This window comes from Ochotona princeps, chromosome 2 (genome assembly GCF_030435755.1).
Source record: "Ochotona princeps isolate mOchPri1 chromosome 2, mOchPri1.hap1, whole genome shotgun sequence".
Classification (NCBI taxonomy): Eukaryota; Metazoa; Chordata; class Mammalia; order Lagomorpha; family Ochotonidae; genus Ochotona; species Ochotona princeps.
In genome coordinates, this window is record NC_080833.1 from 97,268,589 (window position 1) to 97,526,320 (window position 257,732).

The 257,732-nt window shown below is 43.7% G+C and overlaps 1 protein-coding gene and 1 pseudogene across 2 annotated transcripts; one reads left to right on the forward strand and one right to left on the reverse strand.

Annotated features, from left to right (window-relative positions):
* Positions 1 to 51,275: 51,275 nt before the first annotated feature.
* Positions 51,276 to 169,642, reverse strand: TRIM33 (tripartite motif containing 33). Of its 2 annotated transcripts, XM_004581897.4 has the most exons (20): positions 169,030 to 169,642; positions 116,596 to 116,714; positions 116,051 to 116,195; positions 115,285 to 115,417; positions 99,733 to 99,849; positions 97,185 to 97,299; positions 95,115 to 95,261; positions 93,811 to 93,928; positions 91,833 to 92,107; positions 91,021 to 91,185; positions 82,598 to 82,798; positions 69,927 to 70,059; positions 68,328 to 68,391; positions 67,648 to 67,807; positions 65,962 to 66,311; positions 63,458 to 63,581; positions 61,411 to 61,485; positions 55,655 to 55,807; positions 54,190 to 54,240; positions 51,276 to 54,110 (listed from the first exon to the last, which is right to left on the reverse strand). In XM_004581897.4, the coding sequence occupies exons 1-20, from the start codon at positions 169,559 to 169,561 to the stop codon at positions 53,898 to 53,900; spliced, it is 3,390 nt and encodes a 1,129-aa protein (XP_004581954.1). In that variant the 5' UTR covers positions 169,562 to 169,642; the 3' UTR covers positions 51,276 to 53,897. The 2 variants fall into 2 exon arrangements, with proteins under 2 accessions (XP_004581954.1, XP_004581955.1); XM_004581898.4 differs by lacking the exon at positions 54,190 to 54,240.
* Positions 60,670 to 60,835, forward strand: LOC118758606 (U2 spliceosomal RNA; annotated as a pseudogene).
* Positions 169,643 to 257,732: the final 88,090 nt, after the last annotated feature.

The following is a 257,732-nucleotide window of genomic DNA, read 5'->3' on the forward strand; positions in this document are numbered from 1 at the left end:
GGCTTTCCTAGGCCATAGGCAAGGAGCTGTATCAGAGGTGAAGCAGCCAAGACTCAAACCAGCATCCATATGGGATTCTGGCACCCCAGGATGAGAATAAAAAACCACCAGCTTCCTGCTGGTGTGTCTGGAAAAGCAATAGAAGACAGCTCACGTGCTTGGGTAACTGCTTCTCATGTGGGAGGCCCAGAAGAAGCTCCCGGCTTCTGGCTTCAGATGGGCCCAGCTCTGGCTGTTGTGGCCACTTGGAGAGTGAGCCAGCAGATGAAAGGTTTTTTTCTGTGTCTCTCCCTGTGCAACTCTGCTCTTCAAATACAAAAATAGATGATTTTTTTAAAAGAAAAGAATTCATATGGAAAAGCAATGAAGTAGAACAGAAAACAAGAAAATTAAAGATTAGTTAATTCATCTATTGAAAGAGACTGATTTCTTCTGAAAGGAAGTTGAGAGCTCAGAAGATGAGCTGGGTTGATTTATATAGAGGATGATGGAAAATGAGAAGATGCTTTGCCTGTTACTAAATCAGAAAGAGTGGAACTCAGTGAAATGCAACAAAAAAACACAGGGCAAGATTGGGGAAAGAAGGCTAGAAGGACTTTCCCAGAAGTAGCTGTGACCCAGGAAACCCCCAAAACATGTCCTCCTTTAGCCCACAGATGAAAAGTAAGAACTGGGGGACCACCCTCACAGACTAGGACTGCTGCAGCAAGGAGCTAAGAAATCCAGAATAGCATGAAGGTGGAAGGCCATGAACTAGGGATAGAACTGAGTCACCAGATGACCTGGTTGTTATTGAGAGATGCTGTGGGGCTTGTGTCCTGACAGAGTGCATAGGGCACAGACAGCTCCAGTGGCAGGTGTAGCAAGCACAAAACCAACTACAGGTGAGTGGACAGGTCAGTAGGAGACCAAGATCTGCACTGGGTGCTGCTCTCATGGGGGGGGGGGGCGTTTCTCCTGGCCCAGAAAACTGGGGCACATTCAGATCTTGTTGATCGCCTGCCCTTCTCTCTGGAAGACCTCTAAACAAAGCCAGGTGGAATAAATATCCCTGTGATAGAAAGCAAATGAAAAGAATAAAAACACAAGCGTGAAGACTGGTGCAGCTGCTAAGGAAGTCAGTACGGAGAGAGCTCAGACAACTGAAAATCGGTCTACCATGTGACCCAGCTATTCCACTCCTGAGAATATACCCAAATAAAGCAAAATCGAGATATGAGAAAGCAGCCTTTCAACACAATCCACCATAGCAAACACATGGTATAACAACACAATCCACCATATGTATAACAACACAATCCACCATAGCAAAGACATGGAAACAGCCCAGACATCCATCAAAATGGGATAGATTAGGAAACTGTGGCATATCTACTCCATAGAATACTTTACAGTCATAAAAAAAATAAATCCTACCATTTGCATCAAAATGATCCCATCTGGTGACCAGTATGTTCAGTATGTAAAATAAGCCAATCCAAAAAGCACAATTATCACATGTTGTTTCTGATATAAGATAACCTCCATGCAAAATACAAATTAAATATATAGGTAAGCATGTATATACATATATTCTCATAGATGAACTGTATAATGCAACCTAGCATACTGGGAAGTGGAGGACTCCCAGTAAAACCATTAAATATACCTTGTCGTTCTAGGGTCCCCAATGTGGAGCATGTTCCAAGGGGACTGCTTAAGTGGTTTCGATAGTTCGGAGATGCTATTGATTTCATTGCTCCAATGTCCTTTCCAAGGTCCATTGGCTGATACGGTCCACCTTAGATTCTCCATTTGTCCAGATACTTGCTGTCAAAGCTTGACCAGGAGAGTTGTCCAATTTGTCAGCATAATACTAGATTTTCTACCTTTTTCTATACCCACAATGCCTTGATGCACTTACATAGCAGAATGCTAAACGTGTAACTGTTACTAAAGGACTATACATACGACTGTAATAATAAAGGGGAAAATGGGGAAGGAAGATGGAGAGAGGGAGATATATGCCAATTCCTGCAAAAGTGCATCATGGAAAAGAGTAACAACACAGCAGCAGGTGGCACCTCTGAATGCATGTGGCAGGAAGCCGTGCTGGGCTGCCTCAGTGCTTTCAAAGGCCAGACCCCAACAGGAGAGGGCTCCTGCACCTGTCCCATTGGATCCAAGGGAGGGAAGTACTTCTCAGCACTCCTCATCATCATTTCTGGGACATTGTCCCTTCTATCCCCCAAAGAACTGCAGCTCCCTGTATCTCATTTCCCAGTGAACCATCCAGTGGCTCCTCCCATACACAGCATCAGGTCTCCTTGGGTTCATTCTGAGCTTACATTCTTCTTCTCCCTGCCAGGCCTTCCCCCTACCCCTGCCCTGTGTGCTTTTCCCTGCCACTTCCTGTCTTATCACATTACTCGCTCCAGTCACCTGGTGAAAGGCAGAGAATTGCCCATATGGCAGTGAAAGACGTTGATATCACCATAGGTTGCAGTAGATCCAGCATCCTGGGAGGCAGCAGACAATGGCTTAAGTGCTTCTGTCCCTGCTACTCCTGTATCTAGGGAGTGAATGAGAAAATAAAATCTCTCTCTCTGTCGGTTTGTCTCTCTCTCTCACACACACACAGACACACACACACACCCTCAGTCTCTCCATACCTTCAAAATAAGGTGCAGATAAGTAACTGAATGTTTCTAATGCGGAAGGGGCCAACGTTGTGTTGCAGAGGGTTAAAAAAACCATCTGTGATGCTGGTATCCCATATGACTCCCAGCTTCAGTCCAGCCCAACTGCTCCACTTTCAGTCCAGCTCCCTGTTAATGTGTCTGGAAAAGCAGCAGAAAATGGCCTGTGTATTTGGACCTCTGTCACCCATGTGGGTGACCAAGAAGGAATTCTAGGCTCCTGGCTTCAGCCTGGTTAATTGTGACCCTGGCTATTGTGACCATTTGGGGAATGAGCCAGCTGTGTGTGTGTGTGTGTGTGTGTGTGTGTGTATTCCTACCCCCACCCATAACACTGATCTTCAAATAAATAAATCTCTTTTAAAAATGCTTAACAGAAAAAAGGAAAAGTTAGACACTAAAAGAACAGATAGTCTGAAGAGAAGTTGATTGACTAAGGCCCAAATACAACACTTGTTGGTCTGGCCATTTCTTGGTTCATTTTTCCCTCACTTTAGCCAGCTTGGATTTTACTGTAGAGTTGTTACTCTCTCGCTACAAATCCATAGTGGCATTCAGCAGCAGAAGCCTGATTCTTGTCTACTTCCCACAGCGGTTTTGACACAGCTGGAAGATGAGGCCGAAGGAGATGAGCTGGTTCTGCTAGTCCTGGAGACCAGGGAGACAGAGCTCTGTGTGCCTGCGGTGTGAGCCTGTCCTGCATAAAAGCACCATATGTTCATTCGTTAATAATCAGAAAATACAGACTAACAGCCCAGAGTTTAGAGGCTGCAAAGAACAAAACACAGATCGTGTAGCTTGATTGAAGGTAACTCCAGAACAGCCCATTCCAGAGCCTGGCATCCTCAGCAACAGCTGGTCCCAAGGACCAAGGGACAAGTCCAAGTTCTATCTCTCTCAGTGCCCCTCCCTTCATGTTGTGAGCAGCCATAACTTGACTTCCGAGCCCTTGCTCTCCCCAGGCAACCAGAAGGACACATCCTTCCATTTAACAACACAACTGTGTAAAAGCAAGTGCTGCTCCCATAGAGTGCTCATAAGGCCAAGGAAAGAGAAAGCCATGCTGGGTCCTACTGAGTCATGTGCCTTGGGCCAACCCTGCTCTGCTGCCAGGGGTGTAAAGAAAAGCCAGTGGCCAAGGGAATCGTCCATGTCTTACCGCGGGCCCGTTGTCCTCCCTTCTGAGAGTGCTGCCTTGTAGCACCTGTGTCTGAATTAGTCTTATTCCAATCAGTTGTTCTTCCAGCCATTGACTCATTCAACATGCAGCCTGCATTTTACACTAGGTGCTTCAGATGGTAAGATTACATGTGTCTCTTACCATCACACCGGAGACCTTCCATACATGCTGTGGCTGACACCTGAGGGGCCCTGCCAGACGGCCCAGGAATAGAACCACCAGAGCACCACTGTGGAGGTGAGTCCTGCAGGAGAATATGCACTTGCTGTAGGCGTGCCCCCCTTCGATTTCCTGGACCCCAAACTAACTGATTGCTCTCTGAACCTCACACAGGGGTGTAAACTTTAACACTTAAAATTTTGTATGAGAAGATATTATGTATTATTCTGGCTACCAAATATCAACATCATCTGGAAAACCAATTCCTATAAAAGCTGCTTATTCTGCTTTTCAAATTAGCCTGGCTTTTACTTTTTTTTAAGAATTTATTGTATTTTTTAGTAGAAAGTCAGATATGCAAAGAGAAAGATACAGAGCAAAAGATCATCTATCCACTGGTTCACTCCCCAAGTGGATGCAACAGTCAGAATTAAGCCAATCTGAAGCCAGCAGCCAGGGGCTTCTTCTGAGTCTCCCACATAGCTGCAGAGTCCCAAGGCTTTGGGCCATCTTCTACTGCTTTCCCAGGCCATAAGCAGGGAGCTGGAAGAGAAGTGGAGCAGCTGGGTTATAAAATGGTGCCCATATGGGATCCCAGCAGAGGCATGGCGAGGATTTAGCCACTATACTGTCATGCCAGGCCCGGTGCTAATTCTAATATGACTGTGAGGAGAGGAATGACCATTCCAGCCTAATAGAGCAGGAACTGGGGACAGTGCAGTCATCCCAGATTGTCTCTGTTACATATTTATTAACTTGTCATTTCAGATTATATTTTGTCCAGGAATAGCAACTAAGACCCCCCATCCCCAGCTCTTCAGTTACTAAGTGCTTGTAACCTCCATGAGGATTAAGATATCAAATGGCTGTATTTGAAGTGCAGCTCCAAGCTGTGATGTATTCATCCCAGGGTACTGTGCAATTTTGCATTCACACCTTGTGTGGATGATGCTGTATGGCTAATAGTGCAGGAACTCTCGGTGCTAACTACTCTGTGTGTATAACCCAGTCCTTCTCTCTCTCCTTTACATGATGCATGGAAGGGCTGCAGCTTGTAGGGAGCCAGCCTTTTCTGCAGGTGCCCAGAGAGACTGGTGACCCTCAACACAGGGACACAGAAGAGTCCACATTTACATACAGTGTCTGCAAGAGACAAATCGAGAGGTGAGCATTTGGCTGGGCTGTTAAACTGCAGCTTGGGACTTCGGCATTCTATATCTGAGTGCCAGGGCTGGAGGCCCAGCTCTGATTCGTTTCAGTTTCCTCCTGATGAGAATCCTGGGAGGAGAAGGGGAGGCAGCAGATGATGTCGCCACTGGTTGGGTTCCTGCCGCCCAGATGGGAGACCCAGATGGAGCTGCTGGCCGTTGCTGGAAATTAGGGAGGGAGTCGGTGGATGAGAGTCCCCTCTCTCCCTCTCCTGCTCCCAAAAATAAAAATAATTTAAATGACTATTTTTTTAACTGGATAAATTGACATCATCTTTCATACTTAAACAAAAAATAAAAAGATTGCTTACTGGAGTATTCTTCAAAATTGCATTAGAGATTTTTTTAAATCAAAGCATTACACTGTGCCCTATGCATATATACAATTATTGTGAGTGAATCAAGCCAAAAATGAAAACTGGTTTAAAACATCAAAAAAATGCATTAATTTTGTATCAAAGTAACAGATTCAATTTACATGTAATATCTTAAGGCTACATCCCAAATGATACCCTTGTAGAATCTGACACCTATGCACAGCAGCTAAGCTTTCACCTTCACAGCAGTGAGGAGTCCACTCAGAGGACCACCTGCGCCCCCAGCTCCTTCCCAGGACCAGGATGAGTCTGCACGTTGGCTGATTCGCTTGCAGGCCTCGGATCCAGTTTCACATGTGGTTGGTGGCAGTTATCGGAGAAAATGTGGTGCAGCAGATTGGGAATTTGCAAACCTCCTGGAAGAGCTATTTGCTAAGTTTGTGGTGAAGGACCACAGAGGCTGCAGCAGGTGCACGATGGAGGCCCCCTGGGTGCAGATGGTGCGGCCAGCACTTGGCTGCCTCCCGCAGATCACAGAGCCCGCCAGCCAACAGGCACCTGCACCCCCCCCCAGAGGCACTGCCTCAGCCACCCTCGGCTGCCGTGCCAGCACAGGCATGATAGCAGGGAAAGGGTGCAGGGTTAGTGCTTGCTCTGTCTCTCCATTTACTGTGACACTGGCAGGGGCTTGATGGAACACATTGTCCCCAGCATAAACACATCCCTCCAGCAATGCCAATGCCTCCCCGTAAAAGTGCACTAACCATCTCTTCTGGCACCTCTGGTCCCTGCCAAACTGGGTCTGTCTGCTGTGCAGTAGGCTCTTCTCCACCTCCATGCTGATCAAATGATTCCCCTGTTGCATGGTTTGCCAGTACTACAGGCTTGTAGTGGAGTCAATAAGTCATTGATTCACACATTTACTTCATACAGACGTATTGACCATCTGCGACATGTTGGGTGCTGGGATGCAATCAGGGGGAAAGCCAGATTCTGAGAAATGAAACAAACAAGCCCATGCACGTGAGGCTCCATCTAGTCAGGACAATCACTAAATAGGTACAAAAGGGCGGAGAGAGGTCAGGCTGGGACAGGGCACTCAGGAGGGTTTGTTTTTTGGTGTATTTTTTTTAAAGATGTATTTATCTTTATTGGAAAGACAGACTTACGAAGAGAAAGAGAGAAAGGTCCTCGATCCACTAGTTCACTTCCCAAATGGCTGTGATGGCCAAAGCTGAGCTGAGTCAACCCCAAGCCAGGAGCCAGAAGCCTCTCCTGGACCTCCCACGCAGGTGCAGGGTCCCAAGGCTTTGAGCCGTCCTCTGATGCTTTCCTTAGCCACAGCAGGAGGCGGTATAAAGAAATACTATAATTATTTGATCCTCTCTTGCTTCTGTTTTGTGTCTTTTTAAATTTATGTCAGTATTCTATCTCCTTTATTACCGTAACCCTCATGCAAAACCCAGATTCTGTTTTAAAAAGATTTATTTTATCTTTACTTGAAAGGCAGATTTACAGACAGAAGGAGAGACAGAGAGAGAGAGAAAGGTCTTCATCGCTTGGTTCGCTCCACAAATGGCTGCAGTGGCCGGAGCTGTGCCAATCCAAAGCTGGGAACCAGAAGCTTCTTTCAGGTCTCTCATCTGGGTACAGGGGCCCAAGCGCTTGGGTCATCCTCTGATGTCCCAGGCACACTAGCAGGGAGCTGGATTGAAAGTGGAGCAGCCGAGATTCAATTTAATGCCCAAATAGAATGCCGGCATATCAAACAGCAGCCTAAGCTACTGTACCTCCACGCTGGCCTCATGTGACTTTTTTTTAAATTCCTTTATCTTCTCTATTTGCAAATCTATCAAGGCAAAGAAATCTTTCTGTAACTTCCCATGTGCTGTCTGTCAGGGTACTTAGCATCAAGGACTCAGCCTGGGCACCCATCTGGGGAAGGGACTGTTAAGAGCTCAGAGGGCAAGGTTCAGAGGGCTCCCCATCCTCTCCGGAAGGAGTCTCATAAATTCATTCCTCTTCCGGTGCCATAGGGAGAGGGAGCAAAGGAACAGATTTAGGGACATTGGGTAACTCATTGGTGGACATTAGCTCCCAGCTTGGTGGGCCTCGGTGGGAGGCAGTGGTACAACAGCTATGTCCATTCCCAAAGCATGCTGTCCTCCTGGCTCCCAAACACTGCCCTCCACACCGCACTCCTCTGCCAGCCTTTGTGCGGTTCCACCTGCTTCCAATCAGCTCCAAATGCTGGCTGGTGTCAAGCTTCTTCCTGTCCCCATCTCATCCCACTCCACGCTCTCTTCCTTGGAAAATGTCCCTCACTCCATCTCTGACCCAAGCCTGCTTAATTGCCACCAAACACACTGCTTCGGCAGCTGTCATAGTTTGGCTGCTTAGCATCTACTTTCTTTCATCAGATTCAGAATCCGCTGGTCGGAATCTTGGCAGGAAGCAGAGCTGCGTTTCCTGATACAAGTTGGAGATGTCAGAGTCCTGGCTGCACTCGTTCACCGAGCAGCCAGGAGGTAGGCTAACGACGCATGCGCAGACAAGAGCAGGTGCATTCCATCTGAATGTTTCCAAAAGACCAAGGTGAGGAGAGGCAAGGCCATAGCCTCTGGAGACCAGGACTGGGGTACAGGCGCTGTAGGATACCATTGCTTTCTCTGTGTGGCGCTGGCCCAGCTTCTAGAGATATAAACCATTTCTAATTTCTTATGCCCCCTTTACAAGTCTGGCAGTACGGGCTCCTTTGTGCCTCTGTGAGCCGGGCCCAATGCGCAGCAAATCCCTGCACTGTTGAAACACCCCAGAATCAGCTTCAATTTTGCTGATGGTGATCCTATTGAGACAGAACTCTCCAAGGCAGAACTTTCCACTCTTCTGGTCAGGGTCTGGTTAGGGTCCCAGACTCTCCCTTCACTCCCAGGTTATCCTAAATCAGCAGTTCTCACACTGTGGTCCCTGGGTCAACAAGGAGTAACGGCGGTTTTCTCAGCAGGCACCATGATCTGCAAAAATGACCAGGATATTGTCTGTCTTTTTCACAGTGTTGACATTTTCACGGAGGACACACAGGTGAGCAAACAGCTCACTGAGAATGCAAACAGTGGCATGCGGGGGTTGGTGCCCATACAGCAAAGCAAGCAGAGGCATGGAGCCCCCACTCGGGGGTGGCGGCTGTGGCACCACTGTGATCTGGAACGGGAAAAACACAGCCAGATGCATCTAAGAACATTCTCTTTGAAACCATAAGAGTGTTAGTTTTGTGACATCTTGACCCTTAAATACACTTTGTGTTTTAAAGTCCTATGTATTGAAATGAGAACGAGGCAAAAGTTAGCTGTGCTGTGTGCTAAAGTCAAGCCACTTCCAGGTCAGGTCTGTGTGTTTGCTGGGCCTGAAGGAGCCACTTCTTTCATGAGTAGCATTTTCCCTGGTAAGAAGGATTGATGAACAGGTCACAGTTCCTCCCACACGGCCATTTGAAAGATGAATTTTTTTAACCTAAGCAGATGAACCTGTCATCTCAATGAAAACAACTTTTGTAATCTTTCACCATATTTGAGCTTTCAAGTGAAAACTTCAGTGTTGGAAAGCTTGTATCTTCCACCCGTAGTTGACAGCTGACAGTTAAGACTTTCTGGATGAGATGTGTGATCATAATAGCAAGGTTTTTTTCAGTGCTATGAAGTGACAATGAGCAACAGAAAATCAAAACCATTCAGTGAATCTGTTTTCCAAATGGTCGATGCATGGTGTCAGAAATTGTGCATGAACAGCAAATTCATTCAAAATATGGGACATATCAGCATATTTCAACATAATGGAACTCAAAAAGTTCATCGGTATGACTTGAGATTTCACCTTCCAGTTAGTCTTTAGCAAACTTGCAGTTGGCCAATTCTGATATTGCATCAAATACCCCCAAATATGTCCTCCTTTTCGCTCTGCCAAGGTAGTTTCTTCACATACTTCGACCAAAGCAGTACCCACAACAGACTGAATGCTGCCATCCAACAGTCTTCTACCAAGCAGGACACAAAGGAGATTTACAAAAAGTTCAAATAATGATGCCTTTCTCAATAACTTTTGTTGAAGACATATGAGTTTTTAAGTGAAAATGTCATTTATTTACCAGGTAATGCTATTGAGACATTGTCACTTTTTAAATGAATGCATAGTGTTAAAAAAATTTCTGTTTCAGCATCTGTCAGCATGTATGTGTGCCAGGTCTGGGGGCAAGCTGAGTTGGGTTGCAGCACCCATTGGCATATATAGGATCTGGGGCCAGGGACAGGCCTGATGGGGCCCCTTGGAAACTCCTCTGCTAGGCTGCAGTGCCCACTGGTGCATGTGAGAGCTGGGATAGGGAGCAGGCTGCTGCCAGGCTAGGCCATGGCACCTGCTGGCATACTTAATAGCAGGTCTGGGGGCAGGCCTGGTGGAGTATTTGGGTCTCGACTAGATCACCGCACCCACTGGTGTGCACAAGAGCCAGGTCTGCGGGTGGGCTGGGCAAAGCTAGGCAACAATACCCACTAGTTTGCATGAGAGTCTGAGAGCTGAGAGGCGAAACTGGCCAGTCAGCTGCACACACTAATAACAGCATCGGCTAGTGCATGGACAGGTTGAGCCTGATTCTACACCAGCTAATTCACATGAGAGCCAGCTCTGAGGACCTACCAAGTGAGATTTTTCTTAGGGGGCTCCCCACCTGAACTGCTGTGCTCAATCCCTGATCTCAGGGAAATCACAGACATGTGGTCCAACCCTGGAGCACATGTTGCAGGACTAAGCTTACTCAGTTGCTAATTTCAGTGCAATAGAGAACAAACCCAGAGGCACATGAAAAGCAAGACAACCAGCTTACCTAAGCCAACAGAGGACCTTGAACACCTCTTCAAAGGATGCAAAGAAGGACAGGTTGAACAACACACCAGGCCAAGTTTTATGGGATGCACCTCGGTCTGTGGGCAAACTAATGTAGACATGGACAGCTAAGGGGCCTTAGAAAGAACTTTTCACCTCTGGTGCAAGGTAGCTGACAACTTCTCAGAATAATCAGGATTACTCAACTAATACCCTTGGAACATTCTTCCCCTAACTGGAGTTTCCAACACAACATCAAATGACCATCTCCATCCCTGTGAGCTGATATAGACTGACAGCAAGGAGTGGTAGATCATCCGTTCCTCCCCCCATGGACACAGGAGGGAAAACTGAAACATTCATCTCATCCACCTTCCCCCACAACCCCTACCCTCTCCGTTGTAGTTGGAGTCTCGTGTGGGTCTATGGTCCCTCCCCTATGTAGTAAAAAATTTTTTAAAATTTATTTTTATTGCAAAATCAGATATACAGAGAGGAGGAGAGACAGAGAGGAGGATCTTCCATCCAATGATTCATTCCTCAAGTGGCTGCAATGGCTAGAGCTGAGCAGATCCGAAGCCAGGAGCCAGGAACCTCCTCCAGGTCTCCCATGCAGGTGTAGGGTTCCAAGGCTTTGGGCCGTCCTCGACCACTTTGCCAAGCTACAAACAGGGAGTTGGATGGGAAGTGGGACCACCAGGATTGGAACCAGTTCTCATATGGGATCCCAGTGCATGTAAGGTGAGGAATTTAGCCGCTAGGCCACCTTGCCAGGCTCCAATTTTTTTTTTTAATTTCTGTTTTAGGGACTGGCAAGGTGATACATCAGGCTGAGCCTCCAGCTGCAGTGTCAGCATCACATACAGGCACTGGTTCAAGTCCTGGCTGCTCTCCTTCTGATCCAGCTCCCTGCTGATGCACCTGGGAAAGCAGTAGAAGACGGTCCACGTCCTTGTGCCCTACACCCACATGCGACATCTGGCAGAAGCTTCTAACATCACACTAGTCCAGCTCCAGCCATTGTGGCCATCGAGATAGTGAACCAGAAAATGGAGGATCTCTGTTTCTCCATTCTTCTCTGTAACTTTAGCTTTCAAATAAAAGTAAATAACTAAGAATTCAGTTATAGTAGTGGGGGCTCTATCTAGCAATTTAGATACTAGTTAAGATTCTCGGGCCCGGCACGGTGGCCTAGCGGCTAAAGTCCTCACCTTGAGCGCCCCGGGATCCCATATGGGCGCCAGTTCTAATCCCGGCAGCTCCACTTCCCATCCAGCTCCCTGCTTGTGGCCTGGGAAAGCAGTCGAGGACGGCCCAATGCTTTGGGACCCTGCACCCGCGTGGGAGACCTGGAAGAGGTTCCTGGTCCCCGGCTTCGGATCAGCTCAGCACCGGCCGTTGTGGTCACTTGGGGAGTGAATCATCGGATGGAAGATCTTCCTCTCTGTCTCTCCTCCTCCCTGTATATCTGACTTTGTAATAAATTAAATAAATCTTTAAAAAAAAAAAAAAGATTCTCACAGTCCCGACCGAAGGGCCTATTGCAAATCCCAGCTCTATTCCCAAATACAACTTCCTGTTAAGGTGGGCCCTGAAAGGCAGCATTGATGGCTCAAGTACCTGGGCTCCTGCTCCCCGTGTGGGAGATCTGGACTGAGTTCCTAGCTCCTAGCTCTGGCCTGTTCCAGCCCTGGCCTGGGCAGTGATCCAGCAGACTGTGTGTGTGTGCATATGTGTAGGGGGGGACCTGCCTCACAAGTAGTTTACACTAAAAAATTTTTGTCCTGGGCCCGGCGGCGTAGCCTAGCGGCTAAAGTCCTCGCCTTGAGCACCTCGGGATCCCATATGGACGCCGGTTCTAGTCCCGGCAGCTCCACTTCCCATCCAGCTCCCTGCTTGTGGCCTGGGAAAGCAGTCAAGGACGGCCCAATGCCTTGGGACCCTGCACCCGTGTGGGAGACCTGGAAGAGGTTCCAGGTTCCTGGCTTTGGATCGGCGCGCACCCGGCCTTTGCGGCTCACTTGGGGAGTGAATCATTGGACGGAAGATCTTCCTCTCTGTCTCTCCCCCTCTGTATATCTGACTTTGTAATAAACTGAATAAATGTTTAAAAAAATTTTTTGTCCTGCTTATCTGAAATCCAAATTAAATTAGGCATCCCCTATTTTTGCTACTTTAGACGAGATCCGAAGCCAAAGCTCTTTGGGATTCTCCCTGCTTTTTACGAATGTAAATTGAGCCCAGAGAGCAGACGTGTCAGGACTGCCACCTCCTGTCCTGCTTCCATCCCCCAGTGCCTGTGCACAGAGTTCAGCGGCCTGGGAACTGCAGGATTTACCCAGGATGGGTGAGCACAGCGTTCCCAATGCCTGGTCCTTGCAAGGCCAGTTACGCCTTCTCCCCCCACTAGAGGTCCCTGTTCTCTGCACTCCTCACACTGCCATTCAAGCTGCCTTCCCTGTTCACCGCTAAGCAGAAAACCCCGCCCGCTATGCCAGCATCCTTCAGACACGCGTGGCTGACTCTGAGGCTGGGCTGGAGGAAGAGAAGTCACTCCTGGGGAGCCCAGAAGCAAAGGGATGAGAACATGCACAGAAAGTTCAGACTGATGCTTCACAAATACAGGACTATCGTCACAGGCCAGAGCCCACGCCGTTCAGTCAGCCTCTGGGATTCCTTTGCAGCGGGCGATTTCCGTGTGCTGTGCCGGCTTTGAAGGTACTCCTGCCTGGAACCTTCCCCCATCAGGGCTTGGCTGTCTGCTGGCATCAACTCCAGTCCCCTGAGTTGACAGGGTTAACCATCACTAAGTTAACCAACACTGAATCCCACTGAGTTAGCCCTCACTTTCTCAAAGACACTTTCTTCTGTGTTTTTCACTGAATGCTGTTCTTTCCCTCCCTAACATTTATCATAATTTAACTGGCTATTTACCTGGATTTTCTTATTTATCACTTCGCTCTTAGTAGACCATGGCCACCAGGACAACAGAAGCTATGTCTGTTTTGCTCAGTCCTGTGTGCCCAAAACTGAAGCACTCAGTATTCACTCATTAGATGAATTAAGGAAGCTGGGACTACAATGGTTTCTCATTTTAGACCTTTTTCCCCCCTTATGTAACTGTTTAAAGTCATAAAGCTCACTCTATGCCTGTTTCAGGCACATCCCACGAATTTTTGGTGATTGTATTCTCACTATCATTATTTAAAACATATGTGGGGATATGGGGAGCCCTGTGTTCCGTCATGCGCTGTCACACGGCAGAAGGTTGCAAACACCAGGCTGGGACATGTCACCCCAGCTCCCAGGCACAAGCACTCCGCAGACCCATGTGGGCTGGGTCTGGGGGTGGAACAGAATGAACTAAGTAGCAGCACTCATAGATGTGAACAAGATGGCATGTGGGCTGGGCCACAGTACGTGCCAACACGTGCAAAAACCAGGGCTGAGGGCAAGCCCAGTAGGGAGTTATTGGGGGTCACCCTGACTAGGCTGCGACACTCACTTGTGTGTGTGAGGACTGGGTCTGTGGTGGGCCGGGCTGGACTAGGCTGCAGCACCTATCAGTTCATGTGGGAGCTGATGGGGGCATCATGGCGCTGGGGGCAGAACCAATCAGGCAGATGCATCCGTTAGTATATGTATTGGCTGGTGCAGGATCCTGACCTGGCAGACGCAGGCAAGAGTCAAGTTTGAACTCAATCCAAGTTCTAGTTGGGAGCTCCCCAACTAGAACACTGGACTCAAACCCTGACCACAGGGAAAATCACAGGATATGTGGTCCAACCTTGGACTGCATGTATTGTGACTGGGCCTCCTCAGTTGTTGATGACTGTGTGATAGGCAGTATGCCCAGGTGTGCATGTGGGATATGGCAGATGGCTCATCTAAGCTACAGAGGACATCGAGTGCCCCATCAGAGCATGGAAAGCTGAACAGGTTGAACAACTTCCTGGCCAAGCTCTGCAGCAAATGTCTGGATCTATGGATGCACTAAGGTGGACTTTGTCAAATAAACCTTGGAAAGATGTTCTGAATCCTGGTGCAATGAATCTGACATCTCTGAATTATGAAAAACCCTCAAACAACACTTTTGAAACATTCTTCCCCACACTGGGGTCTCCGAGGCGTGATGAGGTGACTGCCCCCATTCCAAGATGCTAATAGAGCTTGACACAGCAGCTATACAGCAGACACAGCAGACGCAGAAGAATTACAAAAAAAAAAGAAAGAAAGAAACAAAGAAAGAAAGACAAAAAGAAAAGAAAAAAAGGAACTGAAACATTTCTCCCACCCGCTGTCTCCACACCCTAAGCACCCCCTCTCTAACAGAAGCCCCTCCATGGGTGTACACCGCTGTCTACTATGCAAACAACATTTTAAAAAATTAAAAATTTTAGGTTCGTGTGGAAGACAGGTCTGGGAAAAGAACTGACCCAGCCTTTGCAACCACCAGCATGTGCATAAGCTGACTGGGGCAACAGACTGTGCCGGACCCTGTACTGGCAAGTACACACAAGAATCAGGTCTGGGATCACCTCCGACGAAGTTTCTTTGGGGATCCCTCCAACTGAACTGCTGATCTCAAAACCCCAACCATGAAGAGAATTGCAGGTTCTGTGGTCTGACTATGGAGTGCATGTGTCAAAGCTGAGCCTCCTCAGAGTCTCAGATGGAACAGTGAACAAAAAATAAATAACTCCTAACTTCACTCTCGATTTCTTTAATGATGCGTAGGTTATATAGACTTACATGGTTTAATTCCGATATCTTGAGTTTTCCTAGATTTTTATTATTATTGATTTCTAACTCTTGTGTGATTCATGGTATTCAGAGAACCTACCATCTGATTTCAGTCCCTTAACATTTAATGAGATTCATTTTATGGTCCATGAAATAGTGTGAATTCTGTAGTTTTAACACATAGTGTTTCCGGAATAATATTAATCAGGTGATGTCTGTCGATTCTACTATCCAGATCAGTTTGGCTTTTTTGTCCAAGTTTCCTTCCGGCTGATGAGAGGGTGGTTTATGTGTCACCTGTTTGAGGCCCTGTTCTTGGGTACATACGTGCTTACATTCATTCTGTCCTCCTGGTTACTTATCTTGTCATTGTGAAAAGTCTCTGCTTTACCTCTGGAGATACTTTTGTCTTAAAATCTGTATATATAATATAATATATATATTATATAAAATAATATATAATATATATACATATATATATAATTCTTTCTTTATACTGAGATAAATCAGAGTCATTTAAACTCCAATTCTGCCACATTTTTTCTTCACATTTTTTAATCTGTTTTTCACCAGTGTCAGTGGTCAGGTGAAGCAAATCAGAAAAGTTGTGTTAAGCACAGAAACACTTCCTCCAGGGTGCTCAAGAGAGGCGTGGCCGTGAGGCTGGCGCAGGCCCCTGTTCATCTCTGACACAGCACTCTCCCGCCAAACAGATGAGCTTCAGTCTCCCAGTTCCCCAGGCTTGGCTCCAGAAGGTTCTTCCCCAGCTTACAAAAAAGCAGCAATACCCATTTCTAACATTTTTATGTCCTTGACTTTATTAAACTTGGGACCTTCAATAATGCATGAAAAGAAAATCACTCCATGGCTAATAAAGCAGGATTGGAAGACAAACTTTTGACCAGAGATCTAACTGGGAACACAATCGATGCAAGTTTAACAAGCATTGCAATCTAGTGCTGAGCCAGCGGAGAATTTCAGGACGCTCTGAGGAAATCAGGTGCGAGGTTAACCGCGATTTTTCTTCTGTTTGAACTTTGCAGAACATCTTCAGTTCTTGTAATGAAAAACAGCTGGCAATATAGATCTTGGAGTCTCACAGAAATTCACGAGGGTTCCCAGAGTGCTCATGCTAATAAAAAGTTGGTGGGGGGGTCTTATGATCATTTTCCACTAAAATGCTGTAGTTTGATTGCAAGAAGAACCTATTGCTAGTCTTGGGTTATTTTCGGGCTTCTTGGAGATCACCAGTGTCCAAGATTATGAATAATAAATCAGAACCAGTTTCCATGTAGCATGGGTTTTCATCATCACACACTACTATGGTAGTGCATTCCGGGGGTATTTACGGTGACAACTGTGTGATGGGATTTCAGGGGGCCAAAGAGGCCCTAATATAGCAGCAAATTGCCCCCAGTGGTTACTCCCTCAAATGAGACATTTCATTTAGCAAGTTCGTGTCACAGCTCACCGGCCACATCTACACAATATCATGAAAATTCACTTCCACATGGGAATACATTGGTTTACCTCGTCAATGAATGATTCATTAGAGCTGTTCTCTCTTTCTAGGTAGCTCCAACGTCTTCCACTGTCACCTCAGTACAGATGGTTTCAAATATATAGCTCTGGTCAGCTCTGTGTCTTAACAGCACACTCCCATCCCTTCCTCCTGATGGTTGTAAAACCCAACTGTGGTGGCTAATTTTGTATGTCAATTGGACAGTCTTAAGAGCTTCCCAGACTTTTCCTAAAACACTAATGTCCTGGTGTGTCTGTGAGGCTGTTTCCGGAAGATGCAGGCATTTGAATCAATTAGCTAAGTAAAGATGTTTGCTCCCACCAATAAGGGCAGTCATCATTCAACCCATTGAGGGCTAGAGTAGAACAGCAGGAGAAATAAATCCTTTGGTTAAGTTGAAATCATTGGTTAAGTCTCTCTAGAAAATCCCAACAACTTTCTGAGTCAAAATTCATTAATCCGCCTCCAACCAGGTAGCCCTAATTTTATTCGGTGACTTATTATTCTTTGGTCGCCCTGAGAAAAAGAATAAAATGCTGTCACTGAAAAATTCACAAAACTCTTCTATCATTGAACAAGTCACAAACCCAGGTCAGCACTGTAGTGTTGTAGATAAGGCTGCTGCCCTAGATGCCAGCACCCCACAGTCCTGGCAGCTCCACTAGCTGATCCGGACCCTGGCTAAGGAGTCTGGAATGCAGCAGAAGCTAGCCTACACAGCCCCTGCGCTCACATGGGAGACCCAGATCCCGGCTCCTGCCCCTTGGCTTCGGATCAGTCCAGTTCTAGCCATTGTGACTGTTAAAGGACTGAACCAGCAGACGGGAGAGCTCTCTTGCTCTCTTTTTCCAACTTTTCCTTTCAAATAAATAAAGAAACCTTCAAACAAAACATGGAAACCTCCACTCCTTTTTGCCCAGGTCTGCTCAGGTACAGGGAAGAAGAGAAAGAACACATGAGTTCTGGGGAGAGGCTATAAGTACATAGGAAGTCAGGGTGTGAGAGAGCTTAGCTCGGATCAGCATTTACTAATCTAGTTCTGTGAGCCTGACACCACCCCAGTGCAAAAACCCAAAAGGCTCATAGCACTAAGAAAGAGGATTGTCAGCAAGCAACCCACACACCCAGGTGGTCACTGTGGGGCCCAACCACTGGGGTGCAATGAAAGCTTCCTAAGAAGGGATACTTCCACTACAGCTTGCAGGCAGAGCAGGAATTAGCAGGTGAGTTGAGGCGGAGAGGCATTCCCAGCAAAAGGAGCACCTTCCAAAAAGGCATAAGTGAAACAATGGAGGCTTGGTGTTTGTGGATCCGAAGTTCAAGTTGTGGAGTGGAGAGTAATGTGGAGGTGGCAAGAGATGAACCTGACAACGCACCCAGGGATCAAATGACCTACTCCTTGTACAACTCAGAGACTTTGGGTGCTTTTTTTTCTAAGATTTATTTATTTCAAAGTCAGAATTACTGAGAGGGAGAGACAGAGGCAAAGTCATCCATTGGTTCACTCCCCCAGTGCCACAATAGCCAAGACTGTGCCAGGTCAAAGCAAGGAGCCGGGAGCTTCACCACTGTCTCCCACATGCATACAGATGCCCATGCACTTGGGCCATCCTCCACTACTTTCCTAGGAGCCTTAACAGGAAGCTGGGTTAAAAGTGAAGCATGGGCCTGGTGTGGTAGCCTAGTAGCTAAAGTCCTCGCCTTGCATCCACCAGGATCCCATATGGGCACCGGTTCTAATCCCAGCTGTTCCATTTCCCATCCAGCTCTCTGCTTGTGGCCTGGGAAAGCAGTCGAGGACAGCCCAAAGCCTTGGAACCCTGCACCTGTGTAGAAGACCCGGAAGAGGCTCCTGGCTTCGGATTGGCTCAGCTACAACTGTTGTGGTCACTTGGGGAGTGAATCATCGGATGGAAGATCTTGCTCTCTGTCTCTCCTCCTCTCTGTATATCTGCCTTCCCAATAAAAATAAGTAAATAAATAAATAAAAATTACTTCTTCCGTAGCTGATATGTATACCAGTTAAGGAAGTCCCAAAGTGACAAGAACAAGATTTCAAAATAAGGTAGTGCCAATAAAGATAAGGCCGCATGACCCAAGGGCAGCCCGTCAACTAATACTGTACAGTACATTGTTTCATTAGGAAAATGAAAGGGAAAATCAGGAGAGAGTTGGGATTTTCTGCAGGTGGCTCCAGGGGTACCGTCCGGTGTCCTGTGCAGGGGGTGTGGCCATGGTAAGAGTCAGCCATCGCTCCGTCTCCTGCTCCCTTCTCACTTCCTAAGCCTGCGTGGCCTGCATCCTTTCAGACTCTATGAGCAAACTATTGGCCTCCCTTAATCGACTCCTCTTCTTACTAAGTCAACCAAAGCTAGTTTCTATTATTCTCACTCAAGAATTGCGGATGATGAGGAAATCAGTAACAACACAAAGGCGCCAGGAAACTGGCAGGTGGACAAGGGTGTTGCTGTCTGACAGATACCAGGGCAGTAAGCCCTGCTGACGCGTGGGCACCTGGTCCCCTCCCGCACCGCCCCCCCCGCAATGAAACAACCTCTTAGAGTCTCCCGGAATGAAGAGGTCCTTAACGCACAACACCGGGCACCGTATCGCGCTTGCCGAAGACAGATGAAGAGCATGAATCACAAGTACTCTTACAAACGTGCCTTCTCCTGAGAGGACTGGGCAGGTTTTTGATAAAGAAATGACAAGCTTAAATCTACATTTCTAATGCCAAAGACTTTCTAATACTGTGCTGGAACACCTTCTTCTTGTGTAGTTCTTCAAAGGCTAATGCAGCTAAAAATCAAGCATGAAGTGACACTGCCAAACCTGAACTGACAAATTCCCCTGTTGTATTATAGGATGCGAAGTGCATTGTTCAGGAAAAATTATGCATGATCCCTAAAACTGTTATAAGAATTTGGGGGCCCCAGAGCGATAGCGTGGCAGCTGAAGTCCTCACCTTGAACATACCAGGATCCCATATGGACACCGGTTCTAATCCCGGCAGCTCCACTTCCCATCCAGCTCCCTGCTTGTGGCCTGGGAAAGCAGTCGAGGATGGCCCAAAGCCTTGGGACCCTGCACCCACATGGGAGACCTAGAGGAAGTTCCTGGTTCCTGGTTTCAGATTGACTCAACTCCAGCCGTTGCGGTCACCTGGGGAGGAAATCATTGGAAATCATTGGACGAAAGTTCTTCCTCTCTGTCTCTCCCCTTCTCTGCATATGTCTTTCAAATACATAAATAAATCTTAAAAAAAAAAAAAAAGAATGTTGAGGGGCCGGAGATCTAGAGAACTCAAGAACTTTGAGTACTGATCCCCCTCTGACTCTCCCTTGCCAGGGAATGCACAGCCCCTCCCTGGGGAGGTTGCATCGGCCTGGCCTGAACAGGCTGTAACTCCCTGCAGGTGTTTGCTTGCAGGAGGAAGTCAGTTAATCTTTTGTCTTTTGTCTTTTGTCTACTCCATCACTCAGTGTCTAGTGCATGTTTCAACACAGTCAGACCCCGGCATGACCTGGAAGTAGGGAATAGAGGTTGTGATTGCTAGGTCAGCTGTTGCTCTGAAATGTGGGCTCAACAGTGGCCCCCACGGAATAACAATCTGAAATACTAAAGGAAGGAATCCAAAAGCACAGGGAACGACGCTGCGTCGGATTGATCACGTGCGGCCCACGCGTCTCCTAACTCTGTCCACGAGCCGTGCAGGTGGGTTACAAGAGCACCACCACCTGGGATTTCTACAAATATGCTGCAACCAGAAGTTATGGGAATGGTACCCCTGGCTTTAATGGACACAGACGTCAGGCTAAGAAGACAACTTAGAGCACTTCACTGCCAAAGACAAACAAACCATGGTCGTTCTGCTAGACAGGAGGGCTGGAGTGATGGCCAAGATGGCAGGTAGTGACTTGACTTTGCAGGAGGTGGCTGCCAATGAAAGCTGGAGTAGAGACTGTCATGTGCAACCTCTGGTCCTCGCTGATGAAGCTGGCCTCCCAGCCACCTGCGCTGTGTGCCCCACTTCCCGGACACCAAGTCACAGGGCACGCTGAGTCCAGCTGTGCTGCTCAAACAGGTCCCCTGTGGATGCGCAAGTTATGAAAAACAGAGGCTTCCTTCTCCCAGCGCTGGAGGCTGTCCTGTCCACCACCACACCAGGGGCAGGTATGGTGCCACAAGACGGCACCTGCCTCTGCATCTTCCCAAAGCAACAGACATGTCCTCACAGAGCAAGGCGGACAGGAGTGCAAACAGGGCTAAATTCCATGCAGTGGAGTCCATAATTTTGCACCTGCTGCTTCATTTTAATCATATTTGAAAGAGAGTTATATAAAATATGCATATATAGGCCTGGTGCTATAGCTCAACTGGCTAATCATTTTCTTTTAAGCACCAGGATCCCATGTGTATGCTGGTTCATGTCCCAGCTGCTCCACTTCCCACCCAGCTCCCTGCTTGTGGCCTGAGAAAGCAGTCGATGACGGGCTAAAGTCTTGGGACCCAGCACCTATATGGGAGACACAGAGGAAGCTCCTGGCTCCTGTCATCAGATCAGGAATGAATCAACAAATGGAAAATCTCTTCCTTTCTGTCTCTTTTTCTCTCTCTAATAAAAATTCAAATAAAATTTTTGGATAAAAGAATCCCATTTTCAATAGCTATCAGAAAGGAAATAAATAAAATACCTAGAGCAAAATTTAACCAAAGAAGTGAAAGAGCTCTATAATGAAAAACATATGACCCGGCACAGTGGCCTAGCAGCTGAAGTCCTCGCCTTGAATACACTGGGATCCCATTTGGCCACCGGTTCTAATCCCGGCAGCTCCACTTCCCATCCAGCTTCCTGCTTGTGGCCTGGGAAAGCAGTCGAGGATGGCCCAGGGCCTTGGGACCCTGCACCCGCGTGGGAGACCTGGAAGAGGTTCCTGGTTCCCCGCTTTGGATCGGCGTGCACTGGCCCGTTGCGGCTCACTTGGGGAGTGAATCATCAGACAGAAGGTCTTCCTCTCTGTCTCTCCTCCTCTCTGTATATCTGCATTCCCAATAAAAATAAGTAAATAAATCTTTTAAAAAATAAATAAACGTTAAGAACCAGAATCCCTTTAAAAAAAAAAAAAGTAAAGAAAGAAAGAAAGAAATAGGGCTGTGGCCCTAATTCTCTCTAGGACATCTCCAAGATCTCCCCGGTAACAGCTGAGCCACCCCACCAGCCCAGGGTTGACCCAGGGTGCTGGCTTCCCCTACCAGTCTTCTGTCTCGGGTGACCTCAACGTAACTACCATTTGGTTGAGTTGGATGAGGAATGGATTGAGCACAAAGGTTAGGGGCAAATGGTTAAGAGCTTTGGGGCTTAAAATCTCTGTTTAGGGGCCCCGGGCAGCGGCCTAGCAGCTAAAGCCCTCACCTTGAACACACCGGTATCCCATGTAGGCACTGATTCTAGTCTCGGCAGCCACTTCCCATCCAGCTCCCTGCTTGTGGCCTGGGAAGGCAGGCGAGGATGGCCCAAAGCCTTGGGACCCTGCACCCACATGGGAGGCCTAGAAGAGGCTCCGGGCTCCTGGCTTCAGATTGGCGCAGTTCCAGCCATTGTGATCACTTGGGGAGTGAATCATCAGATGGAAGCTCTTCCCTTCTCTCTCTCCTCTCTCTATATCTCTGACTTTCCAATAAAAATAAATAAATCTTTCAAAAATTTTTCTGTTTAGGAAAGAAAGTAGGCCAAACTGGTTTTTGGACTTCAAATCAACCAGAAGCCAAGGAACAGCAGGCAAAGTAACACGAGAGTACCCTTCAAGTCTGCAGCCATTCAAGCTTACGTCCAAGAGGACAAGCGCGGCTTTCACATAAAGGACCAGCTGGCTATTACTCCAGGCTTTGCAAGTTCCCTGCCTCTGATGTTACTTCTTAAAACTGCAGGCTCTGCCACTGTGTCATGCCAAGAACCAAGCCCAGACATGTCTCCCCACTTCTCCGTGGCAGCCAGAGAATGAGCAAAGGGCCTAGGAGTGACCCAACTTGGGGTAAGGGACACAGAGCAGTTAGAACTTCCTCAGGCAATGGTAGCCAGGCCCAGACCCAGGACAGAGCCTGCCCAGACGGCCCTGACGGTCCTCGCGGAGAGTCTCCCCCACAGCCTGGTCTTTTTAACTCTTTCCATGGCCTCGCAGAGCGACCCTTTGGGCAAGGCTGAGGTGTTGCGATTTGGAGAGCCTCCCCTGCAATGGACACTGACAGGCCAGGGAGCCCTTCTTTGATAACCTTCTGGCGTTAGGTAGTTGGCTTTTTTGTTGTGGTTGACACGGACAACTACACTTTGAGTCTGAAAGTTTTCATGTTCCTTTCACAGGTTTCACAGCTTTGTATGTTTTTCCATTTCTACTGAAAGTTGAAATTATTTTCATTGGTCATGATTCTTTTCCATTTAGATTCTATTTTGGCTCATCTGCTTTGTCAATGATACCATCTATCATTAGACATTTTAAAAATCTCATATTCATTTTTTTAAAGGTGGGGGTGTGGGGTGGGGAGAGATCTTGTCCATATGCGGATTCACCCCCTCAAATACCCGCAACAGCCAGGGCTGGGCCGGACTCAAGCTGAGCCCTCCCACCTGAGCCTCCCTCTGGGTGGCAGGAACCCAAGTCGTCGGGCCATCATCTTCCGTACAGTCTCAGGTAGCTGGAAGCTGAGACAGTGTTCACCCAGGCAGCATGATACGGGGTGTGAATGTCCCAGGCCCCACCATGCCTACTCCAGAAACTTTGCTATTTAGAAGGCAGAGTGATTAAGTAAGGAGAGATAGATGAAGAGAAAGACAGGGTTTTCTTTCTTCTAGCTTACTCCCCAAATGGCCACGACAGCCAGGACTAGGGCAGGTCAAAGCCAGCACCCCCCCCACACACACACACACACACTCCGTCCTGTTCTCCCGCATGGGTGGCAGGGACCCAAGCACCTGAACGACCACCCACTGCCTGCCAGGGCACACCTTAGCGAAAGACCAGAGTGCAGAGTGGAGCCGGGACTCCAGGCCAGATCTTTCGGGATAGGTCTCTTTCAAACAAAATGAGCAAATAATTATTCAGCTTAGTATCAGTTCCAACCTGTTTGAACTTGGCAGTCGGGCCACCCCAGCCTCAGGACTCAGCCACTGTGAGCAGGAAGGCACTCGCCCCCCCTCACCTCTGGGTCACTGGAAGCCTCCTCTCTCCACCCACCCCCCGCCTCCAAATAAAAGGGAACAGACTCTGGGAGGCCATAGAGTTTTTGTTTGTTTTTATTGGAAAGGCAGATTTACGGAGAAAAGGAGAGAGTGTGCCTTTTCTTGCCCCCTTCTCCAGGCCTGTGATGGAAGAAGTGGGAGATGTGAGCTCTCAATGGTGGAAGGTTCTAGAAAAAGGACAAGCTAGGGTGCTGAGGAATGGCAGGAGGCCTTCATGCAGGTTCAGCCTCCCGAATCCTCAACGGTGTCCCAGAAGGACGCTTCCTCCCGGGCAAGGACCCCGCGGCACCCCAGGAGTCCCCACCGCCTGGCTCCTGGGCACGCTGGCTGCCCAGGCCTGTCTGCCCGTTCCCCTCGGAGCTCCCCGGAGGCCGCTGACCCTCGGAGGGCCATGAGCCGGGATGGGGACGCCCTGGTCAGTCCTTCCTGCCCTCCCCACCGCCTCCTCCACACCTCCCAGGCCCTGGCGGACTGTCAAGCCCAGCGACCGTTTTCTCCTACACACTTGGGGAACAAAGAGAGACGAGTCCCTTCGTCACGAGCCCCAAGAAGACCATCCCGATGGTGAAAGCTCGGGGGTCCGCAGCCTCAACACCGAGCGGGCAGGAGCGGCTCCCTCAGCGCCCGCCCCAGGCTGGGGGCCCGCTGGCCCTCTCTGCAGTGTCCACCAGAGGGCGCCCGCTGGCCCTCTCGGCAGTGTCCACCAGAGGGCGCCCGCGCTCCTCCGTGCGCCTCCATCCGACCTCGCCGCCGGCCGTGGCCTGCAGGTGAGGGCGGGCGGGGATTTATGTGTGTGCCACGGGGATGTTCTGCCCGCGCAGGAGCTGACCCTGCTGCCAGCCCCGGCTGGAAGCTGCCGGATGCCAAGTGGCTGCCCACGGCCTCCATTCTCAGCCTCTGTCTTCCAGCTGCCATGCAGGCCGCTCAGCTGTCAGGCCTGTCCCCCATCCTCCAGGATATGAGCAGAGCATGACCAAGGCCCTTGTGGCCCTCAGCACTGGATGGCTGGGGGCTCCTGCAGCCTGGAGCACCAAGTCCCCCACCCCAGCAGGACTCACAGCCCCAGTACCGCTTCCTGACCCCTGCAGGCCATCCCTGCAGCCTGGGAAGCCATCAGGAAGGGCAGAGCATCAGCATGAAGGTCACAGCTGCTTCTTTTTATAAGATTTATTTGTCTGAAAGGTGGAATTACAGAGAGATCTTCCATCCACTGACTCCCTTCCCAAATGTCCGCAACACCAGGACAGGCTTCATGATAGTTAGACCAGGCTAAAGCCAGGAGCCAGGAGCTTCTTCCAGCTCTCCTATGCAGGTGGCAGGGGCCCAAGCACTCAGGCCACTATCTTCTGCTTTTCCAGTTGCATTAGCAGGGAGCTGGATGGAAAGTGGAGCTGCCAGGGCTGGAACTGGCATCCATATAGGATGTAGATACCGCACCCAGCTGCTGCTATCCTACAATGCCGAACCCGCAGCTGCTTTTAAAATCTGGTATCCCTACGAACTTCCACACGGTTTATTCCTTTCTTTCCTCGGGACCTTCTTAGGAAATAGGTGAGACCCTGCAGGAATCCAGGATTACTAGCCAGGAGCCTTCAGACCTTGTTACGTGCCTGCCTCCCGGGTGGGAGTTACCAATTTCAGGAAGGGAAAAACTGCCCAGGGAAGACGCCCAGCTCCACCCCACAGCCCCAAGACCTGCCCCTGGCCACTGGGATGCTGAGCAGGTCAGACTGGTCCAGCTGGCTTCCTGACAGGCCGTGGGGGGAGGCAGGTACAGCCTCCAGGGAGAAGGGAGAGGCCACAGCAGCACAGGTGTGTCCAGACACGAAACCAGCCATGCATCTGCTGTGACAGGTGCTTTATCTGGAAAGAAGGTGTGCTGAGCAGCAGGCCCCTGACGTGTGGCCTATCTAACCAGGGGCGGAGCATGGTGTCAAGGCATCCCCAGATGCTGCCCCTGCTTTGACTGTATGAATCACACACCAGGATCCTGGGAGCAGGTCCCTTTCTGCTGATGAGCAGACTGAGACAGAGACCGGGAGAGGGACCCAGCTCCTCCCTACACGATGACACTGTTGAAGATGTAGTTCCTGAAAGGAAGGCATCTGAGACTTGGCTCGGGGCCTCCCTGGCACGCAGAGATGCTCTGTGCTTTAAATAACCCCCTGTATGGGGAGGAGAGGGACTTGGAAGGGCTGCATAATGGGGAGCCCGGAGGGGGGTGAGGGCGCTGATCACAGAAGCCCTGGTATCCCACATGATGCAGCCCACCACCCCAAATTCTGCAATGGGTCTCCATGCCCCATGTTGTAAACATAAAAAGTTCTGATGGTTGCATTTGGGCCAAACAAACTTTGTGAGCTCCACAGACACCCTCCCCATCTGATAGGCTGTGGGCAGTCGGCCCCACAGAGACCTGGGTCTTGACCTTCAGAAAAACATCTCTGCTGGGAAAGTTAGGGACCCACTGCTGACTGGTCACCTCCTTGCCGGGAGGGGGGGTCGCTGGCTTATAATGATCTTCCCCCAGCACCAAGTTAAATTCATTCCAACACGTGTGTCTTCCAGGGCCTAGCAAGAATCATCCGGAGCAAATGATTTGCCCCATCCCATGGTCCCCTTTGTTCCCTTTCAAAACCTGGTCCTCTCGTGCCTGCCGGTGCACTGGCTTGCTGGGCTTCTGCCTTGGTTGACTGCACCTGCAAACCTGTTTTCTGTTCTAGCTCAAAGCCAGCTGGCTGGGCCGGCTGTGTGGGAGGAGCAGCCCGCCCCTGCCCAGAGCCCGAGCAGGTGTCTCAGGGCGGTCCCTCTTCTGTCTCCCCGACTGCCTCACCTCCTTCCTCTCATCCCTCCCTTTCCCCTGCGAATCTGAACATCTGGACCTACGCACAACAGGGACTGATAGAGAAAGTTGGCTGCTCGTGTAGTTATTTCTCCAGTGCCATGAGGACTTTAAAGTGTTATAAGAAAGTTTGTGGAGCCCATACCCTATTGCAGAATGCCAGTATCCCGTATCTGTGCAAGTGCAGGCCTAGGAGCCAGGACCCAACTCTGGGTGGGCCAACCTCTTCTACCCACAGGTGAACGTGGCCTTTCCCTCCGTGCCCCTAAAGCAGGAGTGGGAGCTCTTTTTTCTGCCTGTGGTCATGGGGGTAGTAAGGACAGCAATTCTGTTTTATGCAAAATGGTCAACTTCAAATTAGCCTGCTGTAGATTGAATTTGGAGTCCCACCTGTGGTTGCTTTAGCAGGGCCAGGGCCGCCCCTGCCTAAGGGAACTGGAGATTTCAATATCAGAACCCAAACAAGCAGGAAGGGGCTGTAGACCCTATCGCTGCGCTTGGCCAGGAAGGACTGTCCACTTGATTTGGCCTCAACAGAGCATACCCCTCCCCTCCAATGGCCCCCTTCTACCCCTCCCACGTGTCATTTGGCACCCGATGTCAGACACCTGTTCATGCCCTAGGGCATTGGTAGAGCAGACACTGTCCCAGCAGCCCTAGCTATGCTAAGACCAGTCGGTGCCTCTGGGATTTGTTCCAGCTGCTTGTCTACCGCCCCTCGCCCAGGGCCAGGTGGGGCCCGGGCACTGAGCCACTGAGCCTATGCTGCCCTTTGTGCCTAGCTCCGCCCCTGTCTGCCATCTGTGCTGCACTCCTGGCTCAGGGTCTGGCCAGCGGGGAGGGGGTGTGTTTTAGGATCCAGAGCAAAGCAACAGAAGACTGATTCAGGATGCCAAGTGCAGGCCTACGCAGCCAGTCAGCCAGCCACGGGACCTGGCCCAGTACACACCTGCCCTGAGGCTGTGCACACACCACCTCTAGGCCCTGCACTACCCGTTCTACAGGCACCAGTCCCAGGCCAAGGCAGCTGCAATAGACATTGTCTCGACTCATGTCAAACCCAGAGGAAGGGACACTAATGGCCAAGGCAAACACATACACACACAGATAGTACCGACACCGATACTGTTGCTGAACAACACCCCAAACTGGTCGGAAGCTTTGTTACAGAACCCCCAGACTGACTCTGCTCGCCTGCTGGCAGAAGGTTAATCGCTGATGTCAGAGTGGTGGAAGAAAGTAGGTCTTCACTGCAATACATAGAGTGAGGAACCAGATAGATATTGCTTAATTCCTGGGTCCCCAGTAGTCAGGGATGAAGATCAACTTCCGCATTTGGATAACAGAACTTTCCTAGGTGCCTTAGACCTCTAGTGTCCATGTGTGTAAGACCACAGAAACAATTTTTGCTAGGCACTACAGCCTTGACGCCACTGTCAACTGGAGCCCTGGCTTTCCATGGCCTTTGCTTTGCCTCTGCTCAGCTCAGAAGGGCCAGAACAATCACCCAGCAGGTGGAGTCGCTAACCAAAGCAGAGAGCCAGGACCAGCACCCTCTCCCCAAGCACTAGCTCAGGACATCTTTCCCCCGGCTAGTTGTTGATATCTGGCTGGTTGTCGGCCTTAGAATAAAGTAACTTTTTTTCAGAGGCAAAGGGAAATCATACAGGATCCCTGACTAGTACGTTCTCAGGAACGAAACCAGCTGTGCTCTCCAGGCCATAGTGCCAGATTTAGCATGTTGTGGTTAATGGGCATTATTCACTCCCGGCACAGGCTGATCTAAACAGTATATCATATCTCCAGAGGAGGACCAGAATGCACATCACCAGGCCATAGTCCCAAAACTAGCATGTCACAAGCAAGGGGAATTGACTACTTATGGCACATGCTATTTCTAACTTGTATGTTCTCAGACACTCAAGCCATCTTGCTGGGGTCTGTGTGATGGTTGTGGAAGACAGGAAGGTGTGAGGAGTATTGTTCCATTGCAGGCAGGGCCGCAAGGAATTTCCTGCTGTATGGCAGGGCCCGGCCGATGTCTCTACGACCACCTGAATGCAGCTCCACCTCCCTCTTCATGGACACCGGACAACCCTGCTGAGATTTCTATAATTTATTCAGGCATTGTCTGCTTCTGTGGAGTTAATGTTTAATATCAAATATGAGCTTGGAAGTTGATGTTGCTGATACCGTTTTGGCCTTAGCAAAAGGCTTTTCATTATTGCTGTCTCGGAGGCCCCCATTGACCATATGCTGATCAAGGGTGTCTGTCCCCAGGTGTAGTGGGAATCTATTCTTTCCCTCTTTCCTTGATCTTTAGGTCCTTTATTCTGTGATGCATTTCCTCCCATAACTGATTCAAGATTTTTTTTTTTTAAAGATTTATTTTATTTTCATTACAAAGTCAGATATACTGAGAGGAGGAGAGACAGAGAGGAAGTGGAGCTGCCGGGATTAGAACCAGCAGCCACATGGGATCAAGGCGAGGGCCTTAGCCACTAGGCCACACTGCCAAGCCCTGATTCAAGATTAAGTTGTAGAATGAGGATTGTAGTAGGAATGTGTTACTGATTGATATGCACCGTCTATTGAGAACTTCCTGACCACAGGGTCAGGATGGATAATATGCTGCTTTAAGGTGAAACAAATGGCAGAATTATCCTTAGAAACCCCCACTTCACCATGACGTAAAAAGCCTGAGCCAGGGTTTGACTGCTTCTGTATAAATAAGGCGGACAGCTTTCGTGCATTGTCCACGGTGATCATGGAATTGTAGCGGTCCGTCTCTCTGCACCTCATCCACGCACCCTTCTCAAGTTCCGAACGCAGCTGGTGCTGGACTCCGGCACCATCTTTTCAAAAGGACTTTTGATAACTAACTCCTCCCTCCATTCCTGTGTCATCCACAATTTTATGTAAAAATTTTTCTCTAACAAAATTATTAACCAGGTTGTTTTTTAGGATTTATATATTTTTATTGCAAAATCAGATATATAGAGAGGAGGAGGGCCTGGCAAGGCGCTCCAGTGGCTAGAGTCCTCATCTTGAATGCGCCAGGATCCCATATTGGCACTGGTTCTGATCCCAGCAGTCCAGCTTCCCATCCAGCTCCCTGCTTGTGGCCTGGGAAAGCAGGAGAGGACGGCCCAAAGTCTTGGGACCCTGCACCTGTGTGGGAGACCTGGAGGAAGTTCCTGGCTCCTGGCTTCAGATTGTCACAGCACCGGCCATTGCACTCACTTGGGGAGTGAGTCATCAGAGGGAAGATCTCCTTTCTCTCTCTCCTCCTATCTGTATATCTGCCTTTCCAATAAAAATAAATAAATAAAATCTTTAAAAATAGAGAGGAGAGACAGAGAGGAAGATCTTCCATCCATTGATTCACTCCCCAAGTGACCGCAATGGCTGGCACTGCAACAATCCGATGTCAGGAGCCAGGAAACTCCTCCAGGTCTCCCATGTGGTTGCAGGGTCCCAAGGCTTTGGGCCATCCTCTCCTGATTTCCTAGGCCACAAGCAGGGAGCTGGATGGAAAGCAGGACTGCCTGGATTAGAGCCAACACTCATATGGGATCCCTGCGCATTCAAGGTGAGAACTTTAACCATTAGGCCACCATGCCACACCCCATTAACCAGTTTTTTTTTTTTTTTTTCTGCAGGAGAATCAAGATGGTGGGACAGAGTAAGGACACATTTAAACAGACTAATAAAAATATTAGCCAGTGTCAAACAGCAAGGGCACATTCCTGAAAACAGGAGAGGACAGAACAACAGCAAAGGGGTACCTGGAGACTGACAGACACAGGAAAGCAGCAGAACAATGGTGTGGTGTTGCAGTGATATATACCCCAGCAGCATTCAGCTAATGGTGATCTGAACACCACCAGCAGCCAAAACTCCACCAACAAGGTGGAAAAGGACCCAGGAGTTCCAGAGGTGAACCCCGACAAAGAACTATTCATCTTGCTGGTCTGTTTCATTTGATCAGGAGCAGAGACAGAGCAGCAGGTCCCAGACAGGCAGTGCAGGAATAGGGTGGATTTCACAGCCCAGTCTGTCTGCTAGAGCCTAATTAGGTGCCATTTTGTTTAAGGAGGCAAGGGCTTGGGGCAGTACTGCGCCTGCACAGAGCTGGGAATGAACACATTTCTACCTGAGTGAACTGCAACAATGTGGCATCCTACAGGTTCCATCCAAGACAGGTCCGGGTAGCCCCCAGACCCGATGGCCAGCAGATCAAAAACTCTAGTAGTGGCACATCAAGCACCATTTCTTACAGTGCGGCAAAGAATTTAACACTGCAGGGGACAACAGTGAGCTGTACATGTGCTGAGCTCGGCAAGAACTCACAGAGCTCATTGTATTGCACTGGTCCCACAGGAAAAAAATACCGACTACTGCATCGTATGGGTCAAAAAGGCCGTGTGGTCCCCAGAACTAACGGCAAACAGGTCCAGCAAGATCAGCATCACCAACAACCTAGCTATATAGGACAGCTGGTGTCTCCCTAATACCGGGGCCTGCTCCATCCGCAAGTGGAAGAAAAGTTGACAGACAATGGTGCAGCTTCAGCATGGTATCACAGGAGCTGCAGACATGTGAGCCAGCAGCTGGGGCAATGGAGACCATGGTGGAAATCCAACATAGCAACCCAGACCTGGAACTTGCTGGAGGGAGTGGCACAAGTGAGAGCAAACAAAGAGGCATGTACCAGCTGCAATAAGTAAAATTGAACTGTAGACCTGTAGTTGACAGAACTTATAAACCTGCCCCAAGAGCCCGGCGCAATAGCACAGCAGTTAAAGTCCTCACCTTGAATGTGCAGGGATCCCACATGGGCACTGGTTCTAATCCCGGCAGCCGTTCTTCCCATCCAGCTCCCTGTCTGTGGCCTGGGAAAGCAGGAGAGGACAGCTCAAAGCCTTGGGACCCTGCACAAGCGTGGGAAACTGGGAAGAAGCTCCTGGCTCTGGATTGGCTCACCTCCAGCCATTGCAGTCACTTGGGGAGTGAACCATTGGACGGAAGATCTTCCTCTCTGTCTCTCCTCCTCTCTGTATATCTGACTTTCCAATAAACATAAAATAAAAAATTTTTTAAAGATTTATTTGAAGGGAAGAGGGAAAGTGGCCCCTGCCCTAGCGACAGGAAGGGGCTCCAAGGGAGGAAAGACCCAAGGAAACGGTGTCTTTTAAACCCAGTCTCATATGAATTTCTCCAAGAACAAAGAATTTGTTCTCAATAGGACCTGGCTGTGAAGCAAAGAGCCTCAGAAGGTGGGATGGGTAAACTTTCTCATTCCCTTCTATTGATAAGTTGGTCATTCAGGCACTATCTCCTTGACAGTGACCCAGAGATGACTTCTAGACCTGGCAGATCAGGCTAAGCTTCCTGCGATGGCTTGCATCCCACAGCAGACTGTCCCCTCCAGTCCCAGCTGCTCCAGTTCCAATCCAGCTCCCTGCTAATGCAAGAAGGTCTTGGCTCCCGGCTTTGGCCTGGTCCAGCCCTGGTCACTGCAGACATTTGGGGGAGTAAACCAGCAGATGGAAGAGCTCTCTCGTCTTGATCGTTCCCTCTCTCTGTCACTAATTTAAATAAAATATACCTTTAAAAAAATGTTTTAGGGGCACAAGGAGGGGTCAAGAAATGCTTAAAATCCCAGGACCCTTCCTCACGCCTTTGGTGTCTCTCCCTCCTCGTTCGAGAGGCCCCCACCTCCTGGCTTTCTCTCAGGAGGCACTCCCTTCCCTTCTCCCTGCTCACCTGGTCCCTTAGAAAATAGACGTTTCTGTCTGCAACAGATTTCTGGCTTTTTATTTCTATACTACACTGAGCAATGAACCCACCGGGCTTGTCTGATAACAGTGTCCACATCTCACATCACAGTGCCAGGTGTGGGTCCTGTTCCAGCGTGTGGGACCCCTGCCATCCACAAGAGAGGCTTAAGAATAAAGTTACAGCTTTGGCTTGGGCCTCTACTGGCTTTTGTGTGCACTTGGGACACGGGCCAATGAATAAAAGATGTCTCTTCCTAATTCTGCCTTTCAAATAAATGCATATTTTTAAAACTTAAACACTGGCTACCACTATGCTTTTAGAGGTTTATATATTTTAATAAAGGACCATGAGAAATTGTGTAAAGACAAGTACTGGGCCCCACACTGAGCCACGGGAAGTCTGGAACCCTGAGATAAGCCAGGCAAGGTCCTCAGGAAACTCCCATGCAGAAGGGCCCCCTGGGAGGGAAGAGGCAGAAACACCAGGTCAGCATCAGTCTCCCCCGCTTGCTCTGTGTGTTCCTGGACAGGCAGGCGACAGAGGTCTGGGCACTGGGCCTGCTGCTGTCCACTGCGTGCAACCCAGACTACCTCACCAGCACTCCCTAAGCAACAGAGAGGTTGTGTGTCTAACTGTTGTATATCTGCAGGTGCGAAGAATGTGGCTGATGCGTTGGATTTAAAGGCGTGAGAACATTCAAGCCTCTGCGACTGGCCGTCAGGAAAAGCGGTCCCATTTCTGTGTATAATAACGACCCTAAGTCAATCCCAGGCTGGCAGCAGCAACTGGCTAGGGGCCTGGTGGGCTTGGAGGGAGGCGTCGTGCTGCGGGACCACCTGGCACCACACGGGCGGGGCTGGGTAAGCGGGTAGGGGATGCAGTCAGTCCCTGCTCTGTAGGTCACGCAGCTCAGCTCACTTCTCCCCCAGGGCTCTGAGCTTGCTGACTCCCCGAGGTGCAGTTCAGCAAGAAGATTCCGTCCTTCCCAACCCAAGAGCCTGGTTGGAGGAGAAATCCTCGGGCCTGGCCCTCCAGTCTGCGCCTCCCGAAGATTGTTTCCCGAATTGGGGAGTGGGGCATGCATGATGGAAAGGCCTGGTCCCCACTAAAGAGTTCTTTCCTTTTGACTGCTTCACAGTGGGAGGATGGGGAGGGCGTCTGACTGAGGCGGGAGACTGCAGGGGGAAGGAAGGCAGCCAGAACTGGCAGTGCAGGGAGGGAGGGGAGACGCAAAGGCGGTCGGGGTCGCCAGCTCCCCGGGGAGGGGATGGGCCAGAGACGGCGGGAGCGACAGCAGCCAGGAGCGGCGAGGCCGGGCCAGAGCAGATGGGCCGGCAGATGGGAGGCGCAGGGCTGGCAGGCAGCTCCGTGCGCTCCGGAGGCAGCTCTGCTGAGCAGCCCAGGGGAGAGGGGGAGGTGAGTCCCTAACCGCCTGCTCTCCTCTCCACCCCTCACCCCTCTGGCCCCTTTCTGGGAGACTCAGAGGGGAGGGCCTCGGTGATCACGTCTCCATCAGAAAGCAGTCACTTAACTGAAAGACCATTGGGATATATTCGCCAACACCTGCTGAGCTGGGTGTGGGAGGGGCACCCCACTTCCTGCCCTAAGGGAAGGCTCAGGCCAGAGGGAACAGTCTCCTACCCTGTAAAGGCAGGGTGGAGGGAGAGATACACCCCAAATGGAAGGCGAAGGAGGACAGGTGCTGGCATAACAATGGGGGCAGCATTCCAACTGAGCTTCATCCAGTCTTCTAGAGGTGGGTTAGTTTTCCGGCGACACAAAAGCCAGTTTGAATTTGAGACTGACATCGGAGGTATTAGGAAGGGGTAGGCATTTGGCGCAGCACTTAACCCGCCAATTGTGAAACCCATAGCCCTTTTAAAGAACCTAGTTCGAGTCCCAGAGCCTGATCCAGCTCCCTGCTGGGAGGCAGCAGGTGGTGACCCAAGTACTTGGGCCTCTGCCACCCACGTGGGACAGCCAGATGGGCTCCTGGCTCCTGCCTTCAGCCTGGCTCAGCCCCAGCTGTTGCTGGCTTTTGGGGAGGGATCCAGCAGATGGGAGGTGTCTCTGCCTCTTTGCCCTTCAAAGAAATTCAAGTAAAAAAAAAAAAAAAAAAGAAAAAAGAAAAAGAAATATTGAGAGGCAGAGGGTGGTCCTAGTTTTCCTTTAATCCAGTTTGCTTAAGGGAAGATTGCGTCCAAAATAGGAACTGGAAGGAGATCCCATACCCAAGGACCCCAGCCGGCCTAGTACAGGACAGAGGCAGCTTTGGTAAATTCATCACGCCCCAAGAGTCCAGGATCCTCTTCACTGGCACTAGGAGCTTAACTCAGCTCCTGCGGGAGCCGGGGTGGGGGGGGGGATCTCACAGAGTTCCACAGCCTGGGGACCTCTCCTGTGCCACTCCCACCAGAGATCTGGCTGTTCCTGCCGCCCCAGCAGCAAGTCACCCTCTCATTTACCCTGCCCTTCACCGCCAAGGACTACCCCCCACCTCCAATTCACCTGAAACAAGGCTGTAGAGAGGAAATGTGTTCTTGGGCCTTCATGAAAGTCTCCCAGGGAGATGGTGTGCAGACCGATTGAGTACACAGGTTACTGAGACTCGGGGGAGCCAAAGTGACAAAGCCCTGGTGCCCAGGAGAATGGGAGATGCCAAGGGGGAGAAATTCATCTCCAAGTGGCATGCCTGCTGTCTTTGTGAAATGTAGACAGCCATGTAGTGGATATATGTATACACACACACACGTCATATATATATATATGTATATATATATATATATATACACACACATATATAAATGTCTTTTTTAAGACTTATTTTTATTTGAAAGGCAGATTCACAGAAAGAAACAAAGACACACAAAAACAGAGAGAAAGATCTTCCATCTACTGGTTCACTGGTTCACTCCCCAGTGGACTTTGAGGTGGAGCTGAGCTTACCCAAAACCAGAAGCCAGGAGTTTTTTCCAGGTTTCCCACACAGGTGCAGGGTCCCAAGGCTTTGTGCCATTCTCCAATGCTTTCCCAGGCCACAAGCAGAGAGCTGGATGGGAAGTGGAGCAGCTAGGACACAAATAAAGCACCTGACAGATACAAGGCAAGGATCTAGCCACTAGGCTATCGCACTGGGCCTTGTGAGTGAAGAAAAAAAATTTTTATTGCAAAGTCAGATATACAGAGAAGAGGAGAGACACAAAGGAAGATCTTCCATCCGATGATTCACTCCCCAAGTGGCCACAATGACCAGTGCTGCGCCGATCCAAAGTCAGGAGCCAGGAACTTAATCCAGGTCTCCCATGCGTGTGCAGGGTCCCAAGGCTTTGGGCCATCTTCAACTGCTTTCCCAGGCCACAAGCAGGGAGCTGGATGGGAAGCGGAGCCACCGGGATTAGAACAGGCAGTCATATGGGATCCCGGCTCATGCAAAGTGAGGACTTTAGCCACTAGGCTACTGTGAAGGATCCTATTGTTTTTTTTTTTTAAGATATATGGGGGTGGCATTGCCCAATGGTGTACATGAGAGCTGAATGTGTGGTAGACAGGGTTGGGCCGGGCCACAACATCTATTGGTTTACATAAGAGATGGGACTGGAGACAGATTTGACCTAGCAATTACAACTATCATTGTGTATATAGGCTAATGTGGATGACAGAATGAGCCAGATCCCATGTAAGGGGACACACACGAGTCAGGTCTGAGATCAACTCAGATGTTTTTTCATTGAGTGTCTCCCCCAAGTAAATGGCTGGACTCAGAATTCCACCAAGAGTAGCAGGACCTATGGTCTGACAGTGGAGTGCATATGTCAGAACTGGGCCTCCTCGGGGGCTTAGATGGTGCAGTGGACGGCATACCCAGATGCAAACGCAGGATACAGCAGTCCATTGGAGCCTGCAGAGGACATCTGGTACCATAGCAGAGGAAGGAGGGCAGAACAAATTGGTCAATTACCCCAGTGAAACATGGCAGCAAATTCCTGGGCAAATGGAGATTTTGAGGTGGACTGTGTCAGACAACGGACCTTGAAAGGATTTCCTTATCTTTAGATCTGTGAGATCAAACTTCAGAACCATCAAAACCACTTGAGCAGAACCTCAGAACATGCTTCACATCAGGGACCTTGGGATGACATTGGGTGACCATTCTCCATCCCTGGTATGAAGGCGGTTGGGAGGCTGTGTGTGGCTTCTTCCCTTATCTCCCCCTTTCCTCCAGATACAGGAAGGAAAAGAATGTGGAAACAATGGTCCCATCTACTTTCTCCTGACCCTCAACTCATCCCACCCTAATCAACTATGTAAATATCATGAAGAAGAAGGAGGAGGAGAAGGAGAAGATGATATGTGGGGAGCAGAAGCTGGCATGCCAGCAGCCAGGGTCTGGGGATCCACATGCAAATGTGTGTGAGCTCAGGGTAAGCAGCCAGGGCCCCAGGCTGGCACGACACACCTCTGAGGACCGGACTTGGGGATTTGCACATTTGTAGGCATGGTGGGCTGTGGGTTGCTCAGGGAAGTAGGTCTGGAGATGTTTGGGAGAGAGGACTGCTGAGGGAGAACGTGACAGGTAAGAAGTGACTTCTCAGGCTTGGCACGATAGCATAGTGGCTAAAGTCCTCGCCTTGAATGCCCTGGGATCCCATATGGGCACCAGTTTTATTCCCGGCAGCCCTGCTTCCCACCCAGCTCCCTGCTTGTGGCCTGGGAAAGCAGTCGAGGATGGTCCAAATCTTTGGGACCCTGCACCCATGTGGGAGACTTGGAAGAAGCTCCTGGCTTCATATCAGCTCAACTCTGGCTGTTGCGGCCGCTTGGGGAGTGAATCGTCAGACGAAAGAGCTTCCTCTCTGTCTCTCCTTGTCTCTGTACAACTGCCTTTCCAATAAAAATAAATACATCTTAAAAAAAGAAATGACTTCTCAGCGACTTCCACCAACCAGGCTACTGCACTTGGGGCAGTATCAGATGGTACTACGAGGGGGCTAAGAACAGATGGTTTAGAGGAGAGAAACTGAAGGGCCTTTTGAGACCAAACTAATGCACCTGCCCATGTGGGAGACCTGAGTTGGGCTTGTTGATATCAATCACCACATACCGAAATACACAAAAGCCATGGCTGGGGGGCCTTCCTGGCAGGGCTCGATCAAGTACTTGTCAGTGAGGGTTGGAGCAGGGGTGGCGTTGACCACATGAGGAGGGACCATGACATTAACCAGCTCATGAGATAACTGGATCTGAGAACAGATTCTGTGGGAGATTCTGTGGGCTCACTCTTGTGGGACTGCCACACCAACTTGTTTGCTTGAAACCTGGGGGTGGTGAATAGCTGATTTAGGCATGACCATGGAACTCACCAACACTCATCGGTACTGGGGTTGGGAACAGACCAGGCTGATTCAGGCTATAGCACCCACAATCGCACCCAAGAATCAGGTTGTGGGGTTGGCTCGGCCACAACATCCACTATCACACACAAAGGCTGACCCTAACCCTAACCCTAACTCAGGTGCAGACTATACTGGGTAAGAGCCTACCATCCGTTGGCACACATGACATCTGGGTCTGGGAATGGGGCCTGGTGGGGGAACTTGGGGAACTACCCTGTTGGGCTATACCTCCCACTGGTGAGCACATGAGTCACGGCTGGGTGTTGGTCAGGACAGGCAGGGTTGTTTTACTTGTCAGCAGGTGTGTGGATTGGCTCTGGTGGGGTAGACCAGGAAGGGTTAGGCCAAACCATAACACACTGGCATATGTGGGAGCCAGGATGGGGTGCAGGCCATGCTGGGCTAGGCTAGGCTATCACACCTACCGGTTTACATGAAAGGCAGGGAGAGGGGCAGGCTGGGAATTGCTAGGCTGCAGCAAGAGTAGGGACTGGGGGTGGGCCAGCCCATGCCAGGCCAGGCTGCAGCATCTGATGGGCAAAGGCCAAGTGGTTGATGGGTAATGCTAGACTGGGTCAAAGCAGCCACTGACATCAATAAGATGTGTCCTAGAGTGAGCCTGGTCAGGGAGCTAAGGAGACATGACTGCAGTATACTTCGACATGGGTAGGTACTGGATCTGGGGTGTGTGCCAGACTGGGCTAGTCTCCAGCACCCACTGGTGCTCACAAGAGTCATTGTGGGATAGGACAAGTTGGGTTATGTCTCTGTACCTGCTGAACCAAGTGAGAACTGGGTCTGGGGGTGTACCAGGCAGGGCTGTAGCACCCAATGATGAGAGCTAGAATGGGTATCGTCTGGTTGGGCAAGGCTGCTGTACCTGCCAGGACAGGAGATGGACCAAGTTAGACTGGGCCAAGAACTTACCAGTGTGTATATGATCTGCATTGGGAAGTGACCTGATAGAGGAGCTTGGAGAACCCTTCTACTAGGATATAGTCACTGCAGGTAGGCACAAGGAAGCAGCCCAGACCAAGCCAGGTTGTAGTACCACCAGCATACATGTGGGTTAGGTCTGGGGGTGGGTCTGGCTCAGCCAGTTCATAACATCCACTGGCAGATGTGAGAACCAGGATTAGGTGCAGGACAGGCCAAGATGGGCCACAATACTAGCCAATTTTACATTAGAGGCAGGATTGGGAGCTAGCTGGGCTGGGTTAGGTTTTAGCACCTGCCAGTGAATACCAAAGTAAGGCAAGCCATACCACTCTGGGCCACAGCTCCCACCAGCACATGTAAGAGCTGACCAGAATTGGGGATGGGGGCTAGCCCAGTAGGGGAGCAGCAGGGGTTCCCCTGCGGGGCCACTGCTCTTGCTGGTGAGCATTAGAACTTGGATCAAGGGCAGACCAGGCTAGGCACAGGTACAAAGTCTATTGACCTGCTTGTGAGCTGGGTAGGGCAACAGGTAGGCTGGGCTATGCAACCGTATCTACTCATGCATGCATAAGCCAGAGTAAGTACAGGTTGGATGGACTTTACTGCAGCCTCAGCCAGCAGGCACTGGGACTGAAGGCAAGTCCTGTCAGGCCAGACTGCAGAACCACTTGGAAAGTGTAAGATCTGGGGCTGGGAGTGGGCCTATTAGGGAAAATGTGGGCACTTCTCTAATGGGCTGCAGCTCCCACTGGTGAGCATGAGAAACAGGGCTGGGGGCAGGCCTGGCTGGACAGGCAGTGGCACCCGCCAGCATGAATATGAGTTGGATAGTGGGGTGGTTTGGGTTGAACTAGGCTGCAGCACCCATTGATATGTAGGTGAGCGGATGGGATGTGGCACGGACTGGATCTGTTGCACAAATGGCATGCACAGGAACCAGGGCTGGAGGCATACCAGTTATTGAGGGTTGTTATTGAGGGTTGTTATTGAGGGGTTATTGAGGGTTGTTCTGACTAGGCTGCAGTTCCTGCTGGTGTTCATGAGGGCTGAGTGTTGTGGGTAGGGTTAAGCTGGGCCCCAGCATCCATTGGTTTGCATATGAGATGAGGCTATGGACAGAGCTGCAACCACTAGTGTGTGTAGGCTGATGTGGGTGATGGACTGAGCCAGATCCTGCACTGGCTGGCACACACAGGAGTCAAGCAGGGGTTACTTGGGGAACCCCCACCTGGATCACTGGACTCAGAACTCCAACCACAGTGAAAATCACAGGATTGTGGAGTTCCTGTGTCAGAACTGGGTCTCCATGGTTGCTGAGGCCTGTGTGGTGGACAGCACGCCCCAGATGCTCATGGGGGACATGACAGGTCATTGAGTCCTGTAGAAGGTATCTAATACTGTGGGGGGCAGAACAAATTGGACAATTCTCCAAGCCAAGCTTTGACAGTGAGTATCCGGGCAAATCAAGACTCCAGGGTGGACTGTCAGCAAATGGACCCTGAAAGGATTTCCTCAACCTTGGACCAACTAAATCAACAGCCTCTCAGAACTATCGAACCCACTCAAGTAGTATCCTTGGAACATGCTCTACATTGAGCACTCCGGGATGACACTGGGTGGCCATCCCCCATTCCCTGCTACTGATGCGGTTGGGAGTGGCCCTCTCGCCCTCTCTCCCCACTTCTCCTAGATACAGGAAGGAAACAGGAGATTGGAGGCAGTTGTCCCATCCATTTCCCCCGTTCCTCAACCCTCGCCACCCAAATTGGTGGTGCACATGGGCATGCACTCCTCTCAACTATGTAAACATCATCAAAAATAAAATTAATTTATTACTTAAGAAATAATACAAAAAGAACCACAAAAGCCAATGATGCTAACTGCCAAGGAACTTCTATTTCACCGGAACAGATACACACAGACTGCTAGAGCTCTGTTATAGAAAGCAACCATTAGATCTTAAGGAAGAGAAAGATTCTAATATAATAATAGTTGAGGAATTCAATGGATGGATAACCCAAATAAAAAAAAATTAACAAAGAATTGTCAGAGTTAAACTACATTATAGACCAAATGGATCTAACAGACATTTACAGAATATTTCTTCCAATGGCTGCAGAATACTCTTTATCAGCTCATGGAACATTATCCAAGATAGACCATATGGCAAGCTGTAGATTTAAAACTCTTGAAATGGGGGCAGACAAGCTGGCACTGCAGGTTATATCGCTGAGGGAATAACCACATTAGTTCTCCAAGTGGCAGTTCCAGTCCTGTGCACCTGCAGAGGAGTGGATGATGGCTCAAGTACTCCAGCTCCTGCTTCCCACTTGGGAAACCTCATCCTGGTGGAATGGGTACTTGGAAGACAAACTAGTACAAGGAAACTCTCTCTCCCTCCTTCCCTCTTCCCCCCATCACCCTGCCTTTCAAACAAATAAGTAATCATATATTTTTAAAAACTTTGAATCCATACCACGTATCTTCTTTGCCAACGATATAAAGCTATAATAAGCCCAAGAAGAATTTTCCAAATTATACAAATCCTTATACACTGAAAATATTCCCTTATTTTCATTTTTTAAATTTTAGTCAGAAAGATGTGCAGAGACAGGCAGACAAAGATCTTCCATCTGCAGGTTTACTTTCCAAACACCCACAACAGCCAGGGCCAGGCCAAAGCCAGCAGCCTGGAACTCAGTTCAAATCTGCCACAGGAGTGGAAGGAAGCCAAGTTCTTGAAGCAGGATGGGCTCCCTCCCAGGATGTGATCTGTGGAAGCTGATTAGAAATGCAATAGTGGGCCGGGCACGATGGCCTATCCACTAACGTTCTTGCCTTGAATGCGCCAGGATCCCATATGGACACCGGTTCTAATCCCGGCAGCTCCACTTCCCATCCAGCTCCCTGCTTCTGCCATGGAAAAGCAATCAAGGACGGCCCAAAGCCTCGGGACCCAGCACCCATGCGGGAGACCTGGAAGAAGCTCCTGGCTCCTGGCTTCGGATAGGCCGTTGCGGTCACTTGGAGAGTAAATCATCAGACAGAAGATCTTCTCTGTATCTCCTCCTCTCTGTATATCTGACTTTGCAATAAAAATAAATAAATCTTAAAAAAGAAAAACACAATAGCGAGGACTTGAACTGGCTACAGGTACTCTAAAAGAGGATGCAGCTTCCGGCCTCCCTTCCCCACCTCCCTTCCCCTTCACCCTGTTCCTTCCCCGCTGGAATAAACCTCCTAAAATAAAAAACAAAACAAAAAAAAAAAAAAAAAAAAAAAGAGGATGCAGACATTGCAAGTGGTAATTTAACCATGGTACAAAAAGCTGACTCCAAAGGTGTTCTCTTGAACAATGACTGGGTCAGTCAGGAATGAAAAGAGAACTTTGAAAGTTTCTGGAGAAAATGCAAATGAATCACAACATACCAAACCCTATGGGACACAGCAAAAGCAATACTCAAAAGGGAGTTTATATCAAGAGAGTTAACAGCAATAAATGCCTACAGAATATAACAGAAAGACTTCAAGTAAACAGCTCAAGAATGCAACTCAAGGAATTACAAAAGCAATTCAAACTCAAAACTGTAAACAGAAATAATAGTTGTCATGATAAAAATAAACTAAACGAAATCTAAAATAAAAAAACCACAAAAGACCTGTGAAAAAAGTGCTGATTTTTGGAAAAATAAATAAAAATCAAGCTATATTTACAAAGGAAAACAAGAAGAGCCAAAATCAAATCAGATTAGATCAAATCAAATCAAATCAAATCAAATCAAATCAAATCAAATCAGACATTACAACCAATACTTACAAAAATAAGAGGGGCCATCAGAAACTACGATAAATTAACCACAAACTGGAAAACCTAAAAAATGGGTAAGTTTCTAGATGCATGTCACCTGGCAAAACTGAACTAACAGGAAAGAGAAAACAGAGCCCAGTTATAGGTAACAAGGGTGAATCAATAATAAAGTGTCCAAACCCCAAAACCCCAGGGCAAAATGGTTTCACTGCTGAAATTTGCCAAGTTTCTAAAGAAGTAACACCAATTTTTAATGCAAGTATTAAAAAAAGAAACTATTTTAATTTTACTCTTTTTTAAAATATTTTTTATTGGAAACTCAGATATACAGACAGGAGGAGAGACAGAGAGGAAGCTCTTCCGTCTGATGATTCACTCCCCAAGTGGCCACCACGGCAAGAGCTGAGCTGATCCAAAGCCAGGAGCCAGGAGCCTCCTTTGGGTTGCCATGCGGGTGCAGGGTCCCAAGGCTTTGGGCCATCCTCGATTGCTTTTCCAGGGCAGAAGCAGGCAGCTGGATGGGAAGTGCAGCTGCTGGGATTAGAACCTGAGGCGATATAGGATCCTGGCATGTGCAAGGCAAGAACCTTAGCCTCTAGGCTACCGTGCCAGGCGCAAATTTACTCTTTTTTAAACAAATTTTTTTTATCCTTCAAGCAATGGAGTTCTGGCTCACATACTGAGCATCTGAGATGTCCCCAGTCCTGGGAGCAACACTGTGAAATGGCTTGGTCCATTTTCTAGACAGGGATCCCCAAGTTGGAGAGAACTAATGACTTGCCCAGAGTCTAAAGACCTAAGGTCCTCTCCTCTAAACACCTAGGAGGCATTTAGTTAAAAAAATACCTACTGCCTCAGGCCAGAGAGAAATGTTCAACCTTCCTTGAATTTCTGAACAGAAGACATAGCTTGTGTTGCTTGTGGGCAGTGGCTTTTGGGGGCTGGCAAAGGCAAGGGCACAATGAAAGTGTACACTCTGACTCCAGTGAGGAGACCCCAACAGTTTGCTGAATCTAAGAGCAGCGGCACAATGTGTTAAGCTGCTGCCAGTGATGCCAGCACCTCCTATTAGTGGCTACTGTTTCTGACAGGGTTATTGTCATATTTAACAATATGATTTACCCAGAGTGTAACATGTAATGATATTTTTAGCATATTCACAAATACATGCAATCATCTCCACTAGTTTTAGAGCATTTTCGTCACGTCCCCGTATGTTTTAGCTCTCCACCAATCAGCCCCAATCACTACTCCACTGCTTTTCTCTAGGATTTCCCTTTTTTCTGGACATGTCAGGTGGATTCAATCATATTGTACCTGTTCTGGACCTTGTGGGTAGTTTCTTTCACTCAGAACAATGTTTTCAAGGTTCATCTACAATGTAGTATGCATCTGTGGCACATTGCTTTTTGTGTCTAAGTATCACTCCATTGTAAGGAAATACTACATTTTGTTTTACAGTAGTTATAGATGGAGACTTATTTCCACATTTGGTCTATTACAAGTGATACTATAAGGGGAATGCTTATACTGGCCATTGCTGGGATATTTGCTTTCATTTCTCTTGGATATATACTAGGAGTAGGCAGTTGTTGGATCACATGTTAGTTCAACATTTCACAGCTTGGGCAACTGCCAGTCTGTTTCTTTCAAAGTAGCAGCAACATTTTACATTCCCACCAGCAATGCTTACACTGACAATACTTTCTTTTCAAGCCATTCTCAAGGATGTGAAGTGGATCTCTCTGTGATTTTGGTTTGTACTTCCCAAATAACTGATGATGTGAAGCATCTTTTGTGTGCTTGTTGGTCATTTGGATACCTTCCTTGGATTAAAGTAGATTACGATTCTGTGATTATTATTAATGGGATTTTTTGCTTTTAATCACTGGGTAATAAGAGTTATTTATACATTCGGTATACATTTTATTATCAAATATATGATTTGTCAACATTTTCTCAGCTTTAGCAGCTAGTTGTTAAGTAGGTACTTATCAAATCTATTTAACTGATCATTTTGTTTTTTGCCAATACTATGTTATCTTTTAAAAAAATATTTACTTTTATTTGAAAGGCAGATTTACAGAGGAGAGGCAGGGAGAGATCTTTCATTCACTGGTTCACTTCCCAGATGGAATATTGAAGCAGTAAGAACAGAAATTGTTCTTTTTCCTGATACCTAATCAAAAGCATTCAGTCAGAGTATGATGTTAGCTACATGTTATTCCTTAGTTGCCCTTTTATGTGTTATTGTTTGTTTGCTGAATGTTTCCATCATGAAAGGGTGTTCAATTGTTTCATATCCCTTTCCTGCATTTGTTGTAGTATAATGTGATTATTTTTCCATTAATCTGATGTGTTACATTGAATCTCAGATCCTGAACCAACCTTGCATCTTGCTCAATCATGAGGTACAGTTCTTAGATTGGTAGATTACACTTCTATTTCACAAGGCCCTGCTCATTCACATTTATGAGAGCTTGGCGTGTGGCCATTTCCATTTCTTATGATGTGTTTGTGCTGTTTTGATATCAGGCCTCATATTTACCCCTATTTTTAAAGTTTGTGAAATATGCTATTCTTCGTGTTTGGAACAATTCACCAAGAGTTAAGTGGGCCTCAACTATTGTTGGCAAATTTTTCCTCTTTTAATTATTTATTTTCTATGTATTTTAATTGTATTTGAAAGAGATATATATGTATGTACAGATAGTGGATGATGGTGAGAGCTGCTATGTGGATGGTAGGCAGGTAGGGACAGGATAAAGGTTTTCCATCTGCTGTCTTACTGTAATCGTATTTGAAAGGCAGAGGTACGTAAGATTATATATGTAGATAGTTGACAAATGGATACAGAAAGATGATAGTTGATAGACAGTGAATAGATAGAGGTACAGACTTCCCATGTGCTGGTTCACTCCCCAAATGCCCACAGCAGCTGGCTGGGGTTGGTCCAGGTCTCCCATGGGCAGCAGAGACTGAAATCCTGCTTCCAAGGACGCAACGTAGCAGGAAGCTAGAACTGGCAAGTCAGGATTTACACCCAGGCACTCTGATAAGAGATACAGATATCTCAACTGGCATCTGAATTACTGTGATAGATGCCCATCCTTTTTTAAAAAAATCACTTCATCTTCCCTTGTCGTAAGTCTATTTGTAATGTTTCTAGTTAATACAGTCCATTAGAAGTACTGAATTCTCCAATTGTTGTTTTCAATTTTCTATTTCTCCATTTTTTCCATTTTTTTCTTCAAGTATTTTAGAGCTCTTTTATCAAGTGAGTATGTGTTTCACCGCTCTACCTCCCCATGGACTGACTTTTATCTTGAAAAAGTCCCCATCTGTTTTCTCAGGTCTGATGCAGTAGTTCAGTGGCTAAATTCCTTGCCTCACATGTGCCGGGATCCCATATGAGCACAGGTTCTAATCCCGGCAGCTGCACTTCCCATCCAGCTCCCTGCTTGTGGCCATCCTCAACTGCCCAAAGCCTTGGGACCCTGAACCTGCGTGGGAGACCCAGAAGTTCCTGGCTCCTGGCTTCAGATCTTCGCAACTCCTGCTGTTGTGGTCACTTGGGGAGTGAACCATTGGACGGAATAACTTCCTGTCTCTCCTCCAGGGTGAAGTTAGAGCCTTCAGCTCAATGGGGCTCTCCCAGTGGGTGGCAAACATCCAAGTTCTTGAGCCATCATCACCACTGTCTCCTGAGTGTGTATCAGTAGGAAGCTGGGCTTGAATGTAGTAACCCAATCCAAGCACCCCAATTTGGATTGTAGGTTGCAGGCGACCCAAGAAATGTCACCCATAGCAGCAAATATCTATCCCAAGTTTTTTTTTTCCTTTTTTTTTTTAAAGTGGTTGTGTTTGTGTTTTCCATAATGTGCCTGGTTTTCAGATCTTTTTGCGATAATCCTACTTAGGGTTCATATAAATTTTTGTACTATAATTTTGCAACAAATTTGAGGAACTTCAGCCATCACTTCTTCGAATACATTTTCATCTCCTTTCTCTCTCCTGTTTTTTGGATATTCCCATTAGGGGTATGCTGGAACACTTAAAGATGTCATACATTTCTCTAAGACTATGTTCATTTTCCATTTTCATTTCTTTCTAATCTTTATCAACCTAATGTGATTTTCCCTGACAGCTCATTTACCCATGAGCCTCTAATTTCTATTGTACTTTGCAACACTGGCATTTCAATTTAGTTCTTGGGCATTCTGATATGACATTATCAAAACTCCTGAGTCTTGGTTTTCTTTGGTTCTGACTTTTATTATCTATAATCATCTTTTTGAAAGAACAGGTATTTCCCATCTGCTGGTTCACCATCCCAAATGTTCACAATAGGCTGAACAAAGTCAGGTCAAGGCCGACAACTCCATCAGGGTCTCCCACATGGGTGGCGAGGGCCTAATGACTTGAGCTGCGCTCACTGACACCTCCCAGGGTGCACATTGGCAGAAGGCTAGAATCAGCACATCTGGGACTTAAACTCAGACATTCAGAGATGCAAGTGTCCCAAGCTGTGTCTTCACCCTTAAACCCAATGCTTGTCCACAACTGTTTCTAATGGTAACTCTGAAATCTTTTTTCTTGTAGCTCAGTGTCTTCATTCTTAATTTCTGTTGCCTGCTTTACTTCCACTTTATGGGTTGCACTTTTTTGTTTGCATGCCGTAATATTTTAGGGACTGGCTATTTTAGACAGTGTATTATAGCAACTCTTGGCACTGCTCCTTTCCTCACTGCACACATGGAGTTTGTTAGTAAGTAGCTAGTTTATTTCGGCCAACTTGTTTCTTTCCCTCTTGATGGATCTTCTGTTGCTCCTCAGACAACAGATGCCCACAGTCTCCTTGGAGTGACAGTGGCTTACCGAAAGGCTGACTCATGGTGGCCTACTGGCTAAATATAATAAAAATATTTTATTCCAATAAAAAATGTACATTGTTCCTTTTTTCATAGCAACGGAAGGGAGAAAACTTTTGAAAGTGGAAACTACATGGACCTGGTGTGATAGCCTGGTGGCTAAACGCTCACCTTCCATCTGCCAGAATCCCATATGGGTACCAGTTCATATCTAGGCTGCTCCACTTCCCATCCAGCTCCCTGCTTGTGGCCTGGGAAAGCAGTCGGGACAGCCCAAAACCTTGGGACCCTGCACCTACGTGGGAGAACCGGAAGAAGGAAGAAGGAAGGCTCCAGTCTTGCAGCCACTTGTGGGGTGAGTCAGCGGATGGAACATCTTTCTTTTTGTCTCTCCTCCTCTGTCTGATTTTCCAATATAAATACATAAATCTTAAAAAAAAAAAATAGAAACCACAGGTTGGTTAGGACTATCCTCATTTCACACGTGAAACAGAGTTTACACTGAGGTCAGCTGCTAAAACTAGGCTTCAAGTCAAAGTCTACCCTGCTTGCCACAAAACCAAAAGCATCTTTAAGGCCAATGATCAGAAATTTTCATTCTGATATTTTCCTTGGTTACTCAGAGCCTTAAGTTTTTTATAACCTATTGAAAAAGCAAAGTCAAACTACTTGAAAAAAATCATAGCCTATGTTTCAGTTGCTATTTCAATGCCTCATTCATCTCGCCCATGGTACTCTTTGGGCTCTCAATCTAGAACTGGCACTTGTTAAGTTAGTACTTCAATGTGAGATGTTTTATTAAATGTCAAGTGGTAGGCATATTCAGTGATGAGTAAAACAGACTGGATTCCTGATGGATCTTACTATCTCCTCCTCTGTGACCCAAGATATCGTGTGAGCCCCAGAACCAGATATCTGTACTTAATTTTCCGAAGTTCCTCAAACTCAGCAAGACCCAAACCGAACTCTCTTCTCTCTACATATAATTACAGCTTATTTATTTATATTCTTTCTTAAAAAGTACTAGCAATCTCATGGATTCAATTATTTGATCTGTTATAATTTCCAAATTGCTCTAAAAATGGACTATGATCCATGGTCAGACAACTAGTTTAGGGCTCATTTGGATTACTTATAGCCTATAATTTTATCTCCACCTCCAACGTCCTCCATACCCCACTTTTCAAGGGCAAAATAACCTTTCAAAAAGGTCTATATGATCATATCACCCCATCCATCTCCTGACACTGATGAAAATTAAAAGGTTTTGTCTTGGCTTCTGTGTAAGTTTCAAACCTTTTTATATAGACATACCAAAATTCTCTGCTTGTTGAGGACACCGAACAGATTCAGCTGGGTATTTTACCACTCCAATTTACTTAACACTGCTAGAGCCAAACACAAGTTTTCACTTTCTGGAACATACTGATATTCTCTTCTATGTTTGGGATCCTAGTTTTTTTCTCTTCTCTCTTTACATTCTGCCTGGTTCACTGCCTTATCTTTTAGGAGTTAAAGAGATCGCTTCTCTGGCAATGAAGTTTCCTTACTACGTATTTTAACTGTAACTCTGCATTAATTCCTATCATAGCATGCTTTATTCTAACATAGAATCCCAGCAACATAAAGGTACTATGTATTTCAACTGTAATTCTGCATTAATCCCTATCATAGCATTCTTTATTCTAACACAGAATCCCAGCATAGTAAAGGCAAGAACTACATTGGATCTTGTTCAAGACTGGTTTTTTGGTACCTGACAGGTAGCATCAGGTTTTAATGAATTAAGATTATTAAGTATCAATTCACAGAAGAGGGAGGGGAAAAAAAAGAAATTCATTTGTAAACTTTTCCAATTGTCTAATTTAATAGAAATAACCAAAACAATGTGGTTTTCAAACAAGGCTTTAAACTAATCTAATACAACTTCTACAACACATTCCAGAGCATTATAACAAGAATTATTTACAGGCAGCTAATGTATTAAATAACCAGAAAAGAAAAAACTTGCTTTCATTACACACCAGCAAAAAACACAGGAACAGAACAATTAGAAACTGCAACCTTGCTTAAAAAATTAAATATGATTATTTAGAGAATACAATACCACAGAAACAGCACTTTTTCTTTAAGAATCATGTTGAAGGGTACTTAACTATGTGCAAAAGTAATAGTAGTGGTAGTAATAATGAGGGGAGAGGAAACCAGTTGAAATACTGGAAGCAAGGAATTAGTAAGGCTGTGAATTTAACCCTTTCTTGTGTAGATACCTCTACATAAAAAAATCAACAAGCTCTCAAATTTCACAATCTTTTTTATAGGCTAATATACATGTTTCACTGTTTCAAAACATAGTAAAAGCCCACATTTTTCAGACCAGGAGCAGACATGCAATTCATTCGTAAGATTTAAATTTAGGCCACACTCAAAAGAGAATATTGCAGTGGCACTTACAAAATCATTTTGGTGCCTTCCCACATATAAATTTGGTCATTTTAAAAGAAGAGCATTTCCAATTTTAAATATCACCTGCTAGAAAAGGGCTAAACTTAATTTTTACATTCTGTATTTGACATGGCAAAAAATATTTAAATTAACTTATTTTTGAAGATAATTTCGTTCTGCAGATACCATAAAAATATATATATATATAAAGGACCACATAGGCAAACATAAGAAACTAAGATGGAAGAAATGCATTTTGACCACGACACACATTTTGACAATAGAAGAAATCATTATATCCAAGTGTACATGTTGAAATCTGAAATGTTTACATAAACTGTGGCATATAAATTTTTTTTGTTAAAAAAGTACCTTCAATTTTTTTTTACTCAAACACCTACTTTTAAAAAAATATTCAACTTTCCCCAATTTTTAAAATAAAATGCCACATATATTGTCATTACCTCAGCATACATTTAAATTTCTTAATTTTTAAAAGAGACTAGGTGATATGCATACAAACTTTCCTATAAAATCACCATCCAGGAGAGGATTATGACATGCTATTAGGCAACAGACTTAAAGCAGTGTTATTGCTTTATCAAGGAGGAGATAACCATGAGAAAAAAAATTAAAGGAAACATCCAGTCTGGTATAAGATCAAACTTTAATATGCCTTTAAAAGTTATGAATCATCTTCAGCAGATAATGTAGTATATACACTTAAAATTCATGGGATGAATTAAGAACCTGATTGTTGTAATTAAGAGAGTGAGGTGGGCAGATTTTTATAAAACTACTCACAGATCCAGTGCAGAGTATGCAAATAAATAGTGCTCATAAGAAATTAAGATTTTTACACCTCATGTTCTGTATGTAATAGGGATGGGTACAGGATGTAAAGGCCACTGGAGAGGGGACTACAAACTTCTCCCTTTCAGAAAGAGGCCCCTTAACAACATATGATAGGGCCACAATCCAAGGGCAGAGCTGCAAGTCCTCAATCTTTTCATTAACATTGATCACTAATAATTACATGATAGAATGCCTGCTGAGGTTATTGATACATCTGTAATTTGCACACTTTGCATTATCTCTTTGGATTAACAAAAAAGGGGGGGGGGTGCAACAAGATCAATAAACAACTGACTTAAAATTATCTAAGCTTCCCTTTTGTGAGAAGTCTTAAGTACCATCTTGATTATAAAAAGAATGAATGTCCACACTGGATTCCACACCTTCTCATTTCTGCAATAAAGGTGTGGTGTCTCCATATCTAGCATGAACTTTTACTCTGCAAAGCAGTTCCTTCACCTAGTGAACAACAACACATTCAAGAAAATGAGAGAATTTTAAAACAAACTGCCTTCAGAGATTGACAGACATTCAACATTTGTTTTCTTAAAACATCAATTAATAGGAAAACACATATTTAAGTATCAATTTAATTTTTATAGTTGTAATCAGTTATGTTACAGCCAAATAAATAGCTTAAAAAACACAATGATCAGTGTGCAAGAAAAAAAAATCTTTAACAAAAATAAACCCCTTCACTTAAAATTCCTCAGCAGTGTAAAATACCTTGTTTCAGAAATGGAGCCAAGTAAATGCTGACAATAAAATAATTTTTAAATTAATTTAACCAGCATAACTTAAAAGAAACAAAACCCAAGAACTCCACCTAACAAAGTTGTTAAGGGAACACATTATCTGGTAAGGCCTCAAATATTTATTTACTTGACTGTGTTTCTCCTCCAAGTTGGAAGAATCTACTTATGACTTATAAAGAGTTTTTAAAAAGGATTCATTTGCAGAGTAACACAATACTAGAGCTCAAAGCCATGACAGAAAGTACTCCATGCTTTAAAAAATGTGGCCTTACATATGTGTCTACTTACAAATTAAAATTTTAGACACTGTGGAAAGTAGGTATCAATAAAATAATCTTTAAGTGATGCCTTCCTCTTATAAAAAACTCTTCTTGAAGATTTAATATTTGAGTAAAGTAATAAAAACAGTTTGGTATATTGATTTTAGGTTTAACTTATAAAATAAACAGAAGCTAAGGTAGTAGATATAGAGTAAGTGGAGAGCAGTAACAAAATTGATGCTGTTTAAATACACCATTAGAAGGCCTAGAGTCATATTCCTGCTTACTCACACCATTTACTAACAAAAGAAAAACTATCCAAAGAATCTGTGTAATAATTCTTTAGAGTACTTTATTTGATCCAATATGCACTAAAAATATTTACCTTTTAGACAATTAGGTCACATAATTTTCTGAGTAGTCTACTGTCTGAATTGCCCAAGCTGACTTTTTTTAAAAAGGCAAATTAATTTGCCACAAATCTGCTGACATCTGAAAAATAATGGCAAATTCTATTTTGGTCACTTTATATTCTAATGTGTCCATACAAAAGTAGGACTAACATTTTGTTTTTTTCCAGCAACAACAAAAATGCCTGTACACAGTCTAGAGCACACATTTTGAATTTGAACATATAAACGAAGAGAAGAAAATGAACCAGAGCCAAGTTGGTTTATCTGCCTCAGGTGCTGTAGCCAGGGTAGTAAAGGTGGGTTTACTCCAGTAACCATTCAAGTGGGGATTGGCTCATTTTCAGAATTCACTTGCAGGCCTCTTCTAAGTCCTTTAAGCCCCAGTCCATGCAAATGTCCCACTTGGTGGACAGATGAGTAATCTAACCCCACCGGGTTTATCTTAATATTTTGATATTTCAATAATAAGCTGCTTCTGAAGATTTTTTGAGAAGTCTGTTCTCTATTAAAATAAGATAGAACCTCAAAATATGAATGTGAACATTAGAAATAGACAGCATATATTACAAATCCATTCTTGATAGGAACATTAGTAAGAATACACATTAGCTTAAAAAACAGGCTCAGCAAATGTTGCTGATCTGCCAGAAGTTTTAGTTCCCTATTTACAAATAAGACAAAGTGAGATACAGAAAATTTTACACATTTGGTAGTTGACAGATTACTGTTTGCCAATAGTGGTCTATCAGAAAACTGATATGAAGGAAGACAAGACAACTGGGTAAGAGCCAGCTGTCACCTTCTCAATCAAATTTAAATGTACAGAAAACCAGATTATTTTTGAAACAAACATTCTGCCTTTTCATGGGAATAACTGTATGATCAGATGACCTGATTGGGAAGTGCAATTTTGTGAAAGCGTTGTCTGAAAACTATTATAATTCTATATGAACCACTACAAAAAATTATCATTTTAATTTTACTAGACCATTGAATTTGATTAAACGATGCTCAATGGTCATGTTTCTTATACACAAGGTACTGTTGAGTTTTTAAAGTCAATTAAAAAAACTAAGGCCAAACAGTATCAAAGTGAGGAAAAAAAATATAACGGTATGATTTAGTGCACATCTGCACTGAGATTAAGGTGGGATCTGAACTACTTATGACTTTTACTTAGAAAACAACCCAGTATTCATGTGTGTAAAGGGCAGGGGCAGGGCATAAAAGCTGTTTTAGTTAAGTGTGCACTCTAGTCCCAAGACACAATTTATCAAACAACAGAAGTCTCAAGTACTTACTTGTACATCCAGTATCCTGCACCAATCAATATCACATAATTAACATCTGTCATTTCTCACACCAGAGAATTATCTTTATTAGTAACAGAAATCCTCGTATCGTTTCAGTTTTGCTTTTATTTTAAAGTTGCAAATAAAGTTCTCTCCCCCTTTCTTGACAAGAAATGTTTTCTGTCCATCATTTCAATCTAATACTGTGTGAAAGCTATCAGCTTCTTCAAGGTGGGGCCCACTACAGGCAGGATATTCCAGCAACATGTAAAGTTTTCTGGTTTCTTTCTTTTTTTTAAGCAATTGATTCAAGTCCACGTCATTTTACTTTATGTGTACTGGCCTTTCATCTGACTTTAGGCGTTTTCTGCGGGGCTGTATAAAGTCTTCATCAGAGTCCTCAGTTACCTCACCATCATCCTCTTCCTGCTCAAACTCTGGCAAAGGTGCGAAGGTCCTGTCTGAGTAGATCTCTGTCAGTTTATCTTCAAAGTACAATGCAACTGCTTTACCTGCCTGAGCTACTTCTGAATCAGCCTGCAAGCAAAACACAGGAATATTCACCTATTGGTAATGCATATTCCTTCACCAAGTTTGCATGGTCTGAAAAGCTTACCTTCAAATTAATCTCTTGTGTGTCTGCATAAACTTGAACAACTTTCATCATCTAAAAAGGATACCAGAGTCAAAAACAAAAAAGGGAAATTATAATCCTTTCTAAAGTTATGAGACTGCATAGGATTGGTGACGAAAGTCAGCCATACTAGGGAAAACAAATTGCTATAACCAGATTAAGTGATTTTAAAGTTCTTCTGTAGAACATGGAAGCACTCTCTTTACAAAACTGCTATTAAAGATACTGTGAAACCTGAGTAACTCTCATTGCAAACAGGTAAGACCAACCTGAACAGGAACTGCTCTGAAAACTCAATCTATCCAAGAGAAAAGTATCTGTGAAACCAACAATAGAAAGAAATGTGGCTTTACAAAGCTGTTAAACTTTCAGTAAGCAACTTAATCCGAATTTAATCTTTATTGTAATATGTTAATCATAAATTATTGGACCATTACTAAAACAGGTAGAGTGGATTCTTTCGTCAATTTACTAAAGCATACTTATTTGAAAACATCTAACTGCATTAAAAAAAAACAAGGGAAAACTGGAAATCGTATTTTATAATTTAACATCAAATTAGCAAAATTTTACTAATTTACAATATAGTATATTATATTACTGCTGTATAGGTGATCAGAATTTTCACGTTACAAAGATTACTTTGCTTTTAACTTTTAAAAGCCATCTAATGCTTCCAGAATCACTATCGGTAAACACGAGAGGATTCAAAGCAATTTATTTTGGCAAGAGACATAAAGCATCTAAATTTCATCAGCTAAAAAGAGTTTGTACGTAATCACTCAAAAATCTTTATGGATTCTCACACTCAACTCCATTCCCTTCTATAATGCATGCTTCCATAATAACAAAGACTTAACTTTATCCACAATAAAGCACAAAGTAATCTCCTTGAAAGAAGTGTATATCATGTTTCTTTTCAAGGTGTGGACAGCTCATCAATTACTCTCAAAAAATTATATGATCAAAGTAAATGAAAGCCACATTGCTGCAAACTGAAAACTCAGCATTATATATTCTGGGCTCTATCCTAATGAGCAACCTGAGATTAGTTTGTGATTTTAAGGTTCTACATTTATGGAGTCAATAATAAAATCCAGACATTGGTACAGATATCTTTCCTAAATGCATTCAAAATGTGGGTTCTTGATAATCACAGCTTACAAAATATCCTTAGCTATTGATTATTTTCCATACTTAACCCAACTCTCAAATTACTAAGAAGGGATATTCAATAATATTCTTAATTTATAATACTTTAAAGTATATATTACAATTACACATAATAAATTTTCTTTTCTGGAGCTGTGAATACAAACAAATCCCATTTTTAATAGAACTAAAGCAGGAACATTTTTTTAAAACCAATTAGAAAACTTTTAGCAGGAAGATCAAAATCAAACAAAAATTAGTAAAGCAAGACTCTATAGGTTGGAAGTTAACATACTTCATTAAACCTTTCACAGTTCTTGAAGATCAATCGGACATCAGCCACAAAGTCATCTGGGATTTGGTAGTGTTGGGAATGTTTTTTCTGAAGCTTCTTTTTCACTGTGGATAAGTCCATTGGTTTCTTTATAATTTTATAGTAATTGGGTATCTAAAATAAACAAACAAAAAGAATTAGGAATTATCCTTAAAATGCTGAGTTATTTAGTTTGAAAATGCACAGCATACTAAAAGAAGCACTGATTACTGAGTCAGTTATTTGCAAATCCAAGGTATATTGTGTGTATTATCTTCTGCCTCAATCATAAACTGATAACCAAATCTCACATGGAATAAATGCTAGTCTCCATGATTGATGCAAGTTCCCCAAAATCCTATCTATAATAATATTTGTAAATAAAGTAATCACCAAGCATAACTAATCAGTAGTTAATTTCTCTCAGATATAATGGAACACAGAAAAGTTATTTAAATAGTTGTCATAGAGAGAGCAGCTGAAAGTCATTTCTATGGTGAAATCTGTGATCCTGGGGATAAAGGGACCAGAACTGTGGCGCAGTGAGTTAAGACTTGGCCTGCAGCACTAGCATCTACCCCATATGGGCGCTGCTTCAAGTCCTGCAAAGTGCCTGGGAAAGCATCCAACAATGGTCGAGGTACCTGAACCCCTGAATCAACATGGGAGACCTGCCTGGCTTCAGCCTGGCCAGGTCCAGCCTAGTCATTTGGGAAGTGATGGAAGATTCATTTTTTTCTCCCTCTCTCTCATTATGCCTTTCAATTAATACAGAAAAGAATCTTTATAGAATACCATGAGTACTACTTGTATATCTTACATAATGACTCAAAGCTAGCAAATAAAACACGAGTATCATACTGGTAACTCAACTTTTAGACACTATGATCTCTACCTTTTTTTTTTTTTTTAAGATTTATTCATTTTATTACAGCCAGATATACAGAGAGGAGAGACAGAAAGGAAGATCTTCCATCCGATGATTCACTCCCCAAGTGAGCCGCAACGGGCCGATGCGCGCCAATCCGATGCCGGGAACCTGGAACCTCTTCCGGATCTCCCACGCGGGTGCAGGGTCCCAAGGCATTGGGCTGTCCTCGACTGCTTTCCCAGGCCACAAGCAGGGAGCTGGATGGGAAGTGGAGCTGCCGGGATTAGAACCGGCGCCCATATGGGATCCCGGGGCGCTCAAGGCGAGGACTTTAGCCGCTAGGCCATGCCGCCGGGCCCGATCTCTACTTTAAAAAAATTAATTTGTGATACAGTTCCATAGGCTCTGATTTCCCCTCCCACTTCTCAAAATTGCTCCCCGCCACCAATTTACCCTATATTATTAAAACAGTATAGTTTCTTTTCATATTACAATATTTTAGAGTCTTTATCTGCAAATGTCCTAACTGCCTGCTCTCAATATTGATTTTTTGTTACAGCATTATGATGACAGATCCAACAAGAAAGATTCAATTGTATGTTTTGATCCAAATTGATACTTACAAAGAAATTCTTTTTCTCCAATATACAGGTCCTGGAGGCACACACTACAATGTTAGAGATAACCTAATCGAATATTCTTATTGTGTAGATAAACAGTAAAGGCAAAAAAGTATATGATATCCCCAGTTGTACGTTGATTAATGGCAGAATTTCTGACTTCGGTTTCCATTACTAACTACTTTCTCTAACAGTAAATTAGGTCAGAGAAACTAAATTGTGTTCTTATCAGAACAAAATCACTTAAAACAGGTGATAATTTTATAAATGGATAATTAAAAAGTGCCTAGTATGTTATCAAGTACTATATTATGTGTAACAAAACTAGGATCTTAGGGAGTTTAAGAGCTTACACAAAGTCCAGCTGTAGGCAATGGCCTAGGTTGCACTGGACCTAGGCAAGTGTCACACTGCCGGGAGAAAAGCAACTAATGGCTGGCGGTCATCCTGGGCCTGGTTAATGTCAAATCTGTGTTAATCATACTAGTGTACCAACATAGTTGCCTATTCTACTTTTTGTTTTTCAAAGGCATGTGGGGGGCAAACCCCGGCACTCTGGCAAATGGGGTATGGGGACCCACATGTAAGTATGCGTGGGCTCCAGGCAAGGTCCTAGGCTGAATGTCATATTGCCGGAAGACCAGGTTTGGGCACCGGCACACTCGCAGGCGTGAGGGACTGTGGACTGCTCAGGAAAGTGGGTCTGGAGATGTGTGGGAGAGAGAACTGCTGAGGAAGAATGTTACAAGAGAGAAATGACTTCTGGGGGACTATCACCAACGAGACTACTACACTTGCAGGTAAATGAGGGAGCTGAGACTGGGTGGTTTGGAGGGGAGAGTGCACAACACTTCTGGGTCAGACCAATGCACCCGTCCATATGGGAGACCTGAGCTGGGCTAATTAGCATTGAACACTGCCTGTAGTGTACAGGAAAGCTAGGGCTGGGGAGTATGCCTAGCAGGGCTTAACCACAGTAACCCCCAGTGAGTGTTAGGGTTCAGGGTGGATCACTCTAGGTGAGGCCATGACACCAGCTCACAAGAGAACCGGGTCTGGGAGCAGATTCTGTGGGGATTTGTGGGCTTCCCTCTGTGGGACTGTCATACCAGCTGGTTTGCTCACGGTTGGGGGAGGGGATGAGCTGAGCTAGGCATGACCACAGAACTTATCAACACTTATGGGAACTGGTGTTGGGACCTGGCTGGGCTGGTCCACGCTGCAGCACACACGGGTGCACCCAAGAATTGGGCGTGGAGCAGACCAGACCATGACATCCACTAGCATATACATATACACTGAGACTAGAGGGTGGACTATGCCAGGTATGGGCATTGCACCCGCTGGCACTCATTAGACCCTGGTCTGGGATGGGTCTGGTGGGGGAACTTGAGGAACTCCCCTACTGGGCTGTCATTTCCACTGGTAAGCACAAGAGTCAGGGCTAGGTGTAGGCCAGACCAGGTAATGTTTCTCCAAATGTTAGCAGATGTGGGGGCTAGCTTGGGGGGTTCACTGGGCAAGGCTGGGCCAATCTGTAGTGCACTGGCATGCACATGAACCAGGATGGGATTTAGGCTCATATCAGACTAGGCTATCACATTCACCAGCTTATGTGAAAGCCAGGGATGGGAGCAGGCTAGGCAGGGCTAGGCTGTAGTACCCACCAGTTAGAGTTGAGACTGGGGACGAGCTGGGCTGGGCTGGGCCAGACCCAACTGCAGCACCCAATGACAAGGGCTAAGATGGGGGTAGGCCATGCCAGGCTGGGTTGGAGCAACTACTGGCATATGTAGTTTCTGTGGCTGGGAGTGGGCCTGGCAGGGCAGCTAAGAGGACACTTCTACTGGACTGCAGTTCCCACTGGTGAGCATAAGAGCTGTGAGCGGGGGGCTGACTGGGCTGAACATGGCTGCAATATCCCTCAGCATGTTTGTGGGCTGAGTCAGGGATGTGTTAGATGGGGCTAGGCTTCAGCAACTGCAGGCACTTATAATAGCCAGAGTGGGTATTGGGTAAGCTAGCTGTTCTGCATAGTTCACAGCACGTGATGATCCACATAAGCCAGATCTGGGCAGGGACCAGGCGGGGCTGGGCTGTAGCACCCACCAGTGAGAATCAGAACAGATGTAGGCTGGTCTGGCAAGGCCATAGTAATCATGCTGGTAAAGTTGGGACTGGAGGTGGGCCAAGTCAGGTTGAGCCTACATCCACCAGTGTATGTGAGATCTGTGACTGTGAGTTAGTCTGATAGGGGAGGTTGAGGAACTCCTGTTAAGATGCAGCCCCAGCTGGTAAGCTCCTGTTAAAATGCAGTCTCAACCAAGGCTGGGGGTAGTCCAGGCCAGGCCAGGCCAGGTCAGGCTACAATATCTGTGCATACATATGGGTCAGGTGTGGGCAGTCTGGGTTAGGCCAGTCTGCAACACCCACTGGCAGGTGCTAGAGTCAGGAAGGGGTGCAGGCCAGGCTGGGTTGGGACGGAACATGGGTCAGTTCACATCAGTGCTGGGAATGGGGGATGGCTGGGAGGGACCAGGCTGCTATACTGCTGGTGAATTCCAAGGCAAGTCAGGGCATGCCAGACTGGGTCACAGCACCCACTAAGACATGCAAGATCCCAATCTGGGATTGAGCCTGGGGGAGGGGCTGCAGGTACTCCCTTGCTGGACCACTGCTCCCACTGGTGAGCGTGAGAGTTGGGATTGGGGACAGAACAGGATAGGCAGGGTTGAAATAACTGACATCCTACATGTGAGCTGGGTTTGGGAGAAGACCGGGCTAGGCCAGACCACAGCATCCATTAGTACATACAAAGGTCAGGATAAGTGTCAACTGGCTGGGCTTTGCTGCAGCATGTGCCAGCAAAGAATGGTGCAGGGTACAAGTCATGTCAGACTGGATCACAGTACTCCCCGGAAAGGGCAAGACCCAGGACAGGGACTGGACCTAGGAGGGTTAGGGTGACTGTGGGTACTCTTCTGCTGTGTTGTAACTCCCACTGGTGAGCATGAAAGAAAGGGCTGGAAACGGGCCAAGATGGACAAGGCAGCAGCACCCACCGGCATTCGTGTGGGCTGGGAGCTAAGCTGCAACACCATAGGTGTATATAAGAGTCTGACTTGGGATGCGGCACTGATCAGACTAGTCTGCTGCACATACTGGAATGCGCAGGAACCAGGCTTGGGAGTTGGCCTGGTGGGTCCCTATTATGCTGCAGTTCCTGCAAGTGTGTGCAAACACCAGGTTGATGGAACACTGGGCTGGGGCACATTTTGATTTGCATATGATGTGGGGCCGGGGATGGATCTCTTAGGCAACACAATCACCAACGTGTATGTAGGCTAATACGGGTGATGAATTGAACCAGACCCTGTACCTGCAATGGTGCCACATGCAAAAGTCAAGTCTGGGATCACCATAGGTGAAGTTTTCCTAGGGGACTCCTGAACTGGAACATTGGACTCAAACTCCAGCCACAAGGAGGATCATTAAATTTGTGGTCCATTGCTTTTCAGCCTTTTGGCTAAGATCAAGTGTAGTATCTGTTCTTATCAGTTTAATAAAATTGTGGTCCAGTCTTGGCATGTATGTCTTGTGATTGTGCCATCTTAACTGCTAATGGTCATGCAGCGAACAAGATGCATAAAGGGTACATGATGGCCAGCTCATTTGAGCATGTAGAGGACATCAACTGCCATGCCAGAAGATGGAGCTCAGAATGGGTTGGATAACCCTCCTGCATGAGATTTGGCAGCAAGTGTCTTGAAGCATGGATGTGGGGTGGACTCTGTCAACCAACAGACCTTGAAAAGATTTTCTCAACCCTGGAGCAGCAAAACCAACCTCATCTCGGCATTATCAAACCATTCAACTCATGGAACATTCTTCTCCACATTAGGGCTTCTAGGATATCAAGAGGACATTCCCTTCCCTGGGTACTGATGTAGTTTGTCAGCTGGGAGTGGGTCCCTCCTCTGCTTTAGTCCCCTCCCCCTTACGGGAGAAAAGGGAAGAAAAGGCAAAGTGGAAGCATTTGTCCTACTAAGCCTCCCCCATACCTTGACCCTCCCAACTACATTCAGTGGTCCTCCTGGGTATGCATCCTTGTCAACTATGTAAACAACATCAAATATTAAGGGGAAAAAAAGGGGTTTACACAAATACTCTTAAGGCTAGAGCCCACACTCTTAAGTATCATAGGAGACTGGTTCATCAGTGAGGGAGTATGAACATAGACAACTCACCGAAACAGGAACAGGCTCCTGAAACTCAATACTTAATTCATGGCAGTAGAGGTAAAGCAGAAGACGTTCACATTTCTGGCCCCAAATAAAACAGAAAAGAAAAACATGAAATATCTTCTCCCCAATAAGATATTATTGAGAATGAGGACCTTAGTACTTACTATAGGATATTAAAACTAATTGGACATAAGCCTCCTACTTCTTAGCTATCCAAATTAACACATACAGAAAAATCACCTTCTTTCCCATTTAGTTTCACACTATCTTATTTCTATTTTAAACAAGCATGAAAACCTTTATTTTAAAATGATGGCCAAGGTAATTTATCTATTATTATGTCTTGGTTACAAAAACAGAAGAAAGTTCGCAAAGCAGTATACAGTGCTTTGTGAAAAAATAGATTCCCTGGCAATAAATAATCATTGGGGGCAGGTGTGGTTCATCAGGTTAAGCTGCTGCATATGCGGCCAGCATCTCATAGCTGAGCACTCATCAGATGACAAGTCCCCGGGCCCCAGTCACCCCTGTGGAAGACTAAGATGGAGCCCAGGCTCCTGGCTTCAACCTGGCCCACCCCTTGCCACTGCACCTATTTGGTGAGTGAACCAGAGAATGGAAGATTTCTCTCTCAACTTTTTCCCCTTCTCCATCACTCTTTCAAATGAAAGCATCTTCAAGAATTAAAACACTGTAATTCTCCCAAAAAAACAAGACAAACGTTATTAATCTTTTCTTCAAATGACTACACTCAAGTTCAAAAACATTAAAAACTATCTTCTGAATCCAATTCCAGATTTTTAACGTTACAGTTTTCTATTTATTAGAGTTTCTTCCAGTTTAAGTTTACATAACCTAAATACACATTCTCACTTCACAGATACTGGAAGACTCCTTTAAACACATATATCAGATTTGAGCTAAATCTAAGTAATGATCACAAAACTATGTGGAAGAAAATTTTGCCTTTGAAAACCAGACTAAGGATCAGATTAGCAGAAATCTAAGTAAAATGAGGAGAGGATTTTAGACTTCAGTCTAAAAAAGGCTTTATGTATTATTTATTTAAAAAGTACAAGGGAGGAGGAGAGATCAATTAGTTTTTCATTTCCCAATTTATTCCCCAGTTGGGAATTAGTCAGAAGCTCAGAACACCATGCGGCAGCGAGGGGCACGACCAGTGAGCCACATTCCACTGCTTTTCCAGGTGATTAGCTCTCAGCAGGGAAGTAGACTGGAGGCAGAGCAGCTGGCACTTCAGTGGCACTCCAGTATGGAATGTCAGAGTGGTGGCTTAACCCCTTGCACCTCAATGCTGGGCTCAGATTTCATTATAAATTGTGATGGGAAGCTATTTGAAGAAGTTAAGCAAGTAAGTGACAGATTACTAAAAAAAAAAAACAAAAACAAGGAAATGAAGGAAGAGATTATAATAATCCAGTTCAGAAATTATGATGGCAATCTAGGGCAGCTATGAGAGGGGGGAAGTAAGACAGTAGTACTATAGCCATACTTGATTTTATTTTTTTAAATGTTCCAGTAAGGTAGCTGAAGCAGTAAAAAGAAATGGTGGTGTTTCTAAAGCAATAATACACTTCCACCCCGAATCCAACAAACTGTGTCCAATTAGTGTCTAGCTTCAGGCTGCAACTTCCTACTAATGCAGACCGTGGGGGACAGCAGTAATGGCTCCAGCTATCCAGTTTCTGTTACTTAGATGGGAGATCCTAAACCAGCTTCCTGGGTTCTGGCTTTGGACGGCCAGCCCCAGCAGTTGTGGTTATCTGCGTGAATCAGCAGATGGAAGCTATCTCTCTCTGCTTCTCAAACATTTTGTTAGATCGTTCTGTCTCTCCTCTCAGTAGATCTGACTTTGCAATAAAAAAAAAAAAAAACCCTCTCCCACTCTCCAAAACAAACAAACAAACAAACAAAAAACACCACTGAATAATGAATAATCAGATTAAAATACATTTTATCACATATATGCTACACAGTGGATGGGGAGGAAACAACTACAGAACTAATTAACCAACCATCTGATACTTACCCTTTGGTCCACAGGGCTTAAACCCTGGGCAGTTTTCCCCTTCTTACTATGCTGCAAATTATCACAATCATACTCGACTTCTGGCTTCCCAATATCTCTGCAAAATGTACATATCCAGTCCCCACTAAACAGGGAGATAAATATGCAATTAGTTCACATAATTAAAACAAAGCCTGCTTTAGAGAAGCTAGTTCATTATATGAAAGTCTCTAGTTTGTTTTCTTTAGTTTCTATTTTCTTTTTTTGGGGGGTGGGGGAAGGAAGACTTAAACATTTGTTTAATATTCACAAGGTGAATTTGTGTGATAAAATTTTCTATATTTTTTCTCAGCCATCTATGAACAAATTATTTTCTATAGCACAACATAAAAATTGTACCTTCACATTAAAAAGGCATCTTACTATAGGACAAAGTTGATGATCAGTACTTGTACCATGGGTTTGAGGTCAGTTCTCTGAGACCCTGGTAATACTACCTCATGGACAATATTAATAATAATAGAAACAGTATAGGCTACAGAGTTCTCCAGTGTTTTATACTTTCTTCAGGTATGTGTTAAATATTCCAGAAATGAATGAATCATTTTTTCATGGCCAGTCATAAACTAGAACATACAAAACCACAGCTGTACACATGGGCATATGCATACTCTTACCTTTTAAATTTGTTTACACTATTCTTATCAAACTTTAATACTAAAATGATTTTTCTACTTATTCTATATATACTAATTAGATACATTCATAAGCATACAGAAATAACATCTAGGGTTGTATTCACTAATCCATAACAGTTAACAATTTCTTCCAAAGAATCTGCCTTTGAAAGAAAGCACTCAGTGGCATAATCCTGACATTAAAAAAAAAAAGTCTTAATTTTAAGAGCAAAGTGTTGATTCTGCAATAGGAAAGAAAAAGACCGTTGATTACAACTGTGGAAAATAACTACTTCCTAAGATTTAGGTAACAGTCATGCTTCTTATCTGCAATTGTTGATCTTCCTAATCCAAGAGGCCGAATCTTTCAAAATGGGCAGCGTCAGTGAAAATCACTGCTTCTCAGGAACGACAGGAAACGGGCAGAGTTTCACTCACTAGTAACAAACGAAGAAGCTTCCGTCCATGTAAGAATACTGGTTAAAAAAGAATAGCGGCTGAAGTCCTCGCCTTGAGCGCCACGGGATCCCATATGAGCGCCACGGGATCCCATATGAGCGCCACGGGATCCCATATGAGCGCCGGTTCTAATCCCGGCAGCTCCACTTCCCATCCAGCTCCCTGCTTGTGGCCTGGGAAAGCAGTCGAGGATGGCCCAATGCATTGGGACCTGCACCCGCGTGGGAGACCTGGAGGAAGTTCCTGGCTCCTGGCTCTGGATCAACGCAGCACTGGCTGTTGCGGTCACTTGGGGAGTGAAACATCGGACGGAGGATCTTCCTCTCTGTCTCTCCTCCTCTCTGTATATCTGACTTTGTAATAAAGTAAATAAATCTTTAAAAAAAAAAAAGAATACCAGTTTATTTTTACTAAAAAAATTGTGGATTGAAGTAGAAAAGGGGAGAAACAAGTATGTCTCTATTATGTCATGGTCTTGGTCTTCTCTGAAACCAATCAGCCAAGAAAGTGTGTGAACATGAACATGAAATGAGGGGAAGGGAGAATGGGAAATCTGATTAACAGATACTAAGTAAGTAGTAAGCTGTGGGGTTCTATTACACTGTAGGGTGACTACAATCTTAAATATACAGTATTTACTCTATTTCAAGAACTTCTTACAAATTTATACTTGTTAACTGGAAGAACTAGAACTCTTTACGCAAGTCCTTATTTACATTACGAATTCAGCAACTGTTTGAAGTTATGACTGAAAGACACTCCTACTAGCTGATCCAAGAAAAAGCCTGAGCAATTTGAGAGTGCTTCAGGCAGGTGTTCTCAATGCTTCCTGTGGCCTCGGGGATTCCCACCCACCTCCCCCTATCCAGAAACACATCGAAGGTGCTGTTACAAAGGACTTTTTTTTTTCTTTAGGATGTCTTCTATAAGTTTTCAAAATGTTAAAAAAAAACAGTTTTGGATATTACTCCATACAGCTGCCTCAAACTGAATGGAATCACAATTAAAAGATATAAAGATGGTTGATAACAAATGAAAAATTCATCTTGATTTGGAAATTAACTTTTTCTATACTCTGATCTCCTTGCCCCCCTCTTAAAATGTTATCTAATTTGCTTACACTTAATGTAAACTAAAAGCCAGATGAGGATGTCTAACTTTATCACTAATGTTACATTCACATTCAGACACTTTATTGTTCTGTTCATAGTTTATAATACCACAGAATTCAGTGGTTCTTTGTTTTAGAGAGATACACATTTATTAAGGACATGTGCCTGGAACAACAATTTTCTGTTGTTTCTAGTTAGACAACAACAACAAAGTTTGATGCATAAATACAGAAAATGTGATATAAAAATGAATAAAAATCAGTTATTATCCTGGTACCTTGGGAAGCTCAGAAGTGTTGGAACATGACAAGTCAGATGAAAGACCTTTGGACATTTTTCACAGCATAAAAGATCCCCTCCATTTTGGCAGACAGCACACCAATCTTCATTTGGGTCATCGTCTTTGCTATTGCCATCTCCTCCAATCCTTGCTGACCTATGGATAAGGCTTCTGACAGGGGACTTCCCATTAACAAGGCTGCTGAGCCCTGACTGTTTGCAGCTTTCATTCATATCTGTAGGTTCAGTTTTCACATGATTTTCCAGGCTTGTTAATGCATCCAACTCACTCTCTAGATGCAGGTTGGTTGAAAGAGGTGGTGTCAAACTACTCTCAGGGCTGCTCAGCTGAAACAAAATATGTACAAATTCTTGAAGAATTTTGTTTATTTGAAATTTCTGTCAATATGCACATAGATACCCTGACAGTTATTCTGTCAGTGACATGAATGACATGAAGTAACAAAAACTAATCATAACATTATTTTAAATATGTTCATTTATGATTTTAAGGGATTGTCCTTTTATACTGGTTCACTTAGGCACAAGAAAATTAAATTGTTAAGCACACTGATTAAGAAATAGGTTCAGTTTATACTTGTTCTACAGAGGGCTCATTAAAGGATACCATTTGTCACAGAATTTTCTCATGGCATTTGAACAACATTCTATAATAATCTTTTGCCTTCCTTTCATTCTATTGATGTAGGAAAATTGTGACAATGTAATAAGAATCTCCCATAACACTATGCACACACTTTTAAGGCAATGGTTTCCAAATCAGTTCTACATCAAGAGTGACAGGTTCAAATACAAGGATCATTCTGGTGCATGCAATCTTGTTCTTAGCTATATAGCTTCCAATCCAGCTCCCTGCTCATGTGCTTGGGAAGACAGCAGAGGACTGTTCAAGTGCTTGGGCCCAAAATTCATGTGGGAGGCCAGGAGCAAGTTCCAGGCTTCTGCTGTTGGACTGAGCCCAGACTGCCAGACATTTGCAGAGTAAACCAACAGATGGGAGATCCCCCCTTCTCTTTAACTGTGCATCTCAAATGAATAATAAAACCTGTTAAAAACAAGACCCATAAAAATATATAATACACAAACACATTGTATTGAATTTGCTAATATACTGAGATGAAATTCTCATATGCAGACAGAGCCTCAGGAATAAAACACACAAATCTAAATTGCTTAAACAAGAAAGACAAAGACCTTCCTTCATTATGTAGTATGAATTTTATAAAATCTTCCATCTAAAGAACTCTAGAATGGTTAATAATCTATAAGCAAAAACATAGTCTTCATCACAGTAAACTGACTGATAAACTTATGTCAGCAACCTTAACAGCCAAAAATGCTCTGTGGCCTGAGATTCAATGAGAATGCTGAGAATGATTAATAAATTAAGAACAAGATAAATTATTATCATCAAGACAAAAACAAACAAAGCCTTCACAGAAACCTGAAATTCCAATACAATTCCAAATGAGCATATAATATTATTAAGCCTTTTCTGATTACAGCTGCCTCTTAGAAAAAGCTGAGATGGCTGCTGCCACGGGGCACCAAACTTGAAAGACAGATAGATGGCCCTAGGACCACTATTCAGTCTGACATATTCAGAGGTGGAGTAGCCCGTGAAGTGACTTGTAAATCCTTTTGAGACTACAATGGTGCTCACCATGCAGGCACTCCTCCTGCCATCCTCTGTCTTCTCTTGTTTTACAGTTCCCGAAAAGCTACATATTTCATCTTCAGTCCCAGGTTCTTGCTTGACCTTAACTTGATCAGATTTGAAACTAAGACTTGTCTTCTCAGCAGTTCTTCCTGATGAACCACAGCTAAAACAACACAATAGAGGCCACGAGTGTTTGACTGTACAGAAACTATGTAAAATAACTATATTAAAGTGAAGAAAATACATAAACTTTAAAAAACAAGAACAGAGCTTCACTTTCCATCAGCCTCTCAGATCATATCATCTGGAGCTTCTCCTTTTCTTACTTAAATAAAACTTCGCTTCTACTCTCTCAAAAAGGAACCTCATAATGTAGCCAAGAGATATGTGGTGTTAAGAACACATTTTAAAACTGTCCAAAGACAAGATCAAACTTTTAAAAGACTAAAAATACATTTTATGATCTGAGACTCTTAAGTTAACCACTGTAGGAAGCCACTAGTGCTGGATTAAAATGTCTGGCATGAGACGTTTTCAAGACTTATTGAATTTCTGAGTTTTTAGCATACACATACTAAAATACCTTAGGGGTAGGTGATAAGTATGTGGGCACTCATTTATTAGATATATTTGAGGTTTATCTCAACAAAAAGAGAAACATAAGCATTAATAACAATACTTACCTGCCTCTACTGCCAGTACTAGAGGTACTAGGAGGTCTCACAGGTGTGTGAGAATTGGATAAACCTAAAAAATTATGAATCAAAATGAAAATCAAGCCATGTAGGACTGTTCATAATTCTACTTAGTACAGGTTATAACTCAACTTACAAATTCTTGGAAATCAAAGATAGCTACAGAGCTACAGATGGCATGTATAACCATTAACTAGTTTTCTCTCTCAGCTGAGCCCATACTCATCCTTCAAGACCTATCAGCTAAAAGGCCCACAGACAACATCAGAGTATCTGGGTTAAATATTTGGCTCCAGGTCCTCCAGCCAGCTTCCTGCTAATGGGGATCCTGGGAGGCATCAGTAATGGGTCAAGTACCTGGGTTCCTGACATACAGGTGAGAGAGCTGGATTAAGTTCCTAACTTCCAGCTGCAGCCCTGACTCAGCAGCCTGAGTGAGGTGGAAATCAGCAAATGGGAGTGATCTCTTGCCATCTCTCAAATTAATTTATTACTTAAAAAAGAATCCCCCACAGGGGCTGGCATGGTTTCGAATGGGCTAATCCTCTGTGGCCTCCACAATGACACCATTTTGTGTCCAGGCTGCTCCACCTCTGATCCAGCTCCCTACTTATGGCCAGCGAAAGCAGTGTAGGATGACCAAAGTCCTTTGCCCCCTGTACCCATGGGGGAGACCTAGAAGAATCTCCTGTCTCTCATCTTTGGACCAACCCAGTTCTAGCCATGGCAGCCACTTGGAAGGTGAACCGATGGATGGAAGATCTCTCTTTCCCCTTTTCTCTGACTTTCAAGTAAAATCTTAAACAAACAACAACAACAAAAATAACCTCTACATCTTCTACAATGCAATACTTTTCAATCAACCCAAATCAAGTGAAAGCTATCTGTCACCATTCCCCATGTAGTTCACTCTCCAAGTGGTCGCAATGTTTGGAGTTGCTTTAATCATACATTCATTAGAAGTCTCAAGTCAATCACATAGCAGAGTCAATAAAACAAATGGGATTTTTGGTGACCTCATGCAAATTTTGGTAGTAAAATTTTCATTTTAAAATTACAATTTGAAAAATTCCTCATCATTATTCAAATTTTAGGAATGTGCTAATTTTCATTATTTTACAAAATGTTATAATTGGGTTAAAACCAAAGAATTCTACAATTGACTACCTGCATTGTAAAATATAAAATAAGGAAAATGCATCTAAAAACACAGAAAAAAAGTGAATACAACAGGAGATAGGTACTTGAGAGTTCTGAACAGTATAGAGAATATACGTATTTTACATGTGTATGTATATATGTAAGTTAGCATCAGACTAACAGTGCTTGAACAAAAATAATGAAAACAATCAGGAAAAACATGTTATTGTGATGGTTAATTTTAACATGATTTCTTGGCTAGCATATGGTATTCCACTGTTCAGCTAAAGTATCAGTCTAGATGTTGAGATGAAATATTTTTTAGGTATTATTAACGTCAAAATCAGTAAACTTTGTTTTTTTTGAAGAACTCCAATTAATACAGATATTGAGAAACACTTTTTTCATAGGGCATTAAAGAAATGAGGCAATATTCCTCTGCTTTACCTGATGATCCTGGAGATAGAGCAGAGGGTCCTGGGGAAGGATTCATGGTGCTTGTAGGCTGTGGGGGTAGATGGCTGCCTGAGATGTATCTACTTAGTAGATTATCTAAACTACTTGAGCCAGCATCTTCCAACTGGAGAAAAAGATAAATTTATTTTTATTAAAGCAGTTAATCTCATTAGTGTCACCACTCAGAATTTACCAATAAGCCAGCAAATCACTTAAACTCAGTTTATCTGTTGCTTCTTTAGGCTTTCTGAAGCCAACATGATATAAAATTTATGAGAGTTAAACCATACCAATTGGTCAAGGCAATTTCTTATAAACCACTAAATCTTGTTGAATTCTACTACGAAAATAGCTTTAACATACTATGACACTTATGCCTTTTCTCAACTCTGCTACCACACCCTATTTTCAGTAGTACTGTCTTTTAACCCCCTCCTTATATTTTAACACCCACAGTTCTGCCAGAATTGCTAGACAGAATTGTAGACAGAAATGGTATCATGCCAAACCCAACTTTAAAGCGCTAAGAACAAGAAGTTATTTTTAAATATTTGTTGATTACTAATTTTCATCTACCTAAAGTAGAGAGAGAAGGGAAAGATCCACTGAATCATTCCCCAAATGTCCCAGCAGTCAGTACTGGCCAGGCAAAAGCCAGGAGCCAGGAACTCCACCTAGGTCTCTCAGATGGGTGGCAAGTGGCCCTACGCTCAGGAGGTATTAGCAGGAAGCTGGGCCAGAAGCAAAGTTACGAACTAGAACCACCACTCTGATACGGGATAGAGGCATCTCCAGCAGTGGCTTAACTCACAGTGCCACAACATTTGTTCCTCCAGGAAGTCCTTAAAGCCCAAAGAAAGTTCTTAACCTGACATGTAACCCCCTTATTATATATTAAAAAGGGTGGGGATGGAATTTGAAACGTTCTCAATCTTGGAGACAGCAGAATAAAGTTAGAGAATCTGGCACTGCAATTTTGTACAGATTATAAAATTAAGTATCAGTCTATATGTAACATCCCACCTGTACATTAGAACTGTGATGAATAGCAAAATATTTAATATACATATATATACTATTTAAATATGAAAAATACCTCAAATTTTACATAATTCTATTTGCAAGGCATAGAGAAAGAGGTTCCTTTCAAATGACTGCAATAGACAGGGCTGGGCCAGGCCTCAGCCAGGAGCATGGAAGTCCAACTGTCTCTCATGTGGGTGATAGGGGCCAAGCACTTGGGGTGATCTGCTGCTGCTTTCCCAGATAACTTAGCAGGGAGCTGGTAAACTGGAGCAGCCAGGACTCTAAACAAAACCCACATGGGGGCTTGGCAGCATGGCCTAGTGGCTAAGGTCCTTGCCTTGATCCCATATGGCCGCTGGTTCTAATCCCGGCAGCTCCACTTCTTCTCTATCTCTCCTCCTCTCAGTATATCTGACTTTGTAATAAAAATAATAAAATAAATCTTAAAAAAAAAAAAAAAACCCACATGGGATGCCAGTGTTGCAGGTGGCAGCTTAACTCTCAGTGATGCCCCTAATCCTTCTTACTTATTGGTCTACTTGTACCCATATTTGCCTCATTTCAATCCTCTCCCCAGAATACTTTTTTTGCAAACCTACTTCTGGATCAAGACAGAAAACTGAACAAAGGCATTTATTACATCATCCATTTTCCTAAGATTTTCACAGCTATAAAACAAAAGGATGCTCTGTCTCTCCATCATTCTTACCTTGCAAATACATAAAATCATCAATAAAATAAAAACAGGGGTTAGCGATGTGGTATAGCACATTAAACCGCTGCCTGTGACAACAGCATCCCATATCAGTGCTTCAGTTCTAAGTCCTGTACCTGTTACTCTTCTTGATCCAGTACCTGTTAATACACCTGGAAAGCAACACTACATGGCCCAAGTAGGTGGGCCCTTGCCACCTATGTGAGGGACTCAGTTCCAGGCTCCTAGCTTCAGCCTAACATAGCCCTAACCACTATAGTTATCTGGGGAATAAACCTGCAATGGATGATATTCTCATTCTCATTCTCTCTCCTGACACTCTTTCAAATAAATTAAGTCTTAAAACTAGCCAAGGGTTCACTTTTAGGAGCACTCCTCATTGCCAATGTAGGGAGTGAAAATGGAGACTCCTAAGGAGCCCATAGGTAGAAGTGGGATTGCATTTCACCTAAACAAACATACTGGAGTGGGAAATGACTCAAGACAGACACAAAATAACACCCACAGTTTTGGGCCAGCACAACAACTCAACCGACTAATCCATCACATGCAGACTTGGGACCCCGCATCCATGTGGCAGACTTAAAGGAGGCTCTTGGTTCCTGGCTTCAAACTGGCTCAGCTCTGACCACTGTGGCCACTTGGGGAATGAACCAGCAGATGGAAGAACTTTCTCTGTCTATCTTCCTCTGTGTAAATTTGCCTTTTCAATCAAAATAGATAAATCTTAAAAAAAAAAATCTACTGATAAATTCATTAAGTAAGAAGTTTTTGAGTAACCCCCCAAAAACTAGATTAAGCCCTACTTAAACAATTTCCATGACATAAAAGGAAATAATCTCATAGAAAAATCAGCAAAGTTGGGGAGAACATCTGGCCCAACAGTTAAGATCTGGACGGAGATGCCTCCAGCCGCTATAAAAAGTTCTGGCTCTGCTTCCATTCCGGCTTACTGCTAGTGCGTACCCAGAAAAGCAGCATGTTATTGTTCAAGAACCTGAATTACTGTCTTCCATGGGGAAGGCTAAGTTCTGGGCTCTCAACTTTGGCCTTGCCCAGCCCTTCTGTTGTGAAATTTTGGGAAGTGAACCAAAGATGGAAAATTTCTGAGTATGTCAATGACTTATGGATGTAAGAAACAACCATTTAAAACATCAAAATGAAATCAGCAATAATGTCACTTTTACCTATCATATTGGAAAAAGGAGGAAGAAAGTGACTAATTTAACTAGTTAGTGCAGAAATGGGCACCTTCAAATACAAAAGCTGCTACATAATTTTTACACCAATTCTATAACCATCTAAAATATAAAAGTGTGATCACTTATGAACCAGTAATCATACATCGACCAAGTTAAGAAATATGAGGACACTTCAAAATCTCCACAAAAAATGTGCATTTGGGTGCCATCACAGTGGCACACTGGATTAAGCCACCACCATATGGGTGCTGGTTTGAGACCCAGCTGCTCCATTTCCTATCTGGCTTTCTGCTAATGTACCTGGGAAGGCAGCGGAGGATAATCCAAGTGTCTGGGTCCCTGTCACCCACAGGAGACCTGGGAGGGCTTCTGAGTTCTTGATGTTGGACATTTGGGAAGTGCACTGGTAGATGGAAGGTATCTCCCTCTGTTTTCTCCTTCTCTAACTCTGCTTTCCAAATGAATGAATGAATGAGTCAATTGATGAAATGATCAACCTATCTTAGACAATTGGCATAATCATTAATCCCACTTTCCTATGAACTTTCTAAAGTATTCCTGTATTTTGAAAAATATTTAGAATTTTATGCTGTCTCAATGTAGCTTTTAAAATAAGGTGTGATGGGTGGGCTCCAGGATGGGGCATTCTACTCGGATCCTGACTCCAGCCACCATGTGCACGAGGTGAGCTGTCCCTGGGCCTGCCTGGGTTCGGGGGCTGCTTCCTTTGGGGTAAGTACACCGAGGCGGGAAGTCTCCGTGACTGGGTAGGTCTGGGGCCCAACCACCACCCTCACTGGGTGGAGAATGGGATTGGGGAGGGGTGTGACCTTGGGCCTGGGGATTTAAACTTCCAGCAGCTGGGAGGCCGCTGGTGGGCTCCAGGATGGAGCGTCCTGCTCGGATCCCGACTCCAGCCACCATGTACACGTGGTGAGCTGTTCCTGGGCCTGCCTGGGTTCCATTTGGCACCAGGCTCTGCCTGCTGGTCGCCCGGCTGGGGAGCTCTGGGGTATTGGTTGTCTGAATCGCTGCTTTGGTAGCTCCAGGCTGATCCCACTGTGCTTCTGGGATCTGAGTCAATCCTAAAGATTCCCAATGCCAGTAACTCTTCCTTTGAAAAACTTGTAATCACTTAACAATGCTGAGCGGTGAACACCAGTTCATGCAAAAGCTAAGGCTTGGGGCTTGTCCAGCAGGATATCCTTTTACTGACATGATGATGGATCAGCAGACTGGGCACATTAGGCAGGGCCATAACATTAATTAGCACTCGAGAACCATATCTGGGGGTAGATTCTGTGTGGGATGTGGGCCACACCCTGTGGAAAGTCTAGCCCCACTGGTAAGTCCAAGAGTTTTTGTGGTTTTGGATTAAGCTAGGTGTGACCAAGGACCCTGCCATCAATCACAGGTAAAGGAACCCACAACAGTCTGGACTGGTCAAGGCAGCAGCACCCAAATGTGCATCCTGAATAGGGTGTGGGGTGGGCTGGGCTGCAACATTCACCAGCTCATATACGGCCAAATGGAGGGCCAGACTGCGCCAGGCACTGGCCTAAAACTCATTGGCATGTATGAGAACTGGGTCTGGGAGTGGATCAAGCGGAAGAACTTGGGAAACTCTCCTGGCGAGTCACAGCTCCCGCTGGTGAACATGTGGTCCAGATCTGGGGGTCAGACAAGCTGGGCAAAGTAGCTCCAACAGTTGGCTAATATGTAAATTGGTAATGGAACAGGATGTACTGGGCAGGACTGAGCAAACCCTAGCCTACAAGCGAAACTAGAAACCAGGAAGGAGCACAGGTCATGCTGAGCTAGGCTCTTGCACCTACTGGTCTAGGTGAGTCAAGGACGCTAAGCCACAGTGTCTAAGGCAGAGGCCAGGACAAGTGAGGGACTGAGCCAGAGCAACCACTGGCAGGCACGTGATCTACGGCCGGGAACAGGCCCAGTTGGGGAGGTAAAGGGACACCCTAACTGGGTTGAAGTTCCCACCAAGGGGTGCGTGTGCTGGAATGAGGGCTGCGTTCTAACTAGGAAACAGTTGTAGTCTCCCGGGGCACTAGAGTGGACTGGGATTGGATGCACCAGGCCAGTTCAGACCCCAACACCGTCTGGTGTCATGGAGAACCAGGGTAGATGTGGGACTGACTAGGCTGGGTCTCAACCCCTACTGAGCCATGTGTGAGCTGTATGTGGGTATGGACGAGCCATGGCTGGGCTGAAACATCCAACAACAAGAACCAGAATGGGGTGAAAGCCAGCCAAGAAAAGCCACTGTTCCTGCTAGGACAGGAGGTGAACTGAGCAGGGCTGGCTCATGGACCCCCTGGTATGCGCAAAATCTGGCATTGGGAGGGGTTCTGATGGAGGAGCCTGGGCAACTCCTCTGGCAGGACACAATCCCTGCAGGTAAGCGCAAGAAGCATGATAGGAAACAGCCCAGAATAGGCCATGGAAAGTTTCCCACTGGCATACATTCAGCATGGGTCAGGGGCAGACCAGGCTGAATCAGTTCATGTCATCCACTGGCAAATCCGAACACCAGAAAAGAGTGTGGGTTGAGCCAGGTTTGGTCACGACAAAAACCAGTGTACAATATGGAATGCCAGGGTGAGGTTGCCTGTACTGGATGTGACTGCAGCACCCAACCAGCACACATGAGAACCAGGAAGGGAGGGGGCAGAACCGGCAGGGGGATTAAGGGGCTGGTCCCCTCGCCGGACAGCTACTCCCACTGGAGAGTGTTGGCTGGGATGGGGACAGACCAGACTAAGCAGGGCTACAACACCTGTGCGCCGCATGTGGACTAGATCAGGGAAAAGCCAGGTTGGGCTGATTATTCCTACTACTGCAAACAAAATTAGAGTGGGTGAGGGTTGTTTGGGCTTAGCCACAGCATCAGATGGCAGAAGCTGGCACTGGGGTCTAATTCTGTCAAGTCAAACCACAGAACCACCCAAAGAGTGCATTAACCGGGAATGAGAGAGACCCGGGAGGGAAACAGTGAGTTCCTCCCTCTTGGGTTATTACTCCCACGGGAGGGCATGAAAACTAGGACGGGGGCTGGGGTGGCTAGACAGAGAGCCACTCAACAACATCCATGAGGGCTGGATAGTTGAGTTGGTTAGATGGAACTAAGCTTCAATACCCATTGACAAGTACAAGAGCTGAATGGGATGTGGGACAGACTGGACTAGTCTGCTATACATACTGGCAAACCAGGGTAGGGGGTGGGCCTGGTGGGAGTTATTGTGGGTTGCTCCAACTAGGCTGCAGCTCCCACTGGTTGATGTGAGGGTCGAGTATGTGCTGGGCAGAACCAGGCTGGACTGCAACACCCAATGGCTCCAGTGGAAGTTGGGACTGAAAACAGAACCAACCCAGCAATTGCAACCACCAGCTGATCATGGAGATGGATTGTGCCGGGCCCTGTGCTTGCTAGAACATACAAGAATCTGGTCTGGGAATACCTCAAAGTTTCTTTGGGGATGTCCCCAATCAAACTGCTGGACTCAGAACCCTAGCCAAGAAAAGACAGAAGAATGAACAAGTCAATCAACCACCTCGGCTATATGTTGGCAGCGAAATACTGGGCAAATGAAGACCCTATGATGGACTATGTCAATCAGTGGATTCTTCAACGACCTCACCGAGCTGGGAGTGGCGAAAATGGCAGCGATTCATAACTGGTGAACTATTAAAACCATTTGAGCAAGGATCTCAGAGCATGCTCCACATTCGGGACTTGGGGTAGGTGGGAAACTGGATGGGGCTTCTCCCTCAATATCCCCCTTTACCTCAGATACAAGAAGGAAACAATATGGACATAATAGTCTTATCCACTTCCCTATAGCCCTTGAACCTTTTTTACCATAATTAACTACGTAAAGATTGTCAATAATATAATTAAAATAAAATAAGGTGTGATATATAATAAACTACACATACCCAAAACAAATACACCATCCTGTACGTTTTTAGACAGCAAAGAACTCAGAAGCCAAAACCGAAAAAAGTAAACAGGTGCTAGTCTGGCAAAGTAGTTAAGAAGTCACTTAGAATATCCATATCCCATATCAAAGTACCTGGGAGTTTCCACTTAGCTCTCAATTCCAGCATCCTGCTAACAGGCACCCTGTGAGGCAGCAAGTGATGGCTCTTAAGCAAGAGCCCTTCACCCACACTGGGAGATTTTGATCTGAATTTTAGGTTTCTGGTTTCTGCTTATTGCAGCCCTGGCTATCAAAGGCATGTTAACCAGCAGATAGAAGATAATCATTCTCTCTGCCTTTCAACTTAGTAAGTTACATGTAATCCATTAAAAAAATGCGAACAGATCACATCTACCATCCTCAGGGTTACTTATGAACCCTCCTACAACTTGTCCGAAAATAACAGTTACCTGCTTTCCATCATTTTAGCTTTTCTCTTGAGTTTTACATAAATGGGATTATACACTGTATACTTTTTTCATCCACTTTTTATCTTCATTTTATTTTTATGGGAATGTCAGACATATATAGAGGAGGAGAGACAAACAAGAAGATCTTCTGTCTGCTGATTCAAGCTCCCCAAGTGACTGCAACAGATGGAGCTGAGCCAATCCAAAGCCAGGAGCCCGGAGCTTCTTCCAGGCCCCCACACAGGTGTAGGTTCCCAAGGCTTTGGTCTGTCCTTGACTGCTTTCCCAGGCCACAAGCAGGGAGCTGGATGGGAAGTGAGGCAGCCAGGATTAGAACCAGTGCCCATGTGGGATCCTGGTGTGTGCAGGGAGAGAACTTCAGCCGCTACATTATCGTACTGGGACCCAACCATTTTCTTTAAGTTGACATAATTATTTGGAGGTTTATGCTGGCTATTGAATCAGGTTCATTCTTATTGATTTAATTACTGTACACTGGATACACAAAAAAGTTCAAAATGCTCATGGAAAAACAGAATTAAAGAGTATGGCTTACTTATTGTCAACTTTATGAATATCCCTTGAATGACCTGTCCTTTTACCCATAGGTGGACATCTGAGTTGATTTCCAGTTTTTAACTTATTACAAATAAAGGTGCTATGAACATTCATGTCTAAAGATGTATTTCCTGTTATATTTGGAAAATAGAGAAATAGAATGGCTAACTCATTAAGACAGACACATGGCTTTTTTTTTTTTTTTTTTTTTTTCACATTTTTTTATTTATTTTATTTCAAAGTCAGATGTACTGAGAGGAGGAGAGATAGAGAGGAAGTGGAGCTGCCTGGATTAGAACCAGCGGCCATATGGGATCAAGGCGAGGACCTTAGCCACCAGGCCACGCCGCCAAGCCCAGACACATGGCTTTTTAAAAAACATATTTATTTATTTTTATTGGAAAGGTGGATCAGATAAACAGAGAAGAGGCACAGAGAACGATCTTCCACCCGTTGGGTCACTCCTCATGTGGTTGCACTGTCTGGAGCTGAGCCAAACTGAAGCCAGGAGCTTCCTCCGGGTTTCCCAAGTGGAGGCAGGGACCCAAGACTTCGGATCATCCTTTACAGCTTTCCCAGGCCACCAGCAGGGAGCTGGATGGGAAGCGGAGCAACTGAGACAAGAACAGGTGCCCATATGGGATCCCAGCGCTTGTGAGGGAGGATTTAGCCACTGAGTCATCGCGCTGGGTCCCAGCTAAATGTTTAATGTTTTACTATTTCATTCCCATCAACAGTGGTAGGGTTCTAGTTTTTTTTTCACTTTCTCGCCAATTCTTGCTATAGTTATACATTCCATCTTTAAGCATACCACTGACATAAAAAGTATTAAACTTATAAAATAGCATGTATAATACTAAGTGTGCATGTATAACAATCTCAATTTCTTAAAAGTTAAAACAAAATGAATATGTATGTGTAATTCTATTTATCTTTGTAAATTCCTGGAGAAATATTTGAAAGGATTTATAGCAGTTGGTAATAAGGTTGTATTTAGTTGGTTGAAAAAAGGGTGGGTTACACAGATACTTAAAAAAATTTTTTTTAAGCCTGTAATGTGCTACATATAAGGTTCATAATGTTTTCTAAAAGCAGAAAACTCTGGGACAGGCACTGCGGTGCAGTTTACATAACCATTTGAAATGCCCCTAACCTATACGGGAGCCCAGGTTCGAGCTTGGCTATTCTACCTCAAAACTCATTTTCTATCCATGCATCTTGGGAGGCAACAGATGACAGCTATAGTGCTTGGGCCCCTGCCACCATGTGGAAGACCCAGATGATGTTCTGGGCTTCTGGTTTCTGCTTGGCCCAGCTGTGGATGCTGTAGGCATTCTGGGAGCAAACCAGTACACAGATATCTTTTCTCCTTTTCTCTTCTCTTTCAAGTAACTGAGAATGTCAGTCAACATTTACAAAACTAGGCACATCAACTAGGTCCCACACTAAAGATCCAATCTCACTGTACCTCACAAAACCCTTCAAAACTGGTTACTGCTGAGCTTAAGATATCACCTAAAATCCTTTTTGCAATGTAAAGAGGTCCTATGTGATCTGGTTTCCATTTTTCTTTAAAGACTGATTTCATGCCCCACTTCCTCTTTCTCTTTTCTTCTTTCCTAACTGGCCCTTTGATGTTCTTCAAAAGTGCTTAGGTCCTTTAGACCTCAAGGACTTTGAAATTCTGTTTTGTTAACCTAATAAAATTTACTGCAGATACCTCCCTATTTGCTAACTACAACTCAACTTTCAGGTTCCAGGGCAGTTGTAACAACCCAGTAGATTTGTCTTTTACTTTCCTCTCTTAATAGAGCAACACATTTTATTTTGAGTACACTTTGGTACAAAACTTATGACTATCTCAAATGATCCTGATAGTGAACGCTGTGATACCAGGTCCTGATGTTTCTTAAGATATGAAGTCAAAGTGCTCAACACATTTGTTTTAGAAATGGCCCTAATATTCTCATTCAGCTTAATTTCTTGGTTTTCCCTCCAGAAATTCACTTCATAATAATGAGTTAGTGTCAAAAGGTGGAAGAAAATAAACAAAAACTAACATTTAATCTTACCAGCAAGTTCATGAGAGAAAAGCTACCATTTAACAGCTTAAAATGAAAGAATGGCAAATGTAAGAATCACAAAATCTGCACTTCCTGTGAATGGTGTATGAAAATGCTTTTCTATGTATCTGATCCAGAAAAATCCCACAGAATCTTACACATCAAAAAGTTCAAATCTGGGTCCTGCACAATAGCCTAGCACCTACTATCCTCACCTTGAATGTACCAGGATCCCATATGGGTGCCGGTTTTGATCCTAGCATTCCCGCTTCCCATCCAGCTCCCTGCTTGTGGCCTGGGAAAGCAGTCGAGGACGGCCTAAGGCCTTTGGACCCTGCATTCACGTGAGAGAAGCTCCTGGCTTCTGGCTTTGGACTGGCTCAGCTCCAGCCACTGCAGTCACCTGGGGAGTGACTCATCGGACGGAAGATCTTCCTCTCTGTCTCTTCTCCTCTCTGTATATCTGACTTTCCAACAAAAACAAATAAATAAATAAATAAATAAAGTCAGCAGGTTTGAAAATGCAGAGGAAATCCCTGCACTGCATAAAAAAGTCTTTAAAAAGCCACCACATATCAGAAAGATGTTACATTAAAAAGCAGTATGTGCCATTCTGTCTACCACTGTAGAGTTGCTAGGTATGTACAAGCAGTAGGGCTGGTCATAGTAGGGTAAGCAGTTCCCAAAAGTGCTCAATTTCTATTGCACATGTCAAGAAATGCAGGGTGATGCTGAACTTAAGGGTCTGGATACACAGTCTCTGGTCATGTGTAGATGAACAAAGAACCTAAGATGCTCTGCCATTACTATGAAGCTCAAAGTCTGATGAACCCACAGTGAGATGATCACCACTGAAAAGAAATTATTCCTAAACCAGAAAAGGAGGTGGCACAAAGAAAAATAAACTTCAGAAAAAACTGAGCAAAAACATGTAACTTGAGGATAAATTCAGCCTAATAAATGCAAATTATAAAAAAGAAGAATCACAAAATCTGACATCAAATATTATCTCCTGCAGTATACCCAATAGGTTGGGATTTTACACTACTTCTCATGTCTTGATACTTTATAAATAAGACTCCTTTTACCTAGAGTATCTGTCTTCACTAACCCTCACTGCCTAACATTCTTTCACTTATCCTTTTAACATCCAAGTTTAGGAACAGGTCTGATGCCTGTTTGGGATATCCACATCTTTTACCACAGTCCTAACATTGAATCTCTCTTTGCTTCTAATCCAGTTTCTGGCTAATACACCTGGGAGGCAACCCATAGTAGCTCAAGTATTCACATGGGAGACTTAGGTGAAATTACTAGTTCCTAGTTTTCCCCTGGTTGGGTATTAGCTATTGTGAGCATCTGGGTAATGAATCAGCAGATAGAAGTTTACTCCTCCTCTGTGTCACTCTGCTTTCCTGTGCCAGTGGCATAATCTATATGGGTGTTGGGTCAGATCTAGATGATCTACTTCTGATCCAACTTCTTGTTAATGGCCAGGGAAACACTGTAGAAGATGTGCCAAGTGTTTGAGTCCTGTCACTCATATGGGAGACCTGGAAGCTTTGTCCAGTGGCCACTGCAGCCAACTGAGAGTGGATGAAGATCTTTCTGTCTCTCCTTCTAATTTTTTTTCTTTTAAAGTAAAAAGAGGGGGGAGTTAAGGAGAGAATTCACAATGAAAAGTAATTTTCTTTGTGTGTGTATGTTTTATTTGTTTTATTATTCCATGATACAGTTCCATAAGCTCTGGAATTTCCCTCCCCTCCCAAATCCCCTAAAAAGTAATTTTCAAAAACCTTTTCAGTTACAGAACAACCTTTAAGACTATTAAATATTAAGTAAATGAACATAATGAATTGCAGCCACAGAAAGAGTCAAGAGTCCTACTGTCTCAGCAGTTTCATTGCTCTTTGTTCCCATGGCAACCTCTAACTCCCAGGTAACTCATACAATAAGTAAGTTGATTTAGTAAAGCCCTCCCAGGCTTTATTCACATTTAAAAACAAAATGTTTTTATTCAAATGAATCTGCAAGACTTCAGAAGTCACCCAAGACATATTTCTTCAAGAAAATGTCTCAATGAGAAAAAGCCAGATGCCTCAGGCCCCTCATGTTCCATCTACTCTCCTTATCACTATCCCTCCATCCATTACATCTCTCCATAGGAGCTGATAACTATCTAGACAGCTCAACCCCACCCTTGTTCAGTCCATCTGTTTGCATGAAAGGTTGATTACTCATTTTGGACCTAACAGAACAATTATCTGACCATACTTTGGTCCTGGATCTCCTCCAGCTGCAAATTCATTCCAGCAGTAGACCCTCTCATACCCTGTCAGGTGGCAGGGAGTATGGGGTACAGAGGGAAGAACTACTCTATCAGGAAGGCTGACATTAACTCATTATCAGACTTTAAGTCTTAGAATTTGTTTTACATAAAACATGTACTATTCATATTTGCTATAAATATACAACAAATAAATTTGTTATAAATTTCCTATAATTCAAAAATATTAAAGAATGCTACTTTTAGCGTAGCAACTCAAATATCTGTACTTTATTCTTCAGAAATTTCAAAGAAATGCTTGTCCTAGATAAAATAAAAAACAAAACAAAAAGCCCCTGAAAAATATAATAAATTTCCTGATTAACATGAGGCTTTAAGTGCCTCATATAATATAAACACAAACCTGTATGGGTGGAATATCTGGCAGCGATGGAAGGTTTTCTGGATTAGTAACTGAGGGGATTAACTCTATTGCTGTAACAGATGGACTGGTAGGACCTCGGTTTGCATTGGCCATAGTTGCTGTAGTAGGGCTTGTAGGGTTGATTGTGGTGTTGTGTACCGATACGACAGGAAAGGGTCCAGCATGTCCTGGGTTTGAATGCTGTTAAAAGAAAAGGTAAACATCATTTGTTTTATTGGACAGGATACCTAAATATGAACAATACCTTTACAAAAGGTTTTTAGAATACTTACGGGGTTTTGATACCTGTGGCTGAAGAACAAAGAAATGATCCCTCCCATAAGCATGCAGAAGAGTACATCAAACTTGGCTACTTCATCTTTTTAGTCAATAGTAGCTATGGAAAATCAGACTTGCAAATCAGCCTGATGATACACTATTTCATAACAAGGAGATTTAGAAGCCTCCAAGATTTTAAAGAGGAAGCCAAGAAATCACTGTTACGTGTATATTCTTCCTGCAGGGGGTTTTTCCTAACAAAAATAACTGTATCACGTGCTTGACATAGTTTTAAAAAATTACAATTTAGAGAAAGGAAATATACCAGTTCCCAACTCTAAAACATATATGCTTAACTCAGTAATTCAGAAATTGAGATAATTATAATTCATTTCAGCTTCATTGTGAGGGTTGTTAGGAGGATCATTTAAGGTAACACAGGTAAAAATTCATGAAAAATAAATCATACAAATATAATCAGTTGAAATACTCAAAAACTAGAAGCACTAACATTCAACAGCAACTAACATTTAGCAGCACTAACATTTAGCAGCAATCCTAAAGTCTAAGAGAAATGCTCTGAGATTGTCTGATTCTGTAGCTCTGACATACTTCGAAGTGGTGTACCTGGTCGTCATAATATCTGAACAAAGGTATGTGTGAGTATGTAAACTATTTAATGAAATTAATACATAAATACATAACATGAGTGAGAAAACAAAGAGGCTCCATCAGTTAAAAAATGTATAACTAAAAATAACTTTGCTTTCTAACACTCATTATTTTTAAAGCATTGATAAATCTTATCATTGTTGCAAATTTAACAAATTTTTAATTAAAATATATTTTTCACCATAAAATTACAACAGGCTGATGTATACCAATATAACTCTACAGAGGAAGTAGGAATAAAACCCTGGCTAAAGGAGAAAAAATTGCAAAATATCATATTTTAAAAGAGCTTACAATGATATTTGAGATTCTAGATTACAGAGGTGAGCAATCTTTTCTCTGCCAAGGATCATTTGGATCTTTATAACATCGTTCATAGATCACACAAAATAATTTCCTTAAAATTTAGCTGCCACAAACTGAAGGAATTTCAAGCTCTGCCCGTCATGGTTGCCCTGGCAGGGCCAGACCAGATTATTTTATTGACTTAATACAACCCATGGACCTGTGGTTCCCATTCCTGGTAAAAGTATGATGTAAAAGTTTCTTCTTCATAATGCAAATATTTACAATATGCTTTTTAAGGTACGACATTGTGGGCCCGGCATAGTAGACTAGCGTGGCAGCTAAAGTCCTCGCCTTGAACGTGCTGGGATTGCATATGGGCACCGGTGTTAATCCTGGCAACCCCACTTCTCACCCAGCTTTCTGCTTGTGGTCTGGGAAAGCAATCGAGGAGATGGTCCAAAGCCTTGAGACTCTACACCTGCATGGGAGACCTGGAAGAGGTTCCTGGCTACTGACAGGCTTAGCTCCAGCCATTGCGGCTGCTTGGGGAGTGAATCAACAGATGGAAGATCTTTATCCTTGTCTCTCCTCCTCTTTGTATATCTGACTTTCCAATAAAAACCTTATTAAAAAGAATTATTACTGGAATTTTCCAGTTAATATTTTCAGATTGTGGTTGAGTACAGGCAATTAAAACTATGGCAAGTGGAGATACGCATTTTGTGACTATTTCCACTAATAATAGAAATTTTAAATGGAAATCTTCAAATATGGAGAAGTCCATATGTTTCAGATTTCTAGAAGTACTTGGGTCAAATACTGAAAGACAAGTAGTCTAAGACAGTGTTTGTCCAGCTGCAAGGATACAGGCTAACTTCAGAAATGCAGTAAAAACCAATGTGTTGGATTCCAACATGGCTGAATTGAGAAAATATATGCAAATTTTGATCGGCGAGAGAAAACAGAAAAAAGCAGAGGAAGTGGAGACCCAGAAGAGAGTCACAGAGAAGTTTGCAAATGGCAAGAGGAGAGAAGCCTTGGAGCAGCATGAAGAGCACAAAGTTGCAATGGCGAGCAGGGAAACACTAGTGACACCCAAGCTGAGGGCTGGAGGAGATGCCAACTGCTAAGAGCAAGGTGAGAGCCAATCGCAGCAGCCTATGCTGCTGCTGACAGGGCCTGAAGACAGAGTTGGGCCTGGAGCCCTAATGGGAGACAGAGTACCAATGAAAGAAAAACATTTTCTTTCCTCCCATTGCCTACAATGGCACTGGGATATCAGCAGTGAGATAGTACTATTTTAATGTCAATAGAGACTGTGGAGGCTCTCACATAAGTGAATAAGGGAATTGAATTAGCAGGATAGATCCATGGTTCCCACTAACTTTGAGTCTAGCCTGGAGGGCTGGCAAAAGGCTGGGAACCCATTTAGGATTGTGAGACGCTCCAATTTCCAACCCCACCCCAGGTTTCAGGGCTCAAAATCCCAAGGTGCAGGAGGCAGAAGCCAGGCTAGGCTGTGGCCCCCACCAGCATGAGTTGGAAGTGGGGGTGCGCCGGGCCCAGCCAGGCTACAGCACCTACTGGCAAATGCCAAGGTGAGGCAGGCCATGCAAGACTGGGCTGCAGCATCAAACCAGCACATGTGAGGCTGGGGGGGGTGGGGTGGGAAGGAGACCGATAGGGGGAATGTGGAGGGCTCCCCTGTTGGACCATCACTCCCACTAGAGAGCATGAGTTGGGATGGGGGCAGACCAGGCTGGGTGGGGTTTCAATACTTGTTGGCCTCATGTGGGTTGGATCAGGGGAAAGCCAGGCTGGACTGACTGCTCCTACTGATCCATGCATAAGTCAGAGTGGGTGTGGGTTGGTTGGGCTTTGCCGCAGCACCAGCTGGCAGATGCTGGCACTGTCAAGTTAAACTACAGAACCACCTGGAGAATGCAAGGTCCAGGAGAAGGAGTGGGTCCGGTAGAAAAACAGTGGGTACCTTCCCCCTGGGTTGCTAATCTGATTGGTGAGCATGAGAACCAGGACTGTGGCAGGCATGATTAGACAGAGGGTGGCACCTGCTGGCAGGTGTGTGGGCTGGAATAGTGGGGCTGGTCGGGTTAAACTAGGCTTCAATGCCCACTGACATATATGAGAGCTTAATGGGATGTGGAACAGACTGGACCAGCCTGCTGTATATACTGGCAAGCATGGGAACCAGGGAGGGGATGGCCCTGATGGGGGTTAGTGTGGGCCGCTCTGACTAGGCTGTAGCTCCCACTGGTGTATGTGAAGGCTGAGTGGACAGGATTGGGCTGGGCTGTTACACCCATTGGTTTGTGTAAAAGACAGGGTCAGAGACAGAGCTGACCCAAAATTGCAACCACCAGCATGTGCATAAGCTTTGGGATGACAGACTGTGCCGGACCCTTTATTGGCAAGCACACACAAAAATCAGGTCTGGGATCACCTCAGATGAAGTTTCTATGGGAATCCCCCAAACTGAATCACTGGACTCAGACACCCAAACCATGGAGGAAATTGCAGGTTTCACGGTCTGACTGTGGAATGCATGTGTCAGAGCTGGGCCTCCTCAGTGGCTTAGACAGATCAGTGGACAGCATATCCAAGTGCACGTGGAAGATATGGCAGTACATTGGAGTCAGTAGAGGACACCTGGCACCATAATAGAGAACGCAGGATAGAACATATCGGTCAACTCTCCGGGCCAAGTGTTGGCAGTGAGTAACTGGGCAAACAGAGGCTCTCAGGTAGACTATGTTAACCAGTGAATTCTGGAGAGATTTCATCATGCTTGGAATGGCAGTAATTCAGAACTGTTGAATTATTGAAACCTCATGAACAGTGTCCTTGGAGCATGCCCCACATCAGGGACCCTGGAGTAGTATCGAGTGGCTGTCTTCCATCCCAGAGTGTAGAGGTGTTTGGAAGGCTGGGTGTGGCATTGCTCTTTGTCTCCCCCACCACCAGATATAGGAAAGAAAAAAAGAGAATGTGGAAATGGTGATCTCACCCACCTTCCTGTAGCCCTTGATTCTAATCATCCTATTCAACTACGTAAAAACTATCAAAAATAAAAATAATCAATAATTAATCATGCTCTCATGCTTATGGAAAGGAAAAATGAGCAGATGTTGCCATCCTGTATCAGACAAAATAGATGTTAACACACACACACAAACTGTTAGACAAGAAATAAGGGTATTATATTATGATTAAGAGAACAATTAAAAACGTGACTACAGCAAATGTGTATGATCTGATGCCAGGGAACTTGGCTATTTATAACACATGTTAAAGGATCTAAAAATAGACACAGACTTCAGTACAATAAAATTGGACACTTTAACACCTCCCTTTATCCAATACACAGAACAACCAGACAGAAAATTAAAAAAGCAGCAAGGGAACTGAACTATTCTATAGACCAAATTGCTATCTACATAACATTTCATCCCACAGCTAGCTACAGAATGAACAAGTCTTTTCATTACAGCACATAAAAAACCCTTAAGCCTGGGCTGGTGTTGTGGGACAGAACGTTATGTCTCTGCCTGCAATGCCAGCATCCAATATGCATACCAGTTTAAGTCCCAGTTGCTCCACTTCTCATTGAGCTCCCTGGTAATTACCTGGGAAAAGCATCAGCAAATGGTCTAAGTGTTTGGGTCCTGCATCCACGTGGAAGACCCAAAAGAAGCTCTTGGTCATTGCTTCAGCCTGGCCCAGACTCAGCTGTTTTGCCCATTAGCAGAGTGAACCAGTGGATGGAGGATTCTCTCTGTCTCTCCTACTAACTTCATGTTTCAACAACAACAACAATTATTATTATTATTATTATTAATGGACAGTGGACTGTGCTTGCTGATTCTATACCTTAGGAGATATATAATGGAAGTGTAGTGGAGACTGATATGTTCAGATATCAAGACAAAGTGCTGCATCTCTATGCATACAGACCAGAGATGGACTCCCAGTGAAAGAACTGAAACTATCCTAACTGTAAAATGATGGACTCCCTTCTACATTGCTGGGAAACACTTCAACAACAATACGATGGACTTGTGACTGTTCATGAAGGACATCCATTATAAAACTAGAGGGGAAATCAATGTGGAGGATGGGGACCTTGGAGAAGGGTATGGGCAACCCCACAGCCTATGGGACTATATCATAAAACAAAATTGTTTAAAAAATTATAGTAATAGTAATAATAAAAACCTTAAGCAAATTGGGTACAGAAGGAACAACTCAATACAATCAGGGCAACATGTGACACCACAGCTAGTATCATAATAAATGGGGAAAAGTTGGGAGCATTTTTACTAAGAGCTATAACCAGACAAAGATGCCTACTTTCACCAGTGCTATTCAATATAGTTCAGGAAGTTTAAACCAGAGCCATTAGATACGAGAAATAAATTAAAGGGATACAAATTTGGAGAGGAAGGAAATCAAATTATCCCTGTGTGCAGATGACACTTATATTGCGGAACCAAAAGACTCTACTAAAGAGGTTACTGGAATTTATAACAGTCTGGTAAAGTTGCAGAATACAGATTCAATACACAAAAATCAATACCTTTTGTATACACAGATAATTCCATGACTGAGAAAGAACTCATCAGATCATCCCAGTTTCTACCCAAAAAGCTAAATACCTTGGAATAAATTTATTAAAGGTGAAAGATCTCTAGTGAGAATTACAAACCATAAAAGAAACACATACAAGAAGACATTAAAAAAAAGAAGAAATTTTCCACGTTTGAGGATTAGAAGAATTCATATCATCAAAGTGTCCATACTACTAGGCCTCAGATCTAGAGAAAGAAAAAAAAATCCTAAAATTTATACAGAACTAAGAGACCATAAATAGCTAAAGCAATCTTAAACAACAAAAACAAAGCTGGAGGCATCATAGTACCAGACTTTAAAATATTGTACAGGGCAGCTGTAATTAAAATAACTTTGTACTGGCACAAAAATATACATTTTAACAAATGGAACTGACCAAAACCAAAGAAATTAATCCAGGCATCTACAACTAAGTAGTCTTTGCCAAAGAAGCTGACATCAATCCCTGGTAAGAAGGGCAGTCTCTTCAGTAAATGCCAATGATAAAATTGGATATGTATTTGCAGGAGTATGAAACAAAATCCTTAGCTTATCAGCTTATACAAAAATCAGTTCAAAATGGATCAAGGATCTAAACCTACAACCTAATGCTATCAAATTAGTAGAGGAAAACATTAAGGAACTTCTGTAAGACATTGTTGTTCAGAACCCAGATGCACAGGCAATCAAAGCAAACATAGATAAATGGTATTACAGCAAGCTTAGCAAGTTCTATTCTGCAAAGGAAGCAGTCAACAAAGTGAAGAAGTAACAGAGTTAGAGAAAATACATATAAACTATGCCAACTAATAAAAGATTAATATCCAGGATCTATAAAGAATTTAAAAGGCTCAACAACAACAAAACAATCTGGTTAAGAAAGAACATGAACAGGCTATTTTTTTAAAGAAATATAAACAGTCAACAGATACATGAAAAAATGCTCAGGACCATTAGCCATCAGGGAAATGCAAGTAGAAACCACAATCAGGTTTTACCTCACCCATACAGAAAAAGGTACCCTAAAACAACTGCTGGTGGAAAAGTAAACTAGTTTAACCAATATGGAAGAAAGCATGGAGATTCCTCAGAAATCTTAAAATAGATTTACCATGTGATCTAGCCATACCACTCCTGGAAACTTACCTAGACAAAATAAAATCAGCATATGAGAGTTATTTGTAGCCCCACGTTTATTGCAGCTCAATTCACAATAGCTAAAACGTGGAATCAATTCAGAAGTCAGTTAACTGATCACTGGATAAAGAAAATGTATGGAGTACTACTTGGCCATAAAAAGAATGAAATTCTTTCACAACAAAGTGGATGTAACTAGAAAGCATTATGCTCAGTGAAATATGTCATTTTCAAAGTCAGACTTTCAAAGTCAGAGAACATGCTTCCCCCCCATAGGTAGCAGCTAATGCACAATATAATAACTTTTACAGGAATGAAATGATCTCCTTGGGAGATGACTTTTAGCTTTTAGCCCTTTGACTAATAACGACTATTGCTTTTAGCCCTTGCTTATGCTCCAGTAGAAATGTGGTCTTCCTAATTTATACTTGTTGAATGTTTACGACTGGCTGTAAATTGAACCTGTGAATATAGGGTGAATTAAAACTATGTCTTTGCCAAAACTGATATAAAGAGGGAGTTTTGGGGATAAGTTGGGGAGGGTAGAAATATTCTTGGTACTGTTATCTATGAAACATATAAATCTATTCACTTTATGTTAATAAAAATAAGTTTTAAAACAAAGGAAAAACTTATATATTACTTAGCATTTCCCTACTTGGAATTGTGGTTCAGTCATTATGGCTTGGATTCCTGATGACAAAGTTCGCCATTCCACCCAAACAGACTAGGAATTCAAATTGTTTTTAAAGCCTATTTTCAGAAACACCACTGTAAAAGCCAAAAAATGAACTCCCTTATTTTATAACCAGAAAAGCTATGTTAAAATTGCCTCATTATATAATCACATCTCCCTTACAAATATAAACTACTATTCAGGCAAAGACTATCAAACATGTCTACAAAAGTGCTTATTTTTCAAGATTAAGTCTATCTACATCCTAAAAAAAGAAAAGCCCAATATACTTGAACAGAGAAAAAGCAAAAAAAAAATTAATAATAATAATTACATTACCCAGCTCCACTACCTGCAACTTTTTGTCCATTAATTAGGATCAAGAGCCCATATTAAAAGAAAAGAATTTCGAGGAACCAATAGTCAGATCCCTGAGTTTTATCATTATCTCTTGTGACTGCAGATAAATCACAAGCACTTTAAATTATTCACTTCAACAAACTGAACAGTTTGAACTGCATCAGGGATTTTTAATACATAAACATGAGCAGTTTAAAGAGATCAAAGAAGCTCTTAAAACTGAATACAAAACTTCACCTGTATTATTTTTCTTCAATAAAAGGATATAGGGCATTAATCAAATTCTCAAACATATCAAAGACTAACCTCCACTAACCGATTTTTTAAAATGATGTCTTTTAGTTTTAAAATTGTGCGATTCTTACAAATGTAACTCTAGGCATACTTGTCTTTGGAGGTGTGGTTGCATCATGGAATACTGAGGGCCGCTGTGCCTGGGGATTCCTGGAATTCTGGCAGCATTCTGAGCCAGTCTCATTTGATGGGCCTGAAAAGCTCCACAGTTCATGTTGCTTCTTTGCATTGTTTGCACACTGATCAGTCTTGGAGGCTATAAGGAACAGAAATGGCAATTCACGTAATAATTTTCCAAATAAAGCTATTACAAAATATTATGGTAAAATTTTAAGTTAGTCAAGACAGAAGGGTATAAAATGCATGAAGTAGCAAGATAAGTCATTCTTCTCATCTCTAGTCTCAAGTCAAGACTGGCAATTTAACTAGTGTTTGTGTATCATTTCCAAATTTTCCTATTATCTTCTCTCAAGAATATTTATGGATATAGGTTTATATTTAAAGCATTATCATCATATCCCATCTTCAGCAATGTATGTCATTGTGATGGAGCAAGATAGCCAAGGGAATAGGAATGATTTGAATAAATGCATGAAGAACCAGTTCAGTTCAGGACAAAAACAATGTGGGGTTCTTTGACCACAGCATACATGAAACAAAAAGAATGTGGTGTTGAGGGATAAGAACTTCTAGAGTACTTAGTGAATTAATTTTCAGTTATATGCTTATAAATCAGTTATATACTTATTAGCTTTATTCAAATCTCCTTCATACCACAGCAGAGCAAATATTTAAACTCTGACCTTTAAATCCTGTTCTGAAAGGTATAATACATCTGTCTAGGATAAAGTGTGGTCCTGAGATCACCTTAACTTGCCAGTGATATAGCACCATTATACTGACCTGCTGTTGTAACATCTGAGGGGCTGCTTGTCGAGGATGCTGTTGTGTTGTTGTTGTTGTAGTAGGTACAGGTGCTGGTGGTTGCTGCATCCTCATTTGTTGCAATTGCTGATGTTTCTGTGCATATACTTGTTGTTGCATGTGCTGGAGTCGAAGCTGTGCTAAGTTAATCTGTCCAGGGGTTTTACTAATGTGGTTCGTCCCTGGAGGTACTTGCCCAACTACAACATTAGGAGTATAACCAGGAGCTGGCTTACTTTCTATTACAAGATTACCTGAAGGATTTTAAAAAGAAAATTTGCACATTACCAACTGAATCAATTACTTTGCAGAGTGATCAGACCACCAGCTTTTTGCTTCCTTTGACAACTATCAGCATCTCAAAGATTCCAGAGGCACAACATGGCTGGGAATTATGCTTAAAGATGGTGTCATCAGAAATCTAACATAGTCAAAAGCCAAAAAATGACTTCATTATCTAGAATAATATTTTCTCGTGTTTGTGTTCAACTAACTAATTTGTTTGAAAGGTAGAGATATAGACAGAGAACTTTCATCAAATGATTCACTTCCCAAATGGCCCTACCAGTAAAGGTTGGGCCAGGTAGTAGCCAGGAATCTGGAAGTCCATCTGTGTCTCCCATGTAACTGGCAGGAGCAGAAATACTTGGGCCATTTTCTGCTGCTTTCCCAGACACACTAGCCTAATTGGAAGTGAAGCAGTTGGGAACTGAACCAATATTCATTCAGGATGATGGTGTCAAGGCAACAGCTCAACTTGCTATACCACAAGCCCAGACCCTGCTCTTATTCTATATGTACACAAATGTATAGAAAATTAAGAACTCAAAGAAATAGTAGAGGCTACTCATCTACTTGGTCTTGCATTCCCCAAGAAGAGTTTAAGATACTAATACTAGTCTCCCAATACTGTCTTCAACTGCCTTTGAATCATCAAAATGTATAGGGCAGAGTAATATATTACTACAAAACTGGCTTCTATAGAAATACTGTATATCTTTAAGAACTATTTATGTTCTTAAAAGCAACAGTTTTTCTTGCTTTTCACAGAGCCATACCTTTCTAAGGAGAGCATAAATTTCAAATAAACAGATTTAAAATTTGGCAAATATTTCCTATAATGGGCCAGACAGTTAACTATGTTATTCTTGGTAGGCCATGTGAAATCTGTCAAACAGCCTTGCTTTGGTTTTTGCATTAATTGGTACAATCCTTTGAAAATGTAAAAGTCATTCTCAACTGCAAAACCACAGAAAAACAATTTGATATTGGACTTGACTATAGCAAAATCTGAGTGTTAACTCCTATTTTCAGCAAAGATTATTTTTTTTCTTTAAACAAAGGACATCTAGTTCAGTTTTTGCAGTTCTCACTGTTTAGAATTTAACATATTGCAAAAGTGACTATATCCAGACAATTCTTGCAGGGAGGTTTTTGTTTATTTGTTTGTTTTTGTTTTTTGGTTATTGTTATTTTACCTTAAATTGAGTTCTCTGTATCTTTTACCAATGGCTTTTGGGTCTAGATCTTGGGGTGACAAAAGCACAGCCCCTCTCTTTCATGTGAAAACTACATTCATTCTAACATCCCTGGAGACGTGACTATCACACATGCCAACTTTCTGAAGATCTTCTTTCTGTGTACAATTGGTATAAACTAAGAACCTCTTCAAAGAATTAACAAATAGTTGTTTTTATGTAAGAAATAGTACATAAAAATGGTACTTAAAAGACAAGAGTTACAAATGATACATATTAAAAAACACCAAATAAATACACGATGATACAGTAACAAAAGCAAGTCACAGCTAAAGTGAGATTCCCATTATTAGCACAATTTTCTAAGTAGTTTACATTTTAGAGTTACATTTAAATTTTTTTAATCTAAATTTTATCTTAAATATTTTCTCCCAATTCAGTGTTTCAAGTTACACTCATTAAGACTTATTACTTCTCACCTAAATTAACTACATTCTTTGCCCAGAAGGTAGGATCACAATGGAAACGTATCGCTCCATTAGCAGCAGGGACAGGATCACATCGCGCTTTCAAAATATGACGCAACTGGAAAGTAATCTTAAAGGAAAAAAGTCACATTAGTTTTACAAATTAAATCCCAAAAATGCAGACATTCAAAAAGGCTTATACAAATAATCTTGAAAAAATTCCTGGTAAGTGTGTACTTTAAAAGAACAACATTTTTTCTCAACAAAATAAACTCATACTAACTAGTTACAACATGTTAGACTCCATCTTGAGGCACAAAAAGAACCAAGACATTAGCCTGAAAGTAGCCACTATTTGAGCAATTTGAAATCTGCTAAAATGGAACCAAGAAAAAGCATCAAATGTATATTTAAGTATTTGTTAAAGAATGGCAAAATCACTGATGCACCCTAAAAGTTGATGGTGACCATGTTTCAAAAGTTGGCAGTACAGAATGGTAACTTCTTATAAGCACAGGCAAGACAATTAACCACAGAAAGAACAGCCAACACCACAGACATTTCCATTAGTTCAGCTTTCAAAACTGACTGAAAATTAAACCAAACTTTCTATTTCATGGGTACCAGAACTATTAACCCCTGATCAGCTACTCACAAAGGCAGGGCTTTCAAATTTTTAAGTAAGGGGGATCAAGATCCTAATGCATTTCTTTTAAGATTTTTAGCAAAATCTGAAACAAGGTTTTAAGGGTATTCACTCTTCTTCAGTTAATAACATTGAAAAAAGACTGTACTAACAGGAATAAATTCCCAGCAGCTCAGATCTTCAGGGAATGCCTGGTGTCATCATTTATAAAAATGTGCCTTGAACTTGATGGAGCTTATGCTGAAAAAGTTTGTATTCTATCATTTAATTCCACAAAGTTTATGATGTACTATTGTACACAGGGTCAATCTCAGATGGAATATTTTTGTCAATATTTAAATTAGGAATTAAATCCATGAAATTTATGTTTATTTCTGCCATTTCTGGTAATAAGTTGCTTTAAAAACCAGGTATCTTCAAAACAGTATGTACTATACGATTCCACTTATATGGAATTCTAGAAAATGAAAGAAAACAGCTCAATGTTAGTGTGAGGCCAAGGTAAAGGACACCAAACATATTTTTGGAAGTGATGAAAAATATTCTATAACTTGATATGGTGGTGATAAAATCTGTCAAAATTCAAATTTATACCTTAAACAGAAGTACACTGAATGTAAACATTTCAATAAAGCCAATCAAGAAAAAGTAAAGATACTAAATGTCTTACCAGTCTCTTGCTGTATAGTAGTGCTGTGCTGCTGCCACTAGCAATTGCCCAATTTGTAAAGTTCATAACATGCTTCACCTGCCGGGATAAGCCTGTGATGTCATTCTGCTGCTGTAATAACTTCATCTGTCTTTCTTTTGTAACATTCTGAAACAGAAAAAGAGCTTCACTGAAGGATTCTGTATGAATAAAAAATCCAAATTTCTATTGAAAATTGACACAATACTTATGTTTCCTTTAAAAATGGAGAAAGTGGACAAGTTATAGCTATTTAATGAGCCTGTGATTGATCAGATTCACTGATCACAATGGGTCTAAAACTTTCTACTTTACATTAAAAGGACAGTCCACTTACAGAAACTAATGTTGACTAATGTGCCTTTTCTTTTAGCACCTAATATGTTTATGAGCTTCTAGAAATAATTTCAGGCATAATGACTTTTTAGAAATAATTTTATATAATGTAAGATGACTACACATTTCAGGCCAACGAAAAATGTCATGCTACTAGTGCCACCTACTGATGAAGCAAGAGGCTGAAGCTAAAATCTCTTCCCTTACTAACTGAAAAAGATAAAATTCCAAAAATGTAAGAGGAAGAATTAAAAAATGTTTTGGTATGAGCAAAGTTCATAAAGAACAAAGCGGAAGGGAGGACTGATCAGGCTTAAAAAATCAATTACAGGAAAATGCAGCAAAGGAAAAATAAACTGCTTTATAAGAACTTTCATAAGGAATTGGTATTTTCCATGCACTTTGATAGCATGCCAAATTATCTACTGCTTTCTCAACTAAGTTGTCCCCAAAATGATACAATATGTTTTACTGCACAATGTTGTTCCTCAAGAAACAAGCTGTTCACTTACAAAGTGACAAATGTATTCTAATGAGAAGTTTGCGTTGCAACTTCACTAGAAATCCAGTTGTATAAAACTTTGGAAAACCTCTCTTTAACAAAGTTGTTAACATCCATTTTTCAAATGACCATCATGTAAGTAGATTCATATATTTCATACATGAGAATCAAAAACGTTTTGATTCAAAAGCTCTTAGAACATTTTACAAATATTTTTAGATTTACAGCTAAAATATATTTACAATAAATTAAAATGTATCAAAAAAGTTACTGCTAAGTGCTCTCCATTCACATGAGGGAAAAAAATCTGTCAGGGCTAAATGCAATTGACTAGTGATACAGCAAGAAAGAGATCCCCAACTTCAAAGAAACAGGGAGGGTACTTTTCATTTTACAACTATGTTTCAATGGAGAAGGAATATTTAAAAGAAATTCAAAGAAAACATTCCATTCACATAAAATCTGCTGACAAGCTGAGGTTAATAGAAGTCAAACAGTCAAATACATAGCTTATATTTTTATATTTAGGGATGCAGATAGCATAATCCTATACCATTTGAGCCTAGTTATTAGGAACATGAAATTTTCAAACAAAAAGAAACAAATGTTTAAAAAATTCAACAGCTTAGAAGATTTATTCTTGAAAGGTGCTGAGAACAAATCAAGTGAGGGCCAGCGAGACAAATCTGATTAGAAACTAATTTGTATTTCACAAACTAACTAGATTCTCATCTAGAAATGGATATCTATAATATTAACCTCAAAACAGACAAAACAAAGAACACTAACAAATTATAGGCTAAGTTTAAAGGGCTATACAATTCAAAATAAGTACCATTTCTGGCAAAAGTATTTACAAGACTCAAGCAGATGTTCAACATGCATTTTTTATATGGAGGTGCCATGTGGGGCAGGGGTAAGAAATGTGGGCTTGCTTTGTCTTCATTTTACATCACATTTCTTTATTTCATTTCTCAGAGGATCTACTATCTCCTGATGCATATCGTTAAAATCAGTGTCATTAATGGGCTCCAAAGTAACTTTAAAAAGAAAAAAAGGATCTCTTTCCCTGTAGCAAATGAAAAAAAACCTTCATTTTATATTTTACTTTACTTCCATACCCCCAACCCATCTAAAAGAGCTTTCCATAAACATTAAAAACAGCTGAAGAGCAAGAGAAGCAGTTTTTGTTTTATTTTGGCTTTGAACCATACCTCTAGCTGCTGTAAGAGAGATTTTCCTTTCTTATTAATTTCATTGATAAGGGTGAAAATGGCCACTTTAATTTCCTGTTCTACTCGTTTGTTAGTCTCATTTACTTCTTTTATCCTGAATAAGAGAAATGCATCATTAGGTTATCAACTTATCCTATGTCTCTGAGGCATCAACTGTTACAGAAATTCATCCAACTGGGCACTTTACCGAGTAACTAAAATTAAAACTTTGTCAAAATGTAAAACCTATGTTTCAGCAAACCTGACCACTCAATTTGGTCCAAACAAGCTATGTATACAGACAAAGAATGAATTCAGTATTTAGTAATTTTAAATAGAGCACATAAAGGCAAGTTTATTAAGCTGGATGGTAATTTCCTTAGTCATTTATGACACTGATGTAATATAAAGATCTGATACCAAGGATGGCTTATTAATGTCAAACTGGCACACTGATTCTATTTAATCACAATGCTTTAAACGAACAATGTGCAAAGCAATGATATCACAACTGATATTATCTTTCTGAAACGGTAGGAGTTGAACTCAGGAGAATTTGTTTTAATCTATAACTTAACCACTTCACATGTATTCAGATATATCCTTTAATTTGTTCTCAAAATGGATGTCTACTGCATAAAGCAAAATGCATAAAACATTTTCAATTCACTCAAAAGAATAAATGTTAAGATAATTTTAGAAACAGCTGCAAACACTGACAGTGTTCATTAAAGTTGGATTGCAAACATGAAGTGGCTAATACGTTAATACTTATAAAACAGAAGGTGAGGAATTCCACCAATATAAATACAGTAAGACATCAACAACAATCATAAAAGGCAGCCTTCGATGGTCACACATTTTACTTCTGTACAAACTATAATCCACACTTTCAGCCCTTAAACTACCTTTATTTGCCAAATTCAAATAACTGAAAAACACTCCAAGCAACAGCAATATTATTTATCTTTGTCTGTATAGCAATACTTATTTGGATACTTATTTGAAAATTTAACTGAATTGTGTCCTTGTCTTATTAGACTGAATGGAAGACAATGAAAAAAAAAAGGGCACTAGTTACTAACAATATGAAAAGTCTCAAAGATAAAATGATTAAGCCAAAGGTTAAAATCAGTAAGCATGCTAAATGCAGAAAATTCTTAGCCGTAGCTATTTTTACTAAGCCTAAACAGGTCGACCAAGTGTTCAACTACTAAGAAAAAACTGTGTACTACAAAAAATAATGGAGACATCAATGAATAATATATCTACAAGGGAAATTTTCACAAGAGATTTTAATACTTCTTTTTAAGCTCTTTGGAGATGAAGTCACTAATTCCTCCAACACTTTGCAATTTATTAACAGGTAAATGATTTGTTATACTTCTATATATAGGTTCAGAAACATCTACAAAGATTTTTACATTTCAAAAATTTACATATAAAAATATGGGACCACTATATGAAATCAACTAACTTCCTCTGAAAGGGGACATTGTTCTATAAATTGTGAGAAGGTAAAGTTATCTTCTCCAACACAACCGTAACATATTAGTAATTTAACCTAAAACATTCTGATGGAGAAAACCATCAAATAACAATGTCTGTATAATTACTGTATTTACTAGAAGCCCTGGAAGAGACTTTTCTTTCCTTTTTGTATTACTTAAGATGAAAATTTCTGCCATGTGTTAAAGTATTATTTCATGGATGCATTCAACTACTTAGTATTTTTGGCATAAGAGGATACTTCAAATGGCTTATGAAAAACATAAAGTATAAAGGTTTTGATGAACAAAAGTTTGAAATTTATGCAAACTTCATAACACACATTGTCCCTGAATTTGAGTCTATTTTTTGTGTCTATAAAATATGGTTTTGAATTAAACACATACCTATTCATACCTCTAGGAATTGACAAGTTTTAATTATCTCAGCTCCAAGTGCTTATCTTTACAGTGCAAAAGTTCTAACTTCGTTAATCTGCTCTCTCATGTAACTTACTCTCATTTTTACTATAAATTATTTATTCACAAATATATCAAAATGAATAACTTTTAAATAATGGTAAATATAAAAATAACAGAAGCTAAAATCTGACAATTTACTATGTGCTCATAATTTTACTCTATATTCATCTTATATGCACCTATTAAGAGAAGTTCTATTTTTAATGCCTACTTCACAGATGGGAATATTTGTTCATTAATTTTGATATTCTCTCCTGAACATTTTATATTCACACACAGTCTCTAATTTCTGTACTTCAATGGTCTTAATATTAATTTGTTTTCCTGTGTTAAAGGCTAATGGAGTAGGGTCTTGCTTATTATAAAATAAAGATGTATTTTAAAAGAGTATAACTGTTTTGGCTGGTTGAAATTTGCTTATCCAACAAAAATAATACCAAATTCAAACTATACCGTTTCCCTCCAAAAAGAAAGCTTTTTATCTATGCTTAAAATATTAAAGTAGAAAAACAAATTTAAAGTGGACCCACTTTAACAATCTTTATAGAAAAATTACGAATTTAAGGCAACACATTTACCTATTCTGCACTTGAGTAGCTGCAAAATTAACATAATTCTTCTTCTCAAGAAGCTTAGCCAGCAGATTCTCAATTGCGCCTTTCTGATTTTGAAAAGCTTCTTCCAAAAACTGATACCTTCAAACAAAACAAAATTACATCTGAAGCAGAAAATCTATTATTAAGATCTTGGGACAGGCATATGTACTGATCTTGAAATCTCAACATAAATTATCAATTCCATATACTAACCACTCCTGCACACATCAATAACAATTTTCTATAAATTTATGTAAAAAAATAGATTTCATGTATTTCATATAGACAATTTTAAACTCATAATTACACTTTTCCTCCTTTCCTCTCTCCCTCCATCAGCAGCTTCTAACTGGCAATTCCTTCCCTTAAGACCCAGGGAAACTATAATAAAAAGAAAAATTCACTCAAAAAAAAAAAAGGTTAACTACCACCCTTAAAGAGTTTTAACTCAGGACTACATTTTTTTTTTAAATCGAAATAATAAAACAAATTAAGTACCTTTTAAGACATTAGGTACAACCACATTATAGAAAATACTATCAAAAGAGGGAACCATGAACACTTCCAACCTCAAAAAATCACCACCAATGCTACCATAATACACATTCCTTACTTTTAATTATGCTTTATAAGTACAATAATTACATGCAATTTTGCATCACTTTTACTCATCTCTATAATCACATTTGAAGTAATTTCTCCAAACAAAAATTTCCCAAAAGCATATATCAATTTAAAATATTACCATCACCAGTTTTACTGTAACTTTATAAACACAGCTGGTACATACTAAAATTTTTTTATACTGAAAACTTCAGAGTTAATATAAAGCCTAGGCTTCTTTTTGGTTACTAAGTTATACTAACAGCATTCTTTGGTAATTTTATTTCCTTTTTCTAAATTATTACGCCAAAAAATATTAGGTCTGGCATTGTGATGCAGTAGGGAAGCCACTTCCTGTAATGCCAGCATCACACACTGAAGTGCCAGTTTCAGTTCTGGCTGTTCCGCTCACAATCCAACTCCCAGCTAACATGAATAGGAAGGCAACAGAAGACGACCCAGGTGCTCGGGGCCCTGCCACTCGCATGGGAGACCCAAACTGGAGTTCCTTGCTTTGGGCCAGACTCAGACTTAGCTGTTGAAGCCATTTAGGAAGTGAACCAGATGATCAAAGATATCTCTCACTCTGCCTTTCAAATCAATTTAAAAAAAAATTCTTGACTTGGAGTGGTGGTGCAGCAAGCTCATCCTCTGGCATTGCATATGGACATCAGTTTTGGTCCCAGTCGCTCCTTTTGATCCTGCTCCCTGCTAACAGTCTGGGAAAGCAGAGAAGGATGGCTTAGTCCTTGGGTCCCTGCAACCATGTGAGAGAGTTTAAGTTCTAGGCGCTTGACTTTGGACCAGCTCTGACCACTAAAGCTTTTTGGGGAATGAACCAGTGGTTGGAAGATCTCTGTCTCCTCTGTCTGCAAAATCTGCCTTTCAAGTAAGAATAGATCTAAAAAAAATTTAAAGTTCTGTTCCTTTTTTTTTTTCACGGATAAAACAGTCCATTACGTTTCATACTCAAATATGAAAACATACCTCACTATGAAAAGATACACAGATATGTAATTATTGCAACAAAACCTAGTATCCAAGTCAGCCTCAACACTAAGGAAAGCTTCATATAGAAGTCAGAACAGCAATCTAAGTTAAAAATATTTCAATACCACCAAGGAAAAACATTCAATGGTCAGAATTTGACAGTAACTGATAAAATCCTGAAGCAGACTGAGAAGGGGAGATGGGTAGCGTACATCATGCTATTTATACATTATTCTCTATCTAGTGGGAAGTCCCTGAGAAAATCTAACAAGAATGCTGGGCCCAGCACCGTGGCTTAGCCGCTAAAGTCCTCGCCTTGAACGCCCCAGGAACCCATATGGGTGACGGTTCTAATCCCGGCAGCTCCACTTCCCATCCAGCTCCCTGCTTGTGGCTTGGGAAAGCAGTCGAGGATGGCCCAATGCATTGGGACCCTGCACCCGTGTGGGAGACCCGGAAGAGGTTCCTGGCTCCTAGGTTCGGATTGGCGCAGCACCAGCTGTTGTGGTCACTTGGGGAGTGAATTGTTGGATGGAAGATCTCCCTCTCTGTATATCTGACTTTGTAATAAAATAAATAAATCTTTAAAAAAAAAAGAATGTTAACAACCAGATTTATATTCTGGGAAGCTCATTATATAAAAAGCCATGAAGAAAGTGCAAGGAAAAACCTAGTTACAACTATTACAGGAGTTCAGATGAGATCAAGGTATAGCATTAGTAGGAAGAGCCAAACAAACATGCTAGAAAAACTGACTTCACAGTTGGTGAATTCAGAGGTTGTATAACAGTTATGGAAACAACCCCAGCATAGCCTGAAAACTGAATGCTTAGTTAAAGCGGAATCAAGACAAAGCCACTGGAAATGAAATGTTTCAAGTTCTGACACTGAAATCATTAAAGTAACAGGCAAGAACAGAGAAGGAAAACTGCATAAATCATGTGTGTGTCTTCAAGTGAAAGTCCCCTCTAGAATAGGGGAAATGCTATAAAATCGCTAATATTAAAAGTTTTTGTAAGATAAATAAAACTTGCTTAGTGGTAGGATTCAAGCAATAAAATGAGAAGGGAGATCAGCTGGGGCACTGTGGGCAGCAAGTGGAGGAAATGCTATAGGAAAAGAGTTGATAAGTAAGGTTTTGTTCTGTGCCCCAAGGAAATGTTTTATCGTGGCAAAATGTACATAAAAAACTTACCACTATTTCTACACAGTATTTAAACAAAATTACCCATAAAGTCAAACACATTATATGTCGTAGAAGATACTAAGCAGCACCAAAAGTATGTAGGTACTTCAATTTAAAAAAAATTTAAAGAGGTTCTACTGCAACAAAAGGGACCCAACCACTATTTCTTCACTGAAGAGCAACATTCGATTTGTTCCACACGCTAAAATTGTACTGTTAAAAGTGCACAAAATTGAAATTAAAATTCATGTTAACCTTTTGGACTTCATGAGTTTTACTTACATTTTAAAGATTTCCCTGAGGTTTCATGATATCAGCAAGTAAGAAAGTATTTGGTTAAAAGGTCAACTATTATAAGAATTCAAATTTCTGATTTAAAAACCTCACTTCTCATCACAAAATAAATGTTTTAGAAAATCTCTGGAAATATCCCAATCCATTTATGAGAAAAACAAAATATTTTTTTCCTCCCTAGATTTATTTATTTTTGTTTGAAAGGCAGATTTTTACAGAGAAAAGGTCTGGTTTACTCCCCAAATGGCGACAATGACCAGAACTGAGCTGGTCCAAAGCTGACAGGGAACCACCTTGGGATTACCCACATGAGTACTGGGTACCAAGGACTTGAGCCATGCCATTTTGCTTTGCAAGGCCATAAGCAGAGAGCTGGATCAGAAGTGGAGCAGCAAGGACACAAAATGCCATCCATATGTGATGCTGGAACCACAGGGCAGAGGATTAGCTTGTTGTGCTACTGTACCACTTCAAACACATATTTTTTCAAAAAACACGATATAGCTAGAAGAAAGTATGTATATTTTCTTTCCCACACTAAGGGTTGACAACTTGAGTTGGATGCTAAACAATTTTTTTGAAAGACAATTTTGGCGGGAAGGTTACTACTTACGAAAAAGGGTAGATACAATCTGAATATACAATACACTGTCCTGAAACCACCTGTTATTTTCAGGGAATATAGAACAGAAAGCTAGAAGAGTTAAGAGAGATTCAGATGCTCAAGAGTCCTGTATATATTGTTGGTCTAAAGAAAAAAAGTAATGGGGCCCAGTGCAGCAGCCTAGTGCCTGGGGTACTCGCCTTGCATGTGCTGGTATCCCATATGGGCACTGGTTCTAATCCCAGTGGCCCTGCTTCCCATCCAGCTCCCTGCTTGTGGCCTAGAAAAGCAGTCGAGGACAGCCCAGGCTCTTGGGACCCTGCACCCATGTGGGATACCAGAAAGAGGCTCCTGGCTCCAGGTCAGCTCAGCTCCGGCCATTGCAGCCACTTGGGGAATGAATCAACAGATGGAAGATCTTTCTGCCTCTCCTCCTCTCTGTATATTTGTTTTTCCAAAAAAAATAATATATCTTTAAATAAATAAATGGTGAAAATCAAAAGAATATCAGATCTGTCTCTGAAGTCCTAAATGAATTCCATTTGCATGACTAGATTAACAACACCAGCAAAGGCTTGAAAAACATGTAAAATGGAAGATTTCAATGCAAGCCACCTCTGATAACTTGTGAAATAAACTTCCAAACTTGTAGCTGCAGTATTTCAGAAATAAGAAGAAAGAATAACCAATAAACAATTGATTAATACGTCAATACTTGAAGAAATTTTAGATTTTAACTTTTCACTAAAAAGTAAAGCAATTTTTAATGTGGAATTCATCATACTGAAATAATTACAGTAACATTTCAAAACCCCCAACTAAAGCTTTTGTACTTTAAGTTAGAACTACAAAAACTGTGGGTGGTGGTGGTAGTAGTACTTGGAAATTGAGTTTTGCCATGTTAGAAAAACTGAGGAACAATCTCTGGCTTTTCATAAAGATCTTCCTGAATAAAACATAAAATCAAACCATGACAAGATGAAAGCAAAATGAACAGCCAATAATTTAATTGTCTACTAGAATAACCAACAAGCTTTCAAGGGGACTAAAATAATTCACAATCTCTACAATATGTTGTCCACAAGGGTCAAACCATGGCATTAGTATTAAGCAACAGATCTGATTTTCCAATAAAAAAAAAATAAATAAATCTTAAAAAAAAACTGACCACTGCTACACAAAAAGTGTGACAAGGCAGATTAGGAGTTACCAGACTAGTTCTCACTGATCAAGTTACATGTAACCTAAGCAAAGGTTTGATGGACATGAGAAAGGTAGAAATGTACATAAGTGTAGGGAAAAACTGTAGGCACAGTTTGAGAACCAGCCAGGAAGCCAATGTACCTGACTATTCTGAACCATCAGGGAAGGAATAGTCAGAGTTTTGATAAAAGTACAGGTGTAGGGCCTCAGGCCTCAATGACCAAAGACACTGCAGTTTTAAACAAAAAAATGACAGTCCATTTCAAATATACAGTAGCAAGTGTATGGAGACAACTGAAGAAACTCTTGCAGTTATATAAGAAATGATGATGGCTAAAACTGGGCTAGCAGTAACAGAAGGAGTATGAAGTTAGGAAATTTCACATTAATATTCTAAATATGAAGTAAAAGATTTTCTGATAAGTTCTCATTTAAGTATTAAAAACAGAATAGTAAAAGACTCTCCCAAGATTACTGGCCTTCAAAACTGAAAAAAATGCAAATACCACAAACTTGTGTGAGGGATTACAGATGGCAGATGGCAAGGGTGCTGGTGAGAAAGCTTTGCGGGAAGCAATCAGGAATTCAGCTTCAGATCGTGTATATGAGGAAGCAAACACTGAAGCAGAGATGCCAGGGTCTTTAGGATGGAAAGAGGCTTCAGGAGTATTGACCTAGAAACATCATCTGCATGTGGATGGCATGTAAAGTCACAACACTGCAGGTGTACATAATGGTACAAGTTCTGGCATATCTAAAATTAGGAGAACTAAGAAAAACAAATAAATGAGACTAACAGGAAGTGATCAATGTCACTGGAAGAAAATTCCAGTAGAGCTAAGTAAAGAAAATGTATTAAGAGAATGGTCAAACATATCAAATGCTAATACATAAAGTATTGAGGGTGAAAATTAAATGACCTCTAGACTTAGCAGCACACTGGCAGCTCATAATCTTTCAAATAACACTGTTGACAGTATGCTAACAATCAAAGTGTGTATCCTTGAATATGGAGCAGGAGAAATTGGGAGTTCATGATTTGATTATAAGCATTCCTTTTAAAAAGGCTTATCATAAATAGTAACAGAAAAGTAGGCTAAGGAGAGAGATCTTTTCACTTTAAAGATGCACTGTGAATACTGTGGAATGGGCAAGTGAAATCAATAGAATGCCATCCCATATTAGAGTCCTCACTACTCCACTCTGGATGCAGTTTCCTCCTAATGCTCACTGTTGTGGGGTAGCTCAGGATGGCTCAAATATGTGAGCCCTGCTACCCACACAGGAGACCCAAATGGGTTTCAGGCTCTGAACTTTAGTCTGGCTCAACTCGGGCTGTACAGGCCACTGGGGAATGAAACAAAGAAAGGAAGAGCTCTCTACTCTGCTTTCTTTGCAGATGGGGAGGGGGGAAATCAGCACCTTTAAGTACTAACAGAAATAATTTCAAGAGACTGAAAAACTGACAATTTAGCAAATGATAAGTTGTTGAAGCAATGTCCTCAGCTACCTGAGAGGAATTGAATGCAGTGTGTAAGTAGAGAAATTAGTTTTCCACAGAAAGAATGTTGACAGAAGATAATAAATACAAATGTAGAAATGTGGGTGCAGGTGTTTGAGAAACAGGTATCACAGCAGGGATCTATAAAAGTTCTCTTTTGATGAAAACAATTTTCTTCATGAATTGGTCGAGATGTAAGACCAGCATCTAGGAGTAAGGTAGATGATGCAGTATGAGATATTTAAGAGAGGAAAAGAGGGGAGTGTAGTTCATGACTTCTAGACAACGTTAATAATTGACGTGACAACTGACAATGATTAGTTGGTATCATTATAATATGTGCTTTTTCCAGAATAATTAGAATGAAATGAGTTTAATCAGGATTACATTTTGCCAAGTCAGTGCAAAAAGTGGGAAATGGGAATAAAAGTAAATGCAAAAGAGTGATTAAAATGATCATGCATGTGGATCTACCACATGAGATGTAAGAAGCCCAAATCCTGCCTTGCAGGATCCAAGGTCATTGGAACAACAACCAGGAGCACTGAGCAGTAAGCAGAACAGAAGAACAGTAAACTTCTTTAGGGACTAGGGAGAGGAGCTTTCTCTAGTCCTTGCCTGGTTCGGACTTTGGGTCCACACCCTCTCATGTAATGACCATCAGGATCGCTCCAGAAACCCCTCAAAACAAACAAACAAACAAACAAACTAGAATAGACAGATACAGAACTACAAGGAAAGCTTAGAAACAGACAGGAAACGGTCAGCGGGGATGTACTTATAACTCACTGAGTGGGACACAAAGATTAGTTACTCCTCACTGGGGTAGTGAAGATTTCTCTGCACACCCCTCCTAAAACTGTTCACCTAAACTGTTGACATATGTCTTGTTAGAGTTATAGAGTTAGACTACCCGAAAAACAACTAAGTTCAGCAAAATCATGCTTCAACGCTATGAACTGCTAAATACTAAAATTAAAATAGGTATGAGACAGCTGAATAGTAATCTATAGCCATTTTAAAGTGTATAGCACCTGGTTGTATATAAATTAATAATTGAAATGTCAACGTAGAAGTCAAGGAAGTGGTTCAGAACTTACATTCTTTTTTTTTTTTTCTCTTTTAACATATTGGTTACTCAATACCATGTCAACTAATTCCATAACGTTATAAATTGTTTCTGATGTAATGTCAGGGCTTTTAATTGATCGGGATGATACTCTGCCAGCTCTACCTTCAGACCAAAGATGGTCTCCCCAAGAAACTGTTGAACTTATCTGGACAATAAGATGCTGGACTTTATGCTTGGTAGATGCTGGCAATGAAAGAATCTCAACTGAATTTGAACTGTGGTAATGCAACAAGGTGGAGGAATCCACCATGGGGGGGGGGGAGGGTTGGAGGAGGTGAATCCCAGTGCCTATAAAACTGTGTCACATAAGGCAAAGTAATCAATAAAAAAAAAAAAAAGCTATAGAGACACAGGAAAAATAAAATGAAATAAAATGCTCATGCATGAAATTAAGCCAGGGAGCACTGGCAAGGTAGCCTAGCAGCTAAAATCCTCGCATTGCATGTGTCAGGATCCCATATGGGCACCGCTTCCCATCCAGCTCCCTGCTTGTGGCCTGGGAATGCAGTGGAGGACAGCCCAAGCCTTGAGATCCTGCACCTGTGTGAGAGACCCTGGCTCCCGGCTTCAGACTGGCTCAGCTCCAACCACTGCGGCCACTTGGGGAGTGAACCATCGGACGGAAGATCTTCCTCGTCTCTCCTCCTCTCTATATCTGACTTTCCAATAAAAATAAATCTTTAAAAAAAATTAAACTAGGGATGAGAGATATTTGTGTGTCTTCTCTGTTAATCTGCCTTTCAAATAAATCTCTTTTCTTAAAAAAAGGAAATTAAACTGGGAAATGTTTAAATGAGAATACAAAGCTATGCGGTAAAGTGAAGAGTGGTAGGATAAACAGATTAAAGTAAGACATGTCACTGTGAAGCTGAATGGTTGTGAAAGTCTGACAATAAACTGGAATGGAGATCTAGCCAGAGAGGAATGGTTGAAATTTGACACAATTATAGGAAACAACAAGTTGTTCTATATGATCACGTCTTTTGAGTGATTACAGTAACATATTAGACAAAACATTGGAAAGGAGCTAAACAACAAGACTTAGGGTGTCTGAAGGATCAAATCCTTCATATGTGGGTATCCGTGTCAATCATAAATGTCATGACTAATACTAGTTCATATAATAGGACAGAAATTGGCTATTCATGGTCTCAACAGTGCAATGTAAAATCAAGAATCTCTGAAATTCTCTTTGCCTTACTTCGACATTGAACGCTCCGGGATCCCATATGGGTGCTGCTTCTAATCCCCGCAGCTCCACTTTCCATCCACCTCCTTGCCTGTGGCCTGGGAAAGCAGTCGAGGATGGCCAAAAGCTTTGGGACCCTGCACCCGCATGGGAGACCTGGAGGAGGTTCCTGGTTCCTGGCTTCGGATTGGCGCAGCATCGGCTGTTGTGGTCACTTGGGAATTGAATCATCGGACAGAAGATCTTCCTCTCTGTCTCTCCTCCTCTCTGTATATCTGACTTTGTAATAAAAACAAATAAATCTTTAAAAAAAAAAAAAGAAAAAGGAAAAGAAACCTGGGCCCAGCACCATAGTCTACTGCTGAAGATCTCACCTTGCATGCACCAGGATCTCATATGGGCACCTTTTCATGTCCCAGGTGCTCCAGTTCCCACCCAATTCCCTGCTAGTGGCCTGGAAAAGCATCTGAGGATGGCCCAAAGCCTTGGGACCCTTCACCCACGTGGGAGACCCAGAAGAAGCTTCTGGTTCCTGGCTTCAGATAGACTCAGTTCCAGCTGTTGCGGCCACTTGGGGAGTGAACCAGCGGATGGAAGATCTTCTTCTCTTTCCTCCTCTTTACATATCTTTCTAATAAAAAAGAAACTTTAAAATCTTAAAAAGACAGAAACCTGAAGTCTCCATCAACACTTACTAAGTCTCTATGCATCTACATTTTTTTTTTTTTTTGGTCTTAATTTCTTTCCTAAGAATCAAAAACAATTAGAGAGTGCATACTTCCTCCCATCTGCTAATTCACTCCTAGAATGTCCCTTATGGCCAGGGATGAAGTTGGGAGCCAGGAAAGCAACTGAGGTGTCTTGCATAAGCAGTAGGAACTCAACCATCTTTGAGACATCATTACTGCCTTTCCATGTCTGAATTATTAAGTGGCAACCTGTAGACCTGGTTAATTAAATTCAGGTTGTCTAATACGGGATTGCCAGTATCCTGACCACCAGAATCAATGCTCAGATACTAACTGGTACCTTTTTTATTCACTTAAATGAAAACAGTTTGAGAGGAAAAAAGGAATAACCTCATAGTTTACTTGTAAATCATGTGATACATCAAAGTACAATTTTTTATATAATTCTTGAGCTGCTTTCCTTTTCATGAACAGCTTCCAAGGTCATAAAGTAAACCAAAGTCCTAAATAAAGTGTGATGAAAGAGAGAAAAGAAAATGCATAAGTTATAATGCTACTAATAGCTAAACTGTTAAGTAACCATAGCGCTAAGCACTTAGAAAGTACAATTCTTGGTCAATCCTTACAACCTTGTAAAGTAGGTAGTACATTTTCGCCATTTAAAACTATACAAAGGAGCAGGTGCTTGACACAGTTAAGACATTACACAAATACTTGCATCCTATCTAAGAGTGCTTAGGTAAAAGTCCCAGCTCCACTTTTCATCCTAGCCAAGGGCTAGGATTTTCTTCCTGGTCTTTCATGTGGGTGCAGAGGCCCAAACCCTTAAGCTCTCTGCTGTGTAAGCAGGCACATTAGCAAAGAGCTGAATCATAAGTAGAACAGCTGAAACTCGAGCAAGTGCACATGTGGGATGCCACTGCTGCAGACACTGGCTTTCCTCACTTGCCACAGCACTAGCACCCAAAGCAAATGTTTTTAAATTTCTACTAATTGTTTATGTAAGACTGGAAATACAAATTTCTCATGATTGTATAACTGACTGAAGAAGAAATAAGAAACAGGACTTAGTCAACAGCATGGAAGGAATGGGAGACTCTTGAAGACTAGCTGTGAAAGGCTTTACATCCAGACATGGAAAATAGGGGAAATGGGGGAAATGACGGAGCAGATTAACAGAAAAGTAAACCAGATTTTTAAGACTGAATATCTCTTAAGAGATAAGGACAATGTTCTAAAGTTTAAAAAATTCCAGGTGTAAAGACAGAAAACTTTGAAACTGAAGAGCTCCTGCTGCCAGAGTGCAAATGGGAGACAACAGACTAAACAGTAAAGATTTTAACCTGGCTCAAGCAGAAGTCTAGACTTTGCCTTCAGTTTCCGGTAGGTGACCTGTAAACTTCTAAAATATCCTACCTAACAAAAGTATGTTTGTTGGGGCTAGCATTGTAGCATAATAGGCTAGACTGCTACCTGCAATGCTGACATCCCATATGGGTGCCATTTCAAGTCCCAGTTGTTCCATTTCCAATCCATTTTCCTGCTAATGTGCCTGTGAAAGAAGATGGTCCAAATCCTCAGGCCTGTGCATCCACACGGGAGATCCCAATGAATCTCCTAGCTTCAGCCTGACCCATCCCTGTCCATTGTAGCTATTTGCAGAGTCAATCAGCAGATTAACGATCCTTCCCTCCCTCTCTAACTCTGCCTTTTGGTTACTTGTGTCCCTTGAGTCAAAACAGACATTCTGTGCTAATAACATAATTTACATTGGAATCTTGGTTATATACTTTCAGACTGACTCCAAGAGGGGTTATTCTAGAGACTAAGTAGTCAACCACATGAGCAGTAAATAAAAGTCTCAATATTACAGCTTGGATGAGCTTCCCTGGTCAGCAATATTTATTGAAAATTATCATACTTCACTGCCACAAGGAATCAACATTGTTCATAATTCCACTGTGAAAAACTGGAGATTCCACACTTAAAGTGTTCCTGGACTCTTCAGCCTTTCCTTTGAATGACTCTGCTCTTTAATGAGTAAAACCATTTTTAGTGAGTTCTAGAAGATTATCAAACGTAAGTATTGACTCAAAGAATTTTAATTTTACAATGGTTAGCAGCAATGAAGCGGATTTTGAGGCCCGTTCCCTAATTTTATGAGTGACATCAGACATGTGATTAAGGTTAACCCTCACTCAGAGAAACAAACATTTGGGAAAAGGGGTGAGTACTGGTGAACCTCAGTTCCTGCAAGACTATCTAGTCACTTACAGTATGGAGCTGCAGCTACAGTTACTAGAGGTAAAAGTTAGCAATGAAATTTAGGAATGATGAGTCAATTCCTGCAGGGTTGACTCACTAGATAAGCAAGAAAATACAAACTAATATTTTTTGTTACCTGTGATAGTTAAAATGCAAATAAGACACTGTTGAGATGGATCCCAATATTGGGCCAAGTTCATAAAGCTCATAACTGGTCTGAGTCATTGTCACTATTCTCAAGGTAACTGCAAAACTTAAAATTACACTGGGACATTAAGACAGTATCTCTGGAACAGGAAGGTAGCCTACGGGTGGTTGTTGTGATGCAGTGTACTAAGCTGACACCGGAGACACCCAAAGCCCATATACAATGTGTTGGAGTCCCAGTATCTCTGTTTCTGATCCAGTTCTACTAATACATCCCCGCAAGGTATCAAACAATGGCTCTAGTATGTGGATCCCTACCACCCATGTGCTAGACATGGATGGAGGCCTGGCCTCTTGGTTTTAATCTAATGCAGTTCAGGCTGTTGCAGGCATTTAGAGAGTGTGCCATGGGAAGGAAATATGCATGCACTTTGCCTTACTCTCTCTCTTTTTCCCAGCTGTTCCATTTCTGATGCAGCTCCCTGCTTATGGCATGGGAAAACAGAAGAGGATGACCCAATGTGTTGGGCCCCTGCATTCACATGAGAGACCTAGAAGAAACAACTGATGTTGGATCAGCTCAGCTCCAGCCATTGAGGCAATTTGGGGAATGAACCAGTAGAAGGAAGATCTCTGTCTCTCCTTTTTTCCCTGTAGCACTGTCTTTCCTAGAAAAATAAATCTCAAAAAAAAAAAAAAATGGTAAGAGGGAAAAACTCATCCTTGAGAAAAACATGAAACCAAGAAAGCTATTGAAATCAGGACAAATACTTTAAAAAACTATCTCAATTTACGCATCAACACTGTCAGCTTTCTGAAGAAAAATCTTATAATGAATTATACTGTGGACATGATTAACTTAGAGGAGGGATTCTTGCTTCTGAATGTGCAGAATGAAAGAGCACATTTGGATTGTTGCAGGACCCAGATGTCACAACTGAACAACCAGATGGCTATACATGATCCAGAAATACATCAAGTTATTTCTTAGGAAACAACTAGCCTGGTGGACTGTATCAAAGCCACTGTAAAGATTATTCTGAAGAGGGCAACTGCACTGTGAATGCCTAATGGAACGTCCCAGAATAAAAAACTAATATGCTTCTTAATGCAAGTCATGCTAAATGAGTACTATGGTAACTTGAGTATCACCTACTGTGTATATCTCATGCCAAGAGGCAAATACTGTGATTAAGAGGCCCCTTTTCAAGGATATACCATGTAACCCCACAAAGATAGTAGCAGCCTTATTTAATTTACTGCCTCAGCTTCTCTTGATAGTTCTTACAGATATTAATATAAAACCGATTCTGGGGGCTGGTACTGTAGTGTAGCAGGTAGAGTTGCCCCTTGCAATGCAAGCAATACAAGCATCTCATATGGATGCTGGTTTAAGTCTCAGCTGCTCCATTTCCAATCCAACTACCCACCAAAGTGCCTGGGAAAGCAGCACAGTAAGGAAAAGTGTTTGAACCCCTACAGCCATGTGGGAGACTGGAAAGAAGTTCCTGGTTCCTGGCTTCTGACCAGCTCAGCTCTATTGCAGAGCACCAACTGGAGAGTGTATCAGTGATAAAAGATCTCTCTCTACCTGCCCCTGCACTCGCAGCCTCGTAACTCTTTTCAAATAAATTACTTATTCTTTAAAAAAGAAAATTAAACCAATTAATAGGAACAGGAAAAACAATAAACAGGATGGATATTTGGCCCAATAGTTTTGGTGTCCACATCCCATAGCAGCCCCCATGTTCCAGCACTGGCTCTGATTCTGATTTCAGCTTCATGCTAATGTGCTCCACTGGACCATGGAAGAACACAATTGCTTCCAGCTTCTACTTCAGCAAGGTCTAATTCCAGCTGCCATAGGCCTTTAGAGAGATTAAACCAACAGATGGGAACACTCTTTCTGACTCTCAAGTAACTTAACTCAAACATGGAGAAACAAGGTGTGATGTTGCAGAGGGCACAGAAGAGAATGAGAAACCTAACCTCAAATTTCTTGGAAGAGGCAGGATTTCTAACTCAACCCACCAGTTTGGGAACAAAGGCAGTATGCCCATGTAAGTAAAAAGGTGAGGGATTAGAGAAGAAATATTTCTGAAACTTTTGACAGGGCAGCACGATAATGCCAAAACCTGCTGAAGGCTAACCTGGGAGAAAAGAGTCACTGATGAAGCTAAATGTGAGCATTTATGCTGACTTCTAAATGCCTTAACAGACTTCATGGGAAGTGATTTGTAGGAGTACATTGTGACCATAGGTCAGCGACCTAGTCAGCGAGCACAGGATTACAGTTGATGGGACAATATTTGTATGATAAACAACTGAATGGATGTCTTGTGTGTGACTGATTGGATATCCTTTGCATGAGAACAACTGTATGGCTACCTTTTGTATACCTGATGAGATATCATTTGTATAAGAACAGTTGAGTGGGAAGTAATATACAAGGCAAAAGGACTTCCAAACTAAGGCATAGAAACAGTTGATGGTTCTGTTGATGAACTAAGTATCTCTACCCTAATCCTGTATGATCCTCAGCTTATAAAGTCTGTTGCCTCTAATAAATTTTGGCTATTGATCATCAGTAGGTAGTCCAAGCGTGTTATTATCGGCTCCGTGCACCAAGTTCATCGCTGCAGGACAGCGACAGTGATTATATCTCCATTACCTGAATATGCTACTAGGATGGATATTGTATCTAAATGGTCAACATTTCATTTGCTTAGTATTATAAAATAGAAAGCATGGAAGTCTACTTTAAGGCCAGTCTTGATTGGACATGCTAAATGGGAACTACCAGAATCACAAGCCCAAAGAGGTTGTTATTTGAGATAGTCCAATACTAGCACTTAAATCTTACAGGTAATTGGTATGCATGAAATAAACACTCACATTAAGAAAAGTGTCAGTCAAAAGCAAAGATGAAACAACTGCTAAAACTTAGGATTAACATACTTCCTCTTTAAGAAAATTCCACTGAAATCCAACGATTCTAATGAATTATAGACTTTAACACAGTTAAGAAGCACATTTAGGTGTAGCTAACCTAACTATGTCTACCCTTTATTGGCAATATATTCACGAAACTTATTTTCATTCAATCACTAAAACACTTCAGAAAATTCTGGATTACAGAGTCTAAATTATCTTTAAACTTGTAATAAATATAAGCCATGGAAACAGGAAATTCAGCGAAGAATTTGTCATACACCTAAGCAGAAGTTTCACTACAGCTCCAAAACAGTTCAGATCAAACAGCCTTTCAATAAATGAACATTATTGAATATGGGAAAGACGAAGTTAAAATACAAAGTTAAATGTTAATAAGTATGTTTACTTATTTATAAATTTCTAGTGTTTCTGCAAATGCTACATCCAACATTAAATTGGTATGTTTGTGCATTGATGCAAATATAGTTATCAGTTAGCCATTTCATAGGAATGCGTATTTTCAGATGATAGCCTATAACTCAAATACTATATTACAAAAGGAAAAAGTGTATTTGAGCCACCGGAACAAAACACAAAGTAAAAATCCAATTCCATTCTTACAAATCCAAACCCACATGATGACATATTTTAACAAATACTATACACAGATGATTAGATGTGAATGTGGAAGTCATTAAATATTGTTTCAAGACAAAATCATGGAATCAATATTTGCTTTAAGCATAACTTTACAAGTATCTTAAAATTTTGTTAATAAATAGTGATGACTTCGGTACCTATGTTCTTTGTGTTCCAATAGCTGACAGTCTCTACATGTCAATCTGTCACATGTTTCACAGAAAAGTTTTAACTGCTCTTGTTTGTGTACAGGGCAGAAAACAGGGCGCTGACCAGATGTTCCAACAGATTCTGTAGCAAAACAAAACAAAGATTGTTTTTTCAACTAAACATAAAATTTGTGTGTATTCTTCTCAATCCTTAGTAATGCTGCTTTCAAAGCTTATATGAGCTAAGTAGGAAATGTTATAGATGAAGGTTGATGACAATCCTGAAAACTGCAAACTGCATCTTCAGGGCCCAGTGTGGTAGCCTACTGGCTATATCCTTACCTTGCACACAGCAGGATCCCATACGGGCTCCGGATTGTATCCCAGCTGCTCCATTTCCCACTAAGGTCACTGCTTGTGGCCTAGGAAAGCTGTAAAGGACAGCCCAAAACCTCAGGACCCTGCACCCACACTGGAGACCCAGAGGAGGCTCCTGACTCCTGGCTTCAGGTTGGTTCAACTCTGGCTACTGCGGCCAGTTGAGGAGTGTCAAAGCAGCCTGGTCACAACTGCCTTCCGTGGAGGAACAGACGCAGTCTCTAGATCAGCACATGGAATCCGGCAAAAACTGTACAAAATGCTACTATTACGCCACTCCCTGAGGAACACAAGCCCTCTGACCCTAACTGTCTCTTTCTGTCTCTCCTTTTTTCTATAAATCTAACTTTCCAATAAAAATAAATAAATCTTAAAAAAAAAAAAACCTGTGTCTTACCTGAGACATCTTCTTTCTTCCTGATCAAGTGATCTTTAGTGAACTTTACTCTTTGATGCGCTTCAATACAAGTCTTACAGAGCCACTCTCCACATTCTACACAAAAGCCAACAGCACTTGCATTGTCTTCACAACTAGTACATACCTAAACACACAAAATGGTACTGAAATTTACAAACAGTGGTACACAAAATAAAGGTACAAACATACAAACTTGCTCTTAAATATACTGGCCAATTTTCTGTACACACAATAACACTGTGTTATCCATTTATCTTCAACAAAATTATTTTCCTTTAAAATTAAACACTCAGGTAGGTCCAAATCTATGGCTCAGAACCCAAAATCTGGGCAAGATGTTTTCCCTTTCTGTGGTAACATTTTTCTCATTTAACCAAGCTCAAGGGTATAAAACAACTTATCCTTTAAATTGAAAACATAACTATAGCAAAACTACTCTAAATCATCTGACTATGCAAATATGTTTTTCACTAACTACATTTTAATATCAAGACAGGAAACTAAAGAAAAATTAAAAAGCATACCTGTTCTGACTTCTCATCAGAACTGCTAGGAGCTTCAGATGTGTCTTTCACAAAGTAATTATCCACAAGGTCTATCTGTCTGCATTCTTGGCGGCATACTGGGCACCGTATCACACCAACTACAAAAAAAAAAAAAAATATTTAAAAAATACCCTTCAGGAAAAACTAAGAAAACTATGCACAATCTTCATATGAAACTATTATCACAGACAAGACTGAAGAGCATCAAGACATGAAAAGAATAACCCTTTAACACATTTTGGTTAATTGGTAGCATGTTTCAAAACAGAAAACAAAAGGAATATTCCCCACCAAGTGATTATTGTAATACGTGGTTGGCTGAATAATGATCCTAGAAGAAATCCAGATCCAGGTCCTAACCTTTAGAACCCATGAATGTTACTTTACATGATAAAAGAGGCCTTTAATCAGGTGACATTCTAAGAGGGGCTTTGGGGTAGCAAGTCAAGTCACTGCCTGGAACACTGGCATCACATATGGATGCTGGTTTCCTGTTTGGATGCTCCCCTGTTGATCCTAATCCATCTGGAAGACACAGCAGAAGTTGGTCCATGTGTTTGGGTCCCTGCTATCCAGGAAGGAGACCTACCTTAAGTTCCTGGCTCCTGGCTATTGTGGTCACTTGGGGAGTGAAAGAGAGGTTGAAAGAGGTTTTTGTCTCTCCTCTCTGCAACTCTTTCAAAAAAATAAATAAACAAACAAACAAATACATCTTTCAAATATTAAAAGGAAGGGAATCAGACTACAGTAGAACAGAAGTCAATCAACAATGGAAGCAGAGACTGAAGTGATATACTTTAAAGATAAAGCAAGGGGCCACAATCCAAGACGGGTAACCAATGCAAGGCCAGAAGAGAAAACAGATTCTCCCCCAGACATCAAACTGAACCAGTTCAGCAAAACTCAATTTAATACTTCTAGCCTCTAGAAAGATACCCAAGTCTTTGCTTGGTAATTTTGTTACAGTGAAAAGAGAAATCTGATACACAATCTATCATCTTATTAATTCTGATCTAATTTAGGATGTTTTAGTTTATACTGACGTAGAAAGAAAAGCATCTGTGCCTTTACCTACAAGTGTTCCAGCGTCTATCTGAAAACAAAGATTGTTGGAGCTGGCATTGTGGCACAGTAGATAAAGCTGCCGAGACAATGACATCCCATATGGGTGGTTATCTGGGTAATGAACCCAGCAGACGGAAGCTCTCTTTCTATCTTTACCTCTGTAACTCTTTCAGATAAACTACTGAGGCAACATATGGAAGCTAGGGGTGGGTAGCTGGCACAGCAGTTCAGATGCTGCATCCCTGCCAGACATGGTTTCAAACCACACCTCCACTCCTAATTCCAGCTTCCTACTAGTGGGTACCCTGGAAGGTAGCAATTGATAGCTCAAGTCCTTGGGTCCCCATCACCAACATGGGAGACCTGGCTTGGCTTTGCCCTTCCCCAGCTGCTGCAGGAATTGAGGGAGTGCACTAGCAGATGGACGACCCCTCTATCTCCATCTGGCCTTCAAATAGTAGAAAGCTGTGTATGTATGCATAAGTACATACATTAAAAAAACTTTCAAATAGAAGTTCAAGAACTTAAAAAATAGCAAAGTCCTCACAGAAATCTGCCTATTATGTGTCAGCCATAGAACTGAGAATATAACAAAAATGACACAAACTTTGTTTACATAAAAGGGCCCAGGCTAGCAGGTAAAGTTTGCACAGTTTATAAAATACAATAATACTGGGCATGGAGCGATGGCGTAGTGGTTAAGGTCCTCGCCTTGCACGCCCGGGATCCCATGTGGGCGCCAGTTCTAATCCCGGAAGCTCCACTTCCCATCCAGCTCCCTGCCTGTGGCCTGGGAAAGCAGTCGAGGACGGCCAAAAGCTTTGGGACCCTGCACCCACGTGGGAGACCTGGAAGAGGCTCCTGGCTTCAGTTTGGCTCAGCTCCAGGCATTGCGGCCGCTTGGGGAGTGAATCATTGGATGGAAGATCTTCCTCTCTGTCTCTCCTCTCTGTATATCCGCCTTTCCAATAAAAATAAATAAATCTTAAAAAAAAAATACAATAATACTATCATGGAAAGCATGATACAAAGATGGAGATATAAAGAGTCCCTAAGAGTTGTGTGGTACACAAACTGTAGAAGCATATAAAAGCATTCTGATGGAAAATGGAAACAAAACAAAAAAAAAAACAAATTCACAGAGCCAGGATCCAGGAGGTTCTCTCAGGTTTCCCATGTGACTACAGAGGCTCAAAGATCTGGTCCATTCTCCACTCCCAGGCACAGGCAGGGAGCTATGTCAGAAGTGGAATAGCCAGAACTTGAGCCAAATGGGATGCCAGCACCAAAGGCAGAAGCTTGACCCTCTACACAATGGAATCAGCTCCCTCTTTGTTGATTTTAATTTGCATTCCTTCACTGAAAAAATTTCAATCATAAATACAAGTTATTTTTGAGTTCTAGCAAATAATCATTCCAAACACTGAGCTTGGGCACTGCCACCTCAGGCCAAAAAAAAAACCCAAAACAACAAAAAAACAGCAAACAACACGCAAACTCAGAAATCAAAATGGAGGCTGCAAGACAGCAGATAGAGCTACACATACATATAATTAAATATTGAGCTAATGAAAACTTTCCAACAGCTAAATGAAGAAATACTTTTGTGGAAGGGAATAAAAGATGAAGATAGTTACATTCTTAGCAAGAAAGATTTTAAAACTACCAATTTCCCCATTTTATGGTATAAACAAATGACTCAAAACAGTTCTGTTCGTTTTTTTTTAATGTAACCAAGCTAAGATTCTTATAAATTCTCAGCTTAGCAGATGGACATCTGGTATACCAGAATACAAACTTATCTTTTCTCACTGTAAATCTCCATTAAGTTAAGAAATATCATTGTGATACTGTGGATTAAGCTGTCACTTATGATACTAACATCCCATTCATTCACAGGGCCCCAGTTCAAGTCCTAGCTACTCCACTTCTGATCCAGTCTCATGGGAAACAGTGGAAAGTACCTAGCACCCCTATGGAAGACCCATATGGGCTCCTGGCTCCTGGTTTTAGTCTAGCCTAGCAGTGCCTGTTGTGGCTATTAGGAGAGTAACCAGAGAACAAAGTCTCTCTCTCTCCTCCTCCCACTGACTTTCAAAGAAATTCTTGGGAAAAAAAAATAAAGAAAAAGTTGTTACATTTAAATATATATGGAACAAAGGTAAATAAAAACACACCTAAGTTTGGGACATATTTTAAAATATCAGACTATAATAGTTTGCTCTATAAACTTCAGTTTCATAAAATCATTTACACAAGTCTGACACTGGTCAATTTACATGTCCCCACAGTCGCAATATCCCTATTCCCATACCTCTCCTTTCCCTACCCTCCTCTATTGGGCTGCTGTTTGAAAAGTTTGTCATTCCCCAAATTTGTATTTTTATTACAAATCTAAAAGTCTAGGCCTGGCGCAATAGCCTTGCATGCACCGGAATTCCGTATGGATGCCGATTCATATCCCAGCTACTCCACTTCTCATCCAGCTCAATAATAGTTATGAGGAAGTGTTATTTGTGAAGAGGTAAATGTGAAAAAGAAGGGAAACACACCTGCCAGAAGGGATCCAGATAATGTGGTGTCTCTTGAAAAGAGAGAAGGCGAGACACTGTCCTATTTTCTTTTAATTGATTCATTTTTATTTGAAAGGCAGATTTACAGGGACAGACAGAGATCTTCTATCCGCTAGTTTACTCCCCAAACAGCTGCAATGACGGGAACAGAGCCAATCCAAAATCAGGAGCCAGGAGTGTCTTCTAGGTCTCCAAAGTGGGTACACAGACTCAAGGATGTAAGCCATTCCACACTGCTTTCCCAAGCCATAAACAAGGAGCTGGATTGGTAACGGAGCAGTTGGGACATAAATTGACACCCCCATGGCATGCTGGCACTGCAACTAAAAGATTAGCTCAATAAGCCATCACGCTAGAATCTTAGCCCCTTACTAAAGAATCTTATGCTGACAGTTGAGAATGAGTTATGCTGAGGATAAGAGCCAATAATGATGACATCACATCTCAATTAGCATTAAACAAAGGTTTCAAATCAGTAAGCACTTCTTAAGAATTCAGATGTGTTTGGGCCTGGCGTGGTAGCCTATAGCCAAAGTCCCTGCCTTGCATGCGCCAGGATCCTATGTGGGCGCCCAATCTAATGCCAGCAGCCCCGCTTCCCATCCAGCTCCCTGCTTGTGCCCTGGGAAAACAGTAGAGGATGGCCCAAAGCCTTGGGAACCTGCACCCACAAGGGAGACCCAGAAGCAGCTTCTGTCTCCTGGCTTTGGATCAGCGCAGCTCCGGCCATTGCAGCCACTTGGGGAATGAATCAGTGGATGGAAAATCTTCCTCTCTGTCTCTCCCCCTCTCTTTGTATGTCTAACTTTCCAATAAAAATAAATAAATCTTTTTTAAAAATTCCTACGTATTTGTTTGATTTAATCACGAATCAGGTCTGCGTTCACCTCAGATGAAGTTTATTTGGAAATCCCTCCAACTGAAATGCTGATCTCAGAACCCCAACCATGGAAAGACTATGTCAGCCAGTGGATTCTGAAGATATTACATCGTGCTTGGAATGGCGAGACTGGCAGCAATTGAGAACTGCTGAACTATTAAAACTGCTTGAGCAGGACCCTTGGAGCATGCCCCACATCGGGGACCTGGGATGGGTGGGAGGCTGGATGGGACTTCTCCCTTTGTTTCTCCCCTGACTCCAGATATAGGGGAAAAAACGTTGATATTAATGTGGAAACAATGGTCTTACCCACTTTCCTGTAGCCCTTGACCCTTTGTACCCTAATCAACTATTTAACAATATTTTTAAAAAGTTAAAAAATAAAATAAAAAAAAGAATTCATACGTATTTGATTTAATCTACATAAAATTCAACTACTATCCCCACTTATTTTTAATTCATTTTTATTTGGAAAATCAGATTTACAGAGAGAAGGAGAGATAGAAAGATCTTCCATCCACTGGTTCACTCCTCAAATGACTACAGTGGCTTGTTCTCCGCTGCTATCCAGGCCACAAGCAGGGAGCTACACAGGAAGTGGAGCAGCTGGAACATGATCCAGAGCCCATATAGGATGCCAGCACTTGCAGGTGGAGTTAAGCCATCACAATGGTCCCTCCCCTCCTGACTTTTAAGGTTAAAAAACTTGTGGTTCAGGGAAACCAAGAAATCTGAAAGTCATATATCTATATAAACAGGCAGGATAAGCTCTGAAACCAACATGTCTGATTTCACACTCCATGCTCTTAAAAAAATTGTGTGTGTGCATGTATGCATATGTAAAATGTATATGTACATATGTATGTATATATGAATGTGTGCTTCTATATGTACACACTATACACACACATGCACTAAAGTACCTGTTCTCTAACTGAAGGCCTAGCCTATTAGTAACAAAGACTAAACCAAGGCAGTCATAATATAGAAGATACATTTTAGGTGAGGCAGAATCAGGGCCAGTTCAAGTCCCAGCTGCTCCACTTCTCATTCAGTTCTCTGTTAATGTACCTGGGAAAGTAGCTAAAGATGGTCCAAATGATTGAGCCCCTATGCCAACATGGTTGACCCAGGTAACTCTAGGCTTTTGGTTCTGGCCTGGCACAGCCCTAATCATTATTATCATTTTGGGATGGACCTTTTCTCTCTCTCTCTTCTCTCTCTCTCTCTCTGATTTTTCAAATAAATCTTTTTTTCAAGGGGGGTGGTAGAGAGAGAGAGAAGACGAGGTAGAATCTACTGGACCTAATGAATGGCTGCTCAATAACAGAACAGTAAAGCAATGAAATTAGAAATTCTAGATGATTCTCAAGTTTCTGGCATGGACATTCACACAATTACTCAAAACGAGGGGAAAGTGTTTTAGCCAAAGTATAGTGAGTAAATTCTGCATAAATCTTCATCAACTAGAATCACTGTGGACCTGTAGGGTAAGGAGAGAACAACCAACATGTACATAATTTAAGTCTGGAACGCAGTTATGTTTGCTAAGGAAGACTTAAATACACCAACATTTACAAAAAGAAAGGACAAGCTTTCAGATTTAAGAGATGGTTTTAAGTATTTTCAACTAAAAATCACAATACATGTCACATCAAAAGCTAGAACAAAAATCTGAAACAAAACAGAAATCAGAGGTCAACCATTACTCCATTAAGCACTCATGATTACCTTGTGATCCCCGTATAAATTTACTTTTAGGATTACATGCTATGTTTAGATGTCAGTTGACTCTGAACAACCTCATAAACTTTTTATTCAGTTTTGAGTCTGTGATATCCTCAAGCAGTCATGCAATCCCTCCAATAAAAATCAACAACTCTTCCCTTTCCCCAAGACAATAATTAAACATGAAAAAGTACAGACATGCTTTCAGATGGACAGGAAGCCAAAGGGGTTTACATGCATGGCCTTGAACTGCATAAAGGAGAAGTCAGTTCAAGTGACAAAGTCCTGTGCAATCAGTGTTGAAATTCTTGCTGGGGAATGGCTTTGTAATATGGTGGGTCATGCTGTCACCTTATGATTCCAACATGCCCTGAGAGTGCCAGATTGAGTATCAGATGCTCCACTTATAATCCAGGTCTCTGATAATGCACTTGGGAAGGCAGTGGACAATGGCACCAGAGCGTGGGCCCCTACCACTCACGTAGGAGATACAGATGGAATTATAGGCACCTGGACCAGTCACAGCAGTTGCAGCCAGTTGGGGAGTGAATTAGCAGATGAAATCTCTCTCCCCCTTTCATTCTGTAACTCTGCCTTTCAAATAAATTTTAAGAAAGAAAAACTGGCTGGATTAATCTAAGGAACTGAGGTTTAAAAAAAAAAAAAAACACTGTCAGAAAATTTTACCCAACCAAACTAAAAAACTGTCATCATTTCTAACTCCAATTCGTCTCTATACCATGTATCTCTACACCACACAGCTCCATTCCCAGCTTAGGTGCACAGCACAAAAAACATGTAGGAAACAGAGCCCAGCACGGTAGCCTAGTGATCAAAATCTTCGCCTTGCAGGCCTGGGATCCCATATAAGCACCAGTTGGTGTTCAGTGGCCCCCTTTCCCATCCAGCTCCCTGCTTGTGGCCTGGGAAGGCACAGAGGGATGGCCCAAAGCCTTGGGAGCCTGCACCCACGCGGGATACCTAGAAGAGGCTCCAGGCTCCTGGCTTCACATTGGCTTAGCTCCAGCCATTGTGGCCACTTGGGGAGTGAATCATCAGACCGAGGATCTCCCTTTCTCTCTCCTCCTCTCTGTATATCTGGCTTTCCAATAAAAATAAATAAATATTTTTTTAAAGAAAACACATAGGAAACAAACTAAAAGCAAAAATATTAACTAGAGTCAGACATCTGGCATGTAGTTAAGACATCAATATCCCATAACAGAATTCTTGAGATCTAATCCCAGTTTATCCTTCAATTCCACCTTTTTGCTAATGGTCCAAATTCTCAGGTTCCTGTTACCAGATGGAAGACTTGGATCAAGTTCCTAGCTCCTGATTTCAGCCTGGCCCAGTGCCAGCTGCTGCCAACATGTGGGAATGAACCAGCAGATGGAATATCTCATTGTATTTCAAAAAAAAAGAAATTAATTACATTTTTAAAAATAGCAATTTGGCTCTGATGCAACAGAATACTAATCTTATCACAAAAAATTTAAAGCAATCAGAATAGCAGCAGACAGGAGTATGGTTGGCTAAGGATGTGCAAATACTGAATGTGCTGCCAACCTACAAGAGTTGGGAATGTTAAGAGATAGAATGTGGCCTGGCGTGGTGGCCTAGCGGCTAAAGTCCTTGCCTTGAATGTGCCAGGATCCCATATGGGAGCTGGTTCTAATCCCGGAAGCCCCGCTTCCCATCCAGCTCCCTGCTTGTGGCCTGGGAAAGCAGTTGAGGATGGCCCAAGCCTTGGGACCCTGTACCCACATGGGAGACCTGGAATAGCTCCTGGCTGCTGGCTTCGGTTTGATGCAGCACTGGCTGTTGCAGTCACTTGGGGAGTGAATCATCAGACGGAAGATATTTCTCTTTGTCTCTCCTCCTCTCTCTAAGAGAAAATAATTTATACACACAGACTGGTTTCATTGCTATAAAATAATACCATGGAGTAACCTGTAAGAGACTTTGCTGGCAACTTCAGCAAATTTCTTCTAATTTCATAAGTACCAAATGAGTTAAGGTGAAGTCACAGTTGCATATAGTTAAACATGTGCACAAATATGACACTGATATCAAAAGATAAACAAAAATTCAGAAACACATTCAGCATGATATTACAATAAAGTTTCTTAGCATTCTTAAAGTTTCTTATATTCTGAAATATATATCAGTCTTTAAATAAAAACTGAAAAAATTCTATCAGGAAATTGTAAGTTCACTGTCAAATATAGCAATATTTTTCACCTAAAATAAAGTTTTGTGAATTCATAGAAACCTGTGGTCAAGTAACATTTTAAAATAGCTATATGAGTAAGTAATTGTCTACTAGCTATTTTATTTTATTTTATTTTTAAGATTCATTTAACTGTTACCAAGAGGGAGAGATAGACAGAGGTGTTCCATCCACTGGGGTTCAGCCTCCAGATAACTGCAATCACCAGTGCTGGGTCAGAACAGACCCAAGATCCAGAAAGTTTCATCTGGGTCTTCCGCGTGGTAGCAGGGGCCCATCAGCAGGAAACTGGACAGGAAATGGAGCAAGTACAATACAATCTGAAGCCCAAAACGAATGTCAGCATTGCAGACAGAAGCTACCCACTATGCCACAATGCCAATCAACCTAACAATTACTTTGAAAACGTAATTTCAGGGGCAGTGATTTGGTACAGCAGTTAGTCATCTGACGATCGTATCAGATATCGGAATGCTTGGGCTGAAGCCACAGCTCCACTTTTTCAATTATTATTTTAAAAGATTTATTTTTTTTTTAAATTGGAAGGCAGTTTTAAAGAGAGAAGGAGATACAGAAATAAAAAACCTTCCATCTGCTGTTTCACTCCCCAAGTGGCCACAATGGCTGGAGTTGAACCAATCTGAAGTCAGGAGTCAGGAGCTTCTTCCGGGTTTCCCACATGGGTGCAAGGTGCCAAGGCTTCAGGTCATTCTCTGCTGTTTTCCCCGCCACAAGCAAGGACCAGCTTCACTTGTAATTCCAGCTTCCTGTTGATGTGCACCCTAAGAGGCAATGGTGATGGCCCAAGTACTTGGGTCCCTGCCTCCCTTTCAGAAGATCTAAATGGAGTTCCTGGCTTCAGCCTGACAAACTCCTGATTGTTCCTGGCAATTTGGAGCACACACCAGTGAATGGAAAATCTTTGTGTACAGCTGTCTTTCAAATAAAATGAACGCTAATAAAAATACGGTTTTAAACATTAAAATAGTATAGTCAACAATTTAGTAAGATTGGCTTTTATATTTTTTATGTTTAAGAAACCAGTTATACAAATTGTATGTGATCCAGAATGCCTAGAATAATTATCCTACAAAGTTTTACAGCAAATTTCCTTACATTTTAGTACATATGAAAGATTTTTCACAAAACCAGATGAAAGCTATCGGATACAATCAGAAATTTTGAGTTTTTTAATTAAAGTACTTTCAAATCCAAGCAGTGGCTGAGTTTTCTTAGTGGATACAGTTCACAGGACACTGGGTTTCTGTCTGTATGTGTATGTGTGTGCTGTGTGTACAAACTTCAAGTAGGTGGTGTTCGTTCTCTTTCTTTTTATAGGGAAAGGAGGTATGAATCATTTGAATTCTATAGAACCTGGGACTGAGACTGGGAAAACCCACATTGCCCAAGTCCAGTGCATCTTCCTATTCACTGCCTCTTTTAAGAGAGCATCTGAATGTCACACAGACAGGCTCACTCAATTAGTCACAAAGAGATCATGAGATATGCCTGGCTACCTGAACAAAACAAAAGTGAGGTTCTGTTACTCTTGGAATAAGGCATTTAACTAGAAAACGCATTCAGTATACAGCAGCTGAAACAAAGTCGACCATGTCTTTTATGATCTGCTGGTTCATCACTAATAATCATACCACCACACTCAAACTCCACACCGAAATACTGCAAAGAAGCCATACTTGTAATGTAAGAAGAAAGGAAACACAATCCATGAGGAGCGTCACTAGCTTTAACCAATCTGAACAACAAACAAGTTGGCTGACTCCTACTGAGAAAGAATTAATGGAACATGCAAGAGAAATTGAGTTTCTAGGAAAAAAAACAGACAAAAAGCAGCAATGAAGAATCTGCAGGGGATGGAAAAGCAATTAGAGTAACTACTACAAATACAAAGAAACAAACCCTACTAGAATAAAAACATGATATCCACATTTGAAAACTTAACAGACTAGACTATATGAGCTACACAGAAAACAAATCAAAAACCAACATAAATTTCACATTAATAATAATAGTAAGTGGGACTGTCAATGAAAAGGGAGATAGATCAACTATGCACTGTGTACAAGACACACTTTAGATCAAAGACTGGCAGGGTAAAAGAAAAACAATAAAAACACATCACAGAATACTAATCATAAAGAGCTCAAGTAGCTATACTACTACCAGGTAAAACAGATTTTTATACACAAATAATTACTAAAATAAAAACAACACAAGTATGTAACAGAAGTGCTTCAAAATTCAGAAAAACCTGACACACCTGGAGTCAGAGAAAAACAACACAAACAACAAAACTAACCCCCCCTCCAAAAAAAGCTACCTTGCCCTCAAAAGTAACTAATGCTCACAAACTATAGGACAATTATTAAGTGGTCTGATAAACAGGTAACCACAGCCCTAAATGATGGTAAACTTAAATAAAATCTGAGAATAAATGAAAAATTTTCAAATCTAATCTTCCAATAGAATACCATATTCAAGTCAAGCACATGGCACAACGCATCCATATCAAGGTGTCTAACTCAAGTTCAGGATTATTTGTTCCCAATCCAGTTTCCTGCCAATGTATACCCTGGAAGGAAACAGATGATGGCTTGAATATCTGTTTCCCTGTCACCCACCACAGGAGACCAGATAGAGACCACTTAAAGCTAACACAGGTGTTTAAAGAGTGAACCAACAGATGAAACATCTCTATATCTCTTTGCCTTTTAAATATAAGGAAAAAGGGCCTACCGGCTAAAGTCCTCACCTTGAACGCCCCAGGATCCCATATGGGCGCCGGTTCTAATCCCCGCAGCTCCACTTCCCATTCACCTCCCTGCTTGTGGCCTGGGAAAGCAGTTGAGGATTGCCCAAAGCCTTGGGACCCTGCGCCCGTGTGGGAGACCTGGAAGAGGTTCCAGGTTCCCAGCTTCGGATAGGTACAGCACTGGCCGTTGCAGTCACGTGGGGAATGAATCATCGGACAGAAGATCTTCCTCTCTGTCTCTCCTCTCTGTATATCTGACTTTGTAATAAAAATAAATAAATCTTTAAAAATAAATAAATAAATAAAAGGAATACAATTAAATAAACTGTTACAGATTGGTGAAAACTAATAATAGTTTTAAAAGCAGAGGACAAGAAATTAAACATTTTATACGCTTGAAAACAAAGACAACAATGGCAGATCTCTCATTTGAAACTGCAAGCCTTAGGTTATTACCGTGACACTGTCAAGGTATTCAAAGTAAGGAACACAGAAATAAATTAACCAGCTAAAGCTCAACAGGCTGTGGTCAGGGGGCTGGGGTGAGGGTAGCATTACTGCACACTGGGTTCCAACCAACACAACATGGGAAACTGTATTTCAGTTCTAGCTACAATAGCACCCTCATCCCCACCCATTTAGGTTAACTGCAGTCAACCATAGCCTGGAAATATTAAAAATTCCAGAAATAATCAAAGGTCTTATTTTAATCTTTATTTCAAATGACAGAGAGCGAGCCAAAAAGATCTTCTATGTGCTATGCCACTCCCCAAATGCCAAGGCTGGGTCAGACCAAAGCCAGGGGCGCAGAACCTAATCCCAGCTTATCATGAGGAAGGCATGGATCCCAGTACTGTGAGCCATCATCTGCTACCATCCAGGGTGTGTACTAGCACCAACTGGAATTAGAAGCAGAACCGGGACTCAACCCAGGCACTGCAGTACGGGATGTGGGTGTCTCAAGTGACATTTTAACCACTGTGCCAAATGCCCACACCTATTAATAAGGCCTAAACTGCACACTATTCTGAGTTCAACATTCATCTCACTTTCTCTCATCACACAGGCACTGTATTACTTCCTATCAGAATCAGAAGGGTGCATACAACACAGTAAGATATTTTGGCAGAGAGCATATTCAGGTAACATTTACTACACTATAGTCACCCTATCATCCTTGTGGGTGCCACGTCCAAAAATTCAACCAACCTTAGACAGGAAATATTCAAAGAAACCAAATACATCCATACACAGATTTTTTCCCTTGTTAATATTCTCTAAACAATATACTGTAACAACCACTAACATAGAATTCACATTGTGTTAGACATTACACATAAGGTAGAGATGGTTTAAATTATACAGAAAGATGCAGGAAGGTTACATGCAAAACATCACACTGTTTCATACAAGGGAGGAGTATTAAAGACTGCAAGATCTGAAAGAGTCCTGGAACCCCTCCTTCACAAACAACAAAGAATTGTATATTGTTATATTTGTTTTATTTTTATTATTAGCTATGCTTAATCTTAGTTTGCCTTCTTCATAAGTTAAATGTGAGCACAGATGTGCATAGGAAAAAGATCATAGTACAAACAGGTATTACACATGGTTTGAGGAAGTTCTCTGGGATTTCATAATCACTTCAGTTTGTTAAGTGGGAATTTGGTTTTTTTTTTAAGATTGCAAATAAAGTAAATGTACAGAAATAAAAATGACAAGCTTCCAACAAGGACACAATAAAAAGCAAATCTCCTCCTCAAAGTCACAAGATAAAACCATACAGAAACTGTCAAGGGAAATAAAGACTAATTCAAGCCAGTAAGCACAAGACATTATAAGACAAAATGAGAAGCAGTTGTTTTACAAGGCCTACTAAAGTGTCAGGTTTAAACAGTGGACTACCATCCGACAGGTGAATAATATCAATAGTGTTACTAGAGAGGGGCTGATGACCAAAACAGCAGCTTAGCTGCCAGAAGTGGCAGAACCAATGCACAAAGGCAATAAATGCAAAAACACAAGTATAGCCAGCTCAACATTTGGAAAGAACAAGCGTTCTTATACACAGGTTTGATCATACTTAAATAAAATAGTCCAATCATAAGATTAACATAAGGAACCGTAACATAAGAGAATTTCCACATATATCTGACTCATCAAGAAATAGCAAACAAAAAATAGCTAAGAAATTCCTACAAAAATGGAAACAGAAATTTCAAAGTAGGTATCATATTTTTCAAAGAATGAAAGGAATCTATGTTCACATAATAAATCACAATGTAGTGCCTCAAAAAATAACTTTCAAAAAAGGAATGATAAACTACAAAAAGAATCCATGCAGATAAAAACTACAGTATCCAAAACAAAAATTTTTACCACATATCTGGATTCAGTCAACAGCCTTGAGTGAACTTGTAAATACATAAATTAAAAGGATACAATCTAAAAGCTAAGAGTTTAAGTCTCAAAATAAATAGGTTTTCCTCAGAAACTGGCAAACAGTGTCACTCATGTAAAAACAATAAAACAAGAAATAAGAGGAAAGGCATCTAGGAAATGTTTAGGAAATAACAGCAGAAAACAAACAAAAAAATGGACTGAAATCCATTAACTTACAGGTTAAAAATATTTTTAAAAATCCCAAACAGGATAGCACAAAGTGAAACGAACCTCAATACATCACAAATCGATGAAAGCCAAGAGAAAAACAATTCATCAGGGAAACATCACTGGATTTCTCATCAAAAACCATGGAAACAAGAAAGCAATGACATGACAAGCGCTTAGTGGAAGACTGAAATCAAGAATTGGACACAAGTGAAATTATTCCTCAAGACAGAAGGCAAAATAAGAACACCCACTGATGAAAATCTAAAACACAACTATCATATCTGTAACACACAAATACACACACGTAAGCTTGTCAGGCTGAAAAAAAAAAAATCAGACTGCAACTAGGCTCCACAGAAGGAAAATGAACAATAGCAAACATAAGGCAAATATATAAAAACCTGGTTTGCTTCTTAAGTTCTTTTAAAAAAAAAAAAAGTTGTTGGGGCCAGCCTTGCAACACAGCAGGTTAAACTGCTGTTTGTGATGCTGGTCCCCCATACAAGAGTGCCAGTGGGAGTCCCTGCTGCTCTGCCTCTGATCCAGTTTCTTGCTAATGTTCCTAAGAAGGCAACAGCAGACTGCCCAAGTGCCTGGTTCCCTGCCACTAATATTGGAGACCCAGATGGAGTTCTAGTCTCCTGCATCAGGCTGGCCAGCTGGGGAATGAACAACCACAGGTAAGAATTCCCTCTGTCTTTCCCCACTTCTCTTTCACTTTGCCTTTCAAATAAACACATAACTAAATCTTTGGGGGGGAGGAGGCGTTGAAAGCAGTCATACTACTGTAGTCAAAACAGTGTGCTAAACATAACCCAACAGGACAACAGGCAGCACAAAGGAGCAGAGTGGAGCTTTCGTGAAGCAAAGCTGTCATATTTTTTAAGAAAGTTAATGCAGTATTACCCCAATATATTGTAATTGCTGGAACTGAAAAACTGAACAAGAAAAACTGCTTAAATATGCTAAAAGTAAAAAGTAAGTACTGGCCTATTGGTTAAGATACCACTCACTTCCCAAAGCCCATATGAAAGAGCTGAGACTCAAGCACCACTCTGGCTTGTGATTCCAGCTTCCTGTCAATGCAGACCCTGAGAGGCAGGACTGAGAGCTCATGTAACAGCTTCTCCAACCTTGATGTGCAACTACACCAAGTCCCACCTTCATGCCCAGGGCCACTGTGGGCTTTGAGGGGTAAACCTGAAGAGACTGCAGCTCTCTAGCTCCTGATATAGATATTTTAATTCTAACTAAAGATATCACTTAGCATAAAAATTTTGCTTAAGAAAAATGACAGACATAACACAAACACCAAAACTGCTGATCTAAATCTAACTATAATAATACTTACACTAAATATGAATGACTGAACAATACAGTGAGAAGGAGGAAATTATCAAGTCTGAGAGGGGGAAAAATACAACTATATGCCGTCTGAGGAAAGATTTATGAAGTTGACACAAACCGAAAATAAAAGAGGAAAGATAACATGACATCAGCAATCATAAAAGAACACATAACACAGAGTTCCGCCTCTACTATTTTTTTTGAAGATTTATTTACTTTTGGGCCTGGCGCAGAAGCCTAGCAGCTAAAGCCCTTCCCTTACATGTGCTGTGATTCCATATGGGCACTGGTTCTAATCCTGGTGGCCCCCCTTCCCATCCAGCTCTCTGCTTGTGGCCCAGGAAAGCAGTCAAGGACAGCCCAAAACCTTGGGACTCTGCACCTGCCAGGGAGACTCAGAACAGGCTCCTGGTTTCAGATCAGCTCAGCTCCAGCTGTTGGGAGAGTGAATCATTGGATGGAAGTTATTCCTCTCTGTCTCTCATTCTCTCTGTAAATTTGACTTTCCAATGTTCAATTACTGTTACTGGAAAGGCAGATCAAATTTACGGAGAGGAGAGACAGAGACAGATCTTCTGTCCACCAGTTCATTCGGCAAGTGGGCACATGGCCAGTACTGAGCCAATCTGAAGCCAGGAGTCAGGAACTTCTTCCAGGTCTCCCAGGCCTGTGCAGGGTCCCAAAACTTTGGGCTATCCTCAACTGCTTTTCCATGTCATGAATAAGGAGCAAGAAGGGAAGGGATCCTGGCACATGCAAGGGGAGGATCTAGCCACTGAGCCATCATGTCAGGTTCCACTCCACTTCTGATGCAACTAACTGCTAATGTGCCTGGGAAGCAGCAGACACACAGCCCAAATATCTGGGTTACTGCCACTCACATGAGACCCAAATGTAGCTCCTGGCTCCTTGCTTCAGGTGGCCCAGAATAAGTTATTGCAGGAATCTGAAGAAGAAACTATAAAATGGAAGAGCACTCACGTACATCCCTTTCACTCTACCCTTGAAAAAACAAAAACTAACAAAACTAATACATAATTAGCTAGGGGCTGGCAACACCAGCAACCCACATGGGTGCCATTTACAGTCCTGTAGGTTCCACTTCTGATCCAGCTTCTGGCTAATATATCTGGGAGAAGCAGTGGAAGAAGGTCCAAGTACTTGGATTACTGAACCCACATGGAAGGCCTGGAAGAAAAGTCTCTGGCTCCCGGCTTCCAGCAGCTCCATTCCTGGCTGTTATGGATATCTGAGGAGTGAACTGTGAACCCTGTCTCTTCCTTCCTTTTTTCAACTCTTTCAAATAAATCAATCACTTTTTTTCTAGAAAGCAGCTAGATGAGTGAGTCGGTGCAGAACATAAATATTGATATTTAGACTGTAAAAGAGCACAAATTAGCAACATCAAATAATAAATCATTGCTTAACAGATCCTGCAAAAAAAAAAGGATAGAATATGAATGTTTTATGCCAATAAGTTAAGACAACTAAATGAAATTAGTCCAATTATTTAAAAGTGCAAGTAGGCAAAATTAATTCAAGAAGAAATACAGAAACTGCGTAGACTGATATCAAGGAAAGATGCTGGATTCAGTAACAAAAAAATCTTCTGGAAAAGGAAAACTCTGGAGTCATTTGGTTTTTAAAAGTGAATCTCCCAAGGATAACACAAAGCTGACAGAAGCAGTTTAGAAAATAAGAGGAAGGAGGGTTAAGCCATTCTTTGCAGCAGCCAGCATCCCATACCGCAGCGCCACTGTTCCAGTTGACTTGCTCCTGATTCAAGACTTCCTGTTCATGGGCACATTGGAGGAGGAAGGTGATTGCGCAAACAACTGTGGTTCTTCCATCCAGATAGATCTGGACTAGGTTTCCCAAGTAATCAAAGATATAAGACAAAGATAAACCATTAGAAACTAATGACTGGGGAAAGAAAGAAGTATTACAAGGGATGCGAGGCCCCAGCGCAGTAGCCCAGTGGCTCAAATCTTTGCCATCTTCATATCCTGGCTGCTCTACCTCCCACCCAGCTCCCTGCCTGTAGCCTGGCAAAGCAGTAGAGGATGGCCCAAAGCTTTGCGACCCTGCACCCATGTGGGACACCCAGAAGAACTTTCTGGATTCAGATCAGCTCAGCTCTGTTGCAACTGCTTGGGTAATGAACCAGCAGACTGAAATTCTTCTGTCTCTCCTCCTTCTTTGTAAATCTGACTTTCCAATAAAAATAAAAAAAAATCTTTAAAAAAAAAAAAGGCAAGAGAGATGTGAATGATTCTCAAGTTGCTGGCTTGGGAAGCTGGAGTGATTATTTGAAGAGAGTTCAGAAACTTTTGAGATAGGTTCAATTTTAGACATGGTAAATCTGAGATACATCTGGGTCATTCAAAAAGAGATGCTAAGCAGGCAGCTGTGCTAAATAAAGATGTACTTATCTGAGTCTGCGTAATGATAAACCTTATTTGAAAGTAATGATCTATCAGAGATTTCAAACAGCCTATTAAGAACTTCCTGATGATTGTGCTATTTTAAATCTTCAGACAGACTGACATACTCATATTTTATTATGATTTATGTGTCTAAATGTTATCACTGTATGTTGTCTGAAATCCTAACCATGTCTCACATTACTCTGTTAAATGAACTTTAGAAATTTAACTGACAGAAAATACCTTAGCTAAATAATCTTTATTAAGACTCTGATGCAAACGATTAACTAAATCATCATTTTTCCCATTTAAAAATGTCTTCAAAACTCCCAACATGATATTCCTGGTAGCAAAAATAATTTACCACTGCTTTGCAGAACAGGAATTCAAATGAGTTCAGTAAATCATAACCTTATATGTTCATGCTTATAAATTACAAAATATTAGACATAAAAGAAGTTCACTATCAGGCCTTGCATCATGGTGGCGTAATAGACTAATCCTCTCCCTACAGTGCAGGAATCCCATACTGGTATGGATTTGTGTCCCAGCTGCTCCACTTCCAATCCAACTTCCTGCTTATGACCTGGGAAGGCAGTGAAAGTTGTACCAAGTCCTTGGGACACTGCATATGTGTGGCAGACCCAGAAAGAACTCCTGGCTTCGCGTGGGGTCAGCTCTGGCCATGGTGGTCATTTGGGGAGTGAACCAGCAAGTTGAAGAGCTTCTCTATATATTTCTCCTCCTCTCTGTAAAATCTGTCTTTCAAATAAAAACAAGCAGATCTTTAAGAAAATATCAATACATCTACTACTAAAGTCTAAAATAAAGAAAGGCTGTATTTTTTTTTTCGCCTGCAACTTAAGACTACCAATAATTTTTTGACATTAACTACAGAAATAACTTCCTGTTCCTTAGTATCAACAGCAAGTAGTAGATGGCTAATATTCTACTCCTACCTGTCAATAATAGAAATAATCAAGTAGGAGACCTGGCAAATTATCATTCCACTTCCAATCCTCTCTGCTGGTATGAGAGTGTCCAAGCCAGAAGCTGAGATTGTCTATAGGCACAAGGCTGTGTGAGTCAGCCCCAGGTTCCGTCCTCCCTGCCAATAGGCTCATGGAATACAACTGAAACCTTAACTGAGTTGTATGGACTTGCATCTTTGCCTCCTCTCAGTCCACCTCTGTCTTCATCAGCAAGGATCAAAGGGGAAACTAAATTTCCATCTCACCAGGATATCACATCTCAATTCTTTTGCAAGGGTGATGCAAACAGAGTTCAGAGGAAAACTGACCATATCTATAATCCATCTGGCCATTGTGCTATACCTCAAAAGGAACACTGCTAAAGAAGACTAAATAGGATCATGAGTATCAAGAATTAAATAAAAAATATCAACAAACTCAAGAATCACTTGTCATACCAAAAACCAGGAACGTAATAATAAAATAGAAAATATCAACAGAAAAATTAATCAGATGTTAGAAATAGCTAGTCGGGGCCCAGTGCCATATGAGCACCAGCTCTTCCATTTCCAATCAAGGTCCCTGCTAATGTGCCTGGGAAAGTGGCAGAGGATAGTCCAAGTGCTTGAGTTCCTGCACCCACACAAGGGACCTGAAAGAAGCTTCTGTCTCCTGGCTTCAGCCTGGCCCAGCCCAGACAACACTGTCACTTGGGGAGAAGAACAGCACAAGGAAGACTGACTATAATTCTGCCTTTCAAACAAAATAAATATATATACACACACACAGCAGGGGCAAACATTGTGGCTCAAGTTAAGCAGCTTCTCAGTACACCCAATCTGGATTCAGAGTGCTGTTTGAGTTCCAGCTGCTCTGCCTCTGATCCAACTTCCTGCTGTTACACCCTGAAAGGCAGCAGAAGAGTTCACAAATGCATGGGACACTGCCACCCACATTGGAGACCCAATTAGAATTCTGGCTCCTGACTTTTGCCTGGTCAACCAGGAGATGAAGGATCACTCCCTTGCTCTTTCCCTTTGCTGCACTATCCCCATGTCCTGTATATTGATCCCTTCTCTGTCACTTTGCCTTTCAAGTAAATGAAAATAAGAATGTTACAAACCCCTTAAAAGAACTGTTACAGGGTCTGGCATTTGGTATGGCCCATACTGAAGGACCTGGATTTAATATTGGCTCCAATAGTTCGGTTCCACCATTCACATGGGAGATTTGCACCGAGTTCCCAGTTCCCAGCTTCAGCTCAGTCCACATCTGGCAATTTCAAGCATTTGGGGAAATAAACCAATAGATGAGAGTTCCTTCTCTGTCTCTGACACTCATAAATAAAAATTAAAGAATCACTATAAAATACTTCAAAGTTATTACAAATGTTCTTGAAACAAATGAAAAATGTATGGCAAACTGAAGTTACAGAAGTATGATACACAGTTTTTAAAATTTTTAAATTTGATACATGGGTTCAATAATCAAATAAAGTTGACAACAAACTTCAGCGCATATTAACAGACTAAGAAAAAAGTACACAAATGGGATAAACAGAAAAAGAAGAGTCTGCAGGACTGAGGGCCAACAAGAAACTGGCTAAACTCATATCACTGAGGTTGTACAAGGAGAAAATGAGTATTTAAACAAATAATAGCTGAAATGTGCTAAATTTGCCAAAGGATATAAATCTACTGAATCGAAAACTGGATTATCACCAAATTAAGCAAACTCAAAAAGACCCATGATAAGATGTATGCTAAAGTTCTGAAAGATAAAAACAAAGTAAGTTAAAAGTACCCAGTGTTTGCTTTACTTAAACATCAATAAAAATGACAACTGAATTCTTTTTTTTTTTCCTTTAGAGATTTATTTTAGGGTCCAGCACGATAGTGTAGTGGTTAAAGTCCTCGTCCTGCACGCCTGGGATTGCATATGGTTGCCGGTTCTAATCCCGGTGGCCCTGCTTCCCATCCTGTTCCCTGCCTGTGGCCTGGGAAAGCAGTTGAGGATCGTCCAAAGCCTTGGGACCCTGTACCCGGAAGAGCTCCTGGCTCCTGGCTTCGGATCGGCGCAGCATCGGCCATTGCACTCACTTGGGGAATGAACCATCGGACGGAAGATCTTCCTCTCTGTCTCTCCTCCTCTGTGTATACCCACCTTTCCAATAGGCATAAAAATAAATCTTTAAAAAAAAAAGATACTCCAGACTACAAATTGTATATTCAATAAATACTGACAGAATGAAAGAGAACTAAACACCTTTTCAGATGAAGGAAAATACAAACATTTGCTAATTAGAAACATGCCCTTAAACTACTACTAAAAGAAACATGCTCTAACAGAATTTCTTTTAAAGATTTATTTATTTGGGGGCTGGTACAGCGTTGTAGCACATCAACCCTCTGCCCTATGGTGTCAACATCCCACATAGATGCCAGTTCATGCCACGGGCTGCTCCACTTCAGATTTAGCTCTCTTCTTACGGCCTGAGAAAGCAGTGAATTACTGTACCCGTGTGGGAGACCCGGAAGAAGCTCCTGGCTCCCAGGTTTGATCAGCTCAGCTTTGGCCTTTGTAGCCATTCTGGAGAAAACTAGCAGATGGAAGCACTGGCGCTCGCTCTCTCTCTCTCTCTGTAAAATCTGCCTTTCCATAACGTTATAAATTGTTTCTGATGTTACGTTGGGGCTTTTAATTGATCGGGACGACACTCTACCGGCTCTACCTTCAGACCAGAGATGGTCTCCCCAAGAAACCGTTGAACTTATCTGGACAATAAGATGCTAGACTCTATGCTTGGTATACGCTTGCAATGAAAGAATCTCAACTGAACTTGAACTGTGGCAATGCAGCAAGATGGAGGAATCCACCATGGGGGGAGGGTTTGGGGAGGGGTGGGGGGAATCCCAGTACCTATAAAACTGTGTCACATAATGCAATGTACTAAAAAAATTAAAATTTATCAGGCAAAAAAAACTGTTTAAAAAAACTTTTTCTTTTTTAAAATTATTTACTTGTATAAAAGGCAGAGGGAAATGAGAAGAGGAAGAGGGAGGCGGGACAGGGAGAAACAGAGAGAGGAGGGGAGAACAGGGAAAAGGAGGAAAGAAAGGAAGGTATCTTCAACAGATCTTTGATTTTCTGGCTCATTCTCCCCAAATGGCTGACAGTAATTCACTGCTTTCCCAAATGGCTGAGAGGACTCAGCCCAGCTCACGCCAAAGCCAGAAGCCTATAACTCCATCCACTTCTCCCAGGGTGGGTGGCAGAGCCCTGAGTCCTTGAGTCATCAGGCACACCAGCAGAGAGCTGGATAGGAAACAGAATAGCCAGGAATCATACTACTGTTCTTAAATGGGATGCCAGTGTCATGGGAGGCAGCTTAACTGCTGTGCCACAACAGCAGCCCCTCTAACAGAAAATTTAACAGAAGGAAACTTCAATCTTTGAAAAGGAAAGAACACCACAACCATTTACAATGAGGATAAATATACCAAGACTTCTTATGAGTTCTTAAGTCACATGTGATGGATAGCAAAAAACTGTTAATACTACCTAATATAGTAGTTATAGAACAAACTTCAAAAACTACTCAAAGTACAATACAAATAAGCTAAAAACGCACCATAAATAGTCTTAAAATTTTTTTGTTAACTCATATGAAAACAAGAAGAAAACAGGACACAACACGTCAATTAATACCTTAATTATACCTCAATACACATATTAAAACACAAACAGGATAGATACAGTAAGCACATGACTCAACAACATGCTGTCTGCAAGAAACTCACTTCAAACACAGCTACCTAAGAATGCTGAAAGTGGAAGAGGAGGAGCAAGCATTGTGCAAGGCAGGGAGGACCACTCCTGACACACCCATTGGCTTGCTGAGTGCCTCAGGTCTTCATCCCGCCTTTACTCCAGCTTCCAGCTTCCTGCTAGTGCAGACCTTGGGAAGCTACAGGTGATGGCTAAAATAGTTGATGCTCTGACACCCACGGGGGAGGCCAGCCCAATGCCACCTGTCACACACATTTGAGAAATAAACCAACAGATGGAAGTTCTGTGTCTCTTTGCCTTGAAATCAGCCAACCAACAACTAAATAATCATAGTAATCTGACCACAATCAGATGCTAACAGTGGCTGAGTTTAAAAGAAAATCAAGGGAGTGGTCAAAAAAAGAACCATGGTACAACCATTATGTCCCAGGGTAACTACACATGTCCAGAGACAAACCCTCTAAGAGACATCAGTCTTGACACTGCAGTAGAAAATGATTTCAGTAAAATGCTCCAGCCAAGTCACAAAAGTAAAAATTAACAACTGGCAGCCATGGGGGTGAGAGACATCAGCATCATAAACGGCAGCAGGAATGAAAAACAAAACAGAGGAACATATGCTATGTGAAGTCTAAGAAAAAAAACAAGATGGGAAGTATAAGTTCAAATGTATCAATAGTAACATGAAATGAAAACGGACAAATTCAGTCGAAAAGCAGAAACTGCCAAACTGGATTTTTTTAAAACCAGCTATATGCTATCTACGTGAGACACAATTTAGACTACAACATGCAAGTAAGTTTAAAGTCATAGAGAGCCTCTCCCAGACACAGGAAGCAAAAAAAAAGAAAATGTATAAACAACGGTCTCACCCACTTTCCCCAAAAACAAAGGCCAAAAAAAGGGGTAAGGGGAAGTAATGGAGGGAAAATATACAATATGCAACCATTAAGAAACTAGAATTGTTATAGTAACTATACTACAAATAATGGCTCTCGAAAGATATCCCAGATTTTGTTAGTCAAAAAACCTAACAAAATTCAATTTCTAAACAATTTTAAGATTTATATATATAATGCACATATAATGCACCCCAAAAACAGTACAATTCATTCACAGTTTTATTACTGACAAAAAGGAGAAACTAACTCAAAGTCCTTCAACAGAATAAAATAAAACATATGATCATAGAGTATTATTTAGACTTTAGGAAGATAAAATACAGGCATACCTCAGAGATCTTACATGCTCAATTCTAGATTATTACAATAAAGTAAGTATTCTGAAAAAGTGAGCCTCTTTAGGGTAGGCATTGGGCCTGGCAGGTCAGATGCCCTGGGACTGTATCAGAACTCCTGGGTTTGATACTTGCTTTGGCTCTGGCTCCCAACTCCAGCTTTCTGGGAATGCTGACTCTGAGAGGCAAGTGGCATTTGTTCCAGCAACTGAGTTCCTGCCAGTCACCCGGCAGACCAGGACTGAGTTTCCCATTCCCAGCTTCCATCCTCAAGTCATTGAGGGCATCTGGGAAGTGAACCAGCAAACACGAACTTTGAGTCTCAAATACAAAGAAAATAAGTTTACACTACAATGTACTACGTGTGCAACAGCAGTATGTAAAAAAAAAAATCCTTGTAGGTTAATTCAAAAACACATTATTGCTTAAAAAAATGGCAACAGTCATCTGAGACTTCAGCAGGTCATGATTTTGCTGGTAAAAGATCTTGCCACAACAGTGATGCTGAATGGTAGTTGCTGAAGGCTGGGGTGGCTGTGGCCAATTTATTAAAATAAGACAATACTCCCGAACATAGTAGTCTCAACAATGGGCTTCCCAATATTTTGTAAGCCATACTGTAAAAAGATACTGTCCTCACAACTTTGCTGGAGAAGGAGATAGAGTCACGGAGAAAGAGATCTTCTACCTGCTGGCTCCCTCAGCAAATGACTGTAAAAAAGGGGGCCGGGCCAGGCCAAAGCCGAGAGTCAGAAACTCCAACTGGGTCTCTCAAAAGGGTGGCAGGGGACCAAGTACTTATGCCATCTTGCACATCTTTCCCAAGCACTTTGGAAGTGGGGAGCTGGGACTTGAAATCCAATGCTCATTTGGGATGTTGGTGCTTAACTTACAGCACCACAAGGGCCAGATCACAACTTAGCACAATTCTTAACAGCTGTATGATTTTCAGGTTGGCAAATGAGTACTGACTTCAACTTAAAGCCATCAACTTCAACAGCCTCTAACAGTCAGCCTTCTCTTCAGTTATGAAAGTCCCAGAAGGCATCTTTCTTCAATCAGTTTTTGCATCACTCCAAAAATCTGTTAAGTCACTTTCATCAATTATCTTAACTAAATTCTCCAGATAACCTGATGCAGCACTTGCTGTGTTACCATCCTGCATGTTCATGTTACACAAATGGCTTCCTTAAACTTCATGAATGAGTTTCTCTGCTAGTTTTAAACTTCTCAGCTTCCTCTCTCAGCTTCCACAGAACTGAGAGTTAGGGCCTTACTCTAGATTAGGCTTCAGTTTTAAGGGAATACTGTGGTCAATGTTATATTCTATCTAGACCAATAAGTCCTCTTCCTATCAGCAAGAGGCTGTTTCACCATCTTATCATTAGCGTGTTCGGTGGCACAGCACAGTTAACTTCCTTCACAATCTGCTTAGTACAAGAGACCTAGCTTTTGGAGACTGCTGAGATGACTTCTCTAAGCTTCATCATTTCCACATTCTGATTAAAGAGAGAGACCTGTGACATTTTCCTTTCACTTAAATCACCTTTTATTAACTAGCCTACTGTTAACCCTACTGTGTCTTGGGAAACAGGCAAGAGAAAACAGAGAAGATGGGACAACAGCCCGTGCGTGGAGGAATCAGAAAACAAACATTTATCTATTAAGTTCTCCATTTGATGCAGATGAAGCTTCCAGTGTCTCAAAACAATTACAATAGTAACATCAAATATCACTGATTACGTATCACAATAGACAACAAGAATCTGAAAAACTTTAAATTTTTTTAGAAATCTCGCAAAGCGACCACATGTTGGAAAAACAGTCCTGATAAAACTTGACACTGGTTTGGTACAAACCTTCAATCTGTTAAAAAAAAAAAAAAAAAAAAAAAAAAAAAAAAGCCCTACAGCATCTGCAAAGTACAATAAAATGAAGAATGCCTGTATACTGACAATACATGCTACAGCATGTATGAACCTTGAAAGCATCATGCTAAAAGAAGCCATCAGCAAATGATCACATATATGAACTCCATTTCTTAGAATTGCCCAACATACCTAAATCCATACATATCTAAAGCAGATGAGTGCTTGCCTAGGTTTAGGGGAGTGTGTTGGCAACTAAATGGGGAACAACCTAAAGGGCATGAAGTTTCTATTGGTAATGACAATGTTCTAAAATTGAGTGTGATAATGACTGCACAGCTTGATAAATAAGCTAAAAACTATGAACCATATTCCTCAAATGTATGAATCATATGGTATGTGAATTATTTCAATAAAGCTGTTATTCTTTTAAGAGTAACTGTTGGGCCCGGCGGCGTGGCCTAGCGGCTAAAGTCCTCGCCTTGAACACCCCAGGAACCCATATGGGCGCCGGTTCTAATCCCCGCAGCTCCACTTCCCATCCAGCTCCCTGCTTGTGGCCTGGGAAAGCAGTTGAGGACGGCCCAATGCTTTGGGACACTGCACCCTTGTGGGAGACCTGGAAGAGGTTCCTGGTTCCCGGCTTCGGATGGGCGCGCACCGGCCGCTGCGGCTCACTTGGGGAGTGAAACATCGGATGGAAGATCTTCCTCTGTCTCTCCTCCTCTCTATATCCAGCTTTCCAATAATAATAAAATCTTTAAAAAAAAAAAAAAAGAGTAACTGTTAACCTCAGAATTCGTAAAAGCATTGCCATTTTCATATGAGAAATAATGGTGTTTGCACTGATATCTGCTCAATTTTCATTACTCAGGTTAGCTATGATTAAGTACAAACTTGCCCTGAGCTGTAGGCAACTAACTACCTAGGCCACCTTACACCTAGGCAAGTGTCAAAATGCTGAGAGAAAAGCAGCCAATAGCTGCCAGGCATTCTGGCCTGGTTAATGCCAAATTGGCATTAATTATATGAGTGTGTTAGCATAGTGGCCTGGTTTTTTTTTTTTTTTCCTTTTTTTTAATTCCACCAACCTGGCCACTGTACTTGCAGGTAAGCAAGGGGGCTGAGGTCAAGCAGTTTTGAGGAAGGATATTGGAGGACATTTCTTTCTGAGTTAGACCAATGCACCCACCCACGTAGGAGAGCTGAACTGGGGTAGTTAGCATCAATCGTCACAAACCACTGTCAACCAGCACACAAGAAAGTTAGGGCTCGACCACAGTACCTTCCAGTGAGTGTTGGTACAGAGGATGGCTCATGTTAAATGTGCCATGACACTAACCAGCACATGAGAGACCCAGGTCTGGGGGCAAATTCCGTGGGGGAAATGTGGGCTCACCCCTGTGGGACTGCAATAGCCATTGGTTTGCTCAAGAGCTGGGGTAGTGACAGGCCAAACCAGGCATGACCATGGAATCTGCCAACACCCATGGATACTGGGGTTGGGAACAGACTGGGCTGGTCCGGGCTTCAGTACTGCAAGCGCACCAAAAAATTAGGTTGTGAGGTAGGCCAGGTCACAGCACACACAAAGGCCAACATCGGGTGGCAAACTATGCCAGGTAAGGGCCTAGCATCTGCTGGCACATGTGAGATCCAGGCCTGGGAGAGGGGCTTGCTGGACAGTCAGACCATCACAACTACTAGTTCATATGAAAGCCAGGGATGGGGGCAGGCTGGGCAGAACTAAGCTGCAGCATCCACCAGCAGGAGTAGGGACTCAGGCCCAGTGCTGGTGGCCTGGGAAAGCAGTAGATGATTACCCAAAACCAGGGACCCTGCACCAGCATGAAAGACTTAGAGGAAGTTCCAGACTACTGGAATTGGATCAGCTCAGCTCTGACCATTGCGGTCACCTGGGAAGTGAACCAGTGGAAAGGAGGTTCTTTGTCTTTCCTTGTCTCTGTAAATCTGCATTTCCAATAATAAATAAATAAATCTTTAAAAAAAAAAGAAAAAGAGTAGGGACTAGGGGCAGGCCAGGCTAGACCAGGCTGCAGCATCCAATGGCAAAGGCGAAGCCAAGAGATGGACTAATCTGGGTCAGAGCAATCACCAGCACATACAAGATGGCTGTGAGTAGGCCTAACATGAGAGCTAAGGGGATGCCCTGACTGGGCTGTGGTTCCCAGTGGTAACTGCAATTGTTGGAATGGGAGCGGCAAACTGAGCTGGACATGGCTACAGCAGCCCTTGGCATAGGTGTGGACTGTGTCTGGTGTGTGCCAGACTGGGCTAGGTCCCAGCACCAGCTGGTGCTTGCGAGAGCCATAGAGAACAATAGGACAGGCTTAGGCTAGGTCTCTGTACCAAATAAGCCATGTGAGAGCTGAGTCTGGTGGTAGGCCAGGCAGGGCTGGGCTACAGCACCCAAAAGTAAGAACCGGAATGGGTGTGGGCTGGTCGGCCAAGGCTGCTATACCTGCCAGGAGAAGAAAGAAACAGGCCAAGTTAGGTGAGACCAAGAACCCACTGGCATGAGCAAGATCAGCCACAGGCAGATGACCTGATAGAGAGCTTGAGGAACACCTCTATCAGGACACAGTCCCTGCAGGTGAGCACAAGACTGAACTGGGCAATCAGAGACCTTAAGGTGGACTATGTCAGTCAGTGGATTCTGCAGCGACATCATCGTGTTTGGAATGGTGAGACTGGGAGCAATTCAGAACTGTTGAACCATCAAAACCACTTGAGCAAGACCCTCGGAGCAGGCCCCACATCAGGGACCTGGGATGGGTGGGAAAATCTCCTCCTTTACCCCAGATACAGGAAAAAAAAAATGTGGAAATAATGGTCTTACCCACTTCCCTGTAGCCCTTGAACCTTTGTGTCCTAATTAACTATGTAAAGATTGTCAAAAAAAAAAAAAAAAAGAACAAGGACTGGGAGCAGCCTAGACCAGGCCAGCTTACAGTACCTGCCAACATACATGTGGGTCAGCTCTGGAGGCATGCCATGCTAGGCCAACTCACAGCACCTACTGGCACATGTCTGAACCAGTCCAGGATGTGGGACAGACCGGGTTGGGCCACAACACCAGCCAGTTCACATTAGTGCCAGGACTGGAGACAGTCAAGGCTAGGCTAGGTTGCAGCACCCACTGCCAGCACAAGCTGGGACTGGAGCAGGCCATGCCAGCACAAGCTGTAGCACCTGCTGGTGAATGCTGAGGCGACGTGAGCCATGCTAGACTGGGTCACAGCACCCACTAGTATATGTAAGATGGTGGGGGGAGGGAGTGATCCCAGTAGTAGAGCTGCAGGGACTCCCCTACTAGGCCACCATCCCATTGATGAGTATGACAGCTGGGACTGGGGACGTACCAGGCTGGGCAAAGCTACAAAACCTGTTGGTCTATATACAAACTGGGTTAGGGGTAGAGTTGGACTAGGCTAAGCGACTGTTTCCCCTGGTGCATGCATGACCCGAGTAAGTGTAGGATGATGGGGCCTTGTCACAGCATCAGCTGGCAACTGCCAGAACTAGAGTAAATCCTGTCAAGCTAGATCGTAGTACCTCCAGTGCTAGATCGTAGTACCTCCGGTGCAAGATCTGGGGCTGAGAGTGGTTCTAGCAAAGAAAACTTTGGGCACCCCTCTGATGGACTACAGTTTCCACTAGTGAGCATGAGAACCAGGGCTGGAGGTGGACCTGGCTGGACAGACAGTGGCAACCACAGGCATAAGTATGGACTTGACAGCAGTATCAGTTGGGCTGAGCCAAGCTACAGCATCCACTGATATGTACAAGAGCAGAATAGGATGTGGGAACAACCACTGCAAATACTGGCATGCGCAGAAACTGGGCCTAGGAGTAAGCCTGTTGGGGATCATCAGGTGGCAGTTCCAGCTAGTGTGCATGAGGGCTGAGTGTGTTGTCAGGGTTGGGCTGGGCCACAACATCCATTAGTTTGCGTATGAGATGGGGCTGAGGACAGCAATTGCAACCACCAGTGTGTGTGTACGGTGATGTGTGTACGGTGACAGACTGAGCAGGACCCTGCACTGGCTGGCACACAGAGTCAGGTCTGGGGTCACTTCTGGAGAGGTTTCTTTGGGGACTCCCCCAGCTAGACTGCTGGACTCAAAACTCCAACCACATGGAAAATCACATGATCTGTGGTCTGACCATGGAACGCATCTGGCAAAACTGGGCCTCTCTGGTTGCTGAAGCCTGGGCAGTGGATGACATGCCCAGATGCACATTGGGGACATGATGGATCACTGAGATCTGCAGAGGATGTTTAGTACCATGGATGGCAGAAGAAACTGGAAAACTCTCCTGGCCAAGCTTTGATGCCAAGTATCTGGAGAAGTAGAGATTGCAGAGTGTATTATATCAACCAATGGACCTTGAAAGGATTTCCTCAACCTTGAAGCAATGAAACCAACAGCATCTCAGAACTATAAAACCACTTAAGCAGTACCCTGAGAGCATGCTCTACATCACAGACCTTAAGATGATACAATGTGGCCATCTCCCTTCCCCAGGTACTGATATGGTAAGGCTGCCCACTCCCCTTCTCTCCCCACTACTCCCAGATCCAAGAAAAAAAAAATTGGAAGCAATTGTGTCATCCACTTTCCCCCATTCCTTGACCCTTCCCTCCCTATTCAGTGGTTCACATGGGCATACATCCTTCCTAACTATGTAAACAACATCAAAAATCAAATAAATTTATTTTTTTAAAAAAAGATGGGGGGGTAACAGGCTGGGACACACAGCCCCAATTCACACACATACCACTCCAGGATAGGGGTGCGTAACAAACTACCTGGGGAATTGGATATAGGGACATGACGGAATTGGGGCTGCTGAGAGCATGTTAGAGGAGGAACGACTTCTGGGCTTCATGGATCAGGCCACTGCACTGGCAGGTAGGTAAAGGAGTAGAGATGTGATGATTTGGTGGCGGGGAGGGGGAGTCAGAGGGCATGTGTGGGTCAGCCAAGTAGCATGCCCTGGAACACAAAAGCTGGGGATGGTAGCATACCTGGCTGGATTGGAACTCAGTTCTCACTGGCTAGGCTGCAGCACCTGGAGGTTAGTGTGAGAGATAGGGCAGGAAATGGAACAGACAGCTGCACCATCCAGCATGTGCATTACCTGGTACAGGTGACAGACTGAACCTGACTCTGCATTGGTTGGCACATATAGAAGTCAAATCTGAGGTCATCACTGGTGAAGTTTCTTGGGGGATTCTTCAACTAGACCACTGGATTCAAATCCAGCCACTGGGAAAAACACAAGGTAACTGGGAACACTTCTATCAGGACTGGACCTCCTCAGTTACTGATGTCTGTGCACTGGTCAGCATGCCCAGATGCACACAGGGGACATGATAGACAGCTCATGTAGGTTATCTGAGGACACTGAGGGCCTTGTCAGAGGATGGAAAGCAGAACAGGTTGGACAACTCTCTTGGCCAAGCTCTGTAGCAAATGTCTGGGTCTGTGAATGCATACCGAGGTGGACTTGTCTGCCAACAGACCTTGGAAAACTTTTCTCAATCCTGGTACAACAAAACCAACAACTTCTCAGAACTATCAAAACCACTTAGGTAATACCCATGGAACATTCTTCCCAGGGTCTCAAAGGTGTCATCAGATAACTGTCTGGTACTGATACAGTTTGACAGTTAATGACATAGTCTGACTGTAAAGAATGGCTTCCTACCATTCCCCTCTGTGGACACAAGAAGGAAAAAAAAAACCCGAAACATTCGTCCCATGCATGTGCTTCCATTCCTCCACATCTCAACCTTCCCAACCCTAATCAGACGCTCACATGAACATGTATTTCTTTCAACAATGTGAACAATATTAAAAATAAGTATATACATAAACTTGCCACAAATTAAATGAAATCTGAACCACTGCTCCAAGGGAAAAGATAGGATTAGGGTTTTGTGAGCATTAGGTCTCGAGATTTTCAACAAACAATGAATATATAAGTTGTTCCATGTGTATTTAAACACTTCCATACCTAATGTAGGTTAATCAACAGTCTACAATGAAAGCACAATAGTTCTAGCCTGATGAAGCACTAATCTTACCTTTTCACAAAGCATAATCAACCTTGGTGGATTTAAAACACTAGAGGGCACTTCAGCTTTACACATGGAGACATTTTTAAACATAAAATCACCCCCCAAAAAGCATAAAAATCAGAACGTAACAATAGACATGTGTTTATAGTAAGAGAGCTGAAAGAAGGCAGAGTACTGCCTTGTTCAACCTAAGCACAAAATCAAGTAAATTTTTGACTATGCAAGCCTATGAATCACTATGCATGTCTATAAAAGCACTGGAATTATCAATATTGGGGTTACAAATACATTTCAGAAACAGGTAAACTGTAAAATATAGAATCTATGAATAAAGACCATCAACTAATTTTTAATTATATGACAAAGTGCATCATTCTTATTTTGGTATAATCTCAAAGTATCTGCCAATTTATTCTGTGCAATCCTGTGTGACATAATTATATTCACAGTTGTAGAACCTTCTATCTCCTCTATTTCAAAACTTTTCATCTTCCCTCCATTCCTCAACTCATCCCACCCTAATAGGTGATCCATATGGGCATGTATTCCTCTCAACTACATAAAAATCATCAAAATGTATTACTAAAGAAAACCCTTCAACCTTCCAAAGAGAACTGTGTATACATTAAACAACTCTTCCTCCACTCCTACCCTCCAAGTCCTTGATAAAACTATTCTGTCTCTGTGAATATGCCTCTCCTGAATAATTAATTTACATGTAATCATAAAAAATATGCTCATATCTGGCTTATGTTTTCAAGATTTAACCATTTTACAGTATGTATCAGAAATCATTTTTATGGACAATATTTCATTAAGTATACATTTATATCTATACAGTTTTACGTCAATGGACAGGCTGCTTCTACCTCTGGTTACTTTGAATAATGCTGCATGGATATTGAAAACTATCTATGTGGATCTCTGCTTTCAGTTATTTTGGGTATATCAATCAGTATATATAATACAAACTGCTCACTTACATGTCATTTGTTTAAATTTTTGAAGAACCACAAAACCATTTTTCATGGTAGCAGCACAAATTTACATTACCACCAACAATATAAAGCATTTCAATTTCTCCAATTCCTGCCAGCACCCCCCAGTTTTTTTTATCAGAAACGCATCAAAAAGCGTGAAGCAGTATCTCATTATTGTTTTTTTTTAAATGTTTCTCAATGATAAATGACCTAGAGCATTTTATAATACACTAATTGGCCATGTATGTATTTTTAAGAACCGTCTGTTCACATATTTCTCCAATTTTTAATTGGATTATGTTTTAGCAGGTCGTACGAATTGTTTATATGACATCAGAGCTGCAAGACAGTGAGTGAAACTGGCCTGTGATACAACCATCCTATGTGAGCGTTGGTTCAAGTTCCAGGTGCTCTACTTCCAACCCAGCTCCCTGGGAAAAGCAACAGAAGATGACCCAAGTACTTGGGCCCCATCCACCCATATAGACCAGATAAGTCTGCCTTTAAAGTAAACAAATCTAAAAACAAACAACAAAACAGAATTCTTTAGATTCTAGACACTATTGCCTTACAAATATTTCTACCATTTTGTAGCTATCTTTTCACATTCTTCATGAAGTCCTTTGCTATAAGGAAGCTTTTATTTTTGATAAAGTCTAATTTATCTTTTTTCTTTTGCTGCCCATAGATTTAGTGTTCTAGCAAAGAATCCAGTACCAAATCCAGGTTCATGAAGATTTACCATGGTGTTTTCTTCTAAGATTTCTATGATTTTAGCTTTTACATTTAGGTTGTGAATCCATTTTGAGGTGTTGTTTTTTATTTTTATTTATTCAAAAGGCAGAGAATGAAACAACAGAGAGGTGAAATTTATCACCCAGTGGTTCACTCCCCTCACGCCCACAACAACCGAGGATAGGCCAGGAGGAAGCCAGGAGCCAAGAACTTCATCTGAGTCTCCCAAGTGAGTGGTAGGAACCCAATCACTTAAGCTATCACCTATTGCCTTCTAGGGCAGGAAGCTGGAATTGAGAGTGGAGCCATGACTTCAGTGTAACCAATCCAACATGGAATGCGGGCAGCTTAAGGACCACACCAAAGGCCTAATCCGGAGTTAACTTTTTCAATATGCATGGGGTAAGGATCCAACTTCACTCTTGCCAGGTGGAAATCCAGCTGCCCCAACACCTTCCCTGAATGGACTGAATGGACTGAATGATTTGAATATAATCAAAGAACTATTAACACACATTATGTGTTAAGTAAAACAACAATGATGAGGGTGACAGAAGGCTTCTTACTATTTAGCTTCACATATTTATTTAAATTGTTAATTAACATAAACTAGCATAAACTCGTAACAGATTTAATTAATTTTTGCTTAATCAAGGGCAAAAAGATGTAAGGGTTGGTTTTTTGCTTATTTTTACACTTTTTTCAAACTTTATTTACTTGAGAGGTGGAGTTACAGGGACAGACAGAGGAAGGGAAAGATATCTGATAACCTGATAATCTATTCACACCCTAAATGGCCACAATGGCTCAAACTGGGTCAGGCTAAATGGCAGGAGGCAGGAACTGAATATGGATCTTCCATGTAGGTCCAGGGGCTCAAGGATTTGAGTCATCCTCTGCTGCTTTCCCAGGCACAACAGCAGGTAGCTGGTTTAGATGTGGAGCAGCTGAGGGCCAGCATAGCGGCAGAGCAAGCTAATCTTATACCTGCCAGCACCAACATCCTATATAGATGCTGGCTCCACTTCCCATTCCAGCTCCTTGATTATGGTCTGGGAAAGCAGCCCAGGATGACTCAATGCCCTGGGCCCCTGCACCCACCTGGGAGACCTGGAAGAAGCTCCTGGTTCCGAGTTTCAGATGAGTCTAACTTTGGCCATTGCAGCCATTGAGAAAATTAATCAGGATTAAAGATCTCTTTCTCTCTCTTTCTCCCACTCTCATTTTCTCTCACTGTAACTGTTATATCTGCTTAATCTGCTGCGAAATACTGGACTCCAAATTTAGCATTTTAATATAATTAACAGGCAAGCCACAGTGTAGAATGTATACCACATTTTAAAAATTATATAAAAGCACTGAAAAAGGGGTAGATATTATGTAAGGGGGAAAATGGTGACACAACTTAAACCTACATGCACACACACACACACACACACACACAAAGGTACATAAAAGTCAATAAACACAGAAAAAGATGTTCGATTTTACAGAATATCAGGGAAATGCAAAAATCTTATACCACCACAAAACCACCAAAATGGCTAAATAACTTCTTTTTTTTTTTTTTTTTAGATTTATTTCTTTTCATTGGAAAGGCAGATTTAGAGAGAGACAGAAAGATCCATTGGTTCACTCCCCCAGTGGCCACCATGGCTGGAGCTGAGCCAATCCGAAGCCAGAAACCAGGAGCTTCTTCCGGATCTCCCATGTGGGTGCAGAATCCCAAGGCTTTGGGCCATGTTCAACCACTTCTCCAGCCCACAAGCAGGGAGCTGGATGGGAAGCAGGGCCACCAGGACACAAACCGGGGTCCACAAGGGATTCTGGTGTATGCAAGACAAGGACTTGACCACTAGGTCATCATACCAAGCCCTACACAAACACTTTAAAAGGCAAAGTTTAGTTACATACCTCTACAAAATTTTAAAATCACACAATCACTAAACACAATTATAGATAGCTAATTCAAATAAATATAATTAATCTAACTCTATTGAATTAGGACAAACACAGAAAACTTACAAGCTAACTGGTAATTATTTGGCCAGCAACTTTTCAAAATCAAACTTGCTATGCAATCTTCTACACTCTTATTGTTTCTCCTAGAGCCCCAATTACCTGTCTAGTCCCTGAAGGCATCCAAGTATGTGCTACTATACTCTACCAGAAGAGTCACATCTAGGTACAGAAGGATACCTCAAAAAGTTCACAAGCAATCATATTTAAAGAGAAGTTTACTTTGGGGCCAGCATGGTGACTTCATGGGAAAATCTTCCATCTTGTGGCACCAATATCCCATTTGGGCCTAGGAAACCCAGAAAACTCTCCTAGCTCCCAGCTTCAGAGCAGCCTAGCTCTGGCTATTGTGGCCATTTGGGGAGTGAACTAGTGGATGGAAGACCTCTCATCTCTGTAGAATCCTCCTTTAAAATAAAAATAAACCTAAAAAAAAAAGGCAAGTTTACTTTGGTATAAAAATCTTTTCATAATTTATATTTCCAAAAACTTTTTGAAGACCCCACATACAATTTCAGATTTCTGGGAGGAGGGACTATATACTTCTAATTTTACACTCCACCTAAAAGGGTTCATTTAAAAGGGTTCATTTAAAACTAGAAAGTAGGGAACCTGACGCAGGTACATACAGCTGAGCACACCAGCTCCCTGGGGGGAGGGGAGCTCGATGGGCCTCCAAGCCCACCCCATCCTGGAGGTTAGATTTTTGGAGTCACCCAGGTGCCTGTTGCCAGGCCGTATGGCTTCCCCACAACCCTCCCGGAAGAGCCCAAGGTCAGGGTGCCAAAGGTACTGAGCAAAGCCCTTAAGGCCACCCAGTGGTGCACCCTGAAGATTAGAGGGTCTTGATTTACAGGGGGATGATAGGATTGCACAGGTGGTAGTGAAAGATGACCTGTGGTTTTTATGCCCAGATCAGGAATTACAGCTGAGTGACTTCCATTGATAAGTCCATGACATATGTATGTAAATAGGGGACTCACACCAAATTGGTTTGGAGGTAGAACAAAAGTGAGAGAAGTGGGTCTGACAGCAGAATCTGTGGGGGGCAATGTGGGCAATGCAGAACTGTAATCTCTGTAGCTTGCCCAAGAATGGTGGATGGGGTTAGGCCTTGCCGGGGAGCTAACGGGGCGCACCAGCTGGACTGGGGTTCCCACTAGTGAGAATGAGAGTACGATTGAGAGCAGCAAGTGTGGCTCTAAATGACTACACACTGCACCAGTATGGGTGTGCACTGGAACTGTGGAGTGACAGACTGGGCTTGACTCCAGCCACCACTGGCACTCGTGAGAGCCAGGCTGGGTGTAAAACAGGCCAGACTAGATGTTGACTCCGGCTGAACTATGCGAAAGTAGTGTCTGGGCACGAACCAGGTATCACTAGGCTGCAACACCCAATAAGAAGACCCAGAATGGAACCACGGCACTGTAGCCTAATGGCTAAAGTCCTTACCCTGAAAGCACCAGGATCCCCTATGGGTGCCAGTTCTAGTCCAGGCAGCCCCGGTTCCCATCCAACTCCCTGCTTGTGGCCTGAGAAAGCAGTCAAGGATGTCTCAAAGCTTTGGGATCCTGCATCCGTGTGGGAGATCAGAAAGAGGCTCTTGGGTCCTGGCTTCAGACCAGCTAAGCTCCAGCCGCTGCGGTCGCTTGGGGATTGAATCATCGGATGGAAGATCTTCCTCTCTGTCCCTCCTCCTCTCTGTATATCTGACTTTCCAATAAAAACAAAATACATCTTAAAAGAAAAAAAAAAAAGAAAAAGAAAGAACCAGAATGGGTGTGGCCAGTTGAACAAGGCCACTACTCTTGTCAGGACAGGAGGTAGACAAAGTCAACCTGGGCCAATGACCCACTGGTGTGTGCAAGAAATACCACTGGAAGGAGGCTCGATGGAGAAGTCTGGGAAACTTCTTCACTGGGCTGTAGTCCCTTCAGGTGAGCACAAGAAGCAAGGCAAGGAGCAGCCCAAGTTACAGGACCCACCCACCGGCATCCATGTGGGTCAGGTCTGGGAAGACTAGTCTGGGCCAGCATATAACACCCACTGACAGATCTGAGAAGCAGGACATGGGGCAGGAGCAGGCAGATCGGGCTGCAACACCAGCCAGTTCACATTAGGACCAGGACAGCAATCAGGCTGGGCTTGGATAGGTCGCAGCATCCACCAGGAGTTGAAACAGGGGGCAGACTAGGCTAGGCCAGGCTGCACAATAAGACTGCAGACGCTGAGGTGAGGCAAGTTCTCAGCCTGGGTCTAGCAGGGGCCAGGTACGTGAGTTTCAGTGTTGGGGATCTGACAGGGGTCAGGTAGCTAGGCTCAGGTCCTGGGGCCCAGCTAATAGGTGGGTGCCAGGTTTGTGAGCTCCAGGGGAGAGGGATCAATTGATGCTTGGGACACCTGGTCCAAGCACTTGAAATTGTGTGCAAGAACATGTCCTATATAATGAAAAAGGTGGAGCAGTAGACACAGGCCCTGTTGTAAAAGGAAAATATGGCAGCACATTTGATGCTGTAGCAGGAGAATAGAACTGGACAACTACCCCAAACAAATGATGACAGCAAAAAAAATCTTGGTGAAGGGAGCCAATGGACATTGGGAGGGTGACATCACCCTTGGATCGGTGAAAACAGCAGCATTTCAGAACTATCCAAACCACCTGGACAGAACCCTCAGAATATGTACACGTCGAGACTCTGGGTTGATATGAGGTGGCGGTTCCTCATCCCTGGGTACTGAGATGTGTGGAAAATCATGAGTGGCTTCCCCCTTTATCTCTCCCCTTCCCCCAGGAACAAGAATAAGAAATACCAAATTTGGAAGCAATGAGTTCGCCCAATTTTCCCTAAACCTCAATCCTTCCCACCCTGATCAACCATGTAAAAATTATTAAAAAATAAAAATTGAAAAAAATAGAAAGTAAAATCATCCATCAAAGAGTTTAATTGTAAGCTTGGAAACATTTGCCCTCCTTTTACAATAAAAAGAAACAGTGGGATCCCATCCACTGGCTCACTCCCCAAAGACCCATCACTGCAGGTAGGTCCAAGGAGGACCCAAGAGGCAGGAACGCAAATCTGGTGTCCCACAGGGTGGCAGAAATCCAATCACGTGAGCTATCACCACTGCCTCCCAGGGTCAGCATTAGCAAGAATGATGGTCTTAACAAAGAGCCCAAGACAGGAGATCAAACCCAGGTATTCCAATGTGAGACACTGGCACACACATGTCTTTCAAAATACAAAACAAAACACTTATTTTTATTTAAAAGGCAGATTTACAGAAAGCAGAGACAGAGGTTTTCCATTCACTAATACTCTCCCCAGATGACTAAAATAGCCAAAGTTGAGCCAATCGAAGCCAGGAGTTTCTTCCAGGTCTCCTACATCGGTGCAGGGACCCAAGGACTTGGGCCAGCATCTGCTGCTTTTCTAGGTCATAAGCGGGGAGCTGGATGAAAAATGGAGCATCCAAGACATGAACTGGTATCCACGTGAATGCCAGTGCCACAGGCAGAAGCTTAATCTGCTATATCACGGCACCCACCCGGACAAACACGTCTCAACCAGCACTGCAATCACTTAGGCTAAACACTCTCCTCAAAAGAATTTTATAAGCAAATAGAATAAATGAAAAAGTTAAAACACAGAGCTGATACTATTTCATAGACAAAAAACAGCAAGGCTAGACAGATTCAAATAACTAGATTACAACCAATTTTTCTTCTCAATAATTCAAATAACCTACATGAAGGAATACATAGATAATTTGAGGGAGAAAAAAGTTAAGAAAAGCCTGAGTCAAAAGCACACAAACAAAATCAATTATAAGCACTTGAGAAGGTAGGGTTGCCACCTCCAAAACAACATTAAGGGCAAAAGCAGTGGCTGTCAGCCACAACTACTCTGTATGCCAAACTGTACAGGCATTTATCATGAAAAGTTTAGTTTTTAAGCCAATCCTCAGTAACAGCAAAGAAAATATGATGTATAACTTGAATATTCATAGTCTATTAAACCACAAATGGATTCAAGGCCAGAGCTGGTCCAAAACTCCTATTCTGACGATCATTTGCAATGGTAGAATGGGAATATAGACATTCTCATTCCTCCAAATCTACTATGGATACAGGTCAAGCTGTACACAAAATATAATGCATTTCTTTGAACTCAACTTGTAGAACAATTCCTGCCAAATTTAGATATGTAACATGGATTCAGATGACACAGCAAATATTTTTTTTTTAAGATTTATTTATTTTTATCAGAAAGGTGGATATAAAGAGCGGAGGAGAAACAGAGAGGAAGATCTTCCTTCCGATGGTTCACTCCCCAAGTGAGTGCAACGGCTGCAGCTGAGCCAATCCGAAGCCAGGAGCCAGGAGCTCTTCCGGGTCTCCCACACGGGTGCAGGGTCCCAAAGCTTTGGGCTGTCCTCTACTGCTGTCCCAGGCCACAAGCAGGGAGCTGGATGGGAAGCAGGGCCCCCGGGATTAAAACCGGCGACTATATGCGATCCCGGGACGTGCAAAGCGAGGACCTTTACCGCTGCGCCACCGTGCCGGGCCCACATAGCAAACATTGTAAAGGTCAAGATATAAAGGAAAAACCCACATGCCCCAAAAAATAAAATGGACAACAATGGCAAATGAAAAACACTAGAGAAGAACTAGCTGGGATCCCCAGAGAAAGATATTAAATCCAAAGAAAAAGAACTATGGAATGCTATAAAAAATCCAATCTAAGCAAAGAAAATATACAGTGTAATTTATGAAATTAACTCAAGAAAAGGATTAAAGTCAAAGAGATCTTTCAGAATGTCAGTTAAATAAGAAAACAAAAAGAAGGGTAACATTAAAGATGGAAAAACATAAACCCAAGAGTCAACATCCAAAAAATATCAGTTCCAAAAAGGGTTGGAAAGCAAGAAAAAACCTTTATGAAGTATTCTTACTATAAAAGATCGAAAGACTAAATAAAAAAAGCACAATAAACTTTTAAAACAATGAAGTAAAAAAATAAACACAAAGGCAATCGGTGTATTTTAAAACCAGCATAAGGAAATAAAAGGATATTAAAATGTTCTAAAAACAAAACAAAAAAACACCCAACTGTGGTTGCACAAAGAAGCAAAATCACCCTAGACACAACACTGACTTCTTAAACTGGAAGAGACAACAGAAAGTAATTCCACAGCTAACCAATGGAAAAGCATGCACATCTTAACACATAAAAAATTATGACTTTGACAGATAAGCCTATAAAGGTTTAGTCACAGTATTATTTGTCAAATTGGCTGTCAGGAAAAAAAAAAAAATTAAAGAACAGGAAAAAAATCCTACCTACACTAGTAGGTACCTACCTCAGTAAGCTGCACAAGATATCTAGGCAGGAGATCCCAAGCATTTTTAAGATTTGCTTTACTTTTGTAAAAGAGCTACAGAGCAGGCTGGAGAAAGAGAAATCTTCCCTCCATCTGCTGGCTCATTTCACAAATGGCTCCAAGAGCCTTGGGGCAGGGCCCAAGCCTCCACCTGGGCCTCTAAACGCACACTGAATGTCAGGCGCCCAAGCACTCGGGCCTTGTCTAACTGCTTTCCCACTCATCTTACAGTAGGGAATGGGATGGGGAATGGAGCAACAGTATCTGGACCAGTGCTTATACATGACGACACCCTTCACAGGCAATACTGTTCAACAGTGCTGACCCTAGAGGCACACACTAGGCACACACTAGGACAGGCATGGGAAAATCAGGCCCATAGGCCCACAGGCCCAAAGGCCTGGGATATCACTTGGTATTTAGCTCTACCAAGACAAAAACAGGTAGGACTCAAAATTCAATAAATCTGTAGCATTCTAACTTTTAAGTTGAAAAACTTGCAGGACCCAAGAATGATGCTGTAAATATATAAATGGCCACTGACAGAAAAGACTCCTCAACTCTGCTAGAGGATCCTTTCCCCAACCTCTTCCTCACAATGGTCACTGACACCTTTGGAGGTAGAGGATACGTTCCTCTCAGCTTTGATGGACATTTTATTTGACTGGCCTAGCAAACTCATACTTTCTGCATCACACAGATGATTCCAACCCTATTTTTTTTTCAAGTGAGAACTATTGTAGGCCATCAATTCTTCTGCTTTCAAGTTTACTGGATTTTATTTATTTGAAAAGATGGTGACAAGATAGACATATCTTCCATCCGCTGGTTTACTCCCCAAGTGACTCCAACGGGTAGGCCAAAGTCAGGAGTCTGGAAAAGTCAGTGGGATTTTCCGTGGGTGACAAAGATCCAAGCACTTCAGTCATCTTCCTCTGCTTTCCCAGGCACATTAGTAGGGAACTGGATCGGAAGTAGCATGATGGGCCCCATGCAATGGCACATTAATTAGTTAATCTTCCACCTGCAGTGCCAGCATCCCATCTGGCAAAGAGTTCAAGGAGTCCCAGCTGCTCCACTTCCAATTCAGTTCCCTGTCTATGACCTGCAAAGGCAATGGAGGTTGGCCCAAGTTCTTGGACTCCTACATTCACACAGGAGCTCCAGAGAGAAGTTCCTGATCCCGGGCTTCAGACTGGTTCAGCTCTAGCGATTATGGACATTTGTGGAACAAACCACCAGATGGAAAACCTCTCTTTTTCTGGCTCTTCTCTCTCTGTAAAATCTGCCTTTAAATAAAAATAAACAACTCTATAAAAAAAAAAAAAAAAGAGGGCCCGGCAGCGTGGCCTAATGGCTAAAGTCCTCGCAATGAATGCACCGGGATCCCTTATGGGCACCGGTTCTAATCCCGGCAGCTCCACTTCCCATCCAGCTCCCTGCTTGTGGCCTGGGAAAGCAGGCAAAAACGGCCCAAAGCTTTGGGACCCTGCACCAGTGTGGGAGACCTGGAAAAGGTTCCTGGCTCCTGGCTTCAGATCGGCACAGCACCGGCCGTTGCGCTCACTTGGGGAGTGAATCATCGGACGGAAGATCTTCCTCTCTGTCTCTCCTCCTCTCTGTATATCTGACTTTGTAATAGAAATAAATAAATCTTTAGAAGACGAAGAAGAAAAAGGAAGAGGAGGAGGAGGAGGAAGAAGAGGAGGAAGAAGAAGAAGAAGAAGAAGAAGAAGAAGAAGAAGAAGAAGAAAGAGGAAAAGTGGAGTGACCTGGGCTTGAACTTGTTCTCATATGGGTATACTGGTGTCACAATGACATTCCCTTCCTCCTATACTCTTAATTATTGGCGATTTCAAAAGAGTTCTCTGAGCCTGGCACAATAGCCTAATGGCTAGAGTCCTCGTCTTGAAGGTGCCAGGATCCCTCATGGGCGCCAGTTCTAACCCCAGCAGCTCCACTTCCCATCCAGCTCCCTGCTTATGGCCTGGGAAGGCAGAGAAGGATGGCCCAAAGCCTTGGGACCCTGCACCCACATGGGAGACCTGGAAGAAATTCCAGGCTCCCGGCTTCGGATTGGCGCAGCACCGGCCATTGTGCTCACGTGGGGAGTGAATTATCAGACAGAAGATCTTCCTATCTCTCCTCCTCTCTGTATATCTGACTTTCCAATAAAAATAAATAAATCTTGAAAAATAAGGTTCTTGCTTAAATCTGCTATTTTACTCAATGTGTACAGTATAAGAAATTTTAAAAGATAATTACTAATTATTTGAAAACAATATGCCCATTTCAGGTTTAAATGTTTTTATCATTAATTAATAGCTTTTTGTTTTGGAGAAAACAATCAAGAGTAGCACTGCTCCACATTTCCTAAATGTATCAATGTCCAATTTTAATAGAAAATTGCCAAATATACGCTACTCTAATTTCTAAATATCATTTGTAATATGGAATCTCAAACCTCATCAATTAAATTTTACTCTTCTCACATTAAAATTTATTTATTATTCTATTTTGTGCTTGAATCTTTTTTCCATGCATTTTTTAAAAAGATTTATATATTCATTTTTTATTGGAAAGTCAGATTTACATAGAGAAAGAGATACAGAGAGAAAGATGTCCCATCTGCTGGTTCATTCCCCAAGTGGCACCAGCAGCCGAACTGAGCCAATCCAAAGCCAGGAACCAGGAGAGCTTCTCCAGGTCTCCAACATAAGCACAGGGTTCCAAGACTTTGGGTCATCCTCCACTGCTTTCCTAGGTCACAAGCAGGGAGCTAGAAGGGAAGTGGAGCAGCCAGGATATGAATCAACACCCACATGGGATCTCGGTGCATGCAAGGCAAGGACTTTAGCCACTAGGCCACTGTGCCAGGCCCCCTGGGCATGACTGTAACTTAGGCATTGTGTGTTTGAATAATATTAGTCATACAGATCTTTTAAATGCTGACATTTCATTATACAATATAAAAAAAAAAAACGCATGTTCATTAGTATGGCTGCCTATTTCAACAAAAATGCCATTAAATATTGAGAAACTGTCAAGTTCCTGGCAGTAGATTCAAGCTTTCCAAAACTATAATCTTCATTTTTAAGCTCAATTTTTATCACTGGCAATACTTAATATCAATTGTTTTCCTTGAAGTGACAAGCCCAATTCATCCATTATAAAGAAAATAGTTGCCAAATATCCATGTCTAAAAATCAAAGTTCATCAATCATTCCATCAAAGAGGAATTATCTGCCATAAAAAGTCAGTCAATTCTGCCTGGAACTCAGATAACTGCACAAACACTTTTCTTCTTGCACTTCAATTTACATAAGATACATTTATTGTACATTTCCCATTTTATCACATAGAACATTAAGGAACAATAAAAGTTTTTATTCTTTCCTCAAGAATATTAAGTGAAGCTGGTATTTTTTAAATTTTATGTTTCATTTACATTTTATTTTTGTAATACTGGTACGGGTCAATAAGATTTCCTTACTATCTGGAAGGCACAGTTACAGAGATGGAGAGGGAAGGAGAGAGCGAGAGTGACAGAGCAAGTAAGCGAGGAGCCACTACTCAAACTGGCACTCATGTGAGATTGCCAGTATTGCAGGTGGCAGTTTAACTTAACATCTCACAACCATTGTTAGCTTAGATGTTTTAAGGAAGTGGCAGTGAAAAGTCAACAACTTATAAAAGTTATTTGCTTATTATCATCTACTGGAAAAACAGAGCAATAGCCAAGAGGCTGATATTGTGCTGTAGAACGTTAAAAACAGCTTGCAAAGCATCTCATGTAAGAGTGCCAATTCCAGTTCCAGCTACCCCAGCGCCATCCATCTCCCTACTAACGTTCCTGGGAAGGCAGTATACCACAGCCCAAATCGCTGGGCCCCTGCCACCCACATGGGAGACTTGGGCTGAGCTCTGAGCTCCTGGCTTCAGCCTGTCCTGGCTTACTACAGCCATCTGTGGAATGAACCAGCAAATTGGAAAATTTCTTCCTGCCCCTCTCTCTCTGGCCTACTGCTTTTTATACTAACAATATCTTTAATAACACAGATATCTTCCACCCACTGGACTGGAAACAAAGTAGGTTAGACTCCAACCAGCATTCTGATATGGGATGCAGGAATCCCAAGTGGCAGTATAACCCCTAGCAACCCACAACACCCACCCCAGTCAGTATTCAATGATATTTACTATGATTTGCAGCCACCATCTTAACTCAGGCTAAGGTGCTAGTAGTTGAACTCATCACTGCCTCTCACTATTAACATAAATAAAAGAACAGTGAACAAGAGACACAAGAATTAATGGAATCACCAAGCAGCTTTAACCATGTGGACCCTGGAATGGCCTCAGGACACCTACACACTCATAGTCTGTGGACCACATATCATGTGGAGGCCACTGAATAGAGTATAAATGAGAAAATACAGAAAAATTTGATTCCTCCAGAATTTCTGATACGATTATAGACATGATTATAACTTAGAATTTAGTTTATAAATTTTTTAACTTTTTTTTTTAAAGTTTGTTTGAAAGTCACAGAGGCAAAGATCTCTCATGTGCTGGTTTAATGTCTAAAGGTCCACAACAGACAGGCTTGGCCAGGTTGCAGCCAGGAACCCAGAACTTGACCCAGGCTTCCCTACTGACCCCAGGGTGCAGCAAGGTGAAATCAAAGCAAAGCTATGACAATGACAGAAGTATTCCCAATTTGGGCTCACCAAGCAATACCTGAACTGTGAACTGCTACAAACACCTGCCCCAGTTTACATGCTTTCACATTATAAGCAACAGGTAGCTGGGGTAGGTTTGGAATTTAAATGACTTCATCAGGTGTGCTATACATCAGACAGAAAAGCCTAGAAAAAAATGAACATTATACACTTCCGCCTTCTCTGCTTATTATCAGTGATGGTCACAAAGTCAATGAAGGACAACTAGAAGATGATTATGATTATACTTTGGGAGCACAGTGCAGTAGCCGAGCAGCTGAAGTCCTTGCCTTGCACGTGCCAGGATCCCATATGGGCACTGGATCTCATCCAACTCCGTGTTTGTGGCCTGGGAAGGCAGGGGAGGACAGGCCAAGGCCTTAGGACCCAACACCCACGTGGCAGATCCGGAAGAGGCTCCTTGTTCCTGGCTTCGGACTGGCCCAGTTCCGGCCGTTATGGGCGCTTGGGGAGTGAATCAATGAATGGAAAATCTTCCTCTCTGTCTCTCCCCCTCTCTGTATATATTTCAAATAAATTTTAAAAATTAACTTTTTTAAAAAGGTTATAATTTGGGCCTGGTGCAATGGCTCAGTGGCTAAATCCCTGACTTGCAAGCACCAAGATCCCCTATGGCATCAGTTAGTGTCCTAGTTGCTCTACTTCCCATTCAGATCCCTGCTTGTGGCCTGGGAAAGCAGTAGAGGATGGTCCAGAGCCTTGGGACCCTGCACCTGCGTGGGAAACTCAGAATAAGCTCCTGGATCCTGATTTTGTATATGCTCAGCTCTGGTCACTGCAGCTACTAGGGGTGTGAACCAGCAGATGGAAGATCTTTGTCTCCATCTGTCCATAAATCTACTTTTCTAATAATAATAATAATAATAATAATAATAATTTGTTTTAAAAAGACTACAATTTATAATTTGTAATGTATTACATCATTTAACCCTCATAAAAGCACAATGAGGTACATATAATTATTACTCTGAACCTACAGATGTCAAATAATTTGTCTATGGTCATTCACCCATGTGGGTGATCAGGATGGATTGCCTGGCTTCTGGCTTCAACATGGTTGTTGCAACACTTCTGAGGAGCGACCCAGAGAATACGTGTTTTTGCTCTCCTTCCTTCTCACTCAATTCCCTTCAAATTAAAACAAAACAGAACAAAAAAAAAAAATGCTGGGCTCAGCGCAGTGGCCTAGCAGCTAAAGTCCTTGCCTTTAACGCCGCCGGGATCCCATATGGACGCCGGTTCTTATTCCGGTAGCTCCACTTCCCTTCCAGCTCCCTGCTTGTGGCCTGGGAAAGCAGGCAAAAACGGCCCAAAGCTTTGGAACCCTGCACCTGCCTGGGGAGTCCCAGAAGAGCTCCTGGCTCCCAGTTTCAGATTGGCGCAGCACCAGCCGTAGCGGCTCACTTGGGGAGTGGATCATTAGACGGAAGATCTCTGTCTCTCCTCCTCTCTGTATATCTGACTTTGTAGTAAAAATAAATAAATCTTTTAAAAAAAATGCTTTCAAACAAGCGGTGGGGGTCGACAGCAGCAGCCACTTGGGATGCCCACATTTCAAGTGGGAATGCCAGGTTTCAGGCCCAGCTCCTTGGTTCCTGACTCAAGTTCTCTGCTAATGCATACCACGGGAATTAACAGATGATGGTTCAAGTACTTGGGTCTTTGCCACTACACTGATTGCATCTGGGTATTGGATCAGGGAATAGAAGATGTTTGTCTCTTTGCCTTTAAAGTAACATGAAAATGCATAAAACAAAAAAAAATCTAAATGTGTTTTTGTAGATTATATTAAGAAAGGATGTTTGCGGGTCCAGTGCAATAGCCTATTGGTTAAAGTCCTCATCTTGAATGTGCTAGGATCCCATATGGGCACCAGTTCATATCCTAGCTGCTCCACTTCCCATTCAGAGCCCTGCTTGTGACCTGGGAAAGCAGTAGAGGACGGCCCAAAGCATTGGAACTCTGCACATGCATGAGAGACCAGAAGTTGTTCCTGGCTTCTGGCCACTTGAAGAGTGAAGCAGTAGATGGAAGATCTTTGTCTCTCCTCTCTATAAATCTGACTTTCCAATAAAAATAAATGCTAAAAAAAAAAAAAAAGGATAAAAGGATATTCCCACATAAGTCACACACAGGCTAGAACAGCCCAGCCTTCAAAAGACAAGGATACTTCAAAAAACTGATTGAGGGCATGGATGCTGGAATATCTCATACTAGGATGCCAGTCTGAATCCTGACAGCTCCACTTTCAATCCAGTTTCTTGCAAAAATCCACCTTGGAAGGCAGAGATACTCAAGTGCTTGGCTCCCTGCCACCCATGTGCAAGACCCAGATGGTGTTCCCAGTTTCTGGCTCTGGCCTGGCTCAGCCCTGCCTAGTGCAGGAATTAAGAGGGAGGAGAAGTGGTACACCCAGCAGATGGAGGATGGCTCACATTCTGTCCCTCTCTTGCTCTTGCTCTATCTTTCAAACAAATGGTTATTTATTATATTGGTTAAAAAGTGAAAGTTTTGGTACAAAAATATTTCAAAATCTATGCAATATTTTTCATAATGCACATTTTCCACTATGTTTTAGAAAACTCCTTGGATACATAACTTAAAATTTTTCTGCACAGGGCCAGTGCAATGCTACAGCACACTAACGCTCCACCTGCTGTTTCAGCATCCCATATGGGCACTGGTTCATGTCCCAACTGTTCCACTTCCAATCAAGCTCCCTGCTTATGGCCTGGAAAAGCAGCAGAAAATGACTGAAGTATGCATGTGGGAGACCAGGAAGAACCTCCTGGCTCCTGGCTTTGGATCAGCTCAACTTCAGTTGTTGCAGCCATTTGGGGACTTAATTCAACAGATGGAAGTTCTTTGTCTCGCCTCTCCGTGTAATGCTGCCTTTCAAATAGTCTTTTAACAAAATTTCTTTTCTGCACGAATTTCAATGTATCCTTTAAATCTATTTTCCATGAACTTTCAAAAGTACCTTCAGAATATTCTGAGTAAGAACTTTCATGGGCTCAAAAAAAGAAAACTCTCCAGAGTGGCTCACGGCAGACAGTGACAGACAGAAACATTAAGAGGAGGTACTCTTCAAGTCATTGCCGCTGCCCTTTAAACTTTCCACAGTAACCTGGAGGATTTGGAAATAGAATCATCTTTCCATGCTGATCTTTCCATCACTCCCCACAGGCTGTAAGAATATTAAACAGAAGCAGATGTGAAAACTTAGCTTCTGTCAAAGACAAGAGAATCCCAGAATTTTATGGAAGAAACTCAACCTCCTCATATTGCAGATTCATGCAGGCAGCACCCTAGGGGCCTTGTCCAATGGTTACATGGTTAATTAATGAAAAAACCCAAAACAACTTACTCCCACATCATAACTGAAGATGTATCTCATCTCCTTCAAAAGTTCTAGAGTTTCTTCAAATAAACAGACATAAATTCAAATTTACTGCTATAGTGCAGACTTAAACATAGCCACTACTAATACAACCTGAAAAGGCATCATTTTTTTGTAATAGCTTGAAATGTACAGTGACAGAGACACACCCACAGAGGGGGAGATCGTCCATTCACCAGTTCTTCCCAACTGCCTGCATTGGCTGGAGCTGGACCAGACTGAAGCCAGAAGCCAGTAACTACATCCAGGCCTCCAATATGGGTGAGAGAGGTCCAAGCCATTCTGTGCTATGTTCCAGGAAGCCTTAGCAGCAAAAGCTGAATTGGATACACAGAAGCCAGGATTCTAAGACATCCTGATATGGGCTACAGGCCCCACAGGCAGCAGCTTAACCCACCATACCACAATGCCAGAGGCCAATTTTTTTTAAAAATCACAAGAATGCTTTTAAGAACTCATTACTAATACTTATCAAATATTAGCTAGTTATTTTTTTATTTTCTCAACAAATCAAATAAACAGAGGTCAGACTTTTTAAAATATTTAAATTCACCTTTAAGTGAGATACATAGATACCATCTCCAGCAGAATCACATGAGGTTCTTGTTAAAAATGCAGATACAACTGAATCAGTCTCAGAAGAAGCTCCCAAATTAGAATGCTAATCAACTCTCCAGGTGATTCTTACTCATTCAAAAGCTATTTATTGAACAATCATTCCATATTCTACTGGGAAATGAGAGATAAGTGAGTAACCACAAACATTCTGATTTTAGTTGAGCAATGAAGGCAAAAAAATGTCAGAGAGTGACCTAGAGATCCACTTTAGAAAAAGTAGTCAAAATAAAGCTTCCATGAGGAGACACTATTTGAAACAAGAATCCCTTGACTAACGAACAGTGGTTCTTCATCTGGACCGTACATCAGAATCACGTGGAGGACTTGCTGAAAGGCTCACTGGTCCAAAGATCTGCAGTGGGGTACAAGAATCTGTACTGTGAACAAGGCTATAGATGCTACTGACGCTGCTGTTCCACCACCACCCGGAAAGGAAACAGAAAAAGGCCAGTGAGAAGGAAGGGTGCTGTATTCATCACTAACTCAGAATCACCAGCAAAATACAGCGAGATAAACTACCAGCTACAGCAATTCAGATCACAGATCAGCAATACCTTCAATAATGCATTTTTGAAGCATTTCACAGTTACAAACCACCGTCACTTTCACGTTTAATTTAACTTGGTAAGCTGTAAGTGAATAACCATTAGCTACATCAAAGAAGACAAAGTTAGTAACAGAAAGTTACAAGCCCCTATTAGGTAATTAAGTAGCAAACCTAACACCACTAAATCCAGACAACCCAGAGTTCTTTCCCCAGAGAAAGCAAATCAAAGGATATATGCGTTTATACCGAAAAAAAACATTTTCTGGACTCTACCTAAAAACATGTTAGATGCCAGGTTGCTAAAGACAGTGGAGAGAAATCAGCACCACTAAAAGAACCGCATTAGTCTTTTCCATGTATTTCTTCCAGTTCAAAAACAAAGGTGTTGAAGATTATTCTGTCTTGCAAGAATTTCAAAGAGCTAATTTCACTGTCTCAGTCCCTCACCCACATCAGCCAAACACAATCTGCACCTTGAGTTCCCTCTGAATGTCCCACCTAATCCAGGCTCCCACAGGTCTTACCAAGCTCCTGGGGCCACGAGCTATCCTCTACACCTATTAACACCTGGTGTCTTCTTTACCCAAGAAAATCTTTAACATCGCATCTGCATGCCCCCATAACACTTCAAACCCAAAAGTGAAATCCTAGCCCTCCCTACACTACAGATAACGGCTTCTTTGGCTAAATTCTTCACTTGCATTAATAACCCAGACACCAAACAAACCTGGAATTCAGTCTACACACCAATTTCAACTGGCTCCAAAATCTCCCTTACTAACAAACTAGCAGTCACTTCATCACCCTGCGCTACGAGTCACTTTATAAATTTTCACTTCATTTTCTCAGTAACTCTATGAAAAATGCGTTTTTCATCCCTGTTCACAAATGAGAAAACTGAGATCAAGAAAAGTTAGTTTGTCCAAGTCCTATGTAGAAAGCGGCCAAAGACACATCTCAACTTAGCATGTCACAAAGCCCCTAAACCACTCATATGAAAAGCCCTCCTTCTCTAACTCCTGACAGGGAACGGCTCCTACAATTTCCAGCCTACATGGTTGCCACCGTTCCCCTAACTTCTCTCCCGGCTGCCAGCCCCTCCTCCCTTCATCTCGCCAGTACTCCAAGTGGCATTTTCAGATCACAAATTTGACTTTACCCTTTGAAGAGCCATGCCCTTGGTTCACTCCACCACTGTACAGAAGACAATGCACTGGCCATATCCCAACCCTCTAGTACCGAGTACCGAGTACCCTCCGTACCTGCTTTGAAACATTTTTCTTGTCATATGCTTACAACAAAGCCCACCACATCCAATATCTGTTTCAACGCAGAAACTTCCCAGTGTTTGATAATGAGCTGTTATTCCAGAATCCCACCCCTGCTGGAGTACTACATAAGAGAACTTACCAAAAAAAAAAAAAAAAAAAATCCAAAATACTGGATTCTGAAGTCCAAACCCCAAGAGCTGTGGAGCGGGGACGTGGAACTCCTTGTCTGTGTAGCTGATCATGCAATGTAATGTCCACCAAAAGTCTCAGGCCGGCTCCAGGTCCAGGGATGCTCCCTCCCACCCAGTGAGGAACTCACCCCAGCTTCCCTCCATTTCACCGCAACCACTACAGTCAGCGCCCACGCCCCTGCAACATGCTACCTGTTTCCCCTGTGCGACTGCAAAGGAGTCCTTGGGGAGCAGTACATTCAGCCCCAGCCAAGGGCCCTTAATGCACAACGAACTGAAACGAATTCAAGCCCAGCTCTACCTAACCCTCATTCCCCTTCCAAGTTCACTTCTTGCCCATCCACAAACCTTGAGACTGCCCCTAACCGCGCAGGCCCTTCGCAGCTACTCTCACCTCCTGAGGTACTCCCCCCAACGTCATCTCAAAATTCTTTGCCTTCAGGTGCCTTTGAGCTCCAAGTTTTCCCCAATGCCTTCCGCCCAGTTGGATTTGCTCCGCAGTCGTCTCTGCTCCAAACGGAGAACAGGCCCCATTCTCTCCCTCCAGTGCAATCCACCACCCTCACAAACCCTTTCCACACCACTTCTCTCCGCTGGGCCGCGCAGACCCGCTTCTGCTCTCCAGCCGCGCCAGAACCAGCTTGCACATCGCGAACCTCCTTCGCAGTGTCCCCCTCCCCCCGTCGCACAGCCGGCACCCCTCCCTTCACCCTCCTGCTTATCTCGCGCGGTCCAGCCTCTCTGGAAGCTGTCCCAGGGGCAGTGTCTTTTCACCTCGTCCACCCCTCGGGATCGCGCGGGTCTGAGCAGCCAGGGGCCCCAGCACCACCACCCCCCGCCCAGAGTCGCCAGATCCTCCCGGGCCCCGCGAATCCCGGCGGCCCAGACGTCGGGTCGGGCCTCCACGGCTCACCTTGCTGGATGTCGCCGTTGCTGCCCCCCGGGATGGGCACGCTGAGCTGGCGCTCCGGCTCCGGCAGGCAGCGCAGGCAGAAGGAGTGAAGACAGGGCAGCAGCTTGGGCTCCGCCTCACGCCGGCTCTGCAGGCTCTGCTGACACACGGCGCAGGTGTCCAGAAGCGAGGCTGGCGGTCCGAGAGGCGGCCCCGCCGAGGGACCCGGAGCAGGGGCTGAGGCTGGAGCCGGGGCCGGCGTCGACACGGCCCCCCCGGGAGCTCCAGAGCCCACGACCGAGGCTGCAGGAGCCGAGGCAGCCGGAGCCGAGCCAGAGGAGGCCGCGGCCACCCCCCCGTCGTCGGGCCCAGCCGCGCCGCCCTCCGCGCCGGCCCTGCCGCTGCCTTCCTCCTCCTCCTCCTCCACCAGCACCGAGGCGAGAGGCGGCTCCGCCTCCTGCGCCGCGGGCCCGGCGGCTCCGGCAGTTACCGGCGCGCTGCCGCTGCCCCCGCCACCGCTCTCAGCCTCGCCGCCGCCTTTGTTTTCCGCCATGTTTTCCTCTTTGAACCCGCCGGACCGCCCCGCGCCGCCCGCCGCCCGCGTCGCCGCCGCCGCCGCCGCCCCCAGCCCCAGCCGCAGCGAGAACGGCCGCCGAGAGCGAGCGAGCGAGCGAGCGAGCGAACCCACGAGAGCGCGCGCGCACGCGGCGCCCCCGCCCTCGCGTCGCGCGGTTCCAGAGGGCGGGCGCGGAGCGCGCACGTACGCACGGACTTCCCTCCGAGGGAGGCGGGAACTCGGGGCGCGGGCGCCGGGGCGTTCGCGAAGCTCGGCCAGACGTCCGGGGCCAGGACGTTGCGTCAGGGCCGTGGGGCCGTAGCTCCACAGGCGCTAGCTTTTAAAGCCAGAGGCCGTGGAACCATGTCGGCCTTTGGTGAAGCGTGCCTGGGCGTTCGGGCTCCGCTGTGATGCGGAGAGAAGGGCGGAATAAAATGGAAGGGTAGGAGGCTGAGGCGGTGCCTGCCTGAGGGAGCGTCACCGCGGAAGCTTTCTGAGGCGTCCTCGGAGCTCCCAGGCCTCACAATTCTCGGTGCTGTGTGAGGCACGTTCTCTTGTTTGGCTGTGGCTCAGGGGAGGTGTGAGCCGAGTATTTGTTTGGCTTTTTTTTTTTTTAACTGGAGTTTTACCAGACACTGGTTGCAAAGACCTGATGAGGAAGAAACCCTTTATACAACTGTTTCCTGCTCCTTCAGGCAATTCTGAGACCCGAGAAGCAGCTCCCTTAGGAGGGTTTTTCAAGTCCTACACCCAGAAGTGCGGGGAGGAGGGGAAGGCCTGTTAAGATGTGTGTTCGTTTACAGAGAGCCCAGGATCTCGCCCTCAATATTGTGGTCCTTCTGAGAGTCCCACTTAGCGTCCTGGGTGAAGCGGGGTGACACACGCCCTCACCACCACTGCTTGGAGAAAGAACTGTCTTTCTGTTTGGGAAACAGGTGTTTTGTAGTGCGGTGGCTGGTTGGGCGTGAGAAACATCACCTTCTGTGGTATTCTCTGAGCCAGTCTAAGGCGCTAAACCACTGGAAGATGCTGTTTATTTACATGTACATTCAAGAACATTTGCCCCTGTGTTGGGGGTCAGCATCCTGGATACCCTGGGGTTACAGCGGAGAGGCTGCCACAGGGGTTTCATGCCTGTTGGAGGAAGATTTGAGATGAGTGGGGTCCTTGCAAAGGTTCATGCAAAATGCATACTATAGGAAATTCGGGTGAATTTGAAATTTTTTTTTGCACTGAAGAAAACTATCTCTCCATTTGATTTTTTCGTTAACTTTGAAGTGTTGGGTACCCTGGTGATGTGCTAAGTAAATGTTGTGAAGGAGAACCAAGTGGGGTAGAAGGCATTAGAGGAGATTGAAGGAGACTTGATGATAAGATGAAGCAGTCTGTCTTCCTAAACTGTTGATAGGATCAGTCTGATTCTAAGTGTTTATTTACTCCCATCTGCATCTATACTGTTTCATCAATACATACTTAATGTGGACATAGATAAAAATTAATCTATGGGAGATATGGGTAGTAATATTATCAATAGTCTTAATTATATCCTTAATATTACTACACTTTTGTTTGAGATTGATGACCCGGAAATAACTATAATAATAGATCTTTTATATAAACTATGCTGTGATGTAACAATGGATATAGTATGTATGTTGGAGCTTTTGGACAGAGGTGACTCCATCTTCCTAAACTACTACTGAAATGGGGCCACCTCTCCTATCACTCCTGTCAAGAAACTCCAATGTACATAAGCTCTGTCTTATCACTCCTGTTAAGAAGCTCTAGTGTACGTAAGCATGTCACGAAAAACAAGTTATGGTAAAAATGATAAAAGAAGAAAATGTGTCTTGATAAATATGTAAAAAAACATGGTTTGCAGAGCTAAGAGAAGCAAGTGTTATTGATAGATAAGTTATAACCAATTGGAAATAAGTAAGCATGTTTGTGAAGTGAAAGTAACCAATGAAAATACATTGTAAACATGTAATAACCAATCAAAACGTTGTAACAACTGCTTGCTTGACCCACTGAATTGTATAAAAACCCATGCCTTGGTCTCAGTCATGGAAGCCAGCAGGCTCCCACTAGACCAGAGCCAAACCTCTTGGGCTTCCATCCGAAGCCAACAGGCTCCCACGAGATCGGAGCCAAAAGCCCAGCAGGTTCCCACTAGGCCGGAACCAAAGCCCAGCAGACTTCCACGAGACCAAAGTCAAGGGCGCTCTCGGTTGCTTCCCCGTCCTGTTTGGTGTGTGCTCGCTTGAATAAATGCTTGATTGCAAGCATTCAGTCTCTCGACTCGTGGCATTTGTTCCAGTGACCGGGCTTGGTGTTCGCGGCAACTGTTCAAAGCAGAACAGACAGTAAGTGCAGAGGGCTTAAGGCAAACCAGAGAGCTTTAGTTGATCAGAGCAACAGGGCATTGGAATTATTAAAGGGGTAAGGTCATGTACAGAAATGACCTTCTTTATATAAATATATATATATAATGCTATTAGCTTTTATATATGATACATGTATTAGCTTTCGTTCTTCTTAATGTGATTTTGGAAAACTTCCCCATCCAGCAAGTTTATTTTTTAAGGAGTTTTTTTTTTTTTAAAGATTTCTTTATTTTTTTATTGGGGAGTCAGATTTACAGAATAAAGGAGAGACAGAAAGATCTTCCATCCACTGGTTCACTTCCCAGGTAGCCGCAAAGGCCAGAGTTGAGTCAATCCTATGCAAGGAGCCAGGAGTTTCTTCCAGGTCTCCCATGTGGGTGTAGGGTCCCCAGGCTTTGGGCCGTCCTCCACTGCTTTCCCAGCCCAGAAGCAGGGAGCTGGAAGGGAAGCAGGGCTGCCAGGATTAGAACCGGCGCCCATATGGGAGGTAAGGTTCAAGGCGAGGACTTTAGCCACTAGGCTATAACGCAAGGCCCAGTTTTTTAAAGAAGTTTAAGTAATTGCAAAGCAAGGCAGGTTTTGCCTGGACATTAAGACACTGATTAGGCTATTCAAGTCCTATGTCAGAGTTCCTGGGCTTGAGACCGACTTGTGTCTCCTTAATTCCAGCTTTCCACTAATGTATATGCTGCTGGAAGGCAGTAGTGATAGCTCAAGTAACTGGGTTCCTGCTCCCTGGCTTGGACCTGGGACTATCACGGGTACTGGAGGATATTGTAGGCACTCAGGAAACAAATCTCCAGGTTATCTCGCTTTCCTTACCTCCTTCCCAAAATAAGTAATTGAAAAGTGTCATTTCTGATATTTTAATATTTTTTCAGTTGTCAGTTAATAGTCTAATGGCAAAGGAAACTGCTGGCTGAAGATTGTCATCCCTCCTCAACATACACAGTTTTAAAAAGTTTTTTTGGGTGCTAAACATGAAAAAATGTTGGAAATATCTTAAAAGAGGTGGCTGGGAATCTCCCCCACCCCAAATTATGAAACCTGGAATTGCTAGAATGAAATAAAGTCTTGTATCAGTACCATTTTTTTAACTTTTTATGCAATTACCATTACATTAAAGCTATATATTTATTTTTTAAGATTTATTTATTTTTATTACAAAAGCAGATGTACAGAGAGGAGGAGAGACAGAGAGGAAGATCTTCCATCCAACAATTCACTCCCCAAGTGACCACAACAGCTGGTGCTGCGCCAATCCGAACCTAGGAGCCAGGAACCTCTTCCAGGTCTCTCTAGGGGGTGCAGGATCCCAATGCATTGGGCTGTCCTAGGCTGCTTTCCCAGGCCACAAGCAGGGAGCTGGATGGGAAGTGGAGCTGCCGGGATTAGAACCGGCACCCATATGGGATTCCGGCGCCTTCAAGGCCAGGACTTTAGCCGCTAGGCCAAGGCGCTGGGCCCAAAAGCTATATATTTATATATTATGAACTTTACACATGTAAATAGAATGTATTTAAGGTAAACAAGTACTTCCCCCCACCTAGAAGTACACATACCCCTGTTTTAAGACCACTAAGAAGGCCCAGCACGCGAGCCTTGTGGCTAAGTTCTGTCTTTCAAGTGCCAGGATCCCATATGAGTACCAGTTTGTATCCCAGCTGCTCCATTTCCCATCCAGCTCTCTGCTTATGGCCTGGAAAAGCAGTCAAGGATGGCTGAAAGCCTTGGAAGCCTGCATCCACGTGGGAGACTTGGAGGAGGCTCCTGGCTCCTGGCTGCAGATCAGCTCAGCTCTGGCCATTGTGGCAGCTTGGCAAGTAGATCTGTAAATCTGGCTTTCCAATAAAAAAGACCAGTGAGAGGGCCTGGCACGATAGCCTAGTGGCTAAATCCTCACTTTGCATCATGTCCCAGCTGCTCCATTTCCCATCCAACTCCCTTCTTGTAGCCTGGGGAGGCAGTAGAGGACCCTGCACCCACATGGGAGACCTGGAAGAAGCTCCTGGCCCCTGGTTGTGGATCAACTCTCCTCTGGCCGTTGTACCCACTTGGGGAGTGAACTAGCAGACAGAAGATCTTTCTCTTCTTTGTGAATCTGCCTTTTCAATAAAAATAAATCTTTCAAAACAAACAAACAAAAAAAAACACTGAGACCTGGGAAGCCTACAGTAGGTTTGAGCAAAGATTCAAAACACAGTCATGAATACATTCCCTGTGTCAGCTAAATCAGCTATAGACGGTCAGAATGAAAAGAATGCTAGTTATTAATAAGGCAGATAAGGAATAATGAGTGGTTGGACCAGGCTGATATCTGTGCAGGTGGTGAAAAATACAGAGTAAATTGTAAATACTGTTCACTGGGGCAAAGGTTATGATAGAGTGGATAAAGACACCTTTTAGAATGCGTCCATGTTCTAGCGGTGTTAGGAACAAGTCCTGCCCCCAATTCCGCTCCAACCTACTGCTGTTGTTCACTCTGGAAAGCAGTAGATAATGGTTCCCTGCCACTCACTTGGGAGACTCCACTGGGGTCCTAGGTATCCTGATTCCACCTGTTCCATTCCCGTTGTTGGGGGCATTTGGGAAATGAAGCATTGTATTAAAGAGCCTCTCTCAGAGGCCAGCATGATGGCTGGACTAATCCTCCAACTTCAAGTGACAGCATCCCATATGGGCACTGATTTGTGTCCCAGCTGCTCTAGTTTGTAGCTGTGGCCTGGGAAAGCAGTAGAGCATGGCCCGAGGCCTTGGAACCCTGACCCACATGGAAGACCCAGCAGAGGCTGCTGACTCATTGCTCATGTCTTCAGACTGGCTCAGCTGTAGGCGTTGCGGCCATCTAGAGAGTAAACCAATGGATGAAGGATCTCTCTTTAAAAAAATGCTTTTCTTGAGATTCACTAAGAAATTAAATGTACTCAATCAAAAATTGCTTCTGTGATTTTTTTTTTAATCTTTTGATGTCACCACTGCTTGCCTTTATTACAATATTCTTTGGAAATTAGTTTTATAGGAAGGAAAACTCCCATGAATAAAATTGGCTCTGAAAAGACACTATCAGGTATTGAACTGTGATAAAATATTTTGGGACGCTAAATAGAAAACCAGTTACATACTTGATTTGTAATGGGGGCTCAGATATCTTGCAGTAGAATCTGAAATAATTCTGAAGTTGAGATATGAGATGCACAAATGTGTCTAATGGATGGAGATTGCTTACTCATACTATGGGGTTGAATCTGCTCTGGAGCCAAAAGACTTGGTTTGAAGCCTCGTCCCACCACCAACATCTAACTGTCATTTGGGGCAACTTACTCAACTTACCTGCATTGTCTCAGTTCTAAAAGAATGTCACTAATAGGGCCCGGCAGCGTGGCCTAGCGGCTAAAGTCCTCACCTTGAAGGCGCCAGAATCCCATATGGTCGCCGGTTCTAATCCCGGCAGCTCCACTTCCCATCCGGCTCCCTGCTTGTGGCCTGGGAAAGCAGTCGAGGACAGCCCAATGCTTTGGGACCCTGCACCCCTTAGAGAGACCTGGAAGAAGTTCCTGGCTCCTAGGTTTGGATTGGCGCAGCACCAGCTGTTGTGGTCACTTGGGGAGTGAATTGTTGGATGGAAGATCTTCCTCTCTGTCTCTCCTCCTCTCTGCATATCTAACTTTGTAATAAAATAAATAAATCTTAAAAAAAAAAGAATGTCACTAATAGGACCCAGCTCAATGTTTTTTGACAAATTATATTTGCAAAGTGTTAATAGCAGTGCCTGGCACATAGTCTACTGAATGTCAAAGCAGACCAGAAGTTCCCTGGAAAGGAAAACAAAGATGCTGCTGGGAGAAGATCTTCAAAAGAGAATTATGCTAGGGTTGCAACTGGGCAGCAGGTGTAGACAAGCAGCTGTGTGCAGCCAGTCCCTTGACCTGGCATGTGAGCTTCTGACCTTATCTCCTGAACATGCTGTGAGCAAAACCTCATATAGAAGAGACAGCTGTAGGCTTGTTTGTGTCATTCTGCTATGAAAGAAATACAACAGAAAAAAAAGCCCTCAGACTGATGTTCACAAGAAATGTAAGTTTTCTAGTTGCCTAGGAAGGGAACCTTGGAAGTGAGTGTCACAGGTGAATGAGTGATAGTGGGAACACTTTGTTCATCCATTAGGCACAATAGGTTGGCAGGCAGTAACGCAGTAGCCAAGGGCAGCATGAAGATTTACAAAGACAGTCTGCACCTCTGGGCAGAGCAAACAACAGAAGCAAAAGTGTACATAACAGTCAGCAGAGGGATGCTGAGCTACAGTTAAACTGGGAACATTCTTCTAAATACTTGCATTCGGGCCCGGTGGCGTGGCCTAGCGGCTAAAGTCCTCACCTTGAACGCACCGGGATCCCATATGGGAACCACTTGCGATGATGGCTTCCCATATTGGAACACCTGTTTGAATCTTGGCTGCTCTGCTTATGATCCAGCTTCGTGCTGATGTACCTGGGAAAGCAGTAGAACACGGCTCAAATACTTAGACCCTTACCATCTATGTGGAGATATAGATGGAATTGTAGACCCCTGGTTTCAGCTTGGCCCATCCCTGGATGTTTTGGGCATTTGGGAGTGAACTAGAAACTGGAAGACACACACTCTCTCTTTCTACTTCTCAAATATATTTTTTAAAACCTTGAAAAAAAAACTCTGCCATTGAGCCTGATGCAGTAGCCTAATGGCTAAAGTCCTCACCTTGCATGCGCCAGGATCACATATGGACACCAGTTCACATGCTGGCTGCTCCACTTCCCTTCCAGTTCCCTGCTTGTGGCCTGGGAGAGCAGTCGAGGACGGCCCAAAGCCTTGGGACCCTGCCCCCACATGGGAGACCTGGAAGAGGTTCCAGGTTCCCGGCTTCAGATTGGCGCAGCACTGGCAGTTGTGGCTCACTTGAGGAGTGAATCATCGGACAGAAGATCTTCCTCTCTATCTCTCCACCTCTCCTTATATCTGACTTTGTAATAAAAATAAATAAATCTTTAAAAAAAATACCTGCATTCAGCAGTGAATGAGACCAGGAAATGTAAGTGCAATTTTTATTTTTTACATTTACTTTTATTGGAAAGCCAGATTTACAGAGAGAAAGAAAGTTCTTCTATTCGCTGAATCAAATGGCAGCAATGGCCAGAGCTCAGCTAGTCAAGAGCTCCTTGCTTATTCTTCCGAATCTCCCACATGGGAACAGGGTCTCAAGGCTTTGGAGCATCCTCCACTGCTCCCCAGGTCATAATCAGAGAGCGGGATGGGTGTTTATATGGGATACCAATGCTTGCAAGAGGATGATTAGCCAATCGAGCCATCATGAAGGTCCCTAAACATGACTTCTTTTCTTTAAAATTCACTTAGCATTTCATTTCACTTTGGCTTTCAAGTACGTTATGGTCTGAACAAGATTGGGAACCACTAATACTGACAAAAGTAGGAAGTACAGGTATCAGAGTTCTAAGTGTTATTACAATCTGTTAACTTATTTGCGTTTCAAAAGCCTTTCTTGTACGCACACTAATTCTAACAACCAACACTACTCATGAACTGTAGTTTACAATTTATAAAGTACCTCCACACATTAGCTCCTCAGGCTTGCAGCAAGATACAGCTCAATTTAGACAACAGGCCTTATTACAAAATGTATGCACCTTATTGTAGACAATAAGGTTTCCAGTTTTTAAAAATAGATTCATTTATTTTACTTGAAAAAGAGCATGACAGAGAAGAGAAAAAAACAGATCCATCACTCCCTGGTTCATTACCCAAATGGCCACAGCAGCCAGGACTAGGCCAAGTTGAAGCCAAGAGCCAAGAACTCCGTCCAGGTCTCTCACGGGTGGTAGGGGCCAAGCAATTGAGCCATATTCCACTGCCTTCCCAGACACATTAGCAGCGAGCTGCATTGGACAGGATGCTGGTGTCATAAACCACTACGAAGCCAACGCTTCCAATTTTTTGTTATTACAATATTGTAATAAACAATGTGATGAATCATTCTTTATATGTCTATTTCTTCTGAATAGCACTTGGAATTGCTGATTCAAAATGTGTCCATTGTAACTTTTTAATAGTTCGGTAGGCACTAAAATCCAAAGGATTGTCTATTGGGTTATTATATAATTTAATTGTTTTAATGTATTGATGTATTTGCTCCTATTGATAAAGGTAAAATGAATATGGAGCTTTTTTTTTTTCTTCAAATCTCTTTTTTTGCTAAAGGTCTTTATATGTGTCCATCTCATTCCTCAGTCCACTCTGGCCTGGCTTCTACTCCCATTAGCCAACCAAACCAAAGCATGTTCAGTTCTCAATTACTTCCACATGTTTACATCAAGTAAACATATTTGTTTACCAAACTGCTATAGCTGGACACGTGGTACAAACATGTTGCCCCCAAGGGTCTCCATGTTGGAGTCTTAGTCCCAAGAGCTAGGGGAGGTGAGACCTGGGAAAGGCAGTTTAGTCATAGGAGGTGCTGCCTTGTGTGGCTTATTAAAATGAATAAAGAATTGCAGATGCCACTGTGGCATAGTGGGTTAAATGCCACCTACAATGCGTACGTTTCATATCACAGTGCAAGTTGGAGTTCTGGCTGCCCCAATTCTGATTTAGCTCCTTGCTAACATGCCTGAGAAAGCAATGGAAGATGACCTGAGTGCTTGGGCCCCTGCCATCCATGTGGGAGGCAAGGATGGAGTTCCAGGCTTCTGAGTTCAGGCAGTCCTAGCACTGACTGTTGAAACAATCTGGGAAGTGAACAAATATGTGGCAGATCTTTCTCTCTCTCTTTCTTTGCCTTTCAAGTAAATCTTCATTAAAAATAAATCGACAGAGGTGTCAGTAGTGGTATAGCAAGTTAAACTTCTGGCTGCAGCACCAGCATCTCTTTTGAGCACTGGTTCAAATCCCAGTGGCTCTGCTTCTGATCCAGCTTCCTGTTTGGTCTGGGAAAGTAATGGAGACTGGCCCAAGCCCTTGGGTCCCTGCACTCACATAGAAGGCCCAGAAGAAGCTCCTGGCCCCTGGCTTTGGATCAGCTCAAGTGTGGCCATTGCAGTCATTTGGGGAGTGAACCAGTGGAGGGAAAATCTTTCTGTCTGTCTCTTTTTCTGTAACTCTTCCTTTCCAATGAAAATAAATAAATATTGTAAAAATGAAGGCATCAACAGAGGGGAAATCACATGGATCAAAGTCCAGAAGAAGAGAGGTGCAGGTATCCTCTCCCACTGGAGCTGCATGAGTACTAATTCCTCCAGCAATAATCTGAGAAAACACATGTGGGAGCCAGCATTGTTGGCACTGATGGTTAACTATGGCCTGTGATTGTGGAATCCCATAACGTGCACCTGTTCCTGTCCTGACTGCCCCATTTTGAATCCTGCTCCCTGATAATGCACCTGGGAAACCAGCAGGAAAAGGCCCCCGACTGCTTGGGCCTCTGCCACGTACATGACAGACCTGGCTGATGCCTGGCTCCTGGCTTTGGTCTGACCTAGTCCTGTCGTAGCCATTTGGGGAGTGAACCAGTGGATGAAAATATCTCTTTCTGTCCTCTCACTCTCCCTTTTTAACACTACTTTTCTTTTTTTTTTTAATACTTGTTTTTTATTAGAAAAGAAGATCAAATTTATGGAGAGAAGGAGAAACAGAGAAAGATCTTCTATCAATGGTTCACTCCCCGATGGGCTCTAACAGCCAGAGCTGAGCCAATCTGAAGCCAGGAGTCAGGAGTTTCTTCCAAGTCTCCCATGCAGGTGCAGGGTGCTAAGGTTTCAGGCCATCCTCAACTCTTTTCCAAGCCACAAGTAGGGCGCTGGATTGGAAGTAGAACAGGTAGGACACAAATAAGCACCCAAATGGGATTTCAGCACTTGTAAGGTGAGGATTTAGTCATTGAATTAAATGGCACCAGGCCCTATAGATCTACTTTTCAAAAACATAAATAGATAATCTTTAAAACATACACATACATGTGAAATATTGCTAACCATGGAAGCTCACCCAAGCTCTAACATGAGAATTTTTATTGGGGATCAGTCACATAGGCATACAACATGAATGGCCTCAACCATTCAGAGTTCATGTACCCCAGAGTTCAAATCAGTACAGTGTGGCCCAACAGCTCAGAAACACAGCAAAACCAGTTAGACAAAATAGTCCAAGGATTCAAAAACTTTTCCAGGAGTTAGCCAAGGGCCAATCTTAGAGGCAAGCCTTCTTTAGAAAATGGACACAGATTCATTAAATATTCGGTTTTGTCAAATCCCAGCTTTAGAGTCCTTTCTCTTCCCTATCAGTTTTCTTCCCCAGGCAAACTTCTCTGTGATAATAACTCATTTACAATCACTTACAACTTCCAAGTTTATGTCTTCAGTCGAGTTCTGTCCATAAAGAACTAGGCTGATTTTGCCAACTGTTTTGTATCTCCACTCTCCACATGGATGTCACAACAGCTTTCAAATCAACATGTTCAAGATGCAATAATATTCTCCTACACCTCGTCATCTTCCACATTCTGCATCTCAATGTAGCAAGCAATTATGTTACCCTTCACTTAATTCTACCAATAAGAAAGACAGAAAATACACTAGTTTTACAGACAGATTGAATATAAGAATGTCATCTCCAAAACCTACAACTTCTGACCTCAGGTGTTCAACATATTAGCAAAAAAAAAAGTATTTAATTAAAAAATTTGTGCATATTAAACATTTTCTGATACTCGGCATCCAAGTGCTCTGAGGAGGATTTCTTTTGCTTACAATAGAGGAGGATCTTGACAACGTTTCTGCATAAAGAAAAAACTTAAGATGATCCAGAGTCTGGGAATAAAGCAGAGCCTAACACAAAGGCTCAACTGGCTAATTCTCCCAGTTCATGTCCCAGCTGCTCCACTTCTCATCCAGCGACCTGTTTGTGACCTGGGAAAGAAGTAGAGGATGACCCAAAGCCTTGGAACCCTGAACCTATGTGGAAGACCAGGAAGAATTTCCTTACTCCTGGCTTTAAACTGACTCAGCTGTTCAGATTGGTTGCAGCCATTTGGGAAGTGAATCAATACATGAAAGATCTTTCTCTCTGTCTCTCATTCTAACGGTAAATCTGCCTTTACCATAAAAAATAATAAATATTTTAAAAAGCAAGAAATTAGAGGAAAGAAGTTGGCATTGTGGCCTAGCAACTAAAGCCATTGCCCACAATGACAGCATCCCATTTGGTCACCAGTTCAAGTCCCTGCTGCTCTGTCTCCGATTCAACTCCCTGCTAATAGCCTAGGACAGCACCAGAAGATGACCCAATTGTTTGGGGTCCTGCTATCCATGTGGGAGACCTTGATGAAGCTCCTGACTACTGGTTTCTCCCTGGCTTATCTCTGGCCACTGATGCATCTGAGAAGTGAACCAGCAGAAAACAGATTCTTTCTGTCTCCCTCCCTCACTCATTCCCACACCCTGACTCTCTCAACCTCTGATTTTCAAATAAAATAAATTTATCTTAAAAAAAAATGATAGTGGCACTAGACAGTATTTGTGTAATAACCACAAGAACTCACAAGAAAGGGCATAATGAAAATTTTTAAAAAGAAAATAGAGGCAAGAAAAACACTTTAAAATATTTATTTATTTATGTTGCAAAGTCAGATATACAGAGAGGAGTAGAGACAGAGAGGAAGATCTTCTGCCCACTGATTTGCTTCCCAAGTGGCCACAACAGCTGGAGCTGAGCTGATCCAAAGCCAGGAGCCAGGAACTTCCTCCAGGTCTCCCACGCGAGTGCAGGGTCCCAAAGCTTTGGGCTGTCCTCAACTGCTCCCTCAGGCCACAAGCAGGGAGCTGGATGGGAAGCGGGGCTGCTGGGACTAGAACCAGTGCCCATATGGGATCCCAGTGTACTCAAGGTGAGACCCTTAGCCACTAGGCCATAGCCCCAGGTCCAGAAGGAAAAAAAACTTAACAAGCAGACTCTTTAAGAATCTCTGGAAAAATAAAGTGTAGAACATCAATGAGTGAATTAGTCTTGAATAAGAGGGAAAATATCACTGTGTTGAAATGAAGGAAAGAGGTAAGACAGTGCTGTGAAGATGCATAGAATTTTGTGGCTTAATAGATGGAGGTGCTAAGAGTAGCAAAAGGGCACATTGCCTCTGGGACAGAAGCAAGGCTGTGTGTTGACCAAAGGGACAGTTATAGGGTTAGTTTACCAGCTAGGATTCTTCCAGCTACAAGTAACAGATGTGTCTTGGAGGCAATCAACAATACTACAACAGATAAATAACTAAAATAGCCTTGAGCATCAAGGGGTGGTTCATTGTGGGGTTGGTACTCTGACAGTCTAAGGCCCCAGGGCCTCCAGGCAAAGTGTTATGACTCAGCCCAGGCAATCAAAGCTGGGGCCGGATGAGCTGGGCATCAACGTGGAGTGGGGGAGGGGAACTTGAGCATGGGGCAGCTGTATCCCAAGGTAAGGAGTCTTGACTTGGCCCAGGGGTGTGGCCCCGGATATCAGAGCTCCAAAGAGGACAGGAAGCTCTGTGTGTGGGACGGAACCCATCTGCAGGGTGTCAGACATGGAGCAGGAGTAAGAACGATGTCTAAAAAAACTGCCCAGCATGGAGAACCCAAGGAGATTGAAGAAGGGCATCACTGTGGGGCATGACCATGTCAAAGCAGCCCAGAGCTCCAGTGCATTGAGAAGGGCATCCCCAAGAGAAATGTAACAGCAGCAGGAAGAGATTGTTTACTTACTCGCACATTGGTCAAAGAAACAATTGAAAAACCAAACACTCTCTGTAGTCCAAAGCATTTCAAGAGAAATCCAGGGGAAGGTGCTCAAGCCTAGTGTGAGAAATGTTGGTCATTATGACACCTGCAGCCCACAATGGAGTCCTACTCTAATTTGTCTCCAGCTTCCTGCTCATGTACGTCCTGGGAAGCAGAGTGATGGTCCAAATGATGAGGTTCCTGACACCTCCAAAGGTGACCTGGTTTGAGTTCCCAGCTCTTGGCCTTCACCCAGTCCACTCCTGGGTATTGCAGGGACACAGCGTCCAAGCAGCTTCTTGACCACTGCACCAGTGCCCACCCTCAGTTATCTTACAGACTCCCTTGCTGGTTAGGTGTGAGGCACAGTGGTGGAGATGCTGTTCAAGATACCTGCACCTCACACTGTCGTTGAGTCTCAGCTCTGCCTCTGTATTGATCTTCCTGCTAATGTACATCCAGGGAGACAGCAGTGATGGATGGCTTAAATACCTTAATCTGGGCCCTGTATAGTAGCCTAGAGGTTAAAGTCCTCGCCTTGAACATGCCAGGATCCCATATGGGCGCTGGTTCATATCTGGCTGCCCCACTTCTCTTCCAGCTTCCTGCTTGTGGCCTGGGAAAGAATGGCCCAAAGCCTTCGGACTCTATACCCACTTGGGAGACCTGGAAGATGCCCCTGGCTCCTGGCTTCAGATTGGCTCAGCTCTGGCCCTTGCAGCCACTTGAAGAGTGAATCAGTGGATGGAAACTTTTGTTTCTCTTCCTCTCTGTATATCTGATTTTCCAATAAAAATAAAAACAAATCTTAAAAAAAATAGCTGAGTCTTTGGTACTCAAAACGGAAACGCCTTTTCAGTTCCAAGCAAATGCAAACATCACCCAAAATAAAATGAATTTATTATTTTAAAAAAACATAATTTGAAGACTGGGTCAGGAAAAATGCACCATGAACCTGGAATATTTTGTTGGTATAAAAAGTAAGAAGTCTTTATATACTAATGGTGACAAGCTGAAAGTTAGAAGAGCTGCCACTACTCAAATTTAGAATAATTTTAATATCAAGATCAATAGTGACCAGGCCAGGTAGGGCTACAATACCTGTGAGCCGCATGCTAACTAAATCAGGGAAAAGTCAGGTTGGGCTGACTTTTCCGACTGGTGCAAGCAAAAATTAGAGTGGGTGAGGGTTGGTTGGGTTGCTGCAGCATCAGCTGGCAGAGGCTGGCACTGGAGGCTAAATCTGTCAAGTTAAATTCCAGAACCACCTGGAGAGTGCATAATCTGGGAGTGGGAGTGGCCTAGAAGGGAAATAGTGGGCTCCTCCCTCTTGGGTTACCACTTCTACTGGAGAGCACGAAAACTAGGACAGGAGCGGGGGCGGCTAGACAGAAAGGCACCCAATAGCATGCGTATGGGCTGGATAGTGGGGCTGGTTAGGTTGAACAAGGCTTCAATGCCCATTGACATGTATGAGAGCTGAATGGGATGTGGGACAGACTGGACTAGTCTGCTGGACATACTGGCAAGCACGGGAACAAGGGTAGGGGGCGGGCCTGGTGGGGGTTATTGTGGGTCCCTCTGACTAGGCTGCAGCTCCCACTGGTTTATATGAGGGCCGAGTGTGTGCTGGGCAGACTCAGGTTGGACTGCAACACCCATTGGTTCCAGTGGAAGACAGGGCTGGAAACAGATCTGATCCAGCAATTGCAACCACCAGCTGATTGGGGCGATGGACTGTGCCGAGCCTTGTACTTGCAAGTACACACAAGAATCTGGTCTGGGATCACCTCAGACAGTTTCTTTGGGAATCTCCCCAGTCGAAGTACTGGACTCAGAATCCTAACCACGAAGAGAAGCTCAGATTCCATGGTCTGTCATGGAGTGCAAGTGTCAGAGCCGAGCCTCCTAAGAGGCTCAGACGGAGCAGTGGAGAGCATAACCAGGTGCACATGGAGGATATGGTAGTCTATCGGAACCTTCAGAGGACACCCGGCACCACAACAGAGGACAGAACTACCCCAGCCATATGTTGGCAGTAAAAACTGGGCAAATGGAGACTCTAAGGCAGATTATGTCAATCAGTGGATTCTGCAGCAACCTCATCATGCTTAGCATGGCGAGATTGGCAGCAACTCATAACTGCTGAGCTATCAAAACCACTTGAGCAAATCCCTCAGAGCAGGCCCCACAACAGGGACCTGGGATGGGTGGGAGACTGGATGGGGCTTTTCCCTTTATCTCCCCCTTTACCCCAGATACAGGAAAAAAATGTGGAAATAATGGTCTTACCCACTTTCCTGTAGCCCTTGAAAGTTTTTACCCTAATTATGTAAAGATTGTCAAAAATAAAGAAAAAAAGATCAATATTAGTAAGGCCACATTAAGATACAGTGTGTCCACTGTGGTACAACGCAAATATTTTTTAAAATTTTGTTTTGTGCCTGATGTGACGGCCTAGTGGCTAAAGTCCTCGCCTTGAATGTGCCAGATCCCATAATGGCACCAGTTCTAATCCCAGCGGCCCCACTTCCCATCCAGTTTTCTGTTTGTGGCCTGGGAAAGCAATTGAGGGCGGCCCAAAGCCTTGGGACCCTGCACCCACGTGGGAGACCTAGAAGAGGCTTCTGGCTCCTGGCTTCGGATTGGCGCAGCACTGGCCATTGTGGCCACTTGGGGAGTGAATCTCTGTATATCTAACTTTCTAATAGTAAAAACAAATCCTAAAAAAGCTTTATACTAATACAACTTTATCTTTTTGAAATTTATCTTTTAATTACTAGAGACAGCAAGCCAGGTTTATTTGCCACTGCCAGTTTACTTCTCATAATCCCGCAACAGTCAAGACTGGGCCAAGCCAAAGACAGAATCTCAGATTCAAATTAGGGCTCATACATCAGTAGCAGCCACCCAACTATCTGAGCCACCACCTGCTGCCCCCAAGGGTGCACCTTACCATGCAGAAGCAGAGCTGGGACATGATTCAGGCACTCTGATGTGGTGTGCCAACATCCTAAGCAACATAAACTATTGCACCAAACACTCATGCTTAAACTGATCTTATAATTCCGTATTTTTGTGAACTTTTTGCAGTACAATCACTGGGTAAAAATATGTTTCTCACAAAATATTTATTTATTACAAATGGGGGAAAAGGTAAAACTTAAGTGAAAGCATACAAATACAGCATTAACCAAGGAATTAAATGTAAGTTACCAAATGATGAGACAAATTATAGTTGTATTAGGATGGCATGAGAACATTGAATCATTACATTCACACTCTTGTTAAAATGGTACAACTTGCATATGAAAATGAGGAAACATTGGACAAACCTAAACTGAGGGATTTTCTATGAAAGAGTTTTCAGTCATCTGAAATTTTCACGTCATTTGGAAACCACATAAGATGATGAAAAGAGGAACTTGCGTTGTGGCATACCCATCATCTGCTGCACCAATATCCCAGGGTCCCAGCTGCTCTATTTCCAACAGCTCCGTGCTGATGCACCTGGGAAAGCAGTAGAGGATCGCCCAAGTACGTGGCCGGTGAACTGACACGGGAGACCCGGAAGAAGCTTCTTGCTCCTGGCTTTGGTCTAGACCAGCTTCAGCCATTGCAGCCATCTAAGGAGTGAACTAGCAGATATGAGATCTTTTTCTTTCGGACTTTTAAATAAACAAATATTTTTTTTCCCTTAAGATTTATTTATGGGGCCAACAAAGTGGTAAAGCTGGTAGTTCCTCTGACTGTGGTATTAGCATTCCATATGCGCACAAGTTCAAGTTCTGGCTGCCCTACTTTCAACCCAGCTCCCTGCTGATGTCCCTGGGAAAACACCAGAAGATGGCACAGGGCTCAACTCTGGCCAGTGCAGCCATTTAGGGAATGAACTAGTGAGTGGATGATTCTCTCTGTCTCTCCCTCTCTTTCTCTGTAACTCTGATTTCAAACAAGGTAAGTCATTATCTATCTATATTTATGTATTTATTATAAAGGCAGATTTATAGAAAAAGAAGGAAAGACAGAAATAAAAGAGAAATCTTCCATCTGCTGGGTCATTCACCAAACGGCCACAATGGGCAGAGCTGAGCTGATCCAAAGCTGGAAGTCTGGAGCTTCTGCTGGGTCTCCCTTGTGGGTACAGGGAACCAAGGCCTTGGGTCACCTTTCACTGCTTTCCCAGGCACATTTACAGGAAGCTTGATAGCAGCACTGGTCCCAATAAATAAATATTAAAAAGAAAAAGCAGGAGAGAGCCTGAATCTGAGTCTTTGCATTTCCACCTACTATATAGGAACATTGGTTTTAGAATTTATGGGCATGAGGATTAAACTTCTACTTGAGTTGCCATTCATTTGTGGGAACAACAACAAAAATAACAAGAAATCAAACTCATGAAACTCAAGGAGGGCCCGAGAAACTACTCCAGACTGAAAGATATTAAGACAACAAGACAAAATGCAGCTCAAAACACAATGAGGTATCCCTTCAGAGATAATAGAATAGCTATTTATAAAAAAAAAAAGAAAAGCAAGTGTTACAATGATGTAGAAAAATTGGAACTCTGGCTCTTTGCTGGAGGAATGTAAATCAGTGCACCTGCTGTGGAAGACAGTACTGTTGTTACCCATCCTGGGGTTCTCTGGCTCCCTTGCAAAGAGTGACTGAGAAAAGGCCAATGTGCCAAGCACACAGGAGTCCTTGGGAGCTTCGACTGGAACCCAGGGAGACAGTGTAGAAGACAGAAGTTCCACCATGTGGTTCTCCTAAAAGGAGCTGTACAGGTGCTTTTATGGGACTTGGGCACATCTCTGTCATCTTCCCATAAGACCTGCAGCTCTGGCTCTTCCCCCTAGGCTCAGTGTTCTGTGCAGGCACCACTGGGTGTTTTTGCACACAATACTCAGAATGGCAGTGTTGCTTGCCACCACCACTCCAGAAAGGTCACAGTTCAGTCACATTTAAGCTATGCTGGGTTTGCCTGCAGGTTGAGGAAGTCCCTACGAGCAGTAGCGGGTATTTGGTGGTTAGAATTCAGATACTTCTTGCTCCTGATTGGTTTGGACCTGGGAATGAATACACAATTAGACCTGGAGATATGTGGTCTGACCTTGGAATGCATGTGTCAGGACTGGGCCTCTTCGGCAGCTGATGGCCATACAGTGGTCAGCATGCCCATAAATCACATGAGAGACATGACAGCCAACTCATCTAGGCCAGCAAAGGATGGCAAGTGCCCTGTCAGAGGCTGGAAAGCAGAACAGGTTGGACTGCTTTTTTGGCCAAGCTTAGCAGCTAGTGTCTGGGTCTGTGAATGAACATTGAGGTAGACTTGGTCAGCCAATAAACCTTGCGAAAATTTTCTCAATCCCGGTACAACAAAACCAGCAACTTCTCAGAACTATCAAAACCACTCAAGTAACTACTTCCGAATATTCTTCTCCACATCAGAGTCTCTAAGATGTCATCAAATGACAGTCCCCTGTCACTACTTGCTGATATAGTTTGACAGCCAGGAGTGACCCCTCCTCTTCCCTCCCTGCAGACATAGGAAGAAAAGAAAATTGAAACATTTTTCCCACCCATCTTCTTCCATACTTTGACACTCCCTAACTGGATCAGAGACCCATTTGGGCACACATGCACCTCAACTGTGAAAGCAGTTAAAAATAATATTTAGGGCCCGGTGGCATGGCCTAGCAGCTAAAGCCCTTGCCTTGAATGCGCCGGGATCCTGTATGGGCACCAGTTCTAATCCCGGCAGCTCCACTTCCCATCCAGCTCCCTGCTTGTGGCCTGGGAAAGCAGTCGAGGATGGCCCAAAGTCTTGGGACCCTGCCCCCACATGGGAGAACTGGAAGAAGTTCCTGGCTCCCGGTTTCGGATCAGCGCAGCACTGGCAGTTGTGGCTCACTTGAGGAGTGAATCATCGGACAGAAGATCTTCCTCTCTATCTCTCCACCTCTCCTTATATCTGACTTTGTAATAAAAATAAGTAAATCTTTTAAAAAATATATTTAAAAATTTGGGGGCCCAGCATGATAACCCAGTGGCTAAAATCCTCGCCTTGCATGTGCCAGGAGCCTGTATGGGTGCTGGTTTGTATCCCAGCAGCTCCACTTTCCATCTAGCTCCCTGCTTGTGACCTGGGAAAGCAGTCAAAAACGGCCCAAAGCCTTGGGACCCTGCACCCGCGTGGGAGACCTAGAAGAGCCTCTGGGCTCCTGGCTTTGGATCAGCGCAGCACCAGCTGTTGTGGCCACTTGGGTAGTGAATCATCTGACGGGAGAACTTCCTCTTTGTCTCTCTTGCTCTCTGTACATCTGCATTTCCAATAAAATAAATAAATCTTAAAAAAATAACTTTGGGATGGAAAATGCTTTTCTTTTTTTTTTTTTTAAGATTTATTTTATTTATTTGGAAGGAAGGCAAAGATCCAGAGAGAGGGAGTGAGAAAAAGAGATCTCCCATCTGCTAGTTTACTCCTGAAATGGCCTCAGTAGCAAGGGATGGGTCAGTCCAAAGCCAAGACCTTCATGTGAGCTACCAACATGCATGTAGGCACCCAAACACTTGCTTTTCCAGGTGCATTATCAGGGAGTTTGATCAGAGATGGAACAACTGGTACTGAAGCTGACATCAATATGGTATTGCAGATAGTGACTTAACATACCGTGCTACAACACCAGCTCCTGGGAAACATCTTGATGAAGAACTAAAAAACAAAAGTTGAGACTGTAGGGGGCCAGCATCACCATGCAGCAGGTTAAACCAAAACTTGCAACACTAGCATCCATATCAGAGTCCCGGTGGGAGGGCTGGTTGCTCCATTTCCAAACCAGCTTCCTGCTAATGAATCTGGGAAAGCAGCAGAAAATTGCTCAAGTACTTGGGCCCCTGCCAGCCATGCGCAACACCAGGATGGAGTTCTCAGCTCCTGCTGTCAGCCTGGCTCAACCCTGACTATTGCAGCCATTTGGAGATTGAGCCAGTGGGTGGAAGATACTTTTTCTCTCTTGCTTGTTCTGGCACTCAGCCTTCCCAACAAATAAGTGAATAAATCTTTAAAGCAAAACAAAACAAAAACCAGGGACTGGAGATTTGATTGTCTAAAAATGTTCAATCAGGTGTAACCCTCAGCTTCAAACACATACTACTTACAACACAGAGGAAGCTAAGAAAGGAACAGTGCAACATCTAAGTTAAAGGATCACGATTATGTTGCTAAATTTTTAAACTTATTTTCAGAATCTTCATCTGATGAAGCTTATCATCTTTATTCCGGAAAGAATCAAATTAGTCTCAGTGCAATGGCTTGACTGGCTTCAAACACTGGGATCCTATGTGGATGCTGGTTCATGTCCCAGCTTCTCCACTTTCCATCCAGCTCTCTGCTGGTGGCCTGGGAAAGCAGTCAAGGATGGCCCAAGCATTGGGTCCCTGCACCCATGTGGGAGACCTGAAAGAAGCTCCTGGCTCCTGGTTTCAAATCAGCTCAACTCTGGCTGTTGCAGCCACTTGGGAAGTAGACCAGCAGATGGAGGATATTTCTCTCTGTTTCTCCTTCTCTCTAGATCTGCCTTTGCAATAAAAATAAATAAACTTGGACCCAGGATGATGACTCAGTAGCTAAATCCTTACTTTGAATCTGCCTGGATCCCTCATGGGCACCAGTTTGTATCCTTGCTGCTTTACTTCCCATCCAGCTTTCTGCTTGTGGCCTGGGAAATTAGTAGAGGACGACTCAAAGCCTTGGCACCTTGTACCTGTGTAGGAGACCCAGAAGAAGCTCCTGGCTTTGAATAGGCTCCTGCCGTTGTGGCTACTTGGGGCATGACCCAATAGACAGATCTTTCTCTCTGTCTCTCCTTCTATCTGAAAATCTGGCTTCCAATAAAAATAAATATTTTTTTTTCTTAAAGATGTATAACTCTTGGGCCCAGTGCGATAGCGTAGTGGTTAAAGTCCTCGCCTTGCACACGCCAGGATCCTGTATGGGCACTGGTTCTAATCCCGGTGGCCCCGCTTCCCATCCAGCTCCCTGTTTGTGGCCTGGGAAAGCAGTCGAGGACGGCCCAAAGCCTTGGGACCCTGCACAAGCATGGGAGACCTGGAAGAGCTCCTGGCTTCGGATTGGCTCAGCTCCAGCCGATGCGGCTGCTTGGTGAGTGAACCATTGGACGTAAAATCTTCTCTGTCTCTCTTCCTCTCTGTATATCTGCCTTTCCAATAAAAATAAATATAAATCTTTAAAAACGTATAATTCTTTTTTTTTTTTTTTTTTTTTTTTTTTTTTTTTTTTTTAAAGATTTTATTATTATTGGAAAGCCGGATATACAGAGAGGAGGAGAGACAGAGAGGAAGATCTTCCATCCGATGTTTCACTCCCCAAGTGAGCCGCAACAGACTGGTACGCGCCAATCCGATGCCGGGAACCAGGAACCTCTTCCGGGTCTCCCACGCGGGTGCAGTGTCCCAATGCATTGGGCCGTCCTCAACTGCTTTCCCAGGCCACAAGCAGGGAGCTGGATGGGAAGTGGAGCTGCCGGGATTAGAACCGGCGCCCATATGGGATCCCGGGGCTTTCAAGGCGAGGACTTTAGCTGCTAGGCCACGCCGCCGGGCCCAAAAACGTATAATTCTTAAAAGAAAACATAATGTTTAGGTTACACAAGTATGTTTTTTGAAGGTACCCATTGTTCTACAAGAAAATTCTGATTAAACTTTGATTAAAGTTTTTCTTTAATACATTTATTTTTGTTTTATTTTTGAAAGGCAGGAAGAGGAAATAGAAAAAACGATCTTGTATCTGCCAGTTAACTCCAAAAAAATTTGCAAGAGCCAGGAATGGACGAGGTCAAAGCCAGGATCCTGACATTTGATTCAGGTGTCCCACAAAGGTGATGGGACATAAGTACTTGAGCTGTCAGTCCTCCCCCTCCCACGCTGCCTGCACGGGTGTGCATTAACAAGGAACTGGAATTGCGAGTGGAGCTGAGTTCAGGTAAAGTGTGAGAGCACCTCACATAGTGTCCTCTGCTGCACCAAAAACCCACTATTAAAAACTTCTATAGGGTGTGTGTGTGTGTTCCTCTGTCTCTCACTGTTTCACCCCTGTTGGTCATCAATCTCCAGTGGATTAGTTTGCTTTAGGAGCCTCATGCCTTTTAGGAACACGGGGGCCAAGACTCCAGTTTCTGCTCAATCAGATTTTAAGTCAAGATGAGTTGACCTGCTATTCAGTGAGCAGATCCTGTAGTCTGCACAAGTTGTTCCCTTATGTCAAGCTTTGTTGATGAATGTCACCTTGATTTAGCTGGGAGTAACAGAGCTGCACTGGTCACACGGTGACCTCAGGTACTCCCCGCTTCGCTGAGCTGTCTTTGAGTTGAATCGGGGGACAGGAATCACCAATGCACATGAGAGACTTGCATGCTCCTTGGTTTCTGATTACTAATTGTAAACTGCTTCATCCGTGGTGCTCTCCTGTTTTAATTGTGCAATGTGAGAGATAGTTCTTGGAGATGGCTCCAAGTCAGCTGCCCTCCAAGACAGCTCCACAGTCATCGCTGGCCTATACCTGCGGTGCCGGAGATGCAAAGCGTCCTGCTAGACATCCCACACTTGACATTGTGGGTCTGGCTCTGGAGTGTGTTTCTGCTGGTAGTCTGGTGCTGCGGTGGCTTGTGGGGTGGTAGGCAGCTGGAGATGGGGTGATAGGTTGCTGGAAGATTTTGCAACCTTGTTCACCTCAGAGTTCTGTGTCTCTCTAAATGGAGTCAGTCTTACTTTCCAGAGAATGTGCAAAAGGACTGAGAAGGCACAGACTTTAAGGTTTCTGTATCTGGTCTTTAGAAGAGGACCCTATGGCTCTTTGGACTGAGTCAGCCCTCTTCGGGATCTCTGGGCAATCAGTGGAAAAGAGGGAAAACCATGAGAGGGGAAAGACTTCCAGTAGGACATGTGGGAGACTGAAACTACAGCGGAGAAGCTTAGTGCAGGGAGAACTGACCACGTGCGTTCCTTAGCTTTATGGAGATTATACTAGTCTCAGTAATAAGTGACATAAAAAGAACTCTTTTTAAAAAGAAGGGGAGGGCCCAACACGATAGCCTGTAGCTAAAGCCTTGCCTTGCATGCATCAGGATCCCATGTGGGCTCTGGTTTGTGTCCTGGTTGCTCCACTTCCTGCTTGTGGCCTGGGAGGGTGGTGGAGGACTGCCCAAAGTCTTGAGACCCTGCACCCATGTGGGAGACCTGGAGGAGGCTCCTGGTTCCTGGCTTCAGATTGACTCAACTCCAGCCATTGCGGCCATTTGGGAAGAGGACCAGTGGTTGGAAAATCTTTCTCTCTGTCTCTACTTCTCTCCATAGATCTGCCTTTCCAATGAAAATAAATACATCCTTAAAAAGAAGGGGAAAGTTTGGTACTATACCTGCAGTGCTGGCATCCCATATGCATGCCAGTTTGAGTCCCAGCTGCTTTACTTCTAAACAGAGAGCTGCTCTGCTGTTAGCCTGGGGAAATGTTTGGACCCCTGAACTCATGTGAGAGACCTGGAAGAAAACCCTAGATTCACATTGGCCCAGCTTTGGCCATTGAAATTATTTGGAGCATGAACCAGCAGACAAAAGTCTGTCTCTTGTTCCCTTTCTGCTACTCTGTCTTTTAAGTAAAAGTAGATAGCTCTTTTAAAAAAAGAGGGAAATTCAATACAAAATTTAAAAATGACAATAATTACAGAAGATTAAAAATAAACAATCATGGGCCTGGCGCAGTGACCCAGCAGCTAAAGGCCTTGCCTTGAATGTGCCGGGATTCAATATGGACGCCGGTTCTAATCCCGGCGGCCCTGCTTCCCATCCAGCTCCCTGCTTGTGGCCTGGGAAAGCAGTCGAGGATGGCCCAAAGTCTGGGGACCCTGCACAAGTGTGGAAGAGCTCCTGGGTCCCGGCTTTGGATCAGCTTAGCTCTGGCCATTGCGGTCACTTGAGAATGAATCATCAGACAGAAGATATTCCTCTATGTCTCTCTTCCTCTCTCTCTATATCTGACTTAGCAATAAAAATAAATAAATCTTAAAAAAGATAAACAATCACTAAATATATCAAAGTATTTAAGGGATACTGGTAATTCAAAAACTGCACAAATAAACTGTGATCAGATGGCCAAAGAAGATAACATTATTTGTTGTTATTTCTCACTCTCTCTAATTCTTTCTTTCAAACAAACAAATCTTTTCTTTAAAGATAAACAAGGATAGCTTTTGGTCAGCTATGATACCACAAGAGAAATCCTAGTGGGTTTTCCAGGAAAGGCAAGTGTAGTTTATCCCTCTTGGTGAAATAGACATACGTTTTGTAATTGTTGTTTTTTGGTTTGCTTTTACAATTTTAAATATAATTTGAAAGTCAGAGAGAAAGAGATGTTTCATCTGATGATTCACTCTCCAAATATCTGCAATAGTCAGGGATGTGCCTGGCTAAAGCTGAGAGCCCTAAGTTCTATCCAGGTCCCACATTAGAATGGAGCACATTAGAATGGATAACAGAGTCTACGACCATACCACCCTGAACGCGCCCGATCTCCTCTGATCTCGGAAGCTAAGCAGGGTCGGGCCTGGTTAGTACTTGGACAGGAGAGTGGATAACAGAGCTGGGACTTAGCCCCAAGCACTCAGATGTGGGATGAGAACATCTGAAGCAGTGCTTACCTGCCAGGTTAAACTCCTACCTACCCTTGTTTCTTTTTTTCTTCTTCTTTTTTTTTTTTTTTTTTAAGATTTTATTATTATTGGAAAGCCGGATATACAGAGAGGAGGAGAGACAGAGAGGAAGATCTTCCATCCGATGTTTCACTCTCCAAGTGAGCCGATCCGAAGCCGGGAACCAGGAACCTCCTCCGGGTCTCCCACGTGGGTGAGGGGCCCAAGGCACTGGGCCGTCCTCAACTGCTTTCCCAGGCCACAAGCAGGGAGCCGGATGGGAAGTGGAGCTGCCGGGATTAGAACTGGTGCCCATATGGGATCCCAGTGCTTTCAAGGCAAGGACTTTAGCCGCTAGGCCACCACACTGGACCCTTGCCTCTTACTTTAAAAAGCATTTTAAGCACAGAGACTAACATGGCTTAAGCAAGTGGCAAAGTTTATTCAGAGGGTGAGGAGTACAAACATAGGTGGGTCATGTTCAGGGAGAATGAGCCAAAAAGCAAAAGGGTAAAGGAAAGATTGCTACCTTCTGTCCTTGGTGTCCGTCAGCCAGAAGCAAGAGAATGAGCAGGTGTGAGGCACATGACCAAGAAACCAAGCCCCTCCCCATCATGGGCCTTTATGGGGGCTTGAGAGGGCAGTGGTTACACAACAACAAAACATTGTCCCCAACTTCAGGTTTCAATGATGATAGGTGAGTCATTTGACTCATAGCTGAGCAGAAAGGATTACATAGGCAGGAAGGCGTGGCTTCTAAACTCATGACTCTGAGCTAGCTGCCTAAGACCCTAGTACTACAGGTAGGATATGTTGGTCCTCTAAAGGTTTAAGTGCTAGAAACTTGGTTGTCAGTACAGTAGTGTTGAAGTAATGAAGACTTCCAAAAGCAAGGCTTGATCGCACGGGCTCCATCCTCACAGATAGGTTGATTCTGTCTTACTCAAAGCTTGTGGGACTGAATTAGTTCCCAAGCGAATGGATGGGCATAAAGTGAGCCATCCCATATGCATGGCCCTTTACCCCAGGGTTGGTTTCCTCCCGGCTGCTCTGTGAAGATGTGACACAGTCCTGAGTCTTCCCCAGGATGCCACAATCCTCTAACCATCAGAATCATCAGCCAAATAAACCAAAAGTAACTTTTGTAAGTTGTTTAGTCTCAGGTATCATGTTATGGAAACATAAGACAGATGACAGTCTCTATTGTCTTCACTTAAGACAAATACCTTGACAAGCCAATCAGTATGATTCAATAGTTTTCATCTAAAAATTATCTTTTAGGGCCTGGCGTGGTGGCCTAGTGGCCAAAGTCCTTGCCTTGAACGCGCCAGGATCCCATATGGGCACCGGTTCTAATCCCGGCAGCTCCACTTCCCATCCAGCTCCCTGCTTGTGGCCTGGGAAAGTAGTTGAGGATGGCCCAATGCATTGGGACCCTGCACCCATGTGGGAGACCCGGAAGAGGTTCCTGGTTCCCAGCTTCGGATCGGCGCAGCACCACCGGCCGTTGTGGTCACTTGGGGAGTGAATCATCAGACAGAAGATCTTCCTCTTTGCCTCTCCTCTCTGTATATCTGACTTTGTAATAAATAAATAAATAAATAAATCTTTTTTAATAAAAATAAAAATAAAATATTTACATGATTAAAATTCAAAACAATATACAAAAATGAACATGTCTTGTTCTTGGCCAGCGCAGTGATGTAACAGCATAATCCTCTGACTGCCAGTGCCAGCATCCTGTATATGTGCCAGTTTGTGTCCCAGCTGTCCTACTTCCCATCCAGCTCCCTGTTTGTAGCCTGGGAAGGCAGCAAAGGCTGGTCCAAAGCCTGAGAGCCTGCATCTATGGGAAAGACCTGAAAGAAGTTCCTGCTTCCTGGCTTTTGATTGGCTCAGCTCTGGTCATTGTGGCCATCAGCTAGTGGAGAAACTCTGTCTCTCCTTCTCAATGCAATCTGTCTTTCAAGTAAAAATAAATAAATATTTAAAAACATTTTCATCCTTAGCCTCTAAATCTCATTTTCACCAATCTCTATAATATTTTTTATAAAGATTTATTTATTTGTATTGGAAATGCAGATATACAGAGAGGAGGAGAGACAGAGAAGAAGATCTTCCATCGATGGTTCACCCCCCAAGCGGCCGCAACAGCTGGAGCTGAGCCAATCCAAAGCCAGAAGATTCTTCCAGGTCTCCCATGTGGGTACAGGGTCCCAAGGCTTTGGGCCATCCTTAACTGCTTTCCCAGGTCACAAGCAGGGAGCTGGATGGGAAGTGGAGCTGCCGGGATTAGAACAAGCGCCCATATGGGACCCTGGTGTGTTCAAGGCGAGGACTTTGGCTGCTAAGCTACCGTGCCAGGCCCAATATTCTTTTTTTATTAGTTTCTGCTTTATTCATATCTGGCTTTTTTTGGTGGCTAGTGTACATATTTATATTTTTCCTTTCTTATGTGAAAAAGAAAGCACATCATCTTGCAGTTTACTTTTGTAGTTCCTTATCAGTATGTAGAAATGTTCCTCCATGTATGTGTGTGTTATTTTAAAGACTGTTTTATTTCTTTGAAAGGCAGAATTAGGAGAGAAAAGGAATAAGAGAGACCCTCTGAGCGTGCCTCACATTGGGAACCTGGGATGGTTGGGATGCTGGGAGGAGCTTCTCCCTTTGTTTCTCCCCGACCCCAGATACAGGGGGAAAAAGTGATGATATTAGTGTGGAAACAATGGTATTACCCACTTTCCTATAGCACTTGACCCCTTTGTACGCTAATCAACTAAGTAAGATTATTAAAAAAAGAAGAAGGAATAAGAGAGATCTTCCATCCATTGTTTTCATGCATCAAATGGCTTCAAAGGTCAGAGTTGAACTAGTCCAAAGCAACAAGAAGTCTTGCCCTGGTCTGCCACATGGGTACAGACCCAAGATCTTGGGCTATTCTTGTTACTATCCAAGATTCAATAGCAGTGAAAGTGGAGCCACTGCAATATGAGCTGACGACTATATGGGATGCCAGTAACCCACTACACCACAGTGCTACTGCCCCCTTGTTTATTCTGGTCACATAGTATTGTGTTCTGTAAGGTTGTTTTTGTTTGTTTTTTGTTTTTTTAATTGGAAAGTCAGATATACAGAGAGGAAGAAAGACAGACAAGAAGATCTTCCATCCGATGATCTACTCCCCAAGTGATTGCAACGGCCGGTATGTGCTGAAGCCAGGATCCAGGAACTTCCTCCAGGTCTCCACGTGGGTGCAGGGTCCCAAGGCTTTGGGCTGTCCTCAACTGCTTTCCCAGGCCACAAGCATGGAGCTGGATGGGAAGTGGAGCTGCCGGGATTAGAACCGGCGCTCACATGGGATCCTGGCACGTTCAAGTAGAGAACTTTTAGCCACTAGGCCATGCTGCCAGGCCTTTGTTTCCTTATTTTTAAAAACCAATCATCAAGGGCCTAGCATGGATTAGGGGCTAAAGTCCTCGCCTCGCCTCAGCACAGCACTGGCCGTTGTGCTCACTTGGGGAGTGAATCATCGGACTGAAGATCTTCCTCTCTGTCTCTCCTCCTCTCTGTGTATCTGAATTTGTAATAAAAGAAATAAATCTTTAAAAAAAAACCCAATCATCAAATTTCAGTGACACAAACAAAAAATTTGTTGGGTAGGCAGCTATTTCGGAGAAGCCACAAGCTTGGAAGCCACTCCCCCACCATCAGCTGTGACTCACACCTATAATCACCTTGAGGCTGAGAGGGGGCAGTATTGCATTGTTGCATAACCAATCCCCTCTCAAGCTCCCATAAAGGCCCTTAACAGGGAGAGGTTCACGCACTTAGTCATGTGCTTTCCTTTTTCTGGCACTGCAACTCTTGGCCTCCCCAGTACCTGCCTGCTCTCTGGCTTCCCACGGACGGAGTCTGAGGACTGAGCATCATCCTTGTGTGTCTGTATTGCTTCCCCTCCTCTGTTCACTGCTTGGGCGGGACAGTGAAGATGTTAATGCTAAGACACTTTGTGTTTCTAATGTATGCACTTTGGGGAGTTCCAGGAGAGGTGAGGCTTAGCAGTAATGGAATGTGGGCAGAAAAGCCGGGAAAAGGTGAATGCCTGCAGCTTCGTAAGTGTACCCAGGTTGTTCACTATATGTCTCCTATGGTAACTTACGTTGTTGGGGAAGCTGGGACATAGGTCTTTAGTTTAATGAATGGACTTCAAAGTAATGACCATTTGCTTTTCTTGAGGTTTCAGTTATATGGATTTGTCATTTACTAATGTCTAATGGGCCCTATCATCACCAAACTTGGTTAATAAAGACTCTTTAATAAACCCTAGACTTGGCTGGGGTGATCTCACTTGCACCCCATAACAAAAATATGTAAACTTAGTTGTATAACAGATCACATAACCTCAAGGAAGAAAATAATAATTCAGTAATTTTGAGCACAGTTTTCTCACAGTGCATGAGTAGTGCAATATGATTTGATTTTTAAAAGAACCACAATAAAAATTAATTCACTTGGGGGCCTGGCATGGTGGCCTAGCAGCTAAAATCCTCGCCTTGAGCGTGTCAGGATCCTATATGGGCACCGGTTCTAATCCCGGCAACTCCACTTCCCATCCAGCTCCCTGCCTGTGGCCTGGGAAAGCAGTAGAGGACAACCCAAAGTCTTGGGACCCTACACCCACGTCGGAGACTCGGAAGAGGTTCCTGGCTCCTGGCTTCGGATTGTCCAGCACTGGCCATTGCAGCCACTTGGGAAATTAATCATCAAATGGAAGATCTTCCTCTCTGTCTCTCCTCCTCTGTATATCTGACTTTACAATAAAAATAAAATAAATCTTAAAAAAGTTTAATTTGTTTAGATTTGTGTTTGGTATTACAACCATGCAGCTATTGTGTTTGACACAGCGAAGACAAATAATTGGCAGCGAAAATTGGAGTTTCCACCATAGCAGAAGAAAATACAAATGTTTAATGTAGAAGGTGAGAAAGGAGCTTGTGGAGTTGAATTTGAACTGAAGGAGTCCATGTGAAGACATGGCTTCTGTTTTGTTTCTAAGTGAATTTTCTGATTTTGTCCACCGGAATGATATGGAACATTTAAAACCATCAAAGCTCACAAATAGCTTGTGTCAGGTCCAGCGGCAAGCTTTGTGAGGTCACTCTCTCTGGGCCATGGTTCACTGCCCCATGTTTGCATGTACTGTGAGTACTGGCAAACAGGACATTGTTTAAATCCTGAGAAATCAGACAGGAAGGCTTGTCCTCACCAGGTGGCCAGGAAAATAACACTTTTTGAGGGATTAGCACAGGAATTGCCCAGTTGTTTCCTAGTTGGTCAGAGACCACCAACGGAGATCTTTGTAGGTTCCCTCCAGGTGGGCATCCAACAGAACAACACAATGAGGGATAAAGACCCCTTAGAAATCCAAGATACTTCCTGAAACCCCAGTGGCTCTTTCTCCTTTTTTTCACATTCACTAGTTCACTTTGCAAATAAAACTCCATGCCTACAACTGAAAGCCATCTTTTTCTTTTCCTCCCTTCCTTCCTTCCTCCTTCTTTCTTCCTTCCTTCCTTCCTTCCTTTCTTTCTTTCTTTCTTTCTTTCTTAAGATTTATTCATTTATATTTGAAAGGTAGATTTACAGAGAGAGATGGAATGAAACAGATCCTCCATCCACTGGTTCACTCCCTAAATGATCACCATGGCCAGAGCTGAGCTTGATCTGAAGCTAAGAGTAGTGTGCCTTTTCGGGTCTCTCTTGTGACTACACTGTCCCAAGGACTTGAGCCATCCTTTGTTGCTTTCCTAGGCCATCAGCAAGGAGCTGGATCAGAAGTGGGACAGCTGGGTCACAAACGAGTGCCCATGTGGGATGCTGGTGCCACAGCCTAAAATTAGCCTACAGCCCTACAGTTTTTTATTTCTATAGTAAGTTCAAGAAAGAACCCACCAACCTTTGCCAGTAACACTGACAATCTATAAAAGTTTCTACACATAATTTTCTACTATGAAGAATGAGAAGTCTTTAGAGAACTAGCTGGGTCCAAATCTGAGGCAAAGTACCAGGTAGTTCTACAATGTTTTGTGCTGCCCAAGAAAGCCTAGAATTCAGACTTCTAAGACCACATCAAAGGACAAAGGAGATAAGAAGAATCAATATGCACATCAGAAGCATAATGATGGTGAAAGATTAGGATGCCCTTGTTTTTCAATCTGTTATCTTGTGAGTTCACAATCAAAAAAGTTTGTGGACAAATCATTGACATTTGGCTGGTGGAATAAAAAAAAAAAAGATATTTATTGTAATACAACAAGGAGCCCAACAGTGATTGCCTAGTTTCTGTATTCTTCAAGGCAGTCAATGCAATGAATCTTGTACTTCAAAGTAACAAATCAGTAGTTTTTTTTATCAGCTCTGTGTGGGCCTCTGGCAGGTCCACAGCATGTGTGGCCTTCCTTTTGCTGTGGTCTAGGTTTTGTTGTGGGGTGGTGTTGCCGGGTGCGAGAGAGATCACGCCAGACAAGTCTAAGGTTTATTAATGAGTCTTTATTAACCAAGCTTGGTGATAACAGGGTCCACTGAAAAGGTTCATTCAGAAAGTGTGGAATACACACATGGGTCAGGTTTAGGGAGAGTAGGCCAGTCCTCCAAGTTTATCCATGAAGACCAAGGGAGTGCTTAAGTTCACGAGAGACCCAGAGCCCAAACTCCAAACTCCTCCTCAGCATGGATTTTTAAGGGGATTAAAAATGAAGTGGTTATGCAACAGCATCCCCCACTCCTCAGTTCCCAGGCAATGATAGGTGTCACCTGACTCACAGTGGGCAGAAAGGATTACATAGCTGGGGGAAGATTGGCTCCCATACTCGTGACCCTGAACTACCTACCTACCTAAGTCCAAATCATTAGGAGCCAGCCCATTTCCTTCTTTCTCTGCAGCCTTACCTTTCAGCTGCACTGTCTTATGTGGAGTTCTCCAGCACGTACACTTTCCCATCATGTGTCTGTGTCTCCCCAGGACCAGGAAGGAGGTGCTGTGATGAACACAGGGAAGCTAAACTCCATGATGAAGAAGCCATAAAACTCCCAAAGCACCTCCTGCATGCCAATCCACCAGACTCTATCTTGTCTGCATGTTCAGTAGGATCCCACCCCTAAACCTATAAACGGAACTGTTGCAGATGGAAGCAGCTCTTTTTGCTCATTCTATTGCCTTTATAGAGCCATCTCTGATAACAGGGAAATCAGAGATGCTCTATCAGTGAGCCTCTTCTTCATTAAAGAAAAGGGTGTCAGGAGTGAGACAGGCTAGCATCAAGCATGCTAGCCAAGTTGAACAAATACACCTGACCGTTCAGGAAAGCACCTTAGCAAAGAACTGAGAGTCGGGTCTGCTTCCAACTGGAGTTTCTATTGCAATGGACCCATCGTTTCTTCTCCCTACCCCCTCTTCTGGGTGGACAGTGATCTGGTTGTGGAATTCATGAACTTCCTCCCAGAAGTTTAACATGACTGAAGGGAGCAAGAACACAAGCTCACACCTTATATCTGGGGGATAGTAAATAAGAGACTTTTCCCACCAAGGGCTCCTTTACAATGCATTGCAAAAGGCCTGTGTAACCTACCCTCACCCTAGTTTCTGCATTTCCTTTCCCCCAGGGAGCAAGACCAAGCAAGGTTGAAATGCAGCAGAAAATCTGGTACATTCTCACCCACTCCTCTATTTTCTTAGAATTTTCCTACCCCTAGGAACACTCCCAAGACCCAGCCTGCTGCTAGACTGGGTCTCTGCCACAGGTTCAACTCCACCCACATGGGTAGTCGGCCACTCTTTCTGAATTTATTTTTCTGTTTGATAATAAGTCTGATTTGGCCATGAATTCATACCTCTTCTCTTTCTGTGCTCTGTACCTGTTTCTTAATGAGCACAGTGTTTATTTGAAAGACTGCATTCTATAGAAAGAGAACGAGAGCGTGAGATCTACTGTTTGTTGATTCATTCCCAAATGGCTGCAACCGCCAAGGCTAGGCCAGGCAGAAGCCAGGAGCCAGGAACTCCATCCAGGTCTCCCTCATTAGTGGAGGGGCCAAGGACTTTGGCCATCCTTCTCTCCGAGGTGTATCAGCAGGCAGCTGGATTAGAAGCAGAGCAGCAAGAACTCTGGCGTTCTTGACGGATGCTGGCGTCCCCGGTGGCTGCTGCTTAACCTGCTGCAGTCCCAGTTTTAGCTAAGTTTTTGTAAGGAGTTATTCAAACATCTCACCCTGGACCCGGCGCTGTTTCTTCTTCCTCACAGCTCAGGAAATTCGCGCCGGTCCAGCCATCCACCAATCAGACGTAACCTGGCATTCCACCAGAGAATCCCACCCCAATCTTCCAGCCCCTTCCCCAACCCCGCCCACTCACCAATCATCCCTAGGCATTCACCTGTGGGCACCAATCCCCTGGGGCCTGCCCTCAAACCCTCCCAATTCCCACCTTCCACACCTTGCAGACAAAAAGGCCCCCAGGTGTGACTTGCTCTCACTTTTCCTTCCCTTTTTTCTCCTTGCCTCTCCACCACCTCTACCCCGATCCTGCCCCACTGAAATAAACCTCCGAAGATACCTCATTGCGTCTGGTGTTTTCAGCTCAAGGTAAAGAACCAGGTTCCGGGAATTAGCTGCGCGTAATAATATCATAATATCGTATGAACTAAAACTCTAACCTGTTTTAAATAACAGTTTTATCCCCATGAATTTTTTATTTCCTGTAAGTTCCTTTTTTCCTTAAGACTTACTTGGCCTCTAATAGGGGTACTTTTCTGAAAGAAATAAAAAGAAAGGAAAAGGAAAGAAAAGAAAAGGAGAAAGGAAGGAAGGAAGAAAGGAAGGAAGAAAACCAGACCTCCTGAGAAGTAACGTGGAAAATCTTGATATTGCTAGGCAGGTGTATCCTTGTTTGCTAGGAGGCCTTGAACCAAGACACAAATACATGTTCTATGTTAATAGTGTGATTTATAGTGGGAACTTTGACCTATATAGCATCAGTTCATCCTCTGGAATTTCTGAAGACTGCGATCAGCCACACATGCAGGCAATTATATCTGCTTAATCAGATCCCAACAAAAATTCCAGACACCAAGGTTCTAGTGAGCTGCTATGACTGGCAATACCTCATTCTTGTGCGTTGCTGTGCATCAGTGCTGTGAGAAGTGAGGCTTGTCTGCATCACTTCTCTGGGAGGAGTAAAATGCGCACTGTGCCCCTGGAGCCTCCCCTGTGTTCTGTGTGCCCCTTGCCTTATCTCACCACCACATTAAACCCTAACAGTCACCATAGAAGAGTTCTGTCGGCCCTTAGCAAGCTATCAATTCTGAAGGTGGATTCAAAGACCTCCAAACTTGCAGCTGATGTGAAGTGAGCAGTCTTGGGGATTCCCAACATTTGCAACGCCTGTGTATAAATTGTTAAGCTAGCAAGGTAGACGTTAGCCTGTGTGTATTAAGGGACTGAAGAAAAGGAGAATTTTTGAGCAGAGGGATGTGGAAAGAAAGAAGCAAGCTTCAGATGCAGCCCAGAATTTATATACCAAAAGTCTTATTCTTGCTCAATAACTTGTTGGGTGGGTCTTTTGTGTGATGTAAGAAATGTAGTTGCAAACCAGAACTTACATATTAAAAGTCTTGGCATGGTTCAGTGACTTGATTGGGCGTAGCTTTGAGGACTCTCATCTGCCCTGCACCAAAGCATTTATAAAGTTCTCAGAAGAATTCTAAAAATTTCACACCCAGAAAGCTCTCCACTCAGCTGTATCCCAGAGAGAGAAAGGGGAGGAGAATGGAAAGTCTGTACCCAAATCCATAAAAGCTCTACTTTGAATGCCAACTGGACTTTCACTTTTTTCCTGAAATGCCAGCTCGATCTGTCAGGCGTACTTCACTAAACTTTGCTTCGATATTCACTTGAACTTCTTTTGTTTGTTATTTTAAAAATATTTATTTAGTTTCATTACAAAGTCAGATACACAGAGAAGAGAAGAGACAGACAAGATCTTCTGATGACTCACTCTCCAAGTGGCTGCAACAGCCTGAACTGAGCCAATTTGAAGCCAGGAGCCCCTTCAGGGACTCACACAAGAGTGCAGGGCCCTAAGGCTTTGGGCCGTCCTCCACTGCTTTCCCAGGCCACAAGCAGGGAGCTGGATGGGAAGTGGGGCTACCCGGACATGAACTGGCACCCATAAGGGATCCAGGTGTGTGCAAGGCGAGGACTTTAGCCGCAAGGCTACCATGCTGGGCCCTCACTTGTACTTCTATGTCTGTGCCTTCATACTACATCAACCTGAGACAACATACTTGTGCTGTAAGAAGTTAGATGGGCTAATACGTAGTTAGCTGTGGTCCCTGTTGGAATGAGAAAAGGGGTGGAGTCCATTTGGGAGTGGACAAAATGGTTGCTTCTTCAGAGAGGCTGTCTTTAGCAACACTTAGTTTCATCATGAGAGCAGGCTAGACAGGATGAGTAGTTCCAGCCCTTGGATGGGGTTTTACCCCTGCCTCTGATTTGTTTTCACCCAAACCCTCTGATTCATTGTCATCCCAGCCTCCTGACTCATTGCTATTCTAGCCTTTTTTTTAAAAAAAAAAAAATTATTTTTATTGGAAAGGCAGATATACAGAGAGGAGGAGACACAGAGAAGAAGATCTTCCATCCACTGATTCACTCCCCAAGAGGTCACAATGGCTAGATCTGAGTCATTCAGAAGCCAGGAGCCAGGAGGTTCCTCTGGGTCTCCCATGTAGAGGCAGTATCCCAAGTCACTGGGCCGTCCTCCACTGCTTTCCTAGGTCACAAGCAGGGAGCTAGATGGGAAGGATGGGAAGCGGAGCCGCCGGAATTAGAACTGGTGCCCATAAGGGATCCAGGCATGTACGAGGTGAGGTGCAACAATTAGCCGCTAGGCTATCGTTCCGGGCCCTATTATCTCCTTTTGGTTAGTTGCCAGCTGTATTTCTACTTCTCCCCTGATTGGTTAAATCTAGGTAGCCACTTTTGTGCATAAAAAGGTCCTTGGAGCACATGTATCAAAACTGGGCCTCCTCAGTGTTTGTTTGGTTTTTTTTTTTTTTAAGATTTATTTATTTTATTACAAAGTCAGATATTCAGAGAGGAGGAGAGACAGAGAGGAAGATCCTCTGTCCGATGTTTCACTCCCCAAATGACTGCAACGGCCGGTGCTGTGCCAATCTGAAGCCAGGAACCAGAAACCTCCTCCAGGTCTCCCACGCGGGTGCAGGGTCCCAAGGCTTTGGGCCGTCCTCGACTGCTTTCCCAGGCCATAAGCAGGGAGCTGGGTGGGAAGTGGAGCTGCCGGAATTAGAACCAGCGCCCCCATGGGATCCCGGTGCGTTCAAGGCAAGGACTTTAGCCACTAGGCCACGCCGCCGGACCCAGCCTCCTCAGTTTTGATGCCCATGCAGTAGACAGCATGCCCAGACTTACACGGGGGAAATGAGGGACCTGGCAGCCAGTTCATCTAGGCCAGCAGAGGATGTTGAGTGCCTCATCAGAGGATGGAAAGCAGAACAGGTTGGACAACTCTCCTGGCCAAACTTTGCAGCAAGTATCTGAGTCTGTGGATGCACCAGGGTAAACCTGGTCAGACAATGGGCCTTTGAAAAGATTTTCTCAAACCTGGTGCAACAAAACCGATGACTATGACTCAGAACTATGAAAACTACTCTCAGAACATTGTTGCCAACCTCACGGCCTCTAAGGCATCATTAAACGACTGTCCCCCATCCTTGGGTGCTGACGTAGTTTGACAGCAAACACTGATCCCCTCCTCTCCCCTGCAGCAGACCAGGAGAATAAGAACTGAAAGACTTTCTATCCATCTTCCTCCATACCTTGGCCCTCCCCACCCTAACCGGAGGCCCACACAGGTATGCAGCCCTCTCAACTATGTAAATAACATTAAAAACAAACAAACAAATAAAAGGGGCAGGTGCTTAACCTACTAGTGAAGATGCACAGAACCTCTACACTCACATGAAAGTGTCTGCATTGGCTATCCCTCTCCTAACTCCATCTTCCACTAGTATGCACCTTGAAGGTAGTGATGATGATTTAGTTACAGATCTATATTGAGTTCTTGGCTCCTAGTTTGGAGAGCATCTGAGGGGTGTTATGGAATGAGGAGGTCCCAGAAAGTTTATTCAAGTCCTTATCTCAAAGTAAAGCAGAGGTAGTCATTAATAAGTAGGAGAGCAGGATTTATTGAAAGAGATAGTACAGATTGAGCAGTGAATGTGCGCAGCCCTGCTCTGCGCAGAGAAAAGTGTCTGCTCCCCACTCCGTTTGGCTGTTCTCTCATCGGATAAGGGTGGTACCCTAAGACACACACAACTGGGGTGGAGTTTGGGTGGTTCAGTGTGTGCAGTGATTTCTGGAAAGGTTTCATGGTATCTCCATATTAGAGATAGAATGCCTGTGGTCATTGTGGCATCTTGCATACCATGCGAGCCAGTGAGGCTCAGGTGAATCACGGGAAGTGGATGTGCTGAGCCTGCTGCCCTGTTGGGCCAGCAGGGAATGGGCGGGATTTTATGTGTGGCTAGGGCTCAGAGGCTCCTTGGTTTACGCATGGCTGGGTGTCCCACACTCCGCTTGAATGGCACATTGCTGTCTGTGTGTCTGCATTTCTCTCTGCATCTCTAAATAAATAAGTGAATAAGTAAGATAAAAAATTAAACATGTTAAGTATGAGAGAATACATACATTATGATTCTATTTATGTAAGTACAAAAATAGGCATAATTATGAATGTATATTACAAAACTAGAATTTTTTTTGAAAACATGTAATCATACATCATAAAGTATCCCATAAATATGCACAATTTAATTTTTTTAAATTTTTTAAAAAAGATTTTATTATTATTGGAAAGCTGGATATACAGAGAGGAGGAGAGACAGAGAGGAAGATTTTCCATCCGATGTTTCACTCCCCAAGTGACCACAACGGCCGGTGCTGGGCCTATCTGAAGCCAGGAACCAGGAACCTCTTCCGGGTCTCCCACACGGGTGCAAGGTCCCAATGCATTGGGCCGCCCTCGACTGCTTTCCCAGGCCACAAGCAGGGAGCTGGATAGGAAGTGGAGCTGCCGGGATTAGAACAAGTGCCCATATGGGATCCCGGGGCTTTCAAGGTGAGGACTTTAGCCGCTAGGCCACGCCGCCGGGCCCAATATGCACAATTTTAATGTGTCTGTTAAAAAGTTTTAAACTGGGACTAGTGTTATGGGACAGTGGATAGAACTGCCACCTGTGACACTGGTACACCACACAGGCACCAGTTCAAATCCTGGCTATCCCACTTCTGATCTAGTTTCTGACTAATGTACCAGAAAGGTGGTCCAGTGCCTGGTGAGGCAGCCTAGCGGCTAAAGTCCTCACCTTGCACCTGCCAGGATCTTATATGGGTACCAATCCTAATCCCAGCGGCCCTGCTTCCCATCCAGCTCCCTACTTGTGGCCTGGGAAAGCAGTAGAGGACGGCCCAAAGCCTGCACCCACAAGGCAGACCCAGAAGAGGCTCTGGGCTCCTGGTTTCTGATTGGCTCAGCCCCAGTCATTGTGACCACTTGGGGAGTGAATCAGTGGACAGATCTTCTTCTCTGGCTCTCTTCCTCTCTGTATATATGACTTTGCAATAAAAAAAAAATAAATTTTAAGAAAAAAAAAGAAAGAAAAAGAAGATGGTTCGAGTGCTTGGACCCTTGCCTCCCATGTGGGAGATTCAGAAGAAATTCTAGGCTTCTAGTTTCTGTGTGGTTTAGCACTGGCTGTTGAGGCCATGTGGAAAATGAACCAACAGATGCAAGATCTCTCTCTCTTTCTCTGTCTTTACCTCTGTCTTTCAAACAAATACATCTCTGGAAACACTTTTAAAAATTATTTTAGAAGGTATGTTGTACCATAAAAGTCAGTTTAGTGGTTACCTGTCTCTGAGAAGAGATTATGATCAGAAAGGAATGCTAGCGATGTTGCATATCCTGACTTGGTTAGTAAATAATGAGTATTCATTTATGTTGATTGATTATTATGTAATTCTTATTTTACCTATTATTCTGTATGTGTACTGTATTTAATCAGGACTGATTTTTTTTCCTTCATATTTGTTTTTTGCTACTCTAATCATTCTGTTAATTAAAATGCCATTTTATGCTTCTCACGGGTATCTACGCATAGACCTCATCCGATACCTTTCCCTCCCACCTTTGCTGTACGTTTGTTTTCCCTGCCACAGCTTGTGACTTCCACCTCCATTTCACCCCCTCTCTTCCCACATCCAATTTCAGCCAATACCATTACCAGATTAGGGCTCTTGGTGCCACTAAACACACTTATTATTCTTTCTACTTTATTTGTCACCTTTAAAAGATTTATCCATGTTTATTGGAAAGGCAGATTTTACAGAAAGAGAGGCAGAAAGTCTTCCACCCTCTTGTTCACTCCCTAAATGGCCTGAGTGACTAGAACTGAATTTATCTGAACCCCGGTGCCAGGAAAATCTTTCAGATTTCTCATGCGGGTACAAGGTCCCAAGGCTTTGTGTCATCCTCCGCTGCTTTCCAGGCCATGAGCAGGAAACTGGATCAGAAGTGGAACAGCTGGAACATGAACTAGCACCCATATGGGATGCTGGCATCACAGGGCAGAGGATTATCTTGCTGTGCTACTGCTCTAGCCCCAATTTGCCACCCGTAAAAGGTACCTTTTCATTCTCCTCTGTTATAGAGAAGGCTTTCCAGACTTAATTCACTCCGGTTTCTCTCCCCTTCTCCATTGTTTTTAAAACAGCCCAAGGCTTCCTCCATTGTCCGAGTATGTATTATTCTGTCTCCTTTATTCCTACCTTAATTCTTCTTATACTTGTTTTATTTGCATGTGTTTGTTTCAGATCCAGAGTTAAAAGCATTCAATCTTTTTTTTCCTGCCAGATTGTTACAATTTGCCTGTGTTCTCTTGGTTAGCTGGAGCCAAATTCATCATTTACTCAGGTAAATTTGTACAACCAATGCTATCTGTGTTCTTGCTGGATTAAATCTGCTTGTCCTCACTTTTATGTTTGAATTAGAACATTATCCTTGGCTCAGTTTCTTCCTTTGAATACATTGCATGTATTATTGCACCGCTTCAGGCCTGCCATTTTTGCTGTTGGTAAGTCTATGCCAACCTGGCTTCTTTCCCATTTCGATGATCTTCAGTTTCTGCCTGGATCACCAAATACTTCATCCTTGGAATTCAGGCACACTTACGTCTTTCTTGAACGCATTTATTGATTCTTGGCTCTAATCATTCTTTGGCTAACTGTGCTATTTCCTTTGCCTGATATGGTTGCTGAAACGAGCGGTCAAGGGCTTTGCCAAGAACAAAGAAGGAAACCAAGGGCTTTCACACCGTCCCACCCCTTCTCTTAAGATTCATTTAGCCTAGTTGAAAGATTGTTAGGGAGAGGGAGAGTCAGAGAGGAAGAATTTTCTTCTTCAAGTTCCCTCCCCAAATGGCTGCAGTGTCCAGTGCCAGACCACATCAAATGTAAGAGCCTGGAACTCCATCCATCTCCCATGTGGATAGCAAGGGCCTAAGAATTCGGGCCATCTTCTGCTGCTTTCCCAGGCACATGGACCTATTGCTGATTGGAAATACAACAGCCCTGACTAGAACTGGCATTCCCATATGGGATGCCGGCATTGTATCTGCCAGCTTAGCCTGTTGGGTCACAAGGCCCAACACTGGCCCCTTCTTTAACACCTATTCTCACTATGGCCAAAGATAACCCTGCTTCTTTTCTTCTGTTTTGTCATTTAAAGATTTATTATTTTTGTTGTTGTTGTTGGAAAGGCAAATATATAAAGAGAAGGAGAGATGGAGAGAAGGATCTTCCATCCGATGGTTCACTCCCCAAGTGGTCACATTTTCTGTCCCTAGTTCACTCCCCAAGTGGCTGCAATGGCCAGAGCAGAACCAATGGCTCTGAAGCCAGGAGCCAGGAGCCTTCTCCCGGTCTCCCACACAGGTGCAGGATCCCAAAGCATTGGGCCGTCCTCCACTGCTTTCCCAGGCCCCAAGCGGGGAGCTAGATGGAAAGTGGAGCTGCCAGGGCAGGAATCAGTGCCCTTATGGGTTCCTAGGAGATGCAAGGTGAGGATTTAGCCATTGAGCTATTGTGCTAGGCCCAATAACCCTGCTTCTTGTCAACTGTTTAACAGATTTTTGCTAGGCAGCAATGTGAAATAAAATAAAACATCATTGACATTCAACCAATGTATGTATTTGAAGCATAATATTTGATGAGTTCTGACATTGATCATTTCGGTTCAGGGTATTTTTTTTAAAAGATTTGTTTTTATTGGAAAGGCAGATATACAGAGAGGAGAGACAGAGAGGAAGATCTTCCGTCCGATGATTCACTCCCCAAGTGAGCGCAACGGCCAGTGCTGAGCCAACCCAAAGCTAGGAGCCAGGAACTTTCTCCAGGTCTCCCTGGAGACGGGTGCAGGGTCCCAAGGCTTTGGGCCATCCTCGACTGCTTTCCCAGGCTACAAGCAGGAAGCTGGATGGGAAGTGGGACTGCCAGGATTTGAACTGGTGCCCATATGGGATCCTGGTGCATTCAAGGCCTAGGCCATTATACCAGGCCCAGTTCACAGTACTTTAAAATGTTCATGGGTTCCCAGACAAGCAGGCAGGGTCCCATGCCAGCTCACTGGCATGGGATGCCAGTAGACAAGGCTTGGCAACCTACTTACGTGCTTGGATCTTGGACAAGCAGTCAGAGTTCCAGGCTCACATGCCACCCTGTAGGAAGACTAGGCTCAGGAACCCAATTTGCAGGTATGGGGGCTGTGGATTGCTCAGGGAGAGGATTTAGTGATGTGCAGGAGGGGGAGCTGCTGAGGGAATACACTACATGTTAGAAATGACTTCTGGGGGACTTGCACTGCCCAAGCTGCTCCACCTACAGGTAAGTGAAGTGGCTGACACCAGATTATTTGGAGCAGGGAACCCAGCGGACCTTTCTGGGTCAGATTGAGGCACCCGTCCACGTGGGAGACTTGAGTTGGGCTTGTTAGTATCAACCACTGCCTTCTAGTACACAGGAAAGATACAGCTAGGTGGCCTGCTTGGCAGGGCTTGACCACAGTACCAGCCAGTGAGTGTTGGAGCAGGGGATGGACCATATTAGAATGTGCCATGACATTAACCAACTCATGAGAGAACTAGGTCTGGGAGCAGCCACCAGCAAGAGTTGGGACAGGGGTTGGTCTACACTAGGCTGCAACATCCAATGGCAAGGGCCAAGATGGGGGTAGACCATGGCAGGCTGAGTTGGAGCAATAGCTTGCATGTGCAACATATATTAAATAATAATTATTATTATTTACAATGGTGATATAGACCAACTTTTAAAAGACTCTTTGAGAATTTAAAAATATAACCTGCCTCTATAACATACCACCACAGTAAAGGAATCATCATAGTCCTTTGAAGCAGTGCATACAGGGACCAGTGTTACATTGCAGTGGGTCAAGTCATTGCCTGCAGCTCCAACATCCCACAGGAGTACTGGTTCCAGTTTTGACTGCTGCACTACTGATCCAGCTCTATGCCGATGTACCTGGGAAAGCAGAAGATGGTCCAAGAACTTGGGTCCCTACCAGCCATGTGGGAAACCCAAATGGAGTTCCTGGCTTTTGACTTTGCTTTTGTTGTATAGTTAACCAGTGGAGGGAAAAGTTCTTTTTTCTCTCTATCTCTCCTCTCTCTGTAATTCTGCCTTTCAAATGAAATAAATAACTCTTAAAAACAACAAACCAAATAACTAACTTGGGCCTGGTGCAATGGCTCAGTTGGCTACTCCTCTACCTCCATGCACGAGGACCCCATGTGGGTGCTAGTCCATGTCTTGGCTGCCTTACTTCCCATCCAGCTCCTTGCCTGTGGTCTGGAAAAGCAGTGGAGGATGGCCCAGTGCCTTGGGATGATGCAGCCATGTGGGAGACCTGGAGAAGGCTCCTGGCTCCTGGCTTTGGATCGGCTCAGCTCTGGCCATTGCAGGGACTGAACGAGCAGGCAGAAGATATTTCTGTCTCTCCTCTCCATAAATCTGCCTTTCCAATAAAGATAAATAAATATTTAAAAAAAAACACACAAATAAACAAACAACTGTACCTGTAGTCAGATTTTCTAAATATTGTCAAGGTTCTGGGAAAGTAGCTCATAAAAGTGACAATATTTATGGATTAAAGTCTTTTTAAAAAGATTTATTTTGGTTATTTGACAGGGAGAATTATAGAGAAAGAGTGGGAGAAAGAAAGAGGAAGAGAGCGCAAGTGTTCTCTTCCATCTGCTATTTACTCCCCAAAGGCCACAGTGGCTTGGGCTGGGTTCTAGCCAAAGGCAGAAGCCAGCAATTTCAGCTGGGTTTCCCATATGGATTCATGGGTCCAAGAACTTGAATCATCTTCTGTGCTGTCTCAGCGCATTAGCAGGGATTGAATAGAAAATTATGCAACTTGAACTAGAACAGGTACCCATACGGGATACTGGCATTGCAGGCTCTGATTTAACCAACGGCTCCATGACACTGGATCCTACAGTCATTATATATATAACATGTATTGTTTTACATTATTATATATTTTATTTTATAGAATCTATTTATTTCTTATCTTATTTGAAAGGCAAAGAGAGATGACAGAGATAGAACATTTATCTAGTCACAGGTTCATTCTATGAATGCCATGACATGCCTGTTGCCAGGAGTCTGAAAATCACTCCAGATCTCCCAACTCCCTGAGTCCTCTCCAGCCACATGAGCAGGAAGCACAGGCCCAGCACGCAGGATTAGACTCAGACCCAGGCCTTCTAAAATTTTCTGCGGGCTTCCAAAGTAGCGTTCTATCTGTCTCCCCAAATCCCTGCCTGGTTACAGTTATTTTAAAAGCACAGAGAAAGTGAAAGAGAGAAGACAGAGAGCTCCCATCTGCTTTTACTGCTCAAATGCCACATGAGCCAGACTAGTGAGCCTGGGCAAAAGCTGTTTGCCTGGAATCCATGGGAGTGGCAGGGATCCATTCACTCCTGCCTCCCAGGAAGCGTGTTAGAGGGAAGCTGGGACAATGGACAAAACTGGGACTCAATTCCAGACACTTCCATGTGGACTGTGAGCATCCTAACTAAGTCTTTACCTGTTAGGCCAAATGCCCATCTTCAGGTTATAGTGTATGTATATGTTACACATAGGTATTCCCCAGGAACTTTATAAAAAACACAATCCCTTAGAAGTTTCTATACCTTTATGACACAGATGTTAAATTACACAAAAAAATAGTAGATAGAACAACACTTTTTCATGAGTTAAATAACTACTCTGTTGCCATCCTAATTGTGCTATCTGGGGTAGCTTCTCTCTTTGGAAAGCTTGATAGAGGAGGTTCAGCAAGATTCCTACAAGGGGACCTGGCACAATAGGGTAGTGGTTAAAGTCCTTGCCTTGAATGCGCTGGGATCCCATATGGGCACCGGTTCTAATCCCAGCAGCCCCACTTCCCATCCAGCTCCCTGTCTGTGGCCTGGGAAAGCAGTCGAGGACGGCCCAAAGCCTTGGACCTGACCCTGCACCCTCGTGGGAGACCTGGAAAGAAGTTCCTGGTTCCCAACTTCGGATTGGCGCAGCACCGGTCGTTGTGGTCACTTGGGGAGTGAACCATCGGACGGAAGATCTTCCTTTCCTCTCTGCCTCTCCTCCATCTGTTTATCTGCCTTTCCAATAAAAATAAATAAATCTTTAAAAAAAAAAATAAAGATTCCTACTGGGTGCAATATTGTTTTTGCCAAAATGTAAATATGGCACCAGATATTGGGTGCTTTCTAGAATTTTAGCCAAAACTAATATAACACCTCCTGCCATTCAGTAACACATTTTTAGTTGCCCCTGCTGATGTAATCAGCAGGAATTCACAGCTTAGACCAGTACTGCCCAATATAAAAACAGTCAATTATGAGCTACAGTTTTAAGATTGTCCAGTGGCCACCATGAGAAGGAAATAGGTAAAGTTTTAAATATTATCATGTTAACAAGTAAACAACAGAAAAGTATTAATTTTTTAAACATTGAGTGTTCAAAACCCAATGTGCACACTTACAGCACATCTCAGTTCTGACAAACCATATTTCTAGTAGCCCCTAGCTGTAAGGACCTGTGGTTACCAAGATGGACAGTGCAGACTGAATAGCTATAAGACAAAGTGCAAATCGCATTGGAGACCCAGAGGAAGCTCTTGAATCCTAGCTTCAGATCAGTGGTTGTAACCACTTTGGGAGTGAACCAGTGGATGGCAGATCTTTGTCTTTCCTTCTCTTCGTAAATCTGATCTGCCTTTCCAATAAAAAGAAATACATCATTAAAAAAGACAGGCGATGCAGACTGAATTATTTTTTAAAGATTTATTTATGTAACTCTTAGTTTGTCTTGGAGAAAGTCTAGTTTGCTTTCCCTCTCTATGGACTATTATTCAGAGGTTTTTAAGTGGATTTTATTTTTTTTCAGAACAGTTACAAGCTCACAGAAAAGCTGAAGAGAAAGTACAGAGCATTCCCACGTACTCCCTGCCTGCGGGCATACACAGCCTCCCCCAATACAAACAGCCCCTACCCAAGTGTTACACTTACTATGAACCTACATTTACAACTCGTTATCACAGAAGATTCCTAAATTACAGTTCAGGTCTCTTTTGGCCTTGTACCTCCTATAGGTTGTGACAAACGCATAATGATATTGACCCACAAAAGGGCCATACAACACAGTTCCACTACCCTAAACACTTTCTGTGCTCTGCCTGGTCATCCGTGCAGTGGATGTGGGGGACACCAAGGTGTGAAGAGAACTGTTTCATTGCAGGCAGGGCTGCAAGGAATTTACCGCCGCATGGCAGGGCCTGGTGGATGTCTCTACAACCACCTGAAGGCGGTTCCACCTCCCTTTGCATGGACTCCTGAAGACCCTGCTGAGAATTCTGTAATCTATTCAGGCATTGTTTGCCACTGCAGAGTTGGCTTTTTTATTGTCAATGTTAGCTTGGAGGTTAATGTCTAATGTCTTGCAAAAGGACCTTTTATTATTCATGCTGTCTTGTCTGCCCCCAAGAACCTTATGCTAATCAAGGGATCTATGTTTAGGGTTTTATTCTTGCCTTGATCTTTAGGTTCTCCTTTTTTGTGATGCATTTCTTCCCTTAACTGATTCAAGACTGAGTTGTAGAATTAGAATTGTAGTAGGAATGTGTTACTGATTGATATGCACCGTCTATTGAGAACTTCTACTGAGAACGAGACAAAGGGCAGAATTATCCTTGGAAACACCCAACTGACCATGAAGTAAAAAGTCTGTGCCAGAGCTTGTGACTACTTCTGTATAAATAAAGGGGACAGCTTTCTTGCATTGTCCAATATGATCCTGAAATTGTAGTGGTTCGTTTATTTTCTCTTACACCTACTCCATGCACCCTTCATGAGTTCCGAACTCAGCTGGCAGCTTGACTCCGGCAATGAACCTGTTTGAACACACTCCTAACTTCCCTATATAACAGGAACTTCGTGTTAGACCACTGCTAATTGGCTTTTGGCCAGGTTCTACCAACTTTTTGATTTGTTCATGTGGAGTACCTCATTAGCATACACCTTGACCAATCAGGTGAACTGACATTTCCAGTGTCCCTAGACCATTATTGGTTAAGAGACAAGGAACCCAGTAAAGAAGCTGTAACACACGAAACCACAGCATTCCTCCAAAGAGAAGCTGTGTCCCCACAGGAGGGAGAGGCTGTACCGCAGAGCTGTGACACACCAAGAGCTGAAACAAAAGGAGCTCTAATACGGGAGCTGTCCAGTCCTCGTGGATAGCCACATCTCTGGAGATGAGCCATTGTAGGTGCACTCGTGGCTCTGCTCCTGCAACTCTAAGCATCCGTGTGCAGGTGTTGTGTGCACAGATGCTGAATGAAATGTCAAGAGTATGTTTAAAAACTGTAACTCTCCTGAGAGGTGGCATTGTTTGACACTCCCAACAGCCCTGAACATGAGCTCCTGTTATTGAGTGTTCAGCAATTGTGGTTGTCCATGTACTGGGTTTTCTTCTAAGTGTGTAGGATGTGGGCAGACAAAGGAACAGTGGGACACAGGAATAGATTCTGAAACAGCTTGTAAGAACATGCTCTCGGCCCGGCGGCATGGCCTAGCGGCTAAAGTCCTCGCCTTGAATGCCCCGGGATCCCATATGGGTGCCGGTTCTAATCCGGGCAGCTCCACTTCCCATCCAGCTCCCTGCTTGGGGCCTGGGAAAGAAGTCGAGGACGACCCAATGCATTGGGACCTTGCACCCGCGTGGGAGACCTGGAAGAGGTTCCAGGTTCCCGGCTTTGGATCAGCGTGTACCGGCCCGTTGCGGCTCACTTGGGGAGTGAATCATCGGACGGAAGATCTTCCTCTCTGTCTCTCCTCCTCTCTGTATATCTGGCTGTAATAAAATAAATAAATCTTAAAAAAAAAAAAAAAGAAAGAACATGCTCTCCAGTGGGTGTTTTTCAGCCTGTGTTCCAGGAAGGCAACATTATATTCAGAGGGAACCAGGCCATTCCAAACAAGGAGCACTCAAAGATTCAAGAACCCAGCTTTGGTCTCAAGATTTTTTTTTTTAAACACACAACACGTGTTGCTTTGTTCATCTGGAAAATTGTGCTAGCAAACTGCTTCTCTGGGAGGTGGTTTCTTTGGGGGACCTGCTCTTCTCACTGCCTCTTTTATCTGCCACAAGGTCACAGAAATCTATTGTCAGAGCACCTCCCACGTGGGGCTGATGGTGTTGTTGGAGAACAGGTCTGTCTCTCTGTGTGCACACACTGAAGTCATCTTTCATCTTTCATCTGTTGGTTAACTCTCCATATGGCATTAACGGCCAGATCTGAGATGATCTGAAGCCAGAAACCAGGAGTCTCCTCTAGGTCTCCCATACAGGCAGAGGGTACCGAGGCTTTGGGCCATCCTCTGCTGCTTTCCCACATCATGAACCATAAACAGGGAGCTGTATGGGAAGTACAGCAGCTGGGACACAAACCAGCACACAGCTTACAGGTGGAGTATTAACCAGTAGAGCCATTTCTCTCGCCCATGAACATCTTTTCATGTTTGTTTGCCACGTATTAATTTTATTGTGGGATATCTGTTTAGATATTTTGCCTTTTATAGAATCTGATGCATGTTTTAAAAATTTTATTTATTTTCATTGGAAAGTCAGACTTACAGAGAAAAGGAGAGACAGAGAGAAAGATCTTCCATCCGCTGTTTCACTCCACAAGTGGCCGCAATGGCCAGAGTTGAGATGATCTGAAGCCAAGAGCCAGCTTTCTCTGGGTTTCCCATGTGGGTTCAGGGTCCCAAGGCTTTGGGCTGTCCTCGGCTGCTTTCCCAGGCCACACTAGACCACAAGCAGGGAGGTGGATGGAAAGCAGAGGAGCTGGGACACAAACCGATGCCCATATAGGATCCCGGCGCATGCAAGGCAAGGACTTAAGCTGTTAGGCTATGGTGCCGGGTCCCTGACACATTGCTTTCTTTTTTTTTTTTTTTTTTAAGACTTTTTTTTTAAGATTGATTTTATTTTTATTACAAAGTCAGATATACTGAGAGGAGGAGAGATAGAGAGGAAGTGGAGCCGCCAGGATTAGAACCAGCGGCCATATGGGATCAAGGCGAGGACCTTAGCCACCAGGCCACGCTGCCGAGCCCCACATTGCTTTCTTATTAGCCTTTTGTGTATTTTGAATATTATTCCTTTTTCAGTCCCCCCTCCCAATATGTTCTTCTAGTCTATTGCTTGTCTTTTTTATGTAGGCAGGGATGAAGTCCCTTGCCACAACCTTGGGTGTTCTGACACATGGTAAGTCAGCATCACCCAAATATGGCCCTATTTCCATGCAGTGGAGAACCTCAGCTTCCACAGAGGCACCAACGGAACCCAGCAATTGCTGAAAGCAGCCCAGGTGGCTGTGTCCCTATACGGACCTGTAGCTCATCATAATGTTATTACAATAGCATTACCAGGGCTGACGCACCTAGTACCATCAAGCACCTGACACCATAAATTTTCTTAGGTTTCCAAAGAAGGGAAGGGTAGTCGGTAGTCCTGAAGCCCTGCCCCAAACTCTGCCCTTTTGGAATATTCAACTAGCGCTGCCCCAGACACCTTGTGTAGCCCTGCAGCCAGCAGCAAACCTTACAGAGTGCCGCTCTCCTGAGCAACCCGCACTCCGTCCTGAGTGTGTGCTTTTGTGTTGTAGGTAAATAACCCTCTGCTGACCATTACCTGAGTCCCAACTTGGAATTCTTTTCTTGCATCAGAGATAAGAAGGTGAACCCAGCTGCCCTATGACATTTTCATTCTTTGATAATGTCTTTTATGAAGTTTAAAAAAATGTTTTGAATGGAATCCAGATAACCTATTATTTCTTTCATAGTTGATATTTTATATCTGAAAACTCATAGACTAGCAAATTAAGCTGCTGCTTACAACTCTGGCATCATAGAGTGCTAGTTCAAGTCTCAGCTGCTCTACTTCCAGTCCAACTTATTACTAATATGCTTGGGAAGGCACTTGAAGATGTCTCAAAGTACTTGAGCCCATGCTATCTATGTAGGAGACCAGGATGGAATTATAACCATTTGGGGGAGCAAATCAGCAAATGAAAGATACTTCTCTGTGTGTCTCTCTTTCATTCTTTCTCTCACTTCCCCTCTCCCCTATACCTATCATCATTCAATCTTTTCAATAAGTAAACATTTATTAAAAATGGCTTATCCCACTGTACTTTATTTCTCTGAGTTTCTTTGTCAGAGTTTTGAAGTTTCTTCATATAGAGCCTATGCATATTTTTTGTAAGATTTATGCACAAATGTTTCTATTTTGGAAGTACTAATGTAAATGGCAATGTGTTTTTTACTTTAACTTCTATGTATTCATTGATCATATAGGAAAACAATTGATTTTTCTACATTATAGAATCTTGTACAATTGTAGAATATTGCTATAAGTCACTGGAGAGTTTTGCATTATTTGTTTTTGTTCTTGCCTTAGTTCTTTGAGACTTTCTGCATGAATGATCATGACATCTGCAAACAAAGATAGATTCATTTTTTCTTTCCCAATCAATATATAATTTGGTATATCATTTAATTCCTTTTTCTTGTCTTATTCCATTAAAAAGGATTCCAACTATGATGTTCAAAAGGAGTGGGGTGGAGACATTTCCACTTTTTGCCTGATCTTGATGAAAAAATATTAAATATGATAACAGCTAGTTTTAGTAAATATTTTTAGTAAATATTTTTTAGTAAATATTTTTTATCAAGTTGAAGAAGTTCTTTCCTATTCCTGGTTTTCTTACTCCTTTTGTGTGTGTATTTAAATTATAAAAAGGTATTGGAATTTGTCACACTAATTTTCTGAATCTATTGATATGACCATGTGATTTTTCTTTTGTAGCATGTTGCTTTATTGTATTACAGTCATTGATTTTCATTGTATGTGTGAAGGCTTATTTTATGTGTTTGAAAGACAAAGTTACACACACACATACATGGAGAGAGAGCTAATGAGCCAGAGATATTCTACACATTGGTTCCATCCCCTGATGATCACAATGGTTGGGTTGGGCTAGACCAAAGACAGGAGCCCATAATTCCACCCAGGTCTGCCATGTAGATGGCAGGGACAAAGCATTTTGGTCATCTTCGCTGCTTTTCAAGTACATTAGCAGGGAGCTGTGTCAGAGCACAATAGCTGGGGCTTGAACTGGCACTCACATGGGATGTGGGCAGCAATCCAACCTGACTGGGCAGCACTGTTCCCTCCATTCCTGCCCCATATTATCAATTATTGGCCCAACATCTTTCATAAATATGCGCCAATTGAGATTGTTTCTTCATAAGTGAATTTTTGCAATCTGCCTTTCAAGAAATTGATCCATTTACCTGAGTTATTAAATTTGTAGGTCAGTGGCCAGCATTGCGGTATAGTGGGTTAACTAGCTGCTTGTGGTGTGGCATCCCATTTCATACTGCCAGTTTGGTCCAAGTCTCAGATGCTCCATTTCCTATGCAGCTACCTGATCACATGCCTTGGAAGCCGTTGATGATGACTCTGGTACTTGATTTCCTGCTCCCAGCATGAGAGTGCTAGAGTTCCTGGCTCCTGGCTTAAGCCTGGCCCAGCCCTTGCTGTTATGGGCATTTGGAGGGATTATGCCTCTCCCTGTCAGGACCTTTCAAGTAACTAACTAAATAAACCTTAAAATAATTGTGAACAGGGCCAGGATTGGGGCACAGTAGGTTAAGCTGCTACTTACAAAACCAGCAGTCCCGGGCCAGGTGGCATGGCCTAGCGGCTAAAGTCCTCACCTTGAACGCCCCGGGATCCCATATGGGCGCCGGTTCTAATCCCGGCAGCTCCACTTCCTATCCAGCTTCCTGCTTGTGGCCTGGGAAAGCAGTCGAGGACGGCCCAAAGCTTTGGGACCCTGCACCCGCGTGGGAGACCCGGAAGAGGTTCCTGGTTCCAAGCATCGGATCGGCGCGCACCGGCCCGTTGGGGGTCACTTGGGGAGTGAATCATCGGACGGAAGATCTTCCTCTCTGTCTCTCCTCCTCTCTGTATATCCAGCTTTCCAATAATAATAATAATAATAATAAAAACAAAAAACAAAACCAGCAATCCCTATCAAAATGCAGCTTCAAATCCCAGTTGCTTTGCTTTTGGTCCAGCTCCTTGTTAATACACCTGGGAAACACCTGTGTGGGAGACCTGAATGGGATGCCAGGTTTCTGGAATCAGTCTATCTCAGGCCTGCCTACTGCAGCCATTTGGGAGTGAATCCATGAATGAAAGATTTCTTTTCTGCTTGTTCCTCTCTCCATTACTCTGCTTATCAAATAAATGCTTCTTCTTTTAGAAAAAGTAGTTTTAAAATACATTTATTTTCTTTTAATGATGTTTGTGTAGTTGAGAAGGATGTAGACACATATGGACCACTGATTAGGGTGGGGAGGGTCGAGGAATGGGGAAAGTGGATGAAAAAATGGTTTCTAAGCTTTTTTCTTTCTGTATTTGGGAAAAGTGAGGAGAGAAGTGATGTGGGCTAATCCCTGGAACCCAAATGCATCAGTACCCAGGGATGGGGGATGGCCACCTGATGTCATCGCAGGGTTTCCAATGTGGAGCATGTCCTGAGAGCAGTGCTTTAGTGCTTTCAATAGTTCTGAGATGCTGGTGATTTCATTTCTCCAAGGCTGAGGAAATTCTTCCAAGGTCCATTGGCTGACACAGTCCACTCAAAAGTTTCCACTCATCCAGACACTTGCTGTCAAAGCTTGGCTGGGAGAGTTGTTTTTTCTGCCATCCCTAGTGCTAGACATCCTCTGCAGGCCTCAGTGATCTGCCCGTCTCTCCTGGGCACCTGGGCATGCCGTCCACTGCACAGACTCCAGCAGCTAAGGAGGTCTAGTTCTGCCAGAGCACTCCATAGTCATCCCACAGATCACGTGACTTTCCCCATGGTTGAAGTTTTGAGTCCAGTGGTCTAGTTGAGCTGGGTCGGGAAGGGTCCCCAAATAAATCTTTCCAAAGGTGACGCTAGACCTGATTCTTGTGTTTGCCAGCCAGTGCAGGGTCAAATAAATAAATCTTTAAATATGGCCAGTTATTCATTGTGACATTCGGTGTCCTTTCAATGTCCCTGAGCTCTTTAAAGATGTTCTTACTTTAATTTATGATATTGACTTTTTGTGTCTTCTCTTCTTCTCAGCCTGGCTGGAGCTTTGTAGGTGCTTTTGATCTTTAGAGTCAACTTTTCATTTTATTGATACTCTCCATTGATTTACTACTTTTCAATTTCCATGATTTATGCTGCACTTTTCATGATTCCTTTTCTTCTGAATACTTTGAATTCAATTTGGTCTTTTCCTGAATACCTAAGGAAGAAGCTTGAGTGACTCCAGCCCCCTTTCTTCTATCCTAATAAATGCATTCAATATAAGACACTATTGTTTGGGGCCTGGCACGATAGCGTAGTGGTTAAAGTTCTCGCCTTGCATGCGCCGGGATCCCATATTCTAGACCGGTTCTAATCCCAGCAGCTCTCTTCTCAAACTCACACGGGACATTCAGCATCATAGAGACATAAAACTCACCTTAATAAATTTAGTTAGTAGAAATTGTGTCGTATATACATTCAGATCACATGAAAGTAAATAAAAAATCAGTAATAAAGAGATTCCACAGAACATAGAGCATGAACAATAGATTTCTAAATAACATAGGATTGAGGAGTAATTGAAATTGAAAGATACTTTGAATAGAATGAAAATTAAAAGACAACATAAAATGTGTGTGCGAGATCAAGCAGAAAAAAATTCTTGAACAATAGTGTCTTTTTTTTTTTAAAAGATTTATTCATTTTTTTTTTACAGCCAGATACACAGAGAGGAGGAGAGACAGAGAGGAAGATCTTCCGTCCGATGATTCACTCCCCAAGTGAGCCGCAACGGGCCGGTGCGCGCCAATCCGAAGCCGGGAACCTGGAACCTCTTCCGGGTCTCCCACGCGGGTGCAGTGTCTCAATGCATTGGGCTGTCCTCGACTGCTTTCCCAGGCCACAAGCAGGGAGCTGGATGGAAGTGGAGCTGCCGGGATTAGAACCGGCGCCCATATGGGATCCCGGGGCGTTCAAGGCAAGGACTTTAGCCGCTAGGCCATGCCACCGGGCCCAATAGTGTCTTTTTTAAAAGATTTATTTATTTTTATTGCAAAGGCAGATATACAGAGAGGAAGATTTTCCATCCCTTGATTCACTCCCCAAGTGGCTGCAATGGCTGGAACCAAGCCAGTCTGAAGCCAGGAGCCAGGAGCCTCTTCCAGGTCTCCCACACAGGTGCAGGGTCCCAAGGCTTTGGGCCGTCCTCGACTGCTTTCCCAGGCCACAAGCAGGGAGCTGGATGGGAAGCAGGGATGCTAGCATTAGAACCGGCCTCCATATGGGATCCCAGTGCATTCAAGGTGAGGACTTCAGCCACGAGGCTACCGTACTTGGCCAGAAAATTGACTCTTTTATGTGAGGTGGTGTGTTTCTGTTCTCCTGGGTAATTTTTTCACTTTACACTAGGGATGAGAACCTTTTTTTCTGCAAAGGACCATACAAAATTATCAACTTAAAAACTAGCACGCTATAGATTTATTTGACTTTAAAGTCCTGCGTGAGCTTACGTAGGCAGGGTCAGACCAAATAACTTATTTTAGAAAACATACACTTAGATCTTGTTTTTGATCTACTTTGACAGTTGTGGCTTTTTAATTTGCATTTGCCGCTGCTCTCAATGATATGCAATTATTTAAGTAGCTACATTACCACCCGCCATGTCTGTTTCAACTTTCTATCCACTCTTCATTGTCTTGTTCCTATTTTTGTCTTCCGCTTTGTTTCCATGGTTTGTGGCTTTAGCTAAACATTTCATATGTCTACGTGATCTCTTTCTTTGTCCCGCTCTCCCTCCATCTCTGTTTAGCTCTTTCAAGTAAATAACATTTTAGAAAAATTATTCTATCCATCTTTACATGTTGTGCAAGTACCTTATCATAAGAATACAAAAGCACTCCTAATTTCTTCCTCTTATCTGTTTCTTTATTGTCATTGATTTCACTTATAAATAAGCTATAATCATTGAAAATGTTGATGCAGTTATTATTTGGAACAAATTGTTATTTGTTAAATCAATTAATAGTAAAACATAATTTTAAGATTCATTTTAAAAAGATTTATTTAGTTTTACTAGAAATTCAGATATACAGAGAGGAGGAGGGACAGAGAGGAACATCTTCCATCTGCTTATTCACTCCCCAAGTGACCGCAAGGGCTGGAGCTGCACCCACCCAAAACCAAGAGCCAGGATCTTCTTCTGGGTCTCCCACGTGAGTGCACTTGGGTCGTCCTTGACTGCTTTCCCAGGCCACAAGCAGGGAGCTGGATGGAAACTGGAGCCACTGGGACACAAATTAGCACCCATATGGGATCCCGGGGGCTTGCAAGGTGAGAATTGTAGCCACTAGGCTATGATACCAGGCCCTCATTTCTTTATTTGAAAGGCAGAGTTAGAGAAGGAGAGAGACAGAAAGAGATACTTTCTAATTGCTGGTTCACTTTTTTTGTTTGTTTAAGATTCATTTCTTTTTGTTGGAAAGGTAGATTTACAGAGAAGCAGAGATTGAAAGAAAGATCTTCTGATAAAGTGGCTTGGGTCTGTATATCACTTCTGTCTGGTTTTCTGAGTTTCCACTTGTCTGCTTCAATTACACACCTGTTCTTGCGTGCTTGTTGCTTTTTCATTAGATCCTTTACTATATTCATTTACATATTTCTTCACTGGATACTTCCAATGTCCTTGCCCTGTCTGAGACTGGTTCTGATGCTCTCTCTGCCTTTTAAAATTATTTCCTGCCTTTCATTGTAGCTTGCAATTTTTAAAAAAGATTTATTTATTTTTTATTGCAAAGTCAGATATATATAGAGAGAAGGAGAGACAGAAATCTCTTCCGTCCGATGATTCACTCCCCAAGTGACTGCAACAGCCAGTGCTGCGCCAATCCGAACCTGGGAACCAGGAACTTCTTTCCAGGTCTCCCACACGAGAGCAGGGTCCTAAGGCTTTGGGCTGTCCTTGACTGCTTTCCCAGGCCACAAGCAGGGAGCTGGATGGGAAGTGGAGCTGCCGGGATTAGAACCGGCACCCATATGGGATCCCAGCGCATTCAAGGCAAGGACTTTGGCCGCTAGTTCTTGCTGCCGGGCCCCCCTGTTGTTGTTTTTAAAACCTGGAGATTGTGTACTAAGTAAAACAACAGTACATTGACCTTCCATGTGAGGATGGTAAGATGTGGGGAAGGTCTTTTGCATTCCTAGAATTGGGGTTCTGCTTTTTGGTGAGTCTGTCCCTATCTTGCAAAGGGGCTGTATGTCCATCCCTTTCCAATATCCTGTCAGGTGAGGGTTTTTGTACAGTCTTCACTGTGAGAACGTACAGAGGTGAAACTTCCTCCCCACCCTATGTTTGGGATGCCTTTGGGTTTTCAGCTCTCGGAGTTGTCCACTCTGATTCTTCGGCAGGTGGTCAGTTACAGTTCATTGCTGCTTCTGAAAGTTCGTGCTTATGGCTTGCTCTTCTGCCACAGGATGATTCTGTCGCCCACTTGTCTGTCACATTTGGGGACAGCTGTTTTCATCATCTCACAGATCTAATAAGCTCCTTCCCTATTCTATCATTTCACCTTGTCTGCTGTGAGCAGCATTGACTACTAAGCTTGCTACATGCCAGAGTCTAAACCAAAGCTGCAGAACCATTTCTTATCTGATTCTGTACCCTCTCTCTGAACATTCTCTGACTTTTTGTTTTACTGATGACTGTGGAGTGTGGTTTTAGGTCCAGGAGGTTTCAGAAGACTTTTCTGCAAATACTTTTCATTCCCTTTTCCAACAAAGCTGACTTAGAACTGTGTGCAGTTCATTCAAGGAACTCCCTGTTACCCCCCTACCCAAACTAAAAGCTATTTTTAACATTAGTTCTTTTCCTATCATCCTAGTACTAAATATCCTGAAAAACTGAGAACTGCAATATTTTTTTTCTGTAACAAAATATTTTTTATTTTCCTCCATCTAGTGTCATAATTTAACACTTTTCTGCCCAAAACAACATTGTTAGGTCTTCTAAAGCATCTACCCATCTTCTAGGTTGGAGTAATTCTGTCTTTGTTTTTAAAGATCTATTCATGTATTTGTTTTTATTGGAAAGTCAGATACGAAAGAGGAGGAGAAACAGAGAAGAAAATCTTCTGTCCATTGTTTCTTTCCCTAAGTGGCCACAACGGCTGGAGCTGAGCCAGTCTGAAGCCAGGAGCCAGGGACCTCGTCCTGGTCTCCTACACGGGTGCAGAGTCCCAAGACTTTGGGCTGGCCTTGACTGCTTTCCCAGACCAAAAGCAGGGAGCTGGAAGGGAAGCAGGGTTGCCAGGGCAAGAACGGGTACCCATATGGGATCCCAGCACTTGCAAATTGAGGGCTTTAGCCACTAGGCTACTGTGCTGGGCCCCAGTAATTTTATCTTTAACCACAGTTTTATTTCCAGATTTGAAGCCCTTCAAGGTCAGTTTCTAAATTGTGTGTGTGGGGGGGGGGAAGTAGATATAAGCTTGTCTGTTATCCACCTTTCTACCTAAACTGTGTGGGAACTTACACACACACACACACACAAAACACTTTCAGTTGGAAAAATCGAAATATATGAATCTTTGAAGAAGATTCCAGGAAGTCTGCCAGTCTATCTGATTTAATGACGTGCAGGAATGTACAACTCTGCATTTCCTACTCCCTTTGCAGTTAGATGAGACCAAATAACTGATTTAGATACTGCATGGAAGCATTTAAGTTTCAGGATACAGCCTTGTAGAGCTTTGTCCAAGGTAACGGGGCCACTGAGCACTTGACATATGGCCAGTCTGAATTGGGATACGCCATAAGTGTGAAATACACAGTTGATTTGGAAGAATGTTGGAATTTTAATTATGATTAATAGGACTGTGCTTTGACAGCACGAACTCCTGTCTGAGCTTTTTGTTGTAACAAGCTGTAACTGAGCCAAGTGGCTGACTCAGAGCGAGGAGGCCAATTATTTCACACCGGCTGACTGACAGTCATATCAACAAATGAGTGCCAACATGCAAATGAGATAGTTGGCATCTAAGACAGTCTTTCTTTCTTTTGATTTATTTGTTTATTTGAAAGAAAGAATTATAGAGAGAGGGAAGAGACAGATCTTCGATTCACTTCCTCACTCCCCAAATGGCCGCTATGGCCAGAACTGAGCTGATTTGAAGCCAAGAGCCAGGAGGCTCTTTTGGGTCTCTCACATGGTCCCAAGCACTTGAACCATCCTCTACTGCTCTCCCAGGTTGTAGGCAGGGAGCTGGTTCAAAAGTAGAGTAGCCAAGGACCCATCACGAGGGTTCAACTGGCTAGTCCTTCACCTTACGAGCTCCAGGATCCCTTATGGACACTGGTTCGTGTCCCACCTGCTCCACTTCCCATCCAGTTTCCTGCTTGTGGCCTAGAAAAGTAGCAGAGTATAGGCCAAAGCCTTGAGACCCTGTATACATGAGGAAGACTCAGAAGAAACTTGTGGCTCCTGGCTTCAGGCTTCAGATTTGCTCATCTCCAACCGTTGCAGGTTGCAGCCATTTGGGGATCGAACCAACAGTTGGAAGAAGATCTTTCTTTCTGTCTTTGCTTCCCTTTGTAAATCTGATCTTCCTTTTCAATAAAAAATATTGAAAAAACAGAAGGAGGAGGAGGAAAAGAAGAAGGACAGGAAGGTTTTGAGCTCATACTGGATGCTGGCACCACAGGCAGAGGATTAGCTTACTATGCCAAGGTGAATATGCCCCAAGACAGTTTTCTTGTAATGCTGAGATCTGAAAGCTAAGATAGTGCAGCCTCTGAGACAATAAATGGTAGCATTGTCAGACTGTCATTGAAGACATATTTCACTGTCACTCTACTCCGGCAAGAATCCACACTGAAGAGGTCTTGGTTGCTTGAGGCTCTGATCTTCATCGCAAATCACTCGAGGCAATCAGCCCTGCTGAGCACCTCCTTGAAGTAATCTGTTTACTCAGGCTGGAAAATTTCCTCTGTGGATAGGTAGTGTTTGTTTAAGTATTTTCCTTCTGTCTATCTTTTCATATAGTCCCATTGCTTATTCTGATTTTGTGTACATTGCAATACATTTTTTAAGTGTACTCATTGAGGCAGTGAGTGGCCAGCACAGTGGTGTAGCACGTTAATCCTCTGCCTGTGGCACTGGCATCCTAGAAGACTGCTGATTCGTATCCTTGCTGCTCCACTTCCAATCTAGCTCTCTGCTTATGCCTGGGAAAGCACTGAAAGATGGCTCAAGTTCTTGGGCCCCTGCACCCACGTGGGAGACCCTGGCTTCAAAGTGACCTTTGTGGCCACTTGGCAAAGGAATCAGCAAATAAAAGATCCCTTTCTCTGTCTGTCCTTTCCTGCCTGTAGAATCTTTCTTTCAAATAAAAAGTAAATAAATATAAATTTTTAAAAATTAATTTATTTGAAAGGCAAAGTTACAGAGAGCTATCATCTACCTGCTGGTCACTCCCCAAGTGGCCACAATGGCTAGGGAAATTCTAGGCCAAAGCAAGGAGCTTGGAGACTCTTTTGGGGCTCCCATGTGGGTTCAGGTGCCCAAGCACATGGACCAACCTCTGGTGCCTTTATAGACACGTTACTAGGGAGCTGGACTTTAAATGGAGCAACCAGGGCTCGAAACAGGATCCGTATGGGATGCTAACACTGTCAGTGATGGCCTAACCACAGTGGTGGCCCCATAATAGCCTTTTGAATTTAGGGAACAGTTTGCCTCACATGGCTTGTCATTTGACTTAGAAATAAAAGAAACCTTCACTCTTAGAAAAACTATATTTTTTGCGGAAGAATTTTTTTTTACCAGGTGTTGAGAGACTTGGTCATCCTGGCCTATTTAACATGACTCACAAATATTAAAATAATGTTTTGGATACATCGAATTAACTAACATTAATGTTACCTATTTATTAGCACTTTTGAAAATGTAGCTACTAGAGCTACCATGTATTATTCGTAGACACAAATGTAGCTAACAGAATAACTAAATTAGGAATTGTGCTGGCCAAGTTAGGCTGCAGTTTGAATGGGGTTGCAGCACATATGGTATCCTTCACCAGGACCATGATAAGAAGTGAGGCTTAGGGGATGGCGTTGTGGTATAGCCAGCTAAACCACTGCCTGTGATGCCAACATCCCATATGCGAGCTGGTTCATGTCCTAGTTGTACCTGATAACGTACCTAACGTACCTGGGAAGACAGTGGAAGATGGCCAAATGCTTGGGACCCTGCCACACACAACCTGATGGGGTTCCTGGCTCCTGGCTTCAGCCTACCCCAGCCCTGGTTGTTGAAGCCATTTGGGATGTGAGCCAGCAGATGGAATATCTCTTCCTCTGTTTCTGCGTTTCAAACTGTTGGCTTTCAAATAAACAAAATCACCGAAGAAGAAGGAGGAGAAGGAGGAAGAGGAGGAGGAGAAGAAGAAGAAAAGAAAGAAAGTGAGCTGTATTTAGCTGTTGGATGAAGAAGGGGTGTACTATTTTCAGTCCTGTTGAATCAGCGGGGAAGATGACGGGATTTGGATGGTACACAAGGCTTGAGTCTCTGTAGTCCTTATTTCCTTATACCTTCATGCTTGCTTCTTCCCCTACATTACAGTGATGCCTCAAGTGATTGAGTTCCTGTGCCTACAGGGCAGGCCTAGATCAAATTCCTGGCTCCCAGCACGGTGGACATTTGGAAAGTGAAGCAGGAGACGGGAGTTTTCCTTTTCTCTGACTCTGTCTCAGATAGAGGATAGATAGATATGAACAAGAGTAATCTGTACAGCGATCATCCCATATCAGAGTACCTGGATTGTTGACTCTGGCTCCTAGTTCAGCTTCCTGCCAAGCAGACCTTAGGAGGCAGCTTACTGCTCTACTTGGCTCAAGTGATTGTGTTCTTTTTTTTTTTTTTTTTGCATTTTATTTTATAACATCGCTTCATAGGCTCTGATGCTCCCCCTTTCCGTCCCCGTGCCCTCCCCCCATGGTGGATTGCTCCACCTTGTTGCAGTATTACAGTTAAAGTGATTGTGTTCTTGTTAGTTTCATGGGAAATTAGGATTGAGTTCCAGACTCCTGGCTTGGTCCGCTGAGTTCTGCTGTTTCAGACTATCGCTGAAATTTAGAGAATGAACCAGCATGGAGGAAGAAAAATGACTAACAAATTATTGAAAGCAAATTTCTCCTTAAAAGACTCCAGGTATTCAAAGAGAAATACTTACTGAGATTTATTTGAGGAGTGGCCAAGACAAAGTTGTTGATTATTTTTTAAAAATTTATTTTTTTTTATTGGAAAGGCAGATCAGATTTTATGGAGAGAAGGAGAAACAGAGAGAAATATCTTCCATCCCCTGGTTCACTCCTCAAATGTCTGCCATGGTTGGAGCTGAGCCAATCCAAAGCCAGAAGCCAGGAGCTTCTTCTGGTCTCCCACTTGGGTACAGGGTCCCAAAGCTTTGGAGCATCCTCTCCTGCTTTCCCAGGTCACAAGCAGGGAGCTGGGTTGGAAATGGAGCAACCGGGACAGGAACCGGAGCCCACGTTGGATCCTGTGCTTGCAAGGTGAGGATTTAGCCACTGAACCATCGTGCCCGGCCCTGTTGATCTGAACTATCAGGTCAATTGTCTGAGCCATCTGAAGCAACATTGAACAATTCTTATTGCTTACCTAATATATTCTTTATTTACAGAAATATACTTAGAATTAATCAATAGTCTTTTCCCCCCAAGCTGCTTCTAAGACTCTGCCTTCCCCATCTCTAAGTGCTTATAAACAATTCTATTCTAGCAAAAGCAATCCCCAACCACCAAGACATTTACCTCTGCTCAGTAAAGCTTGCATTTTTTAAAGCCAAGCCAGTGCTCCTATATAACATATACATCTGACCACAAGTTGACCACCTTGGAACACCTCCAAAGACTCACTGAAAGTCATTGTGTTTGTGTTTCCTGAGCCTAGGTGACTCATATCCTTCCCTGAATAAGCCTTATATTTTGGTTTTTATAGATCCTGTTTATTTCTGTTGACAGTTTTGTCCTGAGACAAGTTAGGCAGGTTAACAAGCAGTTAGGTCAGGTCCCTGTCAGAACGAGGAAATGGCAGAGTCACTTCAAGAGTGGAAAAAGTGCTCGTCTCCTCCCAGAGGCATCCTGTAGCTGTGTCTGTTTTCTTGTATCATGAGAAGAGGCTTGGATAAGATCATCAATCTCCATCCTTCTGTTGGGGTTTTTAGTTTTGTTATGAGCAAGCTAGGCAGGATTACAATTCCAAACTGCTGGTGGGTTTTGTTCTTTCCTCTGATTGGTTGTTCATGGATTGCTGTTCTAGCCTCTGATTGGTTGTTAGCTCTTCTTATTCTTTCCTGATTGGTTAAGTCTTGGTATAAACGATGTAAAAAAAGGCCTTGAATGCAGCCCAGCACCATGGCTCAGTGGCTAAACCTCATCTTACATGTGCCAGGATCCCATATGGGCGCAGGTTGTAATCCTGGCAGCTCCACTTCCCATCCAGCTCCCTGCTTGTGGCCTAGGAAAGCAGTAGAAGATGACCCACAGCCTTGAGACTCTGCACTTACATGGGAGACCTGGCAGAGGCTCTAGGCTCCTGGCTTCAGATCAGCTCAGCTTTGGCCATTGTGGGAGTGAACCAACAGATAGAAGATCTTGGAGATCTTTTTCTCCATCTCTCCTTCTCTCTGTAAATCTGTGTCTCCAATAAAATAAATTAATTAAAAAAAAAAAAGACCCAGCATTTGTCAGTTTCCTGAAGCAATGCCTTGGACTCTGGGCTCAACAATGGTGTGTTGATAAAGCCCACAAATTCCGCACCCAGAGAGCCCTCCACCCAGCAGTATCCTAGAAGTATAGGGAGGTAAGAAGAGAGGGCTCCACTCCACAGAAACTTTCCCCTGAATGCACACTAGACTCTCAGTTCTATGCTGGGATGCCAGGCTGGCCTAACAGGTATAAGTATATTCTCTTTAAATTTCACTAGCTTGCTTCCTGTCAATCTCTATCTCATGTCTGAAATTCTTTTGTTACTGTAAGACAGAAACTCTGGTTCGAGCCTTCTCTGATAATAGAATCAGGCAATACTTCATCACCACCCCCAATGACAATAGAATATTAGACAAGCAAAGAAGATTGGTTTTATAGACATAAAAGGATAAATAAATGAATAAATGATAAATAAGTAAATAATGGAATAATAACTGGCTAACACCAAGGCTACCTTTTTTGTGTAAGGATTAAGGCAAAGTTAATTTTTTTTTTTAACCTAGGCAGATCTACAGAGACAAGGAGAGATAGAGAGAAAGATCTTCCATCTGCTGGTTCACTCCCCAAATGGCCATAAGGGATGTTACTGAGCCAAACTAAAGCCAGGAGACTCCCATGTGGTGCAAGGTCCTCAACTGCTTTCCCAGGCCACAAGCAGGGAGCTGGATGGGAAGCAGAGCATCTGGGACATGAACTGGGTTCATATAGGATTCTGGCACTTCGAGGTGAAGGGTTAGCCAATTGTGCTATCGCACCAGCTCCAAGGATTAAGGCATAGTGATTGTTGTGTCCATTGAAAGCTGGCTCACTTGGAAAATCTGAAAGATATCTCACTAGTCTTGATTTTCCAGAAAAACTTTGGTGTGAGTGGCAATTTTGATTTTCAGCCTTGTCTGTCTGGGCCAGTGCAGGGGCCTTGCCTGCAATGGCCTTCTGTAATTTTTATTTCTGTCACTTCCTGACTTGCCCTTCTGTGTATCTTCTAGGAGGCGGCCGCCAGCAGTGTGGGGAAGAGAGCTGGGCAAGTCTTAGCAAGGGTTTGAGCTGTCTTTTTCCAATAGTGAACTCTTTCAGTAGTGAAGTCTTCTCTGAACTGTGGTTGCTATCCCTCAGTTGAGCCATTCCCTCCAGAAAACATTCCTTACACCTCTGCCTGCCTGCCAGCTGGCACTGGAAGCAAGGAGTCTCTGAGGCTCTCATTAGTTGTTGTTTTTTTTTAAAAAAATATTTATTTATTTATTTGAAAGGGGGGAAAAAGAGAGAGCTCTTCTCTGCTGGCTCAATCCCCAAACACCTGTACCAGCCAGGGGTGGGACAGACCAAAGCTGGCAGCTGGGAGGTCAACCCAGGGCTTCCATGTAGGAGGCAAAAACCCAATTATTTGAATCATCATCTCTGTCTCCCAGAATGCACATTAGCAGGAAACAGGACTTGGTGGTAGAACTGGGTGGGGCTTGAACTTAGGCACTTTGGGGTGGGATATGGACTTGCAACTGGAGATTTTGCTTTTGTTTTTATTATATTTTTGACAATCTTTACATAGTTAATTAGGGTAAAAAAGGTTCAAGGGCTATAGGGAAGTGGGTAAGACTATTATTTCCATATTGTTTCATTAATGTTTAAAGGGGGGTATTAAGGGAGAAGGCCCACCCAATTTCCCACCCTCCCCAGGTCCCAGATGTAGGGCATGCTCTGAGGTTCTTGCTCAAGTGGTTTTGATAGTTCACCAGTTATGAATCGCTGCCAATCTGGCCACTCCAAGCACGATGAGGTCTTTGAAGAATCCACTGATTGACATAGTCCATCATAGAGCCTCCGTTTGCCCCATATTTCGCTGCCAACATATAGCTGAGATGGTTGATTGACCTGTTCTGTCTTCTGTCTTTTCATGGTTAGGGTTCTGAGTCCAGCATTTCGATTGGGGAGATCTCCAAACAAACTTCGTCTGAGGTGTTCTTGGACCAGATTCTTGTATGTACTAGCAAGTACAGGGCCTGGTACAGTCCATCGCCCTAATCAGCTGGTGGTTGTGATCGCTGGGTTGGTTTTGTTTTCAGCCCCGACTTCCACTGGAACTAATGGGTGTTGCAGTCCAGCCTGGTTCTGCCCAGCACATACTTGGCCCCCATATAAACCAGTGGGAGCTACAGCCTAGTCAGAGCAACCCACAATAACCCCCACCAGGCCTGCCCCCTACCCTGGTTTGCCAGTATGTGTAGCAGTAGTCCAGTCTGTCCCATGCCCCATTCAGCTCTTGTACATGTCAATGGGTATTAAAGCTTTGTTCCATCTAACCAGCTCCACTATGCAGCCCACACAGATGCTGTTGGGTATCTGTCTAGCCACTCCAGCCCCTGTCCTAGTTTTCATGCCCTCCTGTGTAAGTGTTAACCCAAGAGGGAGGAGCCCACTATTTCCCTCCCAGGTCTCTCCCACTCCCGGATTATGCACTCTCCAGGTCGTTCTGTGGTTTGACTTGACAGAATTAGACCCCAGTGCCAGCTTCTGCCAGCTGATGCTGTGGCTAAGCCCAAACAACCCTCACCCACTCTAATTTTGTTTGCAGCAGTAGGAATAATCAGCCCAGCCTGGCTTTTCCCTGATTTGGTCCGCATGAGGTACACAGGTGTTGTAGCCCTGCTTAGTCTGGTCTGTCCCCATCCCAGCTCACGCTCTCAACTGAAGTCTTAATTGCTAGGTTAAACCCTGCCCTCTCACTTAAGGTAAAATAGGGTCTAAGTCTCTTTCAGATTATTGGCAAGGAGAACAGTATGGGGACTGAGCATCAGTTAAGATGTCCTTTAGGGTTCCTGCATGCCAATCAGAGAGCCTCAATTTGTGTCCTACTCTAGCTGATTCTAGTTTCCTGTTTATGTGCACCCTGGGAGGCAGCAGGTGGTGACTGAAGTGTGCCCTTGCCATCCATATAGATAGATGCATATATAGACACATATATGTATATGTGTAGCCGTACATATCTATGCATTTATGTAGATCTATTTATATTATATAGATCTATTCATATAGATATGTTACTCCTCAATTGCCACAATGGTCACATCTGGGCCAGGTTAAAGCCAGGAGCCAGGAACTTCATCTAGGTCTCCCCATAGGTGCCAGAGGCTCAAGTACTTGGGCCACCACTTGCTGCCCTCCCAGCCACATCAGTAAGGAGGTGAATTAGAAGCAGAGCCGTTGGGACTCAAATCGGCACAACGATACAATATATCAGTGTTGCAATGGCTTAACCCACTGTACCATGACACTGGTCTCTAAATCATCTTTTTTAAAGAATTATTTTTTAAGTTATCTATTTGAAAGACACCCACAAATGCACAGATCTCACACCCAGCGACTGACTCTTAATAGGCCCACCAAACACCAGGCTGACTCTGGAAGCCAGGAATTGGATACAGGACTCCAATATGAGTGGCATTGTCTACTTCAGCCACTACCCACTGCCTCCCAGGATCTGCATGAGCAGGAAGCTGGAATCCCCTGCAGAATGTTCCTTGAGTGCAGGCACCGCATACAGGCATCTCACACAGCATCTTAACCCCTGCACCAAACGCCCGCTCCAGTGTTCCGTGTGCTTTAAAAATAATAGTAATTGTGCATTTATGTGTGTGAGAGAGAAAGCAAAAGGGAGAGAGCTCCCAGTTACTGCTTCTCTTCCCAAGTGCCTGTGATGGCTTTCTAATGGGGCTAAAGCAGCAAGCCAGGAACTCAGTCTAGGTCTTCTACATAGTTAGTAAGGACCCGGTTGCATGGGCCCACACCACTGCCTCTCAGGGTTTGCACTAGCAGGAAGCTGGAGGCAGGAATGAACTCAGACACCCTGACATGGGAAATTGGTGTCTTAACTGCTGGGCCAAATGCCTGCCACTGTTTGTGCTTTTTTTTTTTTTTTTTTTTTTTTTTTTGTCCTTGCTGACACCATTGAAAGCAAGTCCTAAACATCATGATCCCTCCTGCTTAAAAAACTCCAGCATGTTACCTTAAAAGACCATAAACCACAATTCTTTCTCTTACCCATGAAGTCCAACATTGAAACAATAATATTAAATAAACACGTAGTCCCTCAGTGGCCCCAGTTGCCCTCTTGCTATGCCAATGTCCTATTTTCCCCCATCTCCGGCTGGTCTTGCTGCTTCCTCCCCTGCTTTCTTTGCCTGCCAAGGAGAGTCCTGGCCGTGAGTTAAAGCATTGCTTCACACCTGTTTCATCCCCTCTCGTTGCTAAAACCTCCACACTTTTCTACTTTCTGCTTGAGAAGTTGCTCAATTTAGATTGGGCTGTGGTTTGAGCAGGTACTTAACCGCTTTAACCATGAGCATTTGTCCCAGTTGTTTTTGTCCTGGATATTGGCGTCCACTGGTGCAGGCTTCACCCTCTCACTATGTCTAGTCTGCTTGACTAGTAAATCTTGGGAACTCCCAGAAAGTCCCAGTACTTCAGGCTGCTCTGTCACAGCTGATAGAAGCACCCATGGGACTTTGCTGTTGACCACTTTCCAACCTGCAGTGAAAGGTCACTGACAAGGACAAACCCCACTGGGCTGATGCCTGTGCCCAGCCAACTCCAACATTTTTGTGAGCCTGTCCAAAGGGTGGGCTGGACACCCTCTGAGGAATCTCACACCATTTCTCCAGGTTTATATGCCACCAAACATTTCTCCAGATCACTATAGGAGCTGGAGATTGGGAGCCAATTTCCCATCTAATCCCACTCCATGAGAAAGAATGACGAGGGTGTGATGACCCAGAGGATGCCAAGAGTGGCAGGCAAATGACACAAATCCCTTTTTTTTTTTAATGTTAACATACGGTGTTTATTGAGAACAAAGAAATACGTGAACTTTCTCAGAAAACTTCACTTTACTAGGAAGTATATTTGAGAACTTAAATATTATAGGATATTAAGAAACACCACTTTTGAAGGTGATGAAATTAAAAAATATGCATATACAAATCCCTTTTTAAAGGAAGTAAACACCCAGAATGCTGATGGCTTGCAGATAGCTCCCAGGGCAGACGGCAGGGCAGTGTTCTCAGACAAAGGGGCCGGGATCCCGGACCTTTGGACTCTGCCCAGAGGACACCTGCCACGGCTGAATTTCCCTCATGAGGGTAGAGATACCATCACATCCAGCTCTGCAAGCCGTAGCACAGCACCAGCCATAGTGCAAGCCTCTCTCCTGGATGTTTACTGTGAGACTGAGAAAGCCTACAACCACACCACCCTGAACGTGCCTGATCTCATCTGATCTTTGATAAGCAGGGTCAGGATTGGTTAGTACTACTTGCATGGGAGATCATTGCTCTTAAAACATCAAGCTTTGGGGCTCGGCAGCGTGGCCTAGTGGCTAAGGTCCTCGCCTTGATCCCATATGGCCGCTGGTTCTAATCCCGGCAGCTCCACTTCCTCTCTATCTCTCCTCCTCTCAGTATATCTGACTTTGTAATAAAAATAAAATAAATCTTTATAAAAAAAAACATCAAGCTTTGGGCCCAGCACAATAATGTAGTGGTTAAGGTCCTCGCCTTGAACGCACCAGGATCCCATGTGAGTGCTGGTTCTAATCCCAGCAGCCCCACTTCCCATCCAGCTCCCTGCTTGTGGCCTGGGAAAGCAGTCGAGGACAGCCCAAAGCCTTGGGACTCTGCACCTGCATGGGAGACCTGGAAAGAAGTTCCTGGTTCCCAGGTTCGGATCGGTGCAGCACTGGCCATTGCAGTCACTTGGGGAGTTAATCATCAGATGGAAGATCTTCCTCTCTGTCTCTTCTCCTCTCTGTATAACTGCCTTTCCAATAAAAAAAAAATTAAACTTCAAGTGGGCCTGAGGAGTACCTTTGCAATAGAGACTCTGGAATTTGTATAAAATATATGATATGACAATCTTTCCTTTTTATTACTAGATTTGTCATTTTAAGTATTGTTGCAATTTTGCTATTTTAGCAATTGTGGAAAAATGCATAAAACTGACCATTTTCACCATTTTTAGATATTAATTTCAGTGGCATTAAGTACAGTCACACTGTTGTACAACCGACACCACCATCCGTCTCCAGAACTTTTTCATCTTCCCACACTGAGACTCTGCTACCTGTTATTCAGTTTTACATTTCTACCTTCTCCCAGCTGCTAGCAACCACTGGTCTATATTTTGCCCCTATGAACCTGACTACTTGAGGCACCTAGTATACACGCTAATAGTTGATGAGGAAAGTAATAAGAGATGTGACTACATGGAAAAGTATGCACATATGTTTGTATGTAATTGACCCTATAGTATTGACCCTATAGTATATTTATGTAAATACATGCATGTATAGCCATATATATATATGTGCTATTTTGTACCTTGCTTTTGCCACTGAACTACAACTGGCTGAAAAGTTGTTCCAAAACTTGGTAACTTAGAGCACATTTAGTGTTTCCTGTTTTCTGTGGGTCAGGAGCCAGTGGACAACTTTGCTAAGACCCTGTTTCAGAGTCTGTCTCATCATCTTGGTGAATCAAGGTGTTGCCTGAGGCTGCAGCTGTGTTGTGTACCTGAACAAAAAGGATCCCCTTCCCAATTCACTGGGTTTGTAGGCAGCCACTCCCTCCAAGAGCTTAGGGCTGTTTGATTCTATTTGTTGGAGGTCACTCTCAGCTCCTTGTCAGGTGGACTTCTCCCTTGGGTCAGCTCAAGGCGTGGTGCCTTGTTCCATCTGAAGAAACAGACCAAACAGGCAAGAATGAGACAGATAGAGAGAGCAGAGTGAATCAGTGTCTTACAGTGTAACCCTGGAAGTGACACCCATCACCTGTGCCACCTCCCATTTGTGAACAGGCAGTCACTGGATACAGCCCACATAACAGAAGAGGGATAACATGGGTGTGATCATGAGGAGGCAGAGATGATTGGGAACCATTTTAGAAACTGCTCCATGTAACGCTGAGCCGTAGTACCTTTCAGCACTCATGAGATCTGGGGCTGGGAGAAGGCTGGTAGGGATACTGTGGGCACTCCTCTGCTGGGCTGCAGCTTCCACTGGTGAACACAAGAGCCATGGCTGGGGCAGGTCAGGCTGGTCAAGGCGGCAGCATCCTTCAACAAACATGTGGGTTGGGTCTAGGCCGGGTCAGGCTGAGCTAAACTGCAGCACCCATGGGTATGCACAAGAGTCAGATGAGATTTGGTCGGACCAGGCTAGGCCACAGCACGTGCCAGCACCCACAAAAACTGAGGCTGGAGGTGGATCTGGTAGGGGTCATTGGGGTTTCCCCTGCCTAGGCCATGGCATCTGCTGGTGTGTATGAGGAGCAGGCCTAGGGCAAGCTGGGCTAGGATAACCTGTAGCACCTATCAGCTCACTTGAGTGATGGGACTGAGGTAGGGGTTGACCAGGCAGCTGCATCCACTCGTATATGGCTGGTGCAAGTGATGAACCAAACCTGACCCTGCACTAGCTGGTGCACACAAAAGTGAGTTCTGAGGTCACCCCAGGAGAGGTTTCTTGAGGGACTTCCCAACTAGATCACTGGACTCAAACCCTAGCTAGAGGGAAAATCACAGGATATGCGATTCAACCTTGGAGTGCATGTGTGGGGACTAGGCCTCCTCAGACACTGATGCCCGTGCATTGGATAGCATGACCACATGCACACAGGGGACATAACAGCCAGTTCATCTAGGTCAACAGAGGACATTGTGTGCCTCTTCAGAGCATGGGAAGCAGAGTAGGTTGGACCACTCTCCAGGTCAAGCTTTTCAACATGTTCCTGGGCCTGTAGATGTACTAAGTGGACTTTAGGGCCGGGTGCAGTAGCCTAAGATCCTTGCCTTGCACATGTTGGGATCCCATATGAGCCCGGTTTGTGTACTGGACGCTCTACTTCCCATCCAGCTCCCTGCTTGTGGCCTGGAAAAGTGGTTGAACACGGCCCAAAGCCTTGGAACACTGCACCCACATAGGAGATCCAGAAGAAGCTCCTGGTTTCTGGCTTCAGATTGGCTCAGCTCCAGAGTTGTGGCCACTTGTGGGGGTGAACCAGAGGATGGAAGATCTCTTTCTCTTTTTGTAAAAAAATACTCTTTCCAGTAAAAATAAATCTTTAAAAAAATTTTCTCACCCCTGGTACAGCAAAGTTAACATGTGTCAGGACTATCAAAACCTGCAAATAACACCCTGGGAACATTCTTCCCCACATTGGGGTCTCATAGGTGTCATCAGATGGCGGTCCCCCACCCACAGGTGCTGATGCAGTTTGACAGCAAGAAGTGGCCCCCTTGCTTCCCTCTCTGCAGACACAAGAGGGGAAAAATAGAAAGAACTGAAACATTTTACCCACCTACCTTGCCCCATACCTGACCTTCCTCACCCTATTTGGAGGTTCACATGGGTGTGTATCCCTCACAACTGCATAAATAATAGTAAAGATAAAATTAAAAATTATTTTAAGTTTAACAGAGGCAATAAAGGTTTTTAAACAGAAGAAAGTCTTTATTAAATTCATTGTGAAGAAAGATGACTTTACCAGCAGTTCTGAAGGCGAACTAAGAAAAGAATGGCTTCAAGAAGACCTGCTCGGTGCCATGGTCTGACCGTGGAGTGCATGTGTCAGAGCTGAGCCTCCTCAGTGGCTCAGATGGAGCAGTGAACAGCATATCCAGGTGCACATGGAGGATATGGTTGCGCACTGGAACCTACAGAGGACACCTGGTACCAGAACAAAGGACAGAACAAATCGATCAACACTACCCACTGTTTGGCAGTGAAAATCTGGGCAAGTGGAGATGCTAAGGTAGACTATGTCAGGCAGTGGGTTCTGAAGAGATTTTACCATGCTTGAAATGGCGAGATTGGCAGCAATTCAGAGCTGTTGAACTATTGAAACCACTTGAGCAGTGCCCTCAGAGCATCCCCCATATCGGGGACCCTGGAATGGGTGGGAGGCTGGGTATAGCTTCTCCCTTTTTTCTCTTCCCTTCCTCCAGGTATAGGAAGAAAAAAAGAATGTGGAAATAATGATCTTACCCACTTTCCTGTAGCTCTTGACCCTTTGAGCCCTAATCAACTATGTAAAGATCATCAAAATTAAAAAAAATTTTTTTTAAAGACCTGCTTGGTGCCAGTGCAGTGGCATAGAAACTAATTATGTGTCTGCTAATACATAAAAATTTACAAAAAAAAAAAAAAAAAAAAAAAGGAGAGCTGCTCCAGGCAGGTGTTTAAGTACATGGTTCAAGTCCTGGCTACTCTAGGCTTCTGATCTAGCTTCCTGCTAATATGCACTCCAGGAGGCAGTGGGGGATGGGATCCTGCCATCCTCATGGGAGACCTGGATTGAGTTCCAGGCTCCTGGCTTCGGCTTCATCAAGCCCCATTTGGGGAGTGAACCAGCAGATGGAAGACCTCTGTCTTTCCTTCTCTCCCTTCACTCTCAATCATTCTACCTTTCAAATAAATGAATCTTGAAGAGGAAGAAAAAGAAGATGAAGGGGATGGAGAAGAGCTATTCCTATCATTCAGAGTTAAGGAGAGCCTGAATTCAAGACAGGTGGCAGTGATGAGAGGTCAGGATCACAGTGATGTCTTCATGGTTTTCATGGTGACTGAACAGGGTTAGCAAACGGAGTGGAGAGTAAAGGACAAGCGGAGTGTGAGAATCTTGCAGAACAGCAGGGGGAAGCTGTAGTTGTAGCAGCGAGGTAGAGAGTCACAGTGTGAGAGCTGGGTGAGTGAGTCATCCACTTGCTGGTGGCGACAGAGGCCCAGGGGAAAGGGACACTCCGGGTAGTTGACCCAGGACAAAGCCTCAGGGCACTGGGCATTCAAGCAGTGGGCAGAAGATGACCAATGTCCAATAAAAACACAGACAAGTGCCCGTCAAACAGGTAGGAAGCTAATCACGACACAAGACAGAAAGCAATAAATACCCCCAAAGGAGGTACAAAAAAGGCACTGTGGGAGTTCAGAGGAGAGTTAGCTTTACCTTTGGGAGCCTCTGCTAAGTCAACCGTGAAATTAGGCTGGACTAAGTGGCCTCCCCAGGCTCTCCTCAGAGACTACCATGTGCCCATTATGTGGTAGATGTCATGGAAAGATACAAGGGACACCCTTGCTTCGAGTGGCTTCCAGCGACTGGGGAGCCGAGGCTCTACGCGCACATGCGCATGCGCAGGCACACATATCACTGGAGAGAGACAGCATCAGTGACTCAGGGGTGAATGGTGTGGCATCACCTGTGGGCTGCAAGCCCCGAGGAAGATGAGAGTGCCGCACCGTGTGTAGAGACGCTTCGTGCAACAGGCCTATGACCGTGGCTGGAGTTAAACCAGAAAGAGCAGTGTGGTTACCAACCAGGCTGTGAGGTCACCTACCTGACTGAACTTGAAGGTCTCAGGTGGGAATGCATAGGAAGGAAGGTTTTAGATGGACAGGGTAAAGCGTTCCATTTGATAACTAGCTTATAAACCCAAAAATGGGGTTTAGAATTGACTGTGGTTGGGGGCGGGATTCCCCCATGTCATGGCACAGTGCGTTAAGACCACCACTTGTGATGCTTAGTATCTTATGTTGGAGTGTCAATGTGAGTCCCAGTTGCTCTGCCTCCAGTGTAGCTCCTTGCTAATGTGCTTGGGAAGGCAGTCCAAGATGACCTGAGAGCTTGGGCCACTGCCACCCACACCGAAGGCACAGGTGAACTCCCAGGTGCCTCACTTCACCCTGATCCAGCCACTGCTGAGGCAGCTGTTTGGAGAGTGAACCAGCAGATGGAGGGTCTCTCTCTGTCACTCTGCCTTTCAAATAACTAAATAAATCTTTTTTTTTTTTTAAGATTTATTCATTTTTTTATTACAGCCAGATATACAGAGAGGAGGAGAGACAGAGAGGAAGATCTTCCGTCCGATGATTCACTCCCCAAGTGAGCCGCATCCGGCCGATGTGCGCCGATCCGAAGCCGGGAACCTGGAACCTCCTCCGGGTCTCCCACGCGGGTGCAGTGTCCCAGTGCATTGGGCCGCCCTCAACCGCTTTCCCAGGCCACAAGCAGGAAGCTGGATGGGAAGTAGAGCTGCCGGGATTAGAACCGGTGCCCATATGGGATCCTGGGGCGCTCAAGGCAAGGACTTTAGCCACGCCGCCGGGCCCTCTTGTTTTTTAAACTAGAGAAATATATAGTAAATCAGTATTGTCTATCTTCACCCTTCTGTGCAATAGAACCTCAAAGCTTCTTACCCATCTAGCTACACTTAATTACTTGTCAGCCAGTCTTTCCCAAACCCTCTCTTTATTTAAATTCTCCACAAATTTTTGAAATGCTCTTGCACTATAAATTCTGTAAAAAGAAACATAAATTGAAAATGCTGGGTCTGCAATTGACATATTGCCAAAGAATAAATTATATTCTGTGCTGTTATTATGTATTTAGCAGTAATGAATACTAGGAAAAAATAGCAAAGTTGTAATTATAGCAATTATAATTGATTAGTTGTTATTAACATGAAAAGATATTCCTGTTGTATTATTATACTCTATGATGCCATAAGAACACTCTGATAAGATATTCGGTTCCTCTTTAAAGTTTCTACTTATAATTGATTATAGTCTGACTATGGAAGGATAATAAGAATTTATATAATTGCTTATGATAAAATTTTATGTGGTTATCATATATTCTTACTGTTTTATAGTATTACAGTTTTTAATTTTATAATTATTTTTCTGTATTATTGGAACACTATCACTACATTTCTAAAAATAGACAAGAATAATCCGAGAGAACTAGAGTAATTGGAATGTATCAACATCTATAATTCCTATTTTTTTGTTGTTGTTGTTAAAAATTGAGATTAAAGGGCCTGGTGTGATGGCTCAATGGCTAAATCCTCACCTTGCAAGCACCAAGATCACATAAGGGCACTGATTCATGTCCTGGCAGCTCCACTTTCCATCCAGCTCCCTGCTTGTGGCCTGGGAAAGCAGTAGACCTGGAAGAAGCTCCTGGCTTGGGAAGTGAGCCAGCAGATGGAAGATCTTTCTGTATCTCCTTCTCTCTGTAAATCTGTCTTTTCAATAAAAATATTTTAAAAATTGATATTACGACTGGCCATCTGAGCAGGCATTTTGGTGTAGTAGTTAAGATACAACTAGGGGCCCAGCATGGTGCCCTAGTGGCTAAAGTCCTTGCCTTGAATGCGCCGGGATCCCATGTGAGCACTGTTTCTAATCCCAGCAGCTCCACTTCCTGTCCACCTCCCTGCTGTGGACTGAGAAAGCAGTCGAGGATGGCCCAAAGCCTTGGGACCTGCACCCGCATGGGAGACCTGGAAGAAGCTCCCGGCTCCTGGCTTCAGACTGGCACAGCACCAGTCATTGTGGTCACTTGGGGAGTGAATCATCGGATGGAAGATCTGTCTCTCCTCCTCTCTGTATATCTTTGTAATAAAAATAGATAAATCTTAAAAAAAAAAAGATACAATGTAGGACACTCCCACGCCATTTGGCATGCCCGAGTCTGAGTCCATGACCGCTTCCTGCCCAGCTTCCTGCTAATCTGCTTATTGGGAGGCAGCAGGTCATGGTTTGAGTTTATGGGCACCTGCCACTCATGTGGAAGACTCACATTCAGCTCTGGTCTCCTGGCTCCAGCCTGGCCCAGGCTATTCATTGTGGGCATTTGGGGTGAATGAGCCAGTGGATGGAAGATCTTTGTCACTGCTTCTCTCTTCCTCTCTCTGTCTTTCAAAAATGAAAACAAATAAAAACGGGGGGAGAAAAGCGGTAAGGTAATTACTATTCTATATAAACCAGAGCTCTATTTCATTGCAGATCTTCAGAATGAATTTTATAGTTCAGCAGGACAGGGTTACAATATTAGATTCTTTTGTACCACTTATTTTTTTTTTAAGATTTTATTTATTTTTCATTATTTTATGTAGTTTTCAAAGTCAGATATACAGAGAGAAGGAGAGACAGAGAGGAAGATCTTCCATCTGATGATTCACTCCCCAAGTGACCACAACGGCCAGTGCTTGCCGATCCGAAGCCAGGAACCAGGAACCTCTTCCAGGTCTCCCATGCGGGTGCAGGGTCCCAAAGCTTTGGGCCGTCCTCGACTGCTTTCCCAGGCCACAAGCAAGGAGCTGGATGGGAAGTGGAGCTGCTGGGATTACAACCGGTGCCCATATGAGATCCTGGCGCGTTCAAGGCAAGGACTTAAGCCGCTAGGGCACGGCGCCGGGCCGTGTACCACTTATTTATTTAAACTGTCTTTGAAAGAGAGAGATAGACAGCTAACTCCTCAAATGCCCACAGTAGCCAAAGTTATGCCAGGCTGAAGCTGGGAGTTCAGAACTCAATACAACCACCATCATGAGCTGGAGCTGGGGTTAGGTGAATGTCGATGTGAGACAAACCATGCCAGTCTGGGTCACAGCTCCCACCAGTGCACGTAAGACGCAGGATGGCAGAGAAGCCCAGTAGGGGAGCTGTGGGGAGCTGTCTGCTGGGCCATTGCTCTGGCTGGTGAGCATGAAAGCTGGGACTGTGGGCAGACCAGGCTTGGAATGGCTACAAAACCCACTGGCCTGCAATGGAATGCTAGGCTGGGCTGGGCGACGGTGTCCACTGGTGCATGAATGAGCCAAAGTGGGTGTGGGTTGATTGGGCTTTGCCGCAGCATTAACTAGCAAGTGCTAGGACCAGGGGCAGTAATTTCAGACTAGAGTGTAGAACCACCTAGAAAGTGAAGATTTGGGTCTGGGAGCAGGCCTATAGGGAAAATGTGGGCACATCTCTGATGGGCTGCAACTCAACTGCTAAGCTTGAGAACCAGGGCTGGTGGCAGACCTGGCTGGACAGGTGGTGGTACCAGTTGGCATGAATGTGTGTGACAGTAAAGTATGTGGAGGGCAGAGTTAGGCTGGGCCACAGCATCCACTGGTTTGCATATGAGACGGGGCTGCAGACAGAGTTGACTAGGTGACTGCAACCACCAATGTGTGTGTAGGCTAAATGTGGGTGTGGACTGAGCCAGGTATGGGCTAATAGGTGAAGGTGGGTACAAACTGGCACAGGCTGGCATGAGCTGGTATAGGCTGGCACAAGATGGCACTGGCTGGCAGGGGTGGCACAGGAGAGCACATCCAGGTATAGGCCAATAGGTGAAGGTGGGTACAGACTGGCATGAGATGGCACTGGTTGATGTGAGCTTGGCACAAGATGGCACAGGTTAGCATGGGATGGCTCAAGATGGCACAAGCTGGTACAGGCTACACAGCCAGGGATAGGCTGGCAAGGGATGGCACAGGTTGGCATGGGCTGGCGCAAGCTGGTAGGCTGGCACAGCCTGGCATAGGCTGTTACAGGCTGGCATGGGATAGCACTGGCTGGCACAGAATGGAACAGGGTTGCTTGGGCAGGCATAGGCTGGCACAGGATGAAACAGGTTGGTGTGGGATGGCATGGGATGGCATGGGTGGGCACAGGCTGGTACAGGCTGGCATGGATGGTATGGGCTGGCAGACTTGAGATGGCACTGCTAGCACAAGCTGGTACAGGTTAGCACAGCCTGGCACAGGATGGCAAAAGGTGGTACAGCCTGGCATGAGATGGCAAAGTCAGATCTATAGAGAGAGGAGGAAAGACAAAGATCTTCCATCCAGTGATTCACTCCCCAAGTGACCACAACAGCCGGTGCTGTGCTGATCCGAAGCCAGGAGCCAGGAACTTCCTCTAGGTCTCCCACACGGGTGCAGGGTCCCAAGGCTTCGGGCCATCTTCAACTGCTTTCCCAGGCCACAAGCAGGGAATTGGATGGGAAGTGGAGCTGCCAGATATAGAACCAGTGCCCATATGGTATCCTGGCATGTTCAGTGCGAGGACTTTAGCCGCTAGGCTACTGCAACACACCCCCGAAATAAAATAAATCTTAAAAAAAAAAAAACAAGGTAGACTAGCTGGGACTCAGACACCTGTATTGGAAGCCTGTGTTGCTGACAGCAGCTTTACTGGCTTCGTCACAACACTGCTACCTAACTGGCTCTCCTGGTGGAAGAGTTAGCTGAGGGATTTGATTTAAAGGGGGAAAAAAAGTTAAAATGACAGAGCCTGGGAGAGAGACAGAGAGAGCTGCCACCTGCTGGCTCACTCCCTAAATGGCCTAAGTGGCCAGAGCTGAGCTGGTCCGCAATAAGGAGCCAGGAACTTCTTTCCTGGATCTCTCAGTGTGTGCAGCAACCCAAGGACTTGGCCCTTTCCCAGGCCATTAGCAGGGAGCTGGATTGGAAATGGAGCAGCTGGGACAGGAACTGGTGCCCACAGCGGATGCTGGCTTGGCAGGATTCGCCTGGAATGCCATCACGTGAGCCCTAGATTTCTGTGTGCAGTTGCTTTGGCAGGGTCAAATCAAATTGATTTTGAGGACCTTCTATGGCCCCTAGGCCAGCCAGCCCCCAGCGCTCCTTAGCCAGACAATGATAATGTATCATTGAAGCAGTGAAACCTGGGTTAACCCTTTTTCTCTCTCGAACGCAAATGTGCTAGATAGTACACAAATAAACTTCAATCTGTAGGATATATTATTTTTAAAAAAGATTTATTTATTTTTATTTGAAAGGCAGATATACTGTGTCTAGCACATTCTGTCACCCACATTAGCTTACACACACGCTGATACTTGCAATTGCTAGGTCAGACTATCTCCAGCCCTGTCTCTTACAAAAGCTAATGGGTGCTACAGCCCAGCCCAACCCAGCCCACCATATATTTGGCCCCCACCTACAGCATTGGAAGCTGTGGCTCAGACAGAGCAACCCCCAGGAACCCCCACTCGACCAGCCCCCAGCCCTGATTCCTGTGCCTGTCAGGATGTGCAGTGGACTGGTCTGATCTGTCCCATCTCCCATTTAGCTAACTCAACCCAATTGACTCCACTTTCCAGCCCACACTCATGCTGGCAGGTGTCATCGCCTGTCCAGTCAGGCCCGCCCCCAGTCCTGGTTCTTGTGCTCACCAGTGGAAGCTATAGCCCATCAGAGATGTGTCCACAGTTTCCCTACTGGACCCATTCCCTATCCCGGATCTTGCATTCTCCAGGTGGTTCTGCAGTCTAGCTTGACAGGACTTGCTCCCAGTCCTAGCACTTGCCAGCTGATGCTGTGGCAAAGCCTGGCCAGCCTGCCCTTACTCTGACTCATTCCTACACCAGTGGGTTCAATTGGTTAGCCCAGTCTGACTCTCCCTAACCCAGTTCACATGAAGACCAATAGATGCAGTAGCTGTGCCTGTTCTGGTCAGACTCTGGGTCCCAGCTCTCACACTCACCAACAGGAGCAGTGGCCCAGCAGGGGAGTCCCTGCATCTCCCCACTGTGGCCTTGTGTGTGCTGGTAGGTGTGTGGCCCAGCCTTTGGCATGGTCTGCGTGTGCTGACAAGTGCTGTTGACTGGTCAGCCTGGTCTGCCCCCAATTATAGCTCATGCTGGTGGGTGCTGCCACCCAACCCGGCCTGGCCAGCCACCAGTCCTGGCCCTAATGAAAACTGGCTTGTGCTGTGGCCCAATGCAGCCCATCCCACAGCCTAAGCTGGTTCTCAGTGGGTATTATGAATTGGTCCAGCCTGACCTTCCCTGAGACCTGAGCCACATGTATGCTGGTGGGTATTGTAACCTGGGCTGTTCCTTGTCTTGGCTCTTGTGCTGACCTGCAGGGACTGCATCCTGACAAAGGAGTTCCCCAAACTCCTCTATCAGGTCTCCTCCCAGTGGCAGATTTTGTGCACACCGGTGGGTCCTTGGCCCAGGATGACTTAGTCCACCTCCTGTCTTGGCAGGAACAGTGGCCTTGCCCCACTGGCTCACACCCATTCTGGTTCTTTTTTTTTTTTTTTTTAAGATTTATTTGTTTATTATTTTTAAAAGATGTATTTTATTTTTATTAGAATGGCAGATATACAGAGAGGAAGAGAGACAGAGAAGAAGCTCTTCCATCTGCTGATTCACTCCCCAAGTGGCTGCAATGACTGGAACCAAGCCAATCTGAAGCCAGGAGCCAGGAACCTCCTCCTGGTCTCCCGTGTGGGTGAAGGGTCTGAAGGCTTTGGACCATCCTCCACATCTTTCCCAGGCCACAGGCAGGGAGCTGGATGGAAAACAGGGCTCCCAGGACATGAACTAGCACCCATATGGGATCCTGGCACATGCAAAGTGAGGACTTTAGCCACTAGGCTACCATGCTGGGCCCTAAAAATATTTTTTGAGTAACAACAAATTAGAGATCTACATCCACAATAACTGGAGTTCAGTCGTGCTGCAGCTCAGAACCAGCAACTCCATTCAGGTGTCCTACCTGGGAAACAAGAACACATGTACTTGCGCCACCACAGGCTGCCTCTCAAGGTGTGCTTTCACAGGCAGCTGGAACTGGGAACTAAGCCAGGACTCCAGCAGAAGCTCTCCTGAATGGACTGCAGGTGTCCCCAGCAGCGACTGTCCCCAAATCCCAACCCTGAATTAATTTTCCTTTCTATTATTTTTAAAAATCGAATTCAGAGATAAGGAATGGCAAGCCCATGAGCTGTGTAAGGCCCATGAAATCGTTCAGTCTCGCTGTGCCAAGAAAACTACATGCGGGATGTGAAATTCAATGAATCTATTGCAGGCCAATTTGTAAGTCGATACTTTTGTGTGGCCTGCAAATGATGTCATAAATGGCTTTGGCAGGAGAAAAGGTTCCCACCTCTGCTAATACTTTGGAGATTACAGATCTATCTCTATTTCTATTTTCCCTATGATTATGCTTCCACTGTGAAGCCACACTTACACATAATCATATTGGCTAAGAATATCTTCAACAGGTCCAATACCAACCACTGTTCCTGCTGGCCACCCATCATGCTTACCCCAACACATGTTCTACCTTACATAGGAATTATCTGAGTCCAGTATCAGGTTTGCCTTAATGAATCAACAATTGTTGGGCCCGGTGGCGTGGCCTAGCGGCTAAAGTCCTCGCCTTGAAAGCCCCGGGATCTCATATGGGCGCCGATTCTAATCCCCGCAGCTCCACTTCCCATCCAGCTCCCTGCTTGTGGCCTGGGAAAGCAGTCGAGGACAGCCCAATGCATTGGGACCCTGCACCCGCGTGGGAGACCCGGAAGAGGTTCCTGGTTCCCGGCTTCGGATCGGCGCAGCACCGGCCCGTTGCGGCTCACTTGGGGAGTGAAAACATCGGATGGAAGATCTTCCTCTCTGTCTCTCCTCCTCTCTGTATATCCGGCTTTCCAATAATAATAATAAAATCTTAAAAAAAATTGTTTAACTATTTTGGATTTTTTTTATCATTTTTTCCTCCTTGTCCTTGAATTTGTTTTGTAAAAATAAAAATAGCTGGGCCCAGTGTGATAGCCTAGTGACTAAAGGTCTCGCCTTGCATGTGCTGGGATGCCACCCAAAGCCTTGGGACCTTGCAGCTGTGTGGGAGACCTGGAAGAATCTTTGGGATCCTGGCTTCAGATCAGTGCAGCTCTGGCTGCTGCAGCCACTTGTGGGGATGAATCAGCGGAAGGAAGATTTTTCTCTCTGTATCTTCTCTCTGTATATCTGCCTTTGCAATAAAATATTTGAAAAAACAAAAATAGTTATTTTCAATCAAAGTAAATGGGAAAACCTCATAGATAAGAATCAGGAGAGGGTTAAGCAAGATTTTTTGACACAAGGCATCAACTGTTTTCCCTTCCCAGAGGAGTGTTCTTGGTAATACTGTATTTTAGTCAACAATCAAGAGAACCTCCTATTTGTTCCCACAAATGGAAAAACAGGGATTATTTCTGAATGGTGACCTCAACTCTAGAAGTAAAAAAGCAAACTCTTAGCAAGATTTGAGTTATCGCACACCCAACAGGACATTGCTGGGTCTGGGGAGCATCTCCAGCAGCTGTGTGCACCCTAGTGGGGAGACAGACACACCCCAGGGGTACATCACACAATGTATAGATACACTGAAACATAGCACGGCTCCCTATAAACGTACATGGTTTTAATAGGTTTGTCACATTTTTGCAAATGCTTATTTGTTAATTAAGTTGAAACGTAGAGTGACAGCAATGAAGGGGAGGGCAGAGAGACTCTTCCATCTCCCAGCTCTCTTCCCAAATAAACACACGCACGGGTTGGGTCATGACAAAGCCAGGAGCCAGGAGCTTCCTCCAGGTCTCCCATGCTGGCAAGGATGCAGGCACTTGGCCACCATCTGTTGCCTCCCTGGTACATGAGCAGGAAGCTGGATTGCAAATGGAACCTGCCCTACCACAGCACCTGCACCAACATTTAACTTGAAAAGTCTTGTAAACAAAAACTGTAAGCGTTGCAAAAAAGGTGCACTAAGATATGGTGCACTGGCAGGGGATCTGAATGCTCTCATAGGCCAAGAGCTCTGAGATCAGCCAGTTCCTATCAGGTCTCCCACGTGGGATTGAAGCAGCCCAGAACCCTCCACATAGGGTCTGGTGATACTGGAACAACGGACAGGAGCCCCGGGAGGTTCTTAGAGATAGAAGAATTGTAAATTTCCTTCTGGACTCAGGAGAGGACTTTTCTCTGGTCCTTACTTAGTTCCAACTTTGGTTCCCCATCCTCTCTGGCAATGACCATCAGGGTCGCTCGGGAGCCCCATAATTAGCTCAGATAGAGAGAGACTAATATAGAAAGATTTGAACAGACAGGAAAAAGTCAGCTGGCCTATAATTACTCAGCCTGTACCTTACTGGTCAGGCTCCTGACTTGGCCTTTCCTGAACTCACTAGGTAGGATGTAGAGTTCAGTTATTCCTCACTAGCTAAGATACTGGAGATTTCTCTGTGCACCCGCCTGGGACTGTTCTACTCCTCAACTGTTAATACATGGCTTGTTAGAATTATAAATCTGTTTGGTAATCCTAAAATGCATGAAGTTCTGTAAAATCTCGCTTGAACACTATAAACTGCTAAATATAATCACAGAAAAAAAGTAATAGCAGTCACCAAAACCAAAGGCAAATGCGAAGATCATCCCAGTAAAATAATGAAAGAAGACTGAATCAAACAACGAACAACCCTAAAACAACAGGGCAAAGATACCACCTATTCATATTAACCCTGAATGTAAATGGCTTAAACTCATCAACCCAATGGCCTAAAATTAGTAATTGGATTAAAAATACAAAACCTGTCTATCTGTTGGCTACAGGAGGCATATTACACCAACAAAAATCAACAGAAATTGTATCTCATGGATTTTGACGTTTTTGTTTTTATTTTCATATCATCAAAGTTTTTTCTCATTAAATTCTTCACTGATTCATAAGTCATACCATTTCTTCAAGAAGGCTCTTGATATTCTTCGTTGTTTCAGTTACATATTAGTCATTCAGTAGCAAGTTATTTAACTTCATTGTACTGTAAATTTCTGTTTTTCTTCCTGTTGTTGATTTTGTGTTGTGGCTGATTTTGTATAGTAACTGTGTAATGGAGACTGTCATATCCAGATGTGAGGATACAATGCAGAATGCATCTCCAATTCCAGCTCAAAGATGGATTCCCAATGAAACTGTTAACTATATCTTGACAATAGGATGCTGGACTCTCTGCCACCGTCCATGCCCGCAAAGATGGATTTATGACTTTTTATGAAGAACTATACTACTGTATTAATATAGGGGAAATCAGTGGGGGGGGAGAGGATTTTTGGGGAAGGGAAAAAGGGAAGTCCCAAGACTTATGGAACTGTATCATAAAATAATAATAATGATGATAATAATATCTGGTGCACTGGATCTGCTGTGTGCAGCCACCTAACCTATAGTCATATTTATATTCTAATTAAATCAGAATTGATTTAATGTTTTCATGGGCAAGGAAGGAGAAAGTTCTATCAGTCACATTCTACCCAAAATACTTCATGTGAAAAACCTTAGGATCTTGCACATGTGAAAATAATCTTATTTTGTTCTCCCTTTAAATGTTCTTATCTGAATATTCGAATTAGCATCCCAGTCAGGCTACATGATTGTATACAATCATGAGTGTTGCCACTTAGCTCCGCCCACCCAACCCCATGAACCAATCTACATGCAGGCAAAGAGATGTCACCTCGTTGTCTAGCCTACTCTTCCCCCAGACCTGGTTTTCATACTCGCCAGTGGAAGCTGCAGCCTAGCAGAGAAGTGCCCATTGTTTCTCTACTAGGCCCTCTCCCAGTCCTGCTTGCACTTTCCAGGGAGTACTGTGGTCCAGTCTGACATGGATGCACCCTCTCCTGGCACTTCCCAGTGGATGTTGTGGCAAAACCCACAGTCAGCACGTGCCTGGCTCTTGCATGTGTCAAGGGATGCAGTGGCCTGAGCTAATCCGGCCCTCCCCCAAACCCAGCTTGCATGCAAGCTGATAATTGTTGCAGCCTTGTCCAGCCAGGACCATTCCCAGTCCCAGCTCTCATGCTCACCAGTGGGAGCACTGGCCCCTCAGGAGACCTCCTGCAACCCTCTCAACATGTTCACTCTCAGCCTGGGTTGTTGCATGTGCTGGTAGGTGCTGCAGCCCAGTCTGTCATGGTCTGTCTCATCTTGGAATTCACCAGTGCATATTGCAGCCTGGCTCTGCCTGGTCTGCTCCAAGTCCCAGCTCATGCTGAGGGTGGTGCTTGGCTCATCCTGACTTGGCCCACCTCCTGTCCTGACCTTTACTATTGGGCCCTGTGACATTGCCAGACCAGCCCACACCCATTCTGGCTTAGTTTTGGGTGCTACAGCCAAGCCATATCTGGCCCACCCAAGACCCAGCTCTCATGTGGATCAGCTGGTGCTATGACCTAGCCTAGTCCATCCAATACCCCGTCTGGCTCTCATGAGTGCCAATGGGTTCTGGAGCCTAACCCAGTCTTGCACACCCCCAGACCCAGCCCACACAACATGCTGAGGGATTTTGTGACCATGTTCGGTCCAGCCAGTTTCCAAACCTGGCGCTTGAGCTCACCAGTGGGAACTGCAGGCCAGCAGGGCCATAAGTTTACCTCCCCTACCAGGTCTGCTCCCAGCCACAGAGCTTGTGCTTGTGGGTAGTTACTCCGACCAAGACTGGCATGGCCTACCCCTGCCTTGGCTCTTGTCATCGAATGTTGGCCCAGCCCACCCCTAGTCCCAACTCTCGCTGCTGGGTGCTGAAGTCTAGGCCTGCCTATTCTGCCTTCACCCCTGGCTCTCACATAATCCGGCAGGTGTGATAGCATAGCCTAGCATGGCCCACACCCCATCCTGGCTGCTGCACATGCCAGTGTGCTACAGTTTGGCCCAGCCTTGCCCAGTCCACACCCCAAGCCAGCCCACACACCTGCTGACAGGTGGAGCAGCCTTGCTGGTCTGGCCCACAGCTAGCCCTGACTCTCATGGTCACCAGGGGGAGCTACAGCCCACAAGGGGAGTTCCCCGGCCAGGCCTACTTCTAGACCCAGATCTCTCATGTGCCAGCAGGTGGTAGGCCCCTATCTGGCACAATTTGCCCCCAGTCTCAGCCTTTGTGTGTGCACATGGATGTTGTGGCCCAGCCACTACATACCTAACTCTTGGGTGCACCTGTGGGTGCTGCAGCCAACCCCTGAGTGTTGGTGAGTCCCACGGTCATGCCTAGCTTGGTCCTTCACTACTCCCAGCTCTTGAGCAAGCCAGCAGGTATGTTGTCCCACAGGGATGAGCCTACATAGCCCCCCACTGATCTGCACCCTAGACCCAGTTCTCTCATATGCTGGTTAGTGTCATGGCCCAGCCTAAGATGACCCACCCTTTCCCCTAACACTCACTGGCTGAAACTGGACTAGTGCTACCAGGCAGATCCCCTAGCTCTAACTTTCCTGTGTGCTGGTGTGTGGTAGTTGGCAATGTTGATGCTAAGTAACCCAGCTCAAGTCTCTGATGTGGGTGGGTGCATTGGTCTGACCTAGAAAGGTCCTCTAGTTTCCCCCCTCCAAACTATCTGGTCTTAGCTCCCTCACTTACCTGCAAGTGCAGTGTCCTGGATGGTGGAAGTCACCCAGAAGTCATTCCTCACCTGTAATATACTCTCTCAGTGGTTCCCCTCCAACATATCCCCATATCACCTTCCCTGAGCAATCCACAGCTGCTGTGCCCATAAGCATGAGTGTATTGGTACCCCAATTCTGGTCTTTTGGTGGGGTGGCTTGTTGGCCTGGAACCCTGCCTACCAGCCAGGGAACCAATCGCATGTACAGTTCCTAGCCCTGACTGCTGCCTCCAGGGCTGCACAGGAGCAGGAAGCTGGCGTCAGAAGCCGGAGCTGCATACAGATCTCTGATTTGGTATGTAGGCCTCTTTAGCCACAGGGCTAACCTCCTGACCTTATGTATCTATTTTTTAAAAAGACAGCTTAGAAAGTGTGTGTTAAGGAATTCTGTTGAGGTTCATTGTTGTTAGTGACCTGGAGGAGACTTTTTTTTAAAAAATTATTTGAGAAAGTATGGAGAGGGAGACACAAAAATGGAGAGAACCAGAGTGAGCCTCTTCCATCTGCTGATTCACTCTCCCACATACTAACAGCTAAGGCTTGGCAGGCCTTAAGAGCCTAGAGCTTCCTCCAGGTCTCCCACGTGTGTGTGGCAGGGCCACAAGTACTCTGGCCATCTTCCACTTCTTTCCCAGGTGCAGTAGCAGGGAGCTGGGTTGGAAGTAGAGCAGCTGGAACTGGAATGAGTACCCAAATGGGATGCTGGTGTTGCAAATGGCAGCTTAACTTTCTATACCCACCCCCAACCTTTTTAAAGATTCACTTATTTGAAAGTCAGTTATAAAGATGGAGAGAGGGAGTTGGGGGAGAGAGAGCGCTCTTCCAACAGCTGATTTACTGTCCAAATGTCCACAACAGCGCTGAAGTCAGACTGAAGCCAACAGCTTGGAACTCCAACTGGGTGTCCCCACATGAGTGCAGAGGCCTAACGGCTCTTGAACCATCCCCCAATGCTTTCTTAGGCACATGGACCAGAAGTGGAAAAGCTAGCACTCAAATTGATGCTAATAAGGGATGCCAGCATTGCAGTCAATGGCTTAACCTGCTACACCACAATGCTGGCCTTCTGGCTGGGTCATTTTCTAGGAAATCTTCAATCTCAGTATCTTTGGGTCTTCTCTGGACTAGTCAGATTCTCAGGAAGACTTTTCTGATTTCTGTCTGGTAATAGAAAAAGAGAGAGGGACAGTGTGATGGACCAAAACCTTCAGTCTGCACAGGTTCACACAATCATCTTCAACACAAAAGGGAGGCTCTCAAGGATGTCACATAGTGACAGTCATATCATGCTGAACCCCTACAAACTTTCAATAAATCCTGGATGTTTTACCTTGAAGATCTTTCGCAAGAATGATTTATGCCGTGAGAAAATCTGGCCCAGGGATTTTGCCAGAATCCACCATCTTTCAGCTTCCACACTGAAGAGGTCCAGGGTCAGGCTGGTTACTTGCTGCAGCTCAGGGTCAGGTGGGTATTTCTCTCAAGCCTTGTTGGGTTCATCCTCAAACTCCATGTTAATTATCATGAATGAGACAAAAATCTCAATCAATAGGACAAGATTTTACACACTCATTCTAAAGAAACAAACAGCCTTATTCAGTGATTTGTCATTTACAGATCTGCCTCCTGTGAAGGCGTAGCATGCCAAACTTACCTGGGCTAAGGAGGTACATAAGCTCCGCACAGTCACTCCATAGTAAGATGGACACTGCTCCAGGAGCCTGGAACTCGGGCCAATCTCCCATATAATGGGCAGCAGGGATCAGACCACTGCTGCCTCCCAAGGTGTGAACGGAAAGCTGGAATGGAGTGCAGCTGGGAATCAACCCAGGCAGTCCTCAGTGGAGGTACAGGAATCGCAGGCACATCTTAACTACCGCTACCTTATGAAGGGTAGCTCAACAAAATATCCAATGAACCAAATTATTACACAAGATGAGAACAGCTGATGGGCACGGGTTCCATTTGATAATGCTCCTCCAGGACTCATCCAAATCCCTGCTAAGCATCCTGGCAGAAAGCAGACTCAAGTACTCGTGTTCCCTCCACTCACGTGGGAGACCTAGACTGGGTTCCAGTTCCTGGCTTCAGCCTGCTTGACTTTGGTTTTTGCAGGTACTGAGTGAACCAACCAGTGGATGGTAGCTCTCAGCCTTTCAAACAAAATCCAAAAAAAATCAGAGATGGCGTCCAGGCATACATACTGTTAAGAAACTTCATAAACCACATCCTTCAAAAGCATTACCGTAAGTCAAAAAGATTCTAGATTCATTTTGTATTTTCAGTGTTAATCATCTTTTTTGTTTTTCTGGAGGTATAGTCATCTCAGCAATTTTAAGTCCTTTCATATATTAACACTAATATATTGCAAGTATATTTTCTGAATTGGCCCACAATCTTTTCTACTCCTTAACTCCTTGTAAGTGAAGAAGCAAAAACACAAACTCTGGAGTTGCACTACTGGATTCCAAACCTAGCTGACAGTAATGCTAACACTCCAGCAAATCATGAAACTAGTATTTGTTACATATTTGTAAATGGGAATGACACCTGCCTGCTCAGGTTTGTGAGGCTTCCATGACTTCTCCCTTATGTAAATGTAGCTG

Coding starts and splice junctions, on each gene's coding strand:
- TRIM33 (XM_004581897.4), bottom strand. CDS start 169,561: ATGGCGGAAAACAAAGGCGGCGGCGAGGCTGAGAGCGGTGGCGGGGGC. Junction 116,196..116,595: donor CTGATGAGAAGTCAGAACAG/GTATGCTTTTTA, acceptor TTGTGTGTTTAG/GTATGTACTAGTTGTGAAGA. Junction 99,850..115,284: donor TTGGAACACAAAGAACATAG/GTACCGAAGTCA, acceptor TTTTGTTTGAAG/GTATCAGTTTTTGGAAGAAG.